The sequence below is a fragment of the Tauraco erythrolophus genome, chromosome 3 (assembly GCF_009769465.1).
Source record: "Tauraco erythrolophus isolate bTauEry1 chromosome 3, bTauEry1.pri, whole genome shotgun sequence".
NCBI classification, from domain to species: Eukaryota; Metazoa; Chordata; class Aves; order Musophagiformes; family Musophagidae; genus Tauraco; species Tauraco erythrolophus.
The window spans coordinates 59,172,277-59,460,634 of record NC_141467.1 but is presented as its reverse complement, the minus strand read 5'-3'; the positions used below and the strand labels follow the sequence as shown (position 1 = coordinate 59,460,634).

Here is a 288,358-nt window from a genome sequence, read left to right as displayed (position 1 = left end):
TGTTCACCGTGCTCCTGGTCACACGTGCTCTCTGGCCGGGTCTTTTATAGGGGTGGGAGGGACCGCTGTTGCTCTGGCAACACCCAGTCCACGTCAGCGTCTCCCGCAAGAGATGTCGATTCCTAGGAGGGGGATCTCTTCACTCCCTTGGCGTCTCCCGACTTTTCAAGAAACAGCCCTAAAATGGAGATAATTTGTATAGTTGTGGAAATATATAAAACAGGCAAATAGGTGACATTACTTTAAATGGTTCTATCCAGGCATTTTTCATGCCTTGTCTAGACATATAGAAATAAGTTCTCTAGAAGCTACTGGAGTGAGAGTTGGGTTATTCAACAAGATGAGACAGATGGAAGGACCCTGAGACCTCTGCACAGACTGACCAGGGCATGGTATCAGGCACATAAGAATAAACAGTCACATTCACTGCTTAGTTTGCTTCCATTTGTCCATTGCATTGCTGATATTTGGATAAGAGACACGATGCTACATATCCCCAAGAGTTCCCCCTCTTGGTGAGAAGAAAGATGCAAGGAAGGGATTATGATTCAAAGATATACCCACTAGTCATAACCTCCTGGAGCTACACTTTGGATAAAGTATGTCATACATCCCTTCTTGCTCAAGATTGTGCCTCGGGACTAGATTTTCCCTTTAAAATTAAGATGCACAGGAGGAGGTTGTTTCATACAAGTCAGAGAAAAATTGGCAATAAATACAGCCTTCCTGAAAATAAAATACTCTTCAAAGTATATCACTTTATTTTATGTTACTTCCACACACACTGCTGCAAATTATTAGTGATAGGTTTAAGGTATACTAGATTGTAAAGAAGGAACCTGAATGTATGATTCTTTTTGACTCTTTCCCCTAAAGATCATTGCAATTATTGAAGCACAGATGTGAAAATAAACAGAAAATGTTAATGCAGTGACATAAATTTAAGAATATGTGTGGATTTTTTTAAATACATGTAGCTGTTAGGAAACTTTAGTGATCTTCTGCTTCTGCCTCCCCCTCTTGCCTGCATCAATAATGGAAATATCTATTAAAAATGGCTTCGAATTTGTAAAGACTAAACCAGAACACCTAGGCACAACTGAAATTGCTAATGGACTGCTCAAATTGTTTACAAGTTAATCTGTATGTAACTCTTCACAGAAAAAGGGCCAATAGCAGCATTGCTTTCTGTTAGACCTACAGTTTACATCTCTTGTTTCTGTCAGATAGAAACGAGAATGTTTTTTTTTAAAAATTAAAAAAATTCAGACCGAAAGTAGTGCAATTACTCTGTTAAACAACATTTTCCTATATTTCTTGCTTATTCTAGTTTAATACCTTTTACACTGCCTTAACTTTTCAAAAGACCTTTTCATCTTCTTACTCTTAATAGGTTATATAATTATCCTATAATATAAAGGCTAAAAAGAAGTCTGGAAAGTTTCTAATGACTTCCATAGTTTACTATCATGACTTAAAAAAAGATACCATTGTCTTGGGGTGGTAAATATTAGAATTAAAAATGGAATTACTAATGAGGATTTTATACAGTACAGTAAAAGTAAGCCAAAGGCAGTGTGGTTTTTGTTTTTTGTTTGTTTTTCTTCTTACAACAATTTTGACAAAACAAGCAGGGGGGGAAATAAAAGCAAACACCTAGTGATACAGCATGTTTTTGTTATTTTTCATAACATTTTTGCCACATTTGTCACATCTCTGTACAGAAAATTCATAGTTACCATCTAGTCTTCAGATTGTCTGTCTAGCATTGGGAAAGGCTAAACAATCCCAGCAAACAAAATACAACCTATCTGCAGGGGAAGCAAAACATCTTTTTTCCAAATTATGGGCAATAAAATTTTATGAAAGAAAATTGGTGAAAAAGCCACCTAAATAACTCCAGCTTTCAGCTGTTGCTAAAAAAAATGGTATGGTCTTTAGTCAGAAAATTAAATTCCTGCTACAGTGTCAATAAGTGGATTCTATTAACTGTCACAGAATGATTCTGGAAAAATGGCTCAGTTATTAATATAATGACTGGTCATTTGGTATACAATGCGTGTAAGATAATTACAAACTGTTTCCAATAATTGATCAGTTTTCAAGATCAGTGAATATCTCTGCAGTTGTGAAAGCTAACAAAGAAATAGCAAAGTAAAGCATATGATTTGTACAAGCTGATAAGAAAACTTGGTGTTCTCTACTTGAAGAGCCTAGGAAAAAGATTTCAGAGATGTTATCGGTTTCCATCTGTGAGCAAGGAAATGAAATCAGACATCATAAGATAATCATCAGGGCATTCTTTTACTGACAACTGTTTGGAAAGGTATTCTGGTCTGTTTGACTGATGAAGTTGCAGACACCTGAACAGAAAATCAATCAGCCTTCTCTTCTGGGTACAGCACAAGTGATCCAAATTTTGTTGAATAGCAAATCTAGGAAAAACGTCATGAGCAGAACCAAAACTTGCATATAAACTTTGTGGCTTATGGGAGCTTTGATTCCATGGGTGGAGATGGTCTGCATATGATGATGATCTTATGTAAATTTGATGATCTTATGTAAATTTTTATCTTCTTATGTAAATTAAGCTGCCTGAAAAGTCATCAACATCTTCAAATCCAAAACACGTATGTCCTCAGTCAAGGATACTTATTAAATAAGCTTGCTGTTGCAAATACACTCAGATAGGGCAATCTATTAGCTGGACACTCTTTAACATCATATTTGCTGCACTGCTGATCTATGCCTTCAAAAACATAAATTGTGACACCTACTTGCAATATGATTTGGTGAATCTGCATCAATCACATTAAAAGAAAAATATAATTAGAACAACTGCGATGACCAGAACTGCACAGAGATGATGAGGCAGTATAATTCAGATGATGAAAGAATCCCTGAGGATTACTGTATGGAGGAGTCTCATAAGACAGTCAGATGAAATACAATAAAAGGTATCGCAGTGCTAATCTTGAATCACATAGTGTAGTACAGCTCTATACTGAGGACCCAAGACCCATTCCAAAGGTCACAGTTCAGTTCTCCAACATTGATAAATTCTGAGGGTGCACTTGAGGTCAGAAGTAGTTTGAATTCTGTGCAGTGCAGAGCAAAATAGGAAATCAGAGTATTAAAAAGCAAGTGTTCAGTAACGTGCAGTTTTACCCATGGGTTGTTCTGCATATTTTGAAATAGATGAGCCTTCTAAGTAAAATAACCAAGGGAAACAGGCAAGAGTTCGCTCATTAATTCTGATGGAATATTCTTCCGCACAGTGAACTAGTGTATATGTTACGCTGAGTTGCTTCTAACAAACCTCAGCTGAATGCAGTTTAAGGTTTAAATCTGGCTGTCAGTTGCAGAATGGATTAAAATGCATGTTAAGACTGAGTCACTCCCCTCCTCATGGTAACTGTACGGAATGACTCACAGGAAAGACATTTCTAGAAAGTTTTCCTTATTTTGAGTTAAGACTGGAATCAAAGAATGAACTATGAAAGGGAGTCTAGGGGCTCACCTTACTCTCACATTTGATCAGCTTCTATCCTGTCTCCTTCCACACAGACTCACAGGTCATTGGGCAGTCCTCACTGGTGTCCTGTAAACAGAGGGTGCTGCCCCAAGACAGTCTTTCTTACTGACAAAAACATCTGTCTGAAAGTGTATGACCATGCCTATGTGCTGTTTGTGATTATGCCTTGAGAAACATTTAGGAATTTAAAAATAGCATAAATATTATATAACTGAAAAAATTTGTTAACTCTGATTCTTCCAGCTTATTCCCTCATTAATTCCAACAAATTAATTAGCTTTTCCTCTTACAATTTTTCTACTCACTGGAGTTTTACATCCAAATAAGTATCTTGTTAATACATTAACTTCCCACTCCGTAGACTTTTTGGTAGATGCTCATTTTGCAGTTATTCAGCAATGATTCTGGGGATCCAGGTCCAGATTTGAAAATCTGGTTTGGTTGCATGATATAGAGCTGACCTGGTATTTTTTCTAAAGTATCTTAATATAAATTTGCATATATTGAGACCATCGAAGGAACTTGAAGGTGCACAAGTCCATGGGATCTAATGAGAGGCATCTGCGGGTCCTGAGAGAACTGGTGGATTCTATGGTATAATCTACAGGCTTCATACATACTACATGAGGAATACCTCTTTAAATGCTAAATGCACAGAATTCCTTCCCCAGTAAAAGCATATGGGGAGATACCTATTCGCACTCTTCATGGCCAGTTCCATTTTCCATGCCTCTGTTCTCTGTTCTTTCTATTCAGTTGTTATTTATTTCTTTTCAGTCAGCTTTTGTACTGAAAATGTTTCATAATCTGTTGTCCTTTCTTTTAGCTCCATTATTCATTCTAAAGATCTCATCATGGATGGTTGTCCTCTCAATGTAATGCACTTTAGTTTCTAGGACATCTTCATCTCTAAAATTTTCACAGTCTTATCCTAGTTTATATTTTTACTTCTGTGACTGTCACAGTACCATTGTTCTCTACAACCTTCCCACTTTATTACTCTGCTTTTCTTTATTCGTGTTACTGTCTGACTTCTGAAAAGCTGTCTGTCATATACTATCTGCCAAGTACCCCCCTCCTTTAAACTTGCATTTAAACACTATTTTTTTAGTAGAAGTTATTTTCACCTCTGGCAATTTCACTTTGAGCGTCTTTGTATTGTAAATTCAGTTAAGTATTGGGATGCCCAGATTCTTTGTGTAGATATCATGACATTATTATTTCAATCTAATAAAAGAAACAAAATAACTGTAAACTACCTGTCATCAGTTAATAGTCTTCTTTCCATTTTTTTTTCTTTACCGTGGAAGACTGAGTTTGTTAATGGTAGAGGATTGTTTTCCCTTATAACATGTTAATTTAGGTTGCTATTAGAATGAATAGACTGATGAGTTAGTCTCATGAATTCCTAATCATCTTGTTCAGCACTTCTATACTTCTTTACAGCAACATAAGCCTTATCTCTTCAACCTGCAGATCAAAACTAGACCAGCTGCCAGGTTTTAGTTTGTACTAAGGCTACCTAGATCAAGATATTTTAACAGAACTCCTTTAATAAGCAGTGCGTTACCAAGGCAAAACCCCATGCTAACAAGTAAATATTTACTGATCTTTCTATATGTTAAACAGATGTAAAAACCGAAATGAACATCATGTCACATTGTTGCTTGTTCGGTTCTAAAGCACCCATGAATTTCCATTTTTTTTTCCCCCTTAGCTGAGGTGATCAGCTGGATAAGAAATGGACTTGAATAACTAGACATGGTCTGAGATAATCATCAACAACTCACAATGTACATCAAGCAGCTTTATTGTGGTTTAACCCTAGCCAGGAGCTAAGCACCACCCAGCTGCTCACTCACTCCTCGCCCCCCCTCCCCTGCCCCACCTCCTGGTGGGATGAGGGAGAGAATTAGAAGAGTAAAAGTGAGAAAACTCATGGGCTGAGATAAAGACAGTTTAATAGGTAAAGCAAAAGCCGTGCATGCAAGCAAAGCAAAACAAGGAATTCATTCACTACTTCCCATCAGCAGGCAGATGTTCAACCATCTCCAGGAAAGTAGAACTCCATCACATGTAACAGTTACTTGGGAAGAAAAATGTCATAACTGAGCATCGGCCCCTTCCTTCTTTCCTCAGCTTTATATGCTGAGTATAACATCATATGGTATGGAATATCCCTTTGGTCAGTTGGGGGTCAGCTGTCCCAGCTGTGTCCCCTCCCAACTTCTTGTGCACCCCCAGTCTACTCACTGGTGGGGTGATGTAAGAATTAGAAAAGGCCTTGATCCTGTGTACGTGCAGTTCAGCAGTATGAAAACATCCCTGTATTATCAAAACTGTTTTCAATACAAATCCAAAACATAGCCCCATACTAGCTGCTATGAAGACAATTACCTCTGTCCCAGCCAAAACCAGCACAAGTTTCCAGTTGTTTTGACGCTGCCTGGATCTAAACTGACAACTTAAAGATGAAAAATTACAGACTCTAGAATCATCCTCAAGCACTTACAATTCATGCTTACGCAGTTTTGTAGTGGTGAATTTCTGGACTATTAAATAATTCAACTTTTTATGCATGTTATTATTATATTACACAACTGCAAAACCAGAAAGATACTATTTTTAAAAAATGGTTTAAAAAGTGTTTTAAAAGTTTATAAAAGCTTTTTATACATGGAAATAGTCCATATTTAAATGTGTTTTGCTTCATAGCCTGCTGTTACCCACAGAATGCCAACCTGTCCTGTTGAGCTATATATGCCTATGAGCTTACAGTTCTTTGTTTGAAAGATCTGCTTGATATTCACTGAAAAAGGTAAACAAACGACTAAAAGGAAGACATAATTTTCTGATGTTTATGGGTTTTTTTTCCTTTAGTTTTAATATTTGAACTGAGGTCGTTATCTTTCTTTTAAATTAATAACCAAAGAGCAATAATTTGTGAAACTAGCTTCTTCCTTACTGACAACACTGCAAGATTTTTTTTCTTTGTTTAGTTCTTTTGGAGAACCACAGTCTTTTCAGATAAATAGAAGAACATTTTCAATTTAGCTCCTGTAGTAACTGTCCCAGTAATATAGAGCTATGAACAAGCTTTTAAACAGTAAACTAGAATACCAAGAACTATTTCATCAGGAAGTACTAAGATCTATTTCATCAGGTATTAAGTATACAATCATTTTAAAACACAAGATTTATTCTTTTCCAAGAGATACACTATTAAAAAAATTATTTTCATGTGTATACTTTTAAAAACTTGGGTCAAATTGAAGCATCTTTTTAGATAAGTCATTTCTCATATGTAAGACTGAATAAGTATTTCAGGAGGTTTTTTTTTTTTTTCTGGAGAGATAATTATCCACTCTCCTCGTTTCCTTCTTTTCCTTCCTCTAAGGCAAGTTGATAAAATTAAAGCAATGCCACCAGTGAAGGGAAAAAAAAAAGACATAGCAATTTCTCAGTTAAAAAATAATAGATCAGCTTTATCTTCACTGTTAATACTCAAACAATGGAACAGACATTCTATCCAATACATGCGGAGGCATTCGTCTTACAAATTTATTTGTTCTTTCTTTGTTGTTTCATTTGATCTAAAATAGTAGTAATCTGGCCTGTAAGTATCTGTTTGCCCATTGTGAATGGCAAACACAGCAGCAGTCATTACTGGTTAGTTTAGAGAAAAAATAGCATTTTGTACTGTCTTTTCTAGCAGATTGATCTTCCTTACCTTTTGATTTACCAGGAAAATTGGTTTCTGTTCTATATGATACACTACTTGGGTTAGCCTAGTAATAAATGCAAAGAACTACTTGTGATTTTCTCTTTAATGTATCTTTTTATTTAAGAATCTTAATTTTGTGAAGAATCATGCATCGAAGGGCAATTCTAATCAGCAACGTATCATAGAAGGGGAGGATATGAAGGTAACATTTGATAATACAAATGGAAGGGAGAAATAAGACCCAAGAAAAATGACTAGTACAGAAATAACAACAGACTTCAATTATTGAAAACTGAACAGTGTAAAAGTCTTTCTTTCATATGCACATTTTCCTTATAATCTGTTACATTCAGAATTTAGTATATATCCTACATGAGCTCTGAAGGCTGAAAATACCCCATATTTAATAAAATAAAATAAATAAAAAATCATGCTGAATTAAACCTATAACAAAACAACAGCCAAAATCTCTATAAACTTAATCAGTCTGACCACTACAGACATTCAATTAGTCAATAGCAATTTGTTTGGTGAACGCACAACAATGTCTGATAGGTCAGTAAAGTTCAGTTGCAGTTCTGCATTTAATTACATTTATTACAGAGGTTACAATCTGACTCGTTCCATGTTCACAGGTCTGCTCACTTTTTAACAAGAATCCATTCATGTTATTATTTATTGCCTTCCTTGTTTGAAAAACAATTTTCTGAAAATAACTAGGAGTTTGTGGGAGGCTTTCCACGATGTCAATAATCTCAGTAATTTTAAATTCAGTTACAATGATTTCCATCATCAGAAAAGCAATATGCTATCAAAGGCCATATGGTCTTGAAAATTTAGGCAATGAATACATGGTACAGTATTCTGTCAAGAGTCAAAGATTTTCAAATAGGGATACATAAGTCAGAAAGAAAGAGCTTTGAAAACTTATCAGCAGTTTAGAAGCAAGCGTGCAGTACTTAGCACTGCTTTTTAGCAGAGAATTGCCCTAGCTGAGCCCTAAATTAATACACCATTCTGGTTCCTGAAGTTAGGTAAATATTTTTTAAACCTGAGTGTGATATTTCTCTGGACAGCCACTGGACTGTGTAGTTTTATTCTCAGTACAAACTGTTAAATAGTGTTGAATATTCTCCACGGTCCTAGATCTCATTGCAACACATTTTTAGTGCCAGATGGAAACAGCTAGGCTGCTCTTATGTGCACGTTGGTACTTAAGATACACTTTTCCTCAGTGCGCAGAAATCAATAAAATCTGGAAATCGTCTGTCTAGAAGGTAGGAATGAATTTGAATGAGAGGATGTGGTATATGTTATGGGAACAGTTAGCCATTTGTGAAACTGGTAGGCAAAGAAGATTCATTTTTGTGGCATGCTTTCAAAAGTATGTGTTTCAAAACCCATGTTTCTTTGTATACAACGTGTCTGAGAAACAAGGTGTTCAACATCTTGTTTGTGTCATTTGTTATCTCTCCTTTGAGTGAGCTGAGTGATTGAGTTGATTGGGGTGCTATTAGCATAAATCTGTAATTTAATGAGAATGCTTTCTTCAGTTGTGACCTCCCCAAAGCATGTACACATCTTTTAATGGTGGTACATTTTCATTAAATATTTATGGTACTTGGCAGCATTTGATGATTTGTGCTTGAAAAGATTCAACATTTGAGAAAACAAAACAAAAGTATAAGTGTACATAAACTTTTTCCCTCTTCTAGTCTTCCACCACTACAGTAGGAATAATGTAAATCTTGAAAATGAACATTTTAAAATTCTAATCTTAGAGCTGAATCATTATTCATTCCAATGAAGCTTAATTTGATGACATCAATGTCACTCTCAGAAGAAAGTGTCTCTTATGAGAAAACATAATCAATAAACCTAGGGAATAAGAAAAAGAGTAAACCACAGAATTTATGAAACGTAATAGCCTTGTTTAGAAATCAGACGGTTGATACTGTGTTGTGATCTGATGCTAAACAAGATTAAAATCTATTTTTTTTTCAGTCTATTCAATACTGAGTATGCTATGGTACTTAAACAGAGAGTGAAAAATTATCCTTTATTTAAGATTCACTTCAAAATGTAATTTGTCATGTGCTTGCCTTTGATAATCAACAAGAATGTCTATAATCTCTAAACTACATATTTAAAATGACAGTTGAAGAATCAAGATAAATTTTTGAAATTGATTTGTTATTTTCAGTTCAGTTGTTGTCCTTTGTCTCTTAGTTTCAATTAATTTTCAATGAGATATAGATAACCAAGTGCTCAAGTAATGTCTGAAAATGGTTCTAAGAAACATTTTGCCAATAAAAGCTTTTAGATACTTGACCTGCACATCTTAATCTTAAATTCTCCTAATCTCTAAGCAAATGCATTATCTCTCTTCTCAATAAAATTACATCTTCTGTCACAGAAAGTGCATTTGGCCCAAATAAATCATGCTGCACTTATTCCCAAAACACTTCTAATAACCTTATATGTGAGTTGGAGTAGGCTTGGAACCGCTTCTGGACTAGGTGGGACACACGAGACAAAAGCAGTGGAATAAAATGTCATTCTTCAGCACTTTTATTTGTACCACAAAAGTGCAAATGCCTGGACTTAAAAAATGTTTTGCAAGTATGGTCCAAAAATTTTTTTGTGTAATTCGATCTGAGTAAAAAGCATCTTTTTTTGGATAGTTTGAACACATACTAACTTTGTAGAATAAAGAGGAGATGAGAGGAATCATCTGCAAATATATGATAGGATTGTGCACAGTGGAATGGGATTTCACAAAGTGCTTTTCAATACACATTGCGTAAGAAGAGAATTAAGTGTCATCTAAAGCACGCGCATGCTTGATTTTTATAGACCATGAAATTGTACAGAAATAGAATTGATAAGGACAGTAGTTTCCACCAACTACTGTTCTGCCTGTTACTTTCTTCCTAACTCCTTAACCAACATTTGTTTTACAGTGTGATTGTCATAGGATCTCAGAATTTGTTTGGGTATGATTCCAAGAAGAGACAAATCATAGAATCATAGAATGGTTTGAATTGCAAAGGACCTTATAGATCATCTAGTTCCAAACCTCTTGCTAAGGGCTGGGACGCCTGCCACTAGATCGTGTTGCTCAAATCCTCATCCAACCTGACCTTGGACACTTCAAGGCATGGGGCATCCACAGCTTCCCTGGGTGACCTGTTCCAGGGCCTCATCACTCTCATATCAAAGACTTTCTTCCATAGATCTAATCAAAATCTCCCCTCTTTCAGTTTAATACCATTGCCCCTTGTTCTATTACTACACCTTCTTGTCAAAAGTCCCAGTCCAGCTTTCTTGTAGGCCCACTTCGGTAATGAAAGGGTGCTAGAAGGTGTCCCTGGAGCATTCTCTTCTCTGGGCTGAACCCCAACTCTCTCAGCCTGTCTTTATAGAAAAGGTGCTTATCTATGTGTCCCTCCTCTGGACTTATTCCAACAGTCCAATGTCCTTGATATGTTGGGGACTCCAGAGCTGAATGCAGTACTCCAGGTGGAGTCTCACGAGAGCAGATGAAAGGGGCAGAATCACCTTCCTCAACCCACTGGCCACGCTTCTTTTGATGCAGCCCAGGACATGTTTGGCTTTCTGGGCTGCAAGCACATGTTCCCAGCTCATGTCAAGCTTCTCATCGACCAGCACTCCCAAATCCTTCTCCTCAGGGCTGCTCTCAAACCGTTCTCCACCTAGCCTGTACTTGTGCTTAACATTGCTTCAACCAGTGTGCAGGTCCTGGGACTTGGCCTTCTTGAACTTCATGAGGTTCTCACAGGCTCACCTCTCCAGCTTGTCAAGGTCCCTCTGCATGTCATCCCTTCCCTCCAGCGTGTCCACAACACCACACAGCTTGGTGTCGTCAGCAAACTTGCTGAGGGTGCATTTGATCCCACTGTCCATGTTATCGACAAAGATGTTAAATAGCGCCGGCCCCAGTACCGACCCCTGATGAACACAACTGGTCACCGGTCTCCACTTAGACATCGAGCCATTGACTGCAACTCCTTGAGTGTGACCATCCAGTCAATTCCTTATCCACTGAGTGATCCATCCATCAAATCTATGTCTCTCCAATTCAGAGACGAGGATGTTATTTGGGACAGTGTCAAATGCTTTGCACAAGTCCAGGTAGATGATTTCAGACGCTCCTCCCTTATTCACCAGTGATGTAATCCCATCATAGAAAGCCACCAAATTTTCAGGCATGATTTGCCCTTTGTAAAGCCATGTTGACTGTCACCAATCACCTCCTTTTTTTTCCATGTGCCTTAGCATAGTTTGCAGGAGGATCTGCTCCATGATCTTGCCAGGTACAGAGGTGAGACTGACTGGCCTGTAGTTCCTGGAGTCTTCCTGTATTTCCTTTTTAAAAATGGGGATTATATTTCCCCTTTTCCAGTCGATGAGAACTTCACTGGACTGCCACAACTTCTCAGATGTGATGGATAGTGGCTTAGAGAAACTTCATCTGCCAGTTCCCTCAGGACTTGCAGATGCATCTCATCGCGTCTCATGGACTTGTGCACCTTCAGGTTTCTCAGATGGTCTCGAACCTGATCTTCTCCTACAATGAGCTGTTCTTCATTTTCCCAGTCCCTGCCTTTGCCTTCTGTGACCTGGGTAGTGCAGCTGGAGCACTTGTCAATGAAGACTGATGCAAAAAAGTCATTGAGTATCTCAGCCTTCTCCATATCTCAGGTAATCAGGTCTCCTGTTTCCTTCAGGAGAGGACCTACATTTTCACATTTTCCCTAGTCCTCCTTTTATCACTGACATACCTATAGAAGCTTTTCTTGTCACCCTTGATGTCCCTGGCCAGTATGAATTCTATCAGGACTTTAGCTTTCCTAATCTGATCTCCGACTGATTGGACAGTTTCTCTATGATCCTCTCAGGCTACTTGTCCTTGCTTCCACACTCTCTAGTCTTCCTTTTTGTGTTTGAGTTTGTCCAAGAGCTCCTTGTTCATCCATGCAGGCCTTGTGGTGTTTCTACCTGACTTCCTCTTTGTTGGGATGCATCACTCCTGAGCTTGGAGGAAGTGATACTTGAATATTATCCATCTTTCTTGGGCCCCTCTTCCTTTCAGGGCTTCATCCCATGGTACTCTACCAAGGAGATCCCTGGAGAGGCCAAAGTCTGCTCTCCTGGAGGCCAGGGTAGTGCGCTTGCTGTGCTCCCTTCTCACCTCCCTAAGGATCTTGACCTCCACCGTTTCATGGTCACTGCACCCAAGGCTGCCCTTAAGCTTCACATTCCCCACCAGCCCTCCTTGTTGGTGAGAACAAGGTCCAGTATAACACCTCTCCTTGTTGGTTGCTCTATCACTTGGAGAAGGATAGAGAAAAAATCTGAGAAACTCAGGCCAAAGCCTTGTAACATCATGAAAACATCCAGAGTTTCTAGCTATACATTTTATATATTGATCTGAGCAATAATTAAAACAAAATAGTCAACCATTTAAATCAACCTAACTGCATATCTTTGAAATAAAAAACCTGGAAGTAATGAATTAATCCCTGTCAGACACTCCTAATACTACCATTAGGATTTTGCACTGTGTAGAATACATACAGCTTTTTGTTCTGCACAGAGCCGTTCAAGCTTGAACACTGATCCTGAAACACCACCGTTCCAAAAGCAAATAATTTCCAGATTATCCCTATACCAAAATAAGACACATTGCTAGACATGCCCTGCTGTGCTTTATAGGGCCTAACTCTCTGGTTCCTATCTTAACCCACAGGCTACTGAAATTATACTAACGTCTTAGAGAAAATTAACCTGGCTACACGTAGATAGATGGAAAACTAAGAGTGTCAGAATTTTGAGAAATGACAGGAAGCAGAAATAAAGGCAATATGCAATCTCTACTCCATGTTCTCAGGGTTCTTGAAGACATCTTCAATTTCTCTAGAAATCCCTGGATTAGGTGTTTTACTCTTGGTTTTTCACATATGGCAAATCATAATTTAGTTAAGAAAGTGTGAAAACGAATCTGAAATTTGAATATGAAGTTAAATGTAATTTTCTAAGGCAATTTCAGTGCTAATAATACAATTCTCATTTTATTGCAGGACACGAAAATATACTACTAAAGACACCTCAGGAAGAGTTTTCATTAATGTTCCTTCTTTTTCTTTTGATCTTGCTGCTGGCCAGAAGGAAAGTTGGTCTTTCCGACCTGAAGGAAAGAATCGAAGCTAAAACCCAGATGGGCCTATAGTGCTGTAAACAGCAGCACAAATTCCAACTGGAGTCCAGTAACCAGAAGTATATCCCAGGAGTCAGTACTGGGGCCAGATACTGTTAGACCTCTTTGTTAATGACCTGGACAATGGGACAGACTGCACCATCAGCAAATTTGCAGGTAATATAAAGCTAGAGAGAGTGGCTGATATACTAGATGCTTGTTCTGCCATTCAGAGAGACTTCGACAGGTTGGAAGTTGGGCAGAAAGAAATCTCCTGAAGTTCAAAAAGGTGAAATGCAAAGTCCTGCATCTGTGGAGGAATAATCCCGTGCATCAATACATACTGACTGATTGGACAGCAGCTTTGCAGAGAAGGACCTTGGGGTCCTGATGGCGAGCAAGATAACCACAAGCCATCAAGGCTCTGTTGAGGTCATATCTACAGTGCTGTGTCAAATTATGGGCTCCCCAGTACAGGAAAGAGAGGGACCTACTCAAGTCAGTCTTGGTTTGACATATGATGTTCTTCACAAATTCATTTTGGCTACTACTATTTGGTTTCATTTTCATGTTATTACATCTTCCTTTCTTAAAGATTATGACCTCTATTATTTCATAATCACTTTTACTCAAGTTCCTTTGTCTGGTTCTCTGTTTTTAGTTAGAGCACAACCTGAGTACTTTACTTACCATTAACTATGCACTGAACATTTATGTATATATGTGTGTGTGTACGCACAGAGAGATAATCCCCATTTTACAAATAAGGGTATTGATATACATACAACCAAGATATAATGCTGTCATAACATGAATAATTACCAGGGACATTTACAGTAAAATTGTTGTTAAAAGCATATACCTGAGCAGTGGTTCATGCAATTCATTCCTGACTTGCCTATTTCCAGATAATTGTCATATCTGAGGCATATAGGTTGACAGTGTCTCACCAAAGTTTCAGTTGTATTTCTGCTTTTGACCTCAGCATAGTATTGTGCAAAAGTCTGCAGCAGAGCCTGAAGTGGTCTCCTCACCTAGGCATTAAATAGTGCTTGCCTAAAATTAACAGTAGTTGTAAGTATGCACCACTTATTACCTGTGGAGGATCATCTATATAGCCTCTCCAAGTAACAAAGGTATTTCATTATCCAGAAAACTTAATGGGAAGCTTTATCACATTTTATTTAATTGTTGCATCAAAACCTAGCAATGTGCGGTCACTGACTCATTAGCAGATAGTAAGAATGACTATACCATTAGCAGTCCCCCCACCCAAGAAAGGTCCACTTCCAGAAAAACAAACCAAACCAAAGCAAAACAAATCTCTTTATTCTTAATAATATTCTTAATTCTTTAGCTATCTGACAGTATCTGCATGAGCTTATTCACTTGCAAAAAGTGACATGCCAGTCCAATCACTGTGTTCTTGAAGAATGGCAATATCCAAAAGACAAAAAAAAAATCAAAAACATAGGCAAATCACTGGTAAGTCTGACAAAGTTTCTGATGGAACCAGGTATGGAGCCACATATTCATGATGCAAGATTTTCCTCTGACACCATAAAGGGTTAGTCTAGATAGGGACATGGGCAAAGCTGAAGTGAAAAAGGAGGAAAAGTCTATTTCCATGTTCAATGATGGAAGTGTGATCTCAACAGTGATCTTTCACTGCATATGAACAAAATTACTAGAATTAGTGTTTTTATCCTGAAAAAAAAATAGATCTTTCAATTTCCTTCATCCTCTTCTTCCTTTTTAGACAAAACACCTAAGATGAGTAAGATATCATTGTAATTAATGACTCAGTTCAACATACATGAAGAGGGTGATGACATTTATAAAATAGAATTCTCACTGTCTTTTCATCAGAAATACCAAAATACAGGGTTCTGATGGTTAGAATTCCAGTACTTCATATTTAAAAATACTTAACCATACAAATTGTGCAAAATAACTACTGATTGTCTGTAGGCACCTAAGTTCAATATAGAAGTGAGATTTCAGACACACTTTCTTCCATCTTTCCTGACTAACTGTGGCACTTTGTTTAATCTATGGTTATTTCCACTTAGCAGTGCATAATTCTCCCATCTAACGTTCAGAAAACTAGACATTATACACAGATTTAGTAATTCTACAAGGAAATGCACAGAGGTGAACCCAAACAGTTCACGTCCTGAACTAGCTAGAGGTAAATCACTCTTTACAGCAATTCATTTTCAACCACTTCATTGGTGTAGTAGAAAGCGATGTTCTATACAACATTCCAAGAATATTAAATCACATGCACTTGTGATTCCAAAGAATAATTAGTTATTTGAAGTGCTCCTCCTCTGGCATTTGTTTGTCTTTTGTTAAGGACACTATCAGGAAAATTCTATAAAGGTGTCTGCATGCTATTCGCATAAAAGCTTCTTGTTGAATATTTTTGAATATTTTTGAATATTTTAATTTTGGCTATTACAAACGCTGATCTGTTGGCCCCACATACAACCCTATAAGGACTGCATGGATTAAATGACTTCACAACATAGTCTCATGATAGGCCTGATCTATAATTCCAGACTGGTTGAGCTGAAAACAGAACTGAAGAAAACACTATGCTTTTTGCATAATTTCTTTCTGGCCAAAAACATTTATTTGTCCAATAAATTGTGTGACCTGAATTAAGGTCTTGCATCTGCCCAGGGAGATCCAAACTTATTGTCGCGGTTTCAGCTGGGACAGAGTTAGTTCTTCTTTTTAGCAGCTACAAGAGCTCTGTGTTTTGATTTTAGTCTGTAATTTGTTATGAGAAGAGTGTTGATAGCGCACTGATGTTTGTAGTTGGTGCTGAGACATCAAAGACCTTTCAGATTTTTGTGTTCGTGCCAGTGTGCAGGAGCACAACAGGCTGGGGGGGGAGCATGGCTGGAACAAAGGGCTCAGAACTCTCCTTGTGATTTGAACTTAGACTAATTAGGATTGAGCGCCAAACTGCCCAATGAAGTATTCCATATCATGTAGCATCATGCCCAGTATAAAATGAGGGTTAACCAGAAAGAAGGGCCTTTGCTCTTCTGGAGCTCTCACTGTCAGACTCTTGGAGTACTCTCTCTCTCCCTCTCTTTCCGGGCCTCTCGCTCGTCCAGGATTGCAGTGTCAGGACTTACCTTTTTCGGGATCATTTTCCAAGATGGGACAGGACTTGGTCACCACGTGGTGAAAAATCACACTGTGCATCATTTGTTTGTATATATTATTATCATTATACATGTATATATTCATATTTTATTAGTAGTAGTATTAAATTGTTCTTATCTCTATCCATGGGTCTCTTTCTCTTTTCCCCTTCAATTTTCTTCTTCATCCCCTGGGGGTGGAGGAGGGTGAGTGAGCACCTCTGTGGCATTTGGTTGCCGGCCGGCCTAAACCAAGACACTTCTATCTCTAATTTCTTTAGGGAATGCTTTTAAACCCACTCTTAGATGAAAAAAAGGAACATTTTCTATTGAGGCTGTCAATGTGCTAAGCAAGCAAGAATGATGGAACCAGAGGGAAAAACAAAACAAGGAAGAACATGATTACAGCTTCACTGTTAAGATTCCTACTCAAAATTAGATACGCAACTTTCAGATCTGCTTCCAGGATTTGTTGTTTGTTTGTTTGCTGCCTTCTGTAAAATTGTGTGACTCTCTGAGGATCCTGAGAAAGGAACCTGGCTTGCTTTCTCCCACCATGCAGTTGCTTTCATTTTCTGTCCTCCAGCCCCATGACTCTTTCTGCATCTGACTGTGCTTCAGCGACTGGGAATCTCAAAGGGCAGGTATGTCCTGAACAGCTAGAAGCCCAGTGTTAGGCAGGTGCCTTGAGAGTTATTACATTTAGTTGTTAAATACACACACTTCTGATTCTATTATTCCTTTGTTTAAGCTGGGGGAATTGGGGCAGACAGGCTAGGTAATTTTTTACCAATCTTCTCAACCCTACTTTACAAACAAAGGAAGGCTTTTTTGCCAAATAGATATATGGAATGGCATGTTCATCAGCTAAGTCAATTATAACGTTGAGCTAGAAGAGCTAATGCAGGAAACCATAGTTTACTTTTTTTTTTTAGTATATTTGACAATGAAAAATGCTTTGAGAATACGTAATGTAATTACTGCTAAATGCATTTCAGGGGTGTGGAAAGTACTTGTCAAAGAGAACAAATTGTATAGATATAAGATGTTACTCTGATAACTTCACTTTTCTTGTTGAAGAATGCAACAATGAAATAAACTGTTGTAAAATATAATTTTCCGGGGGTTTTACTTTTCTGTCTCAGCTTTGTTGACCGAGAATTGCATTTCATTTGCAAGGAATAGACAATTTCTTACATGTTATAAATTTTTTTCATTTGAAAACTGTCAGTTGCAATATCCAGGATAAAAATCTATTTTTAGTGCTCAGAGAGCATGCAAGAACATGTTTTTATATATGGACTAAAATAAGGATGCCACCTGGGTAGCAGTAAGTATGTAAAATGTATCTATTCTATAACACAATACAATTTATTTTGGCTGAGAGAAGATGACCAAAAAATACTATTTCTTCTACTATAAAAGTTTATCATTTCTATAAATAAAAGCAAAAAGAGGCTTTATGGCATGTCTTCAATAAATGTATCCTTCTACTCATTAATAAAATTAATTAAAGATAGATGATCACTTACTTGCTAGAATTCTTGAGAAACATCTGAAGGGCTCTTATTTTTGCTCAATACTACAACAGTTTGCCTGTAATTTTTTGTTAGTGTTAAGTTTGTGCTAGAAAAAAAGATGTACTGATTTTACAAACCTAACCTATGCTCTGGTATATCATGTGCATGGATATTTCCACATGCTGAATTGGAAATTATCAGACCAATGTAAAAGGAAGTTAAGCTCTGCCTGTCCGAGTGTGAAAACCATGTAATACACAGTAGCACAGCACAGCAGTCTCCATTAGGAAAGCAACATGACAGAGCAGCTAGGCTTTTCCAAGAGTATAATTTTACAGTAATTCTAGGAATAAAAATCTGCCTCTGGGGAAAGTTGTCAAGAGTCTTTTAAAGGATCAAGTGTGGTCAAAGTCTCACTTTAGTTCTCGTGATGCTCATTGACATAAACTTACCATACAATTTACCAGCTATCTCAAGGGGATCTACCAAATAAATACTGCTCTTTCTGATCTTTGGAAACATATACTGGGATATCGTGTACTGCAGAAAATGTCAGAGCTGCCACTGCTGAATCAGACACTTGAACCCTTGGATTTTTTTTATGTGTTATTCTTTCCATGTATTCTCTTCACTAGCTTTGACCTGCACAGTTGTACCAGTTCTGAGAATTTTTCTTTCATTCACTTCATCTGCTGTAATGATAATATGAGAGAGGGGACATCTGTGAGACCTAATGGCTGCTTGAATGACAGCAAAGCAACATGTGGGTGTAGGGATGTGCGTAGAGTAGTTCCTGGTGATGAGAAATTCAGAATCAAACTTTTGCTCCGGGACAAAACAGACCCAAAACTAGTAGGGATCTGAGCCCTGTTCAGCAAGTCACTGGCTAAATATTAGAGTCTAGAGCTCCTGTATAATGAGATATAATTCTTGGGTAAGGAATGCAATGGACATGGAAGCAATTATATGGCCTATTACATTAATATCTCTAAATAAGTAGGTCAGCTCCTGAACTATGACTGTGCAAGTAGTTTACATGGCAGTAAACGCAACGGCAGAATAAGAGGTGATACTTTAGCCTCTACAGCTATGCAATTACGAGTAGTTTGGCTAGATTTGGACTGAACTGAACATTCACAATCACATATGGATTATACTCCTATTGTCACAATGAATTTTTCTTTCTCTCCCTAGGAAGGATTATCTTCTGGATATGGTTCCTCTCTACTTTTCTCCCCAGGATTCTCTCAGCTGCTCACAGAGTTTTAGATCTAAAGATCTGGAGCCTGTAATGACACATTTACTGTTCACCACACTCTGACCAACAAAAAAGTCCTTCACAACATCCTTCTAAACAAGTTGTCCAGTTGTGAAGTGAGCAAGCACTTGGTGTGCTAGGTGAAGAACAGACTGAAGAGCAGAGCTTAAAGAGTTGTAGTGAATGGGGCTACATCTGATGGGTGGCCATTCAACAGTGGTGTTCCTCATGGTTTAATTCTAGGGGCAGTTCTGTTCAATATTTTTATCAATGATCTGGATGAGGGTGTTTGCTGATGATACTGAAATCTGAGGTGCTTTTGACTCTCTTGAGGGGTGAGATGTCTTGCAGAGGGATCTAGATATATTGGAGTACGGCATCCAATTATTATTACCCAGCTGGCTTGAATTGAATTGAATGTAATTAACTAATTAACTAATTAATTTGTAGACAGGTTTAGACCCTGCCTACAAAAGGCGGGCCATTTCTTCCTGGCTGTGGAAGATGCAATGACATCCTTGGAGCTGTAGCCCAGGCTGGTGAGCAACAATGGGTGACCCTGATGTGATATGAACACGAGAGACCCTGAAGACTGCGACCCTGACTCCCTCCCTGGAGCTGAGAGTCAGAGCCAAAAGAGCTAGTGTGAGAGTCCTTTAGTAAAGAAGGTAAAGCTGCAACTCCAAAAGATGGAAGTGAGCTGGATTTGGAATGAATGAACTGGGTCTCTGCTCACTGTAAAGCCTTCTTGATAACAAAAAACTGTAAAACAAAAAGGGGGAATTATGGCATCCAATTATTATTACCCAGCTGGCTTGAATTGAATGTAATTAACTAATTAACTAAGGTTTAGACCCTGTCTACAAAAGGCAGGCCATTTCCTCCTGGCTGTGGAAGATGCAATGACATCCTTGGAGCTGCAGCCCAGGCTGGTGAGCAACATTGGAGCATTGGGCAATCATCACTGGCATGAAATTTAATGAGAACAAATACCAGATTCTGCACCTGGGACAGAAGAACACCAGGCATGAGCATAAACTGGGAGAGGAGTAGCTGGAGAACAGCCCAATGGAAAAGGATCTGGGAGCACTGGCTGACAGCAGGCTCAATGTGAGCCAGCAGTGTGCCCTGGCAGCAAAGAGGGCAAATCACATCTGGGGGGCATCAAACACAGCATAACCAGCCGGTCAAAAGAGGGGATTATCCCACTGTATTCAGCCTCAGTGTGGCCTCACCCTGAGTACTGTGTGCAGCTCTGAGCCCCACAGTTTAAGAAGGATGTGATAGTCCTTCAGTGCATCCAGAGGAGGGCACCAAAGCAGGTGAAATGGTTGGAAGGCATGACCTATGGGGAGTGGCTGAGGACTTTGGGTTTGTCTAGTTTGGAGAAAAGGAGACTGAGGGGAGACATCCTTGCTTTCTACAGCTTTCTGACGAAGGGAAGTGGAGATGGAAGTGCTGATTTCTTCTCCATGGTACCAAGTGATCAGACTTGTGGAAACAGTTCAAAGCATCAGGAGAGGTTCAGACTCACCAGTACGAAACACTTCTTTACCGAGAGGGTGGTCAAACACTGGAACAGGCTTCCTGGAGAGGTGGTTGATGTCTCACGCCTATCAGTGTTTAAGAGGCATTTGGACAATGTCCTTAATAACATGCTTTAACTTTTGGTCAGCCCTGAACTGGTCAGGCAGTTGGACTAGATAATTATTGCAGGTCCCTGATGACTGAACCATCCTGTTCTATTCAAATATTGATCAGATATATTTTTGGGAGTCATAATTATTATTGCCTGCCATTATAAATTTAATTTCTTGTTTGCTTGCCTGCTTGCTTCATGCTTTCTTTCTACTGCACTTATATAGCTACTATACAAACAGCTTGCTTCCCATCTATCAAATTTACCTGGTGTTTCTTCTTTCTTTTTGTTTCCATGGAAACAAAGATGATTTTTAAGGAGATAGAATGAAATGCAGGTCATCACGAAACCATTCCTCAACAACATACATCTTGAGGTAATCTAGTTTTGTCCAAGAATCCTCACCTTGCTACCTCTTAAGAGGCATTGTCTCCTCACAAATTCCTGGAAGGTCTTCTTTTTATGTCCTATTCATATATAAATTAATATGGCACCTTATAGAGTCCCATCCTGATTAGGCAATGGTATTTAAGTCTGAATAAAGAATAACACAAAAATCTTTACAGTTCAACCTTATTTACATGCTCCTACATATAAAAGAAGATCCCTGGAGATTTCAGGTAGGTGCCAGGACAACTGAGAGATGAGCACCAGATTGCTCATTGCTGCAACTCTGCAGGTTCAGTTTGGACAAAGTGCTCTGATGCCAAGTGGAATGTGAAGTGCTAAATGTGAAGTTTTCAACATAATTTCTCCACCCAAATGTACTTAATGCTGCTGCGGGATGTTCAGTTCCCATTATTTTATTGCCTTGAGCAGGGACCTGCTAGAACGTCGTTCTTACCCTGACATACCTTGATTTACTCCCAGTTGAAACTAGGACATGAGGTAAGGAGAAGGTGGGAACAGATGGAGAGAGATGATGCATCATTGACCAGTACCATTATACAATCTGGATATAATTAAGCTACACCTGACAACCGATATCCTTTCCTGGAAGTGGGGAAGTCCAGGAGAGTCCAACAACTTGAATATGTACTAAAAATTCCAGGATTCTCAGCATTTCCGGGGCAAAAGGATGTGTTTGCATTCCAAATGCCCAAATCAAAATGTTTCCCGATAGATCTGAATTAGACAATTTTGTGACACTGAGATTCATTACCCTGGAAGTAAAGGCGCTCTGGCATTTTCGCTATTCTGAGGTATGGGAAGGTCAGTATTCAAGACTTTGTATACCATGAAGATATTGAAATCTGTACGTCCCTATTGTATACTCGTGTATTCTAATGGTAATAATGGATGGCAGTAATTGCAGCTCCTGCTTCAGTTGTTCTCCTCAGTGCCCCTCTCAGAGGTTTCCATTTCCACACCCGCTGCTCATGAAGTGGCTGCTGACAGTTTAAAAGTCACAACACTGTCACTAATTTTAGGACTTCCTTATATAACAGCATGTAATTTTCAGTGATTCCAGAGATGCTATAAAAAGAAAAAAAGCTAAATAAGACCTGACTAATATATTGCTTAGAATGGGAATTATTTTAGTTACTTCCAGGTAAATTGGTGATAATTCAAAATTTTTTCCTATCAGTCAAGAAATAAAAACTTTGAGACAAGGCAGGATAACAAACAAGACACAGGAATGAATGTTCTAACGATATACAGCTATATGGCATACTAAAGGGATCTGGGGATTCATGGTCAGAGCACTTGCATCTATTAGCAAAGAAGAAAGAAATGCCTTCTGGGCAGTAAAATTGCCAGCAAGGGATTTCAGAAAAGGAAAAAGAGAATATTCTGTTTGGAAGGGTGTTCCTAAAACAGTTCCTAAGGACTAATCTTGGATTTTGCTATAGACAGCTAAGAGAAAAATGCAGAATGTAGTTAAAATAAATTTAAAAAAATAAAAAAAAAGAATTTAGCAAAATGAATAGGTCAGAGAATAATACAGACAAAGCTTTAATGCAGCTACATGAACCTATGGTAAGATCTCATAACTGCTTGTATCATTTCAGACAATAGTGCTATGCGAGATGAGGAGGATATCTTTTTCAGAAGTGTACTCAGAATAGTTAATGTCAGAAAAAAAGGTGATTCTTATCACAATATTTGTTCCTCTTGTCACCCCAGGCCAATCTCTTTGATTTTCTGTGTACCTAAAGCCAATGAGCTACTGTTACCTGGCTCACTGTCACCTTCTGGCGTCCTGCCCTAAACACGTTAGATGGATGTAAAGTCACTGAGAGCTCATCTGTGCTTCATTTCTTTCCTATGAAAACCTAAACCATTAAAGCAGAGCAAATATAATCCACCTTTTCCAGGGAAGCCTCTCCCATGACAGCTATCTTTGCTCACTTTTTCTCAGCACTTACCAGAATCATCTAATAAGTCAGAGCTGTGCAGATGCAGTCAAGATCTCACTGAGCAGTGCTTTCTGGTAGGCTTCACTCCATGATGGTAAAAAAGTACTGTTTTGAAAATAAAGCTGTTTGCAAAGTTGATGCCTCTTTTGCTGTAGATGTGGAACGAAATGGCGTGAATGATAACCTTGATGATAAAAAAAGGATTATCTTATCTTTGAAGCAAATAAATTATGACTGAAGAACTGGTTTCTTTCTGTCTTTGATATCATTCCTTTGAGGTTGCTGAAACCAATGCAACCCATTTTTGTATTATGTGTAATTTGTTTCCTGGATTTACTGACATCAGGTCTTAGAGTATTGTTTCCAAATTCCCAAGTGTGCACACTCGTGACTGGTGCAAGAGAGTTCTGCCATGAGCACTTGCAGATTTGCAGACTATTAAACTGTCCTGAAAGACTGACACCAAATGCGAGTGGACAATTTTTGCTTCTAATCATTCTGCTGTCAATTTGCTGCCTGCAAACAAGCAAATGCCTAGTGGTCTTTCAGTACCTCATGAAAAAATATCTTTAACTGTTTCAGCAGTGTTCAGATGTTATAGCAATAAGTATCATAAGAAACACCATGAGATTTAATTGTTCTCTCTTCAGCGTGGATTTTAAGAGCGTACATGTAGTGGTGCAACATCCCCTGCCGCCATCCGCCTCCTGGGCTTCTTGGTGTTTGGTGCAATTCCTCCTCCTTTTTCTGGACTGCATGTCAATCTGTAATGACTTGGGTGTGGACAGCAAAAGGCAGGGAACCAGAGCGTTAAGGCATCTTCTTAACATACCAGGCTCCTGCTTCTCCAACCTGGGCCACACGCCAACCTAGGATGAGTCGGAGGTGGACTGCAAAAATGAGCAAAACAGAGCATTAAGGCACCCTGTTAACACACCAGACCCCCGCTTCCTCTATCACTTGACCTGGTACAGCTGTACCTGTATTGCAGCCCAGAAAAGGTGATGCCAAGAAACCCCAAAATCAGTAATTCTGGGGCCTGCGCAACCGGTGGAAAATACCGTAATATTCCACCATATGAGCTGGGTAAGTACCTGACAAAAGCGAATTATCTTGGACTCTACAAAAGGCTATTCCAAGTGAAACTCTTTGAGCTTTCCTGGATTGTAGCGGGCTGTGACCAGCATCTCCCCTGAGCTGGGACACCTCTCAGGTGCCAATTCCCTGGATCGTCTGCTGAAAAAGCTGATGAAAGGGCGAGGCGAAATACCCTTGAGTCTCAATAATCACCCGTTGAGGAATGTCGATGCATTGTGTTTACTCTAACTCTGGAGGGAAATTTTGCCTATAGGCTAGCCTCTTCCATCCACTTCTCTACCTATCTGTGTGTTTGAATATATACATTTGCTTTCATGAGTGTGGATATCTATATTTTACTGGATCCAAATATTTCTGTTTGCGTGTTTTAAGTTTTATATATATAGAGAGAGAGAGAGAGATTTAAGATACCTCGTATTAAGTGTGAATCTTGTAATTTTGAATCTGTAATTAAGTCAACATTTTAATTATAACATATCCTACTGTCTTTTTAATCTTTATATTGGTTAATCAAGTGTTGTTAAAATTTAACCTTTGGTTCACTTCATACCATTAATAAATCTTGAATTGTTGCTAAATCATGACGATGTTAAAATATTCCATCCGCAACAGTGCATAAGTAAGGTACGGATCAGACTTTGAGTGATGAGTAAAAACCAAAATATTGAATAGTTGTTCATTAAGCACTGTTCATTTTGTGTGCTCAATAAGATAGGAGACCTCTATAACAAAGCAGTAGATGATAACGTAGTTAAAGAGACCAGAATTTTTCTGTACTTAATACTGCAATATCAATACAGGGTTTTCTTGAGTTTTGGAGGGTTATTTTCTTCAGTTTTGAGGTATGGAAACTTGTAGTTACTACCTATGAAGGTAACGAAGAAGAAGAAAAGTTGCAAATACGTAAAGCAATATGTAGTAGAGAAGATAAATTGGGTTTTCACCCTGTCTTACACTCTAAACAGATAGGAGCAATCAACAAGAGTTAAATGCACCAAGTTATGTTTCTTTTGAAAAGCCTGAACAATGAATAATTGCACAACACAAGAGCTGGAACATATGACATTGAGGTCAAGGATGTAGCAAGTTTCAAAGGTGGATTAAACATTGATACAGTTTGAGAAATATATAAAGTTCTATATTTCAGCGTTAGAGACTATCTCGAAAGGGGATTAAAAAATACACTTGTCTGTAGTAGTTAGTAGTTGGTTCATAAACCAGCATTTACACAGATGTCAAACTTTTTTATCTCCCGATGAAAACCAAGGACCTTTACCTTCAGATATTTGTAAAATACATTTTCTATATTTTTTATTTCCTATTTTATTATTTCTTTAATACTAACAAGGTATAGGAAAGTTCCGTGATGATTTTTTACAGGTGGTTAACTTAAGACAGTAAAAACATTACAACTGAAAAATCTTTAATAATGAGAAATGCTTTTCTGGGAACTTCGTTTGGAGCACCAGACTTATCTTCAGTCTTGAATTATACTATTTTTCAGATTTATACAAATCCTGTTCCTTTATATTTATTTTGGACTAAAAAGCACACATCATTTATAGAAGGGGATATTTATGTCATCATATGACACTAATAATGTTCAGTTGTTGCAAATGAATAAAGTAGGCGCATTACAAAAGTTAAGCTCTTAAAGAAATTATCAGACACATCTTTGAACCTATCAAGAAGTTCACATTTTCCATTAATAGTATCACCATGAATACCATTAAACACCTTGAAATTATCACCTAAAATCCTCACTAATGGAACTGTCATAGTCCTTTTCTCATTTGGGCTTCAGATCAGGTATTCAGGGGAAAAACAGATAAATGTTTTTGTATTCTTAAGGCAGATCTATGTTTGACAACAGGAAAGTACGTCTATTGTTTAATTCAGAACATAAATTACAGTACATTGCAGAAAATCGAAATTCAAGTAAATTTACTTACTTGTGTTCATCCTTTGTTATATCACAGCTCAAACATTTAGGATTCATAATTGAAGAAGATGTGGTTTAGTTCCCAAACAAAGGGACTTAAGAATAGAAAGGAGAAAAAAAGTAATATAAGCTATTAATGAAGAATACTAACTAATAAACGCTCCCCTACAGTAACAGCAGACAGAATCTGACTTTCCAGCTGTCAGTCACCTTAAGTGAACTCAGACTCTGCATTGACCATCATCCACTGCTTTTCAATCTAGTTTGGAAAGATGGAGAGGAGAAATAGTGATGTAGGATATGTTGGCTCACCATTACTTAATATCTAGCATCAAAAGAAGCTTTGAATTGCAGAGTGACAGGAAATTATTTTGTCTGCTTCAACTTGTTGGCATTTGTGGCACCATGGCTCTGTGGGCTGGTTTTGGCTGAGATAGAATTAATGTTCTTCCTAGTAGATAGTATGGGGCTATGTTTTCGTTTTGTGCTGAAAACAGCATTGATAATCCAGGGATGTTTTCATTACTGCTGAGCAGTGCTCAAACAGAGTCAAGGCCTTTTTTGTTTCTCACCCCACCCCACCAATGAGTAGGTTGGGGGTGCACAAGAAGTTGGGAGGGGACACAGCTGGGACAGCTGACCCAACTGACCAAAAGGATATTCCATACCATATGATGTCATGCTCAGTATATAAAGCTGTGAGAAGAAGAGAGGAGAGGGGACATAGAGAGTGATGGCATTTTTCTTCCCAAGTAACTTATGCATGATGGAGCCCTGCTTTTCTGGAGATGGCTGAACACCTGCCTGCCATTAGGAAGTGATGAATGAATTCCTTGTTTTGCTTTCCTTGCGTGCACGGCTTTTGCTTTGCCTATTGAACTGTCTTTATCTCAACCCATGAGTTTTCTCACTTTTACTCTTCCGCTTCTCTCCCTCATCCCACCAGGGGGGAAGTGAGCAAGCGTTTGGGTGGTGCTAAGTTGTCAGCTGGGGTTAAACCACGACACTCTGCCATGGAAAGGAAAAGTATCAGCAGGCTGCAGCTGCCAAAAGCCATTCTCCGTTAATGCTTCCACTCTTGCTGCCACTGGGGACTGGTTACAGAAGTGCCCTAGAAGAGCTGATGAGAGCTCAAGCTTATTGTGAACACCATAAACATTTAAAAACCATCTACTGTGTAAAAGCCTAATTTCTCTAGCCCATTGGTTTTATTTTTAACGTTTATGTTTTTCCACAAAGCACTATGTACCTCTCCCCCAGAAAGCAAGTAGAAATTAAAAGACAAAATACTGCTTGAAAGTAGCTGAGTTCATAAACTCTGAACCAAACGTTCGAAGTTAAGTCAGAATTACTAGTGCACTCTCCACTCATAACACATGCTGGTTTATTTTTTGATAGTGCTCATTTAAAATTTCAATCGTGAAGACTATGCTATTCACTTGAATTAGTTTCCCTTTGGGTTTGCTTCCAACACAAAAAAGTAGTCAAGTTAGGACAAAATGATAGCTTGGAGCTTATAACTTACTACTCAGATTTCAGGAAACTTGACGTATTAATTTAGCCACATGCCTGCTGTGATGTTAGAGCTGTTCTCAGCCATTCTCAAACAAAAAAGTTCTCTAACACATCATAAGACAGTGGCATGGAGATCTAGGTACTAGCTCTCCTTCCAGATTAAGTTTACAGAATGCTGCAATGTATTCTCTAAATGGAAACAAAAGATGACGGTTGATGTTAATTCATTGAAATTTGTTTCAGATGAAAGAATTCTAATTACCGACCTCTGTAATGTTTTTAATATCTGTATTACAGCTATTCAAACTAGTTTATGTAAAGGCTTTCCTAAGATATGCTTGTTCATCTTGTTGTCCATGACCATAGCTGACATGTTTTTGCCTATGATATTTTCAGCATTTATTTCAATATAATACATTTTAAATATATGTACAAGGATATGGATCACAACACTATGTTGTGACAGTTTCTGTGAGAACAGATAATAGCTTTCTCCTTAGGCAGTAGTAGTTTATCTGCTGAAAACATACAGTTGCATCTAACCACCTTTCAATTTTCTTCTTAAAATCATAGAATATCAGGTTGGAAATAACATCAAGGATCATCTGATCCAACCTTTCTAGGCAAAAGCGCAGTCTAGACAAGGTGGCCCAGCACCCTGTTTGGCTGAATCTCAAAAGTGTCCAGTATTGGCGAATCCACCACTTCCCTGGGGAAATTATTCCAATGGCTGATTGTTCTCATTGTGAAAAATTGTCCTTTTGTGTCCAGTCGGAATCTCCCCAGGACTGACGTGTACCCATTACGCCTCATCTTTTCCATGGCACTCCTTGTAAAAAGGGAGTCTCTCCATCTCCTTTGCAGCCACCTTTTAAATACTAGAACGTGGTGATAAGGTCTCCCCTAAGCCTTCTTTTCTCTAGGCTGAACAAATCCGGTTCTCTCAGCCTTTCCTCATATGGCAGGTTTCCCAGTCCTTTGATCATCCTTGTGGCCCTTCTCTGGACCCTTCTCCAGCCTGTCCGCATCTTTTTGGCATAGTACGGACCAAAACAGAACACAGTATTCCAAGTGTGGCCCGACAAGCGGTGAGTAGCGTGGAATAATGAATTCTTTTTCTCTGCTGGGGATGTCCTTCTTGGTGCAACTCAGCATCCTGTTGGCTTGCTTTGCTGCAGCAGCACACTGTTCACTTGTATTGAACTTGTCCACCAGGACCCCAGGTGCCTTTTCACATAGCTGCTCCCCAGCTGAGTCAATCCTTGCCTGTGCTGCACTTCTCAGTTATGTTTTCCCAAGTGCCAGACCTTACACTTGTTCTCGTTGAACTTCATCAGGTTTTTGTTAGCCCACTCTTCCAGTCTATTCAGGTCTTCCTGCAGCATGACTCTCCCTTCCCAAGTGTCCACTTCCTCACTCAGATATCATCAGTAAAATTAATCAGGATACACTTGATTCCATCATCCGGATAACTTATGAAGATATGAAAAAGCATTGGGCCCAATATCAATCCCTGGGGGACCCCACTTGTGATGGTTTGCTGGTTTGAAAAGGAGCTATTTACCATCACCCGCTGGGTGTGTCCTGTCAGTCAGTTGCCTAACTACTGCACAGACCACTTGTCTAGACTGTAATCCATCAGTTTCTCTAGGAAGAGGCTGTGGGATACTTTATTGAAGGTCTTGGAGAAATTCAGGTAGACGTTGTCCACCATTTGCCCCACATCAACCGAGCCGGTTACTTTGTCATAGAAGGTGATCAGGTTTGTCAAGCACTATTTGCCCTTGGTGAATCTCTGCTGGCTTTTCCCAATCAGGTGCTTCATTTGACTTGTCATAGCTTCCAGGAGGATTAATTCTATAACTTTCCCAGGGACTAAAGTAAGACTGATGGGCCTATAATTTCCTGGATCCTCCTTTAAGGCCTTCTTGTAGATAGGGGTGACATTAGCCTTCTTCCAATCTTCTGAGATGTCCCTTGATCTCCATAACTTTTCAAAGATTCTGGAGAGTAGTTTTGCAATGACATTAGCCAGCTCTCTTCATATTCTCATATGGAAAACATCAGGGTCCATTGATTTGCAGGGGTCAAGCTCCTGTAATAGCTCACACAACAACTCTTCCTTCACTGATGATGGGTCTGTGTTTGCATCAACCTGGGTTTTTGTTCCAAGGCCTGGTACCGAACAGTACTGGTAAGACAAAGGTGAAGAAGGTATTGAGAACCTCTGCCTTTTCAACATTGTTGGTGACTACCTCATCTCTCCTGATGAACAGAGGCCAACATTTTTCTTCTTCTTCTGTTTGTTATTTACATACCTGAAGAACTCTTTCTTGTAGTTTTTGACATCTCTGGCCAATTTCAATTAGAGCCGAGCTTTTACTTTTTAACTGTATCTCTGCACGCTCTGGCAATGCCTTTGTAGATCTCCACAGGATGGTTTGTTCATTTTTCTGTCTCTGGTACAATTCTCTTTTGGTTTTGAGCAGACTCAGAAGCTCATAGTTAAACCAACGGATCTCTTGCTCCACCTACTTCTATTACCTTCAAAGGGGATGAACTGGTTTTGTGCTTCCAGGAGAATGTTCTGGAAAACTCCCAGCATTTTCTAGCTCCTTTGTCCTCCATAGAAGCTTCCTATAGAATCTCTCTCAAGTGAGCTCTGAGTGAGCTGAAGTTTGCTCTTCTAAAATCTAAAATCTTTGTCTTACTACTAGCCTTCAGCGTGCTCAGCAGGATCCCAAACTCTACAATGTTATTACTGCAGTCAAGGTTGTCACTAACTGAGATATTACAAAACAGGTTTCTTGATTATGTGTAGCAAGTCCAGCAGTGCCTCATTACTGGTTGACACATTTAACATTTGTATGAGGAAGTAGTCCTCTATGCGTTCCGGGAACTTGATGACGTGAGCTGCTGTAGCGTTCTTCCAACAAATGTCGGTAGTTGAAATCACCCACAAGAACCAGGTTCTATTGACTTGAAGCTTGCTTAATGACCCAAATATTGCTTCATTGGTCTTATTGTCTTGGTTTGGAGATGGTTTTGGTAGCAGATGTCTTGGTTTGGTAGCAGATGTCTACTGTAAGATGCCCCTTGGAGACGACTCCTCTGATCTTGACCCAGAGGCATTCAATAGGGCTTCACAATCGCAGTAGTTGAATTCCACACATTCAAGGTTCTCCTTAACATAAAGCATGACTCCTCTTCCTCTTCTTCCCTGACTCTCTTTATGAAACAGCCTATAGCCATCCATTGTGATCCTCCAGTCATGAGTTGTCCCACAATGTTTCAGTTGTTCCTATGATATCATAACTTTTTGGCTGGGCACAGAGCTCCAGTTCCTCCTGTTTTTTCCCCAGGCTGTGTGCATTGGTAAACATACACTTGAGGTGGTTGATCTTCCGGTTCTTACCTTGGGAGGCAGATAAGGACCATTCGTTGCTGCTCTGATTGGCCTGGCTTATTCCCCAGTTCATTGCAACAACGTGTTACCACTTTGGACCCCACCCCTGGGTCCTTCAGTTTAAACTCCACCCCACCAAGTTGGCCAGTCTGCTGTCAAAGATTCCCTTGACTCTTCTAGATAGGTCAATCCCATCCCTCCCTAGCAGGCTATAGTCATCGAAGAAAGTCCCGTTGTCATAAAAGCCAAAACCCTCACGACAGCAGTAGTCACAAAGCCAAAAGTTGATTTGCGTTATACACCTATTTCTGGCGCACTGTTTCCTCTAACTGGTAAAATGGAAGAAAAGACAACTCGAGCACCAAGAAATATGGCCAGATAAGACAATAAAAGACTCAGTGCAAGCTATGCAATAAATACTGCCATGGCTTTTCCCCCTTGGCCCTGTATAACTTCTTTGCTTGCCTTTTTTCCTTCTCAGGTAGCTCAGCTCTCTCCTCACCATTGTAGCTTAAATTGGAGTAGAAGATAAATCAAACAAGAAAATGCTTAGAAGGCACACAGAAAAAAGAAAGTATGAGGGAACATAAAGGATAGCATTAGTCGTGGAACTGTTTACCCTCTATGAGAAAACGGCTGTTTCTTAGACATAAGCAAATGTAAAGGCAAATAGGTTCCTCACCAAAGGCAGTGAACGAGAAGGGTGAAATATTCTGTTGACTTGCGTATAAGTTGGAGGTGACTGGCAATTACCTTCAATAGGGATGTGAAAAAGGGATTTAGGGACCATGTCTTTAATTTTATGAGACGTCTGAGTCTTTGTAGTTGGCAGAGAAAACATGAATATGAATAATATTCTCTCATGCTTCAATAAGAATATTAGGGAGAGAAATAGCAGATGTACTGCAAATATAGATCCTAATCTTTCTGTGAATAACTTAAAACAAATTTCTCAACTGTGTGGTAATTTTGTGGCCATGTTTTTTTCCTAGTGTTGTGAAATGCACTAATCTCAGAATTAGGGTCATTTTCTTGGGCTGGAAGAATCTCTTCTTATTTATTTTGTGTAAGACTATATCCCACTGTGTTTTGTAACATTTACATTTTTTCAACTCATGATCCTATGCCTGCTGAGGTAACTCAACATCATTCTTAAACCAGAGTGCTTTTATTCTGATATTACCAAAATGCTTTATAAAAAGTAGTGGCTATAAGGTAACAAATTGTTTATATGTCTGTTTTCTTCTTTCATGCCTTTCCAAATGACAATGGCGCTGTAGGTCATGAGAAGGCCTAACTAATCCACAAACACTACTACATTTCTGTATATATCTGAGCAGATTCTTTCCAGTGTGGATATCAAGTCATAGCCCCAGATGATGTCCTTTTGAATAACACAAAGGCGTCTCATTGTTTCATTTGTGTTGGCAGGCTTTTATCCCCTCTCAGGCCAAACCAATTCCATAAGTCGACAAAGGCCAGAGGCATCAAATCTAATAGTTCTGGCATTATCTCTTAATGACCCTTTTGTGGGCTACCGTGAGTCATATCCTATTTTCTGCTTGACCCATCTCAGACAATTCCAAGTAAGAGGCACATAAGTCAAAATATTTGTATGGAAACCACTAGGTCAGCCTACAGCATTATCAAATTATTTCAGAGTAGCTCTAGGTGAGTCACAGCAGCAACAATGCATTGATGAGTCCCGCAGAAATCAATAGCTCTCTGCATCTGCTCAGCAATCTGTAGCAATTGTTGTTGTAGGTTCTAGAACTGGGGCCAAAATTCAAAATTGTATGTAAAGAATTACTTTAATATTACATTTGATCTCCAAAACATAATAGCTCATCAATCTTTTAGAGGAGAGTGAGAGTCAAACAAAGACAGCAGCTGTAGGGCAAGGTCCTAAAAGATTGGTTAGCATATAGTAGTATTTCCCTCAATCACCAAGATGCGTTTCAATGTAATATAAGGGAACATTTGAGGAGTGGTTGTAAGAAGGTTTTGGATCCCTTTTTTCTCCTCTGAAAGTTTAACTGTAGATTTTGAAACCACCAAGACTTCAAGAATACATTGAACTTGCTGCTTCTCAGCCAAAGAGAAAGAAAGGCTTTCTGAATTGTAGGGGAAAGGCTCCTGTGATATAAAAAGCAATAAAATAATTCTGCCCAGAGTTACTTTCAGTATGCTGTTGCCACGTTAATCCCCGTAATGTTATAAGCAAACTCTTGCTCTACTACAATGGTGGATAGTATTATACCATAACATCCTATCTTACCGCAATTTTCAGGACATACATAACAGCGTATATATAACAATGTGGAATGATAGTAAATGTTGAATTTAATATTGTCTTTAAGTGCATATAAGTGGCAAACAATGTAAATGAGCAAGAAAATTTCTGTAGTCTATTTCACCAAGACTACAAATGTTGACCCTAAAGGACAAGTTCCCAAACAAAGTATCTCAGCTCCCACTTGAGAAAAGTAAGTGGATTATAAACCACAAATCAATTGGATTTTATTTTGGGAGAAAATCAATTTAATTAGCGAAATATGTCATGGGATCACATAGTGGTACCATAGGAATAAAACCGACACATTTATCTGTAAGTAGATTCATTACCAGAAGATGCTGAGGGACCACTTTTTAACAGTAAAAATTACTTTGCCAATTTGGTAAGATAGTGCTGCAAAAGTTCTTATTCTCCTTCTCTCTCTTTTTTTTTTTTTTTGATAAATATCAGCATAAATATCAGCATATCTATAGAACAGAATTTCATGGTAATATGTTTGACATATTTATGTTATATCACAATATTTGCAAGTAAACCAGATAGTTGATGTGACTTCATATATTGTCACATTCCCCCTTGTAAAGGAGGGATGTGACAATTCTTACAACTTCTAGGGAATACAATTCCCTTCAATTTTTCAGTACTTTGAATAAACGCCTCTGCTTTTTTAGACCTTTATTATGAAGTGGTAGAGTAAACACATATCTAGTACAGATTGCAGGATAGTCAGCCAACAGAAAGAAAGTTTCTCAGCAAAAGTTATGCTAGTAATGTAAGCAAAGTGATACTTGGGAAATTTCCTGGATACTGGAACTGAACTGCTTTCACTGTCAATTGTTATGGTCTTATGCTCCTACTTAATGTTGTTAAATGATTAAGATGATCCTTGGCACATACATGGCCCAGGCCGTCTCCAAAGCAATTCCAGGTAGGATTACAGAGCGAGCGCTGAGCAGGACCGTTCACCGTAAGGAGATCAAGTTTTCATCCTGTTCTTGAGGATGAGAGAGTGCAGCGGTATTTGTGAGGGCCACTCCATACCAGCTTATCTCAGTGCTAGAAAACACTATTGGGCACGTTTAATTTAGTAGGATAAATGTAGCCTTGGAGGTCTTTCCTGTGTATTAACAGAAAATCACTTCAGAAATTAAAGGCTTAATTAGAACCAAGGCATTAGATTAATTTATCCCTGTCTACTGATATTGTAATTATTTATGCAGTGAACCAGTGGCTGCCTGGCCATTGTTTCTCTTTTAACATGTGACTGTTACTGTCAAGGCTTACAGTATGCCTTCTATTATGAAAACATTGGATCAGACCCTTCTTATGGAGAATCATATAAGTTTTGAGTTTCATCTCTCATGCTGCTCAAGGGGCACAGAAACATGATATTTGTTTGGATATCTCAAATGTGCTTGAAAACAAAGAGTAGGAAGACAAGGAATGGAACCAGGTCTTTACATTAGAAGGGTCTGTTGCACCCTTCAGGAAAATGGAGCAGCCTGCATAGTCTGCTTGGGAGCAGAGCTTCAGAGAAAGTATGTTATCCTACTGGGACAGAAGATAAATAACACTATAGATGTCTCTGATAAATATGATACCTTACCAGACTTGGAATATGATATAGCAATAATGTAATCATGGTAGACTTCATATACAAAATTGTTTCCTGGTCCCACTGGATTAGTGTAGAAGTATTTTAATTACTTAACTAGACACATAAGTACATATACTGGAAATATAAACTAAAACTCAATCATAAAAGATTTCTTCAGAGTATAAATTGACCGTAGGGTACTTGTAATAGAATAAAACTGTTATCAACTATACTGTAAATCTTCACTAGTTAAAGTCGTTAAAAACATGCAAGAATTTAACAGCTTTCTTCAAGACAACTAACGAGGACAACCAGCACAAGCAAAGTTTGACAAGGACAAGTGTAAGTTCTGGCACTTGGGAAAACATAACTGAGAAGTGCAGCACAAGCGAGGATTGACTCAGCTGGGGAGCAGCTTTGTAGAAAAGGCACCTGGGGTCCTGGTGGACAACAAGCTCAATACGAGCGAACATTGTGCTGCTGCAGCAAAGCAAGCCAACAGGATGCTGAGTTTGCACCAAGAAGGGCAATCCCCAGCAGAGAAAAAGAATTCATTATCCCACGCTACTCACCGCTTGTCGGGCCACACTTGGAATACTGTGTTCTGTTTTGGTCCGTACTATGCCAAAAAGATGCGGACAGGCTGGAGAAGGGTCCAGAGAAGGGCCACAGGATAATCAAAGGACTGGGAAACCTGTCATATGAAGAAAGGCTGAGAGAACCGGATTTGTTCAGCCTAGAGAAAAGAAGGCTTAGGGGAGACCTTATCACCACGTTCCAGTATTTAAAAGGTGGCTGCAAAGGAGATGGAGAGACTCCCTTTTTACAAGGAGTGCCATGGAAAGATGAGGCGTAATGGGTACAAGTCAGTCCTGGGGAGATTCCGACTGGACACAAAAGGACAATTTTTCACAATGAGAACAATCAGCCATTGGAATAATTTCCCCAGGGAAGTGGTGGATTCGCAATATTGGACACTTTTGAGATTCAGCCAAACAGGGTGCTGGACCACCTTGTCTAGACTGCGCTTTTGCCTAGAAAGGTTGGAGAAGATGAGTTGCAGTCAAAGGCTCGACGTCCAAGCGGAGACGAGTAACCAGTGACATTCCTTAGGGATTAGTACTGGGACCAGAGCTGCTTAACATCTTTGTTGACCACATGGACAGTGAGATTGAGTACACCCTCAGCAACTTTTGCCGATGACACCAAGCTGTGTTGTGTAGTTGAAACATTGGAGGGAAGGGGTACAATTCAGAGGAACCTTGACAGGCTGGAGAGGCAGGTCTGTGTGAACCTCATCAAGTCAATGAGGCCAAGTGCAAGGTCCTGCACATGGGTCCGGGAATCCCAAGCACAAGTACAGGCTGGGTGGAGAATGGATTGAGAACAGCCCGGAGGAGAAAGACTTGGGAGTGCTGGTGGATGAGAAGCTCAACATGAGCCGACTATTGCGCTTGCAGCCCAGAAAGCCAACCATATCCTGGGCTGCATCCACAGAAGCGTGGCCAGCAGGTCGAGGGAGACCCCACCTGGAATACTGCATTCAGCTCTGGAGTCCCCAACACAAGACAGACATGGAGCTGCTGGAGCAAGTCCAGAGGAGAGCCACGAAGATGATCCGAAGGCTGGAACACCTCTTCTATGAAGACAGGCTGAGAGAGCTGGGGTTGTCAGCCTGGAGAAGAGAAGGCTCCAGGGAGACCTTCTAGCAGCCCTTCCCGTACTTAAAGGGGGCCTGGAAGAAAGGTGGAGAGGGACTTTTTACAAGGATATATAGTGATAGGACAAGCTTTAAACTGAAAGACAGTAGGTTATTAATTAGATCTAAGGAAGAAATTCTTTAGTATGAGGGTGGTGAGTGTCTGGAACAGGTTGCCCAGAGAAGCGTGGATGTCCCATCCCTCGAAGTGTTCAAGGTCAGGATGGATGAGGCCTTTGAGCAACCTGATCTAGTGGCATATGTCCCTGTCCATGGCAGGGGTGTTGGAACTAGATGATCTTAAGGTCCTTTCTAACCATCTCCAGCATCACGTTTACAGAAACACTGAACATCAGCAAAATTTTTGCTGATTGCAGCACTCATGTAAAGGACAACCTGAAAGGGAAAACCTATAAAAGTCTTCTTCTTTACAAAAATTTTAAGAAAGTATTAGCATGTGACACATCTGTTCCTATTAGATCAAAGAACCAAGAGAGAAGATATCTCATATAAGCTTGTAGTGGTGTAAAAAGTGTGTATGTAGCCCATTGGCCACCAATGTGAGTCAGAAATATCCATGGAATTTGCTCTGGAAACTTCTTCCTCATCTTGTTCTTATCGTCAGAACTCCACATGAAGAATCTAGAAGGACTGGATTTAGAAACCTTTTTTTTCTTGACTTTCTTTAAATGCGCTTCAGTGAGTCAAATTATCGATCTTCCCAAAATTTCACTCCATTCAGGCTTATTAAGGTGGTTACCAATTCAGTTAACTGACTTCCTTAACCATGGAATTTCTACCATAGGTAATGGAAGGACAACCAGAAACAACCGTTTTGGCTTATAATGTGGTAATCTGTGGTGACTTGCTGAGAAGCACTAAATATGGAGAATGGATCGTGAGCAGTGGACGAGAAGCTCAATATGAGCCGGCAATGTGCTCTTGCGGCCCAGAAGGCCAACCGCGTCCTGGGCTGCATCAAGAGGAGCGTGGCCAGCAGGTCGAGAGAGGTGATTCTTCCCCTCTACTCTGCCCTCGTGAGACCTCACCTGGAGTATTCCGTCCAGTTCTGGAGTCCCCAACATAAGAAGGACATGGACCAGTTGGAGAGGGTCCAGAGGAGGGCCACGAAGATGATAAGAGGGCTGGAGCACCTTTCCTATGAGGACAGGCTGAAAGAGTTGGGGCTGTTCAGCCTGGAGAAGAGGAGGCTCCGGGGTGACCTTATAGCGGTCTTCCAGTACCTCAAGGGGGCCTACAAGAAAGATGGGGAGAGGCTGTTCAGGAGGGCCTGTTGTGATAGGACAAGGGGTAATGGTTTTAAAATAGAGGGAGGTAGATTCAGGTTGGATATTAGGAAAAAATTTTTTACCATGAGAGTTGTAGAACACTGGAACAGGTTGCCCAGAGAGGTGGTGGATGCTCCATCCCTGGAGACGTTCAAGGCCCGGTTGGATGAGGCCCTGAGCAACCTGATCTAGTTGGAGATATCCCTGTTCCTTGCAGGGGGGTTGGACTAGATGACCTTTGAAGGTCCCTTCCAGCCCTAACGATTCTATGATTCTATGATTCTATGATTCTAAATAGTAAAAGGTGGCGTGAAAGAAACTGAGTTCTTTAAAGGCTCATGGTTTGCATGCATTTTATTTTGATGAAGCTGCCAGAGATAGCACCATACTTACATGTTCTGATTCAATACTTACATGTTCTGAACGTATATATTTCATTTTAAAAATAATGATTTTCCAATATTACTGACATAATTACTGACACATTTAAAAATATATCAAATTTCAAAAGTCCAACTGAAAGTTGAACTTGGCAAAACTGTGGGATGTTAAAAATCAAAGTATTTTTTATTTAAAATCACATTTCAATTTGCATTCTTATAAAAGCTTGTAACATAAGTTAGCTTATTAAATTATTTCAAAAACAGATGTTCATTTTATGACAATGTAGCTCAGCAGAATGATTCAAAATCTTCCACTTTTGAGTAAGGATACTTTTCCTTATGCTTATTAAGGAGACTGTATTAGTGGCTATATTTGTAATACATATCAATAGTAATTAACTTACCCTCCAAAGACATAAAAACAGGTTTCTGAAAGCTTAAAATAGAGAGATACTATTTTTTTTCCTTAATTCTTTAAAAGTGAAATAGATTGACAGAAAAGATGTTTTTCTCTTCTTCAAGATCATTAAGGATCCAAACCTCTGAGCTTGCTGAATATATTTATGAACAGAAGCATGAACAAATTTGTACAGGACAGAAAATTAATTTTCTGCATAGGGAAGTTTTTATTCATGATGAAAACACCATACAAAATTCTGCTACTTTTTAAGCACACAGGGATAATTTTATATCTTTATCTGAATGTATCATTCTGACTTGCATAACATTGATATGACTGACTTGCTTGAAGCAAGCAAGCAACCAACCAACCATTCTCTTCAGTAGCCATTATCACTATTCTTCAATAAATCTCAAAATATTTTAAGCTTGTATGCTTATTTTTGAGGCAAGAAAATTAAAGCATAAGGCAGGTAAATGACTTCCTAACAGCAAACAAGTTAAAAGATTCAGGAAAATATTTCTGTTTTCCTAAACTCACAATTGCTATTCTGGTCACATAGCTGACCTCACGAGAAGGAAAAGGTTTTTCTTCATGAAACATCTAATTCACCTTTTGGTATTTGTCAGCTTTAAATTAATCCTACAGAGAAAAATTAAAAATCATTTCAAGTACTACTGGTAAAGCAAAAGAGTCTGTAATAAACTACTGACTGCATTCAAGTGTCTCTTGTTCTTTCTTTACACCTCAAATTGCTTTAACTGTAAAGCGGCAGTTCTCAAACTGTGAGTTTGGCACCATGGGGAGACTTTGATCTCCTGTAGGGGATAATGCAAGTAAGACAAGTGAAAACAGAAAACAAATGTTTTTACTTACCTTCTCCAAGCCCCACCCCCCACACACTGAATTTCTGCCATTTAGGACTTGCAAAAAATGTTTACTTGTAGCATATGGTATACTTGATTTCCTTGCTTCCTCTTAAAGTGGATTAAGATCTGATAACTAACAAGGATCAAAATGTTTCTATACATGTGTTTATAATGTCAGGAAACATTTCAGGCTGTGGTCAAAAGTAAAGTAGTGACATACATAAAAAAGAATTGCAGAACTCATTTGTGTTTTAATAAATTATTGTCATCTAACAATTAGGGAAAAGGACATAAAAATTACTTTCAAGAGTAAGAGAGAAGCTCAATAAATTATTTGAGTCTGCTTGGGGATTTGGGGGAGATTCCCACACCTAATGTGGTGGTGATAGCAGATTGGTTGCAGGTGCAATATCATTTTGAGACAAGTATGCAGGTGTGAAACCAAAGAGATGTCACCAGGGTAAAATGGCAATCATTCAAGGAACCCAGCTTTAAAACTAAAGGGCTAGGGCAAAGGTGGGTACCATTACAAACTGCCACTGAGGCAAATACCAGTGCGTAGCTCATCCCTAGTTTCCCATGTTTGCATCTACAAAAAAAGGGCTCTGGAGGGGATCTTGGGAGCAGCAGACCACTGAGTCTCACTCAGAGCTAAAGCAGATGAGTCTATAATAAAGAATGACATTACCGAGTATATTCATAAAATAGTATGCTGAGGAAGGGTCAAAATCTTCTGAGAAGGGAAATGCTGCCTCACTGACCTGCTGAACTTCTATGAGAGTGTCATTTAGCCCACAGATAAAGGAAACACCATGGAAATCATATAACTGGATTTTAAAAAAGACTTTGACAGTGTTCCACAACCAAGTCTATTAAAGAAACAGCTGTCACCAGGTTGGAGGAAAGGATGTTTTAAAGATAGGAAGCATAGGCTAGAACTTAACAATTATTTTCGCGGCTGGAGAAGAGTCAGCAGTGGGTTCCTCCAGTGACCAGGCTTATTTAATTTTTCAGATCATGGAGAAGGGGCTATGCAGTGCCTCTACAAGTTTGTAGATCATACTGGCCTCCTACAAGTAGTCAAATGCCATACTAGAGACAAAGTAATCAAAAAGGACTCACAAAATAAAGTAATTTATCTAAGGGAAAATAATCTAAATTGTGGCTCCATGAGGCTGAATTTAGAACTAGAACATAAGAAAGAGTCAAGGTTGAAATTTGCTAGATAATTAGCTCCACCTGCAGCAGCAGAAACAAAAGGTACCAGAATGGAGTATGGTCAAAATGGATACTTAGAGGGAACATCTCAATTTGCTATTAAATGAAATCCTGCTGCCCCAGACCATAGCATTGCATATAGTTCTGGCCTCTACATCTAAGAAATGACATAAACAAGGTAGATAAGATACAGAGGAGAATGTCTAAAACAATGAGGGGAATAGAGCAGCTTCTGTCTGAGAGTGAAGAGGCTGTGACTCCAATTTGGAAAGTAGAAGGCTAGATGGGGAATATGACTGATGTTTACAAAATCATGGAGGTGATGGACAAGATCATTTCAGCACCAAATCCAAATGGGCTGAAACACAGACTTTTGATCAAACTAATATTAAGTTGGTTTAAAACACACAAAATAAGGTAATTCTTCATATAATGAGCTTCTGAAATTTAATGTCTTGTACAAGAGTTTGTAGGAGCAGAAAATACTGGCAAATTTTAAAAAGGATTAGGTAACTTTATGGACAACAGTTCTAAGAAGAGTACTAAACAAACAAGATATGGGGGTGTTTTACATCATCGCCCATAACATTTCTGGATGGTGCAAAGGTATGAAATATCTCTAAATATCATCTCTTATTTCCTGTCCTTACAGATTTTCCCTTAGGACTGGGTGTCTGACTGATAAAAAACTCAAAGCCCTCCTTGAGAAGAGGTGAAGGCTAAGGGAAAAGAAATCAGCAAAAAGTCAATAGTCATAGGGAAGAACAAATGAAGAAAAGAAAAAGCATGAAAGTAAAAAACATAGAAATAAGGAACTTCAGAGACTTCAGAGACTTTGCACAAAGCACCCTACTAGAACCCACTACTCCTTGATGACATCCAAGGAGCCAATGGATTAAATTCATGTAAATATTCATTAATAAAAAAGTCAACAGTTGTCAATAGATACCATACAGTTAGGGTCTCAAATTAATAAGTTACTGATATGTAGGGAAATTTGTTAGCAATTTGTTATTTTTAATTGTGACCTTCACAAAACTAAAAAAAAAAAAAAAAAAAGGAAAGGGAAACCAGATTTTTTAGTGTTTTTAAATGATCCATCTTTTGTACATAATAGCTTTTGCCACTGAGTTTAAAAAATCTAAAAGAATAGAATACTTTAGTCTCTTGCTTCTTGAGTGATTTTTTTCCTGAAAAGACTAGAGGCCTTTATCTAAAACAAGGCTGGAATTTTTTTCTGTTGTCTCAAAGGTACTTGACAGATCAATTTTAAACATATGAATAAGCTTAAGTAGAGGCTTTTAGAGTATAAGCTTATGATACATCACCAACGTATTAACTAGAGATATAGTTTATTTAAAGCAGTCTCTTTCCAGTGGAAATGAGTATCTGTTCTGGAACCCCTGGGTGCAAAATTTCAATCAATTAATAAGTAATCTATTGAAAAGAGCAACACATTAGGGAAAAAAGATAAATCTGAAAAGTGCCAATAGAAGTTCATGCTCCAGGTAAAGATATTGCTGAAAAAAAACCCTATCAAATGGTATAATCAGTATCAACAGCTGTAGGAAAAGGGTTTAATGAAATAACATAACTTAGCTGCCAGGGCTCAGGGAGTATTTGAGAGAGTACAATGCAAACCAGAGAGATTGCTTGAAGAGATTCTGAAAGCATGAGATTTGTAGCATTTTTCTTATGGAACTTGAGATCTTCATCTGGCCATTGCAGTTCTGGAATTCAACAAAACACGTGAAAGCCCACAGCTTTTGGAATAGATCATCTTAAAATTTTCTTTTGCATTCCAGATACATTTTTGTGATCGCATGTTCACACAAAATTTAATAGCTGAAACAAATCAATCAGTATGTAAGGTGAATAACAATAATTTTGTGGCTTCATTTATTCCCAGATTTTCACACATAGTCTCAAAAATAATACTTCAGCCTCAATAAAGTGCACATACAGGTCAATACTTTATAGGATTGATTCAACATAAAATAAATAAGTAAATACATGCATAGCACCGGTAGCCCTGAGGAAAAAACTTATATTTATTATCTTAATATATACAAAAGGGTCAGAGAACATAAAAAAAAAATATAGTCCCCATTGACAATTTTTTTTTTATTTCATCTAAAATATCAAGAAATGTGATTCATCAAGAAATGGAATTATAATTTCACAGAGAGCAGCAATCACTTTATCTGTTCTTAATAAAACACATCCAGTTTCTCCCTGCTTTCAAACACTATGCAGAATATAACAGTGTATAACTAAAGCAATCTAAGATGAATGAAACATCTTTTCAAAAAAGTGAATAGAAATACTAAAAGTCCAGAAGCTACTATAACTAAACTACGAAGGACAGGAATGGAAGCAGCACAACATAAGTGTTGGGAAAGTAGTTCCGTAATGAGACATTACCATAAAAATGGGTTTTTAGGAAGTGGAGTGGACAGATATATGAGGGTAAAATTGTAAAAGAATAACAATGACGATATAATAAATGAAATTATTCTAATTAAAACATTATTAGTATATAATAAACACAGCATATCTGTATTCACATTACAGAGATATAAATCATATTATTCCAGTTTAGTATTTAGCAGCAAAGAATTTATAAAAAGACTCTCTTTATTTTCTACCTCTCTCATGCAGGAATGGGCTGAAGATGGCTAATGCTCCTAAAACCAAGGGTATGTACTATCTATACTAAAGCTTGGGAATTATAAAAAAAAAACACTTTAGGATTAGGAAATAAGTGGATGTAATGCTCTAACATCTTCTCATCTGAGGGCATGGGAGTTTAGAGTACGTGTCCTCCTGAACTAGCCTATGACACTACGATTTTCTCGCATCTTTGCTCGGATTTAGTGAGGAATTTTTTTTTTCCCGATAGAATATGGAAAGGAAGATCAGAAGTTCCCTCATTAAGATTAGAAAGGATCGGAGTGACACAGGCCTTTTTCTGGAGGACACAGGAGCAAGACAGCCTTTGAGAAGGTGATAGTACTAGGTTGTACCAATGGACTCGATAGACTTCTCATGAGTCTGCTCATGGGCTCAGCTGGCAAATGGCAGGAGGTACGCTGCTTTAAACAGCCATCTGTCCTTTTACAATACAGTCACCACACTGTATTAAGTTTAGCCAAATTTATGTATTTACCTATGATGCAGTCTGACGTATTTTGTGTCAGAAGTTATTTTCTTTCTATAGAAACAGTTCACTACTCATGCTTTAAAGCTAACATTGAGTATATATCTATTTAAATATAATATTTGATGTTCCTGTTCATTAAAACAAATACTGTTTGCACAAGCTATTAATAACTTTCAGATAATTCCCCAGAGGGAATAATCCTTGCTGAGGTTAATCCTTGCAAATCAGATTTTTTGTTGATTTTGTAGTAATTTACACTTCTGTTTTTAAAAGTCCTTGAGACTGATCACACAGCAGTCAAAATAATGAAGTTACAGGACTTCGTTCATGCACAGGAAAAAAATTATGCCTTTGATTCATTGAGCTTCACCTGCTCATATTTAAAAAGAAACAAAAACAGAACAAAAAGAATACCTCACTCATTGAAACTTTTAAAATTCTTTATTGTGTTCCAATATTCCTTCTTTATATTGTATTCCAATGTTCCAATATTGTATTCCAAATTCTTATTTGTGTTCCAAAGCCTCTGCTCATGTAACTGAGAATGGACTTTGAAAAAATGTGATTTCTCTGGCCCAAACAAAAAGAAGTATATAGAATATAGTGCTGATTTTGTCATTGGAGTTCTGTCCCAACCAGGCTGCCTGATATAATTCAACTGCAAGGATTAAAAAAGAAAGATTAATCACTCAGAAGTAACTGTCTGATTGCAAAGATGGAACAAGCCTTGATAAATGCTGGAGATATTTTACCTCTGGAAGACCATAAAGAAAAGGTTTCCTATGAGCCTTCATTCTTTCTCCTTTGCCCTTTACAGGACTTTTTATTGTCTTCTATTCAGTTATGGCTGGAAGCAAAGATGTGGAAAGGGGAGGGAACTGGCATTATAAATCCTCTAACCTGCCTCCCAGAAAAAAAGATTTGCATCCCAAATCTGCATCTTTACTCTGACACTCCTTGGAGCTGTCTCGCTGAAAGCCAACTCTTAAAATGATGGCTCATTTCTCTCCGCCTCCCCTTCCCCATAATGTAGGGGAAAAAAAAGAGAAAGAGCCCTAGTTTATCTTCTGGGTGATAAACTGACCTGTTCCTATACCCCCATCCTCATTACTGATGAGCTGAGAGCTGATCACAGGACTGGAAGAACAAGTAGGTCTATGATATACTAGCTTTTCACGAGATGCCTGTAGAGTCACCAGTGTGATGCAGCCACAGAAATAACTCATGCAACCAGCCCAGTCTTTGCAGATAGCCGACAAATAGTATGGCCATAGGGCAGGACAGTAGGGACATCATATCTGGAGCGCGGTTCAAGGTGCAGAAGTACTCACAGTCGGGGAAAAAAGTCAAATTGGTGTGGATTTAGAGTAAGACCGCATCCCATTAGGATGGTATGGAAACAAGCCAGGGAACCTGATGAGCGAATGTCTGCACTGAGCAACGAAGAGCAGTGCCGAGAGCCCTGAGCTGCCGTGGGCTTTATCTGCTCTGGAAGCAGTATATCACGGTGTGGTGCTGATGGGCTGTATTTATTATCTTAAACTGCATTAAAGTGGATGAACTGCTTCTGGCCCCTGAGCTGGTATTGCTGCAGCACAACAGGTAGACGTATCAGCTGGAGTCAGCAATAGCTCAGGAATCTCTGCACCAAATTTCGCTGCACTGCATAGACATCTTCTGTATGAGCCTGGCTTGTGCATTCAGGCAAAATGAAAGCTGTCAGGGCGTATGATGCTTGCTATAAATATATCGAGGAGAGGAGGGGAAAAGAGGGGACTGACACCAGGGCTGCAAAAGAACTATTTAAATTAGGGGATAATGCTGGACACAAAATCAAATAGATATAAACTAGTTACAAATAGGTTTAGGCTGGAGATTAGAAGACAGTTTCAAACCATCAGAGCAGTGAGATTCCAGAAGGCTTTCCAACAAGAGGACGAGGGCCAAAAATCCTAATTACTTTTAAGATGAAGTTTAAACATTTGTGAGACGGATTATATGACATGACTGCCTGAGGAAGCTGGATAAGATTCAGTGACTCAAGCTGTTCTTTCTAAATTTATATTCCCCTGAACATTTTCCTGTAGTCTCACAAGCCCCTTGGTCCTTCACAGCAGGTCACTAGGTTCTCCTAACCCCCTCAAAACAGCTCAGATTTCTCTTAAACTACACCAGCACTGAGGCCCGTGACCTCCCTATCAGAGAAGACCCCTCATGCGCACTTCTGTGAAACTGCTCCCAGCCACTGATCCACCCAGATAAGAGTTCCCTTCACCTTTGAGTTCCATGTTAACCATAGTTTGAGCTCCTGTTTCCTTTGAAAAGATGGAAGGCTTTAACGTCATGCTTCCTGCAAATATTTGTCTTCTGGTGTGAACAGAATGTAAGTTGTTTGTGATGCTGCCCTGATCTGAGCCTTTGCTGCACTCGGTGGTATCACAGTGCAAAGATCACAGCCACAACCCCACGATCTCTCTTCCTTGCTTCAGGGAAGGGGTTGACTTTTCTGAGAACCTTTGTCTTCCTTCACTAGATTCTTGAAGCAAAATAGGGGAAATAAACAGGCAAACAAAAAAAACTATCTAGATAAAAGGATTTGCATCTGTTCAAAAGAGAAAGGTGAGAGTTTGGATCTGGCTACATAAGTAGTTTATCTCGCCTTTTCACTGAAGCTCATGGTACTCGATAGAGCTTTTTTGCCATTTTTAAAACCCCAGTTTCTAGAAATATCTTCACATGACAATCTTAGCATCAAGTAAAAAATCTTTCTAGTCTTCCACACTGCAGTAAAAAGTCTGAAAAAGTTTCAGATTGCACCTTAGGTAGTCTAGAACAATAGAAAGCAGATAACCACTATGACCTTCTATGCTCATAATTCTGCACGCCATGTCGAGAGTATGGAGTGGCGTGCTGCCACACATCCTCTTCCAGGTGTTATTGTTCTATGCTGCCTGTTTTATAAAAATAATAAATCTCTGTTTATGTCTTCTTGAGTTTTAAATCATCTCCAGATGGTGATACATAACTGTTACCATAATTACTTGGGCCAATTCAATGTCCTTTTCACATACCAGTGACACAAGTGTAAATGCTTTGAAGTTCATCAGCTAGCTCTGAAATCAGATTTTTTTTCTCAACCTTTGTCCTGGTTTTAGTGGGACAGACGTTAGCTCTTCTTTTTAGCAGCTAGAAGAGCTCCGTGTTTTGGTTTTACAGAGGCTCGCTCTGAGAAGAATGTTGATAGCAAGCTGATATTTGAGACTCCAAGGACTTTTCAGTGTGCCGGAGTGCAGAAGCATGGTGGGATAAGGGGGGAGCATAGCTGGGACAAGGGGGACACGATTCCCCTTGTGATTTGTGGTGGAATTTAAGATTGAGGGCCAAACTGGCCAATTAGTATTCCATACCATGCAGCGTCATGCCCGGTATAAAAATGAGGGTCAGCCGGACAGAAGGGCTTTTGTGCTTTGGCTCCTTCACCGCTTTTGCTCTTTTGCGCTTGCTGCGCTTTTGCTCTATTGCCTTTTTTTTTCTCTTTCTTCCAGTACTCCCACTCTCGGAGTACTATCTCTCTCTGCCCCTCTCTATTTCAGGGCCTCGTGTTTGTCAGGGAATGCAGCTTCGGGACAAGACGGGCTGCGGATAAGAGGGGGTGGTGAGCATCTACACTGTGTATTACTTATCTGTATTAAATTGTTCTTATCTCAACCCACGGGTTTCCCGTTTATCCTTTAATTCTCTCCCTCATTCCTGGGGGTGGGGGAGGGGGAGTGACCGGCTGTGTGCGGGGTTCAGTTGCTGGAGCAGCCTAACCCACGACAACCTTCCTCTAGTACAGAGCTGAATTTATGTTTTGATTCCCAGTATGTTATTGAAGGACAATGAAACATAGTCCCTTTTTCTTGTTCTCATCACCTTAAGCTCTTTACTGGATGAGAGGTACTCAAAATTTTCATCCCCACAGCAGCATATTCAGTGCTTTATGAAACTGGGCTCTTAGTGTAGCCTCCTTAATTTCCCATTCTGAGTCCACTGGGCAGTAGGATCTGATTTACACCTATCAGTTTTGCAGTTGTATCTTGGTTGATTGCCAGAATGTGCCTGTAGAAGGACAAGAGGACCATGGTGCAGACCTCCTTGGATGAGCACTGAGCCTCTAAGGAAGGATCCATGGTGGCGCACTGGGGACCTTCCACTTTGGGAGCAGAAGCTGCATACGTTCATCTGTGTCAAGCATGTGGCCCATGCTTAGACAGTCCCCTGAAAACACTGAAATTTCCCTAGAGAAGATGAAGTGATTATCCCCTATAGGTCAGTGTCTAAAGTGTCTAATACTGCAGTTATTCTACTAAGATAAATGCATTCACCAAGTGGCTAGCAAAGAAAGCAATTGTCACTAATACACTGGTAACATTTTTATAAACATGCTATAATTTGTGTGAAGGGAGAATACAGACTGGATTCTTCCATTTAAGATTTTCCTTATATTTTAGACTTCTTGCTGAATTTAACAGATCTACCTAAAGGAACAGCTTTGGAGGGTTGAGGCGGTAAAAGTGCCATACACAGTACCCTATTTTTCACAGGTTGGGCTTTGAAAAGTCAGGCCAACAGATAAGGTGACACTGCAGCTGGGGAAGGAGCAGAGGGAGAAGGGTTGCTGCTGGGGTACTGGAAGGTGGCTGGTTGTTCCTCTCAGTAGTAATTGCAACTCCCATCGGCAGAAGATCTAGTCTTTTCATATGACCAGATTAAACCTTCCCCCTCCAGCATTTTTGACTAATCAAACTTTATCCACAGTGCTAAGGAGTCTGGATCTAGCTCTGGTGGCAAGCACCTGTGCCATACATGGCAAAGAAGGAAAGGACTAAGAAGAAATTCTGCTCAGAGCTGGGGGAAGAGTATGCACGTAAAGCACATAGCCAACAATTCACAATACTCACTGTATGGTAAAGCTTTCTCTTTAATTTTCTTGAACAAATGCATAACAATATTAACTATAGCACAAAACAAATATTTTCTTTTCTGACAAGGTAATTAAAGGACATCACAGTTTTCTATTTGTAAAGGGTATTGCATTTGAAGAATACTTGAGAAAAGAGAAAACGCTACTATTTCATAAGCAAATGTAAGAATAGCTAGTGCCAAAATACTTAAAAAAAAAAAACACTAGGGAGCTGTAGGACTTAATCATTGGTAAGATGTGAATATTATACTGTGCTAACATTTATTGATCAAATGCACAGGTAAATAGATCACAACTCATTTTAAATGTTGCAAGAATAAATTGCTGTAGGGCTTGGAGAACAAGTATGTTAGCTGTGGAACATAAGTACCATGAATTTAAAGAAACTCATTCAAGGACTATGCCTTAAGAAACTTTGATTACAAGAATTTTCATTTGAAGTCAAAACCTGTGGGGAAGACGTAAAAGATGCTATATTCAAAATTTTCAGAAGAAAACAGGTATTTCCAGAATGAACAAAACTTTCAGTTCTATATGAGTTCATCCTCCCAATATAAAATGTATTTCCTATTTAAAGGGCAAATGGAAATGGCAGTTTTAACAGGATGTCCATACATTTGAAATATACTTGCTTCCGAAATTTTCCTAACTTTGAAATATTCTATGGTTCGCTTCACCTCTTTTTTTGAAGACCTCTCTCTTCTAATTTTTTTTTCTGACTTTTCACTTAAATGTAGTATAAAAACAAACTTGAGACACACAAAACTAACTGAAGTGATGTGACAGAGGTATGTATGTTTGCTAATCCACATCAGCTGAATCATATCTGGGGATGAGGACCGAGAATTTTTTCAGCACAAAGTCTTCATCACACTTATAATCACAACAAACTTTGTATTTTTTTCTTTCTCTTCAAGATGCTGAAAGGGCAGGGGACACCAAGGGAGATTTCCTTGGGTACAGAACTGAGAAAGGCCACTCCAGCCCGAGCTCCAAGAAAGCCCTGGTGACTGCTTGAGGAGGGGGTGGGAGAGCAAGGTGACAGCAGCACTGTCACAAGGAAGCTTACCTGGCTTATCCGCACTGGTAGCACAAGAAAGGCACCAAAAATGTGCCTGCAAGATGTGCACTGATGACTCCAATCCTAACTTGTTGAAAAAGTACCAAGGTACCTAAAAAAAAGCAGGGGGTCTTCTTCTTTCAGCATCTCTTCCCTCAGTCAAGGAAAACGACAAACAAAATTGAATTAATCAAAGTTGGTATTTTCTAGCAGTTGCAGCACTATTTGAAAGTTGTTTGATTGCAAAGATGTACCAAAAAAACCCTTCAAACACTGCAATATCAGGTCTAAGTTCTTTCCAACCAACACTAAGCAAGTAAGTGTCAATAGTAAAATAATCTGGTGATTGTGTGGTAAAATAATCTGATTGTAGTTGAGCTTCACAGCCAGGGAAGAGGCAGATATTTCCAAAATCCTAGTCAGACTTTAAGTGGATGATATGCCTTGAGGAAATGATCATACAAGTAAGGAATCATCATTATTTCTATTAAATAAGCAGTTGAATATAGTGTTGGGAAATAACCGTACCACCCCAGGTTATTCAAGAATTATCTTGATCTCTCAGACTTGACTTTCAATGATACAAAACTCATACACTATATGACTGAATGCAAAAGATTAGTTAAAAAAGTATTTATTTTCTATTTTTTTCTCTTATCTTCCATTACAAAAAGAAACAAACCAAAACATAACAAAAACAAAACAGAAGATAGCATTTTATTAGTGGTACATTAATGAGCTTAAACAACTAGGTGACTTATGTTTGTCACAAATACATATTACAAACAACCACAAAACCATAACTAAAATTTAAATAAATAATTTGAATAGTTTTTCTTATTTTTTTAATATTTATAAAATATATAGCACTTTCTATTACATGTTTTCAGTCATTTTTATCCATAACAAATTAAAACTTATGACATATATTGTAAATATGCTAAAGGGATAAGAATAATTAAAAAATCAAAGTTCCTGGAGGTATGAAATAGTAAATCAGTTAATGTTCATCAATTTATTATCATATATCCAGATTGTGCATATCCTGCAAAAATAGCCATTTCTTCAACTAATATACATATTTTTCTTTATAGTATTATAAGTTTTTAAATGTAAAGCTTCATGGATTTATGCTTCTGTTTCATAGTTGTGCCTAATATGTAACTTTTATTATTATATACTGAATATCTTCCATTAGTATATACTAATATATACACACACACGCACATACACACACACACATACTATGCGCTATATATTAGTATATACTGAATAATAAAATAATTTCTATAATATATAGTTGGGATTCTTGTGGAGAAAGTTGTTGAAAGTGGAAGGCATATATACCATAGTGAAAACTGACTAGGTTATGTAAATGAAAGTATTCAATTTTACATTGTTCAATGAATTTTAATAGTTATGTAATGTACTGTAATAATATACAGAATCCAAACAGGAAATTTCTTTTGATTCCAGTATTTCTATGCCCTTCTCTATGATTCCAACAGAATATGAACCACTATCTCTGCTAAACTTCCTGAAAATGGAGCCAAGCAAGTAGAAATCTGTAGACATTGCAGACCTTATTCCAGGAAAATACTAAAATTGCACTTAAGAATCCTCCAAGCACTTAAGCTCAGATATGTCTTAATTTGCTTTAACCTGAACATTAATCACACACTCAAGCACTCTTACTGGCACATGGGTGCCCTTGCCACAATCTTTGATACAGTCCTGTGAGGGGACAGGGACATGTACTTGGAGACCTCAAAGTCAATATTCAGGTGTGTATTTGTGGTAGATGTGGAACACAATGCAGCAGGGAGAGGACTGACCAGCACGAGGTAGCCTGCTTGCAGTCAATACTGTCCCGAGACAGAGAGGGAAAAAGATGATGCAGAATAACCTGCCCTGAGTACCCACCAGCCTTCTTCAGCTTCATTCTGCCCCTTGCTGACACGCAGCACCACCCTTCAGGCACTAAGCTCTGGCAGGCTGCACTGCCAAGCTCAGCTGTCTAGGGTCCTACAAGCACCCACAGCGCAAGAGCAGAGACAAACAGCTGACACTAGGAGCTGTGAGCATCTCAGAGACCTTTGTCCTCTGGACTCATTTCAGTTGGGCCACATGGTTTGAATGTCCATCAGCACCTAGAACTCATATAGATGCGATGCTGGTTTAATTCCATCCTAAAAACTCAGTTCATGTGCTTAAAGACTGCTCTGTGGTATGAAGAACAGCACAGTGGAGTGGCAGCAGGCAGGAGCCTGGCTTCAAAAGCACGTTCCTGATGAAATGAAAACACTAATGTAGAAGCATCTCTAGCTCCTTAGAGAGAGACACAGACATGCACGCACCTTCAGAGATCCTCAGCTATGTTCCTGCCTTGCATTTCCCTTTTGAGAGTCTCAAGTCCTACCTTGGGCATCTAAGACAGGTAGTTAAATTTTGGTAGCTTGAGCGAGTCTCTCATGTTTCCCATCATGCAGCACTGGTCAGAAGTGTGAATTCAAAGTACAGACTCATAATTGCCCAAGGTTGAATATTTTAACATTAGCTTAAACTTTTTTTCAGACACCACACTTTTTAGACACCAGACCCTATAAGGAAATGGAAAGTGCAATACAAGGATTAGTGTTTAATATTAATAAAATTACATTTTTCCAAAAGCTTCCTTGGAATTGCCATACCAGAAAGAAAACTGATCTTTCTTTTTGGCATTGGGAATATTGAGGGTACTTAGACAATATGTAGCAAAGGTGCTGAATTTCTAAGGGCAGCAACTGTACATTCACAAGATCTTCAGTCTTTTTAATATTTTGTTTGATGTAAGAAACATCTTAAGGCATTGAATAAATCAATTCACATTTAAAGTAATAGCCTGCAGTATCAACAACTACCTACTTGTGTTTAACTGTCCACTTTGAGGTGTTCTGATAAAGCCTATGTGCACAAAGTAAATAAATATCTTTGTAGAATCAAGGACTAATTTGTAAACCAACATTTTTCATGATTCTCATCTCAAAGCATATTGATACTGTATATTATTGGTATCCATTCTTATGAGTTCTAGTTTGAATAGTCAAAACTTCAAATAACTGATTTTCAGAAATAACTCACAATTAGTTTGTCTCTGCAAAATTTTTGCTGCACATAATTAACAAAATAAAATGGCCAACATTTAAAAATATCCTGATTTTTATTTCAAAGGTGCCTTCACGCTACTGGAATGTAAAGCTCTTTTGGAAATCTGAAATTGTATTTTTAAACCAATGTAGGAAATGAAACATATTCATTCACTGATGAAATCCAGAATAACATATATTCAAATCGGTAACGCTTTCATAATAAAATAATGCTAACACTAAAGCCTAGCATATGGTTAGTTCTGTGAAGGTCAGATCATCTAAAGTTTCCATCATAAATCAAATCAAATCAAATCAAATCAAATCAAATCAAATCAAATATATACTCGAGTACGTATTTTTGGTATGCTATATAATATCACTTCAATAGGCACAGTACTATAAAGGATTTTTAAAATTAAACTTATTTAAGAATATCATGACATAAAGAGAATAAATTACATTTTATGCTACGGGTTGGTTGATTTACTCTTTTTTGTTAAAATATTTGCTTCCAGTCACATATAGACTTTTAGCTCATTATAATTGTGTTTTTTCATTGTTGCTGGGCTATGTTGACTTACGTAATACTTGTATTCTTTATATGTTATGTTTGAAATGACAGGCTAGGTTTTGACATACGCATATGAAGTTCACTATGCTCTAAATGGGAATCTCCTGTAGGTATTTAAACGAAAAATATAGTCATTTAATATGTTTGTAAATTATATTTGAGGACTAGTTATAACACAGAGTTTAAAATTTTCCCTCTGGTTCAAGACTCAGTTTCTAACCAACTTGCTCTGAAAGGGCAAGCCTAGATGCAGTCACCTCTGAATATTCTGTGTGCACAAACCCCTGCTGCATTTACAAACCAACGCTGACGTGCAGTCAAGGCTATAGCATTTTATAGTGTCACAACATCACTTTTATCTTCTTGAAAATAAAAGTATTGATTAAGTCCCACCAATTTAGCTCTTTGAAATATAAGGGTTTAGAAAAAAAAATCAATTTACAGGTTAATGTTTGTCTCTTCAATGTTATGTATTTAATGCCCAGTTACAAAAGTCTCATTGATGAATACAGCAGTTCTACAGACAGAATACTTGACAGAGATCTCTAGGATACCCTGGTGGAGTCCCAAAAGTTCATGTCATTAGATCAGTTCTGCACAAGGAGCATTTTTTTCTTTTCAAAATTTGGGGCGGAGGGAGGCTTTCATATCATGGAATCCCTTAATCTACAGCAATTTGCAATGGCATACTTTCTGCTGGTTTGAGTAAATGTTATGTACATTTAAGCATATTAAACAGCGTCCCTTAAACAACTCTCAGTTTCAGTGGTACAACTACACACGACAGGAAAAACGTTCAACTGGCAGGTGATCAGTTTTAGATTCTGTTATTACCAGGAGAACATTTACTGAGATGTTAGCACATGCCAACACTGTGAGAGCTGAATGCCACAGTCACACACTAAAAGGAAGGAGATGATTTAATAGCACTGAGAACTATTATTAACAGACACGGGGCTTCTGTTTACAGTGTTGTCAGTGCTCTGTCAAAATTTGTGTTTCCAATATATCCTTTCTTGTCAAGGACAGTGCCTGAGTTACCATCATTAAACCTATTAGACTGCTGTAGCTGTGGATTCGAAACATCTGAGGTTTGTACTCTCTGAAGAACAAATTTGAGATCCCATGGACAGCCGCAGCAGCTTTAGGTGTTGTTCAGAGACCGGGATTTAACACCCTTATTTAGAGACGATTTGTATGAACAAACACACGATGATGACTACGAAAATGTTCGACTTTGATGACATTTAAAGCATTTAATAGCTGGATTATGATATCATTCCATTGAATTTAGGATGGAAAATAAATGCGTTACCCTTGGAGGTGTACTAATAAGAAGCAAGTACATACTGAAAGTCATTTGAAAGTGATAAAAGAGTCCCCAGAAATATATTTTCAGATTATTGGGAACTAGTATCGAGTGAGATCAGTTATACTTCAAGGTGAGGATATTCTCACACACATAAATCCAAATACTTCTAATGTAAAGCGAAAAAACAGACACGTGATTTGCCCCTACAGTTCATTCATCTTTTGTCCCTGTCTTGCATTTTGAATTGTTTCCGTTTTGAAAAGCTTTCCTCTGGCTTTACTTTCAAAGTTTTAATTGTCTTAATATGTAGAAAGGAAAGTGACAGAAGTAATCTTTCTGCTAAACAAGGCAGATGGTGTCCATAACCCTTACTTGCTATGTGCTTTTATAAAAAGTCTAAGTGGGGGAAAAAAAAAAAAGAAAAAAGTTTTGATTTCAATATAATAAACAGAAATCCCACAAAGTGCAATTTAAAACATTATGCATACACTGTAGCTGCACTAAATGTTCTTCCTGCAGTTTTTTAGGTTCTCTTATCCTGTCTGGCAAAAAAAACATCCTTCACCTATTCTGTTGTTTCAGCTATACCCTACACATGCTCCCACCATTTTTGCATCTTCACTGATGTGTGTAATAGCACAAAATTAAATTAATTTGCAAAATGATGTTTAACTAAGTTATTAATTTTTAAATTTACAACTCCCTCAGATTTCATCATTAAATGATACTCTGGAACTAATATGTGGTCCAGAGTAATGTAATATTCTTAATATACAAAGACTGAATAGATGACTGTTCTGTCATCTATTCTTTTCAGGTTATTTAATTTATTCCTGTCTTTTACTAACAATATACAAAAAAAGGAATTATTAAGAATTCAAAGGATGGACTCATTTTTCAAGCATAATATAGAATGTCTATTTTGTGGACAGGTGAGTGGAACAGAAGTTCTATTTATGATGTCAAGGTTAAACTTAGAAACAATGTATTAGGTGGATTGTCTCAAATTCAACAGCTAAGTCTTGTGAACAAAGACTATTAGATTTACAGAATTTAATTCTTGACCAAAAAAAAGGAAGGCAGTAAATAGCAGACGTGATGTTTTATGCATTTGTACTTCATTTGTAATTAAAATTAAATTCATATCATGTTATTTTTACTTATAGAAGAGGGACTTACTCATAGAAAGATGTTTTGCTTTTTGTTGGGTTGATTTTTTTTTTTTTTCATGTATCCATCCAATATGGCTATCTTTGTTGTTGTTATTGTTCGACTAAAAGAACAAAATAGAAAAAGTAGCATGACTCTATGTATGGATACAAGTATGGATTTACAACAGTGCTTAAAGTGCTTTCTTATTTGAGGAGATACTTACACAAATGCCTTCTCATGCTTATCTCCTTGTCACCATGTACTATATTCTTGTTGCTTGCTCTTACGTCATTTATAATATAATGATAGGGTATTAAGTTCATACTCAGAGTTTAGTATATTGTCATAGAAAACATCTGAAAACAGGAAAATGACAATTCTATTTGTGTGTTATTACAGTAATTTGAAAATTTTATTAAATACTGAAGTGCTTCATTTCGTCATTTATTCCTTTGCTTCCAGTGTTGCTTAAAGCACTATGTAAGTACAAATAGATCATACTAAAAGCATACCCATCCTATTCTGGGGTTTCAACTAGGATTATTTACTGATGTCTTGCAGAACAGAGATGAATTTATGATCCCACGTGACCATTTCTCTGCTGATGCTGCAAGATGTCTTGCCTCCAGGATTGGTTTCCACGTACATGGTTCACCAAAGGTGTACATCTTATGAATATTTATACATTGTTATGTCCTGTTGTCAAATGGCAGTGTTGTAATGTGAGATGTCAAGTAGTATACTTTAATTTGCCAGTACCAGAAGTTGTGGGAGCAGCAGATGCTGTGGCTTGACTGCCTACATACAAAGGGTCCAGACAAGCCACTTTGGCTGCAAAGAATGAGTGGATACAGTGAAGGACTGCAAACAGGTTGGAAAACTCCAGCTCCTAGAAGTGAAAACAAAAAGATTAAACATGAAACAAAAGAACAGCTCACAAACATATACCCAGGAATGTACTGCTATCTAAATAGAAGTAATTTTAATAGTTTGATGTAATTCTGCTAATGTGACTGAAAATTCTCCATCAGAGGGACTTAGACATTGAGCTATCCCCATTCAATAAATAATTGTTTGGAGGCTGATATGGACAAATTCCTAAGTTAAGTGCCTCCATAGAAATATGAGGTCCTACTTGCTAAAGGGGAAGGAAAGTGACCACCATAAAATATGCATTGCAGGTTAATTTAGACAGAAACTGAATGATTGCACTGTAACAGTCTATATATCTCTGGACTACTACTGTATATCCAATGTACCCATAAAGATCAATAATGTTGAGTTCCATGTGTCAAATTTTTCCATCACATCTCCTCACACTGGTAGCTATTATCTTACCTATGCTAATTCTTTAATTATAAAAAAACACAATAACACATTTTTTACAAAGTGCTACTATAGCACAGTGATATTCTGACTGTGTTTTCCTTGAGAGGGTTACTGTTATTCGACCAAAAAAAAGGAACAGACTCTATGTTTTAAACTTATCAGCAATATTAGATAATTTTCTACTTTAATTCACATCTCTTTATAGCTCCACAGTGTGTGATTAGACTAGCTGGTACTCTCTTAGACACCACTACAGAGGAAATGAACAAACCCTACATTTTTTATATGTATAAATTTGCTCCTTTGTATCTAATTGGCTTTATCTGATCAATCTTTTTTAGGTTTTCTTCAGTATATGTTCTTCATGGCATTCAATCAATAAATATCTGTTATATTTAAAAGCAGATGCTGAAGTATTTGCATACGTCTAAGCGTATGGATGGTGGTGCAAAGTTGCCATCTTTCTGCTTTGATTCACTGCCTATACAGATTTCTGCACTGTAATATGAAGCCTGTAACAGATACCTGTGGTATATTCTATTTGTCTTTCTGTCCAGCACCGGTATTTATAGGCTATGTAGCACCAAGGATTTTGCTTTTTTGTTTAGAAGAATATTGACAATGTTGTAAATCCAACAAAAATTGGTAAATCTCTCAAAATGACATTAACTTGCAATTTTCTGCCTCTTGAGATTTCCTGGAAGATATTGCTTCACATAATTCATGGAGACATTCACAAATCCCTCATGTACAAGGGGGAACAACTGCCTGAAAGCAGACAGCTGCGTGTGCAGAGTGTCCAGTGATGTACTGAATGGGTGGAACTTTGTTCAGCTCTCTTACAACCTGAGCAAATGTCTTTCAGACATGTTCAGAAATGAATTTATAACATCCCATGAGCTTCTTTAAACTCCCTTAACTACCAATTCTCAATAAAGAAGATAAAATTTATGCCAAGTTTCACAAACCTGCCATCTGTGTCCATTAAAAAAAATCTGTTTAGAGACATTTTCATTTTTAAACATTGCAAAAAGGGCAATTTTAGCACTATGCCAAAGGGTTTTTTCCTCCCTCAAATTTCAAGGTAAGAAAATTTATAATAGATAGGAAAACAGTGGAAATTCAAAGATGAGGAAACAAGGAATTGTGGAAGCTATTTCAGAATAAGAACAATCAGTCATTCCTATTTGGTTACTTTTCACTTAAGTCTTTTTCGTTAATATAATATTATTTATCCTTTTGGTACTATAAAAAACCACCTGAAGCTTAAGATGAGAGAAAAAATATTTAGCGGAACAGTGAAATATTCATAATATCAATTCCATGTGTTATCCGTAGAAAGACTACATTGACCCCTGTGTCACAATAGGATAAGTCTATTAAAAAAAAAATAAAATTTGAGAATTGTGAAGAAATCCAAACTTAAGCCACATCTACTTGTCCGTGCACAAGTACACAATTTACTATTATTCCAACATCCAGACTGTTGTCTTTACATATCATCCCACTCTCCTAGGAATATCAGGGTACACTCAGGTCTTCAAATTATCTTTCTAAGCTCTCTCTTGATCAAAGTATTCTCACCCTACAGTGCTGTTATTATACCAGACATTCTCAGGTTATTAATCCGAACATTCACAGTTTGTGCTGAGGACAGCATAAGTGGGCAGAAAGGTATGTGAGAAAGATGCAGTCATTGAGAATGGTCAGAAGTGTATGGGAATTCTAGTAACCTTTCACAAAGAAAGTCTGGATTGAAAGGACAGAAATGGAAAGAGAAAACAGAGAGAATACCTCTACATAAAAAAAAACCCAACTGTTATTGCATTGGACACAACAACATAAACAATACATCTACAAAATCAAGCAATTGAAAGTTTGTAAGTATTCATGATATGGTTAGAAGAATCTTTTCTTTCACCCATATATAAACTGCTGATACAAAAAGATATTTGTTCTTTCACCAAATGTGGTGTTATGTGGGCTCTCTATATTAGCAAAGAATCTGATCTAATATAGATACTAAACAGATAATCCAAGTGCAAGACATGGAGAAATTAAAAGTTGAATCACGCAAACCTACGCAGTTCAGAAATCTGAACTTAGACTGCAGTTGCTGCAATTGAACAATCAATATCAATGAATTCTAAGGATGTATACTTAGAATCCATTTAAAGATTATACTTTAAATTTGAAGAGCATTGTGGCGCTCACAGACAACCCCTCAAGGCTAGGGACAAGGATTAATTTAAAATTATATGTTAGAGAACATGCTTGAAATGAGCAGGAATGTCAGTCTGGAAAATGCTGCAAGCATTCATCAAGACACCTTGCAACACATCTGAAAGCGAGCTTTTTGTTCACATTACAAAAGCAGTAACTCAGGCTATTTGTCTTATTTTAGATGAGATTTCCATACAAGATAATTTCAAGTACAAATTAATTCTCATTAATTAGTATTAAGATAGTATTAATTAGTTAATACATATTAATGTTAAATCCTTGATGTTACACTTCGCCATTTGCTGATACCATATTTCTGCCCCTTTCTGTTCTCCATATTCAAATAAGCAAAGACAATTTACTGGATCTTCATCTTGATGTGTCAGCTTTTATATTCACCTGGGTTTTCTAACACTCAGCTTAGGGGTTCAGCTAGTCTGTGAACAAAAGCTAACCTGATACACCACAGCTGTGTGACCTTGCCCAAGTTTTTCAGACAAAACTGTTCAACTGTGAAAAAGCCCTGCAAGTTAAGAAAGGTGAAAGCACAGACCAAAGTGCAACTTTTGAGTTATACATATGTTTTATGAGGCACAGAAACTCTCAGTTCACAGAAATTACTGACTGGTATGTTTAATTACAAAATCCAAATGGAAATTGAATGTAATAAGAAAAACAAGGCTGATGCTGATTTTTATATCATAGAATCATAGAATCATAGAATCATAGAATTTCTAGGTTGGAAAAGACCTTAGAGATCATCGAGTCCAACCATCCCTAATCCCCCATTAAACCGTGTCCCTAAGTAGTTCGTCCACCCTTTTCTCAAACACATCCAGGGATGGGGACTCAACCACCTCCCTGGGCAGCCTATTCCAGTGGCTGACAACCCTTTCAGAGAAGAAATTCTTTCTAACATCCAACCTGAATCTCCCCTGACTAAGCTTATACCCATTTCCTCTTGACCTGTCACCCATCACTAATGTAAAGAGCCCCTCCCCCACCTTCCCACCATCCCTTCTCAAGTATTTGTAGGCTGTAATCAGGTCTCCCCTCAGCCTCCTCTTCTCCAGGCTAAACAGCCCCAATTGCCTCAGCCGCTCCCCATAAGTTTTATTTTCCAGCCCCTTGACCAGTTTAGTCGCCCTTCTCTGGACCTGCTCCAGGAGCTCAATATCTCTCTTAAAGCGAGGGGCCCAAAACTGGACACAATATTCCAGGTGCGGCCTCACCAGTGCCGAGTACAGGGGCAGGATCTCTTCCCTGCTCCTGCTGGTCACACTATTCTTGATACACGCCAGTATCCCATTGGCCTTCTTGGCCACCTGGGCACACTGCTGGCTCATATCAAGCTGGTAGTCAACCAACACCCCCAGGTCCTTCTCCGCCAGGCAGCTCTTCAGCCACTCTTCCCTGAGCCTATAACGATGCTTGGGGTTTTTACACCCCAAGTGAAGGACTCTGCACTTGGCCTTATTAAAGCTCATGCCATTGGCCTCAGCCCAACGATCCAGTCTGTTCAAATCCCTCTGAAGGGCCTCCCTACCCTCAATCAGATCAACACAGCCTCCCAGCTTGGTGTCGTCCGCAAACTTACTGAGGGTACATTCAATCCCCTCATCCAGGTCATTGATAAAGATGTTAAACAGAACCGGACCCAGCACCGAGCCCTGGGGAACCCCACTGGTGACCAGCCTCCAGCTGGATTTAGCCCCATTTACCACCACTCTTTGGGCCCGGCCAAAAGTATCATTACATACTCTTATGGTTGGCAGTCTATGTGTATCAAAACAGGATCTCTCATAGATTTAAGATACTCTTCATTTTTGTCAGAAAAATACAAAGCAGTTTCTATTTCAATAGTTCAATGCTTAGCCAGGTAAAACTGAAGAGCATAGCAATCTGAGTTTATTACAACCCTGAGATTGTTTTAGCTTCTTGAAGCTGCTGTGATACTGGAGACCCAGTTTAATAGATCATTAAAACATAGATAAACAAATAGGTAAATAGATAAGAAGGTGCCTTAGTGAATCCCTTTGTGTCTGATAGATGAGGAGAAAGTTTTGCCCTTCTGTGCTTAGTTTTTTCAACCTAACCCCAATAGCTCAGTAGGAATGAAGGAGAGGGACAGGTATGCTTCATGTTCTGCCAAGCCAACAGCTCTATTTCGTAGCTCTCAGTCAGAAAAATTCTGTCTGACTGTGCAAACTTGTGCAATATCTCCTGCTGAGTGACAGCTGGGAAATAACCTACAGATTGGAATGTCTAAGGGGTATCAGTGATTAATGTTGCCCCTAAGTGGTTTTCTTCTTAGAAACCATTTAGACCTTGCCTTAGAGACCTTCAAAGTTAGGTGTTTGCATCCTGGCACCCTGCCATGGACCCCTGGTGTGACCTATGGTAATTACTGTTCAGATTTTTCAGACTGCAATTGCTTAAATCTACGAGGAAACACTTTTATACGACACTATATATCTTTATAGTAACACAATATTACTTTCAGAGAAGTGTAACAAAAGCATGAGTACAAAGCCTCTACAGAAAATAAAAGACAGTATTTTAACAATGTCTGAGATAATAATGCAAATGTTTAACTAAAATTATTTTCAAGCTGAAAAGAAGTATATATGGTTAAACTGCAACTAAATCCATACCACATGTTGTGCATCTCAAAACATGCCATTTTGAATTTTGTTAAGTCAGGCATGAAGCACACTGAAAAAAACTGACAGCATTATAAAAATATTAGTAATTCAGTGTCAGTGAAGGACTTTCTATCACTTAAGAATATAAACTCTGGTGGCAAGTGTGTTTCTCAAAACAAAAAAGCTGACTGATGAGTGAATGTGGTTCTGCATTTTTTCTCAGAAAGTACTTTTCCTAGATTCTTCTAACATTAGCAGCGATATCTTTGCATATTCCATCAGAATACAGAGGAGATGCTGAACAATTATGATGACAGTATGGCTAAAATTTAAAATGCTGCTGCATAATTTTTTTTTTTCCAAGGAATGTCCCTCTACAAGTCTGAATGTATTTCTAGAATAGTAACAATTTTTTCTAAATTTTGGATCAAAATTCAATAGCTAAAAACTCTGACACTCTTACTTCTCTATATAATAAATCTGTTCTAAAGGATATTATTGCACAGATACAACACGTCATAATCATGCACCTTTGAGATAGCATGAGATACACAAAATGTGCAGCATTGTAAATGAAGGAAGATAGGAAGCATTTGGACTTCAATAACTCGTATTTTTACAAGAAGGGATTATACAGAACCATAGAATCATTTAGGTTGGAAAAGACCTTGAAGGTCATTGAGTCCAACTATGAACTTAACACTGTCAAGTTCATCACTAAATTATGTTCCTAAGTGCCACATCCACACGTCTTTTAAATACCTCCAGGGAGGGTGACTCAACTACTTCCCTGGGCAGTCTGGTCCAATGCTTGACAACCCTTTCGGTGAAGAAATTTTTCCTAATATCCAATTTAACCTCCCTGGTGCAAATTGAGGCCATTTCCTCTTGTCCTATCGCTTGTTATTTGGGAGAAGAGACCAATACCCACCTCTCTACAACCTGCTTTCAGGTAGTTGTAGAGATCGATAAGGTCTCCTCTCAGCCTCCCTTTTTCCAGGCTACACAACCCCAGTTCCCTCAGCTGCTCTTCATAAGACTTGTGCTCTAGACACTTCATCAGCTTTGTTGCCCTTCTTTGGACATACTCCAGCACCTCAATTTCTTTCTTGTAGTGAGAGGCACAAAACTGAAAATAATATTCAAGATATGGCCTCGCCAGTGCCAAGTACAGGGGCACAATGACTTCCCTAGTCCTGCTGGTCATACTATTTCTGACACAAGCCAGGATGTTATTTGCCTTCTTGGTAACCTGGGCACATTGCTGGTTGACATGCAGCCGGCTGTCTACCATGATGAAAGCAATATTATTTAAAGAAAAATAAAAAACAACGAAAACCCCTATGGCCAGACCACCACATATTTGCAAGGAATAACTGAATTAAAGTGTATTAAATGCATTAGCACAGAGATGGAGGAAAATAGGCCTTAGAGGCAAGAAAAGCAGGAGTTTCAGATCAGGTATGCATTCACCATAGCAGGTTCTGCATAGAGCATGCTACAGTTAATGATGAAGGGGAAAAAAGTGCTCCCAGTTCTAGTGACTGTCTTCAGGTGTATCAAAATTACCTGCCATGTCCTACTTCCACAGTACTGCTTGGCAATGCAGAAGGGAAAAGCCCGAATATGTTGAGGCAATTGCTCCCAGATTTTTTGTTTTGTTCTCAGCTGTGAACTCTCATTTCACTGTATTGTGATCATTCCCTATGTAATATAACTGGCAAAAAATTATTTTTACATAAAGAAAATGTTACGCTGTAGTTCCCCTTACAACAGTGGGTCTCCAGGCCATCTGAAGCACAGAGCTGCATTTAACAGGTGATGATAGCTGTGGCCATGAATATTCATCACAACCTTTAACAGATGTTTTACAAAATTCCCATAATCTGATTCCAAGTGAAGCCTGCATATAGTATGCATGAAACCTGGCATTACAAGCATTTCTGAAAATCTGATTAACATTTCCTAATGACTCAAGAGTTCCCCAAATAGCTATACCTCTAACTTTATACTGCTAATACAGTCCAAAAAATAGAGGCTAGATTGTTCCATCTCTTCTCATGCTGAATAATGCTTCAAATCCATGAAAAGCCTAAAGGATAGTGAAGGGGTCTAGATATAGAATTTTAAACTAACCAAAGTAAAAAAAAAAAATGACCCAAGAATCTTCACATTCATTTTATAGCCACATTTATCTATTTTTCTTAGGCTCAGCAACATATTTCATATGTAAACAAATTGGAATGGATAGAAGTGCTCACTATAAATGCTGTTGCACCTTGCAAAGATAACATAATCTGTAATGTTTTGACCATAATTGGTACGTTTTGATCATTTGAAATGAATAAAAAGTAACAAAATTTTATTTCCAAATTGATCAATGTGAAAGTTTAAATTTATAGAAAAAAAGAAGCAATCAGGGAACATGACAGCATATCAATAAACATGCTAGCAAATACATATAATATTCGGCCTTCATAAGGTAGAAGGTAGAATTTCTACTTTGATAAAAGGTAGAAAGATGAAATTTCCTAGAAATAAAGCTCTGTACAATTTGAGTGGGAATAACAATAGGTACAATAAAGATACCGAGATCTCTCCAAGGCTTATAAAATGATTTATGTGACAGATGTGATTTAAAACATGAAAACTATATTTTTTCTTCAAAATCTAGATTTCATACTTTGTTTCCATTTTTATTTTTAATTTAATTTAGAATTAAAAATATATTCTAGTTTTACTGAAAAAAAAAAAGAAAACCTGTCCCATTCTTGTATTCCTATGAAATCTCTTTAGTCCTAAAATCATGTGTTAATATAACAGCAATAGCAGATAGATATTAGAAAAATAATGATGATTTTCATCCTTCAGCTGTACTTAGGAACATAACAGTTTCCAATTATTTGCTTAAGAGACAGTCATCCTTATGACATTTGTTGTTTTGTTTTCATATTAGAGATGAAAAGAAATTCTGTACTATTAAAACAATTTCTGAAGAAAATCTGAAATAAGAAAATATTTATCTTTGAGATGTAGCAGAACATGAAGATATTGAAAGCCATGGTCCACCACATTTCATTGCTGTTGATTTAATGGGAGCTCTTACATACCTTTATTGTATTGAGTACAATATTTGAAATCAAGTAAATGGCTGTTAGATAGAAAATAATTAATAACAAACCTAAAGAGACATGCAGGAAGGAAAAACAGATGCTTAATATACCTATTTGCATTTAAACTCACAACTGCCCCCGATACAATGCCTTTTTTCTTTACATACTTTATTATGCTGTGCATATTTAGACAACAATTTATTTAACCATTTCCTTTTTACTCATAGAATATTGTTATCACATTCATTCATGAAGTTTCTCTCTGACATGGTGAGGAAAAATAGTATAGCAAATGCTTCAAAAGCAAGGCTTAAAGATGGCAAAGAAAATAGCCTCTAGGTTTACACAAAAATTTGGATTCTAGTCAAAAGACCTTCGATTCAGACTCTAAGGCAGTTCCAGTTATCAAAGATCCTGAGACATCACTTCTCCTCAAATACATTGGGACAGTAAATGTCCTATTGTGAAAAGACATAAATCGAAGTAAGCATAAATCTCTCAGGGTTACAATTTTCATAAATTAACTCTTGAATCAAAAGCAAAACTGAAAATACAACTTTTCTGATTTTGATTTAGATACAGACATAAAGCTTCAGTCTTGTAAGGGAATATATGTTTAATCCACATTTTTTTTTCTCTGAGAAATAAAATCAGATTTTAGACTTTTCCTGGGGTTTGTCCCCAGATTGACTTACGGATATATTTTGCACCATTTCGTCCTCATATGAGTATAGGTTGAAAAAAAGGGCATTCAAACTCTCAGCCAGCTTTATCAAAATCTTTAAAGGAGAGTTGGCAAACGTGTCTAAAATCATATGTAGTGAGTCCTTTTCTTAATTATTTTTAATATAATTACACCTTTTAAAAGATCTTAAACTAGCAAAAATACAAGCAATTGATTCAGTTTTCTTTTCTTGGAATTTGCTTGGTTTTCTTTGTGTTCTTTGACTTTGCACATTAATTTCCAAGGAATTTAGTTTAATTTACTCTTCCATTCTCCTAGCTGGTTTGATAAGTGCTTTTAACATACATTGCCTTTATAAAACAAAAAATATATTGTTTTTACCTTTGCTTCAATTTGTTTATTATCTTGGTTTTGAAACAAAAATTTTATTTTGCTCTTCCCATCGTCTGAAGAACCTTTGAGCTGGGAAAACTTGTACCTCCAAAGTACAGCCTAGAGGAGAAAAAAGAAACATAAAAAAACTCATACACAAGCAAATCAGTGCAGGTACCACTGAAAATTTTGTTAGAAAGAGCTGATCTCCTTTCAAGGGAATTTTTAACCCCTCTATGGTACATAATTAAATCATTTTCGTGTTATATGGTCTGATGTCCCTTTGATCATATAGATGTATTATACTTTGGCAATGTCTGATTCAGATCAGTCAGTCTACATTTGTGAAATTTACTCCGAAATTTCTTTATCGATATTTAACCCTGATCAAACAAAATAAGAGAGGATCAGTAAATTCATTGCAATGCCAAAAACCAAATATTTTTTTCCACTGACAACTGGTGGATTCTTTGCTCCATAGCAAGTGATAACCTGTCATAGAAGTACTCTCTTTTACTTTTCACATTAAAAAATCTAGTTGTATTAACATAAAGGGCATATCAAATCAAAAACAAATATCTATTTTTTAATGATAAAATAACAAAAGGAAACCCAGCAATAGGAACTTATTTTGACTTACAAGAGCTCTAAATGGGAATTTGAGTAGATCATTAATTCTGTGCATACCAGTGGTTATTCAAGTAATTATATTATGAATTACATTGTGTCTTATTGAGAAAAAAAGACAGATTGCTCTACAGAATAAACACGCAACTAATAAAATTTACAGCTGGCTAAAAAAAGTCATCTTTTTATATCTAATGTGGATTTATTTATATAGAAAAAACACATCTCAAAGTGGAAAAGAGCTATTTTTTACTGTAAGTCCTTTCAGCCTTGTATAAAGATATCCCCCCGTCACCGATATTTTGAAGTACTAACGGCTTGCATTGTGATTTCAGTAGTGTTTCACATAATTACAAGGTCATCCTCACTCATATTGTGCTGTTACACTGGGGAGACATTAATTTCACATGAATCAGACAACATGAAAACTTCAGGCAAGAAGTGCTGTTCCATTTTCTTTTGTCAAAAGGTTTGTAAATGAATTCCTCTCAGTGGCTTAGGACGACAATTCCATCTGTGTCCTTTGTCTATATTGATGAATGATTTAGTATCGACTTGAAATTAAACAGAAAATGAGGGAAGTCGAATTTTTCTCTGTCCAAAATCTATGCAGGTCCCTTTGCTTCAGGATGTGTTAATCTTTTTACCTTAATGAGCTGGCAAAACTATCTAACCTGCACCAAGATAAATAAAGTTGGCTCTGTTTGTCTTAGTAACTTGAAGAGGAAAAAATCAAAAGGACAGTATCTTCACTGTGTACAGTACACAAAACAAGTGCTAGAATTATTTTCCCCTAAATTCTCTATATATTTGCCCCTTCCAGATAAAAAATAAACCAAACAAACCCTAATCTCAGCATTACTTTCGTTCTCTGTGTGCATGTAACAGGTGAGCTCCCATCTACTAGTAAACAGAGTTAAGCACATTCTGCTTCAGATAAACTAGAAGAATTTGGCAATTCATGTGAAACTATATCATATTTGTTTCAGATGCTGTCCTCCTGAGCCCACCAACCTGTGCTACAGAAAACAGAATAGCTTCCCTCATCTCTAAGTGTGTGCAATTCCTTTCACCTTGTTTGATCAATGATGTTTACTTATGTCCTGTAGACAGTGAGTTAAAAAAACAAAATAAAACAACCCAGTATACCATTCAAGTGGCCATATTTCCTACCTATATTGCAAACTCCTTTTTTTACAGATCTATGTAACGAAACAAATCTTGTCAGAAGATCAAGACCTTTCTTGGTTTTGACTGGGACAGAGTCAGTTTTTTCTTTTTAGCAGCTAGAAGAACTCTGTGTTTTGGATTTAATCTGGGATTCATTATGAGAAGAATGTTGATAGCGCACTGATGTTTGTAGTTGGCACAGAGTGTCGTGGGTTAGGCCGCTCCGGCAACCAAACCCTACACAGTCGCTCACTCACCCTCCCCCAGCCCCAGGGATGAGGGAGAGAATTAAAGGATAAATGGGAAACCCGTGGTTTGAGATAAGAACAATTTAATACAGATGAGTAATACACAGTGTAGATGCTCACCACCCCCTCTTATCCGCAGCCCGTCTCGTCCCGAAGCTGCAATCCCGGACGAACACGAGGCCCCGAAATACAGAGGGGGAGAGAGAGATAGTATTCTGAGAGTGGGAGTATTGGATGAGAGAGAAAAAAAAAAAGGCAATAGAGCAAAAGCGCAGAAGCACAAAAGAGCAGAAGTGGCGAAAGAGTAAAAGCGCCAAAAGCCCTTCTTTTCGGCTGTCCCTCACTTTTATACTGGGCATGACGCTGCATGGTACGGAATACTAATTGGCCAGTTTGGCCCTCAATCTTAAGTTCCACCACAAATCACAAGGGGAATCATGGCCCCCTTGTCCCGGCTATGCTCCTCCCTTATCCCGCCATGCTTCTGCACTGCGGCCAGAACACGGCACACTGAAAAGTCCTTGGAGTTTCACTTCCAACCACAAACATCAGCTTGCTATCAACATTCTTCTCAGAGCGAGCCTCTGAGTAAAACCAAAACATGGAGCTCTTCTAGCTGCTAAAAAGAAGAGCTAACTCTGTCCCAGCTAAAACCAGGACACAGAGACATCAAGGACTTTTCAGCTTCCCATGTTCTTGCCAGTGTGCAGGTGCATAATAGGCTGAGGGGGACCATAGACTGGACAAAGGGTCCACAATCCTCCTTCTGACTTGAACTTAAATTTAGGATTGAGGGCTAAATTGGCCAATAAAGTATTCCATATCATGCAATGTCATGCTCAGTATTTAGATGATGGTTGATCAGAAAGAAGAGCTCTTGCTCTTCTGGGAACTCTCTTCCAAGGGCTCTCTCTCTCTCGGAGTGCCCTCTCTCTCTCGTTCTCTTTTTGGGCCTCTCACTCATCCAGGATTGTGGTGTTAGGACTGATCTGTTTCGAGATTGTTTGCTAGAATGGGACAGGCATTGGTCACCAGGTGGTGAGCAATTACACTGTACATCACTTGTATATATTATTATCATTATACATATACATATTCATATATTATTATTATTACTTTTAAATTATTAGTATTAGTATTAGTATTACAATATTGTTCTTTTCTCAGCCCGAGTCTCCTTCCCTTTTCCCATTTAATTCTCTTCCCCTGGGGGTGAGGGAGGTTGAGTGAGCAGCTGTGTGGCATTTAGTTGCCGGCTGGGCTAAACCACAAGAAGACCATTGCCTCTCTGCAGGAACAGCAAACCTATTTAAGCATGTCATTTCCTAGATGACAAATGTAAAGGGCATTGCCGGTCTCTTTATGTCAGGAGGATAACAATCAAAGAAACGAGCTATTATCTTTCTCTTCTCTGATGATGTATGGGAAGGCCAGGAGAAAGGTGCAGTAATAAGAAGGACCCTTAGATGGGCAGGCAAAATCCAAGTGTACCTGCCCTTATTCCCATCCAGATTAAGTTTGAGTGAAGGATGTACAGAACTGCAGTGCTTCAGCATGTCCCATGCAGTTTTGCCAGTCACGTCATTCCCTCTCAGAGGAAAGAGAATGACAGTCACATCAAACCACAGGCATGAGTCAAGAACACACTTCAGTTTATGCATGATGTCAGTTTTGGAGAGCTCTGCTTAGCAATGGCTCTTACTTAAGTACATAGCAAAATCAGGTCTGTAGTGCAGAGGAGATGAAATCCTTCTTGAGACTAATCCCAGCAAGACTGCGCTTCTTCCATCCAGACATCAAAACAAGTTCCTAGGACTGGCAGTTCAACAGCATACTTCACAGAGACCATTAAATATTCGCAAAGTGTAAGGAGTAAAAATGCCATTGACAATGCATGAAATTATTCCCAAATGAAAGAACTATCTGTTTCTTTTGAGTGATCTTCAACAAATTGCTCACATTTTTTTCCAAAGATGTTCACATGAAGGAGAGCTCTTTTTTCAAAAATAAATGTGGGGAAATTCTGTGAATGTTAAGTTAAGTCAGGAATATGAAGCATTTCAAACATTCAGGCTAGTCATCCTGGCTACTTCTTTTGTTCGATAGAATTTCTGAATGACGGTGCTTTCATCTGGTTTGAACTGGGATGAATACTGGTTCACTCTGATACACTCTGGATGTGTCTACACCTCAATGTACCACACTGCATTAGAAGTGTAACAACTAGTTCAAACTAGATGTCCAAATTCTAGATAGCTAAAATTAAGTTAATTAGTTAAACATATGCCCAGTAAAAGCCATTTAATTCCTTGTCTCCTACTGAAGAAGCTGAAATGCTCCCTTGTGTAGCCAGAACTGCACATTTTGCAAGATGATGCAGAACACTGTGACCCAGCAGACAGATCATTCTCTTAAAACACAGTATTTTGAGGATTCCTGGGTTACTTTCTCTTGTGGTTTTATACATTCTAGGTGGGTTTTTTTTCTTTTCATTTTCATTACTGCAAAATGTATAAGCAGTGATCAGGGACCAAAATTTATTAGGTTTGTGTGGCAAGCATTGGCAGCGGGGCGGCTGCCAAAACCCTATTTCCAACAGAGCCAATGTCAGATGGCTCTAAGATGGACCTGCCACTGGCCAAGGCCAACCCCATCAGTGATGGTGGTAGCGCCTCTGGGATAAGCCATTATCCATTGTATTTCAGAAGTCGTGGCAGTCTGGAGAAGTTCCCACTGACTGGAAAAGGGGAAACATAGCCCCCATCTTCAAAAAAGGGAAAAAAGAAGACCCAGGGAACTACAGGCCAGTCAGTCTCACCTCTGTGCCCGGCAAGATCATGAAGCAGATCCTCCTGCAAACTATGCTAAGGCACATGGTAAAAAAGGAGGTGATTGGTGACAGCCAACATGGCTTCACTAAGGGCAAATCATGCCTGACTATTTTTCGTGGCCTTCTATGATGAGGTTACAGCATTGATGGATAGGGGAAGAGCAACTGACATCGTCTACCTGGACTTGTCCAATGCATTTGATACTGTCCCACATGACATCCTTGTCTCTAAACTGGAATGACATGGTTTTGATGGATGGACCACTCGGTGGATAAGGAATTGGCTGGATGGTCGCTCTCAAAGAGTTGTGGTCAACGGTTCAATGTCCAAGTGGAGGCCAGTGACGAGTGGTGTTCCTCAGGAGTCGGTACTGGGACCAGTGGTATTTAACATCTTTGTTGGTGACATGGACAGTGGGATCGAGTGCACCCTCAGCAAGTTTGCAGATGACACCATGTTGTGTGGTGTTGTGGACACACTGGAAGGAAGGGATGCCATCCAGAGGGACCTTGACAAGCTGGAGAGATGGGCCTATGAGAACCTCATGAAGTTCAACAAGGCCAAGTGGAAGGTCCTGTCCTGCACGTCGGTCGGGGCAATCCCAAGCACAAGTACAGGCTAGGTGGAGAAAGGATTGAGAGCAGCACGGAGGACAAGGACTTGGGAGTGTTAGTGGATGAGAAGCTCAACATGAGCTGGCAATGTGCGCTTGCAGCCCAGAAAGCCAACCATATCCTGGGCTGTATCAAAAGAAGCGTGGCCAGCAGGTCAAGTGAGGTGATTCTGCCCCTCTACTCTGCTCTACTCTGCTCTCGTGAGACCTCACCTGGAATACTCCATTCAGCTCTGGAGTCCCCAACACAAGAAGGACATGGAGCTGCTGGAGCGGGTCCAGAGGAGGGCCACGAAGATGATCCGAGGGCTGGAACACCTCTGCTATGAAGACAGGCTGAGAGAGTTGGGCTTGTTCAGCCTGGAGAAGAGAAGGCTCTGGAGTGATCTTATAGCAGCCTTCCAGTACTTAAAGGGGGCCTACGGGAAAGCTGAAGAGGGACTTTTTACAAGAGCATGTACTGATAAGACAAGGGGAAATGGCTTTAAACTGAAGGAGGGGAGATTTAGATTAGATATAAGGAAGAAATTTTTCACTCTGAGGGTGGTGAGGCACTGGAACATGTTGCCCAGAGAAGTTGTAAATACGCCATCCCTGGAAGTATTCAAGGCCAGGTTGGATGAGGCTTTGAACCACCTGGTGTAGTGGAGGGTGTCCCTGCCCATGGCAGGGGGGTTGGAACTAGATGATCTTGAGGTCCCTTCCAACCCTAACCGTTCTATGATTCTATGATTCTATAACATAATTAAGAAGGATGGAAAAACAACTGAGCAACAGCAACTACAGCCAGAGAGGGGAGTGAGAATATATGAAAGAAACAACACTGCAGGCACCAAAGTCAGTGAAGAATGAGGTGAAGGAATTGCTCCAGGCACCGGAGCAGAGATGGTGAGAGACCATGGTGAGGCAGGCTGTCCCCTTGCAGCTCATGGAGGTCCGCAGTGGAGCAGAGACCACCTGCAGCCCATGGAGGACCCCATGCTGGACCAGGGGGATACCTGAAGGAGACTGTGACCCCATGGGAAGCCCAAGCTGGAGCAGGCTCCTGGCAGGACCTGTGGCCCTGTGGAGAGAGGAGCCTGTGCTGGAGCAGGTTTGCTGGCAGGACTTGTGATCCCATGGAGGACTCACGCTGGAGTCATCTGTTCCTGAAGGACTGTACCCCATGGAAGTGATCCACACTGGAGCAGTTATTCATGAATAACTGTACCCCATGAGAAGGACTCGCGATGGAGAAGTTCGTGGAGGACTGTCTTCTGTGGGAGGGACCCCACACTGGAGCAGGAGAAGAATGTGAAGAATCCTCCCCTTGAGGAGGAAGGAGCAGCAGAAACAATGTGTGATGAACTGATCACAACCCCCATTGCCTATTCCCCTGTACCGCTTGGAGGGAGGAGGTAGAGAATTCGGGAGTAAAGCTGAGCCTAGGAAGAAGGGAGGGGTGGAGGGAAGGTGTTTTGATATTCAGTTTTATTTCTCATTATCCTACTCTGATTTGATTGATAATAAATTAATTTTCCCTAAGTCGAGTCTGTTTTGCCCATGACGGTAATTGCCGAGTGGTCTCTCCCTGTCCTTATACCGACTCAGAAGCCTTTCGCTATATTTTCTCTCCCCTGTCCAGCTGAGGAGGGGAGTGACAGGGTGGCTTTGGTGGGCACATGGCTTCCAGTCAAGGTCAACCTACCAGGCCAGACCTATCCTTTTTGAATGACGTGCCAAAGTAGAAAGGCGAAACAAGATCTACTCACCTAAACACCCAGTTTCACAGAGATGTTTAGCTACAGCAGTGACATAAAGACGAGAGAGAGAGTTTTTCACTGTGACGCTGAAGTTTCTACAGGCTCACATCAGCAACAGAGTGCTCACTGTGGTGACTGTTCTGAATCCTAATTTTAAAGGCTAATTCTCCTGCATTAGCAATAGGCATCCTTGAGGATACTGGTCTATACCATTGTCAAAGTCAGGTGAATGATTTTTCCATGTTTTTGAATGTGATAGCTCCTCAGAACCATTTGTTGAATCCTTGCTTCAGAGATTTAACATACGTTGATACAATTTGCACAAAAATATATATATAAATGCATAGATTGACTTCTGAGCAATAAGTGCATTTGTAAAACATGTTGGCTTTCCAACAAATTTCCAAAATCCTATATGTGTGTCATACAAATTATTCCTAAATTAGTTTTTATGAATTATTTGTAGCAGAAGTACTTACTGATTTGAAAGTGCAGTGTTACTGAGCTTAACACTCGACAATACATTCTGATAGGGCTTCTGTTAGTTAATAAAAACAGCCTGTTCAAGAGCTTTCTTTGTATAATCCTCAGTAGCTACGTGTAAGCTATATCACTGAGAATATTTTACAGTACTATAAATACCAGTTTTAGGAAGTGGTACATTTTCATTCACCCTAAAATAGGTTTGACAGGTGAACCAGGAGGCAATTTCTTTTAAAGCACAAATTGAAACCAAATTCAAAAAGATTCTGTGGTGGATGCTTGGCGTCAGGTACTTGTGAGGATCCTGAGACACTTCTCAAGCTGAAGCACACAAACTTATCATGCCTTGATGGAGGACCAAGAACTCACTATGTACTATTTATTTCCTTTAAAAGGAGTCTCTCAATCCATGAGTAAAGACAGAACTTGTGAATAAAAGCAAGCTATTCAATTTAGGAACCGAGGACCAAGGTAATAGCATATACTGAAAGTGTGGTCATGGAAAATTTGACTTAGTTAATCTATGTTCCGAGAAATGCACTAAAAGAAGATCATCTCTTTGAATAAATACTGTAGGTATCATGCATAACACTGAAAACAACTAACAAGATATAAATCCCTTTCCCAATTATTATTTATAGATAGCTTCTGCTTGCATTTTACATTTTATGCCATTTAATAAAATTAACTTCAAAGAATACCAGCGTGCAATGCAAGCATATACAACACAGAAAAGCTGACAAATTAGATTTAAGACTTCTCTTGAGATGCTATTAAATTATTGTAATAAGAAATCATCAAAAAGCAAAATCCTGTCTTCACTGAAATTAGTAGGATTTTTTTTCTCTTGACATATCTGGGATCAAGATTCTTCACCAATACTTTTTAATGAGAAATATTTCATTTATAAGTAATCATCTAGGACTCATTTGTTCTAGTTTTTGTAACCAAATTACTGTCTATTATCTTTTGCTAGTGTTATTTTGCTATAATTACCTCAGGATGCTGTCTGGATGCATATTTTTATTTTATAGATGGGACATAAATACAATACATAAATGGCACATGAAAGAAAAGCTATTGACTTCAGTACCTGCAATACTTTACTGATATTCCCCACAGTCACACAAATGAAGAAAATTGTATTGCTTCTATTATCAACACTAGTGCTAAATCTAGAACATATATTCTGCAAGGGACCGTAGAAAATATTTTCACATTCATATCATATGTTAGTTTGCTACTTATTCCCATAATTTCAGAATCCTGGACTAAATTACCTAGAATTTTGACGAGATGTCATCAAACAAAATCACTTCCCATCTAGATAATGGTATCAGAAAAGTGGGAATGCATCAAAATTATCATAGTTTAGAGCATGATCAGGAGCATTGCTTAGGGTTTTTGTTTTGTTTTGGCTCAAGGAGCTTGATTTACCCTAAACAGAGACTGGATTACCAAATACACAGAATAAATAGGTCTCTCTGTACTTTTACTTACCATACTCTAAGGAATATGCATAGAAATGTGAGTGTCTAGTCCATGGCTCTCTGATAGTTATATGATTTAGCAAGTATATACAGGGCATTTTGCACTGGCACTAGAAAAGAAAAGCTGTATTTTGTCAACATAAGAGTATCCAACCAGCACAGAATTAATTTGTGTCCTATGGCTTCAGTGATGAACTACCTTCAATTTATTATTAAACAGCCTTTCCTCTTCTATATTGGATTATGCACTGTGGACCAATTCTGTTCTTGCAAAAAAACCATTTACACTTAATGAACTTGTGAAATAGTGTTTACACCGCATACTGCAATGACATCATTTCACCTGCCAGTGCACATCACCCAATACAGGTTTTCTCTATATTTTTCATTGACATGAATCATACAGGTTTTATTAAGTAATAGCAAAAGAAGTTTGGTGTTCAGTAGGATGGATGCTCAGAAAAAACTTGAAAGAATCTGTCAGTGTTTTATAATGATTAGACAGCTACATCTCAGACCACCTGCAAATGGTGGAGTAAATAAAGAAACCATCTTTATTAAGGAAAGGATGTCAGAGGTCACTTTTCAAATATTAGTTTCAGCAAAGCCCTTTGTTATCTTTTCCATCACATCTTCAAAAAGCTGTAGCTGTACTTTTCCAACACTGCCTCCTATTTTCTTAATGTTCTGACTGATTAAATAATTCTTCTGTTTAGCTTTTTAAGGCAATTTTTTATACTATATATATTACAGTATTATGTTAAATTTCAATGGACACCTTTCAAGATAATGTTGTTTGTCATCTGACTAAAATAAGTGATACTCCTACAGGTCAAACTAAATCAAGAGCAGAGGCCTTGTAGGTCCTTATTTTCAAGAATAAAAGTAATTTGGTCTTCAAAACCTGAGATACACCTTAATTTGACTGTTTGTCTCACATCTAATTGAGAAAAATTGCATTCTTGGAAAGTGACACTTTATCCATACTGATAGCAGCAGTAGGGAACTGAGTAGGATTAAGATCTTGTTCATGCTCAGTTCTACTGTGTTACCGATCTCCGGAGAGTGTCTTACTACAAAAGAATTATAGTCCAAGGCAATTTCCTTTGTCAATTGCTATGGCTTTATAACTGTAAAGGGAAAGACAAGGGAGGACACAGAGGATAAGGAATAAAAATGACACAAAGGAAAAAAGTAAGAAAGTCAGCCCTAATAAAATAAATGTTCTTATCCATTACTGAAGTTACATCGAATGTTAAAAGACTACAGTTTATTTGCTTAGTACTGATGGATGACCTACCAACATTTGTTTGTTTCTAGCCATAGTACATAAGACTGCATGAACCATGCTTGACAGCTTATATTAAAGTTATAGTAGATATTTGTTCAGCATTTCAATTTTTAAGCATGGAATAAATATTTGTTTACAAGAGTTACATAATTAAATTTCTACCTTGAAGTGAGCCTGGTTTCCTTCTGTCTTCTTCATTACTGAACTTTGGATACCAAGGATTTTTTTACACATTTTTTTTTTTCCAATATGCTGCATGTGTATTAGTTGCATGAATCATAGAATCATAGAATCATTTGGTTGGAAGAGACCCTCAAGATCATTGAGTCCAACCATTCACCCTGCATTGTCAGGATCCCTAAACCATGTTCCTCAACACCAAATCCACACGGTTTTTAAACACCTCCAGGGATGGGGACTCCACCATCTCCCTGGGCAGCCTGTTCCAATACTTCACAACCCTCTCTGTAAAGAAATTTTTCCTGATATCTAACCTAAATTTCCCCTGGTGTAACTTGAGGCCATTCCCTCTTGTCCTGTCATTCCTAACATGGGAGAAGAGACAGACCTTAAGGTATCTGGTCCCTAGGACGTTATTCCTGAAGAAATTAAGAGAAATTCTGTTCTGTGTTGTTTAGTAGTCTTTTGGTATGAAAAAACAAATTGATATGCTATTTATTGTTTACAGTGTATTCTCTTTTTTGATGAATTGAGCAAGATGTCTGCAAGATAACAGATGATGGGCCACGAAGGGCCACGAAGATGATAAGAGGGCTGGAGCACCTTTCCTATGAGGACAGGCTGAAAGAGTTGGGGCTGTTCAGCCTGGAGAAGAGGAGGCTCCGGGGTGACCTTATAGCAGTCTTCCAGTACCTCAAGGGGGCCTACAAGAAAGATGGGGAGAGGCTGTTCAGGAGGGCCTGTTGTGATAGGACAAGGGGTAATGGTTTTAAAATAGAGGGAGGTAGATTCAGGTTGGATATTAGGAAAAAATTTTTTACCATGAGAATGGTAGAACACTGGAACAGGTTGCCCAGAGAGGTGGTGGATGCTCCATCCCTGGAGACATTCAAGGCCAGGTTGGACAAGGCCCTGAGCAACCTGATCTAGTTGGAGATATCCCTGTTTGTTGCAGGGCGGTTGGACTAGATGACCTTTGAAGGTCCCTTCCAGCCCTAACCATTCTATGATTCTATGATTCTATGATGGATACATTGAGCTTTGTCGATATACACCTCATGGGCCACTGTGGATCCTTTTGTTACTTTGTTCTATATCACCATACAATTCAGCAGCAGTTTAACTTATTTTCAGTTCTATAGGAGATGATTTTTTTCTCTTCTGACAAATATATACTTTTGACTGCTGCTTTAATGAGCAGTGAATGTGATCGAGTACAGACATAGCACTTTGCACAGGTAGGTATAGTGCAACATACATTCACATAAACACATACATACATTATTCAAAAAAGCTATGATGCAAATATGCATATTATTGAAAATAATTTTAATGAATATGTCAGTATAAATGAAAACATATAACCTACATATGTCTATGTATATACATGCATACACTTGAAGAGTAGACAATTTTTTGGTTAGAAACATGTTAAAAATAAGTTCTTGAATACCACTTGAGTAAGTCATTTTATATATCAGATCACTTTCAGAATAGTAGTTAGATGACCTTCTGTACACATCTTGTCAGTCTCCACCCTTAATGCTTAAGATGGCTACACTCGCTTCAAAACCTTATTTACAAATGTTTATCATAATACCTCTGTATATCCCTATCTAACACAAATTGTCTACAAAAGAGTTGTATTTGCTCATTAAAACACTGACATCTACATACTAGCTAATGTTAGACAAGTGTAGGACCTGAACCGATGTATTTTCTTTGGGCAGGACTTGGGAAAAGTGTTTTAACCAGTAGACATTGATACACAATGCTACAAAATGACCTAGAGTAAAATTTAGTTTATAACTTCTAACACCTGCAACAGTACTTTTTGCACCTTTTTAGAATTTTCATAATTTAAAAAAAATAACATTTAGCATCTAAAACATCTCAAAAGAGAAATTATATCTGGAGTAGACACTGTATACTAAGACATCTAGTAGTTCGGGAGACGTGATTAGGCAGCCAAGAGAAAGGAGAATATCTAAAAGGTATTCACAAAGATTAATTAAATTCACTTTTCGTAGAATACCAGCAAGGAAGAAAGAGGAAAGTACAGTAAAAAGATGTTATTTGACATTCTGTATTTCAAATAATGCAAATGAAATTGCATTAAAGCTAGTGGACATTGTTTGAAGTCCCCAGTGTAAGAGATGCTGTGAGAACACTGACTAATGATCAGATTTAAACTTTCGTGTATACCAACATGGGAGGCAGGTGGTCTTTTTACTCCAAGTATATCACTACTGCAAATGAAGGACTACACGATAGAAATTAATCATACTCAAACATTTGCAAATGTCTGCTTGGCCTATGTGCCACAGTTCTCTTTCAAACTATACACTGTTAATAAGAAAAAAAAAAAAGATGACATCTTGCACTGGAGCTTTGGTTCTGGAGAGTGCTACAGAAAACAAGCGCACAAGTATACACACTAGTGCTTTTTAATGTGCAGGAAGAGAAATTCTTTTGTGTCCGTAATTACATTTGGTAGTTTACAAACTGTTTAGCTGAATTTAGAAATTATTTTCTTAAATACTGGAAGAACCTGGTTTAACTAGGCAGTCTTAAAAATTGCTCACTCTCCTTTCAGGAAATCACAATGGTTTGTTATAAAGCAAAATACAACATGGTCTAAATAATAAACTGCTGTTGGCTGTAGGAGCTATCGGTCATAAAATGACTAAAACAAAGCAGGAGATTTGGAGCAGAAACAGCTATGATTTATGCCAGTGCTGTTATAATCACATCACAGTACAGATTTGCTCTGAAGAACTCCGTTTAATATTTTGTGTAGTCATATTTATCATACGTCTGTGCAGACATAGAAACAATATTTTCATCGAACTATGATGTGTATGACTTGAAATACATTTAGCATATATGACAGTTTTTAACAACTAATTTCAAGTTACACAGTTAAGTATTATATAAAGATTTAAGTAAGAATAAACAAGGAAACAAGCCATACAGGGTTGTACGGCTTTTGTCTGGAAATCATAAGCACAATGAGAGTCACTACCCTCTACAAACTCGTTCATGAGCATTGGTAGTGAGTTTGGGTTTTGGAACATTCATGACATTTTGACTGTAATTTGTCAGGCTTGTTGGAAAAAAAATCTATTGACTTGAAATGTAAGGGTGAAAGATTTTAAATATTGTTTCATTGCTTAAATAACTATAATATTGGAATAGCTGAACAACAGTTAAAATCATGATAAGTAAATCATAAGGTTTACTGAAGATTCCACTGCACCAAAATGTAAGACAGGACTTCTCAGGTGTTCTCAGAAACTACTGCTTGAGCTTTGTGCTCTGGGAAACACGAAAACATCACGAATAAATATTTTTTAAAAAATTAAACTATATTAATTAGATATGTCCTCCAAGTACTTGTCCAAGTCTCTCTTTGAATCCATTAAAAGATTTTGCATCTGCTGTGTTACTATGGGAGAAGTGTGTTGCGTAAGTTTTCTGGCTGCTACATGGGCTACTACAATAGAAAGCACCTGTGCCTCGTCAGGACAGGTGCTGTGAGTCACGTTGGTCAGCCGGGGACCACGTGACTCATGGATGGTTAAAGGTGGGGCACTCCCAAGAGGGAGGGGGGCAGTTCCCTCCTGGAGACTGGAGTGGTAGGAGCCCCTGGAGAGCAGTGTCTTGAAGCTCTCTGTTAGAAGCCTTTGATTGCGGTATAGACCTTTGGAGCGAAATAAGACCTTCTGATATACGAGGGGAATCACAACAACCTTCTGGGTTGTGATTCCTGAAGAACCTGAGACCAGCGGTCTGCGACAATTGGTGACCCCGATGTGATTTGTTGGAACGGGAACTACTTGGACTGCAGAATGAAGTGTGGTAGAGCCCAGTGAAGCTCGAGAGCAGCAGGAGAGCTGCGAATTGATCAGCTTCGACTTAGACATCTGGAACGAGGTGAGCTGCTGGGAACGGAAAATGGGACAAAACTTTGTAAAGGAAAATCAGACCTTCACTTTCCTTAAATCTGTGGGAATGGCTGCGGGGGCCAACATAAGTAATGAAGATTTATATAATTTACTTAACTGGGCAGCGGGACACGAAGACCTGGTTAGCCTTACTTTCACCTTTAACCTAGAACTTTGGAAAAGGTTGGGATATAAGCTACTTTGTGAAGTAGTCCTTGGAAAAAAGGACTTAACTGATACTGACCTGCTGTGTATGTGGAGGGCCCTGGATAATATAATTCAAAAGGGGGTGGCAGAAAAGGAGGAAGATGAATTAACAGACTATGCATCAGCAAGCGAAGGGTATGAAGGAAACAATGAACTGTCTGAAGGAGGACTGGCCCCAGACAGTGTGGACAGCGAATTAGATGTATCCTCGCTGTTCACGGAGATCAATAAAGTTGCGGGGACTATGCAGGAACTCTGCCCCACCCTGCAGGAGATATTGGAGCGCCCCCCACCCTTTGCCCCAGCAGCCCCCCCTTCCTCCTCAGGATGTGTCACGCCTACGGCTCCACCGCTTGATCTAATGGCCCCACCCCTGGCAACTTCATATCCAGCAACATATATGACACAGGTACGAGCCATGCAGCCAGCACTAGTGCGCCAGGCCGTGACAATGCTGCAAGGAGTATCCCAGCAGTTAGCAGCTGTAGTGGAGATATTGCAGCAGGCCATGACCCCCCCTGCAGCAAAAGAGATTTTAGGAGAAACTTCCAAAGCAAGTGACAGCTCAGCTGGGGAGTTACCACCGGTTTCTTCACCAAGGGAAAAGTCGCTAGAATCTGTCTGTTTATTGGAACCAGACCCCTTGGGAACCCCTACAGCGACAGTTCAACCTCGTGACCCAGTCCGTTTCTGGAACGAGGTAAAAATGAAAGCAATAGAGGCTGGGGACTGGGACTTGGTTCAAGTCTTGGGGTTACCAGTCAGTAATAAAAAATTATCCATGATGGAAATGGGGGGAAGGCCGAGTGTATTCCCTGTGGAACTGGCCCTCCCGGGTTCTAACCAGCCCAATCAACACTTGGGCTGGTCATGGAAAGTCATACAGGATATACAAAAGGCAGTAGCACAATATGGGCCAAATTCCCCAGCAGTGACACAATTATTGTGATTGCTAAACCTAGAGATATTGGTGCTGTATGACTTTCAACATCTGGCTCAGGTTATGTTCCAGCCAGTTCAACGCTCCATTTTTATGAGCACTTGGAGGCAGTTGGCCGATCGTCAGGCACTACACAATATACAATTACCTCAAGGCGACCCATGCTATGCCGTTGGTACAGATGTCCTGACGGGAACGGGTCAAGTATTTAGCAATCCGGCAATACAAGCCCAATGGCATCCCCAAATTCTTGAACAGGTCAAACAAATAGGGATGCAGGCCCTCATGCGCACCACAGAAATGGCGGAGCCCCAAGCGAGATACTCTACGATTAAACAAGGGAACAAGGAACCTCTTCTACAGTTCGTAGAAAGGTTGCAAGGGGCAATAGAAAAACAAATATATGACAGCAATCTATGGGCCCTATTGACAAAACAACTGGCAAGGGATAATGCCAACACTGATTGCCGAAGAGTTATTGAAGTACTGCCAGGGGACCCCTCTTTAGAGGAAATGGTCATTGCGTGTGCTAAGGTCGGGTCTGTAGAGCATGAAATGACTGTACTAGCTACCACCTTGATGGCCTCATATAATAAGAAACAGAAGTGTTACAAATGCGGAAAGATGGGCCATTTTGCAAAAAACTGCAGATCAGGGATTTACACCAGTGGCTGGTCAAAAAATGACAAAAGAAGAACTAAGAAATACGTGACATACAGCCCTAGCAAGCTCTTTGCGGGAGCAATACGGGAGCCGCAGGCCAGTCCAGAAAAGAGCCCTGAGGGAATGTTACGACAACCCTTTGAAGGAATGTTACGGCAACCGCAGGTTAACCATCAGGAAAAGCAGCCAGAACAGCCAGGGTGGATGTATCCAACATCATCAGAACAATGGATATATCCACTGCCGACTTGGTATGATAAAAAAAATAAGAATCACTTCCTCATGATCCTAGTCTTAAAGGTATCCGACACGGTGGCTGTACATGGGATAGGAACGTTAAGAACCCCTAAAGGTCATTAGATGTTTTTTCAAAAAAAGAGGGGGAATTGTTGCGTAAGTTTTCTGGCTGCTACATGGGCTACTACAATAGAAAGCACCTGTGCCTTGTCAGGACAGGTGCTGTGAGTCACGTTGGTCAGCCGGGGACCACGTGACTCATGGATGGTTAAAGGCGGGGCACTCCCAAGAGGGAGGGGGGCAGTTCCCTCCTGGAGACTGGAGTGGTAGGAGCCCCTGGAGAGCAGTGTCTTGAAGCTCTCTGTTAGAAGCCTTTGATTGCGGTATAGACCTTTGGAGCGAAATAAGACCTTCTGATATACGAGGGGAATCACAACAACCTTCTGGGTTGTGATTCCTGAAGAACCTGAGACCAGCGGTCTGCGACAGAAGTGAGAGACGGACCAAATGAATTATCTGACTTTGAAGTCTATAGAATATGGCTTCGAGCTAAGTTTTACCCAAAAAAGAGTGGCTGAATTTGGTATGAGTCGTGGCAAAATAATAGAAGTGAGTAAGTACTAGAAAGACATAGACCTGATGGAGTGGGTTCAGATTAGGACCACAAAATTATCAGAGGGATGGAATACCTCTCCTGTAAAAAGAGTCTGAGAGTTGAGGTTCTTCAGCCTGGAGAAGAGAAGGCTCTGGGGATACCTTATTGCAGCCTTTCAATACTTAAAGAGGGCTTCTAAGAAAGATCGAGAAAGATTTTTTTACCAAGGCCTACAATGACAGGGCAAGGGGCAATGTTTTTAAATTAAAAGAGAGAAGGTTTAAATTGGACACAAGGAAGACATTTTTTTTTATTATGAGAGTGGTGAGGCACTGGAACAGGTTGCCTGAGAAGTTGTGGATGTCCCATCACTGGAAGTGGAAAGACAATAGTTTGTACTAATTTTTTAAATATGGATTGTAAAAATTTCATAAAATTTATGAAGATATATTTCTTTCATGAACAGTATGACATTTTACATAGTGTTTTTGCCTAATACTGAGTTTGTTAATTCATGTTGCTAGAACTTCTGTACAGTCTTAATACACAAATGTATATGTAAGAATTAATACGATATAGATAATTTAATTTAAATTTATTCATCTTTCCTTGTCCTATGAACTGTTTTCCATTTTTCATTTTTTTCTCAGATCTTTCTTGGAAAAGAGATTTTAAACTTCTGCTTAACGCCTTCATTAGGTGGAGAAATATGTAACTAGCTTATGTAACTAAACACTTCTAGTTTATGTTTCAGTTTATGTGAGTATAACAATATTGTTGAAAAACATTAACAGCATAGACAGTCTACACCTGCCATTATCATAATAAAGATAACTGAATACATTTTTGGCTGAGAGAATTGCAATCTTTACCTTTCCATAAACTGATGGAGAGTAGGTAATGGTTTTCTAATTTAGGTACTCATTCAAACGTGGTTGACAAGCTTAGGGCCGATTTAAGACAAGTTTTCATCCTATGGTTTGTTTGACAGTTTCAACTGTAGCAGTCACTTGGCAACAAATTATGTTGCATTATACAGTATTTTTTCTCTTCTCTTCTAATGAAATTGCATTAGAGCCATCCTTATCATCTCACACTGCCTAACACCTGATTACCTAACGAAACAATATGTCCTCCTTTTTATCCATGCTGTACTTTATTCTAACATACGAACTAATTGAGGTGGAGCACTGCAGGTGGATTTCCGAGGATAATGATCGCATTCTGCTTATAACACTGAAAGTTTTAAGATAACACAATCTACTTCAAAATAATACATAGAGAAGTTAAAAATAATACTTTTAGCTCTTTTATATGTAAACGTTTTCAATGTAAAATCTTTTTTGTGAATGTTATGCCATAGTTTACTTACACTTATGCAATTAAATAAGTGAATATATATCAGAAGCCTGAAAACATTTTCAAGGAATCTGTTGGCAATATAAATACTGTTCTATCTGGTTAGAAAACTTGGAGATTTTTGATTAGATTTGCTTATGTAAAACTTCCATTTGAATCACAAAAATGTATATCTGTATTTGTGTGTACAGAGTCTTAGCTTTGAAGGGAGTGCGCACTCTTTGTTGGTTTTGTTAGACTTTTAATTCCTAGATAATGTGCTTTTTAATTGGTAACAGAAGTATATAATGACTTTTGGGCAACCAAGAGAAATCACATTATATGTTCCATGAAACATCTGTGAGATTAATTAAGGAGTTTTTCCAAAGACTGGTAAACAGTGAGACAAAGACTTGCAAAACAGTACAACTAGCATATGTGACACATACTTCTTAAAGACAATTGCCAGAAGAACATTCTCCATGAAGTTTTGCATATTGTTTATAGGATTAACATATTTATGACTCTTTTGGGTTTTATCCCATCTATCCATTTATTTTCTTGAATTTCCAATGTACAGGCTCTGCATACCTAATGAATGGATTAGTATGTGACATATCTCTAATATGCATGTTATCTAATAGATCAGGCATTTTTAACATATTGACTTTATCTTGAACTGTACTCTCCACTTGCCTCTTTTTCCATATCAAGGTAAAATGAAACAAACCCTGAAACCTTCAGGATTCTCCATATACTGACTCCTGAGCTTTACCAGCACGGTCCCTCCCTCCATTCAGGAAAATAAAACCCATTTTAAAAGAAAAATCAGCAAGCATGAAGGCAAAATGGATTTTATTAGTTTAAAAAGAAAACACAGAAAGTGCAAGAAATACAGAGGAAACATGGATAGTGCAAGTGGAAAAGGTAAAAGGGAAATTAGGAGGTAAGTGTAGCATGGAAAGATAGGAAAGGGTATTTTTTCAAGGGGAATCACTTCTGCCACAGCATGCAGCTCTTGGGTGGTATCAGGAGCTTTGAGGACCAGAGTGAGACAGTAGAGGGCTGGTGACAGATTTGATAGATCAGCAGGAGCCCCCTGCTCTTCCTTGCAGCCTGTATGTAAGTGTGGTGAAAGAGTAGTACCAACTGAGAGATTTCTAAGGCTGATCTAGGTCTGATAAATGTTTTGTGGGCCACTACCCACTGCCAGGCTGGCAAGAGAGAAGGAGGAGGAGCAGCACAGCATAGCAGTTGCAGATGATGCAAAATGTACCACACTTTCTTTAGTTACAACTACAGTCTATTCACTGTAATAAAAACATCTTTCCCGCAGTTCATGAGGAATTCTACACTTATCTGCTCTGTCCACATAATGCCTATGAAGCCCTTTGCTTCCTGAAGGAAATCTGTTCACACATCTGGTACCCTTTCATGCTTTGACAAAAACTTCTTTCGGATTCTGTAAATGTGTCCTCTTTCATCAGCATTTAGACCCTCAAGATCTCCAGACACTTGGTTTGGTTAGTACTTGGCTTAAAATTTCAGAACATTTTGGAAGTTGAGACTTCAGAAGGAATAGATTCATTCCGTGGTTTTGTGGCCTTTATAGATGAAGAGGAGAGGAAAAAGTAAAATTGCCCAATACTCTTAAAATGCTTTATGGGCCTTCTCAAGCTTGGGAGACCTGGAAGACACAAAAATCCTTCGCTGCTTTCTTATGGTTGTCATCAAGTCATCAAAGCTTTACTCCAGTGGTCTTGCATTGTGGATCTGCTACTTGGTTGTGCAATGTGGTTTTAGTTTGAGTAGGTTCCTAACCTATCCAGTCAGGACTCTTCTGACTTGAAATTGAAGTTAGATGCGAATTTTTTGCTGCACTTCTTTTATTGTCAGAATTTATCATGTATTTTTAGTAATCCCTATATGACCTGGTAGGGAACATGGGGCAGCAGGAAGAGGTGAGAAGAGCTGAAAGAAAATCTGCTAGCAATGCTAACAATTGCCTTAGTGTTTCAGTAGTTGATTTTAATACTGTTTTGTAAGTAATATTGTTCACCAAGATGACGTCTCTAGAAATCTTGTACAACTGGAAAGGCACAATGACTTATTTGGGAAAGCAAGACAGTGAAGTTAGAGCCCTACTAGAGCTTTTTTTCTATATCTGGAAATCTGATGTAGATGTTCTAAAGACATACCAAAAGGATACCACATCCTTAAGCCATGGTAACATGTATGAGAACAGTTGTGCTTGTGCTTTGCTCTCTGAAATTTCGTGTATGCTTGTATTTCAGAGAATGGCTTTGAAAGAGTCTGAAGTCTTTTGAGAATCAGAGAAGTGCAAGAGCTTTGAAGGAGATGCAAATTACCTTTATACAAAAGCATATACTATTGGAGGGTGAGAGAAGACCCACACATTTTTTTCTGAGCCACTGCATTTTAATTCCGCTGCTCTGTTTTTTTGTGTAATACATCCTAAGTTGACAGTCCTGCATTTCACTGATGAACTGTTTGCTTAACTAAAAGAAATATGTATGCACAAGTATTTGAATTTCAAATTCATCACACCTTGTGCAAACAAACAGTAGAATGGAGTGGGAAGAATAAAAGGGTTCTGATTCGTGGAGTAATGTGGTGGGAAGGGTTAGCTTAAGAGAGAGGACAGGAGCATATTCTGGCAAGAAAAAGGCATTTTCAGCAATTGTTTGTGGCATTGCTGAAGCCAAAAAAAAAGTATTGAAAACAGGTATTGAAGAGAAGTGGAACTCAGAAAAGATATTTCACATTCCTCCATAATAGCAGTGTCAAGTACTAGCAATAAAGCCCGCTTACATTTTCATAGATTTCATAGATTTCTAGGTTGGAAAAGACCTTAGAGATCATCGAGTCCAACCATCCCCAATCCCCATTAAACCATATCCTCAAGTAGATCATCCACCCTATTCTTAAACACATCCAGGGATGGGGACTCAACCACCTCCCTGGGCAGCCTAAATTTTAATACTTGTTAGCAATTAGTGCAAATGCAAACATACGTAGGCTCTCGATGATTTTACCGAGATTTGGATTTGCATTAATATAACCTGGAAATTGATGCCGTCTTATTCATTTGATATAGCAAACTATCTCATCAGTTGTACTGAGCTTTTTTAAGGCTGACAGGAAAAGCATGAGACATACAGACCATGACTGATTTCTCTTTCTACAGATAGCTGAACAAAATAATCTAAAACATAAACTAAGAATTGCTGTAATAACATACACTCCCACCCATGAAACAGAAGAAGAGAAAGGCAGATTCTTTTCAAAGTTCACAAATTAGTTTGAAACCAAGAAGATTATTTCCTCTCAAAACCATGGATAGACAGTAAAAGAAATATCAAACTGAATCAGTCTGACCTTTCATGTGAAATTAAAGAATGAAGACTTGATGCTTTTTTCTGATTGATATTGACTTTTCAATAACAAGCACATAACAGAATACAACTTCTTATAGCATTTAGAAATTACCCCAAGTTTAAACTAAAGCATGAGAGATTTGACATGAGATGATCTGTTGCGATAACAGAAAGAAGTACATTTTAAGGACATACTACTTATCTCCAAATATAAGAAATAATAAGGAATAATAATAATGTGATGGAAACGAGTCTTAGAACTTTACCTTTGTGGCAGCATCAAAACAGACAAATCCCATGCTGAAGTCGATGGTAAGTCCCATAAGATGACTCTCCAAAACACAGGCGTAAGTCTTGGACTGTTAAAGAAAAATCAGAGAAGGTAGTTACCACAGAACATATTTCTTCAAATTCTTTCTAGGACCAGTATTTCTGTGAGTTTATTCTAACGTTTATATGTCTCAAAATTGTTATCAGAAATAAGTAATTTGTGCGTAAATAGGTCAATTTATTGCCAGTGTATTTCAAATAAGAGGATTTATATCAGTGATGAAGTTTTCGAAGTATTGTAAAAAGAGGCTTTGCTTCCATCAGGGGAAAAAAAAAAATCAGAATAAAAATTGCCTCGGTGTTTTACCAATGACAACTGCTAAAAGGGAAGTTTCATTATTTTCAAAGTCTCTTATTTTTTTTGGAACCCAGTAACTTGCTCTAACATTAATGTATTCCTTTTAACTTTTTAAAAGAAAATAAATGCATTTTAAAATATCTATTTGGTATGCTGTTTATTGTGTTTTTGTATTTTCCTAAAGCTCAGTGAAAAAGGTTGTATTTCATACCATGTAGTAATCGACATAATCATATGAAACACCTTTTTTGCTTCAGTTAGTGTACCAGTATATCTCAAAGGTTTCTATGAGAAACCTTGAAATCCTGAAAGACTTTTGCATTCTATGATTTTAAAATCTATGCATCTGTTTATTTCCATAACATCACACTTCAATACTTACTGTAAGACATCTATCAGTGTCGTTTTCAGGATCAAAACTACGGCTGTGCCTGAAGGCTGACTTCATGTATTTTTCATCACAAAATATGTAAAAAATTTAAAACATTTCCAAATCTGATGTAAGTTCAATAAAGAAACCATTCTTATTTTATGGAAATTTTACCCTTCAGATGAAATGAAATATAGTTATAGTCTTCAAATGTTGCTGTAGTCACTAAATATACAAAATGAGAACAAAGACTTCCATGATCTATAATGTGCCAAAGAACCAAAATATAAATCATAAACATGGAGACAATGTAAGTTACTAAATTATCAGTGTTACAAAGGTATGTATTATTATTTTTGGTATTTTGATTATCAAGGATAAATAATAGGCCTTTACTTATTCATTCTTTGAGTGGACTCTTTGGATTCTAAATGGTCTTCCCCAGAACACAAGAAGCTGAAAGGCTTATTAACAGCTTCTAAGAGGTGAAATAGACATTGTAATGAAGGAAAATGGAAAAGTTCATAGCTATATAGGTTCTTTGGTTCTTTTAAATTTCACTTTCATACACTTCAACACAGATTTCTTTTCTGGAGCTGAAATATTTGAGTGAATAGCTTTCATTGATCAAATTAGGTCTCTACTACATACAAACAGTTGTTGGTTAACCTTTGTGCATACACCTTGGAGCTCTAGAATCCAGGTTTCAAATGCAGTGATAGGCATCACTGAAAATGAAGAAGACTCTTAATTATTAGTGGGGCACAAGTGCAGCATTTAAGCCAGTCTCTAGACAAAGCATGGCCATCTACAACTCAGAGGTAAAAATAATCCATTACATGTGCCTTACAAGATGATTTTGCATTCTTGCTGAGTAACAGTAAATCATGTTATTGTGTGATCCATCAAAGGCATTCAAAAGCTATAACTGTCCATCAGTAAATGAAATGTTTCCTACTGCTGCTGTTGAGGTGGAAAGTGGCAACTGGTCTATTCTTGTAGCTTCCAACACTGAAAGAACTTTATGTACTTCATTACATATATAAAATCTGATTTCATACAGTATAGAGGTGCATTTGGTCATCATAAGCATTAATGCGTTAACACTCCCAATTTTTTAATTACAAAATAAATTATTCAGCTCTATGGTGTCGCAGTCATATGGCATTTGTGGTTAGATTAGCAAATAAAAGTGGCTTTTTTTTTAGAGCAGCTACACCATAAAACTTCTATGAATATGTAAACTTTGATAGTAAATCAGTGTTGTTAGAAGAGGAGAGGATATTGCCTTTGGCAACAACTCATTAGTAGAAGAAAAGAGTGTAAAGTAATATATTTCACAGTGACTTACTACTTAATGAATTCACATATGCAAAAATGTTCAGGTTTTGCATGTAAAACAAAAAATGTACAGTTTTGTAGAAATATCTTGCTAACTACCTACAAGATGTAAACTACATTTTAATTTGTAGACTTACAAGATATCTAAAACAGACATAGAGCCTTTACTGAGAATTAAAATTTGTCAGGAAGACAGCATCTCAGTTTTAAAATATGTCTTGCCTTCTAACTCATCTGACCTCCCACCTCAACACCAGAGGTCAACATAAGATGCGGATTACAGCACCACGCTGTGCTGGCACAGCTACCTCTGCTTAAGCAAAGCACTGTGCCTGGGCTAATTAGCCTCACTGAGAAATAAAGATTTATGAGAAACAGGACATATCAGTCTTGGTTCAGTGCTGCACTGAAAAAGCCACCTGTTTCCCAGACTGAAGGTTCCTTCTACAAAAGGCATGCATAGTTTGTAGAAAAATACCATCTAGTTAGCTCAATGTGGTTATCGGTAGGAAGAAACAGCATTCTAAGGTGCAGACCACAAGCAGTAGCTGATTCTTTACTTTTTCTTTACTTATACCTAAGACCTGTCTATGCCCTTGGATTATGTATTCCATGAGGTTCAAAACAATTCACAGAAGCAAAAATGTGAGAATAACAAAAGGATCTCTGGTCAATAAGATTTTAAGTTTTTCTGGGAATTTTTTATGCAAGTGTTCTGCGCACTTGTGCATGCTTCCGGTCACAGCAGGAATGTGAACTTTCAGAGACCTGTTAAATTTGCTCAGACTTTTCTCATCTTTATTGTCTTTATCTTTTAATTCAGACATTTAGAGAAAACAAAATGCAGAAACTCTTCCCAGGAGACTAGATAATTTAAAATTCCTTTTAACATTTAACAAACAATTTAAACCATTATGAGTGACTGTTAATAATATATACTGGGAATGTTTGTCTTTGGTTGCTGATTTCTCACATAGAGCTAATGAAAACCTTATCAGAACTGAAATATCCCCCTCCCAAAATAAGCAGAAGATATTTCAGCACTCATTTCTTTTTCTCTCAGCACTCATTTCTTTTTCTCTCACATAATATAGAATCTTAAATTGGGTTTATGAATAATTCAGCAGGTCAGGAAGGGGCTGAAGGAGACAACCAAAAGTATTATGTTCCTTAGACGCTACCCTCTGAATACACAGTTTAAATTATGGAAATAATGATAAGTTGTAAACTTAGTGTAATCTGTCTCTGAAGCTAAGGGAAAATAGACTGTAAATCCAAGATTTAATTCAGACTTTCAAACTCAAATTCAACTTCAATGGAGACATGTTAAAGTACTGTAACACAAAGCAGCTTAAACAGTAATCCTCATATTAGGGACCAAACAACTACAATACAAAAAAGGACAACAAGAAAAAAAAATCATGATGGAAGTGGTGACAATTTTAGAATAAAGTAGTAAGAACACAAAGGGAATTTGACAATCATATGTAATTGCACATCATTACGCATACCGTAGTAGTCTCAGATTCTTCATATAGCAATGCTATGAGATAGTAAAGAAAAAAAGATTTCCATTTAAACTATTTTTTTTCTTTTAATAAGTAACTATCAAAATGGATTAGTATCTCTTGCTACTCTAAAAAAAACTAAAGAGTGACTGTAACACACCATAATGGCACCACTACAATATCATACCACGTTATTGCTAAACTGTTATCAACTTGACTATCTCTCCTCTAATGTATTTCTTTCCTAAAATAAAAAACCTCAAAACCTGTCTAATTTTTTGTTTCAGACATACTTCTAGCAGAGGCTATGAATTAGGCTTAAAGAGAATTTACTACGTATTTATAGTGAGGAATTTAAAAAATATTCTAATTTGCAAGATATTATTTAGTATTACATCAGAATAGGGTCCCGATTAGCCTCTCATGGAGGTTAATGTCAATTTATACTCGTTGAGTAACTCTGTTATTATTTGTATGACTATGGAATAGTATACAACACATTTGAATAATTTTAAATAGCAGTTTTGAACTGCAGTTGTATTTTCAAAATTATGTTATTTCATAGGTGAGACAAACCTGCACATGGTTGAATTATCATTCACATGAAATATGAATATTCATATGAACATGATTGCGTAAAACACATTTTCAGTAAAAATGTACAGTTGATACCTCGATTTCGAACCTGTCACCTTTTTTTTCTCACTGAGCAATGAAAGAACTTGTTGGAGACAAATTATACCACTACTTAGTCAAACCAGGTATTATACGAATCTGCAAATTGGTGGATGAAAGCAGTAACAGATTGCTGAAAGAAAAATGAGGACACCAAGACTAGTTATATTAAAAATTAATATTCTATTTTTTTTCCAAACTGAGATCTAGAAAGAGAGGCAAGAAAATAAAGAAAAAAAGGTGAAATCATAAATGTGAGTTCCACAATAATAATCTATCATGGGAAGCCTGTTTGTCCACTTTCACAAATTTACAATAATCAATCAATCTCAGGAAATCATTACTTTGAGTTTATAATTGCTACTCTGAACATCAGTAGAGTGAAAAGAAAGGTGGAAAGATTAAGATTAATTTAAGGTTAAGATTATTAGGGAAATTATTTTTAGGATACACAGAAGCAATTTTGAATAAATGTAATTCTAAACCCCAAGAGAAAAATTTAAATCTGGGATGCTACAGTATGAATCACTAGAGAAGAGCAAATATGAAGTGGTTTCTGGGCCAAAAGCTATTCAAGAAAATTGCCACATATTCTTTTACTGATGACACAGTAGTGTTTCTACAAAGACTGTTGCAAAGCAACAAAGACAAAGCATCTCAAATATTTAGTAGCAGAGGATATATATTATTGCAATTTTCATACAGAAAAATTTCACTACTAAGACAATCCAAGACTATCTAAACAGCTGGTTTTGTCCCTGATCTATAGAAAGTTTTTCCTCTTCTGTCTACAAGCTTTGGTTAACAAATATCTATGACCTAGTCATAATAACTCAAAGCTTGTATTCAAGGTCATGTCTTCTGAACATTAGATTGCAAGCTGTTTGGGAACACCAGAAGGGTTTTTATGCAATTACATATGTAAAACAATAATAATTTGAGAGCTACAGGAGGTCAGAGCATTTCTTAAATTACATCATTATTTCAATTAGACCTGATTTGTTAATGTAGCAAAAGGTAATCATCAAGGCAGTTGTTCTCACCTGTATCCGTTCTACTTCTAAAAAAGTTGCTGTTTGAAAGGCTTTTTCCCATAGTGTTAGGTCAGACTCTAGTTCCACAGAAAAGTAAAGATCTTCTCCAGATTCAGACTGGACACTGAAGCAATGTTTCCGCCGGTCCAGTAGATCACTGTCCTGATGAAAACCTGAAGTTATATAATCTGGCATACATCAATTAATATTTTCAATTGTAAACATCTATGCCTCAAACCTAGCATTTTTAAATGGCATTTTAAATGATATAACACTGTAGTAACTACTGAGAGCTGAGGAACTAAAAATTAAGAGTTTTTTCTAAACATTGACATTTCAAAGAATTTTAAACAGGATGCTTATATTCAGAAAGGTACAGAATAACAACACATACCTGGCATAACTTCCAATATTCTGAGAAATCACTTCTCAAAAATGTTATCAGCTGTACGCTTTTAAATGAAATCAATTCAATAAAAGGTGTCCCCTTTCTATTCACACAAGAAAAGCACAAATTTCAGCTTCTCTGACCTATTTGACTCATCAACCCTAGTCTGGTAGGCTGGCCAAAGGAAGCAAGAGATTTATTTCAGCAGTATGAAAAGTCCATCTGTCCTCTTTTCCCTACAGAGGCTAGACAAAACAAATTCATACTTCTGGTGACTTGCAAAATCCAACATAAAATTTGTCTATAGTTGCATACTGCCAGTAGAGATAATAGTGGCTGACAGCGGTTAGGTTGCTGGCTTTGGACCTGGAGGAGGAAGTTACTTCTGGCTTTACTTTCAACATACCACACAACGGATATCAGGTTGCAGAAATACATAATATTTAATGATTGCTAGCATTTGTAACTGGCACTAAATCAAAGAATAATCAAATTTATCAGGATAGTCATCACTAAAATGTTTTTGAATGATTTAAAAAAAAATACAGGATGCTTTATGCTAAAATTCTGGCATGCAATTCACCCTTGTGAAAAATACACTTGCAGAAAGAGTTTTAATTAATTTTGTCCCTACTACAGCAAAGCAGCTGTCACAAACCACAAGCTGACCAGTTGTCCTTACAACTACATCTGGAAATTTGGGTATATGTAGCTTGGGTGCAATTTCTACAATGTTACCCCATAGCAGAGAGCACATTTGAGATCAGTAAAGGAGACTCACAGGACAGTACTGACTTCTGGGCAACCTGGTGTAGTGGAGAGTTTCCCTGCCCGTGGCAGGGGGGTTAGAACTGGACGATTTTGAGGTCCCTTCCAATCCTAACCACTCTATGATTCTATGATTATACGCAACTTGCTTAGACCAAGGGGACCATAACTAGCTGATGCAAACTGGAAGAGCGCTTTACAATGTTCAGGTCAGCTCTCTCTGGGGAAGAGAATCAGGAACCTAAAGCTGAACAGAGAATGGAAATGTATGAAACAGGAATCTGTATGAAACTGCTACTCAGGCAGGTAAACAGGCAATGGTAGAGTGAGAGCTATTTTCCTCTTTTCGTTCAGAAGACACGTGACAGACATTCTCAAGAAAGCCAGTACAGCACGAATACATAAATGCTCCTAGTTCAAAACTGCGTTATAGTTTCTAGAAAAATCAACTACAGTGGCAACATTTTAGAATATTTCAACTAATACATCATACTGTGACAAATAAAACAGACATTGTAGTCATTAATGGAACAGAGTAAATCAAAGTAATAAAAAAGGTGAAAAATAAATTCCAACCCCAAATTTATATCAGAAAAAGATTTTTTAAAATCTGAAATACTATTAAGAGAATTTATATTTTGTGAAGTTCTTATTGGAATGAAAATAATATTCAACATTTCCACAGAAAATTTTCTCCAGAATGATAATTTCATTTTTTGACTAGTTTTAATCTGAATGTCTGTATGTAATTGTGATTTTGATACCCATATCTATGGTTAAGTCCATGGTAAGAAAAGTTCACTGCTTCTGCTTCTTCTTGCTGCAAGATCTTTATTTTTTTATTTGTGCTCAGGCATCTAAAAAGTGTATCCTGTATCTAACCATTTTTCTGGTTTTACAATGGATAATTGTAGGAAACCATATGTAGACAAAGATAAAAGATAGCTATCCAAATGTCCTTCTAAAGGTAGCAATTCAGACCAAAATTTTGTCTTATGAATCTAACTGAGAATTGTCCAAAAACCTTTATAAATTTAAGATAAACTTGTCACAAGTTTCAAAACCAGGTCTGGATTAAGCAGGAATCTTCATTAGTCAACTTTTACCAAATGGTTATTTGAGCTAAAATATAAAATGTCATTCTACCCATTTAAGAATCTGCTATGATCTTGTATTTTTATAATCACTTAATAGTCAATGATGGGCATGAGCCAATTTAATGTTGATTTTTTAAGAACTCTTTCATACTGTTAACGATGAGGTGTACCATTTGCCCCTGATGTTCTCAATGTGAATTAATACAGATTCTCTAAAGAGGAACAGCCAGAAAACTTGCAGCAGTATGCTACTTCTCTACTGGAAGGAAAATAGTCCTGCTGAGGGATGGGCTGTGAGGAAAGTCTTTGGCTTACACCCAGCTTCAGGGTAATCCAGCATCTCTGCTGACAGGATGGTATGACTCCTGCTTGCCTAATTAATAATGATGTCCATGTTAAGTGAGAGTAATAAATTTGTCTAAGGGAACCAAGCATGGCTCATTAGGCAGATCCTTTCAAATTAAGGCAGAAAGCTTCTTTATCTCTAAGTAGTGACATTGCCTTCTCTTCTGCAGAAGTAATCTTTTCTCTTTTGAAAGACTGCCCTCTCCAGAAGCAGCACTACTCCTTTTCCATTAATTGTGTCCTTCCATTTTATGTATGTCCAATCATTTTATGTATGATGAATGCATTAAATATTTTGGCTATTATTTAAATCCGCTAAGATGCAAGGGACTCAACTTTCACTGTAGTCAGTGAGAGCTGAGTTGTTCTACTCTACAAAGGTCTGTGCAATAGAAAACAAAGCTAGATCTACCAGTTTCAGGCTCATGACATGACTTTTACCTAGGAGATGTGCAAGAACTATCTGGAAGTCTGGTTTATCTATAAAGTTATATGTAGTGTACAGAGTAATTTGGCAATAGAGCTGTAAATATTACTGACATTGGCAAGCAGTTTTTGACCCAAAGCAACAATTCATGTAAGACGTTCAAAACCATCCTAATCAAAGTTGTATACCTAAATGGACAAAATAGACCTTGACTTTTGAGATAATTTTTATTTCAGCTGTTAAAATGAGGTAAATATTAATGTTTGTGATATTAATTATAATGTCATAATAATAAACAGACAAGAAAATAAAACCTTTCTTTGTTGATGAGTTTAGACATTACTGCAAAAAGAAATCTGTCCTATTATAACCAAAATTCAAACCTAGCACCTAAACTCTCTGAAGATAAAAAGCATTCACTCATCAATTCTAGAGTGCAATAACTCCAAGGCAACTGTAAAAACTAATCACACCATGTCTTTACACTTGCTGGCATCATAGACTTTACTGTGGTTTTACAGTTTGTGCTTCCTTTCACTTATTAGCTCCATCTACCTAAACATGTATCCTTCTTTTTAAGGGATTCTAATGATCTACTTCTTTATCTGAAACTTTGGGAACACTTTTCTTGAGCATCACCATTAGTTGCTATGGAGATGGTTCTAACAGTATTTAACAGGCAACAGGGAACAGATTCACTCCAGATCAAAAAAAAAAAAAAAAGATACTACTTTTCCAACATATCCTCATTAATCAAGTAATAAAGAAAAAATGGCCCATGCAGGCATGCACGTGTTTGTACATATCTCATCATATTTGGACCTTTTTGAATTTTAATGTTAAAAACCATAAGAAAAATGTTGAAACTGCATGTGTGTATATATATGCATTTAAGTAAATATAGAATGCAAGCTTAACTAAAACGGGATAGAATATTTTTCAATGTCCAAATTTTATGAAAATATGTTTTCTCAAGAGGAAAAATAATTATAATTACAGGATAAATTTTGGTTTCAATTAAATTTCCATTAGAAAGATCTGTCTGATTGCTGGAGAGAAATAGAAATGTTCATTCCCTGTAACCTATTAGGTGCAGCAGTAAACTCAAATTACTTTCCTATTCTGCCTTAATAGGAAAATTAATTTCCTATTCTCCTTCATTAAAAGATGATGTAGTCTCAAAGATTCTCATTTGAATCAGAACAAGAATCTGAACACAGGTTTCTCCTGAGCCAGTGCCATAATTGTGCTTATTTGTTTATGACCTCCATTCAGAAATCTGTTTATTTTAACATTATATGAGGAAAATTTTCAAAATTTTCATAAAACAGAATTATCTTTTGGTGAAAAAAAATAAAATTCCTGTACTTTCCATAGAAGCATTGGTGGCGGTTATTTTCTGCTAAAGAGAAATCAGAGACTAATGTAACTACAAACAGAAATTTAAAAATGTGCTGATCACCTCTTCGGAGAGTTATTAAGGTTTTGTACCTCTCCAAGCTTTGAGGTATTATTGGCTGGAAATGAAGTTTAAGAACAAAAGAGTAAACATTGTGATAATAATAGCAATGCTAAAGAGTGGTTACATCTTTTCATTCTGAGCCCTTGTTTACAATTTTCTCAAATTTAAATACTTGTAGATGGAGTTTTTTTCCATGCTGGTTGCCTGTCTGAGGATATTTTTCGTTTTCAAGTTATAGTTAAAACAGCTTAATCCATTCTATGAAATTAATTAGGAAAAGGAATTAAATTGATTTGTCCATGTTAAAAGCAAAGAAACAAACAAAACCACTCCCTGAAATTGCTTTTTGAGCTGCTCTGGGGCCTCCATTCTTTGGAACAGCAACGACTGCTTCAGAAATGGGAGGAAAAAGATAGCAGTTAAGATCTACTGAAAAATTCAGATGTTTGGGCAAAATTTGTCTGTTTTGGTTTTGAAGATTTCATTCTGGTTATGCTCCATCCCCATGGTGCATGGGAAGAGAAGAACCTTCTCTACTTTTCCCAACTGTTAGGAGATGTTATGCTACTAGCCATGTGAAATGAGAACAGGATACACTATTTTCCTTCAAGAGGCGGTGTACCTCTTCAAGAGAAAAAGGCACCTGACTCAAAACCAGAAGTGAACAGAGAAATTAAGTGGAAGAAAAGTCTTTATAATTCTCACATGGTGAAATTTTTGTGGGATTTTTTTTCCTCAACTTTAGATGCACTTGTTTTAGAGGTAGGGAAAGATCTTTTAAAGATCTTCCTCATGAAGAACAGAAATATTGGAAGGATAAGAAATAAATCTGATTAAATAAAAGGCTGGAAAATTACCCACCAAATTGATTATTCATTATAATGAAAGCATTACTTACATGACCACATACTCCTTTTTTTTTCTTTTTTTTCAAACAGAATTCCTTACTTACTCAAATAGCTTTTGCGTACACTATGGTAGGCTAAGAATAGATTAGGGTAGCATTCTGAAAGCATTTGTGTTGGATATCAGTATGTTAGCAAATTTGTATCACCAAATGTGTAAAAAATGACTTTTTGCACGTACTCGCTAATAGTGCTCTGAAGAAAATAAAAAAGTGCCTATGGAAAAGAAGATCCTAACATAAAACTACAAAATAAAAATTAGTTAGGAAATTAATATTTCTATTTTCAGTGTTGGTTCTGGCTGTTGAAAGTAAGTAATATGTAGTCTTTGACCGTGAAGAGAATTCACAAAAAGAAATTTTGAACAGTTGTCCCTGAGACAGGAACAATTTATTTCATATAATGAATGGGGGACAGATCCAGTGAAAAAATACAGTACGATCACTGTTGTGTGAAAGTCTACACTCCTCAATTCTTTATGTAGTAAAACTCCCATGTTTTATGTTAAATTTAATTATTGCTGTAGTCAGAAAGAAAGACAGGAAAATATTCAAATAATTAAAGAATGTGACCAGAAAATTAGGAAAAAATGATAAATTAGAGAAAAATGCTACACAACAATGTACCAAAATTGATGTATCAGAACATATTAGTAGATAAAACACTGAAATAATGCATTGCTCCAGTCTTGAGAAATGCCCTGATTAGACTAAGTCAGTGAGAGGAAACCTCAAACTTTGGATAAATCTGGAATGTAAGACATATACTTGTCTCATTCATTATTTATATTTCACACTTTATATTTCTGTTCTTTTTCATCATTCCTTTTCCCTTAGGTTAAAAGCTGAAGTTGGCTTTGCCTTTCAAGGATGTTTCAACATCACAGTGGATCACATAACTAAACAAGCAGTAAAAAGCAATTTCTTAGAAAGGTGACAGTTTATATTCCCCTAATATAGCATAAAAAAATAAAATTCTGTTTAATTTAAAAAAAAATAGAAATAAAAAGAGAAACTTCTCTAAAATTAAAGGGAAACAGGAAAAGCCTTACTTAATAACTTTACATTTCAAATATTGTTTTTTCATCCTTTTCTGAATCAAATAAAAAGTTAGCAAGCCTTTATACAGTGACAGTTGTCATACATCTAATAACACTGTCTCTTTGCTTTCAAAAAAGACTCCTACATGGTGCTGTACAGTTACAGGAACATCAACATCTTCGACACTCAGGGCCCATTACATTTATCCAAATTAACACACCATGGATTAAGGATTGTATGTATGTAGTGATCTACATACATGTTGAAGCAAAATGAACTGACATCACATACAGAATCACAAAAAATATGGATGATCGGGTCAGAGGTGTCATCTAGTGCATATCTCTGAAAGGCAGGAGCAGCTGCACAGCAGCTTATGCTTATAAGGATCCAGTGATGGAAATTCAACAGCTTTGTCAGGAGCTCTAGTTCAGTGCTGAATGATATTAGTATCTGCTAAGTTTATCGTATGACTGAAGCCAGCTTAATGATGGTCTTAATGCCAGTGGACATGGAGATCATTTATGACTTTTACTATTTTTCTTATCCTATAAGACAATTAATTCTAGATAGAGCGGGAACACATCCTCTTTTCTTTGGAAACATTAAATAGTCTTAAATTTAGAACAGGAGGCAAACCAAAAAGTAAGAATTACTTCAACAGTTTAGAACTGAAACACTCCACAGTTTAACACTTTTTCCATGAACTGGCACCCGGCTAAACCCTGGTTGAAACTCTAATTTTTCATGCATGTAGTCTTAACCTACTCATAAAAGGGATTCATTACTTATGTGTCCTAAGCAGCCTGGAGTACGTGTGAAGTGCTTTAGTGGAATCACATCAGGATGCAAGCCTCAGCCATTGAGCAAAGTATGTTAATGATATACTTCAAAATACATTCTGTACCTTCACTTTATATGTTTATGTGTCTATTGGCATTAATTTTAAAATTTATCTGAATAAATAAACATTTTCAGTAGTTTCCTATGCTTTTTATATCAACCTTTTCTCATACCAGACTTATTGGAAATGGAGAACAAAATTACAGGAAATTTAAGTGGGAAAATTAACATAACTGCATTTGAGGGTTTTACACACACTAACAGCTAAATAAGGAAGGAAATATAAGTCTTCTGAGACATCAAGTTGGTCCTGATTAATATAGTAAGAAAATTATAGCTGCTCTGATGTGAATGATACCAGCTATAAACATCAATGATTCACCATCCTGACATATTGCTGGCATAGGCTGCCTTTCACAATTATCCTCACATTTCATTTCAGAGCTGATCTGACATCCGAATATGTTTCCTATTTTATGCTGAATAAAGTATGCTTTTTATTGTAAATCTCCAAATATTTTTGCATGACACATTGAATATAGAAGGCAGGTGGCTGAACCACAGAAAATGTTTTCTCACAATTAAAAGGACATGCTTGGATGAAGCTGAAGAACATTAGTAACGCAAGCAAACAAGGCAAACTTGCTTGTAGAGAAGTGTAATTTTTTTTATATTCTTCTTCATAAATTACCTGAAAAATTTAACAAACATTTTTTTACCCCTTCATATATTGGGGGGTATTTGAAAAGTTGCTTAAATATTTAAGATATTTACCAATTTAGTAAAGATCTATAAATCCTGTTAAAATATGCACGCTTACACATGCACGCACACACACGCACTCAAAACATACACATTAAAATGAATAAACTAGAAATATTTATTCATAGCAATTTCTGCCACTAATTCAAATTTGCCACTAATGCAAATGACTTAGATACACTTTAATGTTAGAAGTAGTATCATTAGATTATCTTGCCTGACAATTGGTTTAACATGGATCACAGATTTTCATCCACATGGTAATGTAACTCACTAGTATCAGTTTGAATAAAAATGGTGGTAAGAAAATAAAGTTGTTTAAATGCTATCAACTTCTCTTACCAGTTCGTTTCTAATTAATCATCACAACTTTTACAGTTTCTAACATCTTCCCAATTTGAACTTGCCTGACTTTGATTCCTACTCACTCTTTCTTTTTATCTGTTTTTTTTTTAAGAGTTAAAGAGTTCTTCAGTGTCTTGTATTTTCTCTTTGTTAAGGTACTCCCACCCCATAATCAACAGATCTACTGAATTTTTAATGAATTACTTCGTGTGCTTATCGATTTATGTATTTACCCCGCCACCCCCCCAGGTCTTAAGTTATTTGTATATCCATAAATGTTCCTTTAACATCAACCATAGACTACTGCTGTTTGCCATTATTTCACAATGAATAATTTATTCCAATATAATTAAAATGTGATTTTTGTAGTCAGCCTGCTTTACGTACTTTGCATGTCATAAATTGTTATTTCAACTCAAAAATTTTGATAATGAAGAGCTTTATATTTACAAGATATGAATTTTTACATGGTATTCTGAAAACTTTCTACAGAACCTTTTTATAATCCATTATTATATTGTTAATGTATGAATGTGATTGTCAGGGTTTGGGATTTTTAAATATTTATTTACTGTCTAAAATTGTAAATATCGAATTAGGGGATCAGTGCTCCTTCGCTGAATTTATGTCAATAAAACTGTTTTTCAGACAATCATCTAATCATAGAATCAAAGAATGGTTTGGGTTGGAAGGGACTTTAAAGATCATCTAGTTCCAAACCTCCTGCCACAGGCAGCCAAAAAAGAGCTTTTTAAAAGCTACTTTTATGCTTTGAATTTTAATGGTCTTCCTGATTATTTAGAAGGTCCTAATCACATTAAAAATAGTGATTTATTGCCTTGCTAAAGGCGAGTCTCCTCCTCTTCCTTTTCCTTGTAATCTGATCAGGTTGGGGAGGGGGAATAAAAAAAGAATACAGTAACAACAAAACAGTGATTTACTAGAGGACTATTATAAATATGAATCCACTATTTATAAATCACATAATCGTCTCTGGCATCTCTGATTAAGGTGCACAAAGTCCTGCCATTTAGGTGCCTTGAGGCTGCCCAAATCATGAAAACTGAAAATTTTTTCAATTTAATTGAAAATTAAAATCTGAGTTTCCTATACCATTCACGAAAAGAGTCAGAGCCTTTGGAATGGATGCTAAAGGAAAAAGCACAATCCACACATGCAGGCATCTATGAAGAAAACATTGACCGTGGTGGCAGCTGAATTCTGAGTTTTATTTAACATGTTTGGACTGTATTCCCTTCCTGACGATTAAATCAGTGAAGTCCTCTGCTGGGTGTAGACATTAATATTTATTTAGTGGTTTAATATTTTTACTGTCACCAGAAGTGGTAGTATTCCCTCATACTGAAACACTGAAATATTAATGTATATTCAGTAGGATCTAGCAGTTCATATTCTCCACTGTAGCGTTTCTGTCATGAAGAGAAACTTAGAGAAATCTCTTGAACTGATGAAAATTACAAATCTATCTATAAAGATAAACATAAGGTACTAAGTCTTTCTAATCAAAACTGCTCTTGTGAAGTTCATCAGAATGTGAGTTGCAATTAACGAGTGAAAGAAGGGGAAAAAATGGTTTCAGACAGACTTAGTTAAGTCCTGTCCTTGTGGCATGAGGGGTAGTTCTTGAAGTTGCCAGTATACAGCAGGAGAAAATACCAGCATGCTTGCATGAAAGTTGCATCCTAGTTTCTTATAATTATAAATCTAAATATGGCAAAAACTTTCTGAACCCATCTCATTTCATCCAAGCAAGCTGCATAATGCAGATACATTTGGATTAGTAAGTGTTGTGATAACATTTAGTACTCCACTTTGTCAAAGACATGGACCCAAGACCCACGATCTTCTGGCTCTACAGAGGTGTTGCAGCAGTCCTGACCAACACGCTCAGTCCTGCATGCAGATGATAAATCTACTCCTTCTCAGGATGCCCAATAGCCTGATCAATATAGAAGAAAATATGTTTTGGAAATATTAATTCTAAAACACTACTTCTCTCTCCTGGGCAAATCCATACAAAGGTTAGCACAGGCCACTTGCAAGTCCTTCTACTAGATGATCTTTGAGGTCCCTTCCAACCCTAAACATTCTATGATTCTATGATTCAAAGCTGTATCTACACTAATAAATTAAGCATATATGGGACTGTTTGTTGTCGTTATAGCCAGCTGGCAAAGACCAGATCATATTCAATGCTACGAAACTCTTTATCTCCCTAAAATAGGGTGCTCACATGCAATAGCTCATTAGAAATGCTTCTTCACCCATTATAACTCTCAACTACTCCGGAATTGTTTGGAAGAGGGCTAGATAGAAAATTTGGCCCAAAATCCAGCGTAGTGATCATTTTGAAATAAATTAATAATATGATAGAATCATTGATGATTAGGGTTGGAAGGGGCCTCAAAGATCATCTAGTTCCAATCCCCCTGCCATGGGCAGGGAAACCCTCCACTACACCAGGTTGCCCAAAGCCTCATCCAACCTGGCCTTGAATACTTCCAGGGATGGGGCATCTACAACTTCTCTGGGCAACTTCTTCCAGTGCCTCACCACCCTCAGAGTGAAAAATTTCTTCCTTATATCTAATCTAAATCTTCCCTCTTTCATTTTAAAGCCATTGCCCCTTGTCCTATCACTACATGCCCTTGTAAAAGTCCCTCTCCAGCTTTCCGTTAGGCCCCTTTAAGTACTGGAAGGCTGCTATAAGATCACCCCAGAGCCTTCTCTTCTCCAGGCTGAACAGCCCAGCTCTCTCAGCCTGTCTTCATAGCAGAGGTGCTCCAGCCCTCAGATCATCTTTGATCTGCTGGCCATGCTTCTTTTGATGCAGCCCAGGATACGGTTGGCTTTCTGGGCTGCCAGCACACATTTCATAGATTTCATAGATTCATAGATTTTCTAGGTTGGAAAAGACCTTAGAGATCATCCAGTCCAACCGTCCCTAATCTCCCATTAAACCATATCCCTAAGCAGTTCATCCACCCTTTTCTTACACATCCAGGGATGGGGACTCAACCACCTCCCTGGCAGCCTATTCAGTGGCTGACAACCCTTTCAGAGAAGAAATTCTAACATCCAACCTGAATCTCCCCTGACTAAGCTTATACCCATTTCCTCTTGACCTGTCACCCATCACTAATGTAAAGAGCCCCTCCCCCCACCTTCCCACCATCCCTTCTCAAGTATTTGTAGGCTGTAATCAGGTCTCCCCTCAGCTCCTCTTCTCCAGGCTAAACAGCCCCAATTCCCTCAGCCGCTCCTCATAAGTTTTATTTTCCAGCCCCTTGACCAGTTTGTCGCCCTTCTCTGGACCTGCTCCAGGAGCTCAATATCTCTCTTAAAGCGAGGGGCCCAAAACTGGACACAATATTCCAGGTGCGGCCTCACCAGTGCCGAGTACAGGGGCAGGATCTCTTCCCTGCTCCTGCTGGTCACACTATTCTTGATACACGCCAGTATCCCATTGGCCTTCTTGGCCACCTGGACACACTGCTGGCTCATATCAAGCTGGTAGTCAACCAACACCCCCAGGTCCTTCTCTGCCAGGCAGCTCTTCAGCCACTCTTCCCTGAGCCTATAACGATGCTTGGGGTTTTTACACCCCAAGTGAAGGACTCTGCACTTGGCCTTATTAAAGCTCATGCCATTGGCCTCAGCCCAACGATCCAGTCTGTTCAAATCCCTCTGAAGGGCCTCCCTACCCTCAATCAGATCAACACAGCCTCCCAGATTGGTGTCATCCGCAAACTTACTGAGGGTACATTCACTGAGGGTACATTGCTGGCTCATGTTGAGCTTCTCATCCACCAGCACTCCCAAGTCCTTTTCATCAGGGCTGCTCTCAATCCATTCTCCGCCAGCCTGTACTTATGCTGTCTGCTCTCCTGAAATCCAGGGTAGTGAGCTTGCTGTGCACCCTCCTTGCTTCCCTAAGAATCTTGAATTCCACCATTTCATGATCACTGCAGCCAAGGCTGTCCTTGAGCGTCATGTTCCCCACTAGCCCTTCTTTGTTGGTGAGAACAAGGTCCAGCAAAGTACCTCTCCTCGTTGGTTCCTCTACCACTTGGAGAAGGAAGTTATCATCCATGCATTCCAGGAACCCTCCTGGATTGCCTATGCCCTGCTGTGTTGTCCTTCCAACAGATATCGGGGTGGTTGAAGTCCCCCATGAGACCAGGGCTCGTGAATGTGAGGCTGCTCCTATCTGTCTGTAGAGGGCCTCATCCACCCTGTCCTCCTGGTCAAGTGGTCTGTAGCAGACCCCTACTACTGTGTCCCCTGTCCCTGCTCTCCCTTTAATCCTTACCCATAAGCTCTCAATTGGGACCTCATCCATCCCCAGGTGCAGGTCCATCCATATAGATGATGACGTTCCACCATATAGAAATGTTTTATGATATTTACTTCTAGTAAATGTGTAGATTGAACAATTCGAGTTTAAGATGAAAATATGAAACTAAACCCACTTCAGAGACACTGAGTGATGATATTGTCCTGCAAGCAGGCATTACTAGCTTCCTCGATTTATCTTTGCCCAATGACATGTGAATGTCTCTTCTGAAGTAGAAACACAGAATAATTCCATCTTCTCAATTTTTCTGAAAAGAATGACATGAACTCAGTCTCTGCCATGGAAGAATGGAAAGTGGAGGGGAGGGAACACACTGTGGTAGAAAAGCCTCAGGGTTCTTTTCTTCATTTTTTCATTAGATTTCCTGAGCTATCATGCTATCTATCAGTCTCTGAGAATATAATCGCTTCAAACCCTGTTAGCCTGCCCTTTTGCCATTCAACTCATTCTCCAATGAAAACAAATTTATAATGAAAGTAGCATGTGAGGTACTATAGAAGGGAAGAAGTTTGAAGGTGATCACAAAAGCACCAGAGTAACTTCTTAATGTTTCCTCTGCTTCAGTAATATCCACAGGGCTTGTACAAATGTGTCTAGAAACGCACATTGCTTAAATGGAAACATTTATGATGCTGGCATAAAATCTGAACAAAACTTTACAGAGGTTCAATGTAGTACTAGTAATTGGAAGCTGTTTTTCTTGGGTTTACTTCCTTTATATTTAGTGAAATCATGGTTAAGTCCAATAGTACCTGCTGTAGAAAACTAGAATATGGTGAAGATTAATACTACAATGTCAGAAGCTGTAATTTCTTTGTAATGTTTTTTCTACTTCTGGTTTTTTATTATTTACAGGTTTTAGTCAGTTAAAGAATCTGTTCGAAACGTTTCAACACTATTTAAGTTTGACCATGTTTACAGACAATAAAGGAATAACTGAACACGAATAAGGTGACAAAGAAACAAACAAATTATATTCTTATATCACTTAAAATGGAGTTGCCTCTCTGCTGGCATGTCCTGTGTTAATATTGACTGAAAATAGTGGATCTACACCTCTTCCCACACAGTTTGGAGAACTGGATGATGAGAAAAACTAGCATCTTTGTACTCTTTTCTGTACTTCCACGCAACAGTGCCAGGAAGGCATTGGTTCAGGTTTTACTGCTTTGTGGCCTGACTCCTTAGCTGTAACTAACGTCTGCTACACGGCTGAAGAGAGAAGAAAAATTCCCTGCATTGGTACAGAGAAACAGGAGATAAAGGAGAAGGGGAAGAAATAAAAATGGCTAAAATCGAGTGAATGAGAAGAGTATCAACAAAGGAAAATGGCAGAAGAAAGGAAAAGAAGGACTTTTAAATTACAGAAGACTGTATGACATTGGTTCTGTACATGTCTATTCAAACAGTATAATAAAATCTGTGGATAAGGAAGAGTCATCCTGACTCCAAAAGGTTTAATTCTCAGAGAAGAGCTATCTTGAAGCTTTCTGTTTTCCAGGCTCAAGGCCTGAAGTAATCAGAGGTTATCAAGAAAAATAAAAGTGCATGTTACGTGTGAGATTTTTCATCTCTCTCAAAGACTGTGTTCTAAGAGCATTCTTCATGTTATGTCCTCAGTGCAATGCCTTCACAGAGTGACTAACTTTTCCTGTTAATTCTCTCCCTACATGAATACTACTAAAGAGTCAATGTTTGCATACACTTGATAGTTAAATGACATGCTGCAGCGGTGGGATGTGTTGCATTTAGGATGTTCTACTCCTTGATAAAAACTGCAGATCTCACAGTAAACGTAGTGGTAAAAGAACTATCACTTTTCTGTTCCAGATTGTGAGCAGAGGGTTTTTTTTTTAAGACTATAAATTTGGTTTCTTGCTTTTGAAGTCTCTGATGTAAAAAGTTTCTGAATTTTATTGAGCTGTTCTATCTGTAATCTGCCTCCTGAAAGAAAATATAGTGAACCTATGTGACCTATAAAAAATAGGAAATCATGCCATGTATGTCAGTATAAGCTCTTCCAATCAGAAACACTTTTTTTATAATATGATTTTTCATACTTCTTTTTGATACTACTTTATCTCCATCTAGATGAAACTTCAGAACAGACCAAATTACCTTTAACATAATTTTGATCAAAAAAAACTAAAAACCAACATACACAGGAAAGCACTTCAGATGAATGGAAAGAGACAATTTTTTTTCATCTTCTTTTCATCTCTTTTTCCTCACTTTGTGTTTTAGATTGAGAAATGCTGAGCACCTGGAAAACTTTTTCACTGTTTTTAAAATAGAGAGAAGACCATATATATTCATTCTGAATGAATTCAGAATTAAAAATTAAATACAATGTACAATGCTGTATGCAATTTGTTACTCACGGCTTTAATTTTGTAAACATATTTCATTATCTCTTCCCAATTATTACAGTTAAGGCAAATTGAAGACATTGAAAAAAATACGATAAAAGTTTTCAGAATGGTATTGCATATTTTAAGATCTCTGCTCTCAGTGTTAGCGAAATCTTACATTCCAGTCACTGTTAGTTGACTCAACATATTTGAAAGCAACTGAATTGATCGCTATTTCTTTAGCTCTTTGGTTTTAAAAAGAAATGTTATACTGGTTAAATGTGCCATTAAAATAAAGCTATAAAACCCTACTACATTATGGAGAAAAAATAGTTTTGTAGTCAAAATTAGTTTATTTCCAGTTTTGCCACACCTTTTGAAAACATTCCTTCTAGAGTTTGGCTCTGTATCTACTGACACTAGGACTTTGGACATTTACTTCAAAGGAAAAAAATTTGATCTTTTTCTGCAAGGTGATTTCCAGTTGCAGTGCTATGCTCCAGCTTGTCAACTGGTCTGACAAAGTGGTAATTTATTTTACACTTTCTCATCATACCTTGAGAATTTTGCACATTATCTCATAAACTGAAAATGTTTTCTCAGCTCGTGTCCAATCCCAGGTTGTGACCTTGGAAAAAAAAACCACAAAAAACAGGAAAAGAAGTAAGTTATTTTTATTTATTTCAAGAATTAAATTTATTTAAAAAAATAATTTTTTCCCTAAACTTTCTACTCGTTACATCCAGTATGATCAAACACTACCTTAGAGCAGTAACTACCAGAGACCAGACTGTTCCATCTAGGCAGTGCTTAGGAGATGTCCTGCCTGTCTGCTTGTGCTTACAACACAATGCCTTTGCATGTAGGCAGCTCTATTCTGAACGATGAGGCTTCTCCTGGGAGTCTCCTGCCCACACTGGCGGTGGTTGCACTGAGATCTTGAGAGGATGAAGCTCTTGAAATCCTCTCATAGACTATAAGAGCACATGTTTGTCACCACTTCTCTCCGTGTAACTGCATGCCACAATTTGCTCTCAGACACCTACATTGTTTGAAAATCCATAAGACCAAAGTCTCCAACCTTGCAATGTCCTAGATATTTACTCCACATTCCTTAGAATCCAGGGGAAAAAAATAACAAAAAAATAAGAGGCAAATATCTATTTCTTTTTTTTTCTTTTCCTTACCAAGATTATTCTGCTCCTAAATTCTTGCAAACTAAGATTTGAAGAATAGTCTATTTCTTCTCTTTGTCTGAGGATTTGACAATTGCTTTTAACAGTATTAATTTAAGTAATTATTTTACACAAAAATCATGCAAGGGTAAGGCTTAAGACTTAAATAAGACAGAAATGGATAGATGAATATATTCAGTAAAGGAAGAGTCAAGGGGATATCACAGCAAACTATAAATAACTTCCCAAGGAAACTGTGAGAAGGAAAAAGGAGAATTCTTCATAGTCTCAAAAGACAGTAGAACCCACAAAACTAAATAAAATTTAGGTTATATATAAGAAAAAAAATCTTAATGGTAAGAAGCATTAAAGAGTGGCCCAGCTCCAAAGACAGACAATTGTATCATTACAATAGTTAAGCAAGATGAAGAGGTTGATGAAGACAGTTTATTTGGTTTTCAAGATTCAAGAATATAAAATTCTTTGAAAATTGTATCATAAAATTGTATCCATACCATATGAAGAATATATTATATCAGACCAATATACTTTTTATCTAAAGAGAAAACAATCATGAATAGACACAACATGGCTGAGAAGCATCTATGGGTACAAAACTTTGCCTTGGTGTAAAACATTCTTGATCAAAATTATTTTGGTGCTGTATGAGAAAATTCTATCCTTAACATATTTTCAGGTATAGACACTATTGTAATTTAAAACCATTTCAGGAAATCACAGTCAGGAACGAAAAGTTCAAGAATACGGTGTCATAATTCCTCTTCTATTAGAATTTTATTGATTTGCAGTCATTCTCAGACTCAGTTTTCACTATCTTATTGAAATATGGGTTCTGAGGAAGGGAGTGACTAAATACCCAATGTCAACACATCACTTCACACAAGCTGAAGTCATATTGCCCCATCAGGAAAAGCAGTTACTATTGCTGCTGAAGCAAAGTCATTTGGAGATATACTGAAAAGGTTACTGTAGGCCCCATACTTTTGGGAAAAATATCAGAGCTCCTGATTCTCCCTCAGTTTCCTGCTTTTTATTTAACTTACAAAGGTATTTCTTCTCAGGTGAAAACAAAACTCTTTATATAGAAAGATATGTGCAAAGCAAAAGCAACTGTTGAATTAAGACACTCATAGAAATTGCTTGCCCTGTTCACTTTAATCTTTTAATCTAAAAGCTTGAGTAGCAAGAGAAAAGATATCGGCAGCTCCTTCTCAATTAAAGTCCATTATCTCTGAAATTTCCAAGTATAACCTATAAGAAAGTGAAACCCACCATACCTGACGCACTTAATAATTCTAAAGGAGAAAACATACCAGGAAGTAACAGGAAAAGAAAATAACAAAAGTAATGTTGTTTAAAGCTTTCAAAATACAAATACGATACATTAGAATTGCTCATTTATGTGAGCATGGAAAGGCAGGGTACTATTGATCAACCAGATAAAACTAGATGCAAGAGGAGGCCACTGAAGATATACTGTTTTAACACATGCTTCCCTAATGTGTTAGACTTTGGCAAAGACCAGGGAAATACTTTCATTTGATTTTCTGGTTAAAAAGTTGGCAGCACATCTCTGTTCAGAAAACAACTTAATCCAAGGAGTTTACACTGCAAATATAATTAAAAATGTTTTTCTTCTTATAAGAACACTTTATGTGTCCCATAAACAGAAGCTCTGAAACTGTGGCATTGAAAGTTTGTTCTTGATCTTTCATAATCCCTGGAAGAGATGAACACATATACCTGCAGAATAGCAAACAACTTCATGTGTAAAAGCTTGCATATAGAAAATAGGATTTTAGAAGTCCTTTTAAAAGTCCTACTGCAGTCTTTGATAAGAAGATAATTTGGCTGCACATATAAGTGTGCAATTATTACATCCATTACATGTTTCATGGTAGCTCTGTAAGAACTCTTCCTTCTATCTGTCCTTTACAGAGCATGTTTGTCATTCTGATTCCTTCCAGCTCCGAGGAGAGAAAATATTTTTTTCTATGATTGAACTGTCTTTCTATTTTATTATAAGAACCAAAATCTAGCAAAACAAAACCATGTTGTGCTTGCAGCTCATCTGAAACTAGACCTATAAAGACTTCAAGGATCAGCAGCAGCTTGCCAAAATTGTCTTAACTCACATCACTATGGTTCACAGCCCTATCATGAACATGTTCCTCCCACACTCATTAATTACCACTCATCACCTACTTGCCCACCAGAAGCATATTACTCCTGGAAACTTACAACTGAGTCCTCAGTAAAGAGGCTTGTAGTTTCTTCCATAATGCTTACAAAAGAATAATCTTCCTCTTTGTATTGAATGGGAGCTCTCAGCATTGTTTCTGCTTCTGTCTGGTGTTTAGAATGGAGGTGACTTTACTTAACATGCAACAAATGCTTGAGTAGGTCTGTCAAAACCAGGAGAGCTGCTTTTGAATTAAGGTGTGGCATGGTTTGATGTGGGGGGGGAGGTTCTGGTGGCAGAAGCTGCCCATCAGACCGGACTCCCATCCCCCTCGGGGCTTGAGCCAATCGGCGCCTCTGCGAATTGCCCTATTTACGTCGGGACAAAGGAATCAGAAAGGTGTGCCTTTGCCCAGGAGCAAGGAGAAGGGAGGGGGACACTGCCCCTGCTCCCCGGCGCCTGGTCGGGTGGCAGCCCGGGCCGGGACGGTGCCATCTGCTGAGGATGGTGGCGGCAGAGCCGCTTGGGGAACTCGGGGAGAGCCCCGCTCTCAGGGTGCCCACCGGGCTGAGTTCACCCAGAAAGAACTGAGATCTGAGAGAAACGGCCACACCAACACCAGGTCAGTGAAGATGGAACGGGACAACGTGTGCCACAGCTGAGTCCCCTTGCAAGTGTCCCCCTCGCAGCCAAAGGCAGTCCTCGGGGGAGCAGAGACCCACTCGCAGCCCGTGGAGCGATCCACGTTGAGGAGAAGAGATGCCAGAGCCCGAGTACAGTACGCATCTAGAGCCTGTGGGACAACCCCCGCCGATGGGGTTGTGTTTGGTTTAAAGGAGATGCCTGAGCCTGAGACTATTGTGAATCATGGGCACAGGTGGAGGCGCATTTATGCATTTAAAGTTTGTATGGAGATGCATTTAAGGTCGATATGATGACCCACGCCAGAGCAAGTGGCTACAACTCCCTAAGAATCCGAGACTGTGGTAAAGCCCGCACCTGGAGCAGTCCGATGGGGTAAGGATTGCATCCTGCGGTCACGCTGGAGAAGTCTGTGGATTTTCCTGGTGAGTAGGGGATCCACTAGAGCAAGGGACAATGGTGTAAGGACTCCTTCTCCTTTAAGAGAAGCAGCAGTAACAACATGGATGAACTGACCTGCACTCCCCCAGTCCCTGCCCCCTGCGCCGCTGAGGGGAGGAGGTAGAGCCGGAAAGAAAAGGCAAAGGGGGGGGGGAGTGGTGTTGTTTTTAAGATTTGGCCTTGTTTTCTTGTTATCCTCTCAAGTAACCATTTTTGTTTGCTTTTGTCTTTTTAGGTAGCTCTTAATAAACTGTTTTGCTTTAAGGAAACTGAGTCTATTTTGCCCGGGACCGTGGTTGGTGGGTGCTGCTCTGTTCTTGTCTCGACCCTCAGCTCTTTTATTATATTTTTCTCCTCTCCATTTTACTGGAGTGGGAGAGCTGCGTGGAGTTTAGTTGCTGGATCGGCCTAACCCACGACAAGGTGCTTGGCAGCATAATCTGACATTTTAATCTGATCCTGGAAAACATCCACCAACAAAAGTCAAAATCCAATTACTAGCAATGGGAGAGCCAAACTCCTACACCAGTGAACTAGTGTACCATTGAATACACAAAGTTTTCAGCTCATATGTTCATTCTTCATGTCTTTCACATGTTCTTAAACACTTTGCTAAGCAAACATGAATAGTGACTGATGAGTAATGTAAAAGACTTGCAAGCTGGCTTTGAACTACCTCAGGAACAGGTTGCCCAGGGAGGTGGTAGATGCCCCATCCCTGGAAACATTCAAGGTCAGGTTGGACAGGGCTCTGAGAAATCTGATCTAGTTGAAGATGTCCCTGCTCATTGAACGGTGTTGAACTTGATGACTTTTAAATGTCCCTTCCAACCCAAAATGTTTCATAATTCTATGACTTAATGATTCTACGACTCAGGCAGGAAGGAGCTAGAGCCTGGATCTGGCAACACAGAGTTTAGTGTCAAGAAAGGTCACAAAATAAACAGAACACATGAATCCACAAGACTCTCCTTGCTGCTGATATCGGACTGCTACTGGCTCCTTAGCTACTGGTTTAAAAGTTAGCTAGAAGATCTCTCTGTTTAATGCAGTTTAGATGTACCATAAAACTGTGAAAGAAAATTGTTGAGTATGAGACAACAGCTAAAATTTTGCCCAGTGTTGCCAGTCAGATTCCAATTAATACATTTAACCTAAACAATTTCATTTGCTTCCCTACCTTCCTTTTGGTGCTCACAAGCAGCACAAAAGTTACATTCAGGATGAAATCTAAATACAGAGATACTGTCATTTCCACAGCATGCAAAAAGCTTTGATATCTCCCCAAATCTCAACAGCTTGACTTCAGAATGATAGTTCTGTTTAAATCTAACCATCTTGCTTTAGGCTTGTTCTGCCAGCCAAAGGAAAATGAAGCACCTCCTTTTAGCAAAAGTAGATTTCTCTTTTATTTTTCTAAGTGCTCAGGTAAGTAGGGGTAAAGAAGTTCTTGTTAGATGCCAAATCATCTGATGAACAGCTATTTTCTATCACTTCTATACCATACACCCTGGAACTTTTCAATGCTGTAGGTTGCAATCCTGGTAGTCCAATGAGTGATATCTCATTGTGAAAGCCTTGTACATATTACATGAAATTATTTTATTTAATAACATTTATTCCCGCTAAGCATGAGAAATATACTTACTGGAGGTGCTATAAATTTATACAAGGAAGATCCCCTCAGTGCTAGGAACTTTGGCGTGTACATTCGATCCTGAAGAGAGTCTTGTTCCCGTTCTTCCGTCCAGCCCATGTAGACTATCTGACAGAAAAATCAATAGTGTTGACAAATTCCTCAGACACTTTCTTCAAATGAACTGAAAATATTTCATGCAAGTAAGCTGATATCTGTCAAATTTTACATAGCTACAAACCTTGAACCACTGACACAATATTGGTAGTTCACTTACAATCAGGTCCTTGTATAAAGGTTGCTTGTTATGACAATCCAAAACCAAGCATTTATTTTACTAGCAACAACAACAAAAAGCTAAACCACATACTCAGTGGATGTTAAAGGTCTATTATCTCATTAAAAGCTCCCTGAAGTAATTCTACGTATTTGCTGACAGATCATGTCAGAGCAATTTAATGTAAGTGAAGTAAAAGGAACCACTAGGCAGGAATATAAAATCAAGTAACTGTTGTTACACTGCAATATAGATAGAGTCTCCACATACAAGTTCACAATTATGCTTAAACAATATGAACAAAATAAAAATAAAACATTTTATTTCCAAATAATAGCAAGCTTTCCCTCCCATCTCTGAAAATCCCTATGTAGAAGTTTTGAACCTCCTTGCTTAGGAATAGCAAATTAACAGACTGCTTTAAGACACTATTTTCAATAGACTTCATCTACAGCTAAGAAGTAACCAGAATGTTGTCAACTCTTACTACTTGCAGATCTTTCTAGATAGATGTATGAACTAGAACTTATTCAAATCCATTTTAAGATCTAATTCTCTACCTCTTCATCTATTAAGCTTGAGCAATTTAACGTCAAATCCTTAAAGAGTAACAGAAAATGAGTCACCACTATGCCAAATTCTGGAGTAGACACATCATGCAACTTTTGATTTAAAATCATGACTTTAGTAATGAAAAAAATTTCCAGTGTGCACTGGTATTCTACTACTCTAGAAAACAGAACAAACTTTATTTCATACAGTGCTGCTAATGGAATACATCTATTTTTAAATCTCTTTGTGAAACTGATTTCTACATAACTAGGTGTGGGGCATTTTCCATCTTAAACGTCAGTAATGAACATGTAAGGAAAATGGTTTAGGAGGAACAGCTACAATAATATTAATAGTTAATGAGTTAGCAAGTTTATCAATGCATGTTTTATCCTTTGAGACTTTGTATGTCACATACTTTTTTAAAAGTGATTTACACAAGTTTATTTCATTACTGTTAGAAAGAGGATTTTCATCAACAGTTCTTCATGGAATATACATTAAAATGAATAGGGGGGTTCTGATATTTTTTCCTTTTTTTTTTCTTTTTTTTTTTCCTGTTGAATTGTATTGTAATACACTGGAAATTCGTGGCTTTTTCAAATTTCCATGTATGAAATCTACACTATTACTCTCCATCACAGTTTCTCAGATATTTTATCATCTATAAATATAGACAGGAGAAGGTTCATTCCTCTAACACAGTGAAACCTCAACATTTAATTCATTTGCAATAGTAAACACTAATATTGCAATATAGTCTTGGGCCTTATGAATAACATACGTTTAAGTATCTGCTGGTTTGCTCATTAAGCAAGTTTATAAAACTCAGGAAGAAAACAGAGCAGAACCACAATACTCGAGAATCAAGCAAAGTGCTGAACACTATACTATCATGCAATAACTAAAAAGCCACGTTCTCCGAAATCTCATTCATTCCTGAATGAAGAAATAGTCAGAAGAAAAACCACAACAAAACAACAACTGGCAGGTACAGTAAAAGAAGTTTTAAATTATTTCCATTCAATATTGTTCAGATTTCCCTCATTTCTGCTGTTTTGTGTCATCCAAAGCAGGATAAGTATGAATCCCCATACCTCTGACTTGGTAGGAATTTGTAGAGCTCAGTGACTGAGAGTGAGTACACAGAAAAGTAAAATTAGTATAGAAAATTGCACTACTATGTGCAGAAGTTTGACACATTTTCCTCTCTGTAACTGAAAGAGAATGAATGATGTCCGATTTTTAGGAATTGAGACATCTATACTTTAAAATTAATTAAACCAAATTGATTTGGTTACATCTTTGATTTTTTTCATTAAAATCAGACACACAGTAAGATATCATCTTGCCTGATGATATTTAATATCACTGTAACACTGTATGCAATCAGTTTTCAGTTAGTGCTTTTCTTTTTCACATTCCTCATTTCTACTTCTACTATTCATCAGAATAACAGGATACAGTCACTCATGCTGTGCAGATGTATTGATATTTCACATTTGATTGCCTTAATACTAAAGCAGCCATGAAATTTAAGACAATTGCTCCTTTAAATAGTTCTCACTTGCCTCTGTAGATCATGAGGAGAAATTAGATCAATTTTTCAGACAACCTACTGTAACAAGGTTTTATTAACAAAAAGGCATTTCTTCTTCAGACTAAATACCTCTTATTAAACATACAGAAAAATTATTAAGCAAAGGCTGTAGGATTACAATTAAGAACACTCTACAAAGTTGAGTGCATGTGCATATTCACATGTGTGGATTAAAAAAGCATGGTCTAGATTCTGGAAAATAGGGTGAAACCAAATAAATACTATTTTACTTACATATTGCTAAAGTGGTCTCAGTTTATCTAAACACTCTGAATATATGCAGTTAGATAAACTATTGCAATTTTTACATAAAGAAGCTGAGAAACTGCCGAAACTTTTTCACTTATGAGATAAAATGAAGGCCATGTTCTTGAGACATTTATGTTACTGGTTAACATTTGACTTCTGAAAAAGCTTTGACTATGAACAGCTTCAAGAAAATTATTTATTTGGAAAAGGATCTTAACTTTCCAAATTACTAGTTCATGTATGTCATAGAATGGCATAGGTTGGAAGGGACCTCAGAGATCATCTAATCCAACCTCCCTGTCATGGGCAGGGATGCCTCTCAACTAGACCAGGCTACTCAAGGCTCCGTCCAACCTGGCCTTGAACACCTCCAGGGAGGGGGCATCCACAACTTCTCTGGGCAATTTATTCCAAAGTCTTACCACCCTCGTACTGAAGAATTTCTTCCTAAGATCTAATCTAAATCTGTTCGCCTTCAACTTAAACCCATTTCCCCTTGTCCTATCAGTGGACATTCTTGTAAAAAGTCCCTCCCCAGCCTTCCTGCAGGTTCCCTTCAGGTATTGGAAGGCAGCTATTAGGTCCCCTCAAAGTCTTCTCTTTTCAAGGCTGAACAATCCCAGCTCCTGCAACCTGTTCTCGTAGCAGAGGTGCTCCAGCCCCTGGATCATCTTTGTGGCCCTCCTCTGAACACGCTCCAACAAATCTGTGTCTCTCTTATGGTGGGGACACCAGAACTGGATGCAGTATTTGAGGTGGGGTCTCACAAGAGCAGAGTAAAGGCGGAGAATCACCTCTCTTGACCTGCTGACCACGCTTCTCTTGATACATCCCAGGATGCGGTTGGCCTTCTGGGCTGCATGAGTGCACTGCTGGCTCATGTTGAGCTTCTCATCTATAAACACCCCCAGGATGAATATGAAAACTGACCTGTGAGTTTTGGAACACATCTTAACACTTGGCCAAAAAACATAGAATTTCAGGAGACTCTACATGAAAAGAAATGTTGATAACTACAGACGCATGATGAAAAGAAATAAATGTGAATCACAAACGGATGGTGCACAGCATGCTCCCTTATAAATTTAAAAACTAGGTTAGTTTTTTTAATCTTAGAAAAGTGTTTTTGAATCCCTGTAAACTGCTGACCATTATCAACAAAGGTGGCAGTGATGGGGAAAACAGATTTTATTTGTGATAACATTCCAGTTAAAAGATAATTTTTGCAGTCTTGGTTTCTAACTTACCTGAAGCAGCTGATTCTTCAAAATCAAATGGTGACACAAATTAGTTAACTTAGTGGCTGCTGATTCAGTAACAAAGATTCAATAAGTTATTATGGTTTAGGAGTTAAACCATGTACAGTTAAAAAAAAAATCTGTATCTAAATGATAAATGAAATAGGACACTTTCTTCAGTCAAAAATCTATAATGTACTTACAGCATTCTAATCAAGTAAGATAAATTTCCATAAATTGCTATATTTTGTATCAGTCCAACATATTGCTAAAATGACTTAAATAGCTTTGACCTTTAAAGAGACTTTTCCAGAGTTTTTCCACAAATTTTATTATATTTTACAAAGAAGAGTAAGATAAAAATACAGGAAAATTTGCCCAAAATTAAATGCAAAATGTGACATTAAATGAGTGAGACGATTCAAAGATCAGAACAGATGCACTGACAGCTTTTTATCTTGGAAGTCTCATATTCATATTATGTGAAACAGTGCTGTAGGGCAGCAGGATAAACATGGAGTCAGAAGACGAATATGTCAGACAATACAGGGGAAAAATGATGAGGGATGAGGAACTCAGATAATGCTTTCTACCCTAACTGTAATATCATTTTCCCCATATGATAGTCTTGAAATTCATTATGAACAATTGTTAGCAGAAAAAAAATAAAACCACACTAAAATGGAACAAGAAGTGTGATTGTAACGTAACCATTGGCAAAAAGTCCTGTATTTAAAAGTCTTAGGATTTTTAAGCTGTTACTTTTTTTTTTTAAAGTTAACAGAAGAACATACAATTTTGAATGAATATCAGAAAAAAATTACTCTACCGTAAATATAGTCAAAATGTCTCCTATCCTATCTTTTCAAGTTTGTGAAAAGCTTGGAAATCGTTCTATAAAGATTTTTTTTTTCAATTCCTATGAATTATTTTCTCTCTTCTTCACAAAGTCTACTTAAACAAGGCAGTTGGCATATGAAAAATAACCTCAAAGAAACAGAAGACAAAAGGCAATGAAAGATTATTTTACATGTTTCAAATTAGATTTAAAATAACTTAAAGCCTCATTTGCTTCATTATGTTTTGTGACAAATAAGCACGAGTAATGGTCAGTTTTTTCTAGAAATTGATGCCATTAAATTATTAATATCAAAGTAGCAGCTTTGGTAAACATATCCTTTGACTTTCATTTCTGAACTTCAAAATTTAGGCATAATATTTTTGGTTTGAATTGTGGATGGACATGGTCCTGGACAATCTGCCCTAGGTGATCTTGCTTGAACAGGGAGGTTGGACAAGATGACTTACAGAGGCTCCTTATGACCTCTACCATTCTGTGAAATAAGAAGAATTATGAATGCATAAAACCAGAAGATGATTGCTTGTAAAATGGTTTCCCCCTTCAGTTCTGCTCTGCTGTATCTCCTCCTTTCTATCCCATGTGCTTTAGAGCTATCACTGACAAAGATCACTCATATTTTTGAGCCACCTAGCTACTAATAGATTATTCAGTCTCTAAGCATTTGATTTATTATTGGAGATTATAAAATTATTATGGGAGATTATACAATTACACATTTATTGTATCTCATATAGTTTAATTTCCTTCTGGGTAAGAACTCATGTTGTCATCTTGTTACCAGAGCAAGGCTGAGTATAGGCTTTCCTTTTGGTTTTGTCCTGTTCTGTTTCTTAAACAATCACACAAAAATTAAGGAAATATTTAGGAGTCTTAAAGTAAACAGTACCAGACAAAATATACCTTTTAGTTATACAATCTGAAGAGAAACCAGAGTATGAAAGATGATTTTTCCCTAACACTCCAGACAACTGAAAACTGATATCAAAGACTGAAAGCAGAGTACATTTGCTTTCTTACTATACAATATCATAATTAGAGTGAAGACAGTTGTTTAGAGTAACAAAATTTGCCTCTGCAGTCAACTGTCCAACATTAACAGCACCGTTTGAAAAACCTGCATTACACTTTACATGGCATCCAACACCATCCCATGAGAAATCTTAGCATTTGACCAAGGAGATCTACCCAATCTTGCTAGAAATCAGGACTATATTGACTGCTTCATGCCTTCACTCCTTTCACAAATGTGAAAAGTGATGGCTATATGTGGATACAGGACAGCTTTCTGAAGAGGTAAAGATCTGTAATTTGCTTTTCCAGGTTTCTCACAATCTTCTTTTTATAATCTACTAATTTCAAGCAACATTTTGTCTCATCCAGTCAGTTTGTCATCCAATGTTACATGTTAATAGCCACAGTTTATTTCAAAGCACTCATTTTACTTATTTAAGACTTGTAAGTATCTGTTCATTGAAATGAATTCCTCTAAAGACAAAGTCAATTTGAACATTAATTGGGCAACTGTGCGCCTTTGTCAAAATGTCAACATTAAAAGTTGAGGATTTTGTGCCTCCCTTAAATTATTCAAGTCGATGAACAATTACATGTATTTAAAATTCATTGCAATCTGAATTTGTTCATTTTAATAGAAGTGATTAGCATTTAGAAAGTACAGCATTCCTGTGTTAAGACTTTTTCCATGACAGACCTTATGCAGCTGTTTTTTACAAAGATAGATTTGAATGCAAACTGCAGTATTAGATACTAATCTATATTAATTTAAGGATTGCACGTGAAATTACTAGAAGGAATCAGTACAAGAATAACTCATGCTAGTTCTGGCTTACAGGATATGAATGGTTAATAGGTATGGTAGCTAGATGATGAAAAAATATGTCTTGTGTTACCTAGAGTGATCTGCCTCCCCTGCTTGAATGAGCCTCCTTTCTTCTTGCAGAGACTTCTCTTCTTTACCTGCCACATAACTCACCTTCGGAGCAATTTAGCACATTCCTGAGCAGGTTCATTTGGCTGCAAGGTTTATCATTGAGGAGACAGTCCCACTGCCATCACAAGCATTTTACAGCCAACTTGAGAAGCTTCAGATCTTCTCTGACACTCTCAACAGAGCAGCTCTCAGCAAACTCTTTGATAATGAGCAGGTCTCACACATATTGTGACTAAAAAAATTACGATATATCACACTGTCATCATCCCCCCTCCTTTTGCTTTTGTGTAACTGCAACCAGTAGGATTCTGTATTCTTTACTGGGAAAAACATCTTCGATATACGGTCATATTTGAATTCCTGCCTGTCCATTTTTCACCTGCTGAATTTAAGAACAGTCACAAGACTGCAAATTCTAATCCAGGATAAAATTTCTGGTTTTTTTGAGAGTTTAAACAGGTAACAGTGCAATACAGAAAGCTCAAGACTCAGGTGGCAAGAAAGAAAACATCATCTATTCTAAAGCCGAGTAGCTTGACTGTGTATAGGACATCTTTTGATTAGTGTCTTTTCTTTTGCCTCTTCTAAATCTACACAGTATAAGTGTAATATATCTTTAAGGCTTTAAAATATAAATGGGTTAAACAAAAAAATATTTCAGATAATTGAGCTGGAGGGTATGGCCTCCCCTTTCCAATGAGCAATCTGTTACATCCGTCTTTGTCACGTCAGGTTTGACTACTGAAACATGCTGAATGAAGAAAAAAATCAGAATATTACATGTCACTAGATAGTGTTTTTCAGACTTTGGATGTTGCCACCAAGCAAACAATTGACATAGTCATCTTTCTTAGGAAAGAGTTAAAGTGAATCGCTTATGAAAGCATTTATTATCATTCTTAATTTGCCCCAGGAGTAGCTTTCAATTAGATTTCAATGACTGGTTCTGGATACTGGTTTGATTTCCATTTTCTGTTTCTCTGAAAAGGACTGATAAGCAGAACTTGGACAGGACTAGTGCAATTTAGGCTATCTGGCTGTCTCTGAGAGATCACACTACTCATATAGCTGCTTTGCTAACATCCTGAAAGCCTGCTAAGTTTCTGCTTACTGAGCTCCATCCAAAGGAGAAGGTAACTATAAAAGTGTGAGAACCCCAAATGCCTGAGTATATAGGAAATACAGATGATGGGTAATAGATCGGACTTGTTTGAAATTAATTTTAGCAATATAACTTTTTAGTTTGCCTTACATTAAAATTACATTTCTGTAGAATCAGATGTTTACACTTCAAAGTGCTCACAAAACCAGAATAAAACTGCAAATACTCCACATAGGCTTAAAGCCGTCTTTTAAGTCAGCACAGCAAAATAAGCATATCTGACAGAACTCCCTTTTTTGGTAACATTAACTTCACAAGACCTGACTTACAAATATTTTTACACCTTTGAGAGACTGAAGTTTGAACTATATGCAAAATTAGCAGTGCAGATATATATGTACATACACAAAAGCCTGTTTGTTTAGTCTTAAAATATTACATTTAAATACTTCATCCTCTGATGAAACCAAAATCAAAATTCTACAGAATAATGCTATTCATGTTCACTGGGTGACTGTCACTCACCAGCCTAGGCTGCAGCTCCAAGGATGTCATTGCATCTCCCACAGCCAGGAGGAAATGGGCCACCTTTTGTAGGCAGGGTCTACATCTTAATTAGGAAATTCAATCAATTCAACCCAGCTGGGCAATCCAGGCAACAGCCACAGTTGCAATAACCATAATTCCCCCTTTTTGTTTTACCAGCTTTTGTTTTTAAAGGAAGGTAAAGGCTTTACAGTGAGCAGAGACCCAGTCCATTCACTCCAACTCCAGCACACTTCCCTCTTTGGGCTTGCAGCTTTACCTTCTTTACCAAAGGACTCTCACTCCAGCCCTGGCTCCAGCTACTCTGGCTCCGGCAAGGGAGTCACAGTCCTCAAAGTCTCTCAGACATGTCACATCGAGATCACCAAATGTTGCTCACCAGCCTAGGCTGCAGCTCTAAGGATGTCATTACATCTACAACAGCCAAGAGGAAATGGCGCACCTTTTGTAGGCAGGGTCTAAACCTTAATTAGGAAATTCAATCAATTCAACCCAGCTGGGCAACCTGGGCAATAGCCGCAGTTGCAATAGCCATAGGTGACGACTATTACAGAGTTAAATTTTTACTTTCCATTCCTAGTTATTTAAATGGTAATAATTACGAACTGACTAAAATAACTATTAATGCTTGGAAAACTTCTTTTGCTATTTATTCTGAGAAACAATGAATTTCTGTCCTATCTGATTATCAAAATAAAAAGACTTTTGCAAGCTTAAAGTGTTCTTAAGACTTTCCGAAGGCTCTCAGACAACACAATCACTACTTATACACTCCCAGAATAATAAATATAAATAAAATATCTAAAAATATTTGAATAAATTTAGACTAGAACTACATTGCCTTTTAGCAACTCATTCATTTTTTAAGAAGTCAATGAATGTAACTGAAAGAATAAAAAGCAATCAAGAGGTGAAATTTTATTTTCAAAAGTACAAACAATCTATTTTCTGCATTTTCAGTTTTAAGCTTTCATAATCCATGTGTCCTGGTTTTAGCTGGGACCGGGTTAGCTCTTCTTTTTAGCAGCTAGAAGAGCTCCGTGTTTTGGTTTTACTCAGAGGCTCGCTCTGAGAAGAACGCTGATAGCAAGTTGATGTTTGTGGTTGGACGTGAAACTCCAAGGACTTTTCAGTGTGCCAGAGTGCAGAAGCACGGTGGGATAAGGGGGGAGCATAGCTGGGACAAGGGGGACACAATTCCCCTTGTGATTTGTGGTGGAACTTAAGATTGAGGGCCAAACTGGCCAATTAGTATTCCATATCATGCAGCGTCATGCCCAGTATAAAAGTGAGGGTCAGCCGGACAGAAGGGCTTTTGCGCTTTGGCTCTTTCGCCGCTTTTGCTCTTTTGTGCTTCTGCGCTTTTGCTCTATTGCCTTTTTTTTTCTCCCTCTCCCAGTACTCCCACTCTTGGAGTACTATCTCTCTCTCTCTGCCCCTCTCTATTTCGGGGCCTCGCGTTCGTCCGGGATTGCAGCCTTGGGACGAGACGGGCTTCGCATACGAGGGGGTGGTGAGCATTTACACTGTGCATTAAATCATCTGTATTAAATTGTTCTTATCTCAACCCACGGGTTTCCTGTTTATCCTTTAATTCTCTCCCTCATTCCTGGGGGTGGGGGAGGGGGAGTGACCGGCTGTGTGGGGGGGTTCAACCTAACCCACAACACCATGTTCAGTTAATTAATCATTTTGAATGAAAAGAGTGTGACTGAAGAAGTAGGAGTAGTGACATGGGATTTTGTTCTTCCTTACCAGCACCATGATTTTGCTGAGAGAAAGGAGATCTAGGAAAAGTCAGCTGATGATTAGATAACTTTTTTTCGTTAGGAAAAAAATATGACAAAGGTTCAAGGAAAGCTGCTAATTTCTGAAAACTCACAGCATCAAGGGAAGGACTGTACTATTACAACAAGCTAAAACACCATTTGAAACCAAGTTTCACATTCACAGAAATACATATAATACAGCAATTATTAGAGCCAATTAAAAAATAATGATATCTATATAATCCTTCACAGATTAATGACTACTGCAATCAGAAACATGATAGCAAGCAATACACCACACTTTTGAGTATCGTGTATGCAGCATTTCTTTACAACTATTAATGAGGATAGATGTCTCTTTTAAGCAAAGTTATTTATTAAATTTTCTTACTAACATTTCTGCACATCAGTATGTGCAGCAACTGCCAATCAGTGCATCATAGCAAAGTTTAGTAACAGAAGGGAAATAATGAAGAGGCCTTATCTGCTGGTGGATTAGTTAGAAATAACTGAAAGGCACGCAGCTCTCCTACAGAACACAAAAATCTACAGATGAAAAGTATTTGATGCATCTGCACAGTGTCTTTGGTGGACCGACCTTATCAGTGTCAGTTACCAACAGGGAAGAAAACCAACAAGCAGTATAAAAATTTAATGTTTAAATCAATAAAGAATACTCTCTAAGGTAATTTTATCATTCGTTAGCTGTATCAAACAATCTTTTGCCTAATGAAATTACAGTTTCTGAGCTCATTAAGAAATAGTGCTAATTAAGCTTAATTTCTAAATAGAAAATGATAATCTTCTTGACCTATAAAAAATGAGCAATGCAGTAAAACTTCAGTTTATATTTGAATTCATATCATGTAATAAATTGCAAACTAATCCGTAAATTTGACATATACGGATAATATTATGATTCCTTCCTTATGAGAAATACCTGATAACACTGATCCTCTAATCTCCCTTTAAGTCAAAGTTTATTTCAAAGATATAAAGAAATGATCATGAGTAGAAAGAACAAAACACAGAATTATGAAAGCAAGACATGTTCATAATCATATTAGTCACTTATTACAACCTCCACAACACTAAAAAGTGTTTGAAATTTTTCTTTTTTTATTAATGATTATCTTGAATAAAATCTGACAAAAAAGACTTTGCTACTGACAATCGAAAATTGATTTAGAGTAAAAATTCTAGACAATCACCAAATTTATCACATATAAAAAAAATCACTAACTGAAAAAAAAATATTAAAAAATGCCTCAAAAATGTCGTCAGAAACATATTTGGTACAGAAACACCTAGCTTGAACTTCCCTTTTTGTTTCAAAGAATTCTGCATGACAATCTAATAAGCAAAATGTCATTAGGAAATCAAGCATGTATTTATGCTTATTTCATACTTCCTAGCCACATATCATGTATTAGAGTATTTTGCAAGCCATAGATTTTTTCTTTTTTTTTTTTCTCTTTTAAAAGGATTTTCAGTGGATTTTGGATAGCTTATGAAGACTATTTTAACAAATGGGTCCAAAAGAGTATTCATCTTCCACTACAGCTAGAGATAACATTATGAGTCACTGCTTTTCTCTTTCACCTGCCTTCAGAGATTCAACTTTCAATCACAACAGTCTGAAAAATAATTTTTATGAAAACAAATACATATTTTGCAATTGAAATCCAGAGTATATACCTTGCTAGATCTACAGAAAGATTTATTCCCTATATCTATCTTGTGCCATTATGGCAAAGAAATCGTGTATCAAAGCACCTTTGATGTCTTTTAGTACTTAAAAAGTACCAAATTAAATTATTTCTCTTGGAGAGACATGTTATGAAACCTCCATTCTTAAAGATACTCAGAGCTTTGCTGGAGAAAGTCCTGAGAAACTTGATTTATGTTGGCTGTTCTCTGAGGAGAGTTTTGACCAGGTGACCTACAACAACTCATCCAATCTAAATAATTCTATGATTCTGTGACTCTTTGATCTCAAAGCAGTCATATCTGTCTTGGAATCTGTTTTAAAATAGTCCTGACTTACTACTCTTAGCAAATCAGCTTCAGCATCGTTTTCATTACAGTGCCACACTATTCTTCTATGGCATACACAAATGAAGGAGTACAGACCAAATGTAGTAGTTTACATTTCATAATCCATTTGTAGCTGTTCAGGATTTTCTAAACTCATCCATTTTATAGCTACCCTAATTTTCAGTGAGACAGTGTATCAAACTTCTCACACCAGACTTTCATCCTTAAAATACACCCTGGAAAGGAATTTTTAGTACAGAGTGCTTGCAGATGAGGAATCCTTGAGACTGAAGACAGTAGGACTCTTTTATTGCTCATAAACAGATATTGAGAAATGAAAGATGAATCCTATCATACTTTCTCAGTTGTTAACGGAAGGAAATGGTTACAATTTGTGAAGGACCCAGATATTTTATGGTGGTTGAGGAGGAAGGGAAAGAGGTGGTGTGAAGTCAAATGAGAAGACAATAGATATGCTAAATATCAAAATTACTTGAAACTCAACTGATGTTCTAAACAGAATGGAAAAGCTGACATATAAAAGACTGAAGTAAAGATGTATAACTTGCATTCTTACATACTCTTAAAGTAAATAAAAGTCTTCCTAAATTAATTACTAAGAAAGAAGGAGAAGAGGGACTACTCTGGAACCACTTTAAATATTAATTTTCAAATGGTGGTATCCAAATAAAACTGGTTGGAGAAAGAGAGCAAGAATGCAGTTCCATTCTGAAAGACAACAAGGTAGGAGAAATCCACTGTTAAAATACTATCTTCAAGAGCTGAAGAAAAGCCCTTAGGGGATGATTAGATCAAGAACATGATATTCAGTATGTTATACATGACATTATTTTCATGGTTATCTTCATAAATTAATCATAGCATCATAGAATCATAGAATGGTTAGGGTTGGAAGGGACCTCAAAAATCATCTAGTTCCAACTCCCCTGCCATGGGCAGGGAAACCCTCCACTACATCAGGTTGCTCAACAACTCCTCCAACCTGGCTTTGAACATTTTCAGGGATGGGGCATTCACAACACTCTGGGCACCCTGTTCCAGCACCTAACCACTCTCAGAGTGAAAAATTTCCTCCTTATATCTAATCTAAATCTGCCCTCTTTCAGTTTAAAGCCATTGCCCCTTGTCTTATCACTATATACCCTTGTAAAAAGTCCATCTCCAGCTTTCCTTTAGGCCCCCTTTAAGTACTGGAAGGCTGCAATAAGATCACCCTGGAGCCTTCTCTTCTCCAGGCTGAACAGCCCCAACTCTCTCAGCCTGTCTTCATAGGAGAGGTGCTTAACAAGAATCTAATTTTTTTTTTCTTTGTCAGAATAAAGCTTGTTTTAATTTGCTTGGTGTTTAGATTTAATCTAGGTTATCCTGAAGGATTTTCCACTCTCATATGCCAATGGTCTGTGGCAGGGAGTTAACAGTGGAGTTCATAACTTTTGTTGAACTCATGTTGCACTTACTTATTTTTCAACAGTGGAGTGATGCTTGTCAATAGTAGACTTGAACCTGACATCTGTCAGTATTTCCATGGATTTTGTAGCTTCATTGGAAAAGCTCAGTCTTAAAGGAGTATTGGATAATAAATATTTTGCAATAATATCAGAGCTTCTTCCACTCAGACAATTTTTTTTTTTTTAATGCTAAGTGTCCCACCATCACGAACAACTGAGGGATACAACCCATAAAGGACTTTAATGCCCCAAAATTAGTATTGGGTCCTGAACGAAACTCTACCTTCAATGTTAGACACTGAGGCTCTGTCTCCAGAGAGAGCTGTACAGAGGGGCAGGCAGGGTCCTTCATCCACAGGGAAGAACATAAAAAATCAGCTATGGATGCCATCTGTGTGTCTGAAGGAGAGATCCTGATGGAATAGTTCAAGGCCCTGTGAAGAGCAGATAGTGACCTACGAGAACTTTATCAAACAATTGATGAATGTAAACTCATAATTAACACTTAGCCAGAAGTCTCTTCTCTCACAGAGAGCATCTTTCCTTCAAGGCCTTTTTGCATATTCTCAGAGGTCCGGATCATTTTTCCATACTCTTCTTTCCCACTGTCTGGAGCTAGTTTTGAACAATAGTCTACTTCAGCAGGAGAGGAAGGAGAGGCTGCTGTATTATCTCACCCACTGTGGTTAGGGCAGGCTCGTGGGAGCAGCAAGTTGGAGTGATGAGTGACCATGGCTTCTACTAAGCAAGTACCGTAAACAGTAGGCTGTTAAACAAATAATGGGAAGCAGCATGACTTCTGGCTGTACACTTAAAGCAAGCACCTAGAAACTGCTGCATACTGTTGCATCATCCTGACGGACTTTGGAGGTACTCTAAGCATGCCAGTCAGATGGAATGCCTCTGAACACTCAGCTCTTACACGCCAACAGAGCCATCAGCTAGAAACCTGTTTTAGATAAAGAAGTCAGACGTCTGTCTGGACCTTGGTTGGAAGTTCCCAGCCACAACATTGCCAGTCTACTCTTTCAGGCTCTTTTGTCTCTCCAGATCTGTGCCATTTTCCAGAATCATTCTTCGTAAGTAAAGGTGGACTTATTTTGGTTCTAAACTCAACATCACTAAGAGATATTCCAACAAGAAAAACGTTTATTATTAAATAAATAAATATTTTTTTCCATTGTCAGCTCCTCATAATAGTTCATCTATTTGCCGCTGTTAAATTTCTAGTTGCTGTGTCATAAAATAGACTGGACTTAATGAGTTTTGTTTTCCAAAATAGTAAGATTGAAAGCAAAAGTTCTCTACTGTGCTAAACATTTAACAGATATTGCTCACTAAACAGTGTCTCCTTACCAGAAAATATAACTGTTTTGAAGGACAAAAAGGTGTTCTCATATTATGAATTTCTAGGGGATGTTTCTGCATTTCCAATTAACTACATTTTTTTTTAATTTTTCCATCAATTTTATTGTGAGTTTTCCTTCAGATATCTTCAGTGATTAATAGTTTTGGGGTTTTTTTCCCTCTTCATTTGTAGGTAATCCATAAATTGTCAATTTCTTTGTACTACTTTACACATCAACTATTTTCTGAAATTCAGACAGCTACTGTATCACCAATACCATGGACTATTATTTTGATGAAAGGGAAAAGATCAATGATCACCTATGGTCCACAAAATTCCTTTCACAGAGTATGATATGAAGCAGTGGTCATCTGCATAGAGGTCAAATAAGTGAATGAGAAAAACTGAAATGCTTATTGACCTCTCCTCTTGAAGTAAATTGTAATTAAAAATACTTTCTTTAAGCCTTTTAACTCCCATGTGCTCCTTCAACAGAAGATCTACAGTTAAAGTATATGCTTCATTGATTTCAATTAATGTGTTTAGATTATACAGTTCCGCAAGGAATAATGTGTGTATAGGATTGCTGAATACCTTCATTCTAATCTACTAAAATTAATGCTATTCTTGGTAGCTTCTGTACTCACTTAATGTAATAAAAAAGAAACTATAATAAAGCATTGCAATGTTTTTATTTTCTAGCCTCAGCCTTCAGTGAAAATTCCAAAATTGCCAGACAGAAAAAAATCATATTTGGTAAGCTATGGATATTAACGATTCCTGATTTAAGGTGAGGTTAGAGAGGAAAAAAAAGTTTTTATCATACTTAATCTTTCTAAGCATAACAGTAAAAAAAAAGATGACCTATATTTTTTGTGGATATGGTGATCCAATTTCTCTCCTTTTCTTATTTCCTCCCTTTGTTACCACTTTTCATGAACTTGTCAGAGAGTGGAGAGGTACAGGACACATTCATTATTCAAGGCATCTATTTCTAAACAAGGGTGCTGAAATTTGCTTCCTGTCCTCCTGCTTTGCTGACTGGTTTGCAAAGTAGCTAAAAATCCTGTCTAACAATAAAACACATGAAAGAAATGCAAGTATTTATTCTATTAGAATAAAAAATGGCTCTTTCTTGGTTTAACATTTGCTACTTATGTTTCCAGTCTCAGACATCATAAATATCCAACTTCCTCAAAAAGCTGTCTTTTAAATTGCAAGTATCCCTTTCACTGTCCTATTTAGGTTACATATATCATTTCTTGGGTAAGTAGCAAAATTTCAGATCCAAATATATTTAGAGATTTAAGGCAGGATTTAATTATGTCATGCATATAAATAGAACACAGGGATAAAATGATGCAACAAAAGCAATCCCTTCCACCGCTGTTTAAATTCAGTGATTTCTCACTGTCTGACCTTCATAGATCGAGAATTATGCTTTTGGGAAGAATTGCAAGTATTTTTCCATGTTAAAGGTTTATGACAAATCAGGAAGCAGTGATTCCTCTAAATCTGCTGAGGGTGGTCTGATTCTGAAGAACCCTGAATGCATGCAGGCAGGGTCAGGTTTATTAACAAGTGTTAAGATCATATTGTTGCAAAAAGTAACAGCTGAAGGGAAAGCCCTTATTATAGCAACCTAGCAATTACAGGGCTTGCAAAGTCAGTGTGTCAAACTTGTATCTTTCATCTTCTGACCTAACCATAAAGCTCAGAGCTGAGGTATACAGCTCCTGTTGAAGCTATGACACTATGCAGAAAGATAGAGAAGACCTGTGGGATGAGAAAGAGCCTGATTTCATATCCCAGTATAAAGCAAAGTGAAAGATCTGGTGATAACACCTTAATCTGGAAAGCAGTAGATCAAGCTGTCTACTTACCAGTTGAATAATTTTAAGCCACAACTGTCACTCAAAAATAGGCATAAACATATTATTTTGTAAAGTATATGTATGTATTTATTTATCTATCTATTTATTTAGAGCAGGAACTTCCATTAATTTTTTAGAAAGAGTCTTTGTGGAAGCATTCAGAGCTTTGAACCTGACCTGAATGAAGCTTTGACTTGAGACCTCTAAGCCACAAAGAGAGAAAGGCTATCAGACTTGTCCCTGTGAGCTGCCCAGTGTAGCACTACACCCCAGGTGTTTTGGATCTTATCCTGATAGCTCTCCATTCTTCAGGAACCAAATGGGCAGCAGCTAGGCATCACATCACTTCCCTCCAAATTCCTAAATCCTCTCTATAATCTACTCTTGAAATGTCCCCCAAAGGTGTAATATATCTAGTAACTCTTTTTCCAGAACTAGTAAATAAGTAACATTTATTTATCTGTTTATCAATTTAAGATTCCACTTATTAACATCTTGTTGTGGGATATGTCTGTTTATTTCACACAATTGTAAATGTGCACAACAGAGCAAGGCTTTTAGACTCCCCTCATTCATCTGCCCTATTCAAGCCTTTAGTCATCCCTGTATTGACTAAAATCTGAACACAGATCTAATAGGCAAGTGGTAACTAAATTTGGTCACACAAAACTTACCCTTACTGAAAGTAATTTTCAGGGAATGACACTAACATTGCAGAGAAAAAAATTAGCTAACTAATACCTTTTCTACTAATGAGTTAGTATTAGGAAAAAAAAACATGAGAAGACAAATGAGAAAAATATGTAAATGAGGATTAAATCTATACCTGAGGCAAAACTGAATTTGCTGGACATGCAGAAATGATTTGATACGCAGCTTGAGACTTATAGTTTGAGATTTAAATAAGGACTTGATCTAATCACTCTTTTCTACCATCTAAATTTCCAGCAGGTGTCCAAATTACTTCCATCTTTTCATGAGCTATAGGGTATGCAGCCCTAGGATATAAGAATTACTATCCAATAACTGCATCAAGTGACTCACAACATGAATGTTATCTAGCTCATCAGGTAATCAACTATCTTCAGGAAGCAGTCTGACCTTCCTCTCAAAAGTCAACATGTTTTCCTCAGACTAAAATCTCTAGCAATCTATGGTGTGTATTGCTCTTCTAAAATTTTATGACATTAAGTTCAAAAGCTACTCTGGACTACAATGGAAAGGGAAGAAAAATCTTTTATTGGCCACAGGAAGCATAGTTTTTGTAATAGAGTGACTCAGAAGCATCTAAAACACTTAAAGAAACTGCTCAATGAGAAGTATTTCATGTCAACCAAACAAACATATTTATAGATAGACAGACAAACAGATAGATAGATACATAGATATTCCTTTTATTTTACAGAAAGCTCAATAAAGTATTAATAAGCAGCATAAGCCTTTCAAGGGTTTATGTTATGGAGTAATAATCCACGCCGAGTGCTATAGATGGCTGACAACACAATGTGGAGAATTAGCACAGCATAATTTACACCCTATCGTGCACTTCTGCTTAATTTAACAGCAAGAACTCAGCTCCCTCTGTGTGTTTCTTAAACATTTAACAATAGAAGTTTCATTCTAGAGATTTTCCTTCAAAATAAACCTGATCAAATCCTTACTGTGACAACAGATGGTGATAGAACAGATGTACCATAAGACCTGAAAGTTCAATAACTGTCAGTCAATAGCTGCAGAATGGCTATTCTGAGGGACTACGGTAATAACATATTGAAAAAATAATTAATTCAGCAGTCACGTAAAACCAAGAAAAAAAAAATAATAGAAAACAAAATACACCTAAGAAGAGGGAACAAAACTACTATCCTTAATGTACTTCTAGAGTAATGACTTGATTTATTTTGAGGACGTCACCTTTCAGTAGAACACTCTGTTTAATCATTTCACTTTAAAAATATTAATACAATAACAACATCATATTGGAGGTTATTATTCTGTAATTTTAAAAAGATTAAAATGTTGTGTTGTGTTTTATACAGATGTTTATCACTAGAACAGATGTCCTATCCATCCACCTAAGCAACGCAATTCATCTTTTTAAGTGTAATAGATGAAACACATTTGCAGCAAATAACACTGGCTTTGAGTGACAGGCAAGCCAGTCATTTGCATGTATTCACATTTCTATAGTGTTTATAACTTAGACTTTATTAAATAAACTCTCTGAGTTGAATTTTTAGGAGTGATTTTAAATGAGATTTTTCTAACTGCATAACTTAAAGCTGAACAGTAACCTATTAAGCTAGGATTTGAGGTGATGTTACATAGCTGATCTGGTACAGCGACATGTAGTTATTTTTTATTAAATTATATCAAAAGCAAGACAAAATGGGCATAATCATGTATACTTGTGAATGTCATCAAGAACATAAATATGCCTGCAAAACACTGGTATTCATGACAACTGAGTGCTGCGGAATCTAACATGCACAATTATACCCCAGTTCCTTGCCTTACTGTGGCATCAGTTCGTTATGCCATGATGCTGTTTTAAACCTGAGTTAAACACAGTTGTGTAGATGGAAACACTCTCTGTCTCATTCTCATATAACTCTCATTATAAACTATTAACTTTGAACAGGACCGCTACCAATTCTTTTCCCATAAATGCAGGAAAACTCTAGAGGGAAAGATTCTTTTTAAAAATGAAAATCAAAGATATTTAACAAGAAATTCTTATCTTCTGTAGAGACAAGACAAATCTTTTAAAAATGCTCATGCTGCCTGTGAGTAGAAGAGAAAGAGCATTCCACTTAAAGGATTGTAGCATTCTTCCTCACTACGCTTTTTTTTTTTTTTTTTTGTGTTCAGCATTGACAAAAGATGGAGGGTTATAGCCTTTGAATTCATGTTAAGAGATGAGACATACAGTATGGGAAAAGAAAGTTTTAAACACATTGCTCTGCCAAGATATTCTAATATCTGTTTCACGTGAAACCATGAGAGTTGACATTTGTCTGTGTAGTAGAGAAGAGGGACTTCTTTCCCCCAATCAGGTGGCTCAAAGCCTCATCCAATCTGGCCTTGAACACTTCCAGGGATGGGGCATCCACAACTTCTCTGGGCAACCTGTTCCAGTGTCTCACCACCCTGATACAAAATTCTAAGTGAAAATAACCTTGTTATCCTGCTAACAAGCACTCATAAAAAAATCCATGGGTATTCGTAAAGTGAAATTAAGTATGCTTTGTTTGTTGTGTGGTTTTTTTTTTTTTGTTAAGCATGCTAGGATGAAGACAGCAGTTGAAAGATTAACTTGCAATGTTGCCACTGTTGATGGAAAATTTTGTTTAGATAGACAAAGTTGTAAAATTAAAACCTTAAAAATTAAAACATGTAATATCTAAGTGTGAGAAAGATATTAATCCCCTTAGTAACTAGATATTTAGAAAAAGAAAGATATTTGAGAGAAAAGGTTAAATCCTGAAATTTATTGGTATTTATCAGGAATCTTTTAGATATACGAGGAAGAACTGAAAAGCCACATGATCGTGACAAACCTTTTCCCACCTGTATTGATTAAAGACAGTACTCTCAATATTCTTAGTCAATAGATGTATTTCAGTAAATTGGCTTTGAAAACGTTTCATTATCAGTGCTTAGAGGTCAGAGTTTGTCTTATTACTGCTTTTTATTGAACAAGGTGCACAAGGCGTACAATAAGACTTAGAGGCATTTCCATCCTAAACAGATAACATGCTTATAGTTTGCATTAATCATTTCAGGCATAACATGTTGTAAGAAAAAGTTTAGAAGTAAAATCCCAATAAGATAATTTCAGAGTTCAAGTTCATGATGTGCTTGCAAAAAAAAGCTAAAACTAATTATCGAACCTCTTAGACAGAAATGTATTTTATTAAAATAAATGCCATGATGACAAAATATTAAATATGATAATTTAATATTCAGATAAATAAAAATGTGTTAATGTAACAAGTAAAAAGGCCCGTTCCTTCCCTAAATATCATGTTAATGTCTGCTGCATATCAGAAGACTGAAATTAACTTTACATTAGCGTAGTCTTTTCTGACTCTTCTTATAAATACCTCATTTAACTTAAATTAGGTAATATTTCCTAGCTCTTTCTACAATAAAAACCCACAACCCTCTTTACATAAGGTAAACCCAAAAGGAAGTCTGTTTTTGAAATTAATGTTCCCTAAAATTTCAAGACATCCACAGATTAATAAACCTTTTTCTTCTCCCATATTTGACGGGCAGACCTTATTGGTCTCACCGTTCATCAAATTGGTCACTCTCTTTTCAGTTTGATCTTTTTTCAGGCTGACTTTCTTGAAATGGTCCATGGTAATTCCCTTGGAATATAGTGATTGATGCTGATGAGAGAACATATTAATTGCAGTCTGCCCTAATAGATAACATAACCAACAAGCTATTCAAGCCAAGAAAGTTATTTTTGCTTTCCACTGGAATTCTAATGAGAGGAAGCTGCCTTACTGACCACACATGCCAAGAATTCCAAAATAGTGGAGATCACGGAATTAATATGTTAGACTAGTGGGATATTATAACTGTTTATATTTTTGCTGTCCTTTTCTAACAGTAATAAAAGCAAAGAGATAAGTTCAGAGTAAACCACAAGAGTGGAAATGGAGCTAGTCAGCTACTTTTTGTTTACTAGGCATTTTGTCCTTCCTTCTTTTGAGACAGGAGCATTTCTTTGCCACTGCCAGCATCTGATGTTATAGAAACTATTCTGAAAATTCCAAATGCAAGTGTTATCTGCAATTGCTGAAATGTGACAAACCACTTATTTTCTGTGACTTCAGGAGGCAAGAGTGAGACAAAAGTATCTAAAAATCTGAGTAACTGTAGGCAGATGAAGAATTGAGAATCAAGGGCAAATACAAATATACCTAATTGTTGATCATGCTTTATGTATTCTAACTTCTTTTATACATATCCATATAGTAGTAGTTGTTGTTATTTTTATTATTATGATTGTAATTCATTTATTATGATTTGTGGATCTTCTCATGAAGAAAGCAGAAAAAGCAGAAAAAAAATGGTAAACCCTCTCCCTTGTGAGTTACACTCAGTACAATTCCATATTAATAATTCTATATTAATAAAGTTGGACCAGAGACAGGGAACTAGGAAATATGCTGACTGGCTGAAGATGTGGTGTAAGGAAGGTGAAAGCACTATTTTTCCTCAAATCTGTCCTCTTGAAAGCAAGCTTACAGCTCGGTCCTATACATATTTCTGTCTTTCTACAAGGAAGTAAATTGTCTTTCTGATGAATCAGATTTCTCCGTTTCCCCTTATTACAAGTTTCTTAAAACGAAATCCACATTATGTAATTATTATTGTGATAGACAACTCATGCATACTTAGTTAATTGGTTTAAGTTACTAGACATGTACTCTGTGATAAGTAGCCCACCACAAAATGGTCACATTTTCAACTGTTGTTGTGCTATATCACAGAACAATTAACGGCATTACTGCAGGATGGAAACAGACTATGTTCCAAATGATCACTTTACAGAGTACAGAGCTTTATCCTGAAATATTTTTATTCATGTTTTGTTTATACAGTTTTCTAAAATATACACTGATCCTTTTGAGGGTGTGTGGCTGTTGTCAATTTCTATTACGGTCTCCAGCAACAAGAACCTCAGAATTTCACCCATTAACTTTGAGCTGCCTGTAGGTTTGCTTCTTTAAAAAAAAAAAAAAAAGATGTGGAAAGAACAGATTTCTCAAGACACACAGTTCTATCCCTTCACCCCATGAATCCAATCACCTGCTACACAGCTGTAGAGAAGAGCAGGAATTGTGCTCATAATGCATTTTGCAAGAAACCATCTCTATTCCTGGAATCTTACTCCCTTTTTTAAAGACATTGCAGTGCCTTCCAGTACTGCCAAAGAATGAACTTGGAGATAGTTAGATGATTTAGTTTGTTCTAAAATCTGCTACCAGTCCACTCCATAACCTTGTGCAAATATTATTTTTTTATGCTTTCATTTGGACAACAGAATTCACATATTTTTAGAATTTTAGCACATTGATGGATACTGGCTAATTCTGTAAAGCATAACAATCCCATTCCCCCTTTTATAGTAAAATGGGTAAGATAAAATATGAAGAAAACTGTTATATATGTTATATATATATATGCATTAAACAGGTTAATTTGAAAAGATTACGTATGTTCTTACTTTAACCAAACACTCCAGGTCCTTTCAACTGGAGAAAAAAAAAAACTTATTTTGACACAGCAAGGTACTCTCTGAAGAAAAACTACTGAGAATTCTTGAGCTAGAATAATGCACAGCTACCGTACATTAAATACAGTTGAAATGAGAATTTTAAGTGAAACAACCCCAAATTTTCTTTTTCTTACCTGCTGGCTTACGGGAAAATTCCTGTTGATTTTTTTTATCTATAAAAATGAATAAAGAAATAGATTAATACTTAGTCATTAGGAGAAAAAAATCCAAAACATCGGATTTTAGCGACATACATCAGACACTCCGTTCCAAATTATATATGTAAAAAAAATCTCCTGCAGTAAAAGGACTGAAATCTTTGACAAGCTCATGTGAATAATGAGACATTTCTGTGGTCACTGTGTAGTCCATTCTGCTGTTCAGAATACAGGAATGGAGAACACACACAAAATTATTTCTGAATTCTACAACACTACATCTTTTGTTTTTTTTCTGATTAGAAGCTATAACATAAACTAGTGTATTTAACTATATGAGTAATTCAGAACAACTTAATGCCATGCACCAAAGTTATCAAGCTTTAAGCAAATTCCTTTCCTTAAAGAGTGATACAAAATTGGGCTGGAATAGCCTTTGAAACATCCCTTACTCTACCTTTGTATCCTACGTGCAAAATCAAGGGTGCAAAATTAGTTTTGATAATTGTTCAAGTAATTTTTTTCTTAAAACATTCAGCAATACACGTAGGTAAAAAGTAAAGAGAAAAGCAGTCTGAGACACCTGAGTCATGAGGAGTTTGTATTTAGCCCTGCAGTTCATTGACTCCATCTAAATAAACATTATCAACTTTCTGACGCAAAAGTCCCCAATACCAAGAGAATTATGCATGGAAGATAGCCATGCCTGCCTTTAGTAGAACAAAAATGTTCTTTTTTATTTAAGCGTAAGCCTTGAGAGATTTTCAGCAAACCTAGCATATCTATAATGGGTATTCATGACAGATGCTTAATACCTAGAATTTATTTTTTTGCTGTCTTACTTTTCACAATTGTTTTTGTCGCTACGGGTAAATGAGTAAAACACATCTTTAAATTAAAAACATTGTCAAGCAGGATTCAATTCTATTGTCCCAAAAGCCCTGAAACCACAGTGTAACATTCACACTGCTTCAAACAAAGGTATGACATCTTTTTACAAGAAAAGAAGAATCACCACTGATTTTCCTCCAGTGTTTACAATATCATCTCTAAATAACTATATGCAGAGATGTGAGTGGCACTGTGTTTTGTAGACTTTAAAAGCAGACTGCTGCTGTGGTAACCTCTTTGCATTCTTCATGCAAATGCTGAGCAAGTCTGTAAGTCTGTCACTGACAACCCACAGTTCTGGTATCAAAGGATAATTCTCACTGTCAAGAAATGCTGGCAAGCAATTTCAGTTGGTTTTCAAATGTATCCTGAATCAAAAGTGTCAGAAGAACATCTCCACCCTCTCTTCTTACATCTACATCAGCTTCGGTTTCCTCCTTTCTTCAATGTAAGTTAAGGGGAAGCATTAGAGGAGCTAGGACATTTCGTGCAAAGTATTAAAATAAAATGAATCCACACGTTACGAGATACCAACTACCTTACACAATGTCTTAAAAGAAAAGGTGGATGAAAACCACATGTTTTTGACAGAAAAACAGAGATTTCAATACTTTTGAGATTTATTCCTAAATCTAAGATGAAATACTCCAGCAAGATAAATTCTCATTTCTTTTAGTAGGTGCTATTAAAATCCTTGTCAAAACTATATATTTCCTTCTAGTTTAAGCAAAGATTACAACCAATACTGGGCAAAATTTAAGTTATGAAAGGATATTGTCAAGAAAAGGAGATTTTACTATTCTAAACAAAATACTGAAAATATCTTAGGGGCAAGTTACACTTACATATTAAATACTATGATAGTATTATTTATTTCCTTCACATATACAGATTATTTTTTTTTTAAGAGAAATAAAGTACATTAGGAGCCTTGTGTACTTTTAAATGTTCCTGAGGAATGTAAACGCATGATCCATACATCATTTTCTCACCTAAAAATTTCCAGATCATTTTTTAAAGTACAATTAAGCACCTACATTGCATAGTTGTTTTAATTGTTGTTACTTTGATGAATTAAAACAATCATGTTTTCTTTCAGGTAGTATGGTAATGATCTCTTGAAATGCATTATTTTTGATTGTGTTTGCAAACTGCATTATAGGTGTTCAGTTCTACCTGGAACTGAAATTGGTTAATTTTGATTAGTTTTAGGAACACCCTAAATGTTTATCATTCATATGCATGTATTGGGCATTACATAAAAAATAATTATGCAGTAGAAGTCACTGATCTTTGAGATTATGAGCTACACTGTCTTGAGAATATAGAAAGAAAAACATTAGACAATATTGTTCTTCCCGGCATGTTACAAAATATAGAGTAAAATTTATTCTGCAGATGATCCAGATCCAATAGTCCTTAAGAATCAAAATCTAAATGTAAAGAAATGAAAAGAGAAAAAGATATCTTCTGTTTCTTGATAGATTATCTAAAAGAGAAATGTTCCTTCAGTCTTCTACAAAATTACTGATCTCACTGTAATACTATTATTTATTAAGGACAATCACTGCACACCACCCAGTGTAACTGATGCAAATGAATAACATTTGTTTTCATGAGAGGACACCAGTACAATACACTGGAAACATATATGCACATAATATTTTTAAATAAAACACCCTGGCAGATACTACACTAAGAAAGAAAGACAGGTGCTCTGAGAACATTATTTAGTAAGATGTCGTTTATCCAGAGTGATAAAAAATCAGGAGTGGCACAAAAGGAGACAAAAGAAGAGGCTAGTAGACAAATTCTGTTCTGAAGGCAAAGATACAGGGAGCATTATGAAACCTGAATTAAAGCTAAAAAAAGTACCTGCTTCTGCATCATGTTCAGAAACAGGTGCTGAAGGGTGAAATTCTATTATTGTTCAACTTATGTGCATGCAGATTAGGAAAAGAAGATCTAAGAACACTGTAGAGAAAGTAGTTTGGGATTTGGTGATCACCTAAACGTGGAAGGAGGAAGGCAGCATCAAAAATAAGGTCTCTGCACTGTGTTGCATCTGACTAGTAAAGACCAATAATGGAAGAATATATTTTAGTGAAAGCTATCAAAGAAGAATGGTTTGAAGCATAACTGATTGTGATAAGGGTACAAACATATATGACTAGATATGTTCCAAAAATTCAGCTGGTCAAATATCATAGCCATGAAGAATACTGGACAGACAGATCATATGAAGTGAGACATAGAGAAGAATGCACCACGGCTGAATTCAGTAAATTTTGTGCACTAGATTTTGCCACCACAGATGGATAGTTTTCACAGTGATGGCTGTGCCTGCTTTGCATAAGAAACAAATAAGAACATGGAACACATCACTCCTCAGCAGGGTGAGCAGGCTTTGGCACAACAATTGCAACTTTTGCAACTTTTTTTATTTTATTTCATTTTATTTTATTTAACAGTCTTCATCCCAGAGAAGCAGTAATCCAGAATTCTCTTCCATACTATTCTCTTTTTGTGTGAATTGTACTCTATTATTGTAGCCCTCTGCTGAAATGCAGCTGATTAAGATCACAAAAACTGGGGTTTAAACTTTCATGTTCAGCTGAAACTGAACTGAATTGTTCACTCCTCTAAGAGACACTATTTCAGATATTCTTTGAACAAATAGCACTGCAAGAACTATTTTCAGCTTCCATAAGAGGATTTAAAAGTGTAATCTCAAACCCACTATTTATTAGGTTTTTTTTAACCTTTTTTACCTATTTATTTTAATGAAATTTGCTATTCTGATGTAATCACAGGATCCTCATGAGATGATGACGAAATGTGGCTTTCAATGAGTACATACCACCCTAAGGACTCTTAAGGGCTGTATGATCTAGGGCATGGATTCCATGTTTTTCCAATTCTCAAAAATGTATATAGAAGTAATCATATGTTTGAAAACTATGTGTCCCATGCTTGCTGAAATCCTATTTCCTTAAAAACTGTATTGTAAATGAGAAACTCACTGTTCTAATGTGATACTGGGAAAGATGATTCATGACAGTGTGAGTCTCAGGTATCTCTTTGGAAAAAAACATGAATCCATGCTGTGATAATCTTATGTTAATGAGAAAGAGTATATAGCTAACATTTGGAATTATTATTTGGTTAGTCTTATTTTCTGTCTTTGTTAGGCTTTTCCTTGCTCAATGTGATAGGTAAGGTTGTGAAATCTTGTTAGCCAAGAGTATATATGCATTGAAAAAAGCAGAGAATGAAAGAAAATTTGAAAGAATCATGCAACAGTTCACACGACATACATCATACATTAGTGAATACATTCAAATATATGTGTAACTGCCTATAGACTGAAAGTAGGATTTCCTGATGCTGGTTTTACCAGCTGTAGTAGATTTTAGAGTTTAGACTGAAAATCCATATAAGCTATGATATGCATACGGAAAATACGGGAGCAGAGGAACTATTTAATGCAACATTTATGTCTGCTTCCTGACCTACCAGGGGTGATGCCATTCTCTATTGTCTGTTGATCACATTTTACCAGCTAAATGGTTCAAAGGATAGAAAAATTGGGATGACTGACATGATTTCTAGTATTTTCACTCAGATTTTTCTCAAGACTAGATGCGCTGGATTGCAAATGTACTCAGCATCAAGTTCCTTAAAGGAAGGAAATGAAAAATCAGACTCTATGAGCATTTATATAGAGGAGGGGATTGGTACAACACTGATTAATGCAAAGCATAAACGTGACCTCTGCTTTAGAGTTTGGTCCTATAGATCCCTGTACACTGAATCATTCTCACTATGGTTTATAGATGAGAACAAAAGTGAGAAACAAGGTGATTGATGTTTCAATTTATACACTAAATGTTATAAAATCTCTCTTAGGAGTTAAAAAAAATTACCAAAAGAGATCAAATACTTTTAAAGAATATAGACAGTAAAACACAGTAGGTATAATTCAGGAAGTCCCTTATTAACTGACTGAAGAAGTCCCAAAGTACCAGCTGGCTGGAAAGACAAAGGGAAATATAACTATATTTTTGCTGCCAGACACAGGACTAGATGGAATTTTGTTCTGGGTCAATAAGAGCACCTAAATTTCCCGTGGATCATCTTAATTCATCTGGAAACTAAGAGTTTTCCCTTGAATCCTACATATAAGTAGAGGAAGAAAGATCTGAGATAGTCTTGAGGTCTCACCTGGAAAGCAGTCTTATAACTCTACAAGCTTCCGTTTTAATTCTTGTACTGACTACCTTTGTACTACCCAGTTTTACAAAGTATACAGAGAGCTTGCATGTTTTGGTGAGCTCCCATACATGCAGATATTTGATAAATACTTTTGAAGACAACAATGAATGGCTAGAAAGACTCAAGAATGCTCCCTTGAAAAATAAATCAGTTTAATATAAATCATTCCTAACAGAGATCTTGAATCGATGTATGGGAAGAAATTATTTGTATATTGAGATTTATTATCAATTTATGTCATGTAAGAGCACTATAAAAGGACAAATGGCCATCTGAACTATGACTGCAATCCTGCATACCATCAAACTTCTTTCATTTGCTTTCTCACTGAAAAGGATTCAGTGATGCATTGAACACTGCCAGCACAGCAGATATTACAAAAAATACCAGATTTGTGCCTATTACATGAAAGTATAGTGGGAGCCCTAAGGACAAAAGCACAAAACCTAGTCTTCACACATCTGTGATGTTCTAATAATAGGACTGCAATGACTTTTACTTAAATTAAGAAAAAAAAAAGGTTCACTTAACACATGACTGGTTTCACCTAATCATATAGTATTTAACACCTATTCCTAAATTGGAACATTACTTTAATTATAACATTGCTATTGTGCTTTTTTAAAAAAGATACTTGTGTTATAAACAACATAGTTTCACAACAGCGAATCTCCGTAATTAAAATACCAGCAGCAACATCCGTATTATTAAAGAGACAAGAGTAACAACTGAAAGCCAGTGCCTGAAAAAGCTATTATGGCCTCATCTGAATATGAGAAACATATGTCTCTTTACTGAAGATATACTAGAAACACTGTGAACAATAAGAATTGAAAAAATATATAAAAAAAAAACCTAGAAGGAAAAACAAGAAGCATTGATTCAGATAACTAAATGCAACTGGATAATTGTCATTTATATCATAATAGTTGTTGCTCATTGGAGTATGATTACTGCAGTATCAATCATACTAATAGTAAAAAAGTAAAAAAGGTAAAACATCTACTCACAAAATAGTGAGATACATTCCTCTTGCGTACCTCTTTCATTTGCAATTTAAAACAATTTTACTATCCACCAAAGAGAAACAATTTGCAGTGGAAATCCATGTGAATACTTCCTATGTATTCAAATTCATTTTACTTTTTGTAAAGAAAACATATATAGATTCCCGAGTGAAGATGTAGTGTACCTAGCAACTATCAATCCAGTCTTCTTTTGAAGATATCAAGGACTTCCATCTGAAATATAACTATTTCAGATTCCCCTAGATAATCTTTTTTAAACTATGAACGTAAGTCACTTGTTCAAAATGCTTTAAATATAAACCTTCTGTGTCTTCTATAGCTGGAAATACTACACTCCAGAAAGCATCAAAGGCCTCCAGAATATCTATTTTATTATTTTTCTCTGAATTGTCAACATTCAAGGAAAGTTTTGCTGAAATTCCATCTTATTTTTAAATAATATTTTACATAGCTGATGCTATATCCTTCCTCTATACAATAGTGATTAGGACTTAGGTTAAAAATTAAATAAAAGAAATTCCAAACTTTCTAAATTCTCACTGCTAAAATAAAGACACAACAGGGAGACAAGTTTAATAGTTGAAAGATAATTCTTGGCACTAGAAAACTACAGTTCATTTCCCCAGACTATCATTGACTTATTGTGGGACCTAAACTTCCAAAATGAGTTAGTTTAAAACAGTATGCTTGAATTATTATACTGTAGTTTAGTTTAACTGGGAACACAGCAAAATAACATTTAAAGTTCTGCATATAGTAGGAGCAGCAGGTCATAATGACTGGCTTAGATGACAAAATGCAAAAGCAGCAGTGACATCCTCAACACTTTACTAGATCAAAACATCAACACCTTGGAGCTTCAAGGTATTTGCACTCGTGAAAAGAATGAGGTTAAGGCAAAGAAAGGAGCTATATTTTGAAGGAAGAGCACAGTGAAGATAACCCTGGATCACTCTCCTTCACAAAATCATGGCAGTAATACACATCTGTCTGTATAAACACCTATGAGAAATGCTTGAATATACAAACTGCTGAAGAGGAGAATAATCTTATTCAACAACTGTGCTAGATATGATTAGGAAATGTTATTGAGCTAGTCAGATTTTTTATAGAGGTGAAATAATTTTTTTCAAAGTTGATAGATATATTTTTTACAAGGGTAAATTTAGCATGCTAGTCTGATCTATTTAATGCACTATATTATTGTGCTTGTTATGAAACTTGGATGATGACAAACAAGACAATATGTAGATAGAAAAAAATGAGGCTGGATGGTTTTGTCATTTGGAAAGTAGTTACGTTACAATTTTGGTAATTCATAGCCGCTAATAAGGGAATTAAAGTCATGAAGGAAAAATCAAATCTAAAAATGAATATATACTGTATGTACCTACTGTTAGAATGACACAGCAGCTGAGTTAATGAGATTGGTATTTAACAAGGATGGGTGTCAATGAGAGTAATTATCTAAACACAAATAATCAATCAGATGGTTGATTATCTGGTTTAGATGGTTGATTAAGAGGTCTGCAGCTTTCAGCCCCTCTGTCTACCAGTTATTACTGAAGGATAAGCAAACCCATGTCACTCTTCCAGCAGAAACCAGATTATTAAATTCTTCAAAATAGATCTATGCCTCTCTGTGGTTTAAAACATCAAATTTCATAATTTCTGATTTCTCAAGAAAATTAAATCATGTAGATAACTCCAATTTCAATTTTACTTTTCACTTACAATTTCATTACAACATAACATTTAGACAATATAATATCTAGTATATAGTATTTACTTTAAGAAGTTTTCTCAGAATGCCAAAGAAATGGAGGAAAAACTTTAGTCTGATGGTAGCCATAGTTTGTCTTATCCTAGCATTTCTGAATGCAGTTGCAAACACTGATACAAATATGTTCATTCTGCGATAATACAAAAGAATTGAAACATGGCTGAAAAGCAACTCAATAGATCGAAGTTGTCTGCCCAACCCATTTGTACAGTCCTGCAATGATGGCATTCTCATTGCCTTATGAGTTAATCTATGAGCAAGTACAGCTCTACTTAGCATTGGAAGTTTTTCTTTTATCAAAACAGGTTCTTTCTGATTGCAGTTTAAGCCCATCACTTCTCATGAAATCCATCACAAAAGCAAAGAAACTGCCTGCTCTTTGTGTAACTTTTCTAAAATTGAAACATTATTCTTTTCTTCAGGCCAAGCAGTTGCATTGCATCCTGTATTTCCTTGCAAGTTCATGCTATTGGCAAAGAAGCCAAAGCCCTCTTTGGTGACACTGCTTCTGCATATGAGCATTGTAGGACACATTTTTCCTGCATGATCAGGAGGATTGACTAGCACATTACAACAGCTCTGACCCCCTCATCCTTCCTCCAAGAGTCTCGTAGTCACTTTTGATCTGCTCAGAGTCTCACTGAAATTAGTTATGCCTGCATGAATGAGCAGTCCCGGTTAACTGTCATTTGGCTAGATGGCTTTGGCAACATCCCTCAGATTTAAGCTCCTGGGAGACAGAAGGCTTCCCACAATGTTAAGTCCAGTCATTAAAGCAAAGTTTTCATCACACACAGAAGTGAGTCACTGATGACCAATACATCTCTTCTTCATGGGAAGGGTTATCATCAATCTCACAGCTTTTTCAGTCTGCAGGTTTTCATTTTATTTTTTCTCCACTCTGTCATTAGGCTTGAAACTTCAGTTACCGTGAGGAGCATTGTAACCCATCTCTGCCTGAGAAGGGATCATTTCCCTATGAAGAAGATCTGCGAGTAGAAACCTCTTGTTAGCCAGGTTTTCCTCATTCAAAGTAGGTGCTACTGTGGATCTTCCTGGCTTGTTGCCAATCATCTTATTCACACCTTTCGATTCCAGATTTCACTTAGTTCGACAGCTTTCTCATGTAATTTCTCTACCCACTTCTTAAGAGATTTCACTAGTGGATATGCTCCAATTGAGGCATCCTCCTTCCCTCCTCAGCCTTCTTTGGGAAGGTAACTGCTAACATTAACTCCTACAAATTCAGTTTGAGATTTGGATTGAGATATCTATAGTTTTGGTTCCCATCTGAAGTTTCCACTTGTGCCTTTAGCAGCTGCTGAAAGAAAAATACCTCATAACAGAATTTATATTCTCATCATCTGTTTGCTTTGTATATGGTATACTTGTTGAAGCTCATTACTTTCCTTGTTTTCCTTCCCCCTAAAAGTCCTATTCACAGCTTTTGAGTTGCTTCTTTACTCAGTCACAGGTCTCCTTGCCTTTAGGGCCCTCTTGCCTGGTCTTTTCACTCCGACTTGGCTGAAACAGAATGAGAGGCAGTTTGTTGGAACACTGCAGCTGAACCTACTTTGTTCCTACACTCCCAGTCTATCAGCAGGCTTCTGACCTTGCCCATGAAGAGTTCACAGTTTGCCAAGGTTTGTTTGCCTTATTTCAGGACTCCTCACTTTGGTAGAGGTAACAACATTTGCAGTTCACACACTGGCATTTAATAAGACAAAAGGGTTAGTAAAATGGCAGAAGAAATGGAGAATTTTACACAATTATATAAAACACACGAGATAATTAACCCTCTTGACATAACCTAATGCCCTGAAGAAACGTAACTAGTGATTTTTAAAATATATTTAATATTTATGCCATTGCTTATTGGTCTAAATGAATTCCTGTTGGCAAAGTTCAATAAATTGGCCAGATGCCAGTGGCATAGACAAATACTTTTACCTGAGGCAATGAAGCTAAAGAGGCTTTCTGTACTCTTTACAGGCATTATATCTTTCACCCCTCTATCACCAATGCAAGTTTGTTTACTACAGCTTGAGTGGATTAAAAGTAAAATTATAGGAACACCGTGTCTTCGTTGTATTGTGTCACATTTCACTTTTTCTGTCTAAAAGAATTACATACTTTTATTCTCCTCAAACTCTCAGGAAGAACTGCAATATTTATGAGACAATTTGGCTGACAGCGCAAGATAATTGCTTGTGAGTAAGCTAAAAAATCACCTGGTATTACATTACTTAAATAATTTGATTGACATAATATGAAATAACTATTGAGACAATAGGTTCACATGATAATGAACTAGGTATTAACACAATTGCTAAATTTGATATTAAAAATATATTTTCATATATCACTGATAGGCATAAAAACCTTCAGATTTTTCAGTATTTGTTTCTGCTGAAAGCTCACCATTCATCTGTAAAACTAATAATTTTAAATTTCACTTGAAACACTGTAACATTACTTTGCAGTATTTTTATATTTAAAGGTCATGTCCTCACACTGTAAAATACTTCTCGTTCCTCCTCCTTATACACAATGAGGCTCACTGTATTCTGCAGTCAGATGAATCACAGATTCACTCTAGCACTGTATTCAGTTATACTCAGCTGGTTTTCAATGAGAAACTCTTTTGCAATAAAGATGCTGCATTGCCCTAAGTAATAATATTTTTTTTTAGTGTGTTCAATATTGAACTACATTTGAGGATGATTTCAGTTTTGACAACAATAATGTTAAACTGGCATAGTAGTAATAGATGGCATATTTTTCTTGCCTTGGATATGACCTTGTAATTCTTAAACAGGAAGAGTTTTTAATAATAAGGAATCAAAAGAGTTTTCCCCAACCTCTGATGAATTATCAATTTCTTGGCATTAAAAATGACTAAGACAAACACTGAGGATACTACAAGAGTATTTAAAGACGACCTTTGCTTTAATGTGCATTTCAGACTTGCCTATAGGAAAACTATGCACATTTATTGAATTTCACTGCATTATACTGGGCTAAATATCATCTTTAAAAATAATTTTTCAATAGAGAACGAAAAAAAAGTTGAAATAAATTTCAAATCCATTTAAAAAGGACATATTTCTGCATGAGTGAGAGTTGTCACATGGTATATAAAGTTCAAGAAACATTTTTAAGATCTTTCATTGAAAGTGCATCTGTGTCAATAGAGTTCAGAACAGCAACTCACTGTCTAATTGTATTTCAGCAGTAAAAGAAATTGTTTAGTCAAAAGTATAACTTTTTGCTGAATCAATAGTTCTTGTAGTTCAAAGGAAAACATGATGTCATAAGTAATAAATGCAAATAATAGCATTGCATCTTTTGGAGATATCAACATGTGTCAACTTCTCTAAGTTTCAACAATAAAAAACAATATCAAAGAAAGAATCATCCTTAAGACACTTAAATTATTGGAATAAATTAAATAAATTATTTATTCTTCCAGAACACCACTTCTAATTACTCCAGTGAACTTTTACTTCCACCACTCTATCACGAATGCAAGTTTGTTTACTTCAGTTTGAGTGGATTAAAAGTAAAATTATAGGAACACCTTGTCTTTGTTGTATTGTGTCACATTATCTTTCCTGGAAGAAAAGGGCATGGCACACATATGCTCAGAAAATTACTACAGCAGTATAGTTAAAAGAAAAATCAGGAAACAAATTATTCAGCAAAGATACAATGAACCATGAAGAAGCTATAATTTACAAGTGAAATGCGTATGTCAAGCTGCAACAAAATCAGATGATGTACAATGAGTAAAATTGTATGTGGTTACATTGTTATATATTGTCAGGATGTGGGAATTAGCTGTATAAACTTGACATTATTATAATAACACTTGAAATACTAATATATATCAGAATAGTATGTTATCTGGAGAATTTAGAACTGAACTAAGCGATCAAATATGCCTATTCATAAAGTATAGGCTGCTGTGAGAGCATAAGCTCAAAATCTAAGAAGAAAAAAATCCCAAAGATGAATGAAGGCAGCAGTTACTGTATCAAAGATAGAATTACTCTTTCACTATGAGTACTATCTGTTCTTAGCAGTAATTCGATGGGTATTAACACATACAATACAATTTGCAAAAGATCTAGTTTTGAGCTGGTCATGACTGAAAAAATAGTAATGAAATGAAGTTATAGCTACATGAAGACATTTTTTTTGCCCTGAAACCATATTCATTGAATGTTCTAAGCCACATAAAATTTATCATTTCTGTTTTATTATTATTTGCTTCATCTAGAAAATTTCTGTACTCAGCAAATGGATTTAGAATAAAAGTTCAATCTTTTGTAGCTTATGAGTAATAGAATTAGGACACAGGTTGAATTGTATATAGAGAATGCGTATATTTAAAACTCTTCTTGTTAATGTATAAATAGTCCCCTGTCTGGTCTCTGACATGTTCTGACATTACTCAAGATTGTGTCGCACTTCCAAATGGTGACAATCATTTGTTTACAACTGACTTTTTGAGTAAATTCTGATCCAAAAGAGCATTCAATATTTTGACTTGCTTGTCATTGTCTACAAATAATTTTCTTTTCAATATGCAGTGAACCAACCCTCTTCTTGGCCTCTTCGTTATCACTGGTGTATGTTAAAACTATTTCTTTTCATCCTTACTGCTTTCCAGTTGAGGAAGTCCTATCATCTTTCTGGTTCTACATGCTCATACGGTCCTTCTCAAGCCTTCTCTTATTAACAAATTCTACTCTGCCATTCCTTTCCTCTGTTTTTGGTTAATAAAGCGTTTATCATTTAGCCATGTCCCTTCTTGCACTTTCTTTTCTTTACAGTTGACTAGTAGAGTATGCATCTTACAGAAAATACGGCTATCTATTGATTTTTGATTATGCAAGTATTCATATATGAAAGTTCTTTAGTACTGGTAACAGTGTATTTGTAGACTCCTCTGTGCTCTACAGGAAATACTACTGAAATAACAGTACTAAACAGAGCAACAGAGACAAACAATATAAAGAACTGCTAAGAAACTGATGATAGATTGATAAAAAGAGTGACAGTCTTGAAAATAATCTTATTAGTAGTATTAACTTTTCCTGTCTTCTAATGCTTGGGATAGAAGACATCAACATGCAAAAATGTAAGATTTTTTTTTTTTTAAACTGAAAGGTTAATGTTTCTGGAGGTAAAGGTTTCTTGCCTATTCAAATCCATAACACAAAAACATGCCTCAGAGTTGTAGTTCTGATCAGATAAAAAGAGAATGGCCAGTGGAGCTACACAGACCAGTAATCTGGCAAGTCAATTTTTTTATTATTTGCTAATGAATTGGTCAAGATGCAAACTGCCTTCTAAACCACTCCATTGTAAAGAAAGAACAGTATTATAACCAGGAGCGAGTGGGAAGTTTTTGTGAGTCTGTCTTTAGGGTTTAAAAGATAAAGTAAGCATAAAATGCATAAGCTGTGATTTTCTATGATTTTTTTTTTCTATGAAATTACAAAGATAATGGGAAGTGGGTTTTGGAGCAGAAGACTAAATAGAGGTCAGACAGCGATAATTGCTTTAAGCTAGGTTTGGCCTGCAACCTATCCAGCTATGTAAATAGCAACTTAATTTACTGATAGAACCATCTGCAAGCCTCAGAGAGTTCTAGTTGCTATCCAAATCTACGGATTATTTTTCTTTAAATTCAAATTGCATACTATATTTTCCTGACTTCTGCTCATTACGTTTTGAGATGAAAATGCTATTTATGGTTACTGTTTGGTAAATTAATGTACTCATCTCCATACTGCTGCAGCAAGCATAGCTAGCTTAATTAAGGTGCACGCATACTTTGCTAAATAGTCAGGAGAGGTATACTGACTATCTCGTTAGGCAAATAACTAAGAATAATCTGTTTAAAACAGCTTGTAAAGAGCCTTTTAGAGTTTTGTTTGCTATAGTATTTTGAAATTTATAGATTATGTTTATACAGCAATATCAAGATCCATTTATGTTCATCTGGTGCAAAAGGAAATAATTCTGATGTTAAACATGCATACAGACTATAATGTACCAATTATTTAAAGAGGAACTGAAAAAGATTGTTTAGCTCCACAACTCCACAGGAGTTGTGTCAGCCCCTTGTGAAATACCCAATTTATAAGGAAAAAAAATCTTTAAAATTAATATTGTCACAGTTACAAAATGAGGCAAACATTTAAATAGAATGCACATAAAATTAAAATATAAGTTACAAAATGAGGCAAACATTTAAATAGAATGCACATAAAATTAAAATATAAGTTTACGAGTAGTCTGTGTTTTTCTGTGTGGTAAAGAACAAAACAAGTGGTAAAAATAATGTATTCACTCCTTCTCACAAGTGCATCATATAAAAACATATAGAATTGAACGACACTGCTCACTGCTGAAAGTCCAAAAATCTATGTAGTCATAGTTCACTCGTATAATATTTAATAATTATAAAGCTACTGTCCTTCAAGATTTGCTTCATATTTGTATATGCATTTCCATGACTCCTCTCACAATAATAAACTTCAAGAGTTTCTCTGCAGACACCTGGATTATCTCAGGAAAATTCACAAGGAGAAAAATCTTTGTGAAACCTCAGAATACTACATGGAAGTGACTAACCACATTAATATGTCAAAAAAAGGAATCTGAAACAATAAAACAGGTGTCTGAATGTCAGTTCTTTTTGTCTCTTTGGCAGCACCTTTCCTCATGAGTGGTCCTAATTAAAACTATACTCACAATTCCATGGACATTTTCCAATAAGATCAACCTTACTAAAAGTTTGAAGGACTAAACTTTTCATTTATTCTCCCTTCTAGAGAGAATTTAGATTATTTGATCATTTTGCTTCCATAATGTTTTAATTACCTCCCTCCTCTTTAATGAACGAGAACCCTCTGTTTATTTTTCCCATAATGCACGTATGAGAAAAGGGATATTTTTATAGAATATTTTATATAAAAATATAGGATATTTTTATGAATAGAATAGTAAAGCAATATAGTGGATGACAGGAGTTCTTCTAAATCTACACAACAGCTGTAGGTTGGTATTCCAGTGAAGAAATATTAAGCAAATATATATCTAGAAATGTCCAGTAAAACTTGTATTTTCCCCATACAATAATATGGTTATTATTTTCTCCAGGTATACCTGCACCTGGGAAGGAAAAGCAGCAGCCACAATGAATGGGAAGGAAAACAGGAAAAAGAAAACAACAAATATTTGCATTTACACCTTTTATTCAGTAATGAATAAAAGTCCATTGCTCACAAAGGGAAAAAACATTTTGCATTAACTCGGCTTCCCCAACACAACGTAGGTTAGTTCTGCAGTAATAATTATCCCAGAAATTAAGAAGAATCAGCATTCCAAAATGGCGAGGAACACCTCCTATGATGTGAAAGAATATCAAGAAGCATGTATTTTAATTTGATCTCAAAACCTGAAGGACGTTCTTGTTACTTTTTAAAACTTTTGGGGATTGCAAAGGAAGATCTAAGAAGACAAAAGAAGGGAAAAGGGAAAAAAAGGCTTATCTGACTACAACACTCACTAATACAGAAAACCCCCAGATGCTCATTTGAAGACATCTATATCAGGCCTGTTTTTGCTGATCTTTGTCTTTCACATCAAACTTGGCTGCAGAAGTTTGTGCTGACTTTTCTCTTCCTGCCTGTATATCCACCCTATGTTCCCAGCTTTTTAGTTGTGCTAAAACAACTGTTTGGGGGGATTACATGTTTATGAGATCAGCGAACTGAGTTGGGTTAAAATATCTGAAAAATAAAAGCAACACTGTTGTATAGGGAGTGAAGTGCCTGTGTCCAATTCGGTAACACGAGAATACCGACCCATGATATGGGACATACAGTACTCAGGCTGCAGGAGATAAGCACGTATCTGGTGCACTTAAGCAACACTCCTGCTGGATGAATCTTACCAGATAGCCTGGATGAGAGCCCTGCCTGCTGCTAAATGGCATCGGCATGAATTTTACATGTGGCTCAACGGATGGTAAAGAGGACAATCTCTGGAAGAGGGAGCAGAGCCTCAGCCCAGCTCTGTCTCCTGACATCCTTTGGCCAAGGGTGAGACAGATGGCACCAGGCCTGAAGGCTGAGCAACATGGAGAGCTCTTGTTTCTCATGTCAGGGTGACTGTTCCAACCTGTAGGCTATTATGCTAAAGTACCCTATTGCCATTTCCTATTAGAAGTGGGAGAGGTAGGTACTTAATTCAAGGAGATTGAACTACCCTCTGGAGTTGTCTGCATTCTTTATATAGTTAATGGGACAGAAGTAAGTGCCTAAGTTAGGAGGACTGGTTCACTTTCTTCAAGTCTTCAAGACATTTTCATTTACCCATTGACTATGTAGGGAGTTCGGGTGGAGAGGATCTTGCCTTCTCAGGGACGAACATCTAACATTTCTGTGAGGTTACTTAATTTAGCTAAATTAGATTGAATTCTTATGCTCTTACAAAAAATAGTTACAAAAAGAGAAGCCTATTTCCTTGGCATTCAGATATGAGAAAAGAACAACAGCTAAAATTCCTTTGACAATGTTAAATTGGCTGAATTATGCGAGAAGCCACAGCATGTTGACACACCACAGGAAGTTTTTAATCTTTTTTATTACCTTAAAAATTACCTTAGGAAAAAAACACAATGAAAACAGTATTTTCTGCTAGGCAGGTGACAGATTTTTCCCTCGATAAAACTGTCGTAAGTTTGCATGATCATTTCCTGATAGATTTATAAACATTTTTGGAATCTGGAACTATACTATTTTACTCTGCTTTTTTATTAAGACTCCTTGTCTGTACAAACAGGAAACCTATGAAACATGCAAATAAATCACCTCTATATAGATTAGCTGCACATATTCAAATCTACCTCTCAATAATTTGATCTAAAGAAAAAAATCACTTTATCCTGTTATTTAAATGGTATTATTGACAAAATGCGCTACAAAAATACTTTTTACTGATCTTGTATGTGCTTTCAATGCATCACACTAAAAGAGCAGTAGAATATCTACTAGTAATTTTAAATGGAAAAAAGATTCGTCTTACAACATTCGAAAAACTTCATTATTAAAACTGGAATTTACCATGTTAAAGAGCTAAACTGCGTATCTGCATTGACCTTACATCATCTTTCTGCTAATAGCTAGAAGTAAGTGTAAGGATTAACATGCATCAAATTCTTCCTCGGTTGTATTTTATGGTGTATTTTATGATACTGAACCATTAAGTAGTCACAAGTGAGATAAACAGGCATTCTTTAACTACCTGGTTGCCTCCTTTCCAGTAGTGTTTTATGATTTCTTCATTCTCTCTACGTGAAAATTAGTGACTACCTTTCCTATCACAGGAGATCTCACATCAAAATAGAATATAGGAACCCAGTATGTACACTTCGGGCATAAAGTGCTCTCTTGACAGACTACCCAGGCATAACTGGTAATTGGCTCATAAAAAGCAAAACTGGGGAATAAAGAATTGATTGCCTGCATCAAATATAAAAATGCATAGTCATTTTAATATCAATCAAATATATGTGATTAATACCTTCTGAAACATTATTCCATATAGCAAAGGATTGTAGGTTTCATTTCAGAAAGAAATGAAGCAACAAAAAATTGTTTTATACATTTTTTTATAGATTTAGTATATTTTTCCTTCTTAACATTTAATAACTATTTAATCTTATTCTTTCTACATATTTGTACGTATATGTATATATATACACACACACACACATAACATTAAATCAGTTTACTGTTTTTTTTCCCTTAGTCTTAATGATAGGGTTTAATTCCATGATCTCATACTGTTCTTTCCCCAGGGTGAAATAACCCTGATGAAATTCAGGATTGTGTGGAGAACGCTGCATTTTTGGAACCTCTGTTTCACTTATTAGTAAAGTTCAAAGTTATTTGTATTGAAGAATCAGGACGAATGCAGAAAAGCAAAAAGCCCCTCATGTGTAAGGCAGCTAGATTCCCTGACAAATCTATTTTTATTCACTCTTTGCCAGCAAGTTCCTAAAATAATTATAGAAAATTATTTAAACGAAATATTTTCATTCCTGAAAAGTAACTTTTATAGGATTCCTAACCTGAAACACTATCAGAAAGGATGGAAAATCAAGTCATTGCAAAGAAGTCAATAGAAACTGTGCTTTATGTTAATTTTTAAGTAATTTAGGGGTATTTAATATCAAAGTTGTCTCAAGTGATTCCATAAATGCAGTAAAAAAATTTTCCTTTCTTTGGCTATACTACAGTTCCTGATTGGTACAATTAGGAAAATATTTTTTTCAGCCTGTAGAATTTTTCAAAGAAATTTTGAAACAATTAAAATAAAAGAAAGAAAAAAAGCAGAAACTTCTCATATGGTCATTATGAACAGTTCAAAAAGCTAAAAATCCTCAAAGGAAATTAATAATTCTTCAGTGCACTAAGTCACAGAGTACCATGCACTGGGAAATAAGAATGAAACAAGGTGCTTAATTTTCAATTTTTCAAGCTTGACTTCATAATCTCGATGATAGTCTTCAAAATAATCTTTGTATGTAATTACCTCATTTTCTGAAATAAACAAACTAGTGGAAAAAAACACAAAATAACCCTTCAATCATGTTGATGTCCACACAGGCGACCAGCATGGCTATAATTTCAGACTTTTCAGACTTTCCTCGCAGATGCCTGCCACTTTACTGTGTGAGGTATTTTTAGGAGATAAGAAACTTGTCACAGAGTTTCATAATACCTTTTGTTAGAAGAGAAATGGCAAGGCCAAAGCATCTGAGGCTCTTTTCCTCTGCAGCACATTCTGTCTAGTGGTCATTTGTTGTTTTGCCTATTTCCCCATCAACTGGGCTTGTTTGCTTCAACCTCTTAAATCTGTCCTGGAATGTGTGAAATTCCTGTCTTCTCCCTCAGTCCCTCAGCCTCTTCCTCTGAGTCTGTTCTCTTCCTCAGGCGAATACAGGCTGTGCACTACCAGAATTCTTTGGATGTCTACAGCACTTTATGAAGCAAGACAACCAAATGGAGAAAGTGCTTTCAACTCATTAGCCTACTAATAATGTATACCCTGAGGTGTTTTATGGCTTTTTGAGTGCATTTCAATTTCTTTTAATTTCTTTTTTTTTTTTTTAATTGGTTGTGGAAGAAAGGCAAAACTTTTGATGTAACTACCTTTTAAAAATATATTTTAAAAGTGAGTAAGAGGAAAGGGATGAGAACACAAGCTAATCTGGGTTTAAAATACAAATAATGATATTAATGTTTGTCTTTTTTTTAATTTTTTTTAAGACAGCAAAGTGGAGGGATACAAAAAGAAAGGTTATTATTGCTTAGCCTCCCAGGTCCCGGCTGCAGTATTATCAACAGCAGTTTGTTATTCAACAGCCACTTTCAACACACTCTCACTTAAAATAAACCAATTGTGGAATATTGAACAGTTTACTGCACAACAAAAACTAGGTTAAAATAGCTGGAAGTCTCCAACTGCTGCTGAAAGGGCAGCTTGGCATTTTGGCAGGAAAGGGCAACTTGTAATGAGTACTTTATTTCTCCATGTGCTACCGCTCTGCAAAAACTCAAGTGGTTTACCTGCATTCCCAGTCAGACTGTTCCTACTTCCTCTATTCTTGTCATTGTTTCTTTACCACTTCAAATCAACAAAGAAAATTTTTTTCCTTAATTACAGGCTCTTTGCTACCTTTCATCAGGGTGGGATGTTGAGAGCAAGTAAGATGTCCCTCCAAAGCGACTTGTAACTGAACAGATTAGAGTCTTTATTATAGTGTGTCCACTGAAGCCTTCAATAATAATGGAATGAAGGAAGAGAAAGACTCTTAGAGCTTAACATAAATCCTACATAGATTAAAGAATGTATTGAATATTCTGATATTTTGTTTTTATTTAAACACTAGTGCAGGGCTACAATTTAATTTGACTCCATACAAAACTGGATGAATCAGAAAAAGTGCAGTGATTCTTTGCTGTGTGACTGTATCATATATAAACCTGCAAAAATATTCTAAGATAATGTGGCTTTCTTTTTTAAGTCTTAGATTTAACAGGTAAATTGTGGTGCTTCTATTTGAAGAGCATTTAAAAAGAAGGACTTTGATTTTATTGTGTCTAAGGACATTGTTTCTCTTAAGATTTATTTTAGAGCTGTATAGCGGCAATTTATAGTAATACAGATAGTAATATATTTATTAGATATTATTGACCTCTGCAAGACTTGTGAAACTATGTACAGGAGAACATGAAAGATATTATTAAAAGTAGCATTAGTAGATTTAACATTTGGGAGAAATTTGGTACAGAAAGGAAATTTTATTTCATTTGAAAAGCTATCATGACTAACTGAAGTTTACAATGTATATTTCAATTCAAGATTGCAAGACTGCAGGCCTTCATGATGAGTGCTGTCACCATAATCAGAATGTGTCACAATAAATGCTCCAACTACGAAGACAGAAGCTTCTTGCTACAAGTTTCCCAGATAAAATGACTATTCTGGAAGAAATATTTCTTGAAGAAATACTGTTTCTTGCACTGTTTGCCTGATCTGCTGTATGCTAGACATTGCCCTTTAAACTCAGATACATTATAAAATTGCAGCTGAAACACACTGGAGCAACAGCAATACAGTTTGGCAAGACTTAACTTTTCTTTGCAGCTGAATCAGTACACCCAAGAGGATATAAATTATTCCACAATTCTTCAATCAACAAGGTACAGGCAACAAATAAGTAAAATAAGACATGCAGCGTATAGAAACAGATGTGTTTTTAAATGTCAGCCTAGTAACATCTTACTTTAAAAAACAGAGGAAAAGTAGGAGAGATTTGATTTACGTAATTTGATCCTGCACTGACTACATCTATTCACTTAGATCTATGTGAAAGATAGAAAACATATACGGACAAAAATATGTCTTATTAAGACATAAGAAAGAACGAACCATAAGAAAACCATATATGGACAAAAAATGGCAGCAGTATGTTACAAGCGCATCTAGTTCTGAGTTTTAAACGTTTCTACGGAGACCTAAATATCAGTATTGGAATGACTACCTCTATAGGCTTCCCTTTACAAGGTCTGGAACAGGATGCAGAACAAAAAAATCAGTGTCAGGACTCTGTAAACATCTAAATGCCTAATACTGCTTAAAAAACAGTTGAACATACATTTATTTAACAACTACCAATTTATCTGAGTAGTTCTGTCTTGGGAAAAGTAAATAATAAATGTAAAAATTATTCTATTGGTAATATTTTGAAGACTTCCTACAATCTCTTGTTGTTTTGATCCTCATTTTACAAGGTTTTCAACTTCTGAATTATAGACAGCATTTATCTTTTGCATTGCTGCAGAATATAACACTCTATGAGATTTGATACTAATGTTGATCTTTTTGGATTAGCTCCAAACATGCATAGCTTAGTAACCAACAAAAAGTTAAATATTATTTTAATACACAATTCACAGGGCATCTAAGAGCGTAGAATCCCTGAAAACCCCCAGATGACTAACATCAGAGCATCCTGATGGTCTACCATGGTATTTCAACCAAAAAATTGAAATGTGAAATCTGTTCACTTCAAATGAGTGACATTGATTTATTCACGTAATATAACATTCCACAGTATGTCCTTACTGGTAGTAACATCCACCAGAAAAATGAGATATATACTATTTCAATAACTTGCAAAACACTAAATGTAGTTCTGTGATATTTTATTCTTACCACAAATGGAATAGATCATACTATTCTAATTAGTTCTTTTTCTCGTTTTGTACATTTTCCTCTCCCTCTACCTAGTGACTTACAGAACCCCTAACAATTACCCAAACTTCCTAATTGTAAAGATAAGGTATTATTGTTCTCTTTTCTCCAGTGAAAGTGCAGACAAATACATTTGTCCTCTTAGTAGCAGTCTCTTTCATTAGGCATTACATTTTAAGCATATGATTAAAGCCATGATTTCAACTGAACTTTTGAACTTTGTTCAAAATAAAGGCTTAAGTTCAGGAAAACACATAGAAATTATTTTCCATAACCCCTGGATAGAAATAAGAAGTTAATTGAAATTAAAAATCAGTCAATTTGCCCAAAAGGTCAAATGAAGTCCTATACTCTGTTTGTTTCTTTGGTACTGGATGCCATAGTAAGGGAGAAAGACTGTGAGTAAATGCCTCTTTCAGACGAAAAATGCCAACATCAACAGTATGCATATGTCAATAACCATCTTGTAAAGAAAGAAAATATAGGGATCTCTAATCACATCTAATCATTGTTCCGAGCAACAGATTGTGGTTTTTTTCCCCCTCTGTGTTTCTAATGTTCCTTATATTCACTTATCACATATACTGTCAAATAACTAATTCTTTCTGGCAACTGACAATTTAAAAGAAAAGTATATTACAGAAAAGGGAGTCTCATTGGTTTCCATAAATTCATATGGGCTATGAACAATTAGGACAGTTCTAAAAATAGATTAATGGGTAATCATCATAAGCCCTAACTCTCACAATTACTTTACAGGATGTCTTTGGGATAAAGTAAATACAAAGATTGGCATAATAGTTGTATGATTTCCATCTTGTAAAACATCAGATACATTGTTTGTGTATTTTATGGAAACTAGTGTAGAATTATAAACTGTACTCACTTTTAAAACACTGAAAATACATAACAACAGTGCATTACCAAAATTCAAGTTATACTAAGCAACCATAATTATAGTCTCATCACAGCTACATAAAGAATTCTAAGATAAAATTTAGGTGTATTTATCTATTGTTATAAGTAAACAAATACACTACTTCAGGTAGCAAGAATCATTAAAAGTCTGAATTAAAGACAGCAAGAGAAAAAATCAGCACCCTCATTTGTCAGGATGCCTAGTGAGACAAGAAAGGTTCTATACAGCAATGACATTGTAAGGATGAATAAATAGCCATAAAGTTGGCTTGTGCTGTGTGGAAGCTTGCAGATGGTGGATAAATTCACGTCTGTCACGTTTTTAAAATACAATGACTTTAACATATTGCTGCCAGATGGAACATAGTTTTGCATCTCAAATATAAATCTCCAAGAAATACAACTTCCTTCAATGTGTTCCCTGTATTTGAAACAAAAGCAAATTCAGAGGCAGGTATGGAAGGCTAAAGCAGATTTAAGGAAATCTGAGAGCATATAAATTAAATCCTCAAGGGCTTCCTTGTTATAACTCAATTCAAAATAATGGAGTTGCCCATGTGTTCTGTATTTTTTAAGGAAAAACTGGAAAGGTATCATGTAGACTTCTACAGGAAAAACCTCATGTCATCTATCAAATGCAAAATACATGATAGGTAGGTCCCCAAGACCTTTCGACTGAACTTACTAGTAGTTTGGCCAAACCTTTGCATAAGATTTATTCTTGCTTCAATAAAAAGAGATATCTATCCCACAAGATCAGATCAAAAAAGTACAGTGCATGAAGCATAAATGCATTTAATCTTTGCTGATTATAAACATCTGTATCTATATCACATCTGTATCTATAATACATTCTCCTTGTGGTAAATGATACCTAAAGAGATCTAATATCTAATTCAGATCTGATTATACTAGTGTTTATATAGACATGCTTTCTCACACTATCAAGAACGTATAGAATTATTTGTTTTATATATGCTTACCCATCACACCTGGCTTTCTGCTGGGTGTCTGGTCTTTGTTTCTAATGCTGGCTGGTATTGCTAAGAAGCAAATAACTCTGATAGTGATGAAGTGAACTATATGACTGTAGGGGAGAATATTTTCCCATTCAATGATTTCTCACAAAGTCTGATTTGATGACAAACTTGAGTTGACTTCTCTCAGACAGCCTCAAGCATTGTTTATATGCAGATAATTCTGTGTGTGAACCCATTAGGCTTTTATGACAGTTATAATCAAATATGATTGGGAAACCTTCTGGCTTACTTGAATCCATACTTACATTGTGCTTTGTGAGGTTGGAAATGTTACTTGCTATTGCTTGTAGCCAGTCAATACAGTCTTCAGCAGAGAGACACTGAATTATTCCACTGCAAACCCCATCCACAGCAATTACTTGGAATGCATTTTGCCTATAGACATGTCATAACAGATCAGGTCAGAAGAAAATTTCATCTGTTCTAGCATATCAGCTTAACAATACTTGTAGAAATGCTTTTCTTTTGACTACAACGAAGGTCAGTCACTGAACACTGATAAATTGCTAGTTTTCCTGTTTTATAAATACCTGACATATTAGAAAGACCATGCTAAAAGGTCAACTCAGACTATATCAAGTTTCCATAAAGCTATAAAAAAATTCCATAGACTACCTCAGTTACAGAATTTTGATCCTCTTCTAAACTACTGATAGAAAAGCTGAAGAATTCAAAATTGATCAGGTATTATTAATGATTTTTCCAATTACATTTCTGAATATAGGATCATTAGCAAAATACACTGGAATGCCAAGAGACATCTAATGACACAAGCAGTGGTCACCTGGGTGCCTCTATCCCAGCACCAATCTGGGCACCTACACAAATGATCTGTCATGCATTATAGACTGACTTTCAACACCTAAGTGCTAAGCAATTTTTGAACAAGAGAATACATTCAGATACTAAAGCAGTAGCAAACCTAATTTCTTCAGCAAATAGCCTTCTTGGCTAACAGCCTTTGGAAGGCTCACAGGTGTCTGGCTTCAGAACCAAAAACTCTCAATATCAATCCATATCCTAGAGTAAGAGATTACTAAACATACAAAGAATACCAAGTTCCACTGCTGACATTCTGCTCGACTCCATCCATTGATGATCAATTCATGGTTTAAAACTAAGTACATCATTCAGATTGTCTGAGAATGGCTCAGGCAAGTGAATGCTATCTTCAGTGAAAAACTGAATGTTACTGATGACAGCTTCCAACATCTCAAGACAGATATCCTTTCTGTAAAGGTGGTGGTTTGGTTTTTTTTTTACCTCTTGAAATTACATTCTAGATATGTAGAACGTAGAGCTAATATCTGTCCCTACCATAAAAGTCTTTGCTGCAGCCGTGTCAAGTACAGGCTTTTCCTTCAGTAAGGAGAATCATTAAAAATGAATCAGAGCCATGACTTTGCTTTGAGAGTCCTGTCATGAGAGCTAGCTCTCACAGGAGGATAAGGCTTATATATCCTAACTTGATCATGCAGATACCAGCGGTTTATCTAAATCCATCAGGTAACTTATCATTTCGGTTGCCTTTTCACACGAATAGTGATTTTTCCTTAAAATCTAAAGGTACAAACTGAGAGCTCCTTTGTTCAATGACTCATTTTCACAGTAATTCAGATAAAGCTTTTGAGGAAGATTTACTTAAAGCAACTTCAGGTAATGTAAATAGCATTTGTTTTGCTGTATCTCTTATTTTAAATATAATTTTAAATAGTAAATTATTCCAGAATAAAATTCTAAATAAGTCCTTACATAAAAAGCATAGCACATTCATTATCTCTTTCAGGTAAAATAGCATTATTTTCAGGACTCCTGTTCTTTCTACTCAGCCTGTTGTAAACCAAAGCAGGGATCCAAGGATTCTGTTAATGTGTGACACTAACCTGCACAAACCAGTATGCTCCAGATTCAATCCTGATCCATTAATTTCCCTTACACTATAAGCACAGTGAATCTGATGCATTTGGGGCATCAGACTGTTCCTGCTGTTCCTAGATATTTGATCTGTGCACATACGAAACCATTCATTGAGAATGTTCTTGCCCAAGTATCAATAAGCACAGACTATAAGATACATGTCTACCTAATAAATTACTTCTGAATGTGGTGTCAGCACTAGATATCCTTAGCCTTAGATTATTGTAATAGTACTTTCTTGAATTAGTTTATCAGCCAAAGTCCGTACTCCCGCACAAACCTGAGCAAACAAGGTATTAAATACTTATTTTGTATTAAATAGAACAAATCGTAGATTAATCACTTTTTAATATAGCAAAAAAGTTAAGATCAGATGAATTCTTACTTAACTACATATCTCAGGTTCTGTGCCTTCTGGAACTCAAGAATTATGTCTGAAATCAATAAACCTTCCGAGATTAACCTGAATGCCCTTCAGAATTTTATATTAATACCCTCTGGAATTCATGCGTCTCAAGTGTGCCACTAGAAAAGCTAGAATATGATTATGAGGCATAATAGTGTATGTGACAATGATACGACAAATTTCTGTGCTGGCCTTTTCAAACTCTGAAACATAAGAAGTTATTAGGCTTTATATAGTGAAAACAGCCTTGTAAATATTAACTACAGAAAATTTAATGAATTAAATTCCATTTCATGTTACTTTCTTATATTATTTTCTATGTCCTTTCTTAATGTTGTTCTTGGCTGCAGTGACCATGAGATGGTGAAGTTTGAGATCCTAAGGTCAGCTAAGAGGGGGAAGCTCAGCAAGCTTGAAAACCTCGATTTCAGAAGAGCTGACTTTCACAGCTTCAGGACCCTCCTTGGTAGTGTGCCATGGGATAAAGCCCTGGAGGGACTGGGAGCCCAAGATTGCTGGTTGACTTTCAAGGATCATCTCCTCCAAGTTCAAAGGCATTGCATCCCTAAAAGGAAGAAATGAGGCAAAAACACCAGGAGACCTATATGGATAAACAAAGAACTCCTGGATAAAATAAAATACAAAAGGGGAATACACAAAGCATGGAAGCAGGGACTGGTAACCTGGGATGATTACAAGGAAGTTGCTCGTGTACTCAGAGACCAGGTTAGAAAAGCTAAGGCCCTGAAAGAGTCAAATCTGGCCAGAGATTCATAGTTGAATATGTCCTAATTTTCCATGTGAGTAGATCTATTCAATTCGATATGTTATCTGAAGTATACAGCAGAACAGATCTCAGATTTGACTATGATTTGGGGCTCTTTATACTTCATGCTCATAATTATTTCTATTTCAACCATTGTTAAACATTGAGCTGAAGGTTTTCACAGATTTTAATAAAAAACTCCTGCCTCTGTGGTGGCTATATTCTGTTCCCTTTCAGCTCAGCCAATAAGCCGTTGTAGACTTTGGTTTACTCCTTGACTCCCTGGGCCAGCCATTGTTCCTCAACTGAACAAGGATCATGCAGCAAGTAAATATGATTTTGCTATTACCAGTCAAAAGCTGCAGACTGTTTTTAGCTTCACAGTTATCTAGTGGTGAAATGACTCTTGCTTAACCTGCTTTAATTTCAGCTCTGAATAGGAAAAAAGGCTGGCAGATGTAGGTAGTGTACTTCTGAGAAACAACAGCCCTTAGAATTAACTGAGGCCATGGGAGGCTTTTGTGCAACTTTCAAATATTTGCTGAGAATCAATGAGAAGGAAGCAGGCTGTGATAAGAAACAATAAAATTCACTCCACAGAAACCCCAAACTGAGGCTGAAGAACGCTTTTCTCCCCCAGTTTCTGGGAGAGGTCATAAACCCAGCCCTGGGGGCAGATGGTATCACTTCACTGTAAGACCCATAGAACCACTGAAAGGGTGAGCACAATAGGGAAAAGATACTAGGGAGGTTCTTTCACAAAACAGTCTTTCCAGAAATGTTAATGAAGCTTTTCTGTATTAATTTGGTAATTTTACATGTGTTTGAATGGAGGAACAGGAAATTTTACACTGCTAATGCCTGATGAGCAGTCAGGGTATAACACAACACACTATTCTTCCCAGACTCACACATCTAAGCTGGTAGACATGAAGGTCACACGGGAAAGCAAGAGTTTATTTCAATTAGTAAGTCCTCACAGCCTCACAAACGATAAGTCCTCTGTGCTTATTTTAAGAGTTAATGTTTCTGATTGGTTAGAAGAAGAAGTAATAGAGAAACATGCTTTGTAACTGTAGACAGCTGTCCTCCAGTTAATGACTTACATGTAGGAACTCATAGAATTTTTTAGTATTAGAACTTCATTCCAACATATACAGATGATAAATTAATCTACACAATACCTAGGTATTTAAACAAGTATGATCTTATTTTTATACTATGCCTTAATAGATTTTGTAGCTACTTTCTTTTATACTTAAATGCATAACACTTGAAAAGCAGTAGTAGTTCCAGAATATTCTTCTCTTCCTTTCTGATTTCTTTTGAATTGCTAGGATAATACTAAACTAAACACTGACAAGTTGTAGGTCTATATGATGCAATAAATTTAAATCTGACTATGAGCTTTGGATAGCTTCCCTAGTGATTAGGAGACAAAATGGCAATGAAATTCAATGTTAATAAATGCAAAGTAACACATATGAGGAAAAAATAACCTTAGCTATATGTAAGCAATGATGAACCTTACTGTAGCTATAAACACTGAGGAAAGAAATACTACAAACAAAGTTAGTACAAACAATTATCTGAAAATAATCACCTTAGTACTCAGTGACAGTCAAAAGGTAATAGGTTATTACGAAGTATTAGACAAGAAGAGAGAAAAGAAAATGGAAAACATCATTATGTCTTAATGTTAATCAAGAGGGATCCTCTTTGCAGTCCTGATCACCTTGCCTCATAGAAGATACATTAGAATTACAAAAAGAGAGAATAACAAGGATAATCAGAGCTACGGAAGGGTTTCCCTAAAAGGAGATAGTAATAGGGATCCTTCAAATTGGAAAACAGAAGACAGTAATCTGGAGTTATAAAAACATAAATCAAGAATGCGTATTTGGCATTTCCCTTGAAACAAGGGTCAGGGCCCAGAGTCCACCCTCTTCCCTCTCCTGGGTGCCCGGTTGCCTGTGCTTGAGGCCAGCTCTGCCATGGCATGGCTGTGGAAATCAGGACCAGTCTGCTGTGAAAGAACTTGTGTGGGGAGCCTGTCCTCTGCTTCACTCGGGAGCTGCGTATCAGCTCAGACTCTCGCCCTTGGTCCTTGCCCGAGTTTGGCTGCAGCTGCGCCTGTGCCTGGACACGTATCCCACCGATTTAGACCTGACCTGTGGGCTGACTTCCCAGCCTGATCTGAGCTCCGCTTCACTATGATGGAGTCATCTGAAGAGCATTCCTGGGCCTGCTCTGCTCCTCCAACGGGGACAGTGGGACAAGGATCTTGTCTGCGTGGACACCACCTTGTCCAGTCTCGCTGCAACCCTGTGCTCTTGGTCCACCTTCCCCATGGGCCAGCTAGCCCTTGCTGCTCCCTACCAACAAGATGATTGCACTCAATGAAGCTACCAGGTGAAAGATTTAACACAAACAAAAGGAAGTACATTTTAAAAACATAATTAAATTGCAGAGCTCAAAGCCACAATGCATTGGGAAAAACAAAGGTTTAAAAAAAGCAGTTCAGAAAGAAGCTTTAGAGGACAGGAGCATTAGCAGTTATTAAATGTGATGACCTAAGTGTAATCTCAAACTGAGAAACTTTCTAACCACTAGGTGCAAGTGGAAACATGACAAGTCTTCCCCACATACCTCGTCCTGGCTGATGTTAAAGCAGAATACAGGCTGAGGTGGACTTAGAACTTTGTGAAAGCTTCTATGTTTCATATCTCTGACAGCTACAGTAGAACTAATAGTGCCATTCCTCTAAGGAGGCAACTCCCTAAGACTTGTATCTGTTGACCAAGAAGTCAATAGTTTCAACTTTCTGAACTTCTTTACCTGCACAAATCTGATCCTGGAAGGTACTGTGAAAACCGCGAATGAAGAAGTGGAATTAATCGGAGATCACACCATCTTTTTTCCCACCTAAGTCCTGGGGATGCTGGCCATGAGGAACATGATAATGTATCCTGAAAAACATTAAAAGGTCCTTCTCAGTTTTGGGCTTCATTATAAGTACTCAGCAGTTTTGGAAAGAGAGAGAGAGACTTCAAAGGCTTTATATTTCATTTGGGATTGTGTTCTACTTTCCCTAAATCATTTGGCATCAGTTTTACTTAGCATTGCAGAGATTCTGAACTTTTTCACATACATAAACCAAATTTATATAAACCTCAACATCAAAATGCTTAGAGGAAGTGTGAGGAACAGTATTCTGAAAACCCAGGGAGAACAGATTGTGTCCTTGTTTTTGAAATTACTAGTCATGAATAAAAGTGAATATTTACTACATATTACATTATCAGCTACTAGTTTTATACCTGTACCCTGAATAAAGGTGATCTCTAAATTATTCACTATACAACCATAATTCATCTGTTTGCTGTGGCCTCATACACATTTACATACATGTCTATTTTGATTATGTCACCTCAAAAGCTGGTAATTATGAATGGGATTTAACATGTGATGAAAGTAATTCAGTAAAAACTATATGTTTAAGATCAATATTTGAATTTTACCTATTCACACAAGAAATTATTTATATGAAAATTCAATTTTACCATATCTGTGACCATATCTACGGTCTAATTTCACTAGTATCTTACCAGAATATAGATTTGAATGAGAAATGCTTATAAAGAGCAAAATGATCAAAATTTATTATTAAAAATTCAATATTCCTTCCTATCTTTAGAAAAAGCTTTACAAAATGGTGCTAGTGATGATGTTACTTTCTGAAGAAGCATGATTCTCACTGAAATGTATGTACCACTTTTAGTATATTGGTAAAATTGTACCTGTCAGTTCTGCATAATTTACTTTTTTTTTTAATCTCAGGCTTCATATTTATTTTTAATCTGTATCTTCTATAAAACAAATGCTACAAAAATTAAGTATAACTGTGTTTTTCTAGAGTGTGATTTTTGCATAAGATCTATGGAATTATAAAGCTTTGCCAACTTGAACTTTATTTTTACATATATGTTCATATATCTTTTACGAATACAAAATAAAAGATCACGATGAACATCAAGTTAGTTGAACAGTAGGCTTTTCATAAGTAGATCCACTTACTTGAAACACTGAATCTCTCATGAAACGTTCCATAGATTCAACCCAAATAAACAAATGAATGGCTAGGAAGACTAAGCTAGGATGTTGTTTTGAACAATGTCTTGAATTTTTAATGTTTTCTGTCTGCTTTCAGCAACTTTTTCTCAGCTGTGATTAAACTTGGGGGAAAAGCTGAAATGCAGTAGAAAGTTTAGATGCAAACTGTAGGCCTAGATCTGTCTGCAACAGAAATGTTGACCCTACCTTTAGCTTGCACAACTTTTTGAATTGCTGACAAAATATCAAAACCAGTCCTGTCTACTCCAAATTCTGAGTCACAATTCTCCTTCAGGAGAATCACCAAGGTTATAAATTAAGAAATAGACTATGGTCATAAGTCATAATGCATTCTAGAGATATTGTGAGAAAAAGGAAGGACTACGACATAAGAGTTGTGCCTCATTTGGTTTTATGAAGCATTCTTTTCACATTATAAGGGGACATCTGAGGTAAAAACCACATCCTGGTCTTCAGTATAATTTAATTTATGGTGAATTATAGACTCATGATGCCTGATTATATTATTTAAACTGAAAGAGAAAGCCTTGGTTTCAGTAAATTATTATCAGATCAAATAGAAACTGTAGCTAATTTGCATCAGTTTCAACACCTGTGGAAATAAGATTCACAAATGAAAACATTTTTTAATTGTAAAAGCAAAGTTAGAATTGAAGTGGCTAGCTAAATAAGTTTAGAATTTGCTGCAAGAGGCTTTCTACATACATACATATATAGACTGTTGAGATAAGTCTACTGCTGATGTTGCTGCACTAGTTATATATAATACATATATATATTTATTGTTATTTCAGCTGCATTGAGACACCACTTTTATTGGTTTTATCCCATTTTTATGAATACTGACTCCTATAAACATATATAAATACTAAAGGTTTCCGAGATTATAATTAACCTTAAAATCTGTGCTATTGACTTCTAAGTCTCTGGGCTCCTATTTAAAACCTTTACCAGCAAAGTATGAAAGAACAATAAAACAAGCCAGAAATTAGAAACGGCAAAGTCTATTTCTTGGCTACGAAAATTGTTAAAAGCCCCTTGTTGCACTTCAAAGACATCTTTTACTAAAAACACGATCAGACATCTGTAGCATTTCATCCTAGACAGACTTTGCTCCATAATGCTATCATTCTTCAGTAAGATTTTAAGTGTAAGTTACTAGAAGTAAATGCTGTCACCTTAAAAACAGGAAAAAAACATGCACCTAAATCATCCCTTGCAAAAATTTTTAGATTGTACATGAAATAAAAATAATGGAAAAATATTCTAAAAAAAATGTTCTACCTTTTAATTTGAATAATTTTAAATCCTACACTATGGAAATAATGTAGAAGAAAAAAACTTCCACAAACTCCCTGTCGCCTAGACAAAAATAGTAATCACATTTCTCAAGACACAATCTTAGCTGGTATAATTTGTCATAGTTTAATTCCCAGCCATAATATCTGGCAATTCGTTTTGCCCCCAATGGAACTGTCTATCTCCAATGTCAATTAGAGCTCCTCCCATGTTGAAGTCCTTTATTAGTTACTTTGACTTAGCTATTATAGTACTATTCTTCTGTGTAATTCCATAAAAGAAATATAAGCTCTTACCGTGTTGTTGGGATGGTAGTTGAGATGTAAACCACTGTCACATAGGGGAGAGGATGTTCCACTGCTTTGGTCACTGGGGGCACCTAATAAAAACATGAATAAAAACCAAAAAATCTTCATTAATCTATAATACTGTAATTCAAATAGATTTATGTTTGTCTGTATGTATTCCTTTCCCTCCATTAGTTTTACCATATATGACATTCATGTACTTTCTCCATTCAGCCAGTATCTGTCTTATAGTTTGAGTCTAGTACCTATACAAACTGAGAGGAGGCTCAAGAAACCCTCTCTTAGTGCATTGCTAAAAAAAGATACCGATCTGTTTGGTTAAAAAAAAAAAAAAAAAAAGGAAACGAAAGAAAGGTTTTTGCAAATTTTGTAAAAAAAGGAAAGCGTGTACCTCCTTCCTTGGTTTTCACTTGAAGGAACAAATCAGACACACTTTTGTTACTGTCAATGAAGTTTGCAGTTCTAATAGTTATTGTATCAGTTTAGGAAATTACAGTACTCGTAAGTAACATGATAGGATCAATTCAGATGATTCAGATGCATGTTTGTATGTGTTACTCAGGGTACTCTGTGGTACTACAACCTTTCATAAAAGGGTCAAATGTACTGGGATACATTTTTATTTAAGTATATGGTGTTCTAAATTTTTGCTTCTGTCACTGAAATTTAATACGTAAGCAAAAGATAAAGATACTAGTACAATAAATGATTGCATGAAATATTATTTCATAGTTTAGTGTATTTAATTACTACTAACTTAAAATCAAAGGCTAAAACTACTGAAATAAAATATTTATTGTTCTGTTGCTTAAAAATGAAGCAATTTATTTTACACTCTTAGGAGCAAGGAGTAGAAGGAAAGCAGTGGTGACAAAAGGCATAGGCTGACATATAAATATGCTTAGATATGCTGCAACTGTCTGTAATTATGCACCCACACTTACAATTTAATATAATTAAAGGAAGACAGCTGTCTCCATATGCCTCTCATGGGACTAGTTGACTAAAATTCAGTTGGACTTAAACAAAATACTAATCATCCATGAGAAATTTATTTTAAGGTAGACAGACACCTCCACTAAACCCTCTGAATTTTAAATGGAAAAGTTAAGCCCTCCAAATATACACACACAACCTCATTTTCACATTTTCATAACAAAACTCTTTCAGTCTAAAATCTTATCTAATGTTGACTGAAAAAAACCTGCTTTTAAATACACTGCATCAGGATGTGAGCAACTGTAAATTAATGAAATTCCACTGTTTTACCTACAATTTTGCTGATTCACACCAGACAAATGTCCGGTGATCTGTTTTTCAAGTAAAGATAGCAATTTTTTGATTGAAGTGAATGCAACTATAAGATCTGGCAATAACAAGCAGCTCATATTTGGGCAGCAATGCTGAATGAAAAAGCTGCTGCCAGTCACTCTCAACGCACAGTAGGCTCAGAAGCTACAAGCGTTCATGAGCATTGAACTGAGTTTTCTTTTGGCCAAATAATAAAGCCTTACATGCACAATCTTCATTCAGTGGCAGTTTGAGAAAAGCAGGTGCTCTTTTCAGAAAGGACACAGTTAGGGTCACTTCTTCCCCTGCGTTGCGAAGGACCTGAACCTGGAAGAGAAATACAGACAGGACACCTTGAAATAAATGTATGACCAAAAGGCATCAGCAGATGTAAACAACCGACACAGCTTTCACAGACCAGAACATAACTGCTTAGCAATTTCTTGCAATGACATTTTTTAAAAGAGAAAGCAAGATGTAAAGCTTGCTAGATGTAAAGCTTGCTAGATGTAAAGCTTGCTATATGCTTGTCTGCTGTGTTTCTTGTGACATGCAGGTAATTAGGGAGGTGCATTGCCCTTCTATAATAGAAACATAGAATCATAGAATGGTTTGGGTTAGAAGAGATCTTAAAAATCATCTAGTTCCATCCCCCCTGCCATAGGCAGAGACACCTTCTCCTAGATCAAAGCCTCATCCACCCTGGCCTTGAACACTTCCAGGGATGTGGCATTGCACTGGCTTTGCACTGTGCTATTGCACAACTTGCTGACTGACACTGTTCAGCTGTGTGCCTCTTTCTTTCAGATCTGGCATTATCCACACTAGTATGTATGTAAAAAAAAAATAATGTTTCTTTTCCCCCTTGAGGTTCTCTCATCAATCTCCAACCAAAACAATAGCAGTAGTTTCCAAAGCTGTACCATAATCCTGTAAGGCTTTCCAACAGCCAGAGTTAAATTTAGTTGAAGCGCTCCAGCACGGATGAAAGACCTAATCTTCCTTACAGCCACAGAGGAAAAGTACCTATTTTAAGCCTTAAGTCTTAGATGAGCACGAGCTTCGGTTTCGCCAAAGGACAGCTTGCATTTTGGACGCAGGAACACATAAATCACCTATCCATCTGTGAACGCTTTTAGTCCTCCTGTACTCTCCCACAATTGCTCCTGTGGCTCTTGTTCTCGCCTTTAGCTCTTGTGTGGTATGGTTGATAGACACTTCAAGACACACAGTGGAGAAAGGGAATCCCAGGCACCTCTCAGAGCGGCACAAACAAGGCTCAAAAGCGGCTAAGTTCCCCCTGACTGGAAAAGGGGAAATACAGCCCTTATTTTTAAAAAGGCAAAAAAGGAAAATCCAGGGAACTGTACAACAGTCAGTCTCACCTCTGTGCACGGCAAAATCATGGAGCAGAACCTCCTGGCGACTATGCTAAGGCACATGGAAAATAAGGAGGTGAGTGGTGACAGCCAACATGGCTTCACAAGGGGAAAATCCTGACAATTTAGTGGCCTTTTACGATGGAGTTACAGCATTGGTAGATAAGGGAAGAGAAACTGACATTGTCTACCTGGACTTGTGCAAAGCATTTGATACTGTCCCACACGACATCCTTGTCTCTAAATTGGAGAGATATGGATTTGACGGATGGACCACTCGGTGGATAAGGAATTGGCTGGATGGTCGCACTCAGAGAGTTGTGGTCAATGGTTCAAAGTACAAATGGAGACCAGTGTAGAGTGGTTCTCCCTTTCCTCAGGGGTCAGTACTGGGGCCAGTGCTACTAAACATCTTTGTTGGCGACATGGACAGTGGGATCAAGTGCCCTCAGCAAGTTTGCAGATGACACCGAGTTGTGTGTTGTTGTGAACACTCTGGAGGGAAGGGATGCCATTCAGAGGGACCTTGACAGGCTGGAGAGGTGGGCCTGTGAGAACCTCATGAAGTTCAACAAGGCCAAGTGCAAGGTCCTGCACGTGGGTCAGGGCAATCCCAAGCACAAGTACAGGCTGGGCAGAGAATGGATTGAGAGCAGCACGGAGGAAAAGGACTTGGTAGTGCTGGTGGATGAGAAGCTCAACATGAGCCGGCAATGTGCACTGGCAGCCCAGAAAGCCAACCGTATCCTGGACTGCATCCAAAGAAGTGTGGCCAGTAGGTCGAGGGAGACCCTATCTGGAATACTGCATTCAGCTCTGGAGTCCTCAACACAAGAAGGACATGGAGCTGCTGGAGCAAGTCCAGAGGAGAGCCACGAAGATGATCCGAGGGCTGGAGCACCTCTACTGTGAAGACAGACTGAGAGAGTTGGGGCTGTTCAGCCTGGAGAAGAGAAGCCTCCAGGGACACCTTCTAGCAGCCTTCCAGTACCTAAAGGGGGCCTACAGGAAAGCTGCAGAGGCGCTTTTTGCAAGAGCATGTAATGACAGGACAAGGGTCAATGGCTTTGAACTGAAAGAGGGTAGATTTAGATTGGATATAAGAAAGTTTTTACAATGAGAGTGATGAAACTCTGGAAGAGTTGTGGCTGTAAGAAGTTGTGAAAGAAGTCGTGGATGCCCCATCCCTGCAGGTGTTCAAGGCCAGGTTGGATGACATCTTGAACAACGTGATTTAGTGGAAGGTGTCCCTGCCCATGGCAGGGGGGTCGGAACTAGATGATCTTTAAAGTCCCTCCCAACTCATACCATGCTATGATTCTGTGATTCTATGCAAAATGCTATACTTAACAGTGGAGGAATAGCATTTGAATCGATTTATAACATGAGAGCCAAGAAACATCAGGTAACATAACTCTGTTTCAGAGAACAATCATTTCCTGTTCTTCTGGATCTTTAACTTAAAATTCTTCAAAGGCCGATTTAATTTGAGCTTGCAAAGACAGAAGCTTGCACCATGGCCCTATCTGAGGGACAGCACTCACACTGTGCACAAGGCCAACTCGCTGAGTGCAGCGTTCAGTGAGTGTGACATATTAGACAAACATTTTAAACTGGCATATATCTGCTCCCTTTCTGCTGTGTTTTCATGGTAGCTGGATAACAGACAGGTAACCCTTCTGTCATGCTGCTGCTTGTGAGAAAGCTGTATAGATAATTTATGAAGGATTGCTATTCTTTAATCTATGCCTATCAACAACCTAGCCTACAGATTTAGTTACATGCATATATATAACAATATGCAGAGATGCTTTCACATGGAATCACTGCATTGCATTAAGTTAACTTAAAGCAATTCTTCATGAAAAAATGTCAACTTTGCCTTTAAACACAATACTTCCTACTCTACACTGGTTGCTACAGATGAGTAATAATATGATGATAGAATATTTGATTCAGTAGCTGAAATCCACTCTGAAATTTCAGGCTCTTTATTCTTTAAAATAGCACGGTAGTTGTCAACGCACAATTCGCAGTGCAGTGTATATTTATACGTATGTGTTGAAATGAACACACACACATCGCAGCAAATTTCATCAACTTAAACTGCATGCCAAAAACTTGGTTCTGTAGCATGAACCTCTTAATTAGCACTTTCCAGTTGTGATATATTTTATATCATAGAATTCATAAGTAATACTTATTTCATAGAAAGAAGATGTATTGTAATCTGTGGAAGAGTAGATGAAGATTTCAAAGTCCTGAATTCTATCAGAGAAACCATACTGGATCCTCAGCCTTCACAGAAAAGTCATCCTTCTCTCTTACATAGCAGTCACACAGTTCAGAATAGTCATAGTCAAAGCAGAAACTTAGAGGCACGTATTCTCTACTGAAACGAGAGATGTGGATAGACAAAGTGCAGGAAAAATACAGCTACTCTCTGTCTTTTAAAAAACTTTTCTTTTTATTCAGGAATGGGGAAGAAATAAGTGGAGAAGTTACAGCACTATCAATTTTAGTTTATTAAGTTAACTTTCAAGATACCTGAGAATAAGTGGATATAATTTGTGAAAGAAGCTGAGGCAGTAAACTCTGTCCCTGAATCTTCTTCCCAGAGTAAAACAAGCCATGAGTCTTGACTTCATTTGATGATATATTACTCTGTAAATGCTAGAAGTTGGCTAGTAGTATATTGTGATCTCTCTAACCTCTCTCTCTCTCTCAAACCTCTTTATCTTATTGGATGAAGAATTTAAGCTGGTACACAGTTTAGTGGAAATTAGCAATACTTATTTCAGTGAAGCTTATGAAGCATATAATCCAGAAAGTGATTAGATTTTGACATGCAGAATAAAGACCAAAGAGAAATAAAGGATTAAAAAAGAAAACTACTAGGTAATGATTACAACAAAGAAGAGATGAGCTATCGATCCCATTTCATTTACTTTCTAGTCATTACAAAGCCATTCTGAAAATAAGGTTAGCTGAAGAAAATGGGATTTTTAATTAAATTTATTAATTGTCTTTTTGTAGCTTTCAATTGAAAGCTTTACTGTTATTTTACATTTGTTGCCTTTGTTTTACATGAGAAATGAACAATTATTGAACTGCTTTAAAACAAGCGTGCCTTATAGTATACTTTTGTGTCCACCATGTCACACTGCTGTTCCTCCATGCAGAAAGAGAATGAGGTATAATAGGAAATCTACTCTTACTGAGGAATGTTTTTAGTAGTATACCAGAATAGCTCATGTTCACGAATGGAAAATTAATTGATAACTTCTACCAAAAAAGGTAATAGCCATAAGTAATGTGACTAATTGTCATGGAGAGTTATGTCTCCATACACATACAAGAAAAACACTTGAAAACAGGTATTCAAACAGTTTATCTGGAAGATCTAATATAGTATGTATTTGTAGAGTTTTACAAACATGAGCGGAATTCTACCAGTAGTCAGAGATATTGACATATTAATTATTTCTTCTCACTTCCTCATTGCCTAACATCAGTTTCGCTTAAAAATTTATAGAGTTATTTCACTAAAATGAGGACTGTGTGAATGTAAATGTATGCTAGTTCTGGCTTGGAAAAAGTACATTCATGAAAAACTAATTTATCTGCACAAGTATAACTATGTGGACTTGAAGAGTTTGTTGCATATTCCACTAACAAAGCAGTAATGAGCTTTTACCACTGAAGTAAATTTGTGAACATACTGAAAAAAACAGCTGTCAATCATTATATAATTTTTTAGGTAAAGAAATGGATAGATATCTGCTCAGCCATCCTGCTCTCTTACTTAGAAGAAAGTTCCCTCACATTTATTGTATATACATTGCCAATACCTTGTCAATCAAGCACTGTCACTGACAATGTATGTATTAGTTATTTCTGGCAGTGATGATTCAAGTATTTCAAGATTACTTTCAAAAATAAGAGGGAAGTAGACTTTCCTATAAAGAATCTAAATCTTTTATACATCCTTTTCAGAGTTACAGTGTATTTTCTGATTTATAAGGAAACCTTAAAGGTAGGTTGATCAAAGTAACTAACTCCAGATTTTTTTTTTGCCAGCACCATCACAGTTATCCTATATTAATTGTACAATCAAACTATCAAAGACAATATTAGTCACAAATAACAATTCTTTATCAGTCCTGGAGTAGAATTAGAGCCTTACCTCCACTGTGTATACATTGTAAAAAGATTTTCAATTTTAATGAAATGTAGCTGTATAACTAAGAGTTTTACTGCTAATAGAAAAGGTATTTCTAAATTTACATCAAATAAAAATATTAAAACCTTTGTCCCAGTATGTAAAAAGAGGTAATTTGATCCATTGGGAGAGATTTGTAAGTCTATGCATTTGACCTCACAATTTCTAAAACACTGCCTCCTAGATCGCAGAAAATGCATGATTAGGTATCATTAAACAGATTTTCTTGTTCTCTGTATCACTAAAAAGCAATATCCTGATTTATTTCCAGTGGAATGAAGAATTATTTTACTTCTACCACTGTCATGGTTTGATGTGGAGGGGGTGGTTCTGGTGGCAGGAGAGGGGTTTTGGTCCCTGTGACCTCCCCGGTTTTGGAACTGGGTTAGGCTTAGTTCTGGCCACCAGATCAGACTGCCATCCCCCTTGGGATTGAGCCAATAGGGCGCCTCTGCGAATTGCCCTATTTAAGTCAGGACAAAGGGACCGGAACGTGTGCTTCGCCCAGGATCGAGCAGAGAAGGGAGGAGGGCACTGCCCCCGCTCCCTGGCTCCCGGCCGGGCAGCTGCCTGCATCGGGCCGGCGCCGCCCACGGAGAATGGCGGCGGCGGAGCCAGCTGGGGAACTCGGGGGCACCCCACTCCCGGGGTGCCCACTGGGCTGAGTTCACCTGGAGAGGACTGAGATCTGAGAGAAACAGCCGCATCGACAGCAGGTCAGTGAGGATGGAGCGGGAGGAGGTGTGCCAGAGCTGAGTTTCCCCTGCGGCTGATGGTGAGATGGCAGGCGGCCCCCCTGCAACCAGGACGGCCTCGGTGGAGCAGAGACCCACTCGCAGCCCGCAGGGAGAAGATGCCTGAGCCTGAGGATGGTCGTGTTGGGATGCACGACAAGGCAGAGAGGCATCTGGAGTCTGCGTGACGACCCACGCCGGAGCGAGTGGCTACAGCTCCCTAAGTACCCGAGACTGTGGTAAAGCCCACACCGGAGCAATCTGTGGGGAAGGATTGTTTCCAGTGGGCTGGACTCACGCTGGAGAAGTTTGTGGATTTTTCCTCGTGGGTAGGGGATCCATTGGAGCAGGGGAAAAGGGTGTAAGGACTCCTCCTCCTTTAAGAAAGAAGCAGCAGTAACAGCACGGAATGAACTGACCTGCACTCCCCCAGTCCCTGCCCCTGTGCTGCTGGGGGGAGGAGGTAGAGCCGGGAGGAAAAGGAAAGGGGGGGGGGAAGGTGTCGGTTTTAAGATCTGGTTTTGTTTCTTTCTGTCCTCTCGAGTAATCGGATTTTGTTTCCCTTTGTCCTTCTAAGTAATCAATAAACTGTTTTGCTTTGAGAAAAGCCTCGTCTGTTTTGCCCAGGACCATGGTTGGTGGGTGCTCCCTCTGTTCTTGTCTCAACCCTCAGTCCCTTTGTTTTTTTTTTCTCTCCTCTCTACTTTACTGGAGAAGGAGAGACTGTGTGAGTTTTAGTTGCTGGATCAGCCTAAAACCACGACAACCACAAACAGCACTGTATAAAGTTAGGATATTCATGAGTGAAGTGAGACAGGCAAAAATAACAGTTGTGCTTGTCTGAAGCAGCAGCTGTGTAAAAAAGTGAAACTAGAAGAGCCAGTGTTTCTGGAGTGACAGTGTCGGTATTTCCATTAAATAACTGTAATGTCTGCAAGGGGGCCATTTGAAGAATTGAATTTTATGACGATGAGAGATACTGCTGAATAAAATATATACATAATAATAATAGTCTAGTTTTTAATAATGCCTACAATGATATTGCCTTTTAATTTAATAAAATCTTTTAAAGTCCCAGCTCAAGAAAACATTTGAGCATATGCTGAAGTCTCTCTCAATATATTCAGGAAAGCACTGAAGCATGAAGTCTCTCTGACTTCAGTAAGTATTCCTTCCTGAATATGACAGTAAATCCCCTCTTAAATTGCCAATGAAATTTACCCACCAATGAAGTGGTAAAGATTTAAAACAGAAGTCCTAAGGATCTCTGTTCTCCTGAACTGAAGAAAATTCCACTCTTCAATGTGCTTTAAAGGAAAATCCAGCTCTTCAATGATTACCTTGAATTATAAACATCTGAGATAAAAAAAAACCCAACCAATGAAACAAACAAAAAAATAGTACAAGACACATTCCTGGTCACCATGCAGAGTTACGCAATGCCCTAGTTCAAGTCTATCAGCTGATACCAAAATATGCATTCTGGCACAAAAACATAGCTTCCAAAGTTGGAAGGCTCAATACATGCACACAACTGTTTTGAATAACTGAACTCTTTTGTTCAGTAAAAGCCATGTAGAAAATATTTGCATTAAAAACACATGAGCATATGGGGAGTTTTTAATTCCTATGATCTAATATTTATCACAGTATTTGCCAACAGTGAAAGCTAATCAATATATGTAACAGTAAAAAATATCAAAGCTTTCTTGTTTTCTTCAGAAAATTTCTCATACCGATATACAGAGCAAACTGGAATTTCATTTTACGACAGCAGTTCCAACTCAGGCTGCACAACTCAAAGTATACTTCAGACCACAATTCAAGACTACCATAGTTGTAGGTTTTAATTTTTTGCTGTGCGATTCCAGAACCTGTGTTAGACATTTAGATACAAAACCGAATGTGCTGCACACTGGAACTGGGAGCTTCCTCAAACAAGGAAAAAGGCAATGCAGAGCAGAATGGTGCACACGCTGAGGATGCAGGAAGATGTGCCCTTCTGTTCAGAGCCCTTCTCTGCATGTATCTTGCTACTGGCACTGTTTAAAAAAAAAAGGGAGCAGTGGAATGCAGTAAGATTAGTAATCACAGCAAAGATACCCTGCTGAGCCTACCACTAAACAATTATTCTGAAAAGTGGCATATAGAAGTTTGCAGTTTCTCAAGATGACACAAGAACTGAGTCGAGGCAGCACGTACTCAGCAAATGCTCCAGCTACTAAGGCACTACATAAAAGATCATTTCAGGGCAACATACACAGAGATTCAGGGTTTGATGCTTTTCTACAAATCACATCAGACTGACCATTTAGATAAACAGTTATTCTTGATTCGAAGCAACAGCACTTGTTTAAGCTAGACCATCAGGTGGTTTCTCAGACAGATGTCATACCAGTTGTCTTATAGCTATATTCAGGCTTCCTTCATTGATCTTTGCCCTGCCTGTTTTCACAGGCTCATGGGCTTTAGACACAGCAGTACCAGAACATGCAACCTCAAGACTTGCGTGTAAAACATTAGTAGAAAACTAAGTGATCTGCCTTTAAAAATTGATAAATTTCATCATGTTTCAAGCCTATGTGCAAAGTAGACCACATATTAGCTGACATTAAAAGACATCTGCAGAGTTTCCTTCATAGGAAATGACTAAAATAATCAGATGTAAGCAACATGAGCAAGTGTAATGAGGAGGTAGGAGAAAGAGATTAATTTCACAAATAATTTATTGGAAACATAATTAACTCACACACACAAAAAAATCCATCAGGCAGTAGAGGACCAAATATAGGTCACGCAGAGGACACAGACTCCTATCAGTTCTTTCTTCAATTCGTTTTCAAGGTAAAAAGAGAATATTGTCACTTCAGTGATATATTTACAATCAAGTAGGAAAAAAAGAATCCGTTTTTAAACTTCTAACATTTGTGGAATGGAATATCTACAAGTTTGTCTAAAAGATCTGATGACAGCTTTCTGGAAATCTTTAGACTTTCTTATGCTTCATAATCAACACTAAAATGTTTAGTAATCTTTCAATCAAAATAGCAATAGACTGCAATTACTGCTTAGTTCAATATTTCTTTTTTCAAAAGTAATACAGAAGTACCTCAGAAAAAATATCAATGCAAACACCTAAGGGAAAAAAAAAAAAAAGTAAAAGTCTACCAGGAAAAATCTGCAGTATTTTCCTGTTCTTCTTTCATTAATCATAGCATCATTAATAAATATCGCCAATAAAAAACGTTGCTGTAAGTGCTTAATTTGAATTTTTAGGTCATGTATCCTAATTTTGAATTCTCTTTCACTAAAGACTGCACTTACTGGTCATTACAGTTCATGTTAAATCATCAGAAGGACATTACTCCAATATAGTAGCTATAAAAAGCAAAGAGTTAGAACTTGTTAAAATTTTAAGTCTCTCAAAACTGGGAATACCATACCCTGACCATAGGTCACAGGGGACACAATAGGTCCCTGAACTGAAACATTTCATACCATATTCTGAAAAATGAAAAATATTAATTAATTCCCTATAAAGATCCCAACTCTAGTGCATTATTTACCATGATCTATCAGTACATTCTTTGACTCATCCCAGCTGAGCGTCAGACTGCTCATTCTAATGCAAATCATAGAATCATAGAATTCTTTGGATTGGAAGAGACCTCACAGATCATCTAGTTCCAACCCTCCTGCCATGGGCAGGGACATCTTTCACTGGATCACATTGCTCAAAGCCTTATCCAGCCTGGCCTTGAACATTTCCAGGGATGGGGTATTCACAGCTTCTCTCTGCAACCTGTTCCAGTGCCTCAAAACCCTCAGAGTGAAGAAGTTCTTCCTTATATCTAATCTAAATCTATCCTCTTTCAGTTCAAAGCCATTACCCCTTGTCCTATCGCTACATGCCCTTGTAAAATGTCTCTGTCCAGCTTTCATTGATTCTAACATTGTCTCTAATTTCAAACAATGAGTCTTGTTAATGTCTCTCAACCTATATTCCATGGACTACTATTGGCCCAGGACTGTGATCCACAGAAGAAATAAATAGACAAAGATGCATTTATTAGTCATTCAGCTCTGTATGATATGGAGTTACTCATGATTAGAAAATACCTATGAAAACACAAGAAACTTCAAAGAACCAGAGAACTCCAACCCAAACTCTTTCCAGATTTCATGAGCTTTTTCAGTGTATCTACATGTAGTGAGTACATGCCAGAATTCAGAACTGCCTTTGTTTTCACATTACCTACTGCATGTATGGCTCTACTTCTCTAGGATTACTCAGCTACACTAAACCATCTGTGTAGCTATACAGTCTTAAGAAGCCCTCTACTTCAAACTCTCACAGCTCTTTCACTTTTTGAATGTTGTTATGCATCCAGCTGCTGGGCACCTATTATCTTTCCAAGCTAATTCATGAACACATATTTTTGTAATTACATATTTAATGACTTCCAAAACAACTGGCTGAGAGGAATGAGGTAAGTCTCTTAATAATACTGAAAATTTTAGAAATACCAGTAGAACTGTTCTTAATGTGGTTGAAACTAAACTGCATTTATTCTACAATTTTTTAAAAGATATGAGATAGGAAACAGGAATTCGTTTGGACAATACAAACTTTAAGATAGTTTTCTAATCGTAAATTAAAACTCTGCAAGACTGATAAAACCATCACCATGGATTTAGGTAAACTACTCAACCCCACCATCAGTCAAATACTATAATCCATAAATTTAATTCTGGTTTCAACCAGTTGTATTAACATGCATATTTCACCTTCTACCAATACTACATATTTTCATTACAATAGTATATATTTGGATAAACTTCTCACTGGCATGATAGCTCAGAAATTTACATAGGGGCCAGATTTTGTTTGGGATCAATTTCATTGACACTGTCAAAATCAATTATTGACTGAAGTCACTTTGGGAGAAATGTGTGGTCCTCTTAATAAATAAAACAAAATTCGTATCAAAATGGAAGAAGCATTTACACCACTGTTACAATAGCATCTACTGATTTTCACACAGCTTTGGCAAAAAGTTGCACAGCATCCTGTGTGCTTTGGTGTATACAGTCAGATGAACAATAGGCTATCCCATCAGTCTTCAGAGGATTTCTTACTTAAGACTCAAGGTGTTTGGACTTCATAATAATCAGAAACTAACTGCAACAGTAGGCTATGCTGAGATTGTGGTGTTTTTTTTTTTTTCCTCTCAACTACATGTTACGGAGAATATTCAAAAAACAGCTGTCAACACCTGTAGAACATTAAGCAACATCCAGAGGCTTTGCACGTTTACCTTTGGTGATCCATGACATAAAAATTCAATTTTTTTTTTCTTTTAAGCAACATCTAGGCCATATTTTAATACTCAGATAATATGTAGAAATTCCTCCTACTCATCATACCTGCACAACATCCTTGTGAAATCTATCTTTATTACTCATGCAAATAGTATCATTTTAGTGGGTTTTAGTGAAATATTACATAAACCAGTACAAATAAGACAGAATCATAATTTAACAATTCTCTGTAGGCTGTCAAACAATTCTTGGTATTGCTATTCTCTAACAAGAATTTCAGATAACAAAAGATTGGTAAAACAATCGTTAAATGAAAGCAGAGAAATTTAACATGAGGCCTTCTCTCGGATTAAGAAAATGAAGATAATTTAGCGTGTAGTATACTATAATATACACCACGCTAAATATTCCATTACTGATTTCCCTGACATATCTTTAAACAAGTTTTTGATCACCATCCAGTAATCTGCAAAAAGACAGGTTATACTACAATGCCACTTTCTGATGATAAGAACTACCACAAAAACACTTGCTGCTGGATATAAGCCAGAGCCTCAGTCATAGAATTACTGACAAACTAAATGGGAAAAGTAACACAGAAGGTAATAATATAAATATCTCTTATATAGAACATTAAGATTTTGCTTGTGGCCTGCAGGTTTTATTGCATGCAGTACATGGTAATGCATTCACTGTTCCAGAAGAAAATAAATATTTTTGTATATGACAATACAACAGATTTCAGCAGATAATCATAAGCTGAATTGAAGAAAAATCTTGTGTATGGCTTCTCAAAACTAATAGCCATATTTCAGGAATTATCCAGGAAAACCCTAGAAGAATGACTTAGTCACTTAGGAGTCTTCATCCTCTATACAAAAGTCACAAGAAATGTGTTTTTCTAGTAAGTTGCAACAAAAACTGCACAATAACTTGGAACTAAGGTCTCCAAATTTTGCAGGTAATGTGTGCTCCTCAATAGGAGGAAATAATTCCAAACAAATTAACCATTTTAAAGCATTTGGAGTTCTTTTTTTTCACAGTTGATCATACTGTAATTTTTTTTTTTTTTCATTATAGCAATGGACTTGAAGGGTCTGAGTTTTCTAGGCCTGGTCATTAACAAAACAATGAAGCTGCTTGCTTATCTATTAAATATATAAGAAACCCCTGCTCCTTCAAACTGTTTCCACACTTCAAATTACAAAACTAAGTGCTCTTACAACTGGCTTCTATATGAAATGTCTAACACATTTACTAAACAAGTATATTTTTTATGTATGCAATTTGTGAAAAGATTAATAATATTGAAAATGCACACACGTTACTAAATTACATAACATGTCAGCTATTGTTTCTGTTCCCAACGCTTGAAGAGTGAAAGCCATTCAGTTGACACAGTATTTTGAAGAACTTTTTTAATTTTTTAAATCTTTTATGAACAAAGATATGTCTAAGATTGCTGAAAATATGGCTTGAATATTTTGTCTGACTAAGTAGAGCCCCAGTTCTGGGGAAAAATGAAAGATCAGTCCCACAATAAGTATGCTCACACTAATCCCATTGCAAGACTGGGGTCAAACACACAGCTAGTGGCAAATTTCACATTTACATATTCAATACAAAATTTGCTGTTGGCAAATATGACCTTAACATTTACTTTTCATGAACAGTCACACTAATCAAGCACCAGCATATAAATGCTCATGAAAAATGAGTACAAAACGGTCTTAAAGAGTTTGAAATAAAATTTTAATTCTAAATTTGAATAAATATTAATGTACAAGCATAGTCCTATTTGTTCAGTTTTAAATGTTATCAACTTCACAATGACATAAATAATAATTCTTGGACAAATCTGTATTTGAAATAATGTTTTAGATCAATATATGCAGTTAACTCTGCTAAGCTTCTCAGCAGCTCAGAATCTAATCTCTGAGAATCTCAGCCCTGTGTCTGAGAAAGATATTTTAGTACTTCAGAGAATGTGCTCAGTGGTAAAAGTTTTCAGTGGAGAAAATGCGTGAAAACATTCTTTCATGCCATTTAATGCAAAGGCATGCCTTTCTGCTGCAGAATAATTGTACTGCATCCAGCCGAAGTTGAGGAAATGACTTTGTTCTTCATAAGCATTTGTAAAAGAAGGTCCCAAATTTAGTAAAATATAAAAATTCAAACTTTTAGGCAAATACATACATATTTTGCTGGACTGAGATCCAACATAGTTATTCTGTAATATGATATTTTCACAACTAATATTGCTTCAACATTTTTAGGATCATTTTCATTAGCATCTAAAATTTAAGGTTCTTGGCAGAACTGAGTTTGGAGGTACTCACACTGGATATTAATTAACTGGAGGGCATTACAGATATTTTGGAAAGAAAAGAGACTAATGCATAATTCCAAGGAAGCAAAAAAGCTAACGTGTATTTCAGCATAATGATGAAAATGTGCTAAATCACAGGTTTAATCCATTTATAGCATGAGGTTTTCATGATTTTCAAAGTTATGTATAAATTTGATATATTCATTCAAAATGATCAGGCTTCTTATCCCTTTGCAATCCTTATTTTACCTTTTCTTATCTTCCTAATTCGGCAATACCCCCACGGAAATCCATTCTTGCCAGCAGTTAGTTATCATTTGAGACTATAAAATCTTATAAAAACCATAATTTATAGACTGTTATAGAGAGTCGATGTGTCCTCTGAAGCAAAAATTGCAACATCAACAATAAAAGAAAAACAAAATGTGAAGTTCTGTTACATTGCTGCTAGTTGAATATGTCAGAATATCACAAATGAATGCACAAACTACAGGCCCCACTTTTAGAAAGTCTAGACTTCTCAAACCTTAGTAATTCTAGTTTTACAACTTTCTCTGTGCCATCAGTTTCTATAAAAATTCAGAAAATAAGCAAAACAGTGATGACGCTACATAATACAAAGGTATCTAAAGAACGTCTATACAGAAACACAATTCACAAAAACCACACTCCCATTTAGAGAACATTTTCCTAATGAGATATAAAGATTTTGATTTTGGCACCTTCTGGGATATTAAAAGCCATAGTCATAGAAGTAAAAGTGAAAATGTAAATGTCTTGGTATTGCCAAATTCCAACACTTCTAGTGTTTTAACTGGAAGAAAATAATATTTTGCCTCATGTATTTGTTTTTGCCATTGTTGCGCAGGTGATTCATTTTAATCTCTAAAACTTTGTTTATTGATTGCTGGAAAGATGCTTTATACAGTCTGTAAAACCTTGAACTTGTTACTGTCTTTAATCAGTAATTCAGAAACAATACATGATGACCTGAAGTGCACAGGGGATTTTGCATGTGTTTTGTATTATATTTTTCATGTAAATATGATTAAACAAAGGATGTCAAAAACCCCTTAAGATGATGAAATATGGCAAAGATTTTGTGAAATGTCTGCCCATTTAATAGGTAAATACATTATACTCAGAATAGTGTAAGAGGGGAAGGCATTTCAGCGTTTCAGGGAATCTAGAAATATCCTCAGTACGTTCTACTGCACACCAACATGTTAAAATATGGGAGTGTTTTGATGTAGAGCATTCCCTTTGAACTTTCCTTTTAACAGGTCACCACAATTAGGACCTTTGAAATATTCTGAATCTGTATTGGCTTGACAAGGGCATGTGAAGTGGAATAGAGCTATGTACATTTGCTAGACCTCATTCTAAGATACATGTCATTATCCCGGTAATGCTGTTTCAGCCTGAGCACTGACTGTTTCCCATTTTGCTCAGAAAAGTATGAACAGCACGGGGAGGCAACAACTCCTGCAGGTCTCTGCACTAAAATCTAAAGAATGGATAACCTTTGTAAGTTTTAATGAAGAGTTATTTTCCTCTGTAACCACACCTACACCAAAGTTTCTCTTGTGATCTGTGAACGTCCTACTACTGCAAGCTGTTTTACTGGCCACAGTCTTGCAAAACTGCTAACGGGAATCAGGTAATACAAGATCAAACTTGTAGAAAGACATCAGTACTGTGAGGGCAACACTAAGTAAAAAGTATACACCTAGAAATAGGCCCAGTGCTGACGAACAGATACCAAAACACCAGTACCATACTGTACCATACTAGTGGTTGAGAAGTATGGGGTGGGCCATCTGGAAAGCTCCATGTATCTGGCTGGAACAGTCCAACACTGGATACTATTGAAAAATATATAGAGTCCATTCTCCTTTCCTCTTCCTGCTCCACCGAACAAACTGTCAAAAGACAAAGACCCATTGTAGAGGAAAAAAAAAAAAAAAAAAGACCTGAAAATATGTACAGGTGTTAGATAGCCCCTGGATAAAAAGTTTCTTCCTGGCACCCATCTGATTTTACTATAGCTAGAACAATGACAATTCTGAAGAGTTAAATCAGGTATTGTAATTGCTGGAAAGATGTCAGAAGACTCTATATGTGTGGGCATTTGCACTGCTTTCAGCACACCTCTTATTTAAGACTCCTTCTGGCTAGCTAAATCAGTACGCACGCTCTGTTTTGTTCAATGGGCCCAATTGTTCTCTTGGGCCCATGTCAAGCCGTAAGAAACACAGAGGTTGCCCTTTAGAGGTGAACATTTGCTTTCAGTCTATATCACATGGTTGTTACCTGTTTAAAGAAAACACTATTGTTGCCAGTTGGACAGTATTTTCTAGTCCATATGTGTAAATGAATTCTTTTTAGTAGTGACCAGGGAAGATAATTTTCATGCCTATAGAAGGTTTTGTTTTTCCTACATTAAATTGGAGTGCTTTATGTATATTTTTTTCCTCTGTCTTTTGGAGGTTTTTGATGCTCCCCGTGCTATTCTTGTCTAGTCTCAGTAGGTTATTATAGAGTAGTTAGTCCAAGTAAAACAAAAAGTCAGAACAACTAGTCAAAGTTCGCTATGCGTTTTCAAATACAAACTTCACAGAAACAGATTTAAAATAATAGGGCTCTCTCTACCAAACAGTCTCATTTTCATATTTTTTAATTATTGTACAGTATTGCACCTATGCACAGCAAAGGAAAAAAGGAGTCCCTATACCAAAGTCAAACTGATTTATAGCTCCATACCTAGAAGATGCTGTGCACAACAAAATTGTTCAAAAAGTCTTCTGGAGGGTAAAACACATTCATGTACAAACGAATATGAAAATATTTCTATTTGCTTCCTAAGGAAGCAAAAAATTCCAAGGCTTTACAGTAAAATATCAATATAAACAAGGTCACAAACAAAGCATGCCTGATGTTACACACTTTAAATCTGCTGCTCAATTATCTCCTCTCTTTGCTGTTCAGACTTTCAGCATTAATAGAGTTGCCTGACAAAGGAGGAAGCAATGGCAGTTATTTGAAGGATGTTTCACCGTAACTGGTGATTCAATCTTTCACTCTATCCCACTAAACCCTAATGGATTTTTGCTTTGAGGACTGTAGCTATGTAATATGGAAATAATAATATTAATCATATAGACTTGGTATTAGTCATGCTGGCATATTCTGCTCCTGTCTATTAAAACTTAGCAGTACTGATGATTAGTTTTAAAAGATTAAATCTTAATAAAATGATTAATATATCTACAAGTATCTTGAGAAAAAGAAATGAAAATATAAATTAGGAAGATGAGCAACATAGTAACGTATTTTAGAAGTCTAATATCACAGCGCTTGAATAAATCCAAGCCTTTACTGAGTTTGGCACAAAAATTAATTATTCAAACACTAAAAAGAATGTAGGTAAAATGAGATTAGAAAAGTAACTGAATACATATTAAGAACACTGCTTCAGGATATATCCTAATCCAAGGAATTTCCACCACACAGGAAAAAAAACAATAAACTGTTAACACCTGCTAGGTTCTTTTCAACTTGACGGACACTTATTTTAAATCAGTGCTGAAATATTTGACAGATTATTATAAGCTCCAAATTTCATGAACAATAAGGACATTATAAATACATTGTAACAGATGTTTTCATTAATTGCCCCAGAGTACCTAAGCTGACATTAGTACTTTTTTTATTACCCAAGTCTCAAATAGTAAACAGCAGCTGTATGGAAAAAGTAATAACTTGACTTCTTCCTACGAAGGAAATATTTGATTTCCAAAAAGTTTACTTTTCACTTTCAAATTCAAAAGTTACAAATTTCAGATTGATTATAGTCTTCTCTTCTAAGAGTACAGTATGCAGCTTCAGTATTTAAAGCCACCCTTCAGTCTAGAGGGGAAAGGATGAAATGGCTGTGCTATGAGTTATGCAGTATAGGATCTCTGCCACATAATGTGAGAAGGTGGTAATCTGCATTTGCAGGTTGCTGTCACCGTTGTCACCAAACACCACAATACTAATGTAGAGATCCTTTTCCATAATAGATTCTGAAGTACTTCATATAATTCAAGGAGCTAAACCTGATGACAGTTTAGGTCTCTGTTTCACATTAGGGAAACAAAGATAACATAAAAACATAATTTACCAAAAGACACATCTGCAAAGCTAAGATGTAGTGAGATTTCAGACCATTTGGTTTCCAGTCCAATCTTACAAATACAATATGCTCATGCTTCTGCTTAAAAACACTTACCAAAACTATTCATAACAGGTTTTAAAAATCGGTTTGAATGTAACCACAGTTTTAAAACAAAGAATCAATGTAAGACTTTCATCTGCTGCACGATTGCAGTTAAGCAACAACAATCCTTATGCTGTCAGTTTCATATAACATGTACAACTCATGGAGAGGCAGCACAGTTACAGCCCTGCTATGAGTGCAGAGAAAAGGAGGAAGTAAAAGATACAATGCAGTGCACGTGGACATCCCATGTCAGGTCATTCTGCTGGAAAAAAGATGTCTTGTGCAAAACGGAGTTAATGATTGAATTGAAACACGATGCTACATATTGTAGCTAGCTCTACATATAATCCACCAAAGTCTAAATAGCTATAGTCTCTTGACACCTGCTTACCTCTACATGACCTTTTCCTCTTGCTTTTCAAGGAATGCACGAATGCCATATTAACTGGCACATACAAACTATCATTTTTCATTAGAAACTGTCCCTGCATTTTCCCCAAACACAAGTATTAAAAAATTATTTTTTATCCATATTCATTTAATTTTTATTTCCTAAGAGAAAAACAGATCTTAAGATCCAATGGAACCCCAGTGATATGTAACCATAGTCGTTGGTACTACCTGAGATGTTTTATTCACGTCAAGAAGAGAGACATAATCTTAAATATATCAGCATTCATTTCACTGAAATTCTTCCTTCTCAATGGGCCTCCAAAGCTTTGGTGCACTATAACCCTGGTAACAGTGAGAGCAGTAGATCCAACACAAGATTTTTGGTAGTATGCAACTCAGCTGACTCATACTCTCCTACTCAAGCCACTCAGCAGTAGCTCAAGGGAAGCAGTTCACAGCAGAGCCTGTCACTCTGTCCCAAAATCGTTAGTGGCGTAGTGCCTACACCAATAACCACCAAAAATGTCCACATGTACTACAAGAACAGCATTATGCTGGTGATTGCTTATTTATCTTTGTTTTGGAAGTAAGAGCTACAGATAATACACTAGTTTCCAGACTACAAATATATTGGTTTCCAGCCTTATGAACAATCATATCCATTGGGAGCCCATAAACACTAGGCGTGTAGATTGACAAGTTATGCATTGTTGGACCATGTTAATTAGACAGCAGTCTAAACTTGTATGTCTGTCTATGCATAATCCTAATTTCAGCTTTTACAAAGTCTTGTTGTAAAATGTAAAGGAGAGTCTACTGGAAAAGGAATAATTAATAAATCCAGAGTAGAAAGAGCACAAACTCCTGTAAATTGACAGAAATAATGGACTCTCTTTATCTCTACATTCAAGCTCATACTGCATTTCTTGAGTCAAAATTTCAGCACCATGTTGAGGGATATTTTTTCAGACAATTGCTAGATTTTTTTATTTCTCAGTCTCCTCCCATACTGTTACTTCCCCACAGAGAGCATGTATTTATTTTACCATAGGAGAGCACTAAGACTGAAGCAATGTTATGCTGTATTCAGATGGGAGTCTTTACAACCCAAGACAAACAACAAGCTGACATTCAGCCTTTGATAGAAACTCATAATGTGCTTTCATGACATGAATAATATTCTCACCTTCTACAAGCAGAAAACTATGGCATCCAATTATTATTACCCAGCTGGCCTGAATTGAATATAATTAACTAATTAACTAAGGTTTAGACCCTGCCTACAAAAGGTGGGCCATTTCCTCCTGGTTGTGGAAGATGCAATGACATCCTTGGAGCTGCAGCCCAGGGTTGTGAGCAACAACGGGTGACCCTGATGTGATACATCTGAAGAGACCCTGAGGACCCCGACTCCCTTGCCTGAGCTGAGAGCCAGAGAAAGAGTCCTTCGGTAAAGAAGGTAAAGCTGCAAGCCCTGATGTGATATTTGTGGGAGGGAAGTGTGCTGGAGTTGGAATGAATGGACTGGGTCTCTGCTCACTGTAAAGCCTTCTTGAAAACACCTTTGAAAAAAAAAAAAAACCTGTAAAACAAAAAGAGGGAGTTATGGCATCCAATTATTATTACCCAGCTGGCATGAATTTAACTAAGGTTTAGACTCTGCCTACAGAAGGCCAGCCACTTCCTCCTGGCTGCGGAAGATGTAATGGCATCCTTGGAGCTGCAGCCCAGGCTGGTGAGCAACAGAAAACTAAGCTCAAAATTAAGTGATTCACCTTAAGCTGAAAAAAAAAAACCAAAACCAGGAAGGAACTGTGTATAGGCTTCCAGTAAGGTCCACTAAGAACTGACAAAATCTACCTCCTCAATCTTATCTGTCTATCTATCATTTATCTGCTTACCTACATGTCTTCTTATCTATTTGTCAGATTGAGGCTTCAGAGTATAGTATATTTATTGGGTAACATGATCTGTGCATCACCGAATACTCTACCACCAGATCTAATAACTAATGGAAGACAATAAAGACAACAAAAGAGTGTCCACAGTGTTAAGCCAAATAAGCTCATTATATACAGGGGAAAGATTTGCCCTACTATGAAAGATGGCACTAATTTGATTAAACTACTTAATTTTGAAATTCGAATAATTTTATGTGCATAGTAAAGCACAGAGAAACATCAGGACCAACTAATCAACAGCGTCTGCCACAGTTCTTTTCATTGCAGAGATATGAAGATATGATGTATGCTTTAAATGTCTCTGCAAGTAGTAAAATGTTTTGGATCTAGAAAAAGATTGAACACTCATAGGATGCACACTGCAGGTATAAGTCTGAATTTTCTATGCACATCTTCAGCTTTACACACTGAAAAATATTCCGCGCTGGTTTACAATGAATATTTTCTAAGACATTAAGACAACCCAACACACTAATATATCTTCACATAATATGATACCTGCTAAATCTTAATTAGCTGCAAAAAATCAGAAAGAAACAAAGCTCCAAGCTCATGTGCCTTCCATAGCCACTTGAAAAGTATCGAGATGCAATAAGGGTTGAAAATTAACTTTCCACTCCTGTTTGACTCCCTGCTGTGAGCAACTATGCTCCACACACTTCCTATTTTCTCTATTACCTTGAGATTAGAGCTACAGAGCTCTAATTAGATATTAGAGCTGTATTTGATAAAGATTCTGCAAGAAAAAAGTGCTAGAACAACTCAAACTGCAAAGAGCATGCTGCAGACAAAACCCCACCTCTAACTCCTGCTGGCAGACCAGTTGATGTACCTGCCCTTTACTCAGGGTTATGTCTAAACCCACAGATTACTGCACAATGCATAACTATATCTATCTTTACTATAGCATGCTTCACAACAGATTTACTTCACAAATATATAACATACAATAATGAATGTTTCTGAAAAAAACAGATTATCAGAGTTCATTTACTTTGCTTTTTTTTAATATTTATTTTATATTTATCGACTCCTCTGTATATTTCAGTTTGTAAAATGTCATATGGACATTTAACCTCACTTAAATATTGCTTAATATTTCTACGAATTCTTAAGAATTATTCTCAGTTATAATAAAGATTTAATTTAAAATGTATCTGTTTCTTAAACCCCTAAAACACTTAACACTTGCACATACACGAATGCACATTTAAAACTGGTAAGATACATTTTTTTGGCTTTTATTCAGATAGAATTATCTATAAGGAGTTTGAGAAGCAGATTATTTTCGACAAACAAGGTATAAACCAAAATTTAATATGACACTTGCTACTCTATGTCAATCTGTACCTCTTGGCTTTTCTAAAATCTCTTTTTTTCGATGAAAGTGTTTAAACCTCATCATAAATAGCCAAAAGACTTATGCAAAATTGTAATGGTTAAGATATTGTCTTAGAAAAAAGGGAAAAAACTTGATGTTCTTACCAGTTTTCTATACGCCTTTGAGTGTGCAAGTCTACACCTTTATTACTATCTTTTTCTTTTGAATTGAAATTCCAACAGTCCATTTAAATCCCATTGAGAGATTTAGCATATTAACACATATTAAACCAAACAACTGCAGTAAGATTATAAAAGACTAAAATCTGATCACTGTTGCACAGCCAAAGCTTAAAAGTACTATAAATATGACTATTGTTAGCTTGTGTATGTGGAAGGCGGTATGATGAAGGCTCTGAAGAATGAAGCATGATTTGCAGCACAGATTTCTGACAGAAAAAGCACAAAAGCACTCTGAGAAGAGGAATAGTGCAAGGAAGTAATCTTTCAGCCTGCACTAACTTGTTCATCAGAATGTCATCTTTATTAAGTCTTGCTTTCTATACCTGAATGGCATACATTCAATGATCTGTCATATAACAGAATGCTGTATGAAATATAGAGCATCTTTGAATGGGCAAAGTCAGTTTGAGAAAAGTAAACTTTCAAATATAAGATTACTACATTATTTCTAAAATACAGGCAAAAAATTCTATGGAGCTACACAGGATTTAAAGATAATTTATTTCATACAGGGTTTCCTATTTCTGAAAGTACTTAAGAGTCTAAAACTCAAATATAACAAAAACATATGATAATTTTAGCAAAGCTGACTTACCAAGGGAACCAGCCTACTATAGAGCTCTCAAATACTACAGAGTTCAAATACTATAGAGCACTCTCCCTCTCAAAGAAGGAATTTTCTTAATACACTGTTATTTTATACCTGTTCTGATAACAGCTTAACTGAAGGAGGGGAGTACCCTCATAAGTAACAGCCAGAGAATGAAAGGAAGACAAATAGTTTTGTTTCAATTTTTAAATAGGATTAAAACGAAACAAACAATGAAACTCTAACGTAGTTCAAATTACATATTTTGAAATTAAAATGACCTCACACAGCCAGAAAGGTGTAGCACAGCTGAAAGTTGATAGCTGTAAACCAGAAGAAGAAATGTTGGAATATGTACAGTTAAAATCTACATAATAAAATAATCACCTTTAATATAGAAAAGCCCACCTGAGAACAGCAATTACAACAAACTTACAGAGAAGAGATTGCACTAAGACCTTAGTTGCTTGCTGTGCTAGAAGTTATAGTCATATTTGTTTAGGAATAACAATAATATAACTGATATCAGTGCATTGCTATCAGCATACACTATCATCGCAATAACTGCAAAAGACAAAAAGTAGACTAAAAAAAGAAAAGCTCACCACTTCTTCATGCCTGCATTTTCTCACATTAATTCCATTAATCTGTTGTTAAAAAGATAAAAAGAAGACTTACTCTACATTTCATAAGTATAGATTTCATTTCACTTTTCTAGAAAAATAGAAACAAAAGAACTTGCAATTTTACTCACCTGTAGAATTGCATCTCCTATAAAGAGCAAACCTGAAAGTTCCGCTGAAAACAGAAAGCATATTTTTCACTCATTTTGTACAAAATATCCTACGTTTTGTGTACATATATTCCTATTTAATTTAATGTTTTTACACAATCTTTAAAAAAATAAACAAAAACTTAATAAAAAACTTAACACACAACTTCCAAATAAATTATTTGATTTTTTTTTTAATCCCAAAATATCAGCCTATCGATGTCACAAGGAAAGAGTCTACCCATCTCAAGTACAAGACCATGAAACATCTTTCATAACTCATTAGCGCTTTTCAGGTCATTATGGTGAGGTATGGCATACTTTTCTGAACAGAAAATGACTGCAGGACTAGGTCTTATTGGCTGTGAGAGATCATTTCTTACAAACTCTGAGGAAAAAGCAACATGGAGAAGACTCCAGAGCTACTTACGAATGACAGATTCAACTTGTAAGCTTTTATCAAAGATACTTTAGATACTGTATCTTTGATAAGATTAGTGGAATATTTATGCTGAATAACACTTTATATGCTGAAGAGCTAGAAAATCAGTATATGGTACAAAATCACAAGCCAAACTGAATTTGATTTTTTAAACCAAACCTATACTCAATAAATCACAAGGCAATTTACAAAATCTAATTCTACAATTGCAATTCTTAAATGTTGTGTTGTGTTACATAGCTATCTAATGCAAATACACTTTATAAATACTCAAGAAATATAACAAAGACTATTTAGGTGTCTATAAAGGAATAAATAACCCCTAACATGAGAACTAAGGGGTGTTAACAGATTATATGGGATTATTTATCTCTGGTATTCCAAAATATGACAGAAGACACCATCTAGAAAAGATTAGAATTGGACTTGATCCAAAAACTTTACTTATGTACATGAGTTATAAAATGGAACCAATATTTACATAAATTATGATAATCAAGTACATGTTTGAAGGACTGGTCTTATTACATAGATATAAAAAAGGATGCTTTTTTTTCCCTGAAATAAATATATATGTCAATAATCTTCACACTCTGAGCTTGCATATACTAACACTTCATATATGACCTAATGCGCTAGCCTAAGCACCTTGTGTGCACCACTGGTTTCAAGAATTGCATCAATTGTGACATTCTTGTTTAGAGGGCCAAAGATAGAGCAGGAGTCAACTGGGAGCAGGGCAGAATGAAGCCTGCAGAGCTTTGAGGCACAGGCTCTGGGTCAAACAGTATTTTCTGTATCAAAGATGCCTAATAGAGTCACATGGCATGACACTTTCTACACCACAGGACAGTAGTCTCCTACACAAGAGATGTCCCTCAAAGCTAGCTCTCTAAAAATCAGCAGTATTTTTATTGAAAGCAGTAATGGAGATTATATCTCAGCTAGGGACTGAGGTTAGAAATAATGCATCAGCTACTGCAGAAAAAAAATAATGACAAAAATAAAAGAAAACAGTGTGCATTTTTGTGTGCTCAATTAAACTTAAGTCTAAATTTTTTATTCTTCTTGCAGTGCTTAATAGCATTTTAATAGCTAGTGTAGGTAATATATGCCACATTATTATGTATTACATGCTTATATGTATACTGAAAAGAACAGAGTCACAAGTACAACTTCTTAAGGTTAACCTCATTGCTTTCCTTACGGGCTCATTCCATGTTACTCTAGTCTCTCTAAAACACAACTATCACATCTACCTTTCAGGGTTGGCTTTCTGTTCTCAATATGCTGACTCCTCTGTATCTCTCTTTATCTGTGTGGGTGAACATGAGTTTTTTTTTACACTAGCACCTTTTAATTCTGCAGAAGCAGCATCCTAGAACTATTGCATTACAGATAGAGGGAAATGCTTCCAAGTTTATGTTTCTAATTTTACACAAATGTACACAAATCTACACAAACATAACAGAGTTATTAAATACATTGTACTACTGTTGATTCACAACCTGCATCTCTCATCGTTGCACACATCATGAGCTGTTTAACCATTATCCATCTTCCTAGCACATATTGTATCATTCCAATAATTTCAAAACATTGCCAGTTAAAAACAATACAGAGATTCAGCACCAGCTCTGCATGCATTAAGTACAGTTAAGACCTTATGCAGAAACAGTTTTGCTATGTATGAGTTACTGCAAAGGCTTACACAGCACAGCATGTAATGCTGAAATAACACAGGGATATTATCAAGGTTTTGGCATTACCCACCGCTGTCCGAGCATTATCATACTGACCAGTATAAAAAGATATGCATTCTCTTCTTGTGTTACTGTGCTTTAACGGCCAAACATTTGATCTACTACAGCTTCCTGGTAATAATAATTTGCAAATAAAAGACACAAAATGATTAAATTTTGTTAAATTTGTTAAATATTTTCATTCTCTAAATACCTTCTTATTTCTTTCCTTAAAAATAATGCTTTACAAGAACTACTTTTTTTTAAAAAAAGTCATGTTGAAGACTGTTTACAAAATATTCTGAATATAAATTCTGTACTTTTCCAGAGAATAGTTCTGAGGAAGAGAGAGATCATAATGACATGGAGAGAAATGGTACACCAATAGCATTTATTTAACGCTTCCTGAAGAATCTCAAGACTTAACGCATCTTGCTTTAAGAAGCATGTCAAAACACAGTGTACTAATCTGACACTCACCTCTTTGTTCTTTGGAAATCTTAGAAATGACCACTGGAATATTATGTTCTGCTCCACCCTGAAAATAGAATAAATGACAAACCCATCAGTCACTGGAAATATCTTTTTACTTTAAATTATATTTTACCCTTTCTCTATCTCCCATTTTCAGAGAGACTGAGAAAACAATTCTGATACTGTATTTCCTCTTTTTTTAAATTTGTTTTATTTTTTTTATAAATAACTGATGGGGATTAATTCCTTATTGTATCTCATAAAGGAGTTCTCAGTTGCCATCATCAGCTCAGGAAGTGAATTGAATGATGTTCAAAAACCTGCAGGTCTTGAAGGAAAAGGACATCAGTTTCTGTGAATTCTGGAGAGCTTAATGTATGAAATCATGTCCTATAAAAGCAAAATGGCCATCACACTACAATGGCAGCCACACTGTGAACACTTAGTTTTCATGCTGGCAAGAAACAGGTAAACAAAAGGCCAAGAAAAGCAAGTTTGGACTTTTCATCTCAAAAGCAGCTTTTATTTGTTTCTTTCTCTGTCACACAAGCACAAAGAGTGAGCGAAGCAGTGGGATAAGTAACAAGGAACAGAAAAAGAAACTTTAAGAAATGGAACAGTAGGTGTTCAATAAATGAGGAGAAATAAAGGAAAGCTGGACAGTAATTCAACAGTTCGACAGCAATTCAATGCTGTTGCTTCATTCAATTTATCCTGTTGGGACTGGAAACATTCATGGTGCTTAAGAACAAAGTATTAAAAAGAAACCTTAAATAAAAAGAAAACTCAAAGGAAGAGAAAGGCAAATATACACAGACACACAAGTATTTTTTCCTCTATAGAGAACATCAAAGTGTAAGCCTGTATGTAACCCGTACAAATTCAGATCATCAGAAATGACAGTCTACCACATGGTAATTCTGCCTAGGAATCCTGGTTAAGGGTTTGCTTACTCTTCTCTTGAGCAGCCAGATTTTTCTTTGCAAACAATGGCTTTCTTAGGTCCAGGCATCTAGTGTCGAGAGGTGAAAAGGACTGACATGGGTATTTTGATGGTCTAAGGAACAGTACATATCCTTTCTTCATGCAATGACCAATTATTTGAAACTGAACAAACTCCTGCACTCAACAGCTATTTCTGTCATGGAATAAAGATGAATTTCCTGTGAAACCCTAGAATTTTAGATAGGATTGAAGTTCCTTCTGCTAGCGGCTATCAATGCAAATGGACCTAAAAACAATGTTAACAGGGATCTCAGTAATACTACAACAATTATATGTCTACAAGAAAAGTTTTATTGGCATTATGTAAGATGAGCACTTCCAAGCACAGAAGGTATTGATATCTGTAGCATAGATGGAGTATTCACCCCACAAAGACCATGAGGCTACCTTCATTTCAGTCAGGCTTAGAGATGTATTCAGACTAAATAAATTGTACTGTTATAACTTGTTGAGTTATAATGGTTTTCACCAGAGTAAGAGCAACAGTAAAAGTTGGCTTCACTTAAGACATCAGTTGAAGCTCACTAAACTTTTAAGACACAGTCTACACCCTTCAGATTTTTCCTTAGTCACATGTACATCTAATTTCTTCTAAATTTTTCAAACAGAAAAACAATTGTGTCAGTTCTCTTCCTAAGCTTCCAATGTTACATAGAGATTGCACTATACAAGATACATGAAGCTCAGCGAAGGAGTGCAGAGTTTAAAGCTCAGCATAGCAAACAAAAGTCCTTTTTTTTTATCAGTAAAATGGTCTCCCTCCCTCCTTAGACTCAGCTCTCTGATAAAGAGGGAAATTACTGCTATTACTAAGCCAGTCTGCAATGCACACATGGTGATGTCTCTCTCATTCACTGTATCTATCTAAATCCATTTACACTGGAGATTTGAACAATGATTCAGTAATGTCCTACTGAAGAAAATTACCTCCTCTCACTGCATCCCAGTCTGGTCAATACGAAGGATTCCTTTTTAAATTAGTCATGGGAGGTGTTGCCTGCTATTCTAAGAAACAAAAATTCAAAATGGGAAAGAGAAAATAGTTGACCACTAGCTATACCCAGTCATTACTAGCAATTTGCAGCAAGCTAAAAAATCTATATACATTCTTGCAACATTTTGTTGAATCCTACTTTAGATTGACACTGCAACCTTGCATCTTGCATCCTCCATACTTGGTTCTCTGTCTTGTAGAAGAAAAAGTGTATGTGTGTCTAAACTCTGTTTTTATAGACTGAGGAGAAACTACCTCAGAAACCTCTGGAAGCAGCGGCCACATTTGCATTGTTTAAAATTTTCTCTCCATCTACTGTGGACATGTAGTTATAATCTCAGACCAGAGGAAGGAAGAAAAACATGTCAAGTTACCGATGTTGAAGTCCTAATGTCTCAGACCTCTACCAGACTCTAACATAAATCTTTGTAACACAAAATTTCTTTGTCATTTTTCCTTAAGCAGGCAAGGATGAACCTGGAATAAAGGTAGCTGCCCACCTGCAGAGTTGGTCCTGCTAGAAGAGGCTGAGGAAGCTCTAATCACTGGCAACCCTTTGAAGCTTACTGTCCTGGATGTTGGCTATTACTGGTGGGAGGTCACCCACACCTCCTTTTAAAGTGTCGCATGTTATAGTTCTAAAGATTTCTTCTTATCTCAGTTTTTATGTGTGAGGTTTTATTCTGAAGCTTTAGTCATATGAAAAATAGGGCAACTGCAACTAGTAACTTTTATTCACAAATGCTGTTTTTGTGTTAGGCTCCAAGTGCAAGAAGAAAATCACTATTTTTATTTCTAAACAGAGATAGTCTATAAAAAAAGACCAATCGTTGGTCTTAAGCATCCTCAGAGTTAGGCAATTTGGGGGACATTTTTATTTCATACTAAAAGGCAACATCTTTTCCATGAGCAAACCTGGGCTTGTTTGTTTTAAACTTAAGGTCTAGTAGCACAATATGGCTCATGTCTATGAGGATAAACTATCTTCCCAACTGAAAAAGGGTGACTTTATACATGTTACCTATTGGAAGTAGTCCATGTAAAGCTCTGAACGGTGTTCACAGACTGTCTTAGAGAACACTAGTTGGTGTAAGCTGAAACTGTGCCAGGAATCATGCTAGCAATTAAACAATAGGGACAATAATGTGTCCATAAAGTTTAAACTTTTCTTTTTGATAGAATAGCTGGAAGCAAAATGCCACTTCCAAAAGGCATTCAACACAAACTTCTGCAAGTATATAAGCCTTTAAAGATGAAAAGGTAAATTTTTAAACTAAAAGCTAGACGATTCATCTATTAATTAAAGCTGTCTAGCTTCTTTATTTTATTGTTTCAATTTGAAACACAGAGAAAATGTCAATAAAAACATATCAGAGAATCAATGAAGAACAAGAGAATAATCTAAGTATGTACGTAAGTGTGAACAGGACAGGTGTACATGCTTGCTTTAGAGATTTTTTGATCAAGTCAAACTTTGAAAGGTCAAACTGAATCTCAGCAGATCTGCAATGCTCTTCATCATTTAAAAAGAATGAAAAAAAAAAAAGAGGAGGGAAAATGGCACTGTACAGAGTCCTGGTAGCCAAAAGTCAGACTCTAATTGCAAACTTTAATTTATTTAATTAACTATCAATTTTAATGCCTATTTCCACAAGAACTCTACACTCCAATTATTGAGAAACACGATATTCTTTTGGAAGTCATACACTTAGTAGCTTCTTGTGTCAAATCTCTGCATCTGAAACTTGTCAGAGATGTGATAAATGACTGAAATACCCAACTACGCTTATCAATTTCTACATGTAACTCCATGGCTATTTGTACACACACAGAGGTTTATTACTGAGAGTTTTAAAGGGGCTTCAGAAACTAGAAAATAATTCCTTCTGAAGAGTGTAATCCAGATCAGTTCTGCTTCAAATTCAGTCACACTTTTACCATTAACTTCAGCAAAATGAAGTATAGTAAAACACAGAACAGGGGTGTTATTATTCTTTCAAACCTGCAAACAGTTGATTATAGGCAATTTTTTAAAGATCTTGAGTTTGGATCTTGTGAAAAAATCAATCTCAAGCATTGTTTTTAAGCAGATAGCTGAATCTCTGATTTTTACAAATGTACTTGGAGCACCCAGGTTATAACACAAAAGAAGAGAGTTTCTTTCATAGACAAGTCATCAAAGGATAAGTGGACAGTTTCATTTTTGAATTATTAACATTTTGACCTTCTGCTCTTCATGAGGAAAAGAATAAATAAATTCCAATGGTCCAGAATATTACTTTTCTATTTAAAACTCATAATAAATATAAGTCCTCTATTAAAGCTCAGGAATCTTCCAAAACAAAATGAAACAAACAAAAAAAAAAGTAATGAACTGTTATCCATCTGAAAAAGGAAATATATCATGACTGAATGCTACTGTTTAAAACAGAAAACTGGCACTTTTCAGAATATTTAGAACTGACATTGATATTTCCAGGAATACTTTGAAATTTCAGTGAGCCTTCATAAAGTTTGCCTAACAAACTGCAAAAAGCATTACTTTACATTCCAGTTCTAAGTTGTTTCTTGCTACTAGCTTAAAATGATTATTTTAATACTTAAAATTAATTACTATTTATTACTTAATTGTTTTAGATTGTGTTGGCTATCCCATTGCTTGTCCCGCTTTCTTTTTGAGAATGTAGGATTACTAATAAAAGGAAGCAGCAAAATAGGTCCCAGGTTCATTGATTTTTAAAAATAAATAATTATAAAAAAATAATTCATATTGTCTGATACACATCTAAAGAATATCCAGACAACAGAATTCTACTCACCATTTTCTTTAACTAATCTATACAATCTGAGTTTGTTTCCTTTGTTGAAAGAGATCTCTTTAGTATTTTAATGACATCTGTTGAAGACATTCCATCACCTGATTATTAGCTATTAAAAAAAATTTTTTAAAATTGTCTATCCAAGTCTAAATTTATGTAGCTTCACCTTTCCACTACTTAGATGATTTTGATCAAAATATCTATGCAATAAAATAAACCTAGAAAGTATATTTAAATAAAATAATTTAATTTGAAGCCTTGATTTGTAAATTCTCTTGCAGTTGATGCTATTATTTTTCAGTTGTTTTTATTGTTATTTTTTTCCTATTAAAACAGGACCTTATTAAAAAAAATAAATAAATTCCCATTTTTGATTGAATTCACAATCTGTTTTGGCACTTTTAAATACTTTTACAACTTTCAAGACTTTTTCCAGAACAATTAATATCTTGCTCTAAAATTTTAAGTATATCTTACTCTACTAATTTAAGAAAGACCATCTGCACATTTCGCATTTAATTTATTTTTCTCAATGATATTTTATTTTATACAATGTACCTAATACTTAAATAATGATCCTGAACTTGTCAGCAATTTTAATTCTACAAGATAACCTATGTATAACTAAAACATAAATTTTAGTGGCTCTTTATGAGATATGCTTTCAAATCCTCAAAACTCCTTATTGTAACCAGTTATTAGCACCAGCTAAATAAAATCTCATTCACCCATATACTTGACTATACACTGACATGCATTACTTCATCGTTATTCAGTGAACTGTAACCTATAATGCATTGCAGGAAAATAACTGGTGCGCTGTTGACTAAACTAATGAGAAACTTTGGCCACAAAATAGCAATTAGTTTTCCTTGAATAGAAGTCCTTAGTGGGTCAATGAGATAACAGCAAGTGTACCAAGATATATTTTAAGAACTAGTATTTCCATTCAGCAATATTCTTATCAATGACAACACAAATGCACATTAATCCCTCTTCTGAGTCTCTTCTTATAAGGTCAGCACAAGTAGATGTTCACAGGAAAGTCTATGCTTTCACTTTATATGCATGATTTCAGCTTCTTTGCATTCATGTGAAGTACACTTCACTTTTTCCATTGCTACCTTGAAGCTGGACTGCTGTGTTTAGAAGATAAAATTAATGTTGTGTTGTCTACACTGAGACTTAAAGCCAAGGTAAGTTTTTCAAAATCATAGTAATACAGATTCACAGAAAGGTTATGATGACAAATATGATTAACCCTTCCTCACTCTCATCCCTTCCTCTCTCCAAAAGGAACACCTACACTTACATATGTTCTTAAATCTTACTGAAGAAAGCAAAAATATAGTAAAATGACAAACTGCTGCTGTTGCTTGACCTACAGCAAAATAAAAGATATGAGAAAGCAATAATAATTTCTGCCCTACTAAAGAATTGCAATGAATTAATGCGATATTCTTTGTAGGAGAACTGATGATGAGCTTTTTGGCTGTTCCATGTGCCTGCCTGTAATTTAGCATTCATTAATAACTACTTAAATTAGAGTGCCATTGCACAAAAGCACAGTCTGTGCAGTTGCCAACACTTTTCAACTCTCATATCAAATCTTATCACAGAGTTGCTCAACTTGAATCTTAAGAGGATGATCTTTCCATTGCCTTCCATTCCATAGGGCAGTGTAGTTTCCGGTAGCCTATTGTGACAGTATCTAACATCTTAGAATATTGTTGCTCTAGTGTTTCTAGCCCTCTAAAACATAGTTTGTTCTCATTAAAAGTAACATTAACTATATACAAAGACACTTTTTGTGTAACATGGAATAATAGACCAAAAAAATTGCCCTACCTTTATACTTAATCCAAATCCTCCTACACTTTGTCTTCTAATTGTTACCGTTCTTTCCTGGAAAAAAAAATAAATCAAGTTTTGTTAGATTTAAAGTTTTCTGCCATAACATCTATATAAGTTGTTTCTGCGCTATCCTCCTACATTGATATTTCTTATTTTAATAAATTGATGAGTTTCTGAAAGCAAAAATCCCATGAAACCTATGCTGCAAAGGAAAAAGACAAAGTCTGGAAGAAAAGCAGAGGTTCTCTCAGACAAAAATTCATTTGTTAAATTGATACCATACTGGCAATACAATAAGAACAGAACTGTAGAGTTTGTTAGTGTACAATATATGCATTTTAGAGGTCTTCAACTAGTCCTAAATTGGTCCCATATGCAGATCGAGCACTACATAAACTGCACTCCTGTAGCACATTTTCCAATTTAGTTTAATCCAAAAGGAATACAGCTCGTGAACTCCAAGACCACTTAGTGATATGAACCAAAGCATGGTAAGTGCATGTGATCCAGAAACTAATTTCAAAGCACAGTCCTGATCCAAATTAAAAAAATAATACAAACACAGACACTGTTTACCTCAGATCTATGGTTTAAAAATCGTAACGAATGTTTTAAAGTGTGTTGTTACAAATAGAATTATTTAAAGCAGCCCATTTTTTCGCTTTTATTGCTCTTAAAATTTATTCTGTAAAAACCGTAGGCTAGTATCTGTCTTGGATACAAACATTTACAAAAAAGACCTTTTGCCTTGTCTGTCTTGTTGACTTTATTCCCAATGATCACCTAGTGTTAGTCAATTTTGTTAGTGGTAAAAAATCTTAGCATCAGATATAGCATATGTCCAGATACAAATATACAGAACATACAGATTTTTTAATACCCTTTGCATGTGGTCTACATTTTATGCTCATTTCATTATCTATTTCATAGCATAAATCTGCATATACATTTTATCTATATATGTTTACATATTTCAGCACAAACGGCATAGATTGTGAGTGTCAGATTTGAATAAGTCTCTCATCAGAAGCATACCAATGACAGAGAGAATGGCATCTCTGTGGAACTATTTTTTCCTCCTCACTTCATATACAGAAAGGAAAAGAAAGGATATAAGGCTACCACATAAGATTTTTGTAAAACTGATATTGCTGAATATGGGGGAAAATCCAGTTACCTTCTTTCTTTTTCACATTTGCAACAAATATGAATTGTGTAACTGCAAAAAGAGCTAGTATAAACCAGTACAATGTTTAGGATGGCAAGATAAAATTAGACTTTCTGCTCTTTATTTAGGCTAATGCTTGTAAATGTTTAATCTATGAAAGAAGTATATAATTTTACTGTTAAATGGCCAAACACTTCAATTTAATTTTTTTTTAACATTTGAAATGCATGAAAAAATATACTCTTATATTTGTAACCCATAAATGAATGTATGGTGTGGCAACAGAGGAATATGTTCCTCTGTTGCCTGTGTCATCTATGTGTTTCCGTACTGTTCAGAGGGACAGTCTTCTTGACTCTCAATTCATGTCTTCTAAGAAGGAATTTTCCTGACAAAGTTCCCAGAAAATGGGTTGAGGCCACAAAGTTATTCCACTTCAGGCCACAAACTGCACTTAGAAAACCTTTTGTCTGGCAGAAGGTTTCAGCCACAGGTAACAAATGCGTACCATATATTCAGAATAAACTAACACAGGCCACAGTCTGATGTGTGGTCTAAGCTGAGTTTATACAAATGAACATGAAACACTCAGTTGTGGCTTCACTGATAGCTGTATTTTTCTTATTAAGTCTACCTCGATTCCAGCTTCAGCTAGTGTTGAACATCTTGTTAAGAACAGAAGCTTGACTTGTAAACTCGAGTCAATACATTCTAGTATTTTTGTTATACACGCTCAGATGAAACAGAAAATACTCAAGAAGATGTTGAAAAATAACAACCTTTTAATAAACTGGCTTGATAGTATTGTGTTAACCATGAAAAGCTGTCCTGAAGAATATTTATATCCTTGTTGTTATCTTTCTTAGCACAACACACACAGAAGTACCCATATAAAAGAGTCAATAAAATATCCTTTCCGGTTATCACTTATGTGAAGGCAGAGCCAAGTCAGCCCTGAAAATACTTGATTTAGGGTCTTTGGTGAGTTTACCAGTGCTGTCTGACAGGAAACATGTAACATTTTACACTGGAGTTCAGCATTACTTTTTAAGAGAGAGAAATGAATGCTTCAGAAACACTTTGCTAGCATAGCAGATTACTAAATAGACAAAACTGTGTAAAAGTAAGCAAAGGGAATAGAAAAATTTCAAGCAACTGTAGTTTTCCAGCACAATGTAATTTATCGGAAGGTTTCATCTCTTATTTTTCTAGGTTCTGTTTCTATCTATCTCCACTGAGAGTAGATAGTAAATATTTCAGGTCTGAACTGTTAGTGAACTGAAGTGGAACTTTGAAAACACACTGCAAACTCGATCCACTCGAGTGATGTCTAACATGTAATGAAGGCATTGCATTGTATTTAACCTAAGGTAATTCAAAACATTTCTCAGTCTTAAAACAAAGAAACATTACTTCAGAACATCTTACGTGTAAAGACTTACATACTCTGCACAGCATGATAGCTAACAATTTTAAACATGCAAACAATGATCTTCAAAAATACAAATCAAAATTACATACGAGTTATATATTTCATTAGTAAACAAACAATAATCTAGTCTGTGATTGCGAACCTCATATAAATAGTACAGCGAAACAGCTTTTCCAGAACTGTCAGAAGCATCACACATTTCATACACCAGAATTTTGGCTTAGGATCAGACTTCAGCTCTGATCAGTTTCTTCCTTTTTTACCCAGAAGTTTAGAAGAAAAATCATAGAATCATAGAATGGTTAGAGTCGGAAGGGACCTCAAAGATCATCTAGTTCCAACCCCCTGCCATGGGCAGGGAAACCCTCCACTACACCAGGCTGCCCAAAGCCTCATCCAACCCAGCCTTGAACACCTCCAGGGATGGGGTATCTACAACTTCTCTGGGCAACCTGTTCCAGTGCCTCACCATCACCACCCTCAGAGTGAAGAATTTCTTTCTTATATCTAACCTAAATCTACCCTCTTTCAGTTTAAATCCATTTCCCCCTGTCGTATCACTACATGCCCTTGCAAAAATTCCCCCTCCAGCTTTCCTGTAGGCCCCCTTTAAGCCCTGGAAGGCTGCAATAAGATCACCCCAGAGCCTTCGCTTCTCCAGCCTGAAGGAGATAGGACTGATCTAACCACAGTGAATCCATCTAAGACTAAGTCATTGGTCAAGACAAATTTTCTCCCGTAATCAGTAAAGAAAAAGAAATACATTCGATTCAGGTAAGTCGAGTGAGATGGCTCGTGAGTCGAGTGAGTGAGTAGATGACCAAGTTTGGAGATAATCATCTTTGTCATCTATGTCATTCATTGCGTATAGAGCCAGGATGTCAAATTTAACTTTGGAAAGATGAATCCTTCCCTTTAGAGTTGCAAAGTAACTTGAATAAGAATTTTGATGGTAAATACATGCTTAGAAATGTTTCGCCAGAAAACTCTTCTATCCAAGTAAGTTTTTCTTTGTGACTTGCATGACTTACGTGTGAGTTTTTTTTATGTCACTCACAAAAAACCCAAACAAAGCTTCATTTTCAGTATCATCTTCAACCAAGGTGAACTGAATAAACCTTGTCTACAAAGCACTGTATGTAAAATAATATTTTTATAAAATGATTAATACAATGAAGAAGTTTGATCAGGAAATTAAAGTAAATTATTTTGTTCTGATGACTTTAATTACCATTTCAAATGAACAATAGCAATAATAAAATGCTTTTCACTGGTCTAATAGCTTTAAACTCTTAAAATGCTTTACAACTATTCATTAATAAAATATGGTGACAACACATTTTATTCCAGAAAAGAAGAGCTCTAAGTACCTGATTGATCATTTATGCTGTTCCAGTTTAAAGATACTGCTGCTCCATTGATTCCAACTGTATGCTTAAAATAAAATCTAACTAAAAGTCTGTGTCAGATGCACATTTATTTATTAATATTTTACTTAGTTTTGCTTTTCCCTCTATTTGCACAGGGTAGTATCCTATGACTGAATCTAGAATGTTTTTGCAAATTCTAAAAGTAACTTCATCTCCAAGTTTACAAAATAAAACTTGATTCTGATGAAAAGCTACTTAGTTCAATACCAAGACTACACAAAACATCCTGTGAGATTATAATTCCATTATCACAGTTTTTATCTACATTACACAAAACAGAGGGAAAATTAGAGCTCTTAGGATCTTTAAATGCAAGATTCAGAGCAGTGTTTTAGAAGATGCTTCCTGGAAGAGAACAAAAGTAGTTATCTTTTTATTGAAAAACTCAAAGCTGCTGCCAAACTGTCAGCATTTTCCATGCCTCTAACTCAGAAAATTCCTCATCCACACATATGTTCATTGACTGGAAAAGAGAGCTAAGAGTTTTGCCAAAAAAATTCTTCCTCAGAGCTATGCAGTGAAACAGAAGCAATGTTTTTTAGGCTTTCATTAAAGAATTATTAAAATTTCTGCTTAAAAAGCTGTATGATCTTTTTGAGATCATGGATGTCATCTTAAATGAGATCAGAAGTGAAGAATGACCTTGTGAGCACACAACAACAGTAAACAGTCAGGAAGGGAAAACAGAATCCTGTGTAATCAACTATTTACATTTAGTCGAGTTAACGTTATTTGTAACAGTTTAATCTTAGGGCACAGTAAAGATTCAAAGATTTCATACTGGCTGAAAGTTTATAATTACTTAGGTGACTTTTAGCAATAATGATTAATTAGTAATACTTTCAAATTATTTATTCTGTATAATATAAATCAGTAATCTAATAATCTGCTTCTATGAAAGCAGGGAAATAACAGTTGATAGAAGGGATGAATAACCTTCAAAACTCTTCATAAAACTGAGTTAACTGCATGCGAAACTTCAATATTTCATTGCTCAACATTTTTACTAGGATATACATATTACATTTTCAGATTGGGACACTAGTGTGTCTGGTTATTCATTTTACAAGAGTAAAGGTATGAAGAATTAATCTGTCCAGACAGAAAACAAGACCTCAAGACCTCTTTTTTCACAGTGGATAAAACAGACACGAAGGTACTATACATATGGAAGAACATGGAAAAAAGTTGAATGGCGGCAGAAGAAAGCAGTAGGTGGGAAAAGAGGCATGGACATGGAGAGAAATCTACAATGGCACAGTGACATGGAAAATGTATGGAAAAAAGGAGGAAAATGTTAGAATGTAATTTTTAAAATGTAATAATGAAATCTAAAGGTATAATCAATACATTGGCAGAAACTTCATAGATCAACCTGTTAACACTTACTGCCATAAAAACTTCAAGGCCATGATCTCATGTAGTTTATCAGCTATTAGTAAACCCACTAAATTTTGAAATAAGAAAATTTGATGAGATTTTTTTTCCATTGAATTATTTCGTATGTTTTCAAGAACGGAGATTTTATATCCTCTTTTTGGTAATGCTTTGCTCTTTCTTACTGGCATTTCTTTGCATTAATTGACATGAACAGTCAAACTCTACGCTCATTCTGCGTGTAAAGGACACAGGACACAGGTCAGTCACATTTCCATTTGGATTAATAGTCTTAAGCAGGCTTGCCAGCAGACTTGCTCATCTGCTAATAACTTCTGTCATGTGACATTTGAAGCTTGTCTTCTTATTTCAGTTCCTCATGCAAGTGGAGAAGGCCAGCAGTAAGGACTGGTGGCAGAATATCTGGTCAATTGGAAATCCCCGTTCCTCTGCAGCTGTGCTGGAGACTGAGAATGGCAAATGCAGCTGTGCGGTGTAGACTGTTAACACGGACTAGAACGAGCAAAAGCGTACAACCCTTCTCTTGTTCTCACTTCAAAATGTTCCCAGTCCTACAGCGTATGCCTAAAAGCAGAAACATTCATCTAAATATCTACTAATAAAAACTCTACTCCTAGACTGATTTATTTCAAAAGTACAGCATTTCTTAATATAGAAATAAAAGAGCAAAAAAACCACAAATCCAAATTCAGTATGGATCTGAATCCTCACTAGGCTCAGTAACAAACACTCTCTGTAGTTTTGTGACAGTTGTACTTTCCAGCTATTGCCTCACATCATACATAGCCATTGATCAATGCTTTGGATTCTCCAAATGTTTTCTGATTTGCAATCTTTTTCTTCTTTTCTGGGGAAAAAACTTTCTTCCAATGAAAAAAAGCTGTTCTGCTCCTTCTAATTTGGCTTCATAAATGGCAGTCCTGTGTTTGAACTTCATTTTTAAGTAGCTGCAGAAAAATAAGCTGGCTTAGATTGTCCCTAAATAATCACATTTACATCTGTCAGTTCTAGGTTGTCATGTATAAGCTGTGCAGATTGGCAGCAGAAAAAAAAAATTAACCACCATCTGATAGATATTGGACGACTTCTGTGAAAAAATGGATTCACTCCACTGAATAGCTGACAGATACCAACATGTTAAAAAAAAAAGAAATCAACATTCTTACTGGTAGCTTTGTGAAGGTAACAAGAATGGAAAGTGCTTGAAAGGTGACCTATCTGTTCACAGATTTGCAATTCTCTCCAGCACAGGGAGTTTCATTTTGGCACCATTCATACTATTTAATCACACATCAGAATCAAAATAGTAAATAAACACAGAAATAAATACAATATAGAAAATAAATCAAAACTATATGTTTACTATTTTAAGCTTTTCACTTTTTTCTTAATTTATTTTTTCTATTCATTAACATTGCTAATGTTAATTGAACTTGTTTTACCTACACCAAAATATATGAAAAGAAAATTTTAAATTCTCAAAAAAGAATGATCCAATGTAACAGATTTAAAATTCACTCTCAAGAAGTCTCCAAAACTCTAAAATGTGCAAGCAAAAGAAATATAGTAACTTCATCTGACTGCTCAGGCAAGTCACAGTTAAGTGATATGTTCTGAATTTAAACTTATACTTAAAAACTAATAATACCTTTATCATTTAAATAAAACAAAAATCAAGAAAAACATGCTACTGTGCAAAGTTTATAAATTTAAAAACTATCTCTAAGGCAATTTTTTGGTGTGTATTACCATATGAACTTTATGTATAGAGTTATAAATCTTTCAATGCAGTTGATTTCATAATAGCAAAAAGACAACTTTAGGAGTGAGATATAATACATTCTTATCTTTATGAGAAAAAGAAGAATGATTGTGTGATTAACAATGCCAAAAATCAGGTCTGGCTACAGTTCAACAAGTTAATTCAGTGTTACTTTCTGACATTAGAAAACGTGTTTATTGATGAAGAGTTTTTTATCTAATAAAAAATCAATTACAGTCCATAGGTTACATTCAGATGCATTTTTAACAACCTCAGTTAAATCCTTGGACAAATGTCATGTTACTCTGAGAGCTGTTGCTCTACAAATTCACAAAATGTGCATTCAGTTTTTGTTAGTATTGAAATTATGAATGATCTTCACATCAATCTCCAAAAAAGATGCTTAATTAAAAAAAATGCTAAAAGAAATTATTAATGGTTAATTAAATAATCCATTACTACACAGCAGCATAGAATTATATTACTTGAAAGAAATGAGAATCATCTGAAAGTTACCATCAGGTGAGTTAGCAGTATTTTAGAAAATCTATGACTTTTTAACAGAATCTATAAGAAAATTATGTAAAAATGCAAACTGTCCTGGTAGCTCAATGTAACAATTTGCCAGCTGCTCAGTTTATTTTCAGTCTTTTAGAAAAACAGTAAACAGTAGCTGATTCAAATCATTCATCTTGTCAGATGGTACCTTGTCATAGCCTGGGTTTATGGATCTCACATGCATGTAAACTCTATTAGAAAAATTTCTGAGTATGATCAGCAAACTAATAAAATCTATTAAAGAAAAGAAGGGAAAAAAACACAGGTCCCTAGACAAATAAACTACCTTTCTTGATAAAACGCAATAATCTTTTTACTTGAATTTGAGATGTTTATGAAAGGTGATAGAAATTATGAGAATTAACTCTAAAACAAAGATTTTGATTCTGGAATTGCAAAGATTAACACTTTTCCTAGGAATATATCCACTGAAGAGTCATATTTCAGATCAGAGATGTCATATTTTAGGCTATTCCCCCTCTCATCATCATTTTCTGCAAGGTCAGTATTAGCCTATCCTTGTTAGTCCAGGCTATTGACCTATACATCTAAAAAGACTGGGAGCTGCGTTATTGCACATTGTCATCTGGAATACCATACAGCAAACTTTTGAGAGTATAATTTCATGTAATTCAAGAAATATTTTTAAAAGGAAATGCAAAATAAAAATCTTCTATACTTCTGCTATCAATACTGATGAAGTTCTTACATCGTTTAATTCAGCTATTTTCAGGGCATTTCTTTTCCAGATGAAAAGAGTAAAAATACTAACTGTTCTGTACAACAAGTAGCTGTCATGGAGATTTATGATTATTATAATTGTGAGAAAGCTCTCTGTTGGCAATACCAGAATTATGAAAAAAACATTCTGTGAGGGTTTGGTACTTCAGGGGAGAAAAAATTGTACCTGACCTAACAGTCACTAGTCTTATCTTCCAATTTTCCCTTAGGGAGACTCATGGGTATTTTCAGCACATAGGCTACTCCAACTCAGGCATACACTTCCCATATTATAAAGGCTCTCTACAGGCAAGGATTTAATTTGGATTAGTCAAGACACTGCCTTCTAGGCTTTGAGTTTCACAAAATGTTCTCATCTCACTTTTGGTCATTCGCACTGGAGTTCAAACCTACATCAGATATCCACTATCAGCATAATGGAGAACCCACTGTGTTTCTATGTCTTGGAAAGCAAGTCTATCTTGTTGCACACATAAAGAAATCTCTGTAATACTTAGTGATGCAACTGATGCTTAAATTATATCTAACCCATGACTGTTCGAATGATCTTTGATGCTTTACGGAATTGCTACAGAAACAGCTGCTGCAGGACCCTCACTAACACTATCATTGTGTTCAGCCTACTAAAGAAACAGATGCTTTCTTTTTTAGTGTTTATCACTGTTTATGTTGCTTATAATCTTTTATGCATGTTCTTACTCCAAAGTGTATACAATGAGAGAAGAAACAAGGTTCCATTGCATCTCTTTAGTTTTGGGAAACTAGAACTGTTTTCCACTAAAAAGGAAGTAAGTGCTCTAAATGAAAAACCAGGGCCTTATCTCATGTACTCACATTAAGCAGTACCTCATTCCTAAGCAGCCATTGATTTCATGTAGATTATTCCCCAGGATGCAGATGAGGATACCGCTGGAACGTTAAGTGCCTGTTTAAAGTCTGTCCTACACAGAGGAGCATGCGAATTGATTCAGATCCCACAAACAGAAGAGACACTGTTCTGAACTAGGAACACAGTAATAGCCTTTCGTTCCTTAACAGTGCAGAAGTAAAACCTTATAATCAAATTATTTGAAGATTATTTGTTAAAACAGACTAAAAAGAACTTTTACTATAGCTACTTGTCTGTAGAACTTAACAATGCTGTTTTTCCTCAGTTACAAATTTTATTTTTATTCTTTGGAGTTTATTCTATGAGGCATTCAATGTCAATTGCTAATGAAAACACTTGCTCTTGCTCTGTAGAATGCATGCAAAAGAAAAATAGATGTGGTCAGTTATCTAGAATTACAGAAAGAACAAAACAAAATCAACCAAAGTAAAAAAAAAAAAAAAACCAATGAAACAAAAAATAAATCTAATAAATTCAGAATAAAAATGAGGAAAAAAATGCAAAAGAAAGGCAGCCTGTGGGACTTGTCTGATCATGCTATACAATCAAAGTACATGATTCCAGATGATTTAAATGGCCTGTGACAAAAGGACAGTTAACTGTCCGTGAAATGCCAATCATCCTTCGTTGGAATGAACCTACTGATTCAAGACTTAGTCTTAATCCCAGAAGAAATCAGGGTAAAGTGCTCAAAAGTCACTAGCCTAACAATGACACTTCCAAGATAAAAGAAACTCCTCATCACCACACTAATATCAATCAGTTAATGAGTTACGCATTCAATACGCAAATAAGATAGGAGGAGTGTAATTGGTGAAGCAAATCATCCATAATTTTCTACAGTGCTGTTGCAAAAATAAAGAGGGCAAAATTGTAAAAGAAAGCCTTGTTGTGAAATGGAAAAAAAAAGTATAAATTTCATTAAGACATTTAAATATTAAATTCAGCAGAAGTAATAGACATTACAGCAAAATAATGAAAGCTATATTTTTGAGTGATAAAATCTTTTAAAAAATAACACCAGAATGGAGTTGGTGCTGCAACGGTGTCACAGTGTGTGTTGCTAATTGAACAACTATAGCCTGAGCTTGAACTCATAATTTCTTTCTATCTGGGATGCTAGATGTACTCTATGTTGAGGAATGGTAGAGACTGATTGGTAAAAGGAGCATCTATATTCCATATACAGCACACAGACCTGTATTAGTAAATTGTACAGCGTGAAACTGTCAAAAGCTAATGTCAGATTTGTCATGCAAATAAACACAGTCTGTATGGAGACAGAGTAGGCAAGATGTTCCTCCTGTTTCAGGGGAAAACTCAGAACCATTCACCTTGAGATGCTCATAACAGTGAGATGGATTTTCCTATACATTTTCCATTAATATTCCACACTGTTAGCACTGCTAATGTTCTACCAATTTATTTCTGGTTTCTGATTTGTATCTTTTTATTATGCTTGTATTTAGAGATACAGGGATGTGACAACAGCAGCAATTAATTAATAAAACAGACAGACATAATAGCAGTCACATAACATTTGCATAAACAGTTATTACACTACTATACTGCACAAGATTTAACGTGGAATCTTATGATAATTTTATTTAGCTCAAAGGGAGAGCAGAATGTTTATGATAGTTTCCCATAAATCTTAAAAATATCTCAACAAAATATAATTACAGTATCTATAAAAATGTCTATAGAAATTAATAGTAAATGGTTGCTACTAGTTTTTTTAGCTGTCTTCTAGAATTAAATAAAAACTTAGCATTACAATAGTTCAAAAACCTACAATATTATTCTATATAACATTTCATAGATCTTCCAAATAATTATCTACAAAGGTCAGTTTTTTACCCACAAAATTGAATATGATGCTTAAATAAGAAATCTGACATATCATGTAAAAATAGTAATACATAAATCACACTATTACACTGTTCCAGCTGAAGTCCATCTTTATCAACATGATGTACTGGTAAAACTAGTGATCCTCACAGCACGGACTGGCAACATGCATGAAGTTTGGTGGTTTGCTACCATATGAAGCAAACAAAGCAACAGAGGATAGCAGGTAATTCCTCTACGAGCAAAACCCCGACATAACAATTAACCATCAACTGTCTTATCAACTCCACAGACAATACTCAGATATGTAAGCACATTGAGGTATCTGTATTCACCACAAAAATCACTGCTCGTGTCATTCCTATCACATTCAGTGGTTCCAATATTCAAGAGTGAGTGCAGAGAAATGTTTAGTCATGCATATAACATTCATTATCTTATTGCTGCTTCTTAGACGAGTATTGCTAAGATTTACTCTCAAAAGAAAATATATTAAAATACACTTAGTGTTTACAGTGTAAAACAAAACATCAAACCATGGGAGTAATCGCATGCACATGTGTATGTACATGCACACATACACACACACACATAGAGTATTTTGCTTTGTATAAAGAATGTCTTAAAGAAAAAATAAAAACTACTTACACCAGAATAGAAAGGCTCACCAGACACACAGATCACATCCTGCTCCTGAATCATCAAAATATCTTTGGCTAAGTGCAGTCGCACTTTGAAAGGCTCCTGGTTACCATCCTGCAGCAAACAAATCCCTGTCTTTGTCTTCGAAGGAAGGAATAAAGAAAAAAAATTTTCTCAGTTAGCACTTTGCATTGCTAGAAGAGGTATTTTGAAACAGAATAGTTGAGAGATAGGTACAGTTGCCATAAAGGCATCAACGAATATCCAAAACTATTCCCAGTCATCATTGTATTTATTTACTGTGCTCAGACTACAAGAGAATGATGGTTACAGTAGCAACTGGCGAGGGGAGATTTTGCAATAATAAAGTGCTATTCTGCCCATGATGAATTTGCGAAACTCCTTTCAAATTGCTTCAGAGCAGCTGTGCTCTTACTTTCCATCTTTGTATTAAATGATGACACCTCATTGGACATGAAACAAAAGCTGACGTTTCACATATTACACCAATTTTGGTACAGAAATACATACAATAACACCTCCAAACTAGCCAGGAGTAAGCAGTGACAGCCTACATGAACCTGTTGCGGGCTTTTCCTGATCTGTGAGCACAACATTGACTTATGCTTTTATGCTTCTTTTCAAACAAAAATATTGAAGTTAAGAATAAGACAAAAGAGATCAAAGAATGAAGCTTCCTCTAGTAACCTACTTCTTGCACCACTTCTGTATTTTATGTTTATGGTTAGAGATCAGGAATTCTGTAGGATTCTTCAATATACAGTAAGTGACTTTCCAACAATTTAACAGTGTCTTTGTGGTAGTACCCATTTGTGCAACTTTTTGGGCATTATACAGGAGGTTTGAGCAATGAGAAAGTCTGCATGTGTAAGCACCTGCAGTACTTAATTTTTCCCTGAAGGTTGTGTTGAAAATAGCACTTTTATACCACTTCATAAATGGACAAAAGTCGTGTTGGTAGAGCATTTTTGATATGAGAAATGAGCTCACAAACAATCTAAAAATTTAGCCTTACAACGTGTAATTTACCAGTATTAGATACCTATGCCTATGTGCATAGACACAGACATATACGTACACACGTATGTATCTCAGAAGAAAATTAATATATAAGAAGTACTTAAAATCTTGGACTCGTCGGTGTCAATAATAAAACTTCCATTGTCTTCATTCAGGTCAGATTTCAATCCACTATCTGTAAAAAGTTGACTTGAGAGGAGATCAAGGAAACAAAAGTCTTGCTGTGAACTTTAACTGCCAAGGTTGACCTGGCTGAATCTAAGGGCTCTTTCTCAGACAAGAGTTTAACAGAGGATTTGGAAGAACTCCCCATAATGTGCTCTGATACCTTACATTCGTAGCATGGAGAGAACAAACACAAATATGGAACTGACAGTAGGCAACTGGCAGAAGAAAAGTTTGAATTGCTCTCAAGGGGCTTTAAAAGAGGTGGAAAGGTCGAGGACGACCTTTAAATAGCTCTATGTAATGTTCTCCACTGACCAACTGTTCTGTCACTTCTGCTCCATGCTCAACACTCAAACTTAGGACACACTCAGCCATAACATAACTTTGAAAGTGTCTCTGATGTTATTTTTATTTTTTTCTAAACTAAGTAAGAAGAATTAAAAATGAAGATTCCCACACGCTGAACTCACACCAAGGTCCGTGGAAGCTCTGGTCAGAAGACATCATGGAGCCTTGTTCTAATATTTAGGTGTCTTTTTTTTAAGCAGGGTGAGATAGAAATTGATTGGCACGGACACAGAAGTCAAATAAATGGATCATGAAAGGAGGTAGGTTTTCAGTACCACTGAAAAATTCCCTCTCATATCATACATTAAATGTTGCAACATTAAAATAAAGAGAATGTAAAATAGTTAATTTCCCCTGCTTCTATCCTTATAACTTTTGCTTTACAGACTAAGACAACTCTTTTCACAGAGTTGTGAAGTAAGTGGTAAATGACAATGGAAGTTGAACAAAGCGGGCTGTAAGTAACTATGTTCAAATAAAAGGAGCTAGCCTACAGACATCTCCCACTTATAGAACGCCTTTCTCCTGCAGAAAAGTTTGCAGGACCTACCTTTCCTCCTCCCTGCATAAATTCTGCCTCTGATACACTGATTATAGTAACTCTGACTTACTTGACTGCACATTTCTGATTTGGTCAATAACCACAGAAAATCTCCATAGAGTCTTTCTGCAAAAGCTGAGAGGCTTCTTTGTGGGAATTAGAGGCACATAACCATAGCAGACACAATTAGCCACTAGAATAAAATTAAAATTCAAGTTGGTTTCTAAATGCATGTGGGCTGACCTTATTCAGTCTAAACAAGGAAACCAAGCTTGGGAACAGCAAAATATTTTGGCCCTTGGAAAGATTGATTGCACACACTCAGGGATCTTATTTACATCAGACACTCTGAAATGTAATGAACCGCTTTACTGTTGTTGAGTTTTATGAAAGCTGGTTTATGATACAGTTCAAAATTAAATCTTCAATTATACTACCTCCTTCCCTCTCCTACCCGAAAGCAGCATTAACAACCACGTAAAGGAGAAGAATGTAGTTCAGTTTCATTAAATAAGCTCAAAAGAAGTCCTTGAGAACAAAGACTGGAATTTAATTATTCCATTGTGTTTCATTTTTGTCTGCCAAAATTTCTTTTTTCTTCTCTCCTCTGCCTCCTTCAAAGCACCAAGTAACTTGAATCAAGTAAAGATATGAGCTCCTACATCCTTATCCAGAGCTGGAACTTAAAGAAGACATGCTCTATATAAGCTTTTATGTGAATTACTGTGTACATTAACATTTTTCATCCATGTGGCCCCAGTAAAATTATTCTGGTTGGAGGGAGATCATCTGTCTAGCCTGTACCCCAGCTGTCTTCTACATCTGAAGAGCTAGATGGTGTGCCTGTGTGTGTGGGGATGAGGTGTGGGGGTGCGGGGTTGTGACTGATTCTAGCTTTTGTTCCCATTAAGACAGTCTGTAAGAGAGTGTGCTAAATCTTCACTTCAAGCCTTCTACATTTCACTGTCAGAGGGCTATGCCCTACCCCTGACTTACAGTAATAAAACAGCACACAGCATGTCAGCCAAGCTACTGTAACTGTCAGTGTGAGGTCATGCAAGGCATCCTCTTGTGCTCAAATGTATGATAAACTGCATTGCCTTACAGCAGACATGCACAGAGGAGCATAGTTCAGCTGATAAAAGTCTATTAAGTCAATATACCTTGACTGTATTTGAGCCAAGATTGCCAGGAAGATTGCCTAGCCCACAGTTATATCATCCTACTTTCTTCATCCTATTTATAGAGTTTGACTACCTGTTGTAAAGAGGGCAAGAAAACTGAGTGTTTGAAGTTGCACATGTTTATGAAGTGGATGAGGTAGGCTAAGGAATGGATATGGAAGCAGTATACAGTGGTGAAAGAATGAGTTTCCATATGGGAGAGGAGTCAGTTACTTCAAACAAAAGCAGCGATGAAGGAAGGTAGTGGTACCTAAGTGACAGACACAGTGAGTGCTGCACCTGCACAGTACTGCCTCTGTCATCTCATTCTACACCCTTTTAAGCTGGCTTAGGCAAGAACACTGATGCAGCAAGAGCTGATGTCCTTGGCAGGAGTTTAGAAACTGCTTACTGTTCCTGAACTAATATAACTACAAGAGGGACTGTGTCCAGGCTGAAAACTGATCCCTCTTTGCTTTGCCACACCAGTCTGTGTTGAACTTTCTGCTTCAGATCACTATCAGAGAACAGGATATGTTGGCAGTGCCCTCAAGGCAGACTGCCTTACAAAGAATATGGTCACGCTCAGATCATTATAAGCAACGAGGCAGTGAAAAAAGGATATTTAATCTTTTTCCATTATGCCCTGACTCACAGCACTTTGTCCATACTGGTTGTGTTTAAGATCTGACCCAAATAACTTTCCTAAAAGGAACTTAGAAATGCTTACATACCATAAACAGCTTGGTGCAAAGTATGTGGCCCTTACAAATATTTGAGAATTAATTTCAGAGGAAATACATATGAAAACTACAACTTATATGATTTATGCTAGCAGTAGACTCTCTACCAAATATATACCAAAATTAATACTGTATGAGAAACATCTTTAAAGTTACCTATTGATTTCAAAGTCAGTTTCCTGCAGGACTTCCAACATAAATATTTTTTAATCTATCTGGCCTAAATAAGGCAACTGGAAGGTTTTCTATTGAAGAATTTTTTTTTGTTTAGATTTGTTGTTTTACTTGTCATTTATGATAAAAAAAAAAATCTAAAAAACTTTCTATGATTTCTTCTGGAGGAGACTTATTCAGTATTTCAGGCAATTTTAAATACTCTTCTTTAGTTTTCCAGACATTACTATATCTTTTTGTTTATGCTATTTTATCTGTTTCTTTTGTCTTATGGTAATAAAACAATTTGGTTAGCTTTGCTTCTTCTAGTTTCACATCAGTAGGAAGACTTCGATAGATATCCCAGAATAGTATAGTCCATGAACCAGTGGAAGAAAGGAAGAGAAAATAATATCTCAACATATTTTCTATGCAAGGTGGCCTGAATTTTTAGTTTCTTCTTTGTTTGATATGTCCTAAAATAAATTAAACCTCGGCAATTCAGTTTTAAGCCCTGAAATTTATTTTACCATCAAGAATCTGAAACCAGTAAGGAGAATGAGTTGCAGAAACTGCCTTAAATATGTACCTAGTTTACTTCAGATGACTATCTACACTTTTGGATGCTTATTTGAACTGAAGCTGACCTCTGAGTATTTGGAGATATGCCTGTCACTGCTTTATAATTGCAAGTGTAATAATAAAAAGGGAAATTGAATCAGAGGTATAAGGTGGTAATGGCAATGAATACAAGAGGTAGGAATATGTGTCAGAATCACATAAAGGATGCTTTTTAAATGGCCCATTCTGTGAAGGTGTTGCCAGTGTAAGTGACAAGCACTTATACTGGCAAAAATTGGAATGCAGCCCAGATACACAGGGATGTGTTCATCTTGTCATTCAGAGCCTCTACTATCAGATACCAACGTTTTCCAATCCAAAGGACAGCAAGTCCATTCCTGCACGTGAATACTAACATGAAAGAACTGTAGGAAAATGTTGAATTTTGACTTAATTTTCTTTTTCTTTGATTTGCCAGGTATTTGCCAGGGAAGTATTTGGCTATACCATTCTTCATAAGTGATTTTCTCAAAATAATAAATTCTTATGGAGAACTTCCTTGTTTTATACAGACTGATTAATTCAATATGTAAATTAGACATTTGAAAAAAAATATTTATATAAATATATATATGAGCTTCTTATTGAACTAAGGTACTTTTTAAGATCAAAACCTTTCATTATCTGACATGATAAGGAAACAAGTTGTGATGTCCAAATTGCCAATGAGCTTACTGGGACTGGATTATATCACTACAGTTGAGGCCAAGAGATAAGATAATACAACGTTGAAGGCTACTGTGAGAACATGCATATTTCTTCAAATTTCATTCACCTATTACATGACATTCTCACAGGCATTGTAAATTGCCAGTCATTTTCCATCTTGTGATTTTGGGATTAAACTATGAGTTGAAGCTGGATTTAAGAAAAAAAATCCCAAACCCAAGGTATTAGAAATCCCAGCATTGCCATTTGACAGCCTTTATAAACAAACAAAATCATCAGTTTAGACTGAAATGTGTAAATCAGAAAATGGCATAAAGGCTAGAAACAATCCAAAATAGTGTATAACACGATTTATGAAAGTCACGAGGAAGTCAAAATATCGCTTAAAAATTAAAACACATTCTGTGGAAGGCAAAAAAAAACCAACACGATGGATGTTGAAACAGAGGTCGCTAGGCCTGTGAACAATAGAATGTATCAAATTATAAAGTTTGTGAAGTCTACAAGAAGATTCTTAGGATTCATAAAGCAGAGGACAAACAAACAGTTTATCAAGTCAAACTAATCCTTCAAAGAAACAACGGAAAATACTGTAAAAACAGATGAGTAGATTATAATTGGATTATATTGAGTAGAATAATTGGATTATAATTGAGTAGATTATAATTGGCTCAATGGCCGTACTCAGAGAGTAGTGGTCAACGGCTCGATGTCCATGTGGAGACCGGTCACGAGTGGCGTCCCTCAGGGGTCCGTGTTGGGCCCGGCCCTCTTCAACATCTTTGTCGGTGACGTGGACAGTGGCATGGAGTGCACCCTCAGCAAGTTCGCCGATGACACCAAGCTGTGTGGTGCCGTCGACACGCTGGAAGGGAGGGATGCCATCCAGAGGGACCTCGACAGGCTGGAGAGGTGGGCCCGTACCAACCTCATGAAGTTTAACCAGGCCAAGTGCAAGGTCCTACATCTGGGTCGTGGCAATCCCAGGCACAAATACAGACTGGGCGGAGAATGGATCGTGAGCAGCCCTGAGGAGAAGGACTTGGGAGTACTGGTGGACGAGAAGCTCAATATGAGCCGGCAATGTGCTCTTGCGGCCCAGAAGGCCAACCGCATCCTGGGCTGCATCAAGAGGAGCGTGGCCAGCAGGTCAAGGGAGGTGATTCTCCCCCTCTACTCTGCCCTCGTGAGACCTCACTTGGAGTATTGCGTCCAGTTCTGGAGTCCCCAACATAAGAAGGACATGGACCAGTTGGAGAGGGTCCAGAGGAGGGCCACGAAGATGATAAGAGGGCTGGAGCACCTTTCCTATGAGGACAGGCTGAAAGAGTTGGGGCTGTTCAGCCTGGAGAAGAGGAGGCTCCGGGGTGACCTTAGAGCGGTCTTCCAGTACCTCAAGGGGGCCTACAAGAAAGATGGGGAGAGGCTGTTCAGGAGGGCCTGTTGTGATAGGACAAGGGGTAATGGTTTTAAATAGAGGGAGGTAGATTCAGGTTGGATATTAGGAAAAAATTTTTACCATGAGAGTTGTAGAACACTGGAACAGGTTGCCCAGAGAGGTGGTGGATGCTCCATCCCTGGAGACGTTCAAGGCCCGGTTGGATGAGGCCCTGAGCAACCTGATCTAGTTGGAGATATCCCTGTTCCTTGCAGGGGGGTTGGACTAGATGACCTTTGAAGGTCCCTTCCAGCCCTAACGATTCTATGATTCTATGATTCTATGATAAGTGTGAAAATGAATGGGATATTTACTAATTTAAACAAGTTTGAAGTTATATTAGGAAAAAAAAAGCCAAGATATAGAAGTAAAGGCTAAGATTTCAAAAGTCAGAAAGCTGCCAAAGCAGCTTGCTCATAAACTATGTGGAAAATACTAACTTACAATTAAAAAAATATCTAAGGGAAAAATGTTCTAATGTGTTATAATCATCTGAAGTCTTCAATTTCATCAGAAGGATACTTTGACTGCAGAGGACAGTATAGTCAGAGACTGAGGTTATCTTCCAAGACATGGTTTTCACAATATAGAATAAGGTCAAGTGAGTACAGGAGAGCATTTAAAAACCCCAGTGACTCTATCATTTATTCTCTTGTAAAGTTCAGAAAGCTCAAGACAAAGGCTAAAAGGGGAGCTGGATAGTCTTAGGGTTTGGAAATTGTTAGATAAGTACAAGAAGCAGTACAATGGATACATATGCCAACAAGTGAGGGAAAAGAACAGGGAATCCAGAATAATTAAATATGAAACAATGGAAAATTTTCCACAACTATTAAGTGGAGAAGACACAAGAAAAATTAAATGTAACTTTCCCACCATCAGATACCAGGTAGTTTCCCTTAGAAAAAATGCGCGTATATCTGTAAGACTTCATCTTTTTGTAGTGCTGTTTGAATTGTCAAGCATAGAAGGTATTTTCTTGCAGAATAAAACTACTTTAAGTTGCTTTGAAAGGCAGCACAGCCTACAGATAAGACACTTAGGGGAGAAAATAATCATTAAGATCATAGGAATCTTGAGATTGACATCAAACTGTACATGTCTACACATAAGTGTTTAAGCTCTCATTATAATCCACGCTTATTATAAGCAATAAAGCGTAGAGAGCAATTCAGTCGATCAGCAGGTTTTGGGAGGACTAAATTGCTCACTGGGCTCCTTTGACTGCACTATTCAGATCTGCAGTAGGGACCGGGGCACAAAATGGACATGCAGGTACTTACAAGTAGACAAGACCATTTCAGTGTCCAAATCTGAAAACAAATCCCACTAGTAGACACTAGAAAAAATAAGGGATGCATGAAAGCACCAGTTAAGGTTCCCTCAGAGACATCCAATGCACTAGAGCAGCAGTTACTTAGAATGAAGAGAGCATTTTAAGGGAAAAAAAAAATGAGTATGTCATGGACACTATGAAAACTGTGCTTTAGCCTCAGTGCATCTATATGCAATATTTTGGTTTTCTGCTAACTGAAAATTGGTTCAAACCATTTACTGCCACTAACAAGGATGAGGATGGAAGTACCAATGACAGTCTGAGCCCCACTCATCATTGTGGGAGAGCATTCTCAATTCTTCTATGGTGGTGGTTACAGCACTGGAGGATGGGGAAAGAAGGATGATAAGATATTCAGAATAAAGGAAACTAAGAGAGGAAGAACAAGAAGATCAAATAGCCAAGATGCCTCCTGACAGCTTTTATTTCCATTATCAAAAACTGCCTAATAACTATTTTGGCATAGAAGACCAGAGAATTTTCCCAGATACATAGTAGGATTGAGAATTTGATACGACAGGGGACGAAGGAGAAAGAAGGCTGAAAGCTGTAAATGTACAGACTAGATAACCAATTAAACAAAAGTATATGGAGCAAAGTCTACAGCTACTTTATGTTTCATGTCAGTAGTTGAAATAAAAGAAAGTGCCAAAACGTCTGCAGCTAGGAGTGACTAAACCATTGTTGAAGATCTGCCAATAGAATAGAGCCACAAGTTAATTAAGGAAGTAGTACCACAATGGTATTTTCTTTAGTCGCTATCATCACTTTCAGAAGAAGCTCAAGTACTAGATGTGGTTTTGGTGACAAGTCTCGCAAATTCTAAGGTATCAAGAAAACTGTATGAAAAGCAGTAGCTGAAAGCTATATACTGGGAATTGAAATACCTCATAAAATGGATGATTATATCTCATTCTGAACTCAAGTGAGAAATTTGAGCTGCTGGGTGGAGCTGCAGCAGCCTCCCCTCTCTTGGGCTTTCAGATGCAGCTCAATATATTTTTCCGTGAACAAAACGCAAAGTAGATGGATGATGCATTACAATGATAGTGCTGAGGTTTTAGTTAAAAATTACGCTATGTGTAAGCATAAGGCTGCTGATCATTTATTTAGACATAAGCATTTGATGAAAGTAGGTTGAAAGTCTATATTTTATTATATTTGATCAGCTTGAGAGGAAAGATGTAGATCATCGTTTTCAGAATTTCTCGGAAGTGACACCACTGATTCTGTGGCATAAAGCTCATTTTACACAGAGCAGATAAACTGAGGTTGAATTTAAGTAACTTAATTTTAATAATCTAAAAGCTAAAGGAACTTCTTTAGGGTATCCAGATTACGTAGCTTTTTTTAGGACGGATAGAGTCATCCTCTCTCTTATCTACCATGGAAGCTCCAAAAAGAAGTTGACTTTTAAAGAGCTAAATTTGAAATCAATGACCCCATTAGAAGCTAGATTCAGAATGAAACTGAGCTGTCAACGTACTTGCACTGTAAAGGCTAAGATAGGACTCATATGCCAGGTCATCTTTCTGTGCCTGCTCTTGTTACTGGTGCTGGGCACAGGGTGAAGTTCATTGTCACTAAATAACCTATACTAGCATAGATTTTAAATAAGAATATAAAAATCCAATGAAATAATATATATATGCTTCTTTTTCTCAATAAGTGCATTCAAAAAGAAATGAAAAAAAAATCAACAAACAAACCACTAACAAAATCAAAATGCCGTTAGTAACATGTTTTAACTTTCCGTCAGCCCTGAAGTGGTCAGGAAGTTGGACTAGATGATCATTGTAGGTCCCTTCCAACTCAAAATACTCCATCCTAAAAAACAAGCCTCAAAACTAACAATTTTTTTTTTTTTCCCAGGCAAATAATCTAGGATATACTGTGTTATAGAGTTCAGACTGTACATGGATCTTCTGAGGCATTAAAGCCTGATATATAGCATCCTGGATAACCATCACAGTATCCTTTCCCAAAGGACAGTATTAAAGTTTCACTTTAATATTAGTTTTTGACCCTACTACTCCTTTCAGAATGCTGTCATGATTTAATGTTCTTTATTTTGCTCTGCTTATTTTCTCTTCAACCCTAATTTATACCAATTAATTCTCAGGTCAAAATTTGTTTTAGCTACAGTTAGTTCTTGGTTCTAGCGCTTCTCCCACCCCTTCACTTCTATTTTTCCAAGATATCATGGTCACACCGGATGATATGGCCAGTTTTCTTGTTCCCAGTCATAACTTCCTAAACATTGTTTGTGATTCTCAGTGTAAAGGTAATTGTCATGATTTTTTAATCATACTGATGCATTTACATCACTATGTAATTTGGTGTAAATGGTTCTCACTGTGTCTCAATTGCTGAATTTGTGAAAACACATTAAAACCATTTTTTCATAGACAATCATTGAGTAAATAAAATGCCCTTTTAAATGTCTACAAATACATCTCATTTACTTTCTTTAGGGTAAAGTTAGTACGAACACAGAAGGCAAAGCACTTCCCCCATCTCTAGTGGAGGGGGACTGAAGAACTTTCCATTCATATTATGAAACTATACCTATTTAAAGCAAAAATAACTCTCTTGCCTCATCAAATCAGAATGGAATTGCTATTCATTTTGTCATCTTCACAGCTTCCTCTCTCTCCCCACCCACCTTTTTCCCATACTTTTGCATTTTCCCCTTGATTTTATTGAACAGTGCTAGACAGATTTCTGGCTCCATTTGTTCATGTACAGGCTTTCAGATAGAAACACTTCACTAAGAGCAAAGCTTGCACAAAACACAGCTACCGGCATCTACATTGTGCCTAAAGAGGTAAATTGGAACAGACAGAGGTGAGGGCTAGTGATGAATACACCTGGGCAAATTGTTTCATCTTCTACTACAAAGTTATCTGCCACCATAAAGCGATCATCTGAATAACTTATATTTGATTATATAATTCCTCTCATTTCAGAAAAAAAAGAGCAAAAAAGGGATTTTGCATATAAAAAGGATTAAAAGCTCATTGATTTTGGTTCTACTAGTGTTTGAAAAGAAAAATATCTGATCATACCTCTTCACAGGCGGTCTTGAAATCCATGTGCTATGACACAGCAAGTGATATTTGTCTAAAATGGAGAGAAAGATTTCATTAGAATGAAAAAGATATTGCAAAACATAAAAGTTACCTGTCTGAGCTGAGCAATTGCACTTCTTTTTGTCGGGTCCAGTCATAGTCATTGCTTAAAAAGAGAAATGATCAAAGTTGCAACAGGATTTGGAAGTGTAAGGTGTTAGAAGTTGTTCCTGGTTCTTATAAAGTACACAACCCAGTTTCATTGAATATAATCAAAGGAATGCTTATGTTCCCACAACTTCCTCACTTCCATGGGGTATTCAAACTTACTTTTCTTATTGCAAGTGCAAATTTCTGGTTTTGTGAGGTGGGTTTTTTTTCAGTTTTGTAGTCTTGTTTTTGTTTTTGTTTTGTTTTGTGTTGGTTTTTTTTTTTTTTTTTAAGTAAGTATACTGGAAAGTAACAGAAATGAAGACAATTAAGTGTTGCTCTTCAGAATACTCTCTCTCTTCTAAAAAAGTGAGGGTTTTTTTTTTGTCCCCTAATTAAAAACCCTTGTGCATCAATACCTTTTGTCTCACATTTTATTAACATAAATAATCTCTCCAAGGAAGCAGATATCATTTACCAGTGTGCCTACTTTGCAGAAATATTTATGAGCTGAAAAAATAAATGTTAGAAAAGTCAGGAATATATGTGAGTACTGGCAAAATGTCACACCAAATCCTGTGATTATTACTTTGCCTGGCCTTTACCTGGCGTGTGTTCTTCCGAATGCACACTTATGCATTCATTTATTTATGAGATAAAGCCACTGGAAAAGGCTGTTATCAGAGAATAATAACAGTGTCCTGCTGCTGGTTCTGCAATAGAAATACTCATGCATCAACCAACAACATTTCCAGGAAACACTTCCTGGGCAAAATAGTCGTTTCATTCAATGGCTGGAGAAATGAAACCTGTAACAAAATCCACTCCATAAAGCATTCTATTGCTATTCTGTATTCACTACGTGCTTACAATTAGTTGTACAAATATAGTACTCAGAGCTCCCACACAAAATTTGCTCCATTAATCTAAGTTTAAAATAAAATTATAAAACTATACCTCACATAGTACAATAATAATAATAATAATAATAATAACAACAATAACAACAACAACAACAATAATAACAATAACAATAATAATAATAATAATAATAATAATAATAATAATAATAATAATAATAATAAAAAAAACAATCTCTTAACTAAGTCCTTTTTTTTGTTGTTTTGCTGCCCTGGATGCAGTTTCATTAAACCCAAGTACACGCATACGTATGAGGTTAATGTTTTGGTTCACTGCCTGTGTTCTAGACTAATTTCTAGCAGAGCTAGCCTAGGTTGGCTAGGTTACAATGCAGGAATTTAAAAGGGAGCTATCATCATTCCTTCCTTACCAGCTTTACAAGTGCACCAGGATCCAATAAAGATCTATATCTGTAATTCTGCTCTCAAAGTGCTCATAAAAAACAAGGTCACTAGCACAATCTTGAAGACTTTTCTCTCCGGTGGGACAGCCATTGTGCAATGAAGTGTTTCCTTGTAATTTTTATGAACTTTATTTCCAGGTGCTGAGTAAGCTGCAGTGGGAAAGAGGCTTTATTCACCTTAGCAAAGTATTCTGAGGATTTTTTAGCCTTCTGGAACTATAAACATATGTATCTTTAAAATATAAACTGAAGTACTGCAGTGCTCTCCTTCCTGGGACCTGATTATGTTCGGTCAGTAATTCCTACTGCAGTCAAAAGCATATTCACTTATATTCACAAAAGTGTATCTTTTGCCTTATTAATAAAAATTCTGCAAAGTTTGGGTTTGGGCAACTTTGGTTCCACAGTCAATGACAATTCCTCTTTGGTTCTTTTATAGCTACACTTTGATCTAAATCCTATCTAATCTAGGTCATTTCCACAACTCAGTATTACTCTATTTTCTTCTTTTTGTTGTTTTTGTGTGGTATGCATTTATTTACTTATTTCAGAAATATTTGCACTACCATGAAGAAGAAAAGTCAAGAACAACCAGGCTTCCCAGCATCATAGCTTATTGTATATACAGCTCATGACTTACTTAAAATAGTTTCTAATTTTGCTCAGATAATAATTTAGTAATCATTAGTATTCATATGAATAGCAACTTCTTTATTGAAAAACCTTTCTTAAAAAGCTTTTTTAAAAACTCTTTCAAAAAACACTAACATTTTAAACATCACTGCCATTAACACTAGCATGCTTAATATGTCAGGTGATATTATTTCTGAATGGCAGGGGTCATAGTTCTCTGTCCTATGTCTTGAGGGCTGTCATGGCAAACAAAGTCCCTGATCTTCAGTGAGATAGTCCTCAGACTATAAATATAGCCTCCCACTACCTGTTGATACGTGGTAAATCTACCTGCTGATCACCTTGGTGATACTTCCTTTTTTCCCCTACATGCTAAATTACAAATAGGTAAAATAAAATATACAATCAATATTCTCCTGACATCCATTTCCTACTGAAATAATTTCTATGGTTCCCACAGAAAGGTTACATATAGAATTTCCCCTGGGAATGGTGCTTAGAGGCAATTTTTCACGATCTCTGACAAAAGCTTTTACTATTAAAATATTGTCTAAAATGTAAATCTGGAACTACATAACTCTCAACACAAAAACATACTCATTGCAATGAGTGTACCTGTTTCCCAGGTGTTCAACTACTTCATTACTAATCTTTGCAATACAGCCACCACTGCTTCTGTATCATCCTGTTTCCTACCGATTCTTGTCTGCAGCTGCACACAGAGAATTTAAGCCCATTATCAATGTTCTTCTTCTGACTATCAGCAATTTTGTAACACTTGATATTTTAGAAACAGCACATAGAAGGTTTGATTACAAAGTGCATTACTTCATAAATCAGCTCAGAAACATCACTGTTTCCAGCATTTACACCCCAAATAAACACTCTAGATGATTAAAGTACAGGAATAAGTATCATGCATCATGCAGAAATTTTATTATCTTAACGCTGCTAAAATGATTAGTAATTGTCTCCTTGTGCAATATATAAAAAAAGGAAGAAAACATAAACCCAAGTAATTCTAAAAATAAACCACTTGTGAAATGATAAACCATGACACCCAGCGCTGAGAGATATCCCCTGTTAAGCCTGTGGCTAACCTCTGCAATCCCTTTACCTTCAAGTCACAGCCACTTTCACTTGGGCATCTTTCCAGCTCTCCTAGCAGCTTCCTTCAGTCTCACCTAGACAGGCCACTGGTTACCAGCCCACAGTCCCCTTCAGCCTCATTATTTGATTTTGTCTCTGTCCCTCCCCACCTTTAGCTTGCTTTGGGACAAACTGTGCTCCAGAAGGAGAGAAAGGAGCTGTCTGTGGCTTTGAAGGGAAGAGATGCAGAGGAAACAGCAGCAGTGTCCGGATAGAGTAGGGTGTGCTCGAGGAGACAGGAGCAGTGTGTGTTATCCAAAGTGAAAGAATGGCTGCAAGAGCAGCGAAGTTTCCTCTGGAAGGGCTGCGGACCACCGCAATCAAAGATATGTAAACAAGCAGGCTTTGAAAAGATACTTCCTTCCTTCCGACTTGATTTTCAATCTGCGCTTCCTCCAAAACTGAGTTATCAAACTTATTTAGCTCATCTCTGCTGACACATGTAAAGGAAGTAACACATGACAGACAGGTTGGGAACAGAATTTGACACCCCCTTGACAGAATAAGCGGTTATTCAATACTGAAGAAACATTTACCAAGCAGTATTATTATGGCATTTGTGTTCTAAAGGGAAATCAACGGCTAAAACATACCGGTAAAGTTGAAGGCCATGGTAGCCCTCAGAGACAAAACTTCATGTAGGATATTGCACTGAGCACTTGAGCTATGCTCTGATCTTATAATAAATCAGGTCATATTCCAGTGCTATAAGGGATGTAATTTCACAAAGTACTTCCATGACTGAATATTCCAGTATACTTAATAAAATAACAAACAAAAAGAAAATTTAACGTGCACACCACAGTAATAAGAGACACTTTGTATTGGGAATACCACAAACCGAACGAAATATTATTGAAGCAATAGTAGGAAACATTTCATTCTCAAGGTTAGTGGTGCAAAGTAAGAATACAATATTGTATGCACAACTAATGAGTTCATGGAGAAATTATGTATTATCAAACAATTTAATTTAGCATATGATACCATTGCAGCTCTTACTTGCTGGAAGTAAGTCATAAGAAATTCTTACTGTCTGAGAACTGTCTGAATTGTTAACTGAGAAACAGATTAAAACTGTGTTTCAAAGACACAAATATCAGATCTGCAACTAATTGTGACAGTAGTTCACTACTATACTGTATGTTTGCCATTTCAAGTCCTTCTGCCTCCATTCTTACCAACATCTTTTGCGCTCTACATTTTGGACATGTCTGAAGAAAATTGTATCTGTCATTTCTGCGTGTTAGGAAATGAAACATACACATTTGTAATTCTGCAGGGGCTTTTTTTTTTATAGCAATGATTAAAAAAAAAAAATCTCTATTGTAAATAGGGAAAGAAGGCTTAGAAATTATCCCTACATGTAGCATAACACAGCTTTATGGGAAAGAAAAATATTTTTTGGGAAAAAAAGAGGTATTACTTTAAATGCAAATTCCATGAAGGTGTCTTCATTCTATCCAATTTGACACAAGGTGTTTAGTACTGGAAGAGTGGTCAGAGGCATGCAGACAGCACAGCAAACCAAAGGAGCAGTTTAGTAACCACACATTAATAAAACCTTATTCAGTTACTGTTTCCAGCACACTTGAATTATATTTGGTTTGAACACTGAGTTACTTATATTCAGTGGACATAATGATTTTTAATAATTTACGATAGTAACACATTGGACTCATCTGGTGAAAAATCTCTACATGAGTTGGAAACACATAGCCTCTAGATTCAAACACAGCCTCATACTTCCCTAATAGAGTTCAATACATGAACAGGGATCTATAAATCCTTTGCACAGAATTACAGCTTTAATAAACTAATTTAAGTTGAAAGATGTTGATAAAGCTGGAGGACTCTAATCTGCATGTACTTCAGTCTACTCAATAGTTCAAGGACTGAGATGAACTTTGAACTCAGCAAAGCTGTGCACTTCTTCGGCAGTGAGGAAAATAATCACCTGACAGAGCTTTTTAACAAGATGTCCAGCTCACAGTAAAGCTCATGCTTCAAAAGAATTGAAGTTGGTAATTAGTAGCTAACAAGGTTTTTAATGTTTAATTCATTTTACCTTGGTTAAAACAAGAATGGTATTTACCTGCCAGTCATAATTTATTATTTTAGTTGCAAGCATTTCTAATCAGCAAGTCCAATTAAGGATTCACTATATACGCAATTTTTTTCAAGAATCAGTGAGCCACAAGGCAGTGTTAACTGAATGAATGCATCTTGGGCTCCTGTTTGTTTATCCAGTACTGTTTGCCTGTTGCCCCTCAGAACAAACACCCACAAAATGACTTAACGAGTAACTCCATCTGTTCTGGCTTGGCAAAAGCAAACCGATGGAAATGGCAAAAAAAAAAACTAACAATGCAGCACACAATTTTTCAGAGGTAAAAAGCAGTATTACAGGAGAATCATTTGAAAATAGTGAGGTTAAATGCCAATGGGCTGCCACTGCAAGTCTTTATGTGAAATGTTCCATGGCAAACTTGTACAGGAAAGTTTGGCTTTGGGTCAAAGCCTGGAATGTTGCTAGAAAAAAAAAAAAAAAAATCTTGTGTCTGCTTTTCCAATGTTACCTTTCGGTGATTCACAATATGTGTCTGAATATAATTATGTACTTCATTTCAAAGAAAGGTAGTGCAGATGTCAAAGCCCAAGCAGGGATTAAATGTCTTTTTATTCTTAACTGCTCTGGAGGCTGCATGAACTGTGTCATGATATAGACCATTTCTCAGTTTTGCCTAAATAAAAGTGCCTTGTATCAAAGATGAACAGAAGTTCTTCTCTGGCTATCTGGCACTGCAGTCTGTTTTTTCTCTCCATTATCTCTCAACGCAGAATTTCCTTATAAAAAGAGATACTGGCATTCCTCTGCCAAGGCAATTGTTTCTCAGTCAAATATAAATTTAATGCCTCTGGCGTTATGCCTAATATAATGCTAATAGTTTGGAGTTAAACTTTCCACATCATACTGCATCTTTTGATTTCACTTCAGTTAAAAAGCAAAATAAACCAAAACAAAAACATTGTACCAATATCCTAAAAGAGGTAAGGAAAGAAATTAATGGTTGTAAACACCCATTACCAGGACACTTTAACTTGCAAGGTTCTTGGCAATTGCTTGGATATTAAAGTAAGCTAAAGACAGGAATGCTTCCACTTCTTCAAATACTGAGCATGCTTTTTCAAATTAACAAGCAGGTTAAGATAATACTTAAAGACAAGCTCATAATTTAATGCAAGTTTTATCTTTGTCTTACTCCCAACTTTAGACATTTATTCAACAGCTAATACACACTTAGCCCTGTGAGGTCCAGAGAAACTAGACTTTAGAATCACATGGCAATAACTAAATGTATATATATTTAATTATCATAAAAGTTTCTAAAATTTTCCTATGTCAGCAAAACAAGTTGGATTGATGCAACTAAGATAAACTGATTCACAAATAGGGAAGTGCAAAAAATTAGTATGACCACAAAATGAAACAAGCATACAAAATATTTTTGAGTTTTATACATCCATAGACTAAGGAAATGTATGCAGCATATATAATAAGGGAGTGGTAAAATACACTTAGTGGAATTGTTTGGGCTAGGCATATTTCTTTAGGAACTGGATTCTGTTTTCATGAAAGTCAGTCACAAAATCCTCGCTAATCTAGCTCTGAAATTTCAGATTCAGATTAAAAAACATGAATGCAATACCAGCACATAATTTATATTTCCTCACTGATAACAGGACTATCCCTCCATTTCTTAGGCAATTATAGCTCTATCAATTTTAAAAAAAAAATGTTTAAAATTAACTGCTGTTTATACTCTAGCTTGTCATATTCTTTGGGCAGTCCTTTGGATGTGTATATTACAGGACATTTGTATAGAAATATTTACAATTTTAACAAAAAAATGTGGAAAAAACAACAATGGAATACCTTGACTTCTAAGAATTCTTAGAAGGTCTCATCCTTTCAAAAATTCTTTAAATTCCTGCTGTATCCACTTGGCATAAAAGGACATTTTTACACGCTAATGATTACATGAGTGTGGATGTTGTAATCCATTATTTCTTCTTTAATCCCAAAAATGGAATAGTATTATAATGTCATTTAATAGACAACAAGTGTTGTAATTCCCAAGTACAACAACATGGCACTCCATTTAAAAAAAAAAACAAAACATTATTCTTGTATGCTTTGACTTTCCATAAATTAAAACAGTATACTAACACATACTTACGTGAGATTTTCAGATCTTGTATAAATAGCTGATGAATATATCTATAGAAGTATGTATGCACATGTGTCAGGTCCAAAGTTAATTACAGAAGGTCTGAATGGAAAAATAACCATGCTCAGTGAAATCTGAAAAATCTGTATTTCCCCCAGATGATACAATGTAAAAATTCTGCTTAAAAAAAAATCAAAATAACAATGTGCAATGAATAATGAAAATTAAAATCAGATTAAATGAAGAAGGTATACAATACCAGACTTAGTACAGAAGATATTAATTGAATTAAAACTATATGAATATAATTTATTTCCAGTTTACAAGTGTACAAAAAAGCAAGTGTACTAGTGTCTGTTTCTTCTCAGAGAAATTCAGAAGTTTCATTAACTTCAATGAAAACAAAATTACAAGTCATTTTAAATTGCCCCAGGACAAAAAAAAAAACCAACAAGTTTCACTTGAAAATTCATAACCAGAATAATATTTGATTTTGACCTTTCCTCATTTTTATAAGATTGAAATTATTTGAGTAAGGTCAAAACATTTTGAGTGTTCAAGGCCAGGTTGGATGAGGCTTTGGGCAACCTGGTGTACTGGAGGTTTTCCCTGCCCATGGCAGGGGGGTTGGAACTAGATGATCTTTGAGGTCCCTTCCAACCCTAACCATTCTATGATTCTATGAGTTTCCTTCTATTTTATCATTTATCTTTATGAAATTATTCATATTATTAAAAACTATATTCCTGCTCTACATTCACAAAATCAAACCACTGTCTGTTATATTTTGTATTACCAAGTTACATATCGCAAAGCAATAAATTTGTAATTGGTTTGAAATAGAGCAGTGACAGTGCTTTAAGTTGCTTTCCTGTTATGTCCATAGATGTGAATATAAGTCTTGTCCTTGTAGCAGAAGCTTCTAACTGGTTCAGACAAAATTGGATACCTTGTTGGAATGGGGTGTCGAATGCAGCAGTGAAGGACACTAGACTTTATCAGTTTTTTCTACTGAGATGGTAATAAAAATCACAGCAGTCCAATGAAAAAGCTGGCATCACTTAACTTTCAGTGTTTGTTTTCATATTGATATTTCAAGTGGAGCTTGCATTTTACTTAGTAATTACCATCATCACTGGTTTTGCAACTGCTAGTGTCAGTTTCCTTCTTCCTTAGACTGCATACTAGGAAAAATTTCTTCACCGAAAGGGTTGTCAAGCATTGGAACAGGCTGCCCAGGGAAGTCGTTGAGTCACCATCCCTAGAGGTTATTTAAAAGACGTGCAGATGTGGTGTGTAGGGACATGGTTTAGTGGCGCACTTGGCAGTGTTAGGTTAACAGTTGGACTTGATCTTCAAGGTCTCCTCCAACTAAATGATTCTACGATTCTGTGATTCCTCGCTGATAACTTGGAAATTGAATTGGGCTAGCAAAGGTAAAAAGGTTTGGGGAATATGCCTGGAAGCTACCTAGGAAGACGGGCAGAGAGGCAGCCTGAGAAGCTGTGAGATAACACTGAGTCAGTGCAAGCTGGCAGAACAGAAGAAACCAGGTGTACTTATTTTTGTTAAACCAACACTCTTTGCTGAGACACTGAACTTAAATGACTACACTCTGGTATCAGAATCACCAAGGCAAAACATCAGAGAACAAGACAAATTGGAGATTATAGGAGCAAGAACCCAGATTTCTTATTTAAAGCGGACTATGGCATCTCTGCTTTATACTGCAGCTTAGAAAAACTGTATTATTTACTGTGTCATGTCACTGATTTTCTTCATGACTTGTTTTTTTTTTCCTTTTCTAAAGGAAGAACTTGCCAATTTTCCATAAATATTCAAGTTAAACATAAAAAAAATACAAAGAATAATTTCATAAAAAATTTGATTGACAAAAATATTTAAACTAATGTGATTAAGTGACCATTTGACAGTTTTGGACTGAAGTCTGAACTGCAACTTAGCTTCTACTACCAGGTCCTGTAACCAACAGTGACTTTCCTGTCTAAGAAGAATTCCTGTGACAACAGCATGCACACGCTTCCAGTGGTCACCATTAAAAGCTACGCATTTGCTCTGGAACAGTACAGCTATGGCATAGAGAGCACCCCAGGTTTATTGCAGTTGCTGCTGCAGTGTTGCCTTATCTGCAAAATCATTTATAAAGGCTACCATTAAACATTAATTTTCCTCAGGTTAAGGAAAAAAAAACAAAGTATCCTATTTCAAATAGTTGACAGTGAAGGAAGATGGAAGAATGCTGTGCCTGAACTAGAAAATTCTAGCCATCAGAGATATCCTGGTCATAGTTTGCATAGTCTTCACCACATTTCTCTTTTTTTTCAGAACAGATACTTCTATATAGAAGAATTCAGTACTTATGGAAAACAAACACCAATAACCTGGCTCAAAATTAATCAACATAATTAGATCTTCCACTTGAGTTTTAATATAATTGCAGCAAAAGCCTCTTTAACTCCTCTGGAATCCAGAAAGCAGAAATTTGTAGCAGTACTGTTGTAATACAATCAAGTCAAGTTTATTTATTGTCAAACTGTTCCTGCAGTAGTACATTGTCAAAATGTATAAAAAGAGAACTTGAGATATGCAAAATATGCCACATAGGAAAACATGGCACTTAAAGTACTGTAAAATTAAAATAAACAAAGTTAAGTAGCCACTGAGAAACACTTAAAGCTAATCAGAAAATATCCCTCTGAGAGCAGCACCCCTCACTGAAAATCTTTCTCTACAGAACTGGGATGCTGAAATGGTCATCCCAGCTGTCCATACAGCCCTCCTGCCGGCTGTTAATCCTGCCATAGGGGTATCGCAGCAAATTGCGAAGAAACACCGACTGCAGCCTGCTCCAGTTTTAAAAACTGGGGTTGACTCAGACAAACAATGGCAAGTGGTAAAATGTGCTGGTTCAGGAACACTGAGCTGCCACACAATGATACCTGTGCAGGGCAGTCGTGGGTGGACAGCTATAGGTGCCATCCCTATTTCATCAGTCACCTCGTGGGAATTACTCATTTTGGCTTTCTCATTTTCTACCTAATTGACTACTGCTCAGTTTAGATTTTACTTAATGTGTTTTTAAGCTCATTGAGAGCCAGGATGCCCAAAATTGAAAGTTGTGAGAATTTTTTCTTTATAAAGTCTTGGACACACTCATGATGCAATCTAATTATAATATGGGTGGGACTAATATCAGTAACTCCTTCTATGATAGTCTTTCACGCTCTACTGAATGTAGATGAGAGCCATTAAATGTAGATGAGATTAGATGATGAAAATTTGAACTGCACAATCAGACAGACTTGAAGACGCTGAGGTTATGTTGAAAAAGTGCTACCAGGAATAGAATGAGAAAAACGTGGAAGGGAATATGAAACTTGGTAGATCAGCAAAAAGGAGTTATGGTAGGCCAAACTGAGGGAGTTTTTTGGCCACAGGCATGTTGAGGGATGAGGAAGAAGGAGACAACCTTCAGGAGAGTGAAAATGAAGATTTGTAACCACCATAGAGCACTTGACTCCAGGGAAATGTACCCAAAAATCAGATCAAAATTCCACAGGCATGGTAGCATTACACCTATTTTACTGTCCCGAATACTAAAATGAAGCAATGTCCACAAACTTATTGTATATATCACTAAGCTGTTAGTATGGACCCTCATATGGATTTAGTCCATGTCAACTAGTACTCTTCAAAACAATAGGCTACATGATTCAGGATTTAGTATAAGGATCATTCTCAATAGGCAATTTCCTCACAGCCAGCCTACTTTGGAGGACATGGCAGTTAAATACCATGGATGTAGGCTGTCTTATGCAACTACCCTCAACGTCAGAAGCCAGATTCATTGATAATGATAAACATAAACTAGGAGCTTCATCTTTTGGAAACTCACAAAGTGACAAAACATTATAGCTGATACACTAGCTCAAATGACAGCTCTAAAGCTTCCAAGCCTGCCCATGAGAGTAACAGAAGATATCTCATTATGGGTTACTTTTTATGTGAACTTTTTTTTAAAGTGGGTTCCAGTGGAAAATTTAGATTGTGATTGTGTAACTGAAACTGAGTCATCATGTATATATGAAAATATCATGGCTTAAGTTTTCATAGCTATGCTTAATTCAAATATTTTCTAACTTTTATCTTATCTGAACGTTTTTAAACATAAGTCTTGAAATCAAATGGGACTCAAGTTCAAAAAAAATTCTATTGATATCTCCCAAACTCACAGGTATAGTAGGTGTACATCTATATTGGTACACTAAACAGTACCAAAGGACTTCTGCACTTCAGACACAGTCACTGAAGCAAAGCAGGAGTTTTGCTCTTCCTTTTTACTTTCCAAGACTCTCAGTCAAGAGAGTAGGGGAGAGGACAGAGTTCAGGTCACAATTCCTTTATTCACTTTAAAATCTATTTCAGGGAATAGAAAGGTTATAGTTTAAAGTGTCCATCCCCTCACCCTGTGGGGATACGGAACTAGAGGGAGGTATAGGGTTCTTTTTCAGCATACTTTTACCCCCTGGGTAATGGAAATAGGAAAGAAAACTCTCCAAACTATCCACAAAGTGCGTATGTTAAATGTAACACAGTGCCAGTCTGAGAAGACCAATGAAAGAGGAAAAAGCACAAAAAGGGGAGAGAAAATCAGGAGAGACAAGAGAAGAGATTGTTGATAAGAAGAAGGGCAAGGAAAAAAAAAGATGTGAAGGAGAGGAAGATGGAAAAAAAAATCATTTGCATTTCCTCATTACATATTATTTTTCTAAACTTTTCTTATGTAAAAATCAACTTGATCAAATTCATATGTGCTAAGATAAATACATCGATGGTATTCCGTATTCTAACTATGACTGGCAAGCTGAAAGTATTTTAGGTTTATGAAAGAACATAAATTCTTCACATTTTGTTATTTTTTCCCCCCTCTACCCTCAGCAGACCTGCGAAAAAAAAAAAGATTAGACTGAAGAAACGGAAGCAATGTAAATCTTAGGGATAAGCTGACTATAAGCAGCAATGTTAAGAAGAAAGGGTCAGAGATGCATTAAGTGAGACTTTCCTTACATCTTCAGTCACACAGTTACGTTAACTGTGCTGTATTTTAAAATCTTTTCACAACATTACCAAAACTATCAAAGTTCATTGCTTGCAACACGTCTACTGAAAACAAATTACTTAAGTGCAGTTTTGGGTACCACCTGAATTGCAATTGCTTAAAAGAATTCTTTATCATCTCAGAAATATTCACGTGAAAGAGTGATATGTGAAGAGAACAAGCTCTGTACAGAAGTCCAGTGACACACTGAATTAAAGCAAATTAAGTCAATGTTAGCACAACACACTGATGCAGGAAATGAATATGGGTGTTGTGGGGCTGTATGGCATGTTTGAGGATCTGGGATTTGGCAAACCTCTCACAAAGGAATGATTAAGGCAGGAAGCTCAGCTAAATTAAGATCATGCAGCAGAACAAAATACATGACTATTTTTAGAAACTGTTGACGTCCACACAGCCTAGGGAAAAGACTGGCCTCTTACTTTCAGTGTAAGTGACAGCAATGCCATCAGGGTCAGCTACAAGGACATACTGAGAGTAAATGGCAGACAAGTTAAATCTGAGACGTGTACAGGACAATGTGAAATGATAGCTTAGCAGAAGTTCTGTAAACTTAATGTCAAGGACTCTGCTGCCCAGAGTCCCCAAAATATAAGTTCCTTTGCCAGATAATAAACATGCCAATGTGCAAATTAGCCTAGGAAATGCTGGTATCAAGCAGCTTTATCTGAGCTTGAAGCTATATAAGAAAGAAATAATTTATGAAGTATAAATAGTGACATTGAGTGGGAATCCTTTGTGCCTGTTCTAGCTCCAGAAGTGTTGTTCTAGACTTGTGTCTGTGATACTTGATCATATTTTAAAAGAATTCTTCATATAGCACAACTGACTGAGCCTGATTCAAAAAGGAGTGAAAACTAGAATGTTAAGGAAGATATTAGAGAATGTTTCACTCTTTGGGAAATGCTTCTCCTTTGAAAATTGAGATTTCTTTTGTGAGCTACTGATATTACCTTTGCTAGCAACAGCACTGCTTTCAGATTCTTGTACTTCTTCACGGTTTTAACAGTCATCAGCAGCCTCTGTTTAAAAAGGTGGTTCACTCAGTGAGGAATATATAAGTTTCTAGATGTTTAAACTAGTCCAAAGCTTATGTTCCTTTTCCAAGTATTGCATTCCTTCCGTAAAAACAGCAGCAGTTTTCAGGCAGCAATTTTAACAATCATTAACGGTCAACCTGCAAAATATTGTGAGAGTCCAGAAGTATTGCTCTGAGAATTTGTAACCTACTGCTTGAGCATAAGCGTGATTTGGGACAGATTGTAAGGACTGACAAGTATTAAATATCCACCAAGGTTTTCATTCACAGTTCTTCTGGATTTTCATAATCAGGTGGTGGGAGAAACAGAAGAAAGAGGTCACATCAGTCAAAAAAACAGGAGAAAAAACTTTAATTAGTAAATTTTATTTCTTTAGAAATGACATGTTGATTGTTCAAAAGATAAAAAAGAGATGTCCTAAATGTATGCAGTCATATGGTTTTCTAATATCTCCCCTGACTTTTAAACAGACTATCTTAGAGAAAATTAATTGACAAACAATCTGCTGCCATAACTGCAGTATAATGTTTGAGAAAACAGTAGGCACTACCTTCTTGATCTTGGTGTAACTACAATTATTGCAAAACTGTGTTTTTTCCACTTTCAAAAATAAAGCACTTATAGCGTGATGGGGTCATATCACTGATGATGTCAGTGCCAACAGGGATTGAGATAGCTGTCTTCACAAAGTCTGGAACAGACAAGTTTTTCCTTTACAGTTCATCTTTTTAAGTTCAGCTTAAAAATATTAAAGGAGGAAGGAAAGCAAATTCCAAATCAGTCTCTCTTCCATCGGAAGTTTTGAGTAAACTTCAGTTCTGCTCAGTATCCTCTAGTAAAAACATCAGAATAGCCTATAAATTGCAGCCTATCTGGCCTTATGTTTAAAGAGTAAACCTTGTAACCCAACCTTTCGTCATCTGGAATCTAAAGCATCTGCTTCTTCTAGCTTTCCCTTTGATTGAGCTGGGTTTCTCCCTTACTGGATTCTCCCTCCATTCTAGATGCATCTGACAGGTTATGGTGAGGTGAGGTCCTATGAACACACAGCAACATCTTCTGTTTCATGAGGGTTTATCAAAGAATTTAAGCTACTGTTTGACAATCGTTACATTCTACTACTTCTGTTCAGTAAACACAACATTTAGCCATTTTTCTTCAAGGAATTATTTATTATATATAGAATTGGGAGTTCTTCTTACTTGCAAACAGTCTAGTCCTGCTCCAGGCTTGAGAGTGGTGCTATGTATAAGATTTTTAAGAGGACCATAGAACAGCAGTGAAATCCTCAAACATCATTTAGATTTGCCAATCCAATTAAGTTTTTTGTTCTCCTTCATGGGAACAGGGCAGGAAGACAAAGCTTGTATCTTCAGACCTTCTCCAAGAGAGCACTGGAGTGTATGTGCTCTCTTGGGTTCCCAAATTACACTTAGCTGACTGTACTTCTTGTCTTCAAAGGGGATGCAGACAATGTCTGTGGCCTGTTTTTGTGGAATCTTTCCATACAGGCACAAATAATAACATAAAAAATAATACTCTAATAATACAAATAACAGCATCAGTATACACAGCACAGTGTCATGTTTGGTCAAAGAACTCAGTTGCCTAAACCATCATTACAAAGTCTAAATAACAGGCTAAAAAGAAGTCTTTTCCCAGACAGAGTTCCAGCATCATGGGATTTTTCAGTCTCTTTCAGTGTATTTGACAACACTTAGCTGCCTTAGGAATTCCTCTGTCCCTAGACTAGTTGCCTGTAAACCCTCAAGATACCAAACTTGCAACAGTCAATGTAAAAATGCGTTATGCTGTCAATTTTATCAGATCACCTCCACTGCCTGTGTGTATCTCCCACCACTCCATCTAGAAGCCTGTTCTGCTATGGCTCGATCAACTTCCTACATTTCCTGGAGAAGCAGCTGTGGTCTTCCCTAGATGTGTTCACCCAGCACCACTTCCACACAGCAGTATGCCAGTAGGTCATGGTTGGGCAAAACTGCAGCAGGAAAAGAAAAAACTTCTATTCAAAGATCTCTTTCCATGTAAAAAAGTTTCTAGTGCTCTCAACGGAGGCTTAGGATTTAGGTTCTAGAGAATAAGAACATGGGGTAGTTATTCACAGATCACTCACTTGGACTTTCAAAAGGTTTACATGGAAAAACTTTTTTTTTTTTAACTTTTTCAGCAAAACTTCTAACCAACTGTTCCATTTGCCCCACAAATTCCAAGTTTCTGGTTGAAATAACCAGTAAGAGTATAATCTATTTGTTCATTTAGATACTTTTCACAGAAACTCTAGGGTGTAAGCCCATTCCTAGCTCTGTATTCTGCAGTTAAAAACATCTCAGACTTGGAAGACCTACCAGGCCATCTTTGTAGCTTTTGTTCCCATTTTCTGAGATTCATTATTGGAGACCTGTAACTCTGTAACTATATAACTCTGTCGTTAGGGGAAATACGGGTAACGGTTTGTGCAATGCCTATTGTAAAACAAGCGGCAGTAAGCCGGACATATGGATTTTCCTCATATGTCTTTCTAGAGCTGTGATCTGCTTTGAAATCTCCTTTCCACTGTAACTGACAACACAGGATTCATAACTTTTCTGCTGTTTAGCATATGGGTTCATATTCCAAAACTGCCTAATAAACCATTATGGCTTTCAAAAGAGTAATCTATACTTTCAGAGTCAGGGATAATTCTATATAATTAATAGAATTGCACTTGGATAAAGTTGTGATGAGATTAAAATAAGGTCTCAAAATCAATACTTAAAAGTTTGAAGATACAGTAATAAAAATTAGTACATCTTTACCTAACCATAACTTAATGTCTGATGGAATATTTCAAGGCTTCACAACCTTATCTAAGGAAATAGATAAAGGGCCAACATTATATTGCATTCTGTACACTTTTTAAGTCAAGGATTTAGCAAACAAGTTCCGTCCTTCCTTTCCTTCCTTTCCTTCCTTCCTTCCTTCCTTCCTTCCTTCCTTCCTTCCTTCCTTCCTTCCTTCCTTCCTTCCTTCCTTCCTTCCTTCCTTCCTTCCTTCCTTCCTTCCTTCCTTCCCTCCTTCCTTTGCCAAGAAACAGCTTTGTGAAATTAGAACTTAAAAATACTGATGTTTAAAGTTAGAAACACATTTAAATATCTTGCTGAACTAAGCCTTCACATCTACTAAGAGTGAAGTTGAATTTTCTTCTCCCTATATGTAAAAAAATTATGATGCCAAAATTATTTTGGGATTAGCAAAGTTCCAGAAGTAATAGATTAAATTAGACTTCTTAACTTGATGGTAGTATTTGAATTACAATTTTGATCATACCATAAAAAAAATGTTACTCGTTCATGATATAAGATGCCATCTTTGTAGACTAACAACAAAACTTAATTGGAACTTCAGGAATCTGAAATAGTCCACGTGAGCAATATCAAGTAAAATTCCTGACATATACTATTATAGTAATTAATGAAAAGTCTCAGGGAGGGAACTTTCATATTTACAAGGCTGCATAGTACAACACATAGTCCATACATATGGCATAAAGTACTTTAAAAGCAATATAAACTAGTCTGATTGCTTTAGCTGTCAGTCAGTTGCCCGGACTCCATTAAACTAGTCTAACTGCTGTCACTCAGTTGGTCCTGAACCACACTGATAAAAGAGAAATTATATTTCAAAATCTAACAGCTTTAAAAGTGATTATCTAGAAACTGCATGTAATGCTTTCTTTTTTCTTTTTCTTTGTTTGTTTTTGTTTTCTTCTTTTACCCTTTATTTTAAGGGATATAGAACAACAACAAGAAAAGAGTAATTCTAAGTCATGAGACTACCACGGTCAGTCTACTAGCCTCTACTGCTGTGGGCAAGATTACTTGCAGTGATTGCAGTAATTTTCAGGCTTTTGTAAAAGACCACATGCTTCAAAACTATAATTCCTTTGGGCTTCAATGAAGTTAATCAGGTGGCATTGTTTTATGAGCTCATTTCTTTGACTTCCATTTTCAAAAGAAGCCATTTAAAAAAATAAACAATAAGAACAACAAAAAAATCAAACATACTACTTTGATTATTTTTTCATCACAGATATCTGGACCACAATGAAGCTGAAACTCTAATCTGTATATTATGTGTGATTGAACTATGTTTTCTATATTAAATTCATCTTAAGTTCCTTGGGGAAGCAGTCATGAATTGCAACGATTTGCATAGAGCTAATAATACCAAGAAGCTAACAAATGATAAATACATAAAATGTGCACTCACTTACCCTTTTCACTTCTAAATATTTTGCTGTGCCATCCTACCACAACCTGCTGATATTACCCTTATTATTCTTTTAAAATTTTTATGTCTCATTCCTTATCTTTAGTTTATATTAGGACTTGGTTTCAGTTTCTGCTGGAGTTCCTCCTAAACTCAAATTCCTACTATTTATGATGAAAAGTTATGTAAAAAAGCTGAATGGGGTGTATGATAAGGTTTAAGAGCATCCATTCTTCAATTACATTATTAGAAATATCTTACTGTGCAAAAATATTCAAAAGCTTGGACTGAAAGAATTTGCATTAATGCTCTATCATCAAGTCCTATAGTTTTCTCATTTCTAAATTTTGAAGATGAGGTATAACATTTATCAAATTTTGAACAATTGTAGTTTGTTTAATCTAATATATCCAAAGAGCTGCCTAAACATTTATTTTTTTTCTTCTTCCTTGTAATCTTCCAGATAAAAGAATCATGTCTCAAAATCAGAAGGTAGTTCAAAACCAGAAAACAAAATTACACCGGAATAATATAGCTGAGTGTGTTTTCCACATCTTAAAGAAAGAAAGAAAAAAAAAAGCGTATTGTATTTACACACTTAGAGAGTGATGCAACCTGAGTTTGACCAAATATCAGTGGGAAGAATTTTGAAAACTTCCCTGTAATATGCTGCAGTTCTGCTTCAGAAAAGGAAGCAAAACTGCAAGACGTGACACATTGGAGAGTCTGCTGTTGTAAAGTCATTAAAAGAACATGTTTCTCAATATGCAGCTCGTGATGGATGAGCTGTGTACAGCATGAAACCTATTAATCAGAGAATTTTTTTTTAATATGACATCATTGCTTAAATAAATATGCAATCAGCTTATATTAGTTCTATTTGAATACAGACACTGCCAAATTCTTCATTTTCTACAATCTTTCTTTGAAAAGGATGCATAATAAACCTGGTAATGCTTAGCAGCTAACTGTCCTTTCCCTAGTACACTGACAAACGACACAGTAAGCTGACTGTGGTTTAAACAATGCAACAGATTTGAGAGATTGCTCTTATGCTTGTTAAGTCAGGAACAGAGTGAGGCTTTACCCCCGCTATACTCTATGCTCTGCAATCCCCCAGGTAGAAACCTCCAGAGACAGTGTTCTAAAATATGGAACAAAGCATCTTTGAAACATGCTACTTTGAGATTAAAATTCAGAGGGCCATTAATTTAGAGCACTGAGGAATACTACTTCCTTTTTCTCTACCACCTCTCCTTTCACATTTCATGAAACCGTGTCAGGGCTAGTCTGCTGAAACAGAATTCCAGAGAGAAGATTTGAACTGCTGAAATGTTAAACATGTCAGGGTGTTACGGATCCACACTTCTGCTCTACAGCAATAAATGGTACAAGGTCTAACTGCCTCTTCCTGGTCCTCGGGTGAAAATAACAATCGATGTCAGTCACATTCAGCAGGCACCTACTTACTGTGTCTTACCCTGGCAATACAGGCTGAAATGAAGTGCTGCAAGACCATTCAGAAATTCTGAAACTGCCTCCTAAAGGTAGGTATGGTATGCGAATTGAACAAAATACATATAACTCTCGTATATTAAAAGGATTTTGCAAAAGCCAGTAAGAAACATCACAGTTTTCTTAAGGATCTTCTTGATGATAAAGCCGATCATGGAAAGAAAACTTAAAACAAAAGGTCAATAGATACAGTTTAACATGGAAATTAAAGTATTATTTAAAACATTTTCGCAGTTTCTGCTGTGGGATTCAGCAAGTGAAGACCTCTAATCTCGGTTAATATGCTACAGAAGAATATCTTCTGGGTTTTGTCCGCTATTCCTTCACTAAATAAATTCCAAATCAATAAATAGAAACTCCTATCTGCATGTAACATTTAGCTTCAAAATTCAAATGCCAAAAGCCATGAAAAGCAGGTGCAGAAGTATCTCAAGACATAGTCATGCTGAATAACATTAGAATGAGAAACACATTTTGATGCATATCAGAAACAGATAATGCAGATTATTTACCGTTGCTTTCAGTGCCCTAATGTTAACTCACAGTCATGTAACCAAAAGCAAAAGGCCACCAGCTCTGCAACTATCAGTCAAATAGCTCATTTAAGATTAACAATAATCTATTCACTTTCATCTGTTGTAGATAAAAAGGAATTGGTAAAGGAAGTTAAGCACAGCAGGATTTGGTTCAGGTTCAGCCGACCTTCTTATTCATGAAAATCCATTAACTCAGCTGGATTTTAACAGTAACATGGCCACAAACCACAGGCACAGTGGCCCTCACGTGGCTCTCACTGTCCTCTAAGTCCTTAGCACCCAGATGACACAGGATACCTGGCAATCCAGAGCTTAATACCAAGTTGTGCACCACCTCAACAATCACCTCCTTTCCTCATTCTCGAGTTCATATAGAGGATGTTTAAAGTAAGGGGGTGGAAGAAGGTATTTAAAGAGGTGTGACAGAGGGCCATATCAAGTCACAGGATAGCAAGACTGCGTGGATGAGCAAGGAGCTCCTGGACCAACTGAAAATGAAGAGGTTAGCCTACAGAGGGTGGAAGCGGAGACAGATAGCCTGGGAGGAATACAGAGAAGCTGTACGAGTGACCAGGGATCAAGTGAAGAAGGCTAAAGCCCTGAAGGAATTGAATTTGGCAAGGGATATAAAAAGCAATAAGAAATGCTTCTATAGGTATGTAGGGGACAAAAGGAAGTCCAAGGAGAATGTAGGCCCCCTCCGGAAGGATACTGGTGTTCTGGTCACCCGGGACATAGAGAAGGCTGAGGTACTCAATGAATTTTTTGCCTCAGTCTTCACTGATAAAGCCTCTTGTCTTACCACCCAAGCTGTGGAAAGAACTAGCAGGGACTGTGAGGATGAACCACCGCCCACTGTACTTGAAGAGCAGGTTCGGGAACATCTGAGGAACTTGAAGGTGCACAAGTCCATGGGACCTGATGAGATCCATCCGCGGGTCCTGAAGGAACTGGCGGATGAAGTTGCCAAGCCACTGGCCATTGTATTTGAGAAGTCGTGGCGGTCTGGCGAGGTCCCCAAAGACTGGAAGAGAGGGAACATAGCCCCCATTTTTAAAAAGGGGAACAAGGAGGACCCGGGCAACTACAGGCCGGTCAGCCTCACCTCTGTGCCTGGCAAGGTCATGGAGCAGATTGTCCTGGGAACCACGCTAAGGCACATGGAGAGCAAGGAGGTGGTGGGTGACAGCCAACATGGCTTCACCAAAGGCAGATCGTGCCTGACCAACTTGGTGGCCTTTTATGATGGGGTGACAACATCGGTGGACAAGGGTCGACCAACGGATGTCATCTACCTGGACTTGTGCAAAGCTTTTGACACTGTCCCGCACGACATTCTTCTCTCTAAACTAGAGAGGCATGGGTTTGATGGATGGACCACTCGGTGGATAAGGAATTGGCTCAATGGCCGCACTCAGAGAGTAGTGGTCAACGGCTCGATGTCCATGTGGAGACCGGTCACGAGTGGCGTCCCTCAGGGGTCCGTGTTGGGCCCGGCCCTCTTCAACATCTTTGTCGGTGACGTGGACAGTGGCATGGAGTGCGCCCTCAGCAAGTTCGCCGATGACACCAAGCTGTGTGGTGCCGTCGACACGCTGGAAGGGAGGGATGCCATCCAGAGGGACCTCGACAGGCTGGAGAGGTGGGCCCGTACCAACCTCATGATGTTTAACCAGGCCAAATGCAAGGTCCTACATCTGGGTCATGGCAATCCCAGGCACAAATACAGACTGGGCGGAGAATGGATCGTGAGCAGCCCTGAGGAGAAGGACTTGGGAGTACTGGTGGACGAGAAGCTCAATATGAGCCGGCAATGTGCTCTTGCGGCCCAGAAGGCCAACCGCGTCCTGGGCTGCATCAAGAGGAGCGTGGCCAGCAGGTCGAGGGAGGTGATTCTCCCCCTCTACTCTGCCCTCGTGAGACCTCACTTGGAGTATTGCGTCCAGTTCTGGAGTCCCCAACATAAGAAGGACATGGACCAGTTGGAGAGGGTCCAGAGGAGGGCCACGAAGATGATAAGAGGGCTGGAGCACCTTTCCTATGAGGACAGGCTGAAAGAGTTGGGGCTGTTCAGCCTGGAGAAGAGGAGGCTCCGGGGTGACCTTAGAGCGGTCTTCCAGTACCTCAAGGGGGCCTACAAGAAAGATGGGGAGAGGCTGTTCAGGAGGGCCAGTTGTGATAGGACAAGGGGTAATGGTTTTAAAATAGAGGGAGGTAGATTCAGGCTGGATATTAGGAAAAAATTTTTTACCATGAGAGTTGTAGAACACTGGAACAGGTTGCCCAGAGAGGTGGTGGATGCTCCATCCCTGGAGACGTTCAAGGCCCGGTTGGATGAGGCCCTGAGCAACCTGATCTAGTTGGAGATATCCCTGTTCCTTGCAGGGGGGTTGGACTAGATGACCTTTGAAGGTCCCTTCCAGCCCTAATGATTCTATGATTCTATGATTCTATGTGTTCCACCGAGGTCATCCCTTTCCTCTTGGCTGTGACAGACACATTAGCACCACCTAAGTTGGTGCACAGAAAGCAAACATGAATTGGAAAGACTTGACAGATGGATCCATTTTATTCCAGGTAGTGAGACCCAACTAGATCACCTAATAATGTATGTCTGGATGCAGTTTTCTCACTGAATATATTTTTCTTTATGCTGCTTGTAAGAAACTGTAAATTGTTAGATACTCCTTCCTTACTCAATTTAAAAAAAAAAAATATTTAAATTGTCTTTAGTAATTACAAACATTATTTACTTTTTTACTATGCTATACATCATACTGCTTGCTCCAACAACATATTTTTAATAGTCCTTTTCATTGAGGGTATCATACATGCCATAAAATCTAAAATATTGCTGCAGCTGAAATTATGGCTACAATTATTGAGGACTGCTCAGTGCCTTCAGCAATAGCATAATATAAATGCTACATAATAATTCCATTTCCTCTCCAAATGTTCAACCAGATTAATTTACACAAGTACATTGCCCTTTTCCTTGGTGCCACAGAAACAGTCGCCCTGGAGTGAAAGATAATCGCTCTTTAGACTCAGTGTTGTGCAACTGAACGGAGTGAGACTTTCTCATTGAAATGCAACACTTGTACAGCCAACTGTTGCACAAATGACTGGATGAAAAGTTGTTTCTATGAAAAAGTTGACTTCTATGACCGCTGTTAAAAAAACTTTGCATCTGCAACATGAAGAAAAATGTTTTCACAAATGAAAACCTACGCGTGAAATAACTACAATAACGCTGAGCAATTTCACTGGGTAAGGGAAAATAATGACCGAGCACAGTACAACCAAACCTCAGAGCGAATATTGTTTTATAAATATATGCTGTATATTGAAATATAGTATAAAAGACAGCATTCAGTGTTCAGAATAAAGTCACTCTGTCTTTATAGCAATGTGGCTGAAAGCATGGCCTGTTTTAAAGTTTATATTGCAATAACTAACATGAATTTTCAAAGGACTTCATAAGTAATAAGATTTACACTGAATATGGAGTGAATTAGATACGTCTTATACACCATAGGCTATTTAATGCTTTAAAAGAATACTATTTTGGTAATGACCACACTTCATAATTTCTGTCCAGTTTATGAAATTAGATGAAGTTAAACAATGAAGACAAAAGCTACAGCCAAGTATCAGATATATAAGAGAAAATCCAGATAACTTGCAAGTGGAAATTGTTAATTAACTTGTCCTATATTTTACTTGTTCTCAAATTTGTCTTTTTATGAATTCTGCACAGATCTACTAGACACTAAGAATATTTTACTATCGCTAGTTATGTCTTATTCATTCAGAGCTTTGCGGATGAAATTTTGTCTCTGATGACCTCAGTGGAAATTTTGGCATTATCTTCAAAGGCACTAAGGACTTCTCATTTCTCAGTAGGTTATTCTCCATTAACAAGAAGGTCTTGAATCTCACAGTATATTTTCACACACCCATTGGACTCTTTAAATCTACAGTAATTGACGGAGCTAAGGAATCAGCCCAAACCTCTGGTTCTGTAACAGACTGATTGACATTTGACACAATGGTACAGTCAGGATACTAAAGACTCACAGTGTCATTTACACCAACAGTTGTAAGAACATGTAACAGGGACCATTGTTGTGAGAAGTCTTCTGCATTTGTCCTTTATTGAGAGACCAACATGCCACTAGACCCACAACCTACCTTCATACAAAGCACATAACAATAAATATAACTAATGTTTTCACTTATATAATTGACAGTAATGACACTTCTTTTCATAGTAAGTGAATGAGCATCTGTTTTGACCCATCAAAAGAGCTTTACTCGCCAAAATGCTTAAGCATAAACAAGTTCTGATTTTCAAAAGAAAATGTCATTCATTATGACTCATGTGATGATAAAATGTAATGATCTTAAAACAAAATACTTAAGATTTATCAATATTTTTGACAAAATAGCCACAAATGAACAGATTATGTCATCTGGAGTAAAAACAGTATTTTAGATTGTTATAGCCACTAATGACGATTCAACTTCACTACAATGTTGGTTTTAGGTTTTTATTTTAATTTATAATCTTACATATGCTTCTCTTTGGGAACTGAATGATTCCTATTTATTTTTTAAATTCATGGAGCCTGCTTCAGTCCCAAATTTACTACTAAACTAAACTCATTAAAAGGAGATTATCCTCATTTTTTAAAATAAATGTGAATTGAAAATATATTCAAGGGACCTTTACGAGCTATGTTTATCACCTGTACTACAAAGTTCATCCTGGAACCAAAACAAGGGAAATCTCTCAGGCATGTATGAAACTGTATTTATATCCTAATGTTAATGAAAAGAACAAATTCTTTCTACCTGTCTTTCAATTTCAGTTTTGGAAATTTGATTTTCCACTTCACTTAGTTCAAGTAAGCTTTGGGTCAGCAAGCAATGCTTTAGAAGCAACTCTCTTAGTGATATTTGCATCCTAGTCACTCTCTTCACTTCAGTAGTAAGTAAGCAATAAACACATAAGCAGAGGTGTGGCATAGAAAGTCAATCTGCCCCAATGATAGTGAACAAAGACATTGCTGTGGAGGCTGATAGAAAACATGCTAAAAGTCTTAAAGAGAAAAGAGCAATTTTCTCAAAGCCTTATCATCATTATCCTAAATTCAGCCTATGATCATCACAATCCAAGGTTACCAAATCAGTGCCTTTTCTTTTCACCTCTGGGAAATATTCTCCTTCTTCTGGCTGCACAATGGTCTCTGCTGTTCACTATGTTTTCAAAGACTTTGTAAAGTCAGTATATAGAAGTATTACATGTAACAGTCACTTTTATGACACTAGCTGTCCAATGATTTGATTGACAAAAGGTATATATTCTGGCCCTAGCCCCCTAAACAATCTCATGGTGTCACTCATATTTACAGAAAAGTTTTTGTTACCTGGGACCACATTCTTTCCAAATTTACAATAGTCACTCCATTTTTTTTCTGAGAAATATAATTTTTTAATGTTCCCTATGGCTTTATCTTTTATCTTATCTTTCAGTAAGGAAAGGATCTCTAGAAGAATTCATTGAGTCTTTCCTCAATGAATATAAACTAGCATAGTAGTCTCAATGTTTAATTTATTTCTGACTTGGAATTTAATATCCTGTCAGACTTTTTGTTTTTCCAAAGTGCTTCAAACCTGACTCAAACTGTATAAAACCAATTGACAAACTGGGCAGCAGCTTTTGATAAGACTTCTGAAACACTAGCATTAAGCTAGTATCAATTTGTGCTTTCATACTGTTCCCTGACATTTTTAAAGCTCTGAACTAAAACTGAAATGAAAGTGTCCTCTTTTTTGTTTTGTTTTAGGTTTCCTACACGTTTCAGTTTTTGAACATAGCCGTCTGCCACTGCATATCATATGTATTAGTGTCATCACTACTAAGCAGAAGATAGTAATTCTGTAGTCTTTCTTAATAGTAGCTTTAGAACAGAACATATCATATACCAGGTCATCCACTGTAATAAAAAATTACACAGCAAAAGTATGAAGATAAGCAATAAAATTTTAAAGACTGAATTAGTCTTTAAATAATGTATAGAAAAGGTTGAATTGCAATAATGCAACATGCTGAACTTCAGTAATATCTCTTATCTTCTCTAACGTACCATCAAGGCAGTCTTGGCCTCAGGGAGCTAGAACTCCCTCCAGCTCTGTTCACATATTTGGTAGGCTGCTGTGTTTGCATGGTGTCCCACCAAAATCAGAGGGGTATCAAATAACAACAGCAATCTGGCAATATGTAAGAAACTGCTAAATGAGCGCCTAAAAGACAGACATAAAAAATGAAATATTCTGCAAAAACTGAAGGAGAACATAACTGACAATTATTTTTTTCTGGAACAAGCTTTTAAAGGTTTGAGAGCTGTTGCAAAAAAAAAAAAAAAATCCCCAATGAGAAAAACATTATGTGCATTACCTTGATTATATATGCTTTTCTGGTATATATCTGACATATAAAAGCAATCTAGATTTTTCAACAAGTAGGAAATGTGAAACAGAACGGATTTTTGCAGCTTAGCTTAGTGCTCTGGGCTTCTAAATTCCAAAAATAAGAGCAACAAACAGACTTGAAATCACAATTTTAATGCTGGACTTTACTGAAAATCTCACTGAGGTTGTATATTCCTCAATAATATAATTTGTCTTTGAGAAATATAAGCAGGATACACTAAAAAGACGTTCGCCCTTACAGTAGAGTATATTTACCCGTATGAGAAAGTCTACCAAAGAAATGAAAATGTAAGGTAAAGCCAAAGGAAGATGCATTGTATGTATTAAAGTTACTGAGAGTGCCTTTCTACTTACATGATCATATCCATGGTTCCATAAGACATCCATTCACTGAAAGGACAGTAAATATTACTTATTGTTGTAGGTATCAATATCTCAATAAATGGACAGTATCAACCACAATGGTGAACTGATGTAGAGATAGTAGGAAAGGTCAAAAGCTGATGACACATTTCCATTACCTTGCGTCTTACCTTCCAAAGCATCTCACTATTTTCCACTTACTAATTTGTAAGAACGTATGAAGAGTAGGCTTGGCCAGATTAGTATACTAGTTCTGAAAACACAGACAATGTACTTTACAGAAAAACAGCTGTTCTGTGTTGTACTGACCTGTTGTTTTGTGGGTTTTTTTATTTGATATTGTAACTGCAATATCTGAAATACCATTGACACCAATGTTACTTACTATGTACAGATCTTCTTTACTCCAGAGACTGAAGTGTGATTCTAATGTTCCTCAACATAAGTTGCTAGTGAAGTTTTCATTTTAATTTTTGGAACAGAAGGCTCTGTCAGCAGCTGAAATAAGGTTTCCGTAACTTACATTGCCAATGGAGGATAGCATGAGATAACTACAATAAAGGAGCATTTGCTCCATTCAATCTGCTCAAGCACTACAAAAGCCTCCTGTAGTCTACTGTTTATAGTTTTGGGTACAATACCTCAAAAAACAAACATGGAGCAGATGGAGACAGTTCAAGGGACAGCAATAAGAATCATCACACATCCAAAAATTACGGACTATATAAAGACAGACTGAGAATTTAAGTCATTCTAGCCCAGAACAGAGAAGACTCAGAGAAGGCAGCACATGCAGCCATACACTTTTATATCTACACACATAAATAAATGTATGTATATATGTGCACACATAAAAGGAACAGACAGAATGGAAACAAACTGCTGTCCATGTTTAATGTGCATAGGCCAAGAAGCAATGGGATTAATTCACAGTGAGGAAGATTTAGGTTACACACTAAGAATAATTTTCCAGTAGTAGAAACCTTTAAGCAGTTCACAGAAATCAACTGCCTAAAGAAGCTGTGAACTGTCACTAGAAGTGTTTTGTTCTTTTTTTTCTAAGAACTAATTAAATAAAAATATTCCAGGTATGATTCAAGTACAACTGCTGATCTCACGTTCTAGGGAAGGACTGAACAGGATGATCTCTCAAAGTTCATTCCAACCCTCTTTTCTAAAATATTACAATTTTTAAAAGCTAAATTCAGGTAAATTAAATTTCAACTTACATTTCTTTTATCTGCAGCAACAACAACAAAAAAATCCAGCATTACATTCCCCCAAAAATACAACTATGCAATACATTCATCACATGTCAAGTATCAATGCATTCTATATACAGGTTGTCCATACAGATTTAACTTTTAATTTTCATTTAAACCAGAACCACATAAAAAAACCCAAATCAGTCCTGTTCCCAAGTATTGTTTTTTATACAGAAAATTAAAAAGAGAAATGAACTAGAGAGTTACAGAGCATTTTGAAAAGCAATTTGAAAATATTTATACTCTGTTCACTAAAGCTATCAAAACTGGGTGCAGCACAGACACTGACTTCAAAACAGTTTCATTTATTATAAGCAAAACCAGGAATGTGTGAAAAGGACAAAATCAGGCTTTACTTTAATTTCTAGATTTTTTATTTGCTCTCATTTATTTAGGCTATTTATTACAAATGATGTAGTAGTAATTTAGTATTTAAAGCTGACACTGATCATCTCTTTAAAGAAAATAGAAAATTGTTCACATTGAACATCAGACCTTCAGTATGTACTTTGTGTTTCTTTTTGGTAGAGATATGATGAATTTGTTAATTTTTTGTTCCATAAGCGTCTATTTTGTGTCCATTGTTCTGACAAAGAACAGGAAAGTGCAGAACAGCAATGAATTACTATCATGTACAATTTATAAATGGTGAGGATTACATTTCTGTTGCTTCATACAAATAAGGTGAGATCTCCACAAAAAGCAAAGTCTTAATTGCATTTGTAAGGTCCTACTCATCTTATAGGAATTATTCTTTTCAATTATTTTTGCAGTGATAAACCATTTTATTAGACCTCTGCCTCTTTCTTTTGCTTAAACAGCATTATAAAATGTACATTTAGCAAAATCCCTACTCTTCACCAAATCAGCAGGTTTCCATCAAAAACTCAGTGCCATGATTCAGATGTGCAAGGGTAATCAAGTACAAGTAGTTTGCTAGCTGCAAGATGTAAATGTTATCTAGAAGAGTAAAATTCACCCTTGAAACAGGATCTTCACAGGGCATAGACCTTGTGCTGGCAGAATATATCAGGGCTGAACTCCAGTGGAGGTAATTTTTACTCTGATTCAGAAAAAATTCCATTACTGGAGCTGCAGAAGTTTTGCTGGGAAGCTCGTAATGATTCACCGGTAAAAAAAGCACTGAAGAAAAAATCTGTGTTATGTCAGAAAAAAATCACTTCGTAAGACATTCTAAATGTGCAAATTATTTGTTTCATAACCAGTGTTTCATTAGTGATGATGACACAGCAGATTTTTTTTTTATATATAGGAATCTCAATTCATATTCACCGTCATAAATTTCTCTAATTTACTGATTTAGACAGAAAGTTCCCATGCCTGAAAAAGACAGAAGTGCTCAAAGGGAAAATAAATCAAAGCCATAAAATTATGAATCTACTATCTCTAATTACAATCTCCCCTGAAAATATTTAACCTTCAATACCAGCACGCCTGGATTATTCCCAGTCACGATCTTTTCTTGGAAAATCGCATCTATAGAAAAATGTCATGAAAAATAACGTTCACTCAATTAAAAAATAATCTTTTTTTTTTTTAAATGAACGACAGAAGTCCAGTAAGGGAAAGTCTATAATCATTGGCCAAATGACTACAAGTGCATTGTCTTATACTCTGAAGACGTTTTAATTGAGAAAACTGGAGTGCAGAAATCCATTGATGCTTTAAGCATGAATAACACACATTTTTTTACATGCATCAAGCCAAGCACTGTAATATTTTTGGTCTATATGATGGATGGAGTGCTTCAAAGCTATAGAAGACTATGACTTTATGGAATCTGATCTTTTCATGAAGCAGCTCTCAAGGTAAGAAAGAAAAACTTAACAGCTGGCAATTAAGAAGCCTGAAAAGACAGGATTCATAGTGCAGAAGTTCAAAGGACAATGCAGCATGATGCAGGGTTTCATTTGTATCTTTACCTATTAATTAGTCTCAGTCCTCATATGCCATGTCCAAAGTTGACTACTTCTGTCACTGACGAAGATGTAAACCTTTTGTAACCAGAAGCAAAATTTGATGTCATTTGCAAATGTTTCAGATCAAGATATTTTCTACTTATTCTTCTTGTCCCATAAAAAAGCAATGCAGTAAACGCCCAACTAACAATATCTGTAATTCTGATAATGATCTAGTTTGCTATCAGTTCCCACCTGTTGGGAACAAAAAATGTTACAATTTCCTGTTTGTTTCCTATGGCAAAATCAACTGCAAAACAGAAATACATTATTTTATTTGAGGAAACAATTACTGGAGATTGTATATAGTTATCCAAGCAGTTTAGTTGACGTGAACGTCAACAATTGCCATCTTTCTTCAGACAGAATTATATCCAAATACACTGTGTAACAGCTGGCTTAGATAAATTCCACATTTCCTGCAAAGACATTTTCTTCATGTATGGTAAATCTCATGTTGCTGGGATATATTAAACATACCCAGCAAGTGGATGATCTGGAAGCCTCGAGCTCAGCAGCATGTATGCATATGCTACTGATACCTGTTTGTTCTGCAAGTCTGGACCTCCATGAAATGTTCAAAGTGTTGCCTTGAATGCTATAACTGGACAGTGCAAGCCTGGGAAGCACGCAGTGCAGGAATGGCTGCAATTTTGTGATACTCAGCAGTCCTAATAGCACTGCACAGTATGTCTCAGGAGTTGCTACAGATGTGCAAAACTTGCCTAGAGAAACTCCTTAGATATTGCAAGAGGCTGAGAAATCTCCCAAGTATGGCAGCTGTATGGATGTAAAAAGTACTTAGCACATTTATCAGATGTGAATCTGTAGGAGACATGATAAAAAGATAAGAATAATCTCTCCTACTCCCACAAGTACATTAGACTGTCTATTTACAGTGAGAAGCTGGTTCACTCTTAATACCTTTCAATCGCCACCTTTTTACTTAGACAATCAGAAAACACACTAAATATACTATAAAAGTGATACCTGGTATGCTATTGATATTTCTCAAGAATAAGCTATAAAAATATCTATCAACCAGACCAGCTGGTTTGGAGCAACTGATTCCTTTCATGCTTCTCACAGGTTAAAACTGGTCAGCAACAGCCAGCAAAGCCATACAGAAAAGTGAAAGAATCTAGTTACCAACTCATTTTGAGAAGTCCAGATGTAAAACTAAAGTCTGTATTTCTTACAATTCTCTACCAAACTTAATAATATAAATTTCCAAGGTTAGTCAGTCATGTATTTTGTCTTGAAAGAAACCACTTATTTTCTTTCTATAGGAATGTAAAATAAAACACTGGTAAATGTGTATCTTTAACACTGCCATATTTTTATTTCGCTGTTTAAGAAGAACTGGCTGTCCTATTGGGGCATGAAGCAATAAAAGAGTGTTTATTCCTCCCTTGAGCATGGAAATTCTTTAAAATCAGTTGCTCACCTCTGACTGTGAAGGATGAAAACTATTAGAGCACAATGGAAGTAATAATGAGTTCTCTGAAGTTAAGCATGTCATGGTCACAGATGCAGGCTCTGCAAGCTAACAAAAAAAAAAGAAATCAATCTAGACAGTAGATTCCTGTTGAATTTCTCCACTGTCATCAGCTGTTTATTGTCATGCTACATTATGAATAAATGAAAGATTTAAAAGGTTTCAGCATTTATTAAATTCCTAATTGGAATCACAGATATTGAGATCTGAGACTACTTCAAGTCGTTTTCACTGATAAGCAAGCTCATCATAACATCCTCAAAGAAGCTATTCAATAAATATGCATAAGCAGTTGCTGAAGCAGAAAGCTGTTTCTCTCCACTCCATAACAGTAAAAAGTTTTGGGTAGTTTCTTTACCCACAAATGTCTCTAAATCAGCAGAGTCTGAAGGAAGCTGTCTGATCTGAGGTTATACTGGTGCTCAGAGACAGATGTAAAACAAGAAAGAAATATGAATTAGGAAACCACTTTAAAGTCGACATGTTTCACAAACTCAAGGAAATTGAAGAGTTAGGACTATTTGCAACATAGTGTGTATAAAACGCTGTAGTATGTCCCTATCCAGCGTATACAATAATTCGTACACAAAAAACCTGCACAGAAATTATCTTGACAGAGAAGGAAACAGAGGTGTATGCTCATGACTGAAGCTTACAAAATACAGCAGAAAAAATGACGCAGATATGCAGACTCCACTGGATCTGTTCTATAAGCGGGACTCTGATCAACAGTCTCCCCTACATCCTTCGAACAAACAAGCACTTATCTCTCCTACAAATAATCTATGTTAATATCCAGTATTATCAATCCATCTTGGACAAGATTGGGGAATTTAAATACATTAATACCCTCTACAGTACAAAAACCATCACTGCAATTTAAAGCCATACTTTTCATACCATTAATGAGTCATTACTTTGTTGTCAAATAGCACTCTAAGATCTTGGAAGTACTATCTGCTAAATATCTCCCACCGGGTCGACTGCCAACTTATTTTGCTATTCTGTCACTCATATACAAATTTCATTCTTTGAACTCACCCATCTCTCCCTGCTATCTCCCTTTTCAAGTATAGCACAAAGAGTCAAAAGCAGGATTCAGAAAAAGAAAGAAAGAAAAGGAATCTGGCTCTGTTTCATTATCACCCTTTTGAGCAGCCGCCTGGATCTGAGATTCCATGTTCAGAAGTTGGAGGGTGAACAGGATTTTTGCAGACAAGGCAGACCAAATGGTAAGTACACCATCAGGGGATAAGGTAAATTCATACCAGTGAGTTAAAGAACAAAATGCTGCAGGTAAAAGAAATGGCAAATTCCGACTTTCTAGATCTAGATAGGAACCTACAAGAAAACTGGTGTGATTTGTTAGTTGAAAAAACAGACTCCCCTACAAGGAATCATCTTATCTTCTATGCAATTTTTAAGCTGTCAAATCCAAGCTTACGATTTTATTGCCCTTAAAGTTGAAAATATCCTCAGGGAAAACATTAGTCTGAAAGCAAATTGAATTGCAGACATTTTAATATTAATCTGCTTTACTCAATATAGCTCTCCCATTCAAATGACTCTTGGTTGTTTCAGCGCGATTCTGCCATTGACTCTCAGGAAAAAAGACAGGGAGCTTCATACAGATAGGTCTTAATCCCACTACCTGTCTGGCAATAAAAACCTTGGGGATACAACCCAGTCTACCTAAATCCTACCAGTCTTCACTTCCTATACACTTAATAGAGCTTAATTCTGGAATAGTAAATCCAACTAAAGTAGACTAGATCATTTTCTGTATATCTTAAAGGATACTTGCTTTTTTTCCTGTTACCTTCATGCAATAGGAAGCTTTGACTCACTCTTTGTAACTAGGAATCTCCATATATTTAAGAAGAGAAAAAGAAACAGTATATGTAAGAAAATAAAGAGGAATCCTCTCTCCCTGGCAAGCTGAATACCACAGATATTTCAGTTCTGTAACTGAATAGTAATAATAATAATTATTAAAATAATAGTATTTCTTTATATTAATACTATTAAAATAATAGTACTACTTATTATTAGTATTACTATTATTTTATATACAGATGTTGCTTCTGACTTAGTAGATGAAGTAGTAGTAGTAGTAGTAGTAGCATTATTAGTAGCAGCAGTATTATTGCTGCTTCTGTTTGCAGATAAAAGGGAAGGAGGGGAACCTATGAGCAGTTCTAAATTTTACATAACAGGAGATCCTAAATGAAGTAAATCACCTTTAAGAGCAGACTAAAGAAGTGCTAGCTACAAGGCCAGAAAACAGGGACTGTTGCTTTCACGTGCCAGGAAAGATGCACCTTTCGAAAACAGGCATTTGTGTAATGAAGTTTGCTGTTTATGAGGAGTGCACAATGTCATCATTAAATGTGACACAGATCACCTTCTTTTTCTTTTGTTCTCTGAAATCATCAGAGTTCAACTACAAAAACCAAATCAAGTGAATTCTCAAAGGACAAAAGCACAGAAAATGGCTCACAAAAACAGCTGCACTATACTGCTGCTTCCTGACATGAAAGAATGAAAGGAGAGGGGCGGAATAGCAGTGTTTCTGAGGGGTGCCGAAAAGAAGCCGTTTATTGTCTTCTTGTTAGTGTAATCTGGATAAGATGAACTGCCCATCTATTTCCTGTAAAGTGGAGACGGAGTGAGAAATAGTCTTAAAGAGGGACTGAGGTGCTAACAGGGACGCTCCATTAATCTCTAAAGAAACAAGCATGTCTAAGTAAATTGTGGATAAATATGGTTCCATAGTGGAACAAATACATATGAATTGTTTACCTGGTCCACCAAGTGCCAAGTGCTGCTTTTCCCTGATTTCTCTCTGTTCACAGCTCTCAGTTGCATCATTTAGACACCGGTGAGGAAGCTCTAACATTTACAGCCAGATCAGTTTCAGTGTAAACCTATGGACCACCGATTTTGATAGTGGTGCAAATGTTCCTTGTATCGACACACTGTTATAAGGTTCTTTCCTGAATTTTAATCCCAGGAATGATACATGAGGAAGATGAAAACCATGAGTGTTTTTGTAGAAACAGGTAAAGCCATATACCAGGCCAAAGCATCAGCTCTTGATGAACATAAAATGAAGTCTCTGGGAAGGAAACTGTGTCTTAGGGTATGTCTGTTTGAGGGGTTGTGTCAGCAACTTAGTCAGACCAGACTACAGTGCATCTGTAATCTGAGGCAGCTGGACGTGGCCCAGCTACAGAGAGGAGGACTTGCAGCTGTGCTTTGTAGGACGTCATCATAAGCCGAGTGGCATAGTTCTCAGTTTAAAGATGCCTCGTGCCAATCAACTTGCAAGCGTTACAGAGGGTCTTCTAGCAAAAGTTCACATGTACATGCTCTCGTTCATGTATTACACTTAAATTATCTGATTATTTATTTTTATTTCACTAATAAGGAAAAAAAAAAGATAGGTCACTGGTTTAGAATTGGTTATAAGCTCAGAAGAGCCACTTTCAGTTTCTTATTCAGTACAAACTTATGTTGTGCTTTAAATGAAAACATTTAGATCTCGATTTATAATGAGATATCCAAAACACATCTTCCGCTAACTCCAAACTCTGCCAGCAGAAGCAGGTAGAAGATGCCCAACCTTCTGTCTGGGCAGTTCTTTCAGTGCCTAAATGTTTGCTCAAGTTCTGTGCTCAGGTAGCCCTATTTTAACCAGAATGGGCAAGTAGTCTCTGAGCTCATATTCACAACCCTTTTGAATCCAGCAAGTGGGATTGCTTGCAAGATCCAGTCAGACAGTAGTTCTCCGACGACAGCTACTTGTGTGAACTCCTAAGTCGGGGTAATACTACCTACACAGACAGGTTTTTATGACTCAGCTGCAAAATCTACCTTGTATTGTGAGAAGCTCTTTTTGTTTTACTAACAAAAAGCAGACTTTATTATAGGAAGCTATTGTCATTTCCAAACTGTCACCTATTTCCTAGGTAGGAAAAATTATTATACTTATTCAAAATTTGAGAGATTCCATGGTAAGCTGGCAAGAGGCATTTAAACTTGGTTATATGGAAAGAATTAGGTTTTAGAATAGAATCAATGGATAAATAGTCTTAGTGCTTTCTGTACTACAGAAATTTTGTAGGAAAACATTAAAATGACTGTGGGTATTTAAAAATGGTAAAAGAAAGATACATTAGGTGTTAGTAACAAGAGCGGTAAGGGATAAAAACATCAGCTAACCTAGGAAAATATTTTCTGATGTAATTAACTGAAGGACAATGGATATTCTTGTGAATGAGAATAATTTTTAAGGTAAAAACAATCAGTATGTGAAACTAATGGCAATTTTAAAGTATCATGACAGATGCATGACAACAAGAGAGAGAAAATGAGATCTGAATACTGTGGGGCACAGGTAATTTAGAAACATCAGAAGAAACAAAGCATGAAAAAAAATGCTTCAGTACTATCTTGAAAAAGAAAGTAATTTTAATAAGAGAACATAAAAGAAATACAAATAATGGAGAATTATAACAGCTTGATAATCAAGAAAAAAGATAATAGGAAGTTACTATGGAAGATCCAAATAATTAGTAAATAATTAACATTATATGGATTATAAAAGAATTCATTTCAAATTGGAATAAATTTATCCGTATTAAATATAAACTAGAGTAGAATATCAAGTAAAGTAATACAAAAATGCAGTACAAGAAAATCTAAGAAATGTAACACACTAATAAAAAGGCAAACCCAAAATAATCTGAGTAACTTTGCAATGAAAAAGTCTGTGACTGGAAGATGAGATGAAGAGCTGTAAAATTAATCACCATGGCCTACTTGGACATAAGAGGATATTTAAGGAAAATAAACCAACATTCAAAATCAAAAAGTGTTAAATTACTGTCCAATAAATTTAGGAAACATGCACAAAATACCAATTCTGCAATTCTGAAGGAAAACAGAAATGTATGAATGAATTTTTGTATGTATTTTCAAGGTAAATTCTTGGCAAAAATGCTTGGCTTCAGTACTTCTAATTTTAGATACACAGATCAGGTACCTAATCATGGTAGGCTCTGCTCCTTTTATTGTCAACAAAAACAACAGCAGCAGGCAGTCACTCAGATTTAGACCCTCTGAAGCACCTTCCAGAAACATTTCTTTCCATCATCAGGAACACAATTGTTCATTAATGGAAGGGTACACTGGGCAAATAACACATGGCAAATGGCAAAGATACATGAAACTATACTTGCATTGAGAGAAGTAGAGGAGAGGAAAGAAATACGCAGTAGTTATACACAAGTAATTTCAATAATTGTCTCTGTGAAGTCTCAAAGTATCACAGTATTTGGAACCATTTCCAGTTTGGAAACAGTATGTGTGAAAGATGATGTGTGGAGAATCTGTACATCTCTGTGCAGATGCATGGGGAATCTGCGAGGGACTAAGTATGTCTAGGATGAGTGAGTGTTTTCCTTGCTTTGCAAATTATTCTGTTCCCTTTGAAGTTAGTAGCAATTTAATGGAAACTAAATAATACCTTCGTGTATAAATAACTTAACAGTAATATCAAGCAAATAATAAAACTACTTAATAGTAAACATCAATACATATGAATTCCCAAGAAAGATGTGTGCACAACGTGCAGAAATGTATCACATGCTAATACTGTAAGTATAATATTCTTTAAAATGTAATCAATGCTTTGCATTTATATATTGAAAAAGCAGTAAATGCAGTTAGTAAAAAATCTGAAAGTGATTATGAATAAAATACATTATGCAGTGCAACTATAGTAAAAGAACACTATTCTGTGGAAATTCTGACTATATTCTGTCTCAGTGTTAATAATTCTCACACTTTGAAGAGGATTATTCAGGTTGCTTTGAACCGCCACATACGATCTTTGTCATTTCATAGTAAAAAAAGATAATATAGGTAGAAAATGGTGCAGAAGAAGGTAGTTAGCATAATAAAGTAAGTTACGGATCTTAGCTTCTGATAATGGCTAAAGAAAACATTCACATTTCTAGCCAAGGAGATCTTACTAACATGAACACAAGAAAGGGCTGAAGCTACAGAACTGTCTGATTTAACAAACACAGACTCAGGGGTTTAGAAGTCCAGACTGAAACAGGAAAATGTAATAAAGAGGAGCTGGAATTCTATTAGCAGGTAGTATGAGAGGAGGGATAAAGGGGAGCCAATCCTACAAAAATAACTTTTGATATGGCTGCTTCATTCATAGAATCATAGAATCATAGAATCATAGAATCATAGAATCATAGAATGGTTAGGGCTGGAAGGGACCTTCAAAGGTCATCTAGTCCAACCCCCCTGCAAGGAACAGGGATATCTCCAACTAGATCAGGTTGCTCAGGGCCTTGTCCAACCTGGCCTTGAACGTCTCCAGGGATGGAGCATCCACCACCTCTCTGGGCAACCTGTTCCAGTGTTCTACCACTCTCATAGTAAAAAATTTTTTCCTAATATCCAATCTGAACCTACCTCCCTCTATTTTAAAACCATTACCCTTGTCCTATCATAACTGGCCCTCCTGAACAGCCTCTCCCCATCTTTCCTGTAGGCCCCCTTGAGGTACTGGAAGACCGCTATAAGGTCACCCCGGAGCCTCCTCTTCTCCAGGCTGAACAGACCCAACTCTTTCAGCCTGTCCTCATAGGAAAGGTGCTCCAGCCCTCTTATCATCTTCGTGGCCCTCCTCTGGACCCTCTCCAACTGGTCCATGTCCTTCTTATGTTGGGGACTCCAGAACTGGACGCAGTACTCCAAGTGAGGTCTCACGAGGGCAGAGTAGAGGGGGAGAATCACCTCCCTCGACCTGCTGGCCACACTCCTCTTGATGCAGCCCAGGACGCGGTTGGCCTTCTGGGCCGCAAGAGCACATTGCCGGCTCATATTGAGCTTCTCGTCCACCAGTACTCCCAAGTCCTTCTCCTCAGGGCTGCTCTCGATCCAATCACCACCCAGTCTGTATTTATGCCTGGGATTGCCACGACCCAGATGTAGGACCTTGCATTTGGCCTGGTTAAACTTCATGAGGTTGGTACGGGCCCACCTCTCCAGCCTGTCAAGGTCCCTCTGGATGGCATCCCTCCCTTCCAGCGTGTTGATGGCGCCACACAGCTTGGTGTCATCGGCGAACTTGCTGAGGGTGCACTCCATGCCACTGTCCACGTCACCGACAAAGATGTTGAAGAGGGCCGGGCTCAACACGGACCCCTGAGGGACGCCACTTGTGACCGGTCTCCATTTGGACATTGAGCCGTTGACCACTACTCTCTGAGTGCGGCCATTGAGCCAATTCCTTATCCACCGAGTGGTCCATCCATCAAACCCATTCCTCTCTAGTTTAGAGAGAAGAATGTCATGCGGGACAGTGTCAAAAGCTTTGCACAAGTCCAGGTAGATGACATCCATTGGTCGACCCTTGTCCACCGATGCTGTCACCCCATCGTAAAAGGCCACCAAGTTGGTCAGGCACGATCTGCCTTTGGTGAAGCCATGTTGGCTGTCACCCACCACCTCCTTGCTCTCCATGTGCCTTAGCATGGTTCCCAGGAGAATCTGCTCCATGACCTTGCCAGGCACAGAGGTGAGGCTGACCGGTCTGTAGTTGCCCGGGTCCTCCTTGTTCCCCTTTTTAAAAATGGGGGTTATGTTCCCTCTCTTCCAGTCATCGGGGACCTCGCCAGACCGCCACGACTTCTCGAATACAATAGCCAGTGGCTTGGCAACTTCATCCGCCAGTTCCTTCAGGACCCGCGGATGGATCTCATCAGGTCCCATGGACTTGTGCACCTTCAAGTTCCTCAGATGTTCTCGAACCTGGTCTTCAAGTACAGTGGGCGGTGGTTCATCCTCACAGTCCCTGCTAGTTCTTTCCACAGCTTGGGTGGTAAGACAAGAGGCTTTACCATTGAAGACTGAGGCAAAAAATTCATTGAGTACCTCAGCCTTCTCTATGTCCCGGGTAACCAGAGCACCAGTATCCTTCCGGAGGGGGCTTACATTCTCTTTGGACTTCCTTTTGTCCCCTACATACCTATAGAAGCATTTCTTGTTGCTTTTTATATCCCTTGCCAAATTCAATTCCTTCAGGGCTTTAGCCTTCCTCACTTGATCCCTGGTCACTCTTACAGCTTCTCTGTATTCCTCCCAGGCTATCTGTCTCCGCTTCCACCCTCTGTAGGCTAACCTCTTCATTTTCAGTTGGTCCAGGAGCTCCTTGCTCATCCACGCCGGCCTCCTGGTCTTTTTGCCCGACTTGTTCTTCGTCGGGATGCACCTCTGCTGAGCTTGGAGGAGGTGCTCCTTGAATGTGGACCAACTTTCCTGGGCCCCTTGTCCCTCCAGGGCCACCTCCCACGGCACTTTGCCCATCAGGTGCTTCAAGAGGCCGAAGTCCGCCTTCTTGAAGTCTAGGGTACAGAGCTTGCTGAATGGTTTCCTTGCTGCCTCATGGATCTTGAACTCCACTGTGTCGTGGTCACTGCAGCCAAGGCTATCCTTAAGTTTCACATCGCCCACCAGTCCCTCCCTGTTGGTGAGCACAAGGTCAAGCATGGCACCCCTCCTTGTCGGCTCCTCTATCATCTGCAGGAGGAAGTTGTCATCCACGCATTCCAGGAACCTCCTGGACTGCCCGTGCCCTGCCATACAAACCTTAAGTATGCCATTTCTTAAATGTATTCTCTGTCCAAAGTAATAAATACTTTGCAAATTTAGAGAGCTACTTTAAAATATTGCTGCCTCAAAGTACAACGATAGACTTATTGATAGACACTTTTAGGAAATTATTGCCATAATGCTCTGGCAACAGCAGAATCAAAACTGAAGACCATAAGCACTTAAAAGTTTAAAGCAGAATAAAGCTTTAGCCTCAATTATCTGGTGTAAAATGTTTCATGCTTTCATTCAGGGAAGAAAAATGTTTGCTTAAGTTAATCAGACGAAGAAAAATTTTTGTCCGCAGTCACAAAAAAAATTCTCACAATGGAATAGTAATATAGGTTAGCTGGCTGCAGACATACATTTTAAAATGCTTGACACTTTAAAGATACATGATGTACATGCCAACCTCATTAAAAACAATTCTGATCAACAACTTAACATTGGACAAAACATGGATTCTGAACACTCAGTCTATTCTTCACCTTGTTTATAAGGCTACAGGCTGGCAACAGTCTCTCCTGCTTGAGATTTCACAGCCAATGAGTCCCGCTTGAGGCACTGGGTGATCCTAGACATGCATCCTGACCACCTCCCAGTTTCCCAATAGAGGTAGATACTCCTTTCTTTCCATCTCTCCCATTCACCCTGAACCTATGTTTTCATGCAAAGGACATCTGACTGTATTTCACTCTAAAGAGGTGCTGCTATCCAGGGACTAGAGGAGCAAAGTACATGTCAGCACAGCACACATCAGAAGGCGATTCCAAAAGGTGGTTCAGATACTGAGAGAATTGAAGTGGAATGTAGGCTAGTTTCTTGTTTTCAAAATCCTGTATCTACATTTTAAATGGGATTGTTAACTGCTGTATTTTTTACAGCATTCTGAAAAAGTGAAAATACCCTTAACTTAAAAAAATGCAGTAGGAACTCATCACTAGGACATACTGAAACCTATGGTGGACAAAGCGAAGACCTTAGACTTTAGATACTGAATGCGACAGATGACTGCCCATCTTCTAAGAAATTTCTAAATGACGAAGTCTGCAGTTAGACTGCAGCATCTGCATACGAAGAATATCAGTAACAGTAGTGATGTGTATATACTTTTCGGGAAAAAAAACACATCTAGTTCTTATTTCTCCTGAAAATATAGAGAAGATTCCTACAACAATACCCAGCTGTGGGTTTAATCACCTGGAAAGAACCCAAGGCATCCCACAAAGAATGCAATTAGTCTGCAAATGGGGTAGGCCTAACCACTTTCGCCTGGCTGCTCCTCTCCATTTCCTAAGTACCCAGCTCTGCAGGGTGCCCACATCACGTAGGCAGCTATGAGACAGAAGCTATGTCTACTCTTCAGTATTGGTCCAGTGACTATTTTGAATAAATGAGATTGATCAAAAATGAAATGGCTTTCACAATGGCCTACTGTTTCTTTATTTTTACCTGTTAATTCAATAGAAGATGTCAAACCACTCTGGTGAGGATGTTTGGAAAGATTCTCAAATAAACCTTGCCAGTACAGTCATTATGCCCTGCTGATAATAAGTTAATGCAAATAGCAGATTATTAAGCACAGATGCAATCCAGAAGTACAGAACGAGTAAAATGCATTATTTGATCAGCATGACACTTTTTTTTTTTTCTCCTATAGCAGAAAAAGTCCCTGGTTCCATGTTTTGGAATTACAGCAATATTATGCAATGTAGATAAACTTCTCTGGGAAAGTATTCTCTATTATAACCACAGAGAGCTCTGCTGTCAGCTGATAGACGTACACTCCAAACAAAAAATTCAGTCCTACGCTTTGCTCGTGAACAATCAATATGAATCTCTAGAAGGCTAGTACATGCATATAGTCAATCAGAAGAAAAGCATTAGCTTTATTCCAGCATCCAGGTTTTTTATTAGCAGATTTTCATGAAAGTCTTCAATTAACAAGCATAGGCAAAGTTAGATGACCCTTTACTACACTTTCATTCTCCTTCACGAAGAAGAAAATAATCACAATCCATGGAAATCAGATGATTGTTTATTCACAATCACTTTAATTTAGATAAACCACAGAACAGTTCCTAGTCTCTTCAGAATTAATTTTGAAATTTACAAAATATTTTAGAGCATAAGGGAAAATTAATTGAAAACTTCTCAAAACACTCTGTGGTACCAAAAGTTGATTGCCAAAATCCCATTCATCACTTCATCCTTTGGATTTTTTTTTTTTTTTTTTACATGTAGTATATTCCATTCATTTAAGAGCTGACATCTACACAAAGGTTATCTTTAACCTCAGCAGTCCTGGACAGTCTCTATTCTCTAAGGTACCTTTGCTATGAGAGGACAGAAACAAGCTCTTTTGGTCAGTTCAGATGATACAGTTAACAGAGGTGAATTATTCTCTGTAAGAGATGGTATCTTGTTAATTATAATGATACAGTTTACAAAGGATGGACTACTTAGAAAATAAAAGACATGATAATTCTGGATTCAAGAAGACATTAACTCTAGAATCTCTTTAGAAGCATTAATTGATCCGATTATTAAGGCAGTTAATTAACTGTAAATATTCTGCTCGATTTAAAACTCTTAAAGTCAAGGATGTGTAAATATTTTCAGGGCTTCCTATGTGCCTCCCTACTAGCTTATTCTAATGTAAATTACAAATGATTACAACAGAAACATTGTGTATGCACAAGGATTCGTTATCTTCCCATCCAAGCAATTAAATAGCAACATAAACATATACGGCAGCATATAAAATAAAATTGGCCACTATTGCTTCTGGTATACTACACCTATTCATATACACATTCTTTTATCATTGTAATAAAATTTGGGTTCCCAAAATGATAGGCATTTTCCTTGTTATTTTAAAAAAATATTTACAATTTACTCATTGTCAAGCATGATCAGACTTAAAATAAAGATCAGTATACGAACAAACTTTTGAAATATCTGGCAACAGGAATCAAATATCCCTATTTGTAACTTGAGATTATTTTCTTTTTCCTCATTAGCTTATACTTATTTCTTAAAAAACAGAAGAGAGATCAATGAAATCTATGCATGGGAACCTCTCAGTGATATTAGCCCTTCCATAACGAAAGTGTCCACTTAAATGTCCAGTCCTTCATCTTACAGCTACAGTCTTTAAAACGTTTCTTGTTGGAGAACCATTTCTAGGTAGGTTTTAAAACACTCAAAAACCCTTCTCATCATCATTTCTCATACATCTTCAGACTTATTTTCCTTTCCTAGCTACCTACTATTGCCCTCACACCTACCTAACCTACAGGTTACCTCCCTGCTGCTCTCCCTCACTCCACAGCTGCGCAGTGGATACATGGGAGGACAGAGCAGAGCCACGGGTATGCAGGTGGCTCACAAATACAGACTATCCACCTGAAGAGTCCTTCAAGGAGAAACTGTTCAGTCAGCCCAGAGTATCCCTATAGTGGCAGCTCTGTCCACCTTTTCCATGAGGGATCATCATAGCCAACCACAGCAGGCAGGTCTAGACTGTCAGCAGACTTAGGCAACAGTTCCAAGAAAAAAAGAGATGGTGTGGCCTGAAAGCACCATGACTGGAATTTGAGTAACTCATTAGATCAAGATTTCCTTTCACACAGCAAGGCTGCCTTTTTCTGGAGGGTTTCTCACTCAGTGATGCATTTCTCAGTCTCTCCTACTGCTATGGGGACATGTGATCTTTAGCCCCCTGAAGATAAAGTGCCAGCAGGACCAACAGAACTAACAGAGCATGAGGAGACAGGAGGAATCCTAGAATCATAGAGTGGTTTGGATTGGAGGGGATCTTAAAGATCATCTAGTTCCAATCCTCCTGCCATGGGCAGGGACACTTTCCACTAGATCATGTTGCTCAAAGCCTCATCCAAAATGGCCCTGAACAATTCCAGGGATGGGGCACCCACAACTTCTCTGAAAGGAGGCAGGGTGTTCAGACAAATGTCAATCCTACAGAAAGGACCAGTGGCAGGAGTTGACTTGTTGTTTTTTTTTAAGCCACTTTACTATCAACTATACAAAATAAATTTGTTCCCATCTTTAAAATGTATCATATGTGTATACATACATAGACCTGGGAACTGGTATTCAATGTTGTTGTCTTATTTCAAGCTAAGACTTTTACCCTCTATTATTGGAGAGTACTTTATGTCTTTGGCCTTTTGCAAGACGAATGTAAAATTATATGCCGTGATAAAAACCCAAACAACCCAAAAAAAAACCAAAACCAAGAAACATAAAATACCTTTCTGTTTCACTCAAAATTCAAAAATATCCAAGCAGGATCACTACTCACTGTTTCCCAACATAGTGAAGATGCCAGATTGCTGATCCAACTGCACAATTCTCAAATATAGTAGTGCGAAGTACCTCAAGCAGTCCAGAAAACACTGATTCTTAAAACAACCCTCATCTCCTTGAGTCATGTGACCATTAAGACTTTGCTGATTTAGCAGCCTTTCCTAAAGCTTGTTGAAGGCAATGGGTGTTTTCCCTCTGGAATAATGTGCACAAGAACTGTGGATCATACTATACGTGCAGCTGAATACTTTTGGCCCATGTTTCAGATTAAAGAAAGACCCAGTTGTATTTGAGGCAGGGAAGAAGCTCTTGGTAGATATATTAAATAATGGAACAGCTTCAAGAAACTCTGGTAAAGTCAAAAATCACATAAACACATTATGAAGCTCTGTAACCCATCTAAGTTTTTATATAATTATACACTAAATCCATTTAAACACAGACTCTGTCAAATTTCCAGCAAATGTAAGGCCACACTTATCTCTCCAGATCACATCATTCCGTTCAATAAAAACTCCAATCTGTGGTGCAGAGATGGCATACATGGTCAGACCCACTATTTAACCTTACTGCAGAGCATTATTTTCTACTGTGTAATTTATTACTTTTACACTAAATCATCATTCTTTTTGTTAGAAAGAATTGAGGACTGGAAAAAAAATTGCGTTGTGGAAAAAGAACAAAACTGGGACTTTGGAAAATGTCCAAACACATCTCTCAATGCGATCTTGTCACCATGATCACAGCAGTATGCAGTAAATAGCTTCTCTTTAGCTGAGTCGGACAGACTTTAGAATGAAATTATTAGTATTAAATGGAACCCTTGGAAAGCAGCAATTTATGTTATAAATTCTCTGTTGTTTTGTTGAGGTTTTAAATGGGGAAGTGAAACTTATTTTAGAGTTTCTGTAAATAGGAAAAGTTTCACTGAAACTTTCAAATTATAGTCTTCAAAAGTCAGACATAAGTGCTTGTGGCAGGCACAGTTTGAAATCTTAAACTACTAATGGTAAGATATATTTTTACATTCACTCAGAATGTAAGATTTCAGAAGTTTTTAGAAAGGCTGTGCAGGGTAAAAGTTCAGTGCGTGTGCACAGCTGATGAAGAATCATTTGGAGGCATGCACATACCTGGGGCTGGTAGAAAATTTTATGTGATAGAGATGGTACATTAGGTCAGAGGTAGCTAAAAGTGAATTTCAGATTCTTCAGGGACACTCTCCTTTTAGTGAATAAAGGGCAAATGGCCATCCTCTTGTTCCAGTCCTCTCTGCAGGCTTCAGTGAAGTTGACCATAAGGTTATGCGATAGGTATGACCAGGTTCCAGGGGAACTGTTTAAAAGGCCTCTTATTTGTGATCTCCCTCATATGCAACTATTTTTTCATCCTTTTCAAAAATTAAAGCCTGCTTCCAGAAGAAGTGCTGTAATAGCACAGTCTGAAGTACTAACAACATACTAATAACATGCAAATAACATTCTCCTCTTTACTTAATACAAGTACTATAGTGCCACCAAACTGGCCCAAGTGCTTTGAAGAAAATAATGCACAGGTAAATAATAAGCATCCAAAATTGAAAAACAAACAAGCAAAAAAACCTCCTCCTCCACCTCCCTCTCCCTGAGAAAAACCCAACTCACCTCATAGTAAAATTTTCTTGAGTTAAAAGATCAGAGCGACAAATGGTATTTGGTCCTTAGTGCAAATGTACCTTTGAATTTTTTGCTAGAGGTCAGCTTTCACATATTACTTTTAAAGTGACTTGTACTACCCCTCCATTAAGACATTTTTCCCATTTATAAGAATCTTATCTTGTTATTCATCTCTCTATCCTCCTGTGGTTCAGTTACAGATTTGCAGGAAACCTGGAGATACTGGAAGTATATGAGTACTAGGAAATTCCCTAATAAATACAGAAAACTACAACAGAATTACATAAGAATCTTGACTAAGCTACCTTATCAAACAAAAGCTCTGTATACTGATTTTCTAGTCTATAGTATCAAACTCGAGTTCTTTGCTCCCATCTTTATGTTGGGATCTCCACACCAGGATTCAGAACAGCTGATGTTTCCTAAAGCACCAGTTAAAGACTGAAATTGATTGCTTTATCTTCTAAGACAAAATAATTCTCTTTGAAGAATGGTAATCTTTGCCCATGACGCCAATATTAAGCTTTTGAGAGCACTGGCATGCCTTAGCATGTTGAGGAATTAGGGACAACGCCTTTTAGTCTTTTTCTGACGTAAATGTAGATGAACATGCATATACTATAAAGAAAAAACTTCAAGCAGAAAAGCCCTACTTCACTACATGTATTTCTCCTCCTAGAGAGAAGACAGGAGAACAAACAATATATGATTTGAAACACAACAAAAAGGTATTCTAATGGTACCATGACGCAATAGAGAAATTTTAGAAAGGGGTAACCACTTTCACCAAATCCCATGTCTGATATATGTACTTCACGGTTGAAGATAACCAGGGTTGTTTTTAATAATAATAACAATAATAATATTCTCCCCCCCCCAGCTTTCAGCTACATTTTTAATTTTTCTGCTTAAAATTAAATGTGGATTGTATGCTTAGGAATTCACCTAGTTACTTTAACTACGGATATTACTTACCACCCTTATTCTGTCTACATCCTTAAATACTCAGCAAAAAATGCGTTCTGCAATCATACTGTTCTTACTACATCATAACAGATGGAGAGGCAAGGAAGTGACTAAACCAACATTCATCACTTCACAGGAAGTTGAAGAAGGAACAAAAGGTGAACTAAAAAGGCTATGTGTCTTCTATAATTAGAAAGCAGGTAAGAAACTATGTAAAATTTCTGTAATTTACGAACCTGACTTCAAAAGGAAATGTATTGCAATTTGTTTTTTTTTTTCTTTTTAGTAAAAAGATTCATAGAACTTCTATGAAATTCAACCAGAAATTTTGCAGTTACAGATATAAGGTGAAACAGCATTAACATGATGGCTTCACTGCCATCTTGTGCCATGACAAATTCCACTGTTTCCAATAGCTCTGTTTTACTTGAGTACTGTTTAGATGAACTACTAATACTAGTCTGTGACCATATATTAGCAAACAAAAAAGCACTTCTGCCTACATCGAAAAACAATCTCTGAGCTGAACAAAGGTTAAGGGAACTGTAGATGCAAAAAGAAAAGGTCATTACCAGGCTAATAACATGAAAGGCAGGTATGGATTAAAGCATAAACAAACAAAAGCTATAAAAGAGAATGGTCTTCTCTGCCTAAATAACTTCTGTGGAGACAAGGTCTAGCCAGTTTGAGGGGATTTCTGAGGCTAGGCTGCAGTAAGAACATCACAGCTGTCACTTACTGTACAGATGAAGTACAAGATGGTTGATGAACAACGAAGGGTGATTTGCTGCATTCTGCACTTGGTTATCTTGCTGACACGTAAAATCTCCACTGGCTGTCATGTACACCAACCCATCACACAAGGGCAAGAGTCAAAGGAAAAGATACACGCAATCATGCAATATATAATGCTATTGGCACATGAATCTACACATTTCAGATCCTAATGTGTCTAATTAAAACATTCTAAATATCAAAGGAAAAGAGAGGAAAATAAAGTTTTAGGGACTAAGAGTTCACACAGTCTCTTGTTTGGTTCTCATTCAGGCACAGGAAAGACACAGGAAAGACGATCTGGTCAAAGGAGTTATGAAGAAGTAAACCAGAATTTCAAAATTAGATGGTGAGGAATTATATCCTAGGCATGGAGGAGAAAATGATTAAGAGATTAGGCCATACCGTCCTGATCTGTGGATGGTTTAGATTGTCTATCTGGATGCAAACCAGAAGGTTCCGATCTGTGAGAGCTGGATTTAGCTTGAAGGGATGAATGCAGGATAAACTGACTGTTAAATAAGCATCTTTGATTGAGACTATAATTCGGATCTCTATAGTACGGAAAACCCAGTTATGAACTGATCAATGCCATTTAACTCAGCTTTATTTTCTCTTCCATCTCTTATGTCTGCATTTTGAAAGAAAGGACAACAGTAGACATCAACAGAAAGCTTGCTTTTTCTCTAGGTTTTTTAGAAACTTAGTTGCCTCAAAAACATGTTCTTTTGCAGGTTCTGGTTCTTTCTGAAGCCAGGTAGGGTCACCAGTCCTATTCTCCTATTTCTCCCCAGACCAAAAGACCATCTAGATGAACTTCTGTACCTCCAGATGTCATCACAACATTGATGTATTTTTTCAGTGAAATGCTTAGGATGAAAAACATAGCCCAAATATCACTCCCACAAGGAGTCATCAATGATCATAAACCTCTGCCCTGGTTTTCTATGACCAACTGCCAGAATCCTATTTACCAAGTACAGAAAAATATCACCTGCTGTTTCTGAAAACATTTCAGTTCCACACAAATAATGAAAAGGTTCTATTTTACACAGCAATGTAATTCCTTTAGAATACTAAGTGATGAGTTCTTCTGGTCTCTCTATTATCCAGAGCAGTTAGTAAATTCATCCCCTTTTTAACCTCTTAGGGCCAAGGAACATTTCTTGGATCCTGACCCTCAAAGAACCAGGCATTTTCAGAGTTCTGTTCACTGTTCTCTTAAGAGATTTCCCTTCTCTTGAATGTTGGTGCTTTTACATACTACTATGCGTTAACTCCTAGCCCTTCCAATAATTACTTTCCCTTAAGCAGCAGAACATAAGTAACATAGATGAAGTGATTTAATTTAATCAAACAATGGCTATTCTCCTCCTATATAACACATGGCACCTTTCAGTTGCACAGTAGGGATGGACAGCTAGCTGGCTCACTGGACATTGACAGACAAAGATATTTAGTTTATCTTAATAGTGAGCGTGAATGAGATTGTCTCATAAGTCCTGCCTTCACCTAACTGCTGATGTTAATGATTTTTTTGACACTAATATCGTTGTTTCTGGCATCACACTGTTTTAGGCACTTGTTTTCAGAAGTAGAACTAACAAACTCCCAAGCTGCTTATAAGCACTCTTCTTCTGCTAAATCGTTCATTCCTTCCGAGATGAATTCTCATGAACTAGTCCTCCTGCCTGCCCATGCAGTGCACATTCTGCTACCAGTTACAAGCTCTCAAGAAGTCATGTAGGCCACTGGTGTTCCTGCTGCTTCTTCCAAATGCTTTGGCTTTCAAACACATTACCTTGGCTTGCACTCACCACATGTGCAGCTCCACACAGTGATTCTTTTGTTTAATTTTTATTTTTCTAGACCCTGATTTTGAACTCAACATTTCTTTCCAAATCAGATCTCCATTTTAATATTGCTTTGTGCCCTGAGTTTTGTCAGAGACACTGGTGCCAGCGAGAGCTGCTGGAACTCACCTGAACCTAAAGTGCCCTGGCGCAGGGAGTAGGCTTAAAACATTTCCAAATGAGAAGGGGGAGTTTAACTATGGTCCTCAGAGACTGCTAACATAAGAACTGAAGAAGAAGTTTCCTTAGGGATTTAAAGTAGGAAGGGAAAGACCAAAAGAATGTTGCACATGCAAGTAGAACTGGTGTGGGAAAATAACCGAAATTGGGTAAAATGAAGAAATACAGCTTTGCAAAGTTCAGCTCAGAGGCTGCAATATTAGAGCACCTTTGAGGTGAGACACAGCTGCTGCTCCCAGAAACAAACAAGGCCCACGCAATACCCTTGAAATGAGGAGTAGAGTGGTACGGAGGTATCATGGCTCATCCCTGTTATCAGGGATAAGGGGGCACCTGGTGAAGATAACCATAAAAGCACCATCAAGGAAGATGAATCACAACTGCTGCCTCAGCAGTGATGGTGAAATCGTGTTCTTTAGCTACTAAATCACACCCCCACCGGCCTCCGAGCTGCGACCACCCCTCAGGAGAGAAATTTTCACCAATCCTAATAAAGTTATGTATGACTAGAGTCACTTGAGCTCCACCTAAAAGAAATGAAAAAGGTATAAAACGGCAAAAGACAAAGGGAATGTTACGGAGAAGCCACTCCATCGAAACCTCTGGCATCAGTCGATGGGCTGAACCTCTCTTCTCCCCCCATAGGGACGCCTATTGGGTAAGAGCTCTGTGTTATGCGCGCTTATTTACTAACTTCTTACTAGCTATTTGGTATTATCACTGATCAGTAATACTTTTATATTATCACTGCAGTATTTTAATTAAAGTTGTTTTTGTAGTCAGTCACTATCACTGGCTATCTATGAATCTATATCCTGTCACGAATAAAATCTTCTATGTACAAAAGTTCTGGAAACTTTTGCCCTTATTATAAGGAGGTTGGGCTATAGTACTACTGAACCGGTGTACTCGCCAAAGTTATATATACACAAAAGTCCCAGCAACTTTTGACCTTATTATACAGACCGGTCATTTTAACTTCACAACGTGACAAACTGGTGAATATAGGTTTTAAGGTATTTGTCCAGAGGTATGAAAGAACAAGAGTGGCACAGCATAGCAATGCATAATAGCCTAGGGAATCTGGGCAGAATTCTGAGCTAAATGCTCAAAGGGAAGGCATCTCAGTCAGGAAAGTCTTTGATCTCCTCTTTATATCTAAGCAATGTTCTCTGTTGTCCAGCATGAATTATTAGAAAATTACATAGTCCTATTTTATTGCAGTCACTATTTTAACATAGGAATAATTTTCTGTTATGCTAGTACTTAGTAATTACTTTATTAGTTAACAGACAATCAAGCAATTTAGTTGTTAAAGCACACATTCTAGTGTTTGCTTATTTAGTAATATTTGGCCCAGTACCAGTGTAAGCACAGTAGAGAACTGAGCAGATTACAGTAGGTATATCAAATGTCATATTTACTTGTAGGATAACTCTCCAGACACAGCAATCCCAATCAGTAAAAGCAGATTTAACCTCTGAAGTATTGAAGGTAAACAGTTCCAGGAACTACAGAAAGTGCCAAAATAGCATCCAGCCTTAACTCAACAGCCTGTGGCTGCTCAGCTTGTACAACACAAACGTAACACTGCACTTTCTTTCATATACAGTATATTTGGGACTACTTCAATGCACAATAAAACTGCAGTATCTGGAATAGTAATTTTACATACACAGTGCATAGAGTTTTGAGCAAAACGTTCAGTTTTTCTTTACCAAGCTTTGCTTGTAGCACATAAAGTGAGCTTTCAAGGAGCTTTCTGTCTGCTGCTGAAATAATATACAGTAAAGCTTCTTACAACGTACCTTTACCTACATCCACTTCCAAAAAAGCTGAGCATTATATGTCATTCATTTGCACTGAAATTCCAAAACTTGCAAGACGTGTCCATCACCGCTTTTGAGACATCTTCTCAGACCATTTTTCTGAGACCATTATTACCATTAGGTAATAATGAAATGCATCACTGGGAAGTAATTGCAAAGAATGACTGGCAGTCATAGCCAGTCCTTAGAAGAGCAAAACAGTTTGTGGCTCATTAGGTATTTTCGTATAAATTGAATGAAATAAATCCTTTGTGACTTAAATACTGCTTGGGATACGTTAGTTTGAAATGTAATTGAGATAACCAAAGCCAATAAGTATTCAACATAATAATAACATAATTTTATAGAAATAAGTGATTAAACTGAAAGAATTCTCTGAATTTTGAATTGGACCAAAATGTGGATTCTTTTCAAATAAATCACAGTGTAATTGTAGAATTTTAAAATGCAATTAAAACTGTACTTAAATAGACAAGCATTCTCTTGCAGCATTGAAAAGTCATGCATATGCAGTATTGAATTCATTTAAAATTTTCTTAGGGGGTATAAGAAGCTTAGGTCCTGTACAATTTCACTGCATAATGTCATTTAATAATCTCAGTCTGATTGTGAAACCAGCTAAAGAGACTTTCACCTATTAAAACAAACAAGTGTAAAAATCAACTACAAAAAAACCCCACAAAACAGTGAGAAGAAAATTGGATTTTTGGAATCCCTTTGGTTTAAATAATCAAAAGCTATACTAATAAAGGCAGTGCAATCATTTTCCTCACAGTACATGACATAATAATATTGAAACATGCAGATCTAATTTGTGAATACTGTAGCTTTACACATCCACATTGAAGCTGCCTGAATTCACTCAGATGCTTTGTTTCGAATGTATTATTGCTACTTCCATTGGGCCTATTTCTACTGTCTTTCCTACGGCAAATCATCCAGTACAAGAGATGTTTCTTCGTTCACTAGTACCTTTCCGGATGAATAACTCCACTGATGAAGGGTATAAACTCTATTCCTAGATAGGGATTTTAAGGTACTTTGTTCAAATAAGAGAAAGAAAAGGAAGCTGTGCAATAGGAACTCATTCATTTGTTTCTTACTGAGAAACAGAGGATGAAACAAAGAAGCCTAAGTCTTTATAGGAATGACCTAGATGCTTGTATTTTTGGTTATACTTATAAAGATTTTCTCAGGCACCAAATTCCTTCCTAACTGGTTAGACATAAAAGGGGCTTATGCACTAAAGCAGCTTTCTCATGCATGACTATCTCAGGCTAGCTATCCTCCAGATGCCTTGAGCATCTTGAAGCTCTCTCTGTCAGCTGCCCACCTAATCATTAGGCATCATGGCACTATACATCAGGACATCAAAACTCTACACAATTTTGCAGCAGGTCTGTGAAATGCAAGTGGGAAAGCTACAGCTGAGACATACAAAATCTGGTCTTTTTCTTCATAGCATAAAGTTACATGAAAATCTGAGATACAAAGCATAAAATTACAGAGAGGTTAGGCCATTGTATCTTCTTATACTTTCTTTTAGTAACAGCATAATTCTCACAAATACGGTTTTATGAGAAAAATAAAGAATTGAAGTAAAAGCCAACGAGAATATCTACCATTCCCAATTTCCTTTTGATGTACAAGATACGTCTAAAATCTAAGCACAGGAATTAAAATCAAAGCATGGATGCCTATACATAATTGGTGTCTCTTGTGCATTTATCTTCTAGGCTTTAAATATATCCAGATAGATAAAAATTAGAGTACTAGCTATAATAAATTGTAATCCGTGAAAAATTTAGAAAGAATAAATAGAGACCAAGCAATACAGTGTGTTGCCTTTGTCCATAATATTTATTAAGGAATCTACAAAAACAAGTTAAGTGTAGAAAATGCTGTCTTGTGTTATAGCAATAAATAAGACACATGGATAGAAATAAAATCAGAACCTTGACAAAATCCTTTCCCTAATTAATTTTAAATATATAAATTTTCCCAAAATTAAAATGCATCTTTCTGTATCTAATCCACAGAAGGCATACTGAAAATACAGCCAACCTACAATGACCATTAAGTTTTAAGAACATTACCAAATACTGTGACTAAACTTGGGATTTTTGGCAATGTGGATCCCAAAAATGAAAATGAAATCAGAAACTAAGTAACAGTAACTATAGTTTCTGCAGAGTAATCTTCATGACTTTGCCTTGGATGCAATTTCAAACAACACATCTTACTCATAAGAGAAGAAATAATTGTGATTTTCTTCTATCTATTCAAAATAGTTGTAATTTTTAAAGAACATGATCACTTACAGGACAAAAATAAAACCAACAATGTCAATTATTGTAAAAAGTCCAACAGGACTTTATTTGCTGTGGGAGTCATTCAGATGATGTTAGAAGACAATGCATTAAAGAATCCTTGACATTCACCTATGACTAGTCCCTGACTCTGCGCAAAATTTCTGCTATATGAAATGTAAAACTTTGCACCATTTTATGACTGATGGACTCAGAGGTCATTTTTAGTGGCAAAATCACTGGAGGTCATAACAACAAAACCCACAGATTACTTCTACGATGATGGAGCTGTGATCTTTTTAGGTGTGCTTATCATCTTGACAATGTACCTAAGAAGTAAGGAAGTTTTGCTTGTCCCGTTTTAAGATGGTGACCATTGGTTGCAACAACAAGGTCAGCACTAGAGAAACTTGAGCCAAATATTCTATAACATAGCATGCATTTTAATCCCTGGGAAACCTGATGGCAAGTACTGAGCTAATAACATTAATCGTATAAAGTAGGTGTGAGGCTAATGAAGCTGTATTGATTGCTACTTCTTTATGTCCCAAATACATATTTTACTAGCTATCATTCTACTCGGTAGGAGACTGTTGTAGTTATTCACGTAAGATTGTTTGGCCATCTGCAATGAAGCTCCAAGTGAGTAGCAGGAAGACTTCAGTTCAGTTTTCATTAAGCTATGGCAGAGAATTTGACCCAAAGCCAGCCTTCTGTTCGAGCTTTAGATTGGGCCCACTGTCAATATCTGCAAACCAAACTTGCATGGCTTGCAAAATTCAGCATTAAATAATTAGATATTGAATTTAGCTACTTAATACTTGAAGGATTTATGCACAGAAAATTAAAACTGGAAAGAATAGCCAAAAAGACAATAGAACTAACCATGTACTACTTTGGATATGACATAGTTAATTGTACTTTTCACATGTACAGGTACAAATAATGAAGATAATTAAGAGGGAAGGGACAATACCATCGAAACTATTCTACAGTCAATGTTTATAAAGACTATGTATATATGTCGAATATAAGATAATTTTGAGAAAAAGAGTAGAAAAGTGGACAAAATACTGTGCTAGGAAAGCTCTGGTCATAGATCAGAGCATAGATCACTGCTTTCTCAGCTATTTTATTAGGAGTAGGACATGCTGTAAATACAGAATTTTAGCTTTGGAATTTTAAAATCTTTTAAATCTCTGGAATCCACTGTTACTATTGGCCACAGAGAGGCAGAATTAACTGTTGAGCATTTTTGCAAATCCAGCCTAAATAAAGACCTGGAAAACACGGTTTCCACCTAGCCCCATTACCCTTAGCACGTCAGTCTTCTTTTATGCTTGTGTCAACATCACCACAATCAAAAGTGGAAATGTGTTAGTCTGTTTTTAATGACTAGGGTCTCCCACACATGGAGAAAAATAAACATTATTTAAACATCATACACAGAGACAGGGAAAGGAACAGTTAAAATTACCCCATTTTGATATCCCTTCCTCTCCTTCCTTATGAGTAAACAAAAAATTTCTGTGTCCAGTAATGTACTAACTTTAATATTGTCCTTGCCAACAATACTTTACTTTCCTTGTTCTATGTGATATTGAGAACTGAGCATATTGTTGCATGGAGAACTGGAAATGTATTTATTATTAAATGTGTGTAATAAATATATTTATTATTTCTTGCACAAATAGTTTAGCACATACAGTTCTGCTGTACTATTAAGTTTAATAGCTTGTTATCACACTAATAGCTGATGTTCTCAAATATGAGACAGATTTTTATGATCTTACATAAGATTTAGACTTACAATTTCTTAATAAACTCCCTTTGAGATTTCTTTAAATGGAGTATATAGAAAGACTGCTCATGGAAAAAGAATGCTGCGTATCCCTGATACTGCTTCAGTCTGGAACTGCTAGAGCAGCTGCCTTTGTGGACTGTTTACAGCTGCATTAGAGCTCAAAACTGTATCATTAAAAGCCCAGCATCTGAGTTTTCACACAAAGCTGAGAATCATGATGATTTAAGCATAGTAGCCTTAAAAAAGAAAACAAAAAATCCAAAACCAGGTTGTGTACTGTTCTGATAAATATTTTTAAATATGGACATTTTATGTAAATAAACAGATATGTGAATACAGTATTAGATACTAAAATTGTTTGAGATTAGTTGTTGATTTTTAGAAGGTCGTTTCTTCAGAAAAGAAAAATCAGAAAATTCTTATGTATATTTATATATATTACCATGAAATAAATATTTCTGCTTATGTTAGATGCATTCCTTCTCCCCTTCTTTTGATAACCTCTCTCTGGAAAAGAGTAGAACACTACCTAATATTTAACAGGAAGTTAAAAGATTTAATACTTACTTTCACATGGAAATGAATATTTATTTGTATTAAGATGCCCCTGAGTAAATAGAATTTTTAAGCCTTTGGTTCAACTCTGTGTTTAACAACAATGAATTGGAAACATCTGAGACTAACTAACTTCTGTTTGATTTTTTTCTTTAAATTGCATTCAGTTAAACTGAAACAAGCATGAAAATCAATCTCACTTTACACAAGAAAGAAAAGTGAGCAAAAAAAATATGCAGGAAATACAGCTTCCATTTATCTATTTTTTAATTATATATTCGTAAACCATGTAAAATGTGGTTTTGTATGTATGTTTTAAAGAAATATTAACTTAAGAGTTTTACCCAAACAGCCAGTTTTCTTCTTTCCTTAACTTTACTAGATGTGTTAATAGATCAAAGTTAATGAAACTTTTGAACTCATCATTTACCTATTTTTTATCATGCCTTCATTTCAGATAGTAGTACATTTCTGTTTTCTCTACTGCCCTACTTTCCTAATTCATTAAGTAAATTCAAGAATGAACATTATGCCCAGTTATAATTCTAATAATCAGGGCTTGTGACTGTCATCTTTTCTTTTTTCCTGACCCTACCAAAAAAATGTGATCTGAAAAGGAAATTACCACTTGCTTGTAAAACATACATATTTTGTATATTCATTTTTCTTCTGGGACATTGTTTAGCTTTTAATTACAGATTGCACAATAAAAAAATTGTACTGTGTCCTCAAGGCTAATGTGTCATTTTGGATTGAATCATCCATCTTGCATTTAATTTTCACTTCTGACACAAGCCACAGCTTTTGTCAGGAAGAATTTTTGTTTGGATGTTAGCTTTTCATATATTGCAAGAGAAAGCTGTCTGATGCATTCCCTTATCCCAACAGCATAGTCAGAAGCATTCACAACTATTGTGAAATAACTCAATAAATCAGCTATTTAGAATGCGTGAAGATCACACCAGAGGTTTCAAGAGTCTTTTTTAGCTCCTTTGCTCCTTTCTTCCTAAGTAATCTTCCCTTCCACAGATCTCTATCATTGGATGCATAAGGCAACATTAGGAAGCTAGAAACAGAAATTGCCACGTTAGATCAGTACAATGTTCCTCACAGTGACTGGTACCAGACATTTCAGAATAACCGAAAACAAAACAAACATGCAACCTACAGTCAGTGGGTACAAGAAAGTTCATTCTTGCTGCATATGCACATTACTTAGTGGAGTCAGTGCTATAGGGATGAAGAGAGATTTTTTACCAGGGCCTGTAATGAGAGGATAAGGTGTAATAGTTTTAAACTGAAAGAGTGTAGATTTGATTACATATAAGGAGGAAATTCTTTATGATGAAGGTGGTGACACCAGAACAGGTTGCCCAAACGAGTTGTAGATGCTCCATCCCTGGAAGCATTGAAGGTCAGGTTGGATGAGGCTGTAAGCAACCTGATTTAGTGAAAGATGTCCCTGTCCATGGCAGGGGAGTTCGAACTAGATGATCTTTAAAGGTCCCTTCCAACCCAACCTAGTTTTATAATTCTACACTTCTGCCTGCACTAAGGGATAATGTGAACCCCATTTTTAAGCTTGACCTTATCTTTCTACCCAGGGTGTACAGGATGTGGCTGGGATGGAGTTAGTTTTTCCTACAGCAGCCCTCACAGTGCTGTGCTTTGTATTGGTAACTAGAAAGGTGTTGATAACACACCAGTGTTTCGGATACTGCTGTCTCTTCAATGTTCCCCCTTCACCAATAGGCTGGGGGTAGGCAAGATCTTGGGGGGAGACATAGCCAGGACAGCTGACCCAAACTGACCAAAGGGATATTCCGCACCATATGATCTCTGCTCAGCAATAAAAGCTAAGAGAAAGGAAGAAGAAGGAGGGGCATTTCTTATTTAAAACTTTTGTCCTCCGGAGCAACCGCTATGCCTACTGAAGCCCTACTTCCCAGGAAGCAATCGGACATCGCCTACTGATGAGAAGCAGAAAATAAATCTTTTTGTTTCCCTTTGCCTCCACATACGGCCTTTGCTTTTGCTTTATTAAACTTGCTTTATCTTGACCCACAAGTTTTGTTTCCATCTTATTTTCTCCACCCTTGTCCTGCTGAGGAGTGGAATTATAGAGCAGCTTGGTGGGCACCTGATGTCCAGCCAAGGTCAACCCATGACACCAGGATTTTCACCCCATCTACTGAATGATTGAATGTGGAATGATTTAATGTGAACTGATGCTTGAATTTAAAATACTAAATATAAATACACTATAAAACATTGTCGTGGGTTAGGCTGACCCTCCCACACAGCCGGTCACTCCTCCTTCCCCACCCCCAGGAATGAGGGAGAGAATTAAAGGATAAACAGGAAACCCTTGGGTTGAGATAAGAACAATTTAATACAGATGATTTAATACACAGTGTAGATGCTCACCACCCCCTCGTATGTGAAGCCCGTCTCGTCCCGAAGCTGCAATCCCGGACGAACGCGAGGCCCCGAAACAGAGAAGGGCAGAGAGGGAGAGATAGTACTCCGAGAGTGGGAGTACTGGGAGAAAGAGAAAAAAAAGAAAGAAAAACAATAGAGCAAAAGCGCAGCAAGCGCAAAAGAGCAAAAGTGGCGAAAGAGCCAAAGCGCAAAAGCCCTTCTGTCCGGCTGACCCTCACTTTTATACTGGGCATGACGCTGCATGATATGGAATACTAATTGGCCAGTTTGGCCCTCAATCTTAAGTTCCACCACAAATCACAAGGGGAATCGTGTCCCCCTTGTCCCAACTATGCTCCCCCCTTATCCCGCCGTGTTTCTGCACTCTGGCACACTGAAAAGTCCTTGGAGTTTCACGTCCAACCACAAACATCAACTTGCTATCAGCATTCTTCTCAGAGTGAGCCTCTGAGTAAAACCAAAACACGGAGCTCTTCTAGCTGCTAAAAAGAAGAGCTAACCCGGTCCCAGCTAAAACCAGGACAAACAT

The 288,358-nt window shown here is 36.9% G+C and overlaps 1 protein-coding gene across 1 annotated transcript; it reads right to left on the bottom strand.

Annotated features, from left to right (window-relative positions):
- Positions 1 to 57,211: 57,211 nt before the first annotated feature.
- SNTG1 (syntrophin gamma 1) lies at positions 57,212 to 219,748 on the bottom strand. The gene is made up of 17 exons (XM_086609311.1): positions 219,737 to 219,748; positions 217,575 to 217,709; positions 205,692 to 205,748; positions 199,032 to 199,089; positions 196,350 to 196,393; positions 196,201 to 196,242; positions 173,064 to 173,166; positions 171,538 to 171,620; positions 168,647 to 168,777; positions 162,965 to 163,094; positions 138,916 to 138,954; positions 115,625 to 115,741; positions 110,072 to 110,143; positions 94,414 to 94,566; positions 89,115 to 89,207; positions 66,858 to 66,968; positions 57,212 to 57,370 (listed from the first exon to the last, which is right to left on the bottom strand). Exons 1-17 carry the CDS (start codon positions 219,746 to 219,748, stop codon positions 57,212 to 57,214), a joined length of 1,539 nt encoding a protein of 512 aa, XP_086465437.1.
- Between the last annotated feature and the right edge of the window lie 68,610 nt (positions 219,749 to 288,358).

Excerpts from the sequence above, each read along its gene's own strand:
- SNTG1 (XM_086609311.1), bottom strand. Across the intron at positions 168,778-171,537 it reads ACTACCATCCCAACAACACG|GATACATTATCATGTTCCTC; the intron begins GTAAGAGCTTAT and ends AATGTTTTTCAG. Across the intron at positions 66,969-89,114 it reads GTTTTGATGCTGCCACAAAG|GCTGTACTTTGGAGGTACAA; the intron begins GTAAAGTTCTAA and ends TTTCTCCTCTAG.